Below are 288,358 nucleotides of genomic sequence, written 5' to 3' on the forward strand. Positions count from 1 at the left end.
TTCTCCTACCTGACTTTAAGTTAATACAGAGATAAGTCATGGTTTAACAAAAGAATGGAAGTCAAGAAAAAGGAGAGGACATGAAATGAGGACTGAATAGCATAGATTTTCAATGGTTCATTTAAAATGGTATGAAAAAGGAGGAAATTGCGGAGTGCCAACTAAAACCTCCCTGGTTTATAGGAAACCAGGGAAATGCAAACTTCCTGAGACATAAAAACATCAAAGCAGATATGTTTGACTTGTCTAAGATTAGAGGAATTTCAGACTGAGAAAGGTTTTTAGACTCCAGCATTGAATCCAAAATGCCTGCTTTCAATACTAAGGAAATATATTAGTCTTCTGCTGGTGTAGTCTTTCTTCTTCTGGAAATTTATTATTTCCCAGTTCTGTAGATTAGAAAACCCTTACACCAAGCTGGTTCCTCTGCTCTAGGTCCTGCAAAGCTGAAATCAAGGTGTAGGATGGCTCTGTTCCTTCCAAAGTCCCTTGAGAGCACCTGCTTCTAGGCTTACAGAGGTTCTAAAGGAATTCCCTCCCCTGGGGTTGCAGGACTGACCTGGCCACTGCCACCTCGCTGGCGCTTGGCTGGGAGCTGTTTCCAGCTTCTGGAGGCCCACACTCCTGACTCCTGGTCCAGCAGCAAAGCCAGCAACCCTGGAGCCAGTCCCCCTCCTGTGGCGACAGCTCACCTACTCTTCCTCCCCATCATGTTCCAAGGGATCCCGTGTTACCTTAGTCCACCTGAGTAGACTCCATGTTTATGATTTCAGTCAACCTAGGGTTCTCTGCGATGTTTATACTACACTTAAAATGCAAGATTTTATCTAAATAAATACCAGATTACATATTTCAGATTAGATTACAGGCTTTCATTATAAGAGTTCAAATTCTCTTACCCATTGTGTATCTAAAAATACAGAAATGTTATCACTCTACTTTCTTTCCCATAACTTTTATTATTTTTATTTACTTCAAATCTCCCTGGCATTCGAAGTGCCAACCTAATTATGGATGTCAGTTAACACCCAGTTAATTAGGCTATTACCACTAGAGAGTGAGCTCAGGGAACTCACTTCGATCCTTGTCCACGACCTAAAGAAACACTTGCAACATTATTTATAGTTATTGTGCCACATTTTTTATAGTTTCACCAAAGGAGTGACCCACTCATGTCATCCTCCTCTCACTGAGATCTGCAGGTCACCCAGGATGAGCAGTTACTAGAACATTCACTGGAATCATCTTTCCCTCTGATTTTAAGAACTTTTAAACATGCAATCTCTTATTGGTATTTTTTAAAGTTTTGAATCTCACTGATTTTAAAAACAATTGCAAATCAATTATGGATGTTGTATATATCTTCATCTAATTGGATGTTACATGATGGAGTCATTCCACTGAATCAAAAACTGTCAGAATTCTGAGTGATGGATTTAATACTGAACTGCATTCTGTATTCCCCATCTGAATAGCAAATGTATCAACAATACCAAAACAACTAAGTAATATGATCCATCCAGAGGATCTTCTGATCTCTTTATCTTCTTTGGTGATTTAAATCAACATTTATCCATTTGTATATCATATACTGAGAACTTTCACAAGTTTAATAACTTTAAATAAAAGTGATAGAATCATTTCATTTTTGATGTTGATATTGTCACCAAAAAACCCTATAATTTGGTTCTGGTGTTCTTTTGATCTGATTTCATTAACATCACTGATATGTTGACTTCTTGCATAAGAACTTCCATTTTCTCTTACACATTTTCTTCCCTGGATATGTTCTCAATTGTCCTTCCAGAAAACTCTAGCTTCTTTTTGTGGAATATTGATTTTATGAACTATAATATCAGCTCTATGTTGACAGATTAGGTTGGTCCACTGTGGTATGTCATTCATTCATTGGACAGAGTGAGAAAACTCTCTCTCTCTCTCTCTTTCTCTCTCTCTCTCTCTATGTATATATATAATTTAGTCTGTTACACAATTATGGTAATTCAGACATTATTCTGGAGATTTTGAAATCTCTGAAAACTGTGTCCACTTCAATAAAAGTATAGGAAATTATATATATTATTGCAAGCCAAATCTTTTGAAAGAAATTTTTTTAATTAAACTATGATTACATCTCAAAGAAAAGCAAATAATTTTCAGATTCAAGTTTCAGTATCTAGTAAATATTTCCTGATTTTTTTAAAAATAAAAATAACTTCTCTCTGGCTTTTGTAAGGTCACTTTTAGAAACTTTTTCCACTTCAACATTCTTTCGGTTACTCAAATGTTAAAATTCAGAAAGTGAAAGAATTTAAATACTTCAAGGACTGACTCTCAAATCTCTTTGCATGGGCCAAGTAGCATTGGCACGTTGCTGTTTTTTTTTTTTTTTTTTTTTTTTTTTTTTTTGTGTGTGTGTGTGTGTGTCTGTGTGAGTATCCTGTGTATTTTAAGGATTTCTAGTATTTCTGTGGTATGCCCACAAAGGGTTCTGAAAATGGTAATTATTTGTAAAAATTTTGTATTCTCAATGGCTATTCAGCATTTCTCCAAGGCTTTCTATAAGAATATATCCTAGTCATCTTTCATCTGTAACCCTCACTTGACCACAGATAATGTTGCATCATCTCTTCAATTTTCTATTTAATGTTTCAGGACATCATGATTTCCCAGAGGGACAAATGGAAGTTGTAATTTTGAATCATCTCAGCCACGCAATTACCAGTTTACAAGCCAGGGTCCATACTGATTCAACACTAGCCTGAAAGGAATGGAGTTCCCGTCCTGACTCTGATTGGAAACCTTGCATGCATAACTGATTTAAGCTGCTGACCAAAGGAAGACATCCAATGTCTAAGGATAACTGTATGGAAAAGACGCAAGAACTAGGGAAAAGTTACATAGAGCATAGAGAGAATCAGCGGCTAAACAGACCCAGTTTATGATCCTTACACGAACTTGCAGGTGTTCCTGAATTAAAACAACTCAGCAACGGAAGGAAAGTCAACGTCATGAGCCCCAGTGAGGGAAGGAGAGAAAGTGAGGTGGATGTGAAGGTGAGACACCAAAGATCCACACTTTTCACACAAAGTTTCTTTGTCCTAGAAAATAGGACCACGGTTTCAGAATTAAAAATAAGTGTTGTTTAGTAAGAACCCCTTTTAAAAAGAGGAAAAATAAAGGAGAGGGAAAGAACAGGAATTACATGGTGGTTGCTTAATATATCAAAATTACAAATCTCCCTGTTTAAACACCTTTGAGTATTTCCTTGTGGGTAACAGGGGAGCAGACAGAGAAGAGATGATATTATAACACTCAGCAAGGGTGAGGAAGGGCGACCTTAGAGTCAGACGTTATAAAACTTTAAAATTCCTTTCAGAAGCACTGACAGTATAGATTTCGTGGGGCCGTAGTGCTTCTCTAGCAAAATATTAAGGATTTATCATATGGTTGAGACTACCTTGTTCATAATATGTACTGCCTTAATACTCCAAGGCTGAGGTCTTCATAGTTGAAGTTTGCCAAATAAATTCTTATGCTTTTGAGGCAAAGCAGATCAGGTATGTTACAACTCAACCTCCTAACATCTCATTTGTTTTGAATTTGTTACCTTTCCTCATTGATAAGTAAATGAAGTTCAGCAAACGAATCACTGAAAATTTGCTGGCAAATGAAAATTCATCTAGAAGTCTTCCAAGCAGCCATAAAAGTTCAGCCATTCTTGAAAGGGGAATCGTGCACCTGATTGCCTGGGTTTGCTCCTTTCACTTTGCGGTGATTTCTGCCTCCTGAAATCTAAGGTTGATTTTATCAACTTGGAAAAACGTTTTAGGTTCCAATATTTGTTAGGGATTAGTGACAACTTCTGCTGAGATGGTGTGTCTCAGTATCGGACAACAAGGCTTGAACAACTACTTCACCCATATCATACCTGCATTTCCCAGGAAGGGTCACAGACACACATGAATGGAAAAAAAAAAAAAAAAAAAAAAATCCTCTGCTTGGTTCAGAATAACAATTGATGATGAAAAAAGCCAAGCTCCTCAAGACAAGATTTTGGGAACTGAAATCTTCTGGAATAATATTTTTGCCAAGAAACCCACACTACCAAGCTTAAAAAGTCAGAAAGCAAGCAGTGAGCAGTGGTTGCTATAGTATCCAACGTATACCTGTCCTCTGGGAAGAGCAGTGGAGAATAGTTTGCTGCCCCTAGGGAAGCTGGCTTTAGGGCTCATTAGAGACACAGGTGACGGGACATGCGCAGCTCTGAAAAGACAAACAGCTAGAGAAGTGCCCGTCTGTAAGTACTTTCATTACCATCAGGGCACAGAGGTTAGCCCCAACAGCAGGGTGCCAACACGTGTGTTATTTTAAAATCCAAACTGCATTTTACATTCAGCATGATGCAGTATGCTTTGAATGCCACGGTGTAGCAACAGTGAGGGACTGCTTCATCACCTTGCCTGGGGAGAAATTTTACGCATCACATATATTTAAACCACAAATAGAAATCCATAAATGCCAAGGGCTTTATGGGTAGTGATTCAAATGTCACAATTTTAAGTCTACTTCAGATTTAAAGCAACACCTCCTAATTTGGTATTCTGAAAATGAGTACCTTTCTTATTCCTTTCCTACTTTTAAAAATGTCAACCTTTTCAGAAGTTTTTTCAGGCTGAAGATCACAACCATTTAGGCACATGTCTTGAAAGAATCACTTGATGATTGTAGCTCCCCTTCTCTAGATATTTTCCATCTTTTTTTCAGTAACTTGGCAGGACAGAAAGTGTGTGAACAGTTGAATAGTTCCTTTGCCTTCTTCCTTCTCAACCTGCTGCTGATATTTTCTAAAAATTTTAAGACTAAGATTTTATAGATAGTCTTCTTTGATTGTTCTTTAATAATTGGTTGTTTGATCCCCAAATACTTTCTGGTAGCCCATCTCCCTCATGACCACCCGTTTTAGCATTCTCCTCACCAATGTCTATAGATGATTTTACATAGAAACATTTCTAAAACCTGGCATTGCCAAGATATATTTTAGGATATCAGCATTTGAAAAGGCCTTCTGCTTTTGTATACATTCAGAATTTTCTATCCAACACTTTACCCTTTAAATACATAAAAACATATTATTCCTTGTTTTCTTGCATTCATTTCCATTATTAGGTCTGATGTCTTTCTGATCCTGTTTCTCTGCGGGTGATCTGTAAAGAAACAAGACTATGAACTATGTTAAGCTCTATAAGTTTCCGCGTCTTGGATGTTCTTAAATTTCACTGTACCCTTTCCAGGATGGGATTTTTTCTCTGTGTATCCCAATGTGACAGGAAAGCAACCTGACAAGGAGACTCAAGTGTACACCCAGAGCCCCGGCTCACCTTCTTACCAAGTGACCTCACCTAGCTGCCCAGAACGTACTGGGGTTCCTTTTTTACATAAGGGATACACGCTCTCTGGTGTAAACTCTCCGAATAGAAACACCCTCTGTTGTAAGCTGTGTTGCTCCATTGCTCTAGCTGAGTATTTTTAGCTGCAGAGGTCTTCTGGCACTTGCTTCTGAAGGCCTCCTGCACCCTGGAGCCTTACGCTGGAGGGACGCCCTGTGGTAGCCTGAGGCTGTGCAGGCCTCTCAGCCTCAGTACTGCCGAACCGCTTTTCTCCTGAGAGACCAACTACTCTTCAGTCACGGGAGGCACTTCGTCCCATAGTTTTCTTACACCAAATACCACACATCTTTATACCCAAGCAATATTTTTCACCATATAATAGGTCCAATTGAAGCCAGAATTAAGAACAGGTAGTTAGTGTAGAAATAGGGGATCGGATCAATTCAAGGAAATGAAGCCATGAAGTCATCTACCTCTGGAAGTTGGAGACTGCCCCTGGAAGAATGGAATGTCAAGGATCTCCAGAGCCCATTGATTACCAAATTTACCTGCCTTTATCAAGGACTGCAGGCCAGGAGCTGCTAATTAATGCCCCCTGGGCCCTTACCTGCCTGAATCACCTTGGCACTCCCCCGTCCATGGCTTCTCACTTAATGCAAAACCAGGCCTAGTCACGTAGGCAGGAAGGAGAGATAAGGGGGAGAGAACTGGAGAACAAAAGAGACTTTAACCTATAAAAGATGGAGGGTGCGCTCACTTCTTGGGACTTTAGAACATCAGCCATGGCCCCCTTCTTCCTGCTGGGAGAAGTCTGTATTATTACCTTTAAATAAAACCTGCTTAATATGCTTGCCTTGACTGCTTCTCTAGTGTTCAATCTTCAACATGAGAAGGAGCAGAACTCGTCACCGGTAAACGGCGGTATCACAATTATTTAAATGAAAACAAAATGCAAATAAATACAGGGAACAACAATTCTAAATGCTGTCTTAGGACACACACTGATCAAAAGTACAAAAATTCTCTAGTGCATGTCATTTTTTAGAGTTCCTTAAAGTCATTCAACATTTGAATCTTAGTCACATATTTTGCTATGATACCTCACATCTCTAAAAAAAAAAAAAAGTGAGTTTTTATATGCTCTTCAAAACAGTGATGATAATCTTAAATATTGAATCCAAGAATAGCTCTTTGAAACACAAAAATGTGTCTCCAACTTCACAGTGAGTTGATGTTAACAGTATAAACTAACACAGCCTTGTGAGCTTCAAATTGTGTTTTTCTGGCATCTTGGTCAAACTGATGATGTGTCCCTACGCCATGCACATCCCTTTACCACTGTGTCCTAATACTATGAGTTAAGCATATGGTTTTTATAGAACTTTTCCTGAATGCAATAGTGCAAATCATTATACTTATCCTATGCTTTCTCATGTTTTTATTTCAATGATGTACATTCTATCTAGTTATAGGGCATTGAAGAGCAAACAAACATCAAGGGTTGGTTCCTAACAGAGTCTAGCTTTCTTTTTTTTTTTTTTTTTTTTTTTTTTGGGTGCTGGGGATCAAACCCAGGGCCTTGTGCTTGCAAGGCAAGCAATCTACCGACTGAGCTATCTCCCCAGCCCCCTAACAGAGTCTAGGTGGGATTCTTTTTCTTTTTCCTTTTTTTTTTTTTTTTTTTTTTTTTTAGTTGTAGATGGACACAATACTTTTGTTTTATTTATTTATCTTTATGTGGTGCTGAGGATTGAACCTAGTGCCTCACATGTGCTAGGCAAGTGCTGTACCGCTGAGCAACAGCCCCAGTCCTAGGTGGAATTCTTGTCAAGTGATTTGGTGAGGGAATATTCTCAGAAGAGCACCAGGGGAGCAGGGTGTGGGAAAGCAGCTCAGCAAGAATGTGTCAGAGCTGGTCCTGGGGGAGGCTCGAGAGCAGGGTCATCCAGGAGAAGCATATGGCATGCACGTTACACAGTGATGCCTTTCTTTGCAAGCTGGTTCACCTGTACAAGGAGCACAAGAGAAGCAACAAGCTTAAGTTGACTGGAGTCCACTCCAACAGCAGAGGAAATACCTGTGCATCTTCATCTACTTTCCCAGATATGCATTAGAAGGAAACAAGGAGGGGGAGGCTTAATACCTGCTAGTGGTCAAACCTGAAAAAATAGTTTCCTAAAGCTATTGCAACAAATTACCACAAACTAGCTGAGTCGAAATGACAGAAATGTATTGTCGCATGGTTCTGGAGGCTGGAATCTCATGCCAGATTGTCTGCAGGATTGCTTCCTTCTGGGGTCTGAGGGAGAATCTACTTCGTGCTTCCTTCCCAGCTTCTGGTGCTGGCTGGCTGTGTGCGCCAAGTCTTGGCTTTCAGCAGCTTTGCCAGTCTCTGTCTCCGTCTTTACACGGTGTTCATCCTATGCCAGTCCCTGTGATCTTGTCCTCTTCTTGTAAGAGCACCAGTCACCACGACCCCATTTTAACTTACTTCTTCACTGTTTCTCTGAAGACCTATTTCTAAATAAGGTCATCTTGACAGGTGCTAGGGGTTAGGACTTCAACATATCTTTTTGGGAGACACAGTTCAACCCATACAAGACTAATAAATTCCTAATGCCACTCTTTGACATATTAATGCTTGGATAAAAGATAAATTTAATGGCAGAAATAACTTATTAGTAGCTAATGTCTCTGTACTTTAACTTTGTCATGAACCATAGCACAGATTAGTAGCTGTGTGTTAGAGCTGAAAGAACTAATTTTCTCCATTCTCTGTCACCTTGATGCCATTGAGTTCCTGCTATGGTCTTTGCTGTCTCCTGGAACTCCATAATGAGAATGAAATTTCCCTCACTACCTGCTTTATAGAATGCAGACTGCTTTGTTTTCTACCTTTCCTGGACATAGGAACAGCGTAAACACTCTTCTCCTTAAGAGAGGGACTGTCATTAAATAATTGATAGTTGTTTATAACAGATCTAGCTTTATATCTGGGGATGCCTGGATATCTGGCATAGTAGTGTTTGTGATAATTGGAAATTCCACCAACAATGTATCAGTGTTCCCTTCCCCCCACATCCTTGCCAGCATGTATTATTTGTAATCTTGATGGTTGTCATTCTAACTGGAGTGAGATCAAGTCTCAGTATAATTTTGATTTGCATTTCCCTGATGGCTAAAAATGTAGGGCATTTTTTTTCTTACATTTGCTGGCAATATGTAATTTTTCTTTTCAGAAATGTTTATTTCATTTGCCCATTTGTTGATTTTTGTTGTTGTTAGTTTGAGTTCTTTATATATTCTGAACATTAATCCTCTGTTGGAAAAATTGCTGAGCAAGATTATCTCCCATTCTGTAAGATCTCTCTTCACGATCTTGCTTCCTTTACTGTAAAGAAGCTTTTAATTTTTATGTAACAGGTTTTTATTTGATTAATTGAGTTTTCATTTTCAAGACTTCTGTTTGGTTCTTTTTCAGAAAAACTCTCTCTTTACTGAAATGCTTTTTCATATCTGCACTTTCTTTCACTCATTTTAGTTTACTCTTTAGATCTATTTTCTAGTTCTTTGATCATTTTAACATTCAACTTCTTCGTTTCTTGACCTGGCATTTCCTTTACTCTATGCCTGTAGTATCAGTTATTGGAGTGTTATGAATTTGGGGAGGCATCTTATTACCCTGCTTTATCATATTTCCTGTATTTTTATGTTAATTTCTGCACATTGACAGGGGTGATTATCTTTTCTACTGTTACATAAGTGAATTTTTAGTGAGTTTATTTCTATTTATTGTGTGCCCCAGGCTGAGCATACATCTGTGTCAAAACTCGCACTCAACATGACCACATGCTATGTCAGTCCCTAGGACTGCTTTGAGAGTCACCAGTAACCGTGGCCCTTTCAGAAGAAAGTCACATAGTGATAAACCTTAAGAAAACTTAGTGTAAATATTCTCCACAACTCTGCTAATCCAAAAGCAGAAAAGTCAAATAATGCTCTAGAATAGGCTAAGAAATTAGTCAATAAAGTAAATTTACTATTGAAGAATACATGGCATGATAGGAAAAAGAAAAAAAGAAAGAAAACATGGGGGTATTAGAGACAGGGGCAGATAATGCAAGAAGAAAACCAATCAACACTTTAGAACATTAAAATAAATCCATAAAATTGGGTTAAGGAATGCAATATCAAATAATAGAGGGAAACCTATGAGATCAATACAGAAAATATCAATGTTCATAGCTGCTCAGTTCACAATAGCCAGATTGTGGAACCAACCTAGATGTCCTTCAATTGATGAATGGATAAAGAAACTGTGGTACATATATATATATATATATATATATATATATATATATATATATACAATGGAATATTACTCAGCCATAAAGAATGATAAAATTATGGCATTTGCAGGCAAATGGATGAAATTGGAGAATATCATGCTAAGTGAGATAAGCCAATCTCAAAAAAACCAAAGGACGAATGATATCGCTAATAAGTGGATGATGACACATAAAGGGGGGTGGGAGGGGTTAGTGTTAGGGTTAGAGTTAGGGTTAGGGAGGGGGGCAAGAATGGAGGAAGGAAGGACTGTATAGAGGGAAAAGAGGGGTGGGAGGGGAGAGGGGGAAGGGAAAAAATAACAGAATGAATCAAACAACATTACCCTATGTAAATTTATGATTACACAAATGATATGCCTTTACACCATGTACAGAGAAACAACATGTATCCCATTTGTTTACAATAAAAAAAAATACAGAAAATAACATCTGTGAAATCAATATCTGACACTAGAGAGGTTTAAGTTATTTTATGCTGAACTATCATGATGAAGAGATTTCTTATTGGGCCCTATAGGTTTTGGGAGGCTTAATAAATGCCCACAACCCCTGGCTCCACTTCTAAGTTTTTCTGTATACGGAGTGTCACCCTCAAAGCTCACGTCTAATGCAAATCTAAGAGGCTCCCTGTGTTCTTGGGTGTGTCCAGGCACCTAATAGGTTTGGAGAGGGTAACAGGAAACAAGCCCTAATTATCTGTCAGCTAGAGGCCAGGCTCTCCCAGTCGGGGATGTGGTCTTGTATGCCCACAGGCAGAAACGTTTCTTGTGCCCAGAGCTATCAAAACAGGTGTGAGCTCAACTGGGTAGATTTCTGGGTGTACTGGGTGGGCATGGAGGTCCATGCAGAGGTGCAGTGGCCCAGGGGCAGTGTTTCTGAGTGGCCTGTGGGAGAAGTGAGGCAGTGCCGCGGTCTGGGGCCAGGCGGTGTGTGCCTGTGTCTGGAAGGGCTCTCTTGTGTCCACGTCTGCGGGCACGTTCCCTGACCCACCTCTGTGGCTTGCATGGTGCTGCTTTGCCCACCCGCCAGTCACCAGGGTTTACTTCAGCAGGTCTGTGTCTGGCATGCTTGGCAGGGGTTGGCTTCTGTGGGCGCACACATCAGAGGCTGACTCGATGGCACTGCAGCAGCGCTGCAGGCAGCTGCGAATGTTGAGAGCAGGGTGATATCTGTGCTGCTAACTGTCTCAATCACCCAGATGCAGGCAATACAGGACAAACAGGACTGCTGGGCCCCTGTGCTTACCAAGGTTGTTAAGAGATATTTGTCCGAGGAATGTGCGGTTGCCTGGAGACCTTATCCGTCAAGGATGGGAGCGGGGCTTAGCCCCAACTCATCTCCTGCATAGTTCATCCCTTCCCTCCTCCCTTCTTCCACTAGGACCGTTCAGTTCTGCCAGGACCCAATGAGAATCAAATAGATTGGCAGGACCCAACCAGAGGAGGACTAATGTTTAGCTGTTCAAATGTTAACCAATTAAAAGAACACTGTAAAACTGCTTGCCTTTCATTATAAAAACCCTGCTAACGAGGGCTTGGGGCCTCTTAGCCTCACTGGTTGAGGACGCAGAGGACCAGGCTCGAGCTTGCTAATAAATGACTCTTTGTTGCTTGCATTGATCGTGGTCTCTGGTGGTCTTTGCGGGGTCTCGAGCCTTTGGGCACAACACTGCCATCTGCTGAGATTTCAGCAGCTGGGACCAGCAGCTGGGGCACTTGCTTCTCCGTAGAGGTTGAACTTCCTGAGAGTGACTTGGTCTCTGTTCCATTCTACCTCAATCCCCTCGACAGGGGTGAGGGTCAGCAACCTTCAGCTACCTGGGATCCCTCAACACAGATATGGAGCCAGCCAATTCAAAGGTGTTCCCTATAACAGTATGCTGCTATGTGTAGGTGGGCTGAGGTTGTATAGATTTAATTTCTTCCAGCAAAGTGGAATTAGGCATGGCCTCCACAAAATGGCAGCCCAGCACAGTTATCTGCCAGCAATTTGAGATAAGCTGTGCTGTGCTCACTCTCTAAGTGACTTTGCAGCTCCTGCCCTGGGTTTAACTTGTCTGGCTTCTATTATTATTTCTGAAGTAAGCCTTTCACCTTTGCCTCTCCCTTCTTCTCACTTTGTTATTCCTTCCCCTCAATTCACCTTCATCAGAGTTTGGGGTTAACCAACTCTCCTGTTTTCTATTTCAGCATCCAGAATTTCCAAGTCCCTCCAAGTCTCTGAATGTCAAATATCATGTCTTAGTGCTTTCCCTCTGTCACCCACATCTCTCATCTGCTGTTCTCTCAGTGCACTGATTCCAGACCAAGGATGAGTCCAGATTTGCTGTCTAGTTCCACTCTACCCTCTGGCCTCTCTTTTAAAATAATTCTTATTATGTTCAGAACTCAGGTGAGGATGAAAGTGCCATTTACTAGGCACTGTGGTTTAAATGTGTGCCTCAGAGTTCACACGTTGTAACTTACTCTTCAGTGACTTCACAAAATGATTAATGTCCCTATTGCAGGAGTGTTTTTAGCGACCACGAGAGAGGGTGTTGTTTTATAGTGAGTTCAGATCCCTCTTATTCTCTCACTCTTCTTCCTTCTTACCCTTCCGCCTCTACCATGGGAGGATGCAACGAGAAGGCCCTGACCTAATGCACACCCCTTGACCTTGTACTTTCCAGCCTTCGGATCTGTAAAAAAATGAATCTCTGTTCCTTATAAATTACCCAGTCTCAGATATTCCTGTTATAGCAGAACAAAATGGACCAAGAATTTGAGATTCCTTGCCAATACAAGAAAATTCCTCTGTATTTGTATCAGACACTCAATCATATTATTTACATTGTCATGTGAATTATCTAACCACAAAGCAGAGTAGATCTTTAATGCTATTACTAACTTATAGCATATTAAAAATTTATGCAGTGTATGACATGTTGTCCTAATCCTTAGAAATAGACTCCAGATGTATGCTTGGGAACCAGACTGTCAATATATCACTACCATATTAAGAGCTTATTACAAAAGAGCTGAACTTTGCATAATTTCTAGGCCCTTGAAGTTGCCCTTACTTCAGCTATTTCTGAATATAGTCTGTCACTTAAAGAGGTGAGAAAACATTTGCAGATTACTAAGAAAAACAGTTAAAGCATTTTCAGATGGGAATCCTTTTCTATCCAAAAGATATTTCAAAGGGCTATTGGAAGATGTATTAACTTTTTCTCAGAAAGGAATCTTAGGCAGTTTGTTACCTAATGTGATATGCTTCTTTAATAATCCAAACCATACGAGGATTGTACAAAGGAATGACAAAGTCCCTAGTCACAGAATTCCTAGTGAGCAGTAATATCATGGTTTTGGAACTAGTGATGAATATTGTTTGAACTAGCAATGACCCAGTGTCTTCTTTGATCATAAGAAAAATGCAATCTTATAACTTTACCTTCACAGACACAAATTTATTTCTGTCATTCTCCTTTTCAGTGCTTAGTTTTATACCCCAAAACTACAATATTTTTTCCTAAATCAGCTACATTTTTTTATCTTTAGTTACACAGATTCTATAAGGTTTATCATCTTATAAAAATTAACAGATTTATTGCCTTATAATTGATATATTAAAACTACACATATTTAATGTATACAATTTGATGAGTTTTGATGTATACAGATGTCTTTGAAACCATCATCATGATAAAGGTAAAGAACATAATTTTCACTTTACAATCTTCCCTTTTAAAGTAAGAACACTCTCTCAACAGATTTTAAGTGCGCAAGGTGGCATTATTAACTGTAGGTGCTGTACAGAGAATCTCTAGAACTTATTCATCTCACATGACTGACATTTATACTCACCCACCAACTTCCCACTTCCCCTCCCCCTCCAGTCATTGGTCACCCCTATTCTACTCTCCGCTTCTATGAGTTTGACTAGTTTAAATACTTCACATGTGTGGAATTCATTGACTATCAGTTTTTCGTTGACTGTCATATCAGCATGATGTTCTCCAGAGTCACCCAGGTTGTCACATGTGGAAGAATTTATCAAGAGCCAATAAAACTCCATTGTATGTTTATGTTAGTCCACCTATAATCCCTGTGGAAAAAATACCTGAGAGAATCAATTTCTAAGGAGGAAAGGATCATTTTGGCTCATAGGTGTAATATAAAGCCCATACCCCGCCTCCCAACCACCTGTCAATCTGCACTCTGCCCGCCTCTTACGTTACAGGAATATCCGGCTTACGCTGCCGCCATTTTCCTGCTTCCCACGTTACATCCTAACATGCTAGATAGCTATTGGTTCACCAGTCAGCTTGCAAGTATTCTCCTCTGCTATTAGTTCCTTCCAGCCCGCCAGATTCCAATATCTGGGAGAAGCTACACGCCATCTTTCTCTCTTTTTCCTTTCTTTTCACCGTGTTAGTCATCAGCATGATAAAGTCTCTTGCGTGAGACCTCGTGTCCGCGGTGCATTTTTCTGGGAGCTATTGGCGAGCCCCAACTGAGACGAGCGAGCGGGTGGCAGTTCAGCAGGAGCGCGCAGCAGCTGCTAGAATCGCCGCAGATCCCAAGCTGCCTTACAATAGGTTCAGAGGTTTCAGCCCATGGTTGGTTGGCCCTGTTGCTAGTGTGGCAGGTTGACATATTTGACTCCATGGGAAGGTTATAGGCCAGGCTATATGGGCAATGACTAAACAGACTCCATTTTACCCTGAGACTCCATGTTACGTAGGAAATGCTTCTCCTGTGGGAACGCCCCACCTCTGCACCCATCAACAGTTGCTCAGCATAGCACGTTTGGCAACACAAAATGGCAATTCTTATATAATGTAAAATTGTTCTCTTTTTGGTTCCTGTTTTTCTTGGACAATGCACCCTTTCAGAGAATGATTGTCTAGATGTTAGTAACCGTTCTTTAACTTGTACCTGACTAAAGTCGCTTTGACCCACTTCCCCTTCTGCTTATGATTTTAGATCTCATGATGTTAGTTTGTAGTTTTGAATCATAGCAACATCCACTTGTGATTAATGTACTGACAAGCTTTACTTATGGTACAAAAACCCCTGCAACCCTATGGTCGGGGCTGTTCGCCCAGTAGCCGTTTGGGACATTGTGTGAGACAGTCAGCTGGCCAGCTAATAAAGACTCTCAGATTTGGACTTCTCAGTGGTGATCCGTCTGTGCTTAAGTTGCACCCCACAGCAGCAGAGGAGGCTGCTCACCTCCTGACAGCCAAAAAGCAAAGAGGGAAGAAGGGGCCACGGTCCCAACATCTGCTTCACAGGCACTCTCCCACTGACTTAACTTCCTTCGACTAAGCCCTGTGTTTTACAGATCCCACCACCCTCGGACAGCAACAGGCTGGGGCGTAGCCTTTAACACCTGGACTTTGGGAGACATTCCAGAGCCAGACAAGAGCAATGTAAGCACCAGTTCTCTCCGTTACCAATGGGCACTGCTGTAGTGGACATGGGCTGTGGGTTTCTCTTCCTCACCCTGATCTCACTTCCACCGACTACATAGTGGTCGTAACACCTTACATTTCTACCAATGGTGTTCAGAGGCTCCAATTTCTCCACGTGATCACTGACCCTTATCTTTTTTGCTGTTGGTAATAATCAACTTAAAAGATGTGAGATGACATCTCATTGTGGTTTTGATTTGTGTTTTCCTATTGGTAAAGACTTTGTGCCCCTTTTCACATGACTAACCACTTTTTATTTTGGGGGAGTACTGTCTTCTTAAGTACTTTGCCCATTTTTAAATTGGGTTCCTTGTTTTTGTTTGTTGTTTATTTCTTGCTATTAAGTTGTAGAATTCCCTTACGTATTTTGGATCTTAACCCTTTATCTTACTTTTTGGACTAGAGTCCATATGAGACAGAGTTTCCTAGTTGTGTGCACCTCAAGGAGACTGTGCCTTAACATAGAAGCTTGAGTGGGAGCAGACAGGCTGAGGGCTGGGTCTCCATTTTTCTAACTGGCAGTTTTGTAATCTGCAATGGCAGCCAAATTTCCTAATGAGGCAGCTTCATGAAACTGTTTTTCCAAGTGAATAATTTCTAGTTCTCTACCTAACCATAGTGATAGCAGTTCCTGCATCAGCAATGTGCTGGCAGCACGGTAGCAGACAACCCAGAGGCTGCACAGGCAGAATGGAAGCTGGCCCAAGCCTGGTCCTTCTACTGTGAAAGCAGTTCAACGCATACTAATATATCCTCTTTTCAACCTGACAAGAACAGATTCTATGTTTCCTGTGATGAAATCCTACCTGATAAATTGCCTATGTGGTGAAAGTATAGCAACATCTATAGGAAAGACAAATTCCAACTCCAGGATAATGGTTGTCATTAGAATTCTGGTAGGGGAATAAGAATGGGGAACATAGATAATTTCACTGTATTGTACTTTATTTTTTGTTTCTTAAATGGTTTGTGAGTACCTGGGATTCATTATAGCAATATTTGTTATTTTTGCATGTAAGAAATTTTTTCTTTTAAATATTTGACTGGGCATTCTTCTGAACTCTGTGGTATGTTTGTCCAACCAAAGGAAAAGGTAAATCTTCATTTTCTTTGGATGAACCCTTCTAGAAACTTGGATATTAGCAATCAAGAGGATAAGAAGGTAAGACCTAAGAACAAGCTGATCATCTTATTGTAGACAATTTCAAGTACATACACACAGGTACAGGCACACACACAAAAATAAAGATCAGATATATAGCATTCTCTTTATATACAGTTAATATTAATATCTGCATTACATAGTTTTATAAAAATGAAGGTGCAGGGGCGTCCGGAATTCCATCCAGTGCTTGACAAAGATCCTATGGAGGATGATTGCAAAGGCTCATCCTAAAGGGAATTGCAGGATGTTTTGCTCTGGAGCATGGTGTTTTTTCTGCTGTGTTTTTCTGATAATATATTACTCATTTCAGTCTGAACAGATTGCTTATGGGGATGAGGGGAATACAACAAAAATTCCAGAAAATATTACCTACAATCTGACAAACAATGGGTCTTTACCACTAACAAAGTTAAAAATAATTTTGCAACCGTGTAATGAGTCCCTGAAAGCCTCTGGAGAAAATAGATATAGATCTGCCTATGTCTCCAACAGGCTGGTTAAATTCTAACGATGGTTTTGTTTATGTGTGGTGGTGGGGTAAAAGAATAAGGTTTCACAACATTCCTTCCTTCCTACAAAGAATAGGTCACCCCTATAATAAACGTTGGTGCACAATGCCCTGTTCTGGAAAAAAGAGCTACATAAGACAAGGTAATCTATTCAGTAAAAAACTTGGCCACGAGAACCCTGCGACCACTGCCCTCCTGTAGCCCTTAACTCAGCAATTTAGATATTAACCAGATGGACCTAGTAGAGATGGTCACATGAGATTACTTGTCTATCGCTTTAACCGCGAGAGTAATAAGAATAGTCTTAGGTCACATAGAGTTTAGATATTAAGGAAATAAACATTGTATTAGCTCATTGACGTAGTTAGATATTCTTAAAACAATTGTGATTAGGTGAGGATGATCTGTAAGGTTGTTGTTTTCTGCCTATGCTTTGGAAACTTCTTTAATATTAACTACAAGACTGCCATTATAGCCTGAAGAAAAATGTATATAAACCCAGCCTTCCCCAGAATAAAGTGGGAGTGATTGCACCAGAACTAGAGTCTGTGTCTTTCATTCTCCATCCATCGCCAACGCTGTCTCCCCGCGCCCCGTTTACCTGTGTGGAACCCATGGACTCCTGCTAGGGCTGGACCCCGGCATGAAGAAGTTCTTTGCTCTTTTTAACTTATAGAAATTGTTCCTGTAATGTATAAAGCTGCTCCCCCGCCCTTTCCGCTGCAGCCATTTTCCCCGCCTCCCAATCAATCTGTGAACATCCTGGCTAGCTATTATTCATCAGTCAGCTTGCAAGTGTCCTTCTCTGATATTGGTCCTGTTAGCCCGGCAGAATTCAACCACTGTCTTTCCTCTCTTGCTTCTCTCTCCTACACACTTGCTTTTCCTCCTCCTTGTTTTCTATTCTCTCTAGCACGCACCCTTTCTCTTTCTCTTTTCCTCTCATTTTCTCTCTTACCCTGCAGGAAGACACTCTGTTTGCTTAATAAATTCCCTTATGTGATTTCCCGTGTCCAGCGTGGTTTCCCGTGGGATTCCTTACAGTTCCAACATTGGGTTCCAAGTACAAGGCACGTGATTTGGGCAAGCCTTATTTAACACTCAATCCCTTCCCTGTTGCTCAAGTCAATAATGGGCAGACCTGCTAATATCACTCAGTAGCAAGTTCCTCCTTTGAAAAAAAAAATTTTAAATGTTCATCTTATTATAATTTTTGTGAGAGATGGTATTTAGTTGGGTCTGAATTATTTATTCCACAAAGGATCTGAAGAGGCTTACATCCAAAATGACCATGATAAAAACTGCAAAACTTATGGCCAAATGAAAGGGCCATAAATCACTCCCTTGCTCTGCCTTGTGAAGTCCTATTTAAATATTCAAAAGATTTTAAAAAAAGAAGTTCGCCATTGGAAGCCAGTAAAAGTTGCTATATACTGCATTTTAAGGAATCAAAAGAACTGCTGCTAAATTTAGTAAGAATGTGACAGAATTGAATTGAACAGGTTGTGTGAGATAGCTATGCAAACCCTTCTAAGCTAAGGATGTGTGGGCAGAACTGGTGGCTGGACATCGAGGGGATGGGATCAGAAGCAAAGGTGGGCTGGTGGACTGACTGTTTGTGTCTCCATAAATCCATATGTCGTAACTCTAACCCCTAACATGATGGTTTTAGGAGATGGGGTTTGGGTACAGCTTGGGTCATGAGGGAAGAGCCCTTAAGAATAGAGTGGATGCTGTCACACAAAAGCCCCCGAAGAGCTCTCCAGCTGCTTCCACCAGGTGAAGGTGCAGGGCGCAGTCGGAAGTATGTGACCTAGGAGGCAGGTTCTGCAGACACCGACTTCACTGGTATCTTAAACTTGAACCTCCAGTCACAAGGTGTGTGAGAAATAAATTTTTGTTGATTTTCAGTTTCCCAGTGCATAGCATTTTGTTATAGCATCCCCAAGAGACTAAGAGAGAACCTCAAGTAAACTACTTCAGATTGCTTCTCTATTCTTTGATTTCCATTCATTGAGAAGTGCCAAGTTAGCTGCATAATAATTCAGAAAATTATGCAGAGCCTAGATTTGAAGAAAGTCTCAAAATTGCTCTCATTCAAGAGCTACCACCAGTGGACAAACAGGTGTCTGAGGAGGGGTGCTGCCCAGGAAATCACTCCAACTCTTCATCGTAATAACTACGGCTTGGGTCCATTTCCAGGAAGATCTGGTTGCATGGGTACACCTCAGCCTCTTGGACCACTGGACTTGGAGACAGAGGAGGTCCCTGTGATACCACTCTTTATCGGTGATGAGTCCTGCTTCCTCAGGTGTTGAAGTATAACGCCGGATAAGCACGCCGAGGCAAATGTAGAGTGGAAATTAAGCTTCATTAAAGAAAAGTAAAAGCAGACTTCTCCCGGGTGGAAGAAGGGGACCCAAAGGCGAAATCCGTGGGATGAACAAATCTTGTCCTTTTTATGGGTTTTATTCTCCCATTCTCTCCCCCTTATCTCTTTCCTTCCTGCCTGTGGGATTAGGCCCAGTTTTGCAGGTGAGATGTAAGAAGTGAAAAGCGGATGGGGCAGGGGGAGGACCAAGGTGATTCAGCCAGGTAAGGGCCCAGGGGCATTAATCAGCATCCCCCTGTCTGTAGTCTCTGACAAGGGCAGGTAAATCTGGTCATCAATGGGCTCTGAAGGATCTTGACATTCCAGTCTCCCAGCGCAGACTCCAACTTCCAGAGGCAGATGCTTTCATGGCCTCCATTTCCTCCATCTGACCCGATCCCCTATTTCTACACTAACTGCCTATCCCCAATTCTGGGTTCACCTGCATGACCGATGAGACCAGGTCATGTCAGCCTGACAGAACCAGTTCAAGCCCTGAAAAGTAATGACTCAAGAGAGAGCAATCATGGACTCTATGAACAATACATCAAAAGAAAGGGATACTGATTTCTCTTAAGGTGAAAGAGTTTGTTTTTCTTTGCAGTACTATTACTGTAGGGGACAGAGATATTTTATATTTATAAAAACTGCCATGTAAAGCAAAAATGTGAAAATTATAAAGTTTTGAGTTTTGTTGAACATGATGTAAAATATGTAGATTGTCAGAAAAGTAATTGAAATGGATCATGTAATTGATCCATAATAGATTTAAGTAAAAAAATTGAAAACCATTGATAACAAAATTTTATTAAAGTATATAAGTTCAGTTAAACCCGATATTTGGCAATTGAATTTCCTTACAAACACAGAGGAAAGCAGCTCACATCATCGGGAAGCAGAGAGACTTAGTCGTGATGTTCAGCCTCACCTAGAGCCCTGAGGAATGGAGCCGGCCTTCTATGGAGTAGGACTTCTGAAACCATGAGCCCTCAAATAAACTTTTCCCCCTCTATAATTGTGCTGGTCAGATCATTTAGTTGCAACTGGGAAAAAGGTGACTAACAAAATTGTTTATTAACTAATAGTATCTTGTAGTTTGTAAAAGAAGTATAGCAAAGTCCCTAAAACAATAAAATAGATGACCCCCCTAAGATAACAAAAATAAAGAAAACACACACATACAAACAAAATCTGAAAGGCAATATACCAGATAAGGAAGGTATTAAGAAACTCTTTTAGGTGATGTTACTTTCTATTCATTCTAGTAAACTTGCAAATTTCAGTGTTTTAAAATGCAAATTGCATGCATTGATTAAAGGAAAACATTTTGATAGAGTGATGACCATTTCTGCCACATATGGTAGGTAGTTCTAATTATACTGAAGGCAAGACATGCCAGGCCATGTAGGCTGAATATTTACATGCTTCTGCCTGGAGGTTTGCAATAGGGCGCACATCTTGTGAGGCCATACCTGATATCCTTAACAAGAGTAGAGGAAAAGGAAGAGCAGTATCAAAATGTTACTTCTAAAGGACATTCAGAAGCCAGGTCAATACAACCATGGGGGTAGTGCAGAAGCCTCCAGTATTTCAGAGGCCAAGTTTTGTGCCGCTATGTGCATGTCCTATTTATGCAGTACTTTGCAGGCTGTGTATACAGTACGTCTACGCCTGTGAGCTTAACCCAATGATTAGAGGGTGCTGAGGGTCAATGAGAACTGTGTGGACATAGTCTGCTCTGAGCTCACCTCCTTGAAGTGAGCTCTTCATCACTTCTGTGTGTAAACTTGCATTGCTCCCATCCAAAAACCTTAATGGTTACCAAAAACCTTTTCTCCTTATCCCTGACTTTTTAAGGAACATAAAGGCCCAGAGCTATAGAGTCGGCCAACCATGGACTAAAGTTCTGAAACCATGAGCCAAAATAAACTTTTCCTCCTTCAAATTGTTCTTGTCAGGTCTTTTGGTCACAGCAATTAAAATGCTAACTCAAACAATTATTGTTTCACTGAGCCTTTGTTTAGATGTTATTATTTCAGTTCTACACATTTCCAAGGTTAGGGATAAATGTAACACTGCAGAATCCAATGCAATGAGGAGCAGAATCAAATTCTCGGGGGATTTCTGCCAAAGATCCAGGAGTTTCAACTCCAAGTTTGAACCCACTGGTTTGTTGATCAAAAACAGACACTTCCAGAGCCTCGTATGCAATCTAGTATCCTTTGATGGGATGAAGATTTGCTCACAAAAATGGTTTTATTTTATTGAAATCTTTTCTTGTTGCCAGCATGAGATAAAATGAAAAGTTGGAAATCATGCTGAAAAGCTGGTCAGCAAAGTCCGCTGAACCAGATAATGAAGACGAAGCACACTCAGCACTGTATTCTTAGAACTTGTAGAGCACAAATTATCTGCAGCTGTGAATAACTCCTAGTATTTAAGCAATGGGTGAAATTTTACTTTGTGACCCAAACTGTCTGTCTTGGCTCTCTCCACAACTTCTTTGGCCAACTTTCCATTTTGCTTTGTACTTGACAGGCTTTGGCAAAATCTGTACTGCTAAGAATCCAGAAGTTTTAGTTCTTAATTTTATACACTGGAGCCAAACTATTTAACAAGTATTTTATTATTTATTGACATATATGTCTCTCTTGATAAATATTTTGTTTATTTTGAAATTGAGATTTAGAGATTTTTTTTTCTAGTCCAAGGAGAGAAGATTTGTGAACAGTAGAGTATACCCTGATTTTTCTTGATCATTCTTAACAGACTGATTAAAAGACTAGCTTTAATATTTTCATAGGAAGAGCTAGCTGATACCCATCTCCAGAAATCTCTATCATTTAACAGAATATTAATATGAAAACATACAAAAACTGAATGGCAAACTGGTACAAGGCTGCAAAAGGGAGTTGGTGCAACATGGTTAGTGTAAAAGAGCAAAGGAAGGTTAAAACGTTTGGAACACAAAAGAAAAGTTACAAAATCAAGGACCAAGTCAACAGCAGCCTGCACTGAAAAATAATATCACGTGCAATGAGAACTTCTTGCAAAGTTATATAGGAAAATTTCACTCTTGGAAGAAACCTCTTAAAATTTAGTAAAAACAAATGCCAAGACAAAGGAGTTGGACTGAGTTTCTCCCCCAAATTTGATGCCTGGTCATTGTTGTCAGTGTTAGAGGATGTCTACAGCTGTAAATAATCTGAACTCCAGAAGTTATGGGAATGAGGCTGACAAAATTCTAGTGACACTGGACGGGATCCAGGGAAAGGAAGGTTAATTCGATTGGTCCTGCAGAATCCAAGAAGTTAGTGTACTTCATATGTTTTCAAGAGAAGATAAAATTTATCCGAAAGGAAGGTTTTAAAGTTAGTCTTCTATATTTGATCTTTTCCCATGACATTTTTATTTAAGGTAACTACTGGACTTTCTGAAAAATGGCTAAAATCCCTTTCTGTTTAGCATCCTAATATAAACATATCTTAATTTTAAATTGCTTCTTAAATGTGATTTTTTCAAGCTAGGCTTAAACTAATTTTATTTTTTCAAACTGAATATATTTTCTCTTTAATTAAAGCTCTTTTTCAAGTACAAAACGGAAAACTTATATTACTTATTGACTATCATTAAGGATGAAGATTTTAAAAGATGTAAACACATTCTTTAATTTTACAGGATAATTATTTGAAATATAAGCATATTTATTGTTGATTGCTATTAAAATGTTTGAGTAAAAAACACTCAGATATCCTACCTCATCCTCATAGTAGCACAACAGTTAGGGTATTTTCCCCCACATTTTATAATTCTTTATTCTAACACTTCTATTCCTTAGGTATTAAAATGTTTTATATCTCTTAATAAATTTACACATCTGCATAACATAAATTTCTAGTTGACATAGAAACACAAATTTACTATAAATTATTCAATAAAATGTTCTAACAAGTGTGAAATATATTGTTGATACTGTTGTCAAAACCATCCTGGAAAGTTACTTTGTAGTCACACATGCTGATTCCCAGCACAAAAATACTAAAGAAAATTAAATAACAAATGATGTACTGTTCTCATGGAAAAGTAGATAAGATACAAATGGGGAGTGAAACTGTAAGAAATATCTTGCCTTAAAGAAGTCTGGAGGTTTTCCAATTATATTGAAATGTGCAAAACACAAAAAGATTTAACTAAGATTAAAATCATCTGGAGAATTTTTTTGATAGGTGACAAAGATTGTTCAATGATGTTAACTTTTCCTCAATTTGTAACTTTACTGAGAGCTTAGAACTCTGTTATGCATGTAAAATGGATGAGATTAAGGTCTTCCCTTTGGGAATTCTTTGTTGTAAATTCCATTATGATAGTTTGTATTCACTCAATAAATTTTGCCTGTATTTCTACCAAAAGAGTTATTGTATTTTTATTCCATAAATTATCATGTTATGAAATATCATAGGTCTTCCAAATCATCTTTGAGCAGCTTTGTCAGTCTCTATTGGGACAAAAATCAGTTCACTATATTAACTCCATGAAAACCTAGAATTTTAAAAAATTGTTTTTTTTTTTAGTTATACATAACTTTAGGACTCATTTTGTCATAATTTTACAAAAGCATGGAATATAATTTGCTCAAATTTAGTCTCCAGTATTTTCCCTTTTCTTCTCTTCCCCTCCTTTCTCCCTGTTTCTTCCCCTCTGCTCTACTGATCTTTCTGCTATTTACATATACACACACACACACATATATAGATAAATTTTTGTTTGTTTGTTAGTGTCTGTGGTTACACATGGTAAAATTCACTGTGGTATATTCACACATGTACATAGGGAAGTTGAGCTAGATTCATTTAATGAATGTTTTAGGCACCTTTGTCTAGATCAGACAATTGTGCTTATTCGAGTTCATCTCTGCATCCTCTATTTTATTCCATTTGTTTTCATGTCTGTTTTGGTGCCAACACCACGCAGTGTTTGTTAGTATAACTCTGTAGTACATGCTAAGGTGTGGTATTGTGATTTCTCCAGTATCACTCTTTTTGCTTAGGGTTGCTTTGGCTATTCTTGGTCTCTTATTTTTCCGAGTGAATTTTATAATTGCTCTTTCTAGTTCTGGAAGAATGGCATTGGTATTTTTATGATAATTGCATTGAACCTATATAATATTTTTGGTAATGTAGTCATTTTAACAACATTAATTCTGCCTATCAAAGAACATGGGATTTCTTTCCCTCTCCTAAGGTATTCTTCAATTTCTTTCTATAGTTTTCATTGTAGAGTTTCTTGACATCTTTCCTTAGATTAATTCTTAAGTATTTTTGAGGTTATTGAGGTATTTATTAGTCTTGCTTACCCTTTCTAAAACCTAACTTTTTGTTTCATTGATCCTTTGTACTTTTTAATTCTTTAATTAATTTTAACTCTGATTTTAATATTTTCTGTTTCCTATCAAATTTCGCTTTTGTCTGTTAATTTTCTATGGCCTTGTGGTGTAATGTTAGATTGTTTATTTGGTTCATTTCTATTTTTTTTTAAATATATGAACTCAGTACTATGAATTTCCTTAGAGAACTGACTTCATATCACTATTCTCATTTGTTTAGAAGATTTTTTTTTATTTCTTCCTAATTTCTTCTACTATCCATTCATCATTCAGAAGTGCATTATTAGACTTCAGGTGTTAGAGTGGTTTCTGTTTTATCTCATCATTGATTTCTAATTTTACTCCAATGTGATCTGATAAGATGTAAGGAATTCTCTCTTTATCTCTCTCTCTCTCTCATATTTAACACAACACTTAATTTTGACTAAATATTCCCTTCTTCAAATATCTGTTTCTTTATTTGAAAAATACAAACAAGAATAATATCATAATTTTTCCTATATCATCACTTCAGTCACAAATTTTTCCACAAATTGTTTTTCTCTTGCTTGATTCTAAAATATGTTCACTTTTTCTTTAAAGATTACTTAGTATTTGTTAAAGTGTCAAATAAAAGTGACCATGATATCCTTAAATCTCATAGAGTAGACAACATTAAAACACAACAGAATTAGAAATTAAGTGGGTGACTCACTAGCATTTCTAATAGGCACCATTGAAATCATTATTTTTACTGATGATTAAATTGCTCTGTTCTATTAATTATAGTTATTTTGAGCGGGAAATAGTATTTAAAGATCATATTTTGGGAGTGAGGAGTGGTTTCTGTTACTGGGTTTATCATTATTTCCAGGCTTTTTCATTTAACAAAGCTAGGGTATATATGTGTATATAGGTGTAATATATTTATGTAGTTGTATGTAAAATTTTTGTGTGTCTATACAGAATAAAGGATGGGTTCTCACTGATACTCCCTTTAAAATCAGGACTAGGGTTTCTCCTCACCTCCTTAGTCTTTCTGGTACCTTTTTATCCATGTGGCAGACCCTTATGCTGGGTGATGGGTGACACCAGGAATCATAGTATTAGTTTATAGCATATCATGTAACTGTTCATTTGTTTTATACACTGTAATATGGACACAATAGTCTCAGAATAACAATATCGATGCTGCCATCAACAATATGATCCCTGAAAAGTTTAATTTTTTGCATTTATTTTTGTCAATCTACATGATGTACATAACTTAAATCATTGGTTGTCTTGTGGTCATGACAACTAAGTAGTTGAATGTACATGTGAGTTCATTTATTTCCCTTTGTCTAGAATTCTAGAGATTGATTCCTTTTTAATTTAATTTTACAAGGTCTCAAAGCTGATCCTACAAATGAGGTATATTTCACTTAACTTCTATCCTGTTCTTTCTAACCAATAACCCTGATAGCCCCCATTTAAAAATATTATAGTTTATTCTTTATGTTTCCATACATATTGATGATACAATCACTACTACTCCTAGTTGTTATTTGAAATATTATAGTTTAATTTAATGCATTATACATAAAACACATTAAGCACATGATACATGCATAGTTACATATGCATGCTTTGCCTTTCCTAAATACATTGTAAGATGATACACTTTTCATTGTTTTCCTTTGTTTGCTCACTATATTATAGATATCACTTTATAGTCATGTACAGAAATACCTCTTATTCCTTTTACAACTGGGGATTACTTTTTTGTGTTGATATTATCTATGCATTTCATCCATTTTAATATTGACAGATATTTGTGCTATTTCCAACACATTTTCTCAATTATATTTCTAATTAATGGTTTTGTTATGTGTCCTTTTATGCTTTCATTAGTTTATCCTTGATACTTTTTTTTAAAACTGGTATTGCAATTGTTTAAAATGGTGAAAGAGTAGATCTAATTTTGGTAGTGCTAAATTCTTTTTATTATATGAGATCATTTTAAGTTGTGTATTTACAATGAGATTTAGATAAGATCCATGCATTGCATTTGGCTGGTCTGCATTTAAGTATCTTTTAATCCACAGATTCCTCTTTTCCCTTAGAAATTAGCTATTAATGTAAACAAGTATGAATTTATTTTCTTCTCTTTCCTGTATTTCTTATTAACGGGATGTTAGACTGAGAAGTTTGTTCTGACTTTCATTCTTTTTCTTTGCAAGAGCACTAGGTAAGAATGTTGGGCACTTTGACTGGCAGGAGATGTGCCATTGACGTCTCTGCTGAAGTTACAGCGGTTTGGACTCAGGGCTTATGTGAAGGTGGGGTTTATGTGAAGAGCCACACCTGTCGGGATCTAGGCTTCTCCCTCCTGTGCCCTGAGCTATCCCCAGAGGATCAAAGTTACCAATGGTAGAGAAATTCCCTCACAGTGAGAGCTGGCTTCCCAACCGTGGTCCTCCTTGATTTCTAGTGTGACTTCCTACTAGGTCGAATAGTTCTCATTTTATTCCCACAGTTCTGAAAAATATTGTTTCCTTCTTATTCTACTAGTTAAAAGTTCTTCATTGGAAAGGCCTTAAGGAGGTCTTTAGATCATTATGCTGTTGGAAAAAAGGAAAGTTGTTCTATCGTAGAAAGAATTTTAAAGTTGAAATCAATAATAGAATATTCAAGTAAAGAATTCACAATGTTATATGCCTCAGATGTACAACATTAGAGTAACTCTAAGAGTTCTTTGCCTGGAAGCAAATGAATAAACAATAGAAAGACCCTAAGGACAGATTCCTAATATATCCAAAGTAGTTACTACAATTATTTGATTCTCAAGAGACAAAGAAAAATTCAAGTTTGACAAGCATATTGTAGTGAATTAAATGGAAACCTTCCTTTGATCTTTTAAAGGTAGATTCTGATTATCAAGGCTTGATGACAGGGTAGAGGCACTAGATTAGAAATTAGTTTAGAAATCTTGCTTGCACAAGGGTGTTAATTAAACCACTGATCCATACATTTGACAAGTGAGGTAGCACTTTCAGGCAAGAAATAGAAAACATAGGACTAGCCTTACTATCTAATACAGGAACACTTACCTTGACAGTTTGATGTACTTAGAAATCCTGAAGATAGTAGACCTTTTCCATCTTGGCATTCTAATTGTTCTAGCATATTTCTTTCAATTAATGGTGAAAGTTTCTGGTTACTAGGGCCAAAATTTCCACTTGCCAGTGAAGGAAGTTTCTTGATTAATTTTCCAAATATAACATCATCCAACTTTTGCTGATTTGTCATTTCCTCTTCATCAACCTATGTTTTCTTCATGAGTTCATATTGGATATCTAGCATTTTGGGTAGGAAATCTAATTGCCAGGAATGGTTTATTTTACCTCTAACGGTACTGCACTCTAATTGCATATCTGCCAAGAGTTGGTGTGGTAAGTGCGCAGCTGGAGTTTGCCATCCCATCACTGCTGATTCAGAGGTGAACAGAATATTGACTCTCAGGCCAAATCTTTTTTTTTTTTTTCAGTAAGTAACAAACAAGCAAACAAAGACCAAGACGCATTGATTTGAGAACGTTTTCCCCAAGTCACACAATTAATTGACATATGTTTATGTTTATGCTGAAAAATACCAAATCCCTGATGCATAACTGATTGAGTAAATTACACGCTTGTTCAAAGTATGCTCTTTGAAACCTAGCGCTCCTCACGCTAATGTGCCGGGAACAGGGGTAAGAAGGTGAACCAGCCTGGGAACTGCAGGGATTCACAGAGCGGGGGGAGCAGAACTAGGAAGAAACCATCCTGACTTTTGATCAAAATGATCTCCAGCTACAGTCTTCAACTCATCCTTTCCAAATTTCTCACTACGATGATGAAAAGGAGAAAACTTAGATACCAAGACAAAAACTGAGAAAACCCGGTGCCAGAACTTGAAGAACGGAAATCAATTTTAAGAAGGATGGTGTGTGTATGTGAAAAATGAACCCTCAGCACCTGGCTTGTCCTAAATTTGGGCAGAGGGTATTCTGAATGATAGCCAGGAGACAATGTGCTCCTATTTAATGGCACATGCCACCCAGAGAACTGGACAGCAAAACCCTCAGGCGTTTTGCTGTGAGGACAACAGAAGACTTACTCTGATGGCAATTCCGCACACATCTGTGTCTTCATGGGGTGTGTCAGCTGGCAGTGGAACTGGCGTCATGACACACGTAGATGGTCCTCATCACACGAGGTTAGGAGGGAGAGACAGTGGGGTGTCTAGCAACAGGACACGCTGGGAACGGCAGCGAAATCTTCCCCAGAGAGTGGGTCTGGGTTGCTGAAGTGGAAACTCTAAACTAAATGACACCTTTGCTCTTTCCTGGTTCAATCATGTATAGCACATATTGGCACAATAATGCATGAATTAGCACCCGCCTATCAGAGAAAACATTCGGCCTATGGTGTTTTGCCTTTGGCTTATTTCACTTAGCATGATATTTTCCAGTTTCATTCTTTTAAAGGCAAATGCCATAATTTCATTTTTCTGAGTAATATTCCATTGTGTATATATACCAACATTTCTTTATTCATTCATCAGATGAAGGGCACCTAGGTTGGTTCCATAGTTTAGCTATTTTTGAATTGACCTACTATAAACATTGATGTGACTGCTTCACTGTAGCATGCTGATTTTAAGTCCTTTGGGTATATGCCAAGGAATGGGATAACTGGGTCAAATGGTGGGTCCAAGTTTTCTGAGGACTCTCCACACTGCTTTCCAGAGTGGCTGTACCATTTTGCAGTGTGTGTGTGTACCTGTTTCCCCACATCCTGGCCAACATTTATTGTTGCTTGTATTCTTGATAATTGCCATTCTGATTGGAGTGAGATGAAATCTTAGAGTAGTTTTGATTTGCATTTCTGTAATTGCTAGAGATGTTGAACATTTTTTCATATATTTGTTGATTGATCATATTTCTTCTGTGAAGCATCTGTTCAATTCCTTAGCTCATTTATTGATTGTATTATTATTATTATTATTTGGTGTTAAGTTTAGTGAGTTCTTTATATATCCTAGAGATTAATGCTTTACCTGAGGTGCATGTGATAAATATTTTGCCCCAATCTCTAGGCTCTCTCTTCACATTATTGATGGTTTCTTTTGCCTAGAAAAAGCTTTTTAGTTTGAATTCATCCCATTTATTGATTCTTGATTTAACCTTTTGTACTTTAGGGGTCTTGTTAAGGAAATAAGATCCTAGGCCGACATGGTGAAGATTTGTGCCTACTTTTCCTTTTAGTAGGTGCATGGTCTCTGTTCTAGTGCCTAAGTCTTTGATCCACTTTGAGTTGAGTTTCATGATATCATAAAATGAGAAATTACACTTCATTTATGTATTATTTACCAAAATGTATAAATGCATTCTCCTGTCATGTACAACTAATTAGAACAAATAAAAAATTAACATAAAAATAAAAAATAAATAGTTCATGAATTTATTTTTATGAATGAATACATTTATTATGGACATATATATATATATATAAACATATATTATGGATTTATACTGCATGTAATTTGATGATGATTATGTAGTCAGAAATGTGTGGAGACCACTAAAGTAGTGAAATATCATGCAGTGAGGAAAGGAAAAGGCAGTAAAAGAACATGTTTTACAGATATAAGTCATATTAGTAATTTCCTGGGGATTTGCTCTTGATTTTAAGGAACTCTGATAAAGCTTAGGCACACTTACTGCCTCACATATGGACTGACTTTAAAAAATATAGATTAGTTCCATTGAGATATAACTCAAATGACATATAAGTATTTAAAATGTATGATTTAATCATTGGATTTACAGTTTTACAACAATGATCACCATCAGTTTTAGGCCATTTTTATTAATCAAGATAAAAGAAAACCCGTACCTGTTAGCAGTTCCTCTCCATTTCTCCCCAGTCTCAACAGAGCCACTCATCTCTCTGTGTCTCTAGACCTCTCCCACTTTGGACATTTCATATAAATTAACTTCCTATAAAAGGATCCATACACTCTGCTGTCTTTTTTGACTGATTCTTTTGCTTGTCACCATGTTTTCGAGTCTCTTCAATGTTGTAGCATATATCAGAACTCTATTCCCTTTTATTGTTGAATTTCATTCTGTCATGTGGATGTCCAAGTTGTTAATGGGAACATGGCTTGTATTTCAATTAAATTCCAAAGGTCTACATGTACTATTTTGAAGAACTTCCAGGTTATTTTCTAAAGGAGGTGTGCCATTTTGTATTGCTCTCAGCAACATATGAAATTTCCATCTCTCCTTCATCCTTATCAACACTTTTTAAAATTGTTTTATAGGATTTTATTGTCATTTAGAAACTGTACACCTGAAGCCCTGAATTTTTTTTTTTTTTTTTTTTTTTTTTAGTTTTAAACATTTTAAAATTTGTTCTAAATAATTATACTACAGTGACACAGCCACATCCATGTTTATAGCAGCTCAATTCACAACAGCTAAGCTATGGAACCAACCTAAATGCCCTTCAACAGATGAATGGATAAAGGAAATGTGGTACATATACATAATGGAATATTACTCAACTTTAAAAGAAGAATGAAATTATGGCATTTGCAGGTAAATGGATAAGTCATTTTTACTAAAACCATCCAATAGTCTAAAATCAGGTCTCTCATTTCAGTTTGCACTTCCTAATAACATGATATTATACATCTTTTTATGTCCATATTATCATTCATATAACTCTTTGTAGAGTTCCAACCAGGTGGATTCTGACAATTTTTATAAGTTTTTCCTTTTTTTTGGCCCCCGAGTTCCCTGCTGCACCACTTAGCTGACACTACTTGGATCAGAATCATTTTGCACTCACAGTGACTATTCTGTCCACAGTTTCTATGTCAACCTTTCTGTTCTTACGTTGTAACCCGATTTGAAAAGACCTGGATGGGTGTCAGACAATGACGTGATGGCAGTCACATTAGATGAAACGGCTGCTGGACACGTGCCTTACCAAGCATGAAGAAAAATGCCTAGGACATCAGTAAAGGCTTTAAGGAAGCAGAATAACACATCAGATTTGTGCGACTTGGAGCTGGTATGCACCGATAGGCATGATCTACCTATGTGTCATCTGCAGTGATTCACTAATGATGCCCTGAAAAGTACAAAGATGCCTTGCAGACCTCGCTGACCATAGAGGTAATGGGTGGCAAAGTCCGTTGTGCTTATTTGTTCTCTGTAAAATAAATATCTCTGACTTATGTAATAGATATTATCTGTAGACAAAAGCATATTTAAGTTCCCAGATAATCGACAAAGGGCGAATGAGTAGATGGACCAAAAGAAAGTTGGACATAATTTTTCCTTGCTGAAGTCAAGATTCTTTATCTGTAGAGTAATGCTTTTAGTGTGTTACTTGTTTTCCTAAGTGATCCCACGGAGTCTGGGGTTCTGTGAATGACCTCCAAGGACCATTGGTGGAGGAAATTAGATGTGGGAAGAGTTTCCAAGTAGGCAGGTGTCCAAGGTCTCCTCCACATTTTAGTGGGAGAAATTTCACGTTAGACATAAATGACTTCTGTGTAATACATGTTTTTTTTAATTAACTCTTAAACACTTCATTACTTGTACAAAAACATTTTGAAATATGTTTTTGTCTAACAAAAGGTTAGTTCTGACCTTATGCTGTCAAAATATTAACATATTTTTATTAATTATTAATAGTTACATTATTAATATGGTTATTTTTCAAATCACCTACAACTTATCTGAGTATTGCCCATGTAATAATTTGGAGATTAAATAGAAGAAAAAAGTATCAGGTTGCCCACTTGGACAGTTTAAATGTTTTTTTAATAAGATGTATCACTGAATCCTATTAATATCTTAATGTAAGTGATATTATACAATAACTTTAACTTTCAAGTTGTGAGAGATACTACAAATAGAGTTATAGTCATTGAGGTATTTTTGAGATCTCTGGGACATCAACAGAAGAGAACTTGTTAATACTAAAGCTGGCTTTATTGTAGTTGTGTTAACAATTTCTAGCATTTAAACAGCAAGTTAAATTTACTCCTGTTGCCAATAAAAACAAAAGATAATTTCTAATTGAAGAAATAAGCATAGTCCTGGTTAATACTATCATACCAAATACATTATCATTATTAAATTCCTTTGGAAAGATATGTAATCTTATCTGTAGGCCAAATTTTAACATATTAAATATTTGTCCTTCTAGGATTTGAATGAAAGTATACATTTTTATTCTGCTCAATAAGATATGTTTCCTAAATGAACAGCAAAATTATTTTTTCTTAACAGTGTATTCTACATTTTAAGTGTATGAACAGTCTTCTTAGTGAGGTCAGGTTAAATTGTAATTATATGTAGTTTTCTCATAGTAAAAGAGCAATTTTCATCAACGAAGGGGATGTTGAATTGTGCTCCTCTGAGAAAAAACAGTGCTAAACAATATTGATTTAGACTTATCCAAAACAAATCTTTTTTTGTTTGTTTGTTTCTGTGTACATGATAATCCTGCAGTTGAAGTTACTTAGAAAATAACCATAACACTCTGAATCCACTTAACAGTGAATTTCATAACATTTTAAATCTTTTATTACTTATTCATTTGGCACCTTAACGCATGTATACCCAGAGCAGCGTGACCAAACTTGGTTCCGACCAGGGGTGAAGGGGGATTGGAAAACAAAGATTCAACAGACACAGATTTTGATGACTGAGCTGGGATCAGGTGGAGCTTGCCCTGAGATGGAGATGCAGACTAAAGAGTTATGCCAGCAATCTTTATTTACATATGTCTCATTATCAGGTTAAAGACTATGAGCCATTATTCTTTGTATTCAGGAAAGTTACAGAACCAGGACATCTATGTAGCTTTTCCACAGTTATAATCCACAGTTGCAAAGTGCAGTGTTAGGAGATTTGTGTGGCTCTCAAGAAAGTCCATTGTTTAAAATTACTGTAAAGTTGTCAGGAACAAAAGAAGTGGAGCTGGTGAGATACTGTTGTTGTCTAGCATAAGAATTTCTCTCTTCCCAGGAGCTGTGTGCCTGAGATCAAGGTCAGAGCTGACAGGACTCTTGCACAGAGCCTCCTCATGCGGGCATTGCCACATCAGCTAAGCATCCTGTGCCCTTGCACAGGAACATTCCCAGGAACCGGGCATGCCACAGCCATGAGGGCATCAGAGATCCCCTGTTATGGGGCACAACTTAAGAACAGACCGACCACCACTGAGAAGTCCAAATTTGAGAGTCTTTATTAAGCCGGCGACTGACTGTCTTACACAATGCCCCAAAAAATGACTATTGGGAGAACAGCCCTGACCATAGGGTTGTAGAGGTTCTTATACCAAAAATCACATCAATCATAAGTGTCTTTTGTTATGATTCAAAATTACAAACTAACATCATGAGATCATCAACAGAGGGGGAAGTGGGTCAAAATGACCCTTACCTAGGTACAAACTAAAGAATGGTTACTAACATCCACACAATCACGTTCACATGGTACATTGTTTAGGAGCAATAGGAATCAAAAGAGAGCAATTTTTCATTACATAATGAATTGTCATTTTGTATTGCTAAACATGTCACGCTAAGTAACTGATGATGGGGGACCGAGGCGGGTGTCCCATGGGAGAAGTTCATTCCTACATAACATGGAGTCTCAGAGCAAAGGGAGTCTGTTTAGTCATTTCCCTTAGAGTCTGGCCTGTAACATTCTCATGGAGACAGAACCTGTCAGCCCATCACACACCCAGTCTCAGTCTGCTCTCCCATCCTCTGGCACTGCTCTCCATGCATGTAGTCTATGTGAATGACTGTTTGAAATATGCAAGGTGGGGGGTGAAAAGAGAGGAGAGAGAGAGAGGAGGGAGAGAGAGAGAGAGAGAGAGAGAGAGAGGGAGAGGCAGAGAAGGAAGGGATGGGGAGAGATACTGGGGTGCTTAAATTTTTAGTTAGATAAACTTTCAAGATTATCTAATTTCCTGACTCTAAATGTGGGAAAAACAAGATTTGGAGCATGGAGTCACTTTACCCAAGGCTACAGATGTGTCATCTGCTAGCAGTGGAGCGAAACCTGTCTCAGTCTCATCTTTCCATCACTAAACAGCGAATCTTGACGGATAGTGGTTTTGCTCCGTAGGGGATGCTTGGCAAGGTCTGGAAAGGTGTGGTTGTCACAGCTCGAGTACAACTGTCACAGTGGGCAGGGCAGGGAAGCTGCTAAGCACCTCACGGTGTTCAACACAGACTCCCCAACAATTGTCGACAGTGACACGTCTGAGAAATCCTCCAAAGAGTGGAGTATGTCCTACCATCATTAACCAAAGAAGGAACAGTTAACCACTTATTTCTGCTGAGTTCAGGCAAAATTCAATGACTAAAATTTTAATCTCTTTTTTGTTTTTGAGAAAAAGGAAAACATAATGCTTATTACTTTGTTAGTAAAGGAGAAACAGGGAACTCCTGTTTCATGGGTTGTGATTCTCTGCCCATCAGGAGGAACAAGGGATTATTATTATTTTTTTTTTCCCCAGTGCTGGGGATCAAACCCAGGGCCTTGTGCATACAAGGCAAGCACTCTACTGACTGAGCTACCTCCCCAGCCTGGGATGAGAGATTTTTAAAGAGGTGAGTCAAAGACTACATGTACCACATGTTCTCTGTCTGGAGTTGTAATTCACTTGTTAATTTGGGAGATAGTCGCATCTGAGATCTTCTGGTACCATCCCCAAAGTCTGGATTTCTTCTTTCCTGTGGTGGGCGTGTACTTAGGGACAGATCAACCTGGCTGGTATGGGGAAGAAAGGTAATCCTGTTTCCTCTGAGATTAGGGAGGGGGAGACATTAGGAGGAACAGGGAGAGAAAGAAGAGAAGAAACATGTCAATTTTAAAAATAAGTTGCAGTGGCAGGGCAGCTAGGATTATATTCAAAGCATAAAGTGAACCACTGTTACAGTTACCCACTGTCAATTTCTACATTTCAGTTCTATGGAAAAATGGGCAACTGTAGTTCGTCTATGGTGCCAGGCTAGCTCAGATGCTGGTAAGGATGGAGAGTCAAGACCCAGACTCCCAGAGTCGGGCGGAAGCAGGCTTGTGGCAAGCAGCCTGCAAACTTGTTTATTGCGGGAATAGCTATACATTTTATAGGTTTCTTGCCCACTCACAATGTGCCATGGGGGATCAGACCACCAGGCTCCTACACAGTTTCCCTTGGTAACACTGGGTCAATTTGAGGCAGTCATTTACTTTCCTAGGTGGCCAGAGCGGAATGTTCCTCTCTGCAGGTTCTCCTGTCGGGTGTGAACGTGCGAAGGTTTTCCTTACACACTTGAGACGTTCACTGCTGCCAGCCAAGAACTAGGATTTCTCCCAACAGGCAATGACATTTCCAAACTGCTTCCTCCAGAAAGCAGGGGAAGTGGGGTGACAGATCCTGTTCTCTTGCAGGCGGGGCGTGGACAGTTATCGGCATTCAGCATCAGAGCAGTCCAGAGGTCCAGAGTGGCAGCTGGCAGGTGACTGGACAAGGAATATGTAGGGCAGGGATCACCCAAATGGCCAAAGTTGTTGTGATTTTCCTGAGTTCAGTTTCCTTTTTCTCAAGGTGGACCATGATGGATCAGCCTGTACTGTTCAGGAAGAGAAGGCGGGCATTCCCCTAAGCAAAAGGAGCATCAGCAGCTGCTGGAATGGTCCCCAGAGTCCCTCCCCTGAACTCATAGCTCCTCTGGTTCAGTCCAAGATGAACTCGCCCATCTCCTAACTCTCTGCAGTTGGCACTCAACAAGTTCGCCAGCACCATGAATCCTCAGCATGTACGTGGGGCTCCGTGGAGGGCCAGGCCTGCCCAAGAAAGCTGGAGTGGGGACGGTTCTTGGGTCCTTGTCCCCAATGCCAATCCCAATAACAAGGGCACGGTTTTAAGAAGAAGAACAAAGAAGGTTTATTGCTTTGCTAGCAATGGAGAAATACAGGGAACTCTTGTCCCAAAGGCTGTGATTCTCTAAAATTTTAATCTTATTTATGTAAAATATATCTGATGATTTAAAAAGAAAATGTTTGTCTCTGGGATACTTTCTTGGAATTAGATTTTCCAAGGAACATTCCTGAAATGTTCAAAGTCTCACGAACACAAATGCATGGATTTTATTATAAGCATAAGAAATATGCCTAATTGTCTTGGTCAGATCCTAAGTGTTGGGTACCAGAATAAGACCACAGCCATGAAACTACCACTTAGAGGCAGCAACATCTTATGTCTCAAACTAAGCCATGCCTACATTTGTTTAACAGTCATATGTAGAGGGTAAAATTTTGCTTTAGAACTACTTTATACATAATGTAGTTGGGACGGCACAGTAGTAATTACTCCTGAAGGTAACTTTAATTCATTTATATGTTAGGTACCATTTGCAGCGCTTTACGTCTTTACACTCTTAACCTTTACACTCTCTCTAACATCCACCTCATAAATGAAGAACTGAGGCTCAGAGATGTTGCTCTCTGAGCATAATCAACTAGGCTCAATCTCTAGTCTGTCTGACATCATCTACTATTTTCAATATATTAGATGTTTTAAATCAGATATATTAATCTAAGTTCTTTTTCTTAATTTTCCTCTGACAAAATAGAACTATTTGACTTAGTACTATAACTTAACATTCTTAGAGAATATATATTGTGTGTAAAGCAATTGAGAAAACTGTTGCCACCCGTGGCAACAATTGCGCAGGTATTTATCGGAGGGGCCTGGAAATAAACTATTTTTCCTATATTCACTATTTTATAGAGGAAGAGAGACTTTGAGAGAAAGATAGGCTTTGCTTAGAGGAAGAGAAACTTTGCTTAGAGAGAAAGTTTTAGAGAAAGAGAGGCTTCTATGCTTATCAGAGATCTACTTCTTCTTAGTTCTGCTGCTTCTTCTTAAAGGTGCGTCCTGCATCCTGTGAACTAAGGGTGCGTCTATCTGAGGTGCTTCTTAGTGATGTGTCCCGCGTACTGCAATCTGCCTATCTGCGATCTAGAGCTGTGTTCTCAATTCTCCACTCTGCGATCTGCCTTCGCAGCTGCCCCTACTCGCTGCTTCTATCTGCTTGCTGCTTCTTCTTCTTCCTTTCTGCTAATGGCTTCTACTCCGCTTCTTTCTGATAGCTGTTGCTCTTACTGTCGCGCCCCCACCCAGTGCCCACTTATATTCCCTCCAGGAGGCGTAGGACGGGGCCACGCCAGTTGGGATCAGGCGAGGAGCCAGCTGCCCCATCACGGCAAGGGTCAAAACGAGCAGGCCCGAGCAGGCGCGCTCGGGAACACCTGTGCACGCGTTGTGCGCATGGACTTAACTGAATACGGCCAGTGATAAATCACCTGAGTGCGCTTATGTCAATTAACCTCCCCACCGCCGATGAGATCAGGTGCCGTTCTGGCTGGCACAGCCCCCAACAAGAAACAATAATCTCTTTTTTTTTTAAATAGTAAGAGAGTAGAAAATGTTATTTTCTATGTGCCACAATAGACTCAAATGCTGTCTTTTATTGTCTGTTGTAGGGGGTGGACATTGGTTAGCTTAAGAGAAGACAGTGACCTCCCAACTCACCCCTCTTGGTTAATGAAGGTGACTTTGTAACATCAGAGCTATACATAGGAAATTTGTGCATGCGTGTTTCTAAAGTAATCACCTAGTGATTCTCAGTTAAAATCAAAATTGACTTCCTTACAAGACATTTTCAATTACTGGCACTGTAACAAGCTGTTTTAGAATAATTCTATGAATATTTCTACAACCATTAAAATTATCACAGTCAAAATTTAAAAGTATGGCTTAGTTTGAATAGTTACTAAGGTCCACATAAAATTCTATTTGTCCTACTTTTTTAAAAAAATTTTTAGAAGTTGATAGATCTTTATTTTATTCACTTATTTATATGCAGTGCTTAGACTCAAACCCAGTGCTTCACACATGCTAGGCAGGTACTCTACCACTGAGCCACAACCCCAGTCCTGTCCTACTTTTTATTATTTCAATTTTTAAAAATTTGGGAGAGGTACATATGTATGATGTTGGCATTATTAATTCTTCTGATTTATAAAAGCAGGGGAAAATGGAGAAATGTAAACATCCCCACATAACTTTTCATTGTTTTAAGGGCATATCTTTCTAATTTATTTTCTCTACAACTTCTCCAAATCTGAGATATTCTCATTACTTTTATTTTCTTCAATGCATTCATAGAGTATTCATTTGTCTATTCACTTACCATTTATACTTTCAGCCATTTATCCATCGATTAACTTGTCTAATTGCAAAAGACCCAAATGAGAAATACAATATGACCTCCCTAGGAAATTGGTGGTCTCTGAGGCAAAGCATGTAACTAAGTACAGAGCTTTGGCATTAACCTGAGTGGTGGGAAGGAGGAAGTGCCTCACAGCAGGGTAAAAGATGGATGTACCTCTGGGTGGAGGTTGCTGTAGGAGTTCTCAATTTCATGCTTTCTTCTGGACCTCCCTGGTAGGGGATAAGGACCTGGAATCAAATCAGTTTTGATGAATAGTGATTTCCCATTGTTTCTCCAGTCAGACACCATGGCCACTTTCCCTCAGCCTGAAGCAGCTCCCGACCCAGTGAGAAGGTCACAGGGGAAACGTGACCTGGCTTAGCCAGACTGAGCACCTCTCCTCCAACACTGAGAGCCCGTGGGAAGCTGTAGTGTCCTGGGTCCTTCTGCTCTTCTCAATCTGTGCCTTCCAAGGAATCGTGGACCCATGACAGCACCATCATTCAGCAAAGACTTCTCCAGCTCCAGTCTGCTGTCCTCTCAAGAAGGGAAGAAGAAAGGAAAAGAGGGAAGTGAGATGGGTTGGCATCTCAACCAGGAAAAGGTATTTTTTTTTTTTTTTCTGAAAATGCTTATTAGATTTCCACTTATGTTTCACTGGCAAAACTTACCACCCAGACAAAGGCATTTATATGGAAGGCTGGATTGCAATTTTTTTAATTGACCACATTGTCGACTTAAACAAAAATAAAAATTCTTATTGTTGGAAAAGAAGGGGAGAAATGATACTGGATAGGCAAATAGCAGAATCCACAGGGAAGGCCTAGTATATGGAATAAAATTAGAATACACTCAAAAAGAATAAAAATCAATCCTTACTGATGCATGCTGAGTGCCTTAAGACACTGTAGATTTGAAAACAAATTATGGAAAGTCCAAAGCTTCATTTTCCCATGCTTTTTTTCTTGTATCCCTGGTGATTGTTATGTGAAGTGGAGTGTTCAGGTAATGAAACCGTGGGGGTGTGTGTGTGTCCATTTGTATTATGGACCATGGTTTTAATGTACCCCTTGAGCTAGGATGGAGACCCTGGATAACTGTCTCCTTGATTCTGTAGGTACCATGCTACCAGTGAACAAAGAGTCTGAGAGTCAGACTCAGCAGTAAGAGTGAGGTTAGACACCCTCTCCACTTTCTGGCCCCAAAGGAAGTGGGGCTAAGTGGGAAAAAATGATCCTTCACTTGAGAAAGCTGCAAGTGAAATAGTTCTCCCCATTCACAACCAGAGTTTACTGGAAGATAATTTAGAAACATCCTGTAAAAAATTATGGCAAGCCAAAATATTGACTGATGTGGGTTCCACAAAGATGGAAGGAGATGAAGCAGAGACAGAGACAGAGACTATTTGTTCAAGTTTTAATACAAAGGGGAGTTACTAAATTTGAGGGGCAAAGTAGAGTAAGGACTGAGGGGTAACAAAATGATTTCTATCTTGAGGGATTGGGGGGGTGGTAGTATCATTTCTTAAGATTTAAAATAAAAGTTTTGGGAGAAATATAAGATATTCGTTGTTATTGAGAGATTTAAATGGTTCCTAGTGAATACTTCATTTGACTGTTAGAAATTCAGATATGAAGCTTGATGAACTACTATGGGAATGTCTTATCTATTTGGGAATTGTATGTATATTAGTTCACTAGGGCTACTGTAACCAATTACACAAACTTGTGGCTTAAAATAACAGGTATTTCTTGTCTCACGGTTCTGGAGGCTAGGAGTCCAAAATAGAGGTGTGGGTAGATCCGTGCTCTCTCTGAGGGCCTGAGGGGAGAGCCTTCTTCCCTTTTCCTAGCTGCTGGTAGTTGTTGACCAACCTAAGCTTGTGGATGCATCTCCACAATCTCTGCTTTCTGTCTCACCGTAGCATCCCCTGTGTGTGTCTAAATGCCGTTTTACAAGGAACCACACATTGGATTAGCCCTGCCCTCATCCTGCATGGCTTAACTTGATTATATGTGTAAAGACGCTACTTCTAAATAGGTCCTATCCATAGGTATAAGGGGTAGGATTTCAGTGTATCTTCCTGGAGTACACAATGCAACCTACAATGACTGTATTATAGATGTGATCACCCTGACAAAATATGTGGAAGAAGAATAGGACACTGATGTTTCCTTGAAGGTATTCCAACACAGAGGACAGAAAAAAAGAAGGGTTCAGTGGATGGCATGAAAAAGAGATTTAAAAAAATAATACAGAAAAGCTTCATTCTGGAAACCAAGAGAGACTTTGGAAGGAGAGAGGTGACCAGAGGATTAGAAACCTTCAGAGTTTCAAGTAGCATGTGCATTGGACAGAGGCCACTGTAACTCTTGCTAAACAAGAAGAAGAGCAAGTTTGGGGACAGAAAAGTGATTTAAGAGGACACTGAAGTGTTTCTGGAAGATTATGTGACTGGTTGAACCAGGTTGGTGGCAGTGGGAAGAGCAAGAATGGAAAAGTTATGAGAACAACACAAGGAACAGGTGTAGGGTTGAGTGTAGAATAGAAGGAGTCAGGGTGACTTTCAGAGTTTTTGTTTAGTAACTGTAAGCCTATGGTGGTATTTATTGCTATAACATAGCAGGCCTGTGGCATGGTGATGACTCCAGTTTTAACATTTTGGTTCCGTATCTGTGATATTTTCTAGTGCAGGACACAATGTGCTACTGAATGAGTATTGGAAACTCAGAAGGTGATGTGGTCCAAAGTCAGATATTTAGGAGTTATCCGAAAAGAAAGATGGTAATTGAAACCATGAGTTTGTTTGACACTAACCAAAAGAGAATGCATAGGTTTATCCCACAACTTCCCCTATGTCTAACAAAGGGTAGAAGGAGATGGAGGTACCACAAAGAGGATGGGAAGAGGCAACTAGAGATGAAGATCAGAAGAGTGTTGTGCCAAGAGAAGCTTCACATGGCGAGTATTGTGCAGGGCATCAAAGGTTGCATAGGTGTCAGTTAAGGGAAGAATAGAGAAGAGTTTGTAAATGTTAATACTTTTTTTTTTTTCACATACAGAAGTTTGTGATTTTGTTTTGATGCATTGAAGGAGGTGAATCGAGATTAAATGGGGTTATTAGCTAGGGAGAGCTCTTCAAATCATTTGACCACGAAGGAGAGAAAAAAAGTACCTGCAAATGAAAATGACTGGATAGAAATTGAAATTATTGGCACAAGTGAATTGCCTGAGGAATTTATGGTGTTTAACATCCCACGGGAAAAGTCCAGGGAGAGGGAACGTTCAAAGACACAGGGAATTGTGATGGAGCAAGATAGCTAAAAAGGGTTAGTTGACTTTATAGGGAGAATGGTCACATTTCCACTGCATCAGGCAATGAGAAGGAAAGGATGCTGCTAAGTCGAAATAAATGATAAAACTGTTATTCAGCTAAGAATAATTCACTGAATTTAAAGGTGGAAGAATAAAATCATTTACTTGATATTTACTTCCTCATTTCTGAAGCTGTCCTGGTGTCACTGAGGAGGAGCATACTGATTGTGTCTCCTCTACTCCTCTTTCTCTTTTCTTTTGAGAATTGTGTGCTATGTCAGTCAGGAAGGCTCTTTTGCCAGCACCCTCATCAGAACACTTCCTGACAGCTGAGTCATGTCACTGGAAAGCCTCTCCTTCCCCGCCGGGAAGGGGCCAGAGAGCTCTCCTGGAGACTACAGGTCACATTCCCTGCCAATATGACTAAGATCAAAGGATTGACATATAGTTTTTGTATTATGAGTTGTATCCTCAAGTATTTTATTAAATATGATTTCTTTTTTTTTTGGCAACTTAATGCAAACCAAATTGAACAAATGATATTTTCCATTGTTCTATGATCTGCAGTAGAATTTTCCTTTAACTATTTTCCAGATAGGGGATTTGGATAGTTTTTATTTTGCCATTTTAGCTTTAGGTTTTTCCATTTTTAGAAGTTATTATTATTAAATACTAAATAAATGTGTAGAAGAGGGGGTGGGCATTTTCTTCCTTTTCTGCTCACAGAACATAATTTCAAATGGACTCTCTGGAAAGCTTGGGATAACAACACTTAATACTTTGAGAACATTAAAATTATTTTATTTTGGTTAGCTTACTTGTGATCCAAAGAGGGTGTTGTGGTATTGGTTTTGATAAAATTTCACAACCAATGGGAATCCTTTTGGAGTTAGCGTGGGGTGTCCTTAATACTGGAATAATCTTGTTGGCCAGGACCCCGGAGCTGCTCAGATGAGAAAAGGATGCAGGAAATTCTGTTGTTTACACATGTGTCTGCAACTGAGAGGCTAGCGCAGCCCTGCAAGCCCAGAGGGTAAGAGCATTTCATAACCTTGTGGTTTTCTATTTAATTTTCATACTTTCCTGCTAGGCAGAGCCTTCTCAGAGCAAAGGAAAAGACAGTTCTTACAAGATGTAGAGGAAAACTACTGTAGATCTGGAAGCAGAAATGGGGTGATCTTTTTAAAGTGCTGTTGATTTCTTCACTTCCCTCCTGTTTTTCCACTGTAGGTTTTATCTATCCTGACATCTTCATGCATTTTCTGTCTTTAAAAAAAAAAAAAACAAAAAACAACTGTATACTAAACAAACCTCAGGTAAGAATTTCGACTCCAATTTTAGACAGTCATAGAATAGGTTGATCTTGAATCCTTATTTTCTAGTTCCATGTGAATATAAATGAATGTGCTTGAAGTAATCTGTGTTCTTGTAGTAAAAACAGTGAAATTGTCATGCAAAGTCTATACTCTCTTCATTTTGTGAATCTTTATGCTAAATTCTTATCGTCCTTAACAGAAAAGTGTATTTTATGTTTAGCACTAATACTGACTTTTATATGTTACCCATATAGTGTGGAAGCGATAGGGACACAGAACAAAAATCATAAAACCTTGTACTTAAGGAAAAAAAAAAAGAAATTGATGTTCAATTATATAGGAATAAATTGCAGGGCTAAATAAAAAATCTCTATAATCAATTGGGAAGAATTTGCTTATGTTTTCTGCAGAGATAAATTATCAAATAAAATGTCCAGTGGGTAAATCAGTTGAACATAAATATGAGGAAGATATTCTTAAAATAAAAAATACAATTAGAAATAGTTAAATAATATACAGCATCAAACTATATAACGATATCTGTTTATAATCTTATTTACATCAGTACCAGTTTTTCTGTTTTTTTATAACCCTTTTGTTGTCCATAAATATCCTTATGTACACATTAAATATTCTTGAATTCTAATTTTTTTCCATATTTTTGTGAAATAGTAAATTGGAAAGGAATTTGACAAGTTGGTCAGACAATATTTGTAGGTTTTGTGTCATTTTGCAATATGGACTTAAAACATCTAGAGATGGTTTATGTGAATTGCTTTATTTTTCAAAAACTTTAAAAATAGTTTTCTTGTGAAATACTGTTATTTCCTTGTCTCTCTTTTGCATTCTGCATATTCATTGGGTTCAATAGTTGCCTCATTCCCCAGGGACAGAGCTTCTTGCCTCATGTAGTGGGTAATACCTCTAATTAATGTATATTAGCTAATTCTCAGAGACACAAAGATAGTGACTATGATTCTTAAATGTATGAAAAATAGTCTCAGGTCACATTTATTTGAAAAAGTATCATATTTTTGTGTTGATATTACAAAGTAAGCTGAGTTCTGTCAAAATCTTAAAAGTTTTCTTTTTAGCAGAGATGTTAGATTAGAGGAATTCATGAGACTTTGAAAGAGGTTCAACTTTCTGAGCTGAATATTGAAAAGTTAGTGAAACTTGGATAGTGGCTGAAAACAAGAGAAGTAGTCTTACTTTGTGGAAGCAGTCAGCTTAAAGGGCACGGATTAGCATGAAGCATGGAAGAATAGTGGGGAGGAATCTGAGTGATTTGAGCATGGAAGATGCTTTTTGTGAGGAGCAGACATTATGCTCCAGAGGTAGAGCAGGAAATGTTCATGGAAATCTTAAAATTCACCAAAATCTTTTCAAATTTTATGTATCATACAAAGAGGGTGATGGCAAGTTTCTGAGAAGAGACAGTGTATGTACCTCCTTACGTCATTGTCAGGCTGGCAACAGCATCCTGCCAACACAGATGGTGTTTCTTGTGTGCAGAGTGATTGACATACATGTCTCCAATTCTGATAGCTGTGCAATAAACTGACTTCATTTTACACATTATCTTCATTTACACATGAAGAAATATGGTGTTCAGAAATGTCAAATCATCATTTACTTGAAGCCACGGATATAGTGAGTGCTGGAGCCAGGATTCCAAGCAATGTCTTTCTGACTCCAGACCTATTTCCACAGTGCTGCGCTGGTATTTTAGGAATGTAAATCTGGTAGAAGTTAAGCAGAGTGCTTTGAAATGGGCATTGAAGTAATAAGGTGTAAAGAGGAGGAAGTGAGACAACAATCCAAAGATCAACTCCAATATTCCATATATTCCACCAATCACAATTCTATCAAGTGTTCTACTCTTTTCCTTGGCAGTAGAGAACAGAAATCAATAATGCATATAAGGAGCAGTAATTGTTAATGTGATGTTTCTGACAATGTGGATCTGTGTTCCTAGTGTTTTATGATATTTTTCTAAGTACAGAAATATGGATCACTTGAAGGAAAAGGCAATAGGTTTCAGTGTGTGCGTGTGAGTGAGTTCATATTTGTCATTTACCCAAGTGTAGTGCCTGGTTCATGGTAGATAACAAATGAAAGGCTAATAAATATTTGGGTCTGTGGAAGGATGTATTAAGACAAATACAAGTAAAGCTTGAAGAGAAAAAATAAGGAGCAACTTTTACATTTGAATTGGTTTGTCTCCTATTCAACACTTACACTTTTCTCTCTTATTTTTTGAATATATTAAAGAAAAGATATCTTTTGATTTTTCAGAGGAAATTTCATCCTGGTTTTCAGTGAATATTGTACACAATAGAAATACTTGAAGTGCTTGGGAATGTTATTGGGAGCAGGTTAGCTCTCCTTGATTTCTTTTCAATGTTTGATGTCATTGAACACTTAGTGACCACACCCTCTTAAAACTATGGAGAGACGTGATTTTTATCAAAGGAAATCACCCTATATATTTCAGTTTTATCTCAACAAGTGAAGAGTGTAAGTAAAATTTATGTTACAAATGGATAATATAGAATTCAGTGTGTCCACAGTAAAAACTCAATAGAACCTGTTTATCAGCAACTTTCCCCCATCTATACAAACTTTAAATATCTTTTATTTCCTCTTGAAGTAAAATAGGAATAGTATCTGAATTCACATTCATTTTCTTCCTTTGTGTTCTATGCTTTGAATGAAGTAGAAAAAAAAAAAAACCCTGCAGCTTATGCTTGATAATGAAGTTTATTTGAAGATTTATATACACATATACCAATATATGCACATATGATGGTTTCTATGCTATCAATTATAAACATAGTATCTCTTACTTTATAAGAATAGAATCATGTAATTAAGCTTCACAGTAGGAACATATTTTTCCATACACTGAAACAGAGGAGGATATTTGAAATGCAATGATCTGGTTTCTGACCTCATGACTTTCTATTTTAAATAAATAGATTTGGGTTGTGTTCCAAGATTATGTTCCACAGAATGATTTTCATTCCTGGTGTCAAGTTCTCAATGCCCTGACCATAGAAGCTCAACTGTGATCAAATATGAACTTGAGACCTTGGTTACAAAAAGGAAAACTGGGGCTGGGGAGATAGCTCAGCTGGTAGAGTGCTTGCCTCTCAAGCACAAGACCCTGAGTTCAATCCCCAGTACCGCAAAAAAAAAAAAAAAAAAAAGGAAAACTGGACATTGTATTGTAGGAAATAAACTAACCATTTAATTGAAATTCTAACTTCGAGGAAATTATTAATATTATTATGTACTTAAATATTATCTGGGTTGATTTAAGCCAAGCGAGTGAGGGATTCTCGAGAGATGGAAATAGCAATCACACAAATGCCTCTGATTGTTTAAATAAACAGGAATTCCAGTTCTGGAATTAACCATTAATCAGATTTAGTGATGTAATACATCCTCTTTTGTTTGAAGTTAGGGTTGAAACTGACAGAGTGACTTTAAGAGAATAGAGAGAGCAAAATATTTGTATTAAAGATTTTTATTATAAAATTACAGAGAAGTGGATGGCCCCTGAGTGCGGACCAAGATTTCTCCAATAGGAGCAGGGCTCAGGGCACAAGTGGAGCAGGGAGATAGACGGCTTGACCAGTTTAGGGTTTTCTAAGCCAGTTGTAGCGAAGAGAATGTCAGGATGAGGCTTGCCTGTCAGAATAGAGTGCAGAGTAGGGAGGGGAGGGGAGATGTGAAGTAAGTGAGAAACAGAGAAAAGGCAATAGAGTTGACTGACAGAGTCAAAACTGGGTCAAAAAGGACAGTTACAAGGATGAAGGGAGGAGGTAATAAGAGGCGTTTGGCATTGATTTGGGAAGAAATGCTAGCGCAGTAAGGCGTCTAGGGTTGTATAAGCAGCGGTGGGAGGTGAGGGAGGTTATGGGAATTATTAGGGATTTCGGGGTGAGAATATTAGTTATAAGGGTACTACATGTGGAAATGTTTTGGACATGAAGATTTTTGTCCTGGAAAATGCTTCAACTCCTCTGCTACTTAAGCAATTAAGTAACACAGTTGGTTTCCCTAGATAAATTTTAATACCTGTTCCCGGGCCAAGGTGCTGTTATCTTGCTTGATTTCTCCACTTGCCTCTTTACTGTTGGCCTCATGTCCTGATTGGTCATACAATCTGTATTAAAGAACAATCTTCAGGCAGGGATGAGATCGAGGCCGAATTTTTCACATCTAACAAATAGTCCACAATTTCTCTAGATGTTTATTTTTTGCCAAAGTTTTAGCTAAAAGTGAAATAACATTAGGTTTAAAAATGATGCTCTGCAGGGAGTATAAATTGGTAATATGATTCTTGACCTTCAATTTCCAATACAGCAGATATTTTAACAATTATACATGTTTTTAAATCAGTCATCATTTTTCACATACTGTCTAACTGGTGGTATTTCTCAAAGTTTAGATTGAACTGTTGAGCAGATGTGTTTAATTTTTTGAATGATGTCTGTTTAGTTGTGATGTGACAATTTCATTATGTAGCCATATGGCAGAGAATAAAGTGTCCTGTCCACTTGTATTTGAATGACAGTCATAGACACTTAGGTGTATAGTTTCATTATCAATAGAATGCATTTTTCAAGAATATAGTTGCCAATAATGTTATGAACAATCACCTTAATTTGAAATATATATAGGAAAATTCTACATGATTGGAACAGAAACATTGCCAAAACATACTGAACATGCTTTAAAAAAATCAAAACATAGTTTTCTATTTCTGTAAAATTCTCCTTGAAAAAGAAACATTTTGAAATTTTTTGGATGGTCTAGAACTGTGCTGTCCAATAGAAATATAATTCAAGCATGATTTCCAATTTAAAGTAGCTAAAAAGTTAAAAGACAAATAAATGAAATCGATCTAATGTATTTTAGTAAATTCAATTTATGAAATCATTATCATTTAAAATGTAAGCAATGTGTAATTAGTTATCAGTGAGATATTTTATATTTTCATTTTCCGTACCCTGTCTAATTCATACTTATAGATCATTTCCACTCAGACTGCCCTCATTTGCAGGGAGACTAACTAGGTGCTATGCTGGATGATCTGTGGCTCATACTCCATGCTATACCGTCACAAAACACTCTCAGGGCAACCACAGACCATATCTTACTCTCCTATTGTAAATGAGTACATAAAGTTTATGGCTTTATTAAGGATGAGACTTATCTGGGTTCCCCAAATCTAGCCCAGTGCCTCTGGCTTCTACTCTACCTTATGATGTTGTTGTGTTTGCATACTTACATCATCTTGACACTGAGAAGTATATAAATGATGGTGACCTACAGATATAACTAAGCCAATATGTTCTCTGCTTGTGTTTAAGAAATTTGAAAATTTAAGCAAGTCTAATGGGCGTGAAAGCAGGTAATGATGAAAATAATAAACCCAATTCTAAGAATCCACAAAATTCTTAGTGTTTATTCTTTTTTTTCTTGTATAAATTAAAATTAAATGAAATGTATAAATCTGAGGAGGCAGAGATCTTTAAGGAAAAAATAGTAAAAAAAGAGTTTTGGAGGAAGATTTTTAAATTGAGGTATTAGAGGTATTACTTGTGAAAGACTTGATGAGAAGAAAATATTCAGACTGGGCGATTAGGTGAAAACAGTTTCCAGCAACCTAGAAGTTTAATCTGGTCTCTGACTCTGCAACTTTCCTTACACATGGGTTTCATTTTCTATTTCAGGGACTGGAAAGTCTGATGATCTTTTGAGAAATATAAACACTGCTTATTCACTTCCTGTTATTTTGACATTTTAAATCCCATTCCTTTAGTTTTTATTACTAAGGAAATAAACAATTATGCCAAAATAAAAGCACACAAATGAAAACTGATTCCAGATCAATTAGCCATTGTGTTACGAATTTGCTTTATAGTTAAATTGGTTTTCTTTTTGAGTTCTGTCTTTTCCTATGCGAAAATTCACAAATCAAGAACCTCAACACTTACAGAGAGGATTGGAAACTCAGGATCCTGAGTCTAAATAAATAATTCACTTTGACTAAAATGGGGAACATATGGACAGGGACTAACACCAGGAAAAGTTCTAATCGTGTTTATAGCAAAATTGTTGAAAAGTTCTACTATTTATGTTTTTTTTAGATATCTTTCTTAAGATTTAAAATCTTATAAATGAAACACTTCCAGCAAGATCAACATTTGCATCTCATTGTTATAAGAAGTAGCTTATGCACTACACAAGCATCACATTTTTTCCAAAAGACATATCTGAAAACTGATTTCCTGTTTGTATAACACTAAAGTTGAGAAAATTAGGATAATAATATGTTTATATTATGCTATGTATACACTATTTCCCTTTTTGTTACATAATACAAGAATATTCAGTCTTAAATAATTCCATGTCTGGACTTTTTGATAACTTTTCTGGGTTTAAAAATGCTCCTTCACAGGAGAAAATACTTGGTTTTCACATCATTAGAGTACAGCATATAGATGAATATTGTTTTGTTTATGTGGAAAACACATTTTTCATCTTCCTTTTATCTTCTTCATTCATCTGACAAGACATACAATGATACACTTTCTGAAACTCATGCTATTAGTTTTCAGAGGTAGCTAGCCTTGTGGTTTCAAAATTAATTGTGTGCTTTAAGAAAAAACATAATTATGAAACAAGAAGTTCCACATTTACTATTAATTTTATTCCCTCAACCTCTTCTGCAGTGACATTAATAAAGGCATTTAATTCAAGGACTAAAGCCGACCTGTGTGTTTGGAGTTTGCAAGGACTTAAATTTTTGCAGAGCTGCACTTTGAACAGGCTGCCCTGGGTGGGTGGAGGCAGCCAGCCTTCCTGTCTCAATAACACACTTGGAGGACGTTTAGAAAGTTAGTTGACTTTCTGCCCCCAATCCCTTCATTTTCCATAAAGGAAGTAGAGTTGGCTGTGTAAATATTTATATGTGGTATGGTAACCAGGAGTATTAAACTCCAAAAATAGGGTTAGTTTGTGTTATAGTTTATGCAATTCTATTTTTCCAACATGTTCAAATAATTCATTTCATTCATAATATAAGTTTTGTTTCGTCTAAAAGTGTGAACTTCTAGCTAACTAGATAAAAGTGAGTCTTTGGAAAACTTTCTTCTCTAATACTTATTTGAATTTCTCAGTCAGATTTCACAGGCAATCACAGTGGAAGCTCCTTGAGGGCGGACATTCACATCTCTTTATTCTCTGGTGCATCTTCAACCCTTAGAATGATGTGCTCGGGACACAGTATACATTTAATAAGCGTTTGTTGACTGAATACATAAATGCAGGTTTTCAAAATAAAGAAGTATTATCTTTATTCTACTTTAATGTCATGGCAGAACCGAGAAGACATTATGTGTATATGTGTGTACGTTTTAATAAAGTAGTCATCAGAATATATCATTTCCCATGAATTTGCTAGTTTGTGTGTCTTTAATTTTGCTTTTATATCACATAAGCGTCTTAAGCATTAGACAAAGGAAAATAATTCTAGGCACTTTAAATCTAAAATTACTATAGTTTACTACTTATTGTTTTTTTTGATGTATAATTTAGCTTATTGATGATCTTTTTCATTGAAGATTGAAGTTTAGAACCACAGAAAGATTTACAAGAGAATGTTAATCACTTGGAATGGAATAGACTACATTATATTCAAGGGATGCTGGCTTAGGAAACCACACACACACCACACACACACACACACACACACCTAATATAACCCAAATTTTTAAAGGGCTAGTAAGCAGCTATGTATTTTTTCAGATGAATTTGATTCTATTTTTTATCTTTTTTTCAATAGGAAGTATTTATAAACCTCACTGAATTACTTTCACAAAAGGGAAAATCATTTGAGTTAACAATAGCTGACAAAGTCCTGCTTAGATCTACATCTATGCTTGAGACAGATGCCTTCTATCTGATTAAAATGAAAATACAACAGCAAAAGACACAGCATAATTTGTTTTGTAATTCTACAGCATCATTAAAACATTCAAGGAAATTTCCCCTTAATCTGCCTTAACAATCTAGAAACTAAAATCTCTATTGTTAGTGTGTCTCACTCTGCATTTCTCTGAATGCTTCCTGAGTGAAGGTTATGCTTAATTATTTGGAAGTTTAGGGATCTTTTAGTGCAACTCTGTTTTCAAAAAATTTTTTAATAAGAAGACGGAACATAAAATCATATAGAACCTCCATAGAAATGTTCAAAACACAGTTAACTTTCTATGTGAAAAATGCAAACTTAAGAAAGGGAGCAGTAGACACAGGCAGGGGAGGAGATTTGAGGACAGAGGAGTTTTGGAAGTGAGTGGGAGACTGGAGGGCGGCTGCTTTCTGGAAGGGGAGAGCAAGGGAGAGAGCCAGGATGAGGGTGCTGAATCCCGGATGCATGAAGCATGGACAGCCATGGGACTCAGAGGTGGGGAGGGGAAGTCTGGATCTGGAAGGAACAAACACTAGGCTGAGTTAGGATTTAAGGCACTGAGCCTGTGTACTGAAATGAGAAAGCCACTCAGTCACTGAACATGGGTGTCTTCCACATTGGAAGGAAACATAAAATTCTACCAAGACAGAATGAGACAAAACCCCAGAGCAATAAATATACTTGAAGTAGTGGATTTTTATCACTACAGACTAGTCCTTAATCTTTTGTGTTAAGCACTATTGTTGAAACACAGGGAGATTGCAAGAACTGCAAAGCATGGTTAGATTTACAGAAAGAAAAGCAAAGCTTTTCATATTTCTATTAGTTAGCATCTCTATTTTAAGGGGAAAATATATTTAATAACTTTACTAATAATTTACTTAAAATGGATTTCAAAATCCACTTATGTGAATGTATCAATAGTCTTATTCGACTTTATGAAAAGTGTCAAAGTTTTAAGTGTATTTTGTGACAAATTTAATTCTTAACCAAGATATTATTTCAGGAGAAATTTTCCTTTTATATCTCATAAACATAATAATCACATGCCTGTATGTGAATAGTGGATTATCTACTTAAAAAGCAGTAGAAAATAACTCTCATGTCTTAGTGCAGTTTAAATAATAGAAGTACTTAGAGGACATATTAGGGAATTCAAATGGCATCTCAACAGGTTGGCATGAAATACCTCTTATAGCAGAGGCTATGCTTTTCAGATCTGTATATTAACTGAGTAGGTCGATGTTTGTGTGTCAACCAAGAACAAGTGAAATACAATCATAAACAAATAAAATATATCAAGACCCTAATGAATATTGAAGCATTTCGCATGTTTGAAAGGTGAACATAAATATCTTAGTTCAAGCTGATGTTTGTATATGCTTCACCGAAGAAATGCTCTTTCTGAATAATTAACATATAAGAAGCAAATACTGACATTCTAAGGAAGTTGAGTTATATTGATAGCATAAGACTGAAAGCTTGGGTAGAAACAGAAGCAGAGGATCCAGGTGTCCAGGCAAAGGAGAGTTGGACAAAGGAAAGGGGAAAGGGATCAGGTAGCTGTGATAAGGACTTTGAATTTAATCCCAGAATAACATGAAAGAAAGTGAAGGGATTTCAGCAAAGGTGAAATACTTAAAAAACAAAAAACAAAACTCTCCGATTGTAGAGAACAATAAGTGGAGGGAGAACAGTTAGAGGTCTGTTTCAGTCATTCAGGATTGAGATGATGCTACTCGGACTACATAGGTGTGATGAGAAAAATGAATGGAAATGAAGACCTTTCAGAAGTTACAATGAGCCAGACTGACTGTTGCTGGTGTATGGGGGATGGAGAAGAACGTTTAGAAAGAAAAAGTTGCCAACCTTCTGGCTTCCACAAACTAAAGGAACTTTTTGATGAAAAAAAATGGAGGAAAACAGTTTTTTTTAATTGCAAATATTTTATGAATATTAATCATACCTATATGATACAAACATAGTTTTCTTCAATAAAATATTCATATCATGCATTTAATGGGAAACAGTTATGTCAACAGTTTAATAAGTAAAATATTATCTTTCAGGTCATATATTTTCTCTAAAATTTCTGTATATTCTTGTGCTTCTATAAGTAAATCTTGGCTTGACTTATTAGTAGATTTTAGTGTAGAGTTCTAGTGGCTCCAGGTTCGAATGCTGTAGTAACTTCTTCTGCTGCTCTAGTTAAGCTTTTGTCCACTGCCCTCCGTCTGGGCCAGGTAGTCCTTCAAGCTCTCCTTGCAGGCTGCAGGGATGAGGGAGGAAACACTAAATTTTCCCTCTGACTAAGACTTCCTTCGTGTCCCTGATTGCTATGGTGATTTTCTAGGCTACAGATTTTTAGTCTTAGAATGTTGTTGGGAAACAATGTCATTATTAACTTTGAGGTTACATATGGCAAAATTCATCTTGGCCTCTGAACTAAAGTACTCATCTCTTGTTCCCTGGAGAGTGAATTCCAGGTCTCTTCCTGGTGTCTGACTTTCATAATGATGGGATGGAGCAAGATCCACCCTGGCACAGAATGGTTGAGTTCTGTTTCCAGTCTTGCCTAAGTCCATTTTAGTTTCTCCAGTTCAAACATCAGCATTGTAATCTCAGCTTTCAGATCATTCAACTGTTCATCACCCTGGAATGTTGTTTCTCTGTGTGTTTCCTCATTCACTTGATTGTCCTTGGAAGGTCATCACTCTTTCCTTTTAGAATTTCAATATTCTCGAGATATTTCATTTCCATATTCTGGCTCTGACATCTTACCGTTCTATGTCCACTCTCAGCAGAGTGACTTCATCCTCCAACCTTGTTATATATTTATGCACTAGATCATTTTTTGCACAATCACTAGTAGGAACATGTTGGTTATTTTCAGTGTCATTAAGCCTCTTTTGCCCCATCCTCCTCCTCTGACACTTTTCTTCTAAACCTGATGCTATGTTGGATGCTTCTGTGCCTACATTGATCTATCTCGTGGTTCATCCATGTCTTGATCCTTCATGTGAGAAGATCTAGGAATTTCATCTCGGCAACCCCTTTACATCCAAATTGTCCAGATGCAGCAAAAGTTTTCATCTAAAAGGCTGAGGGTGAAGTTGAGACCAGGTCTTCCACAATGGGCACTTCTAGTTGACCAGCTGCGGTGGGCTCCTCGACTCTTTCTCTCCTGGGTAGAACCAAGACCAACCTCAGGCTGACAGCTTCCATTCCATCCTCATTGTCCAGGGCTTTGCTACCTTCCAGGACCATTATGACCTTGGTTTGTCCTTGTCAGACTAAATGAGTTCTCATCAAACCTTCACCATCAAGGAGCTGTCACCCAGGCCCCGGGTCTAACTGCAGGGGTCTAACTGTGGCCGAGCCTTCCGTTATCCATCGGCCTTCAGGGGCCCTGAAACCCCTAGGGCCACCGCAGCGTCTGGAGGTCACCCAAAGGCACCACATCCTTAGCAGTGGCTTCACCTGGTTCTGACAGGCTTCGGCAGGGAGACCCAGCAGCCCGCAGTGAACAGGCTGGGACAGGTCACCGCAGCTCTTAGGCATAGAGAGCATCAGACTGAATCTTTAAACAATGAGAAACGTAAAATCCATTCCCAAGCACTCAGGAACAGCAAATTCATTGATTCTTTCCAGGAAAAAAATTGAATATTTTCTATACTCCCTAGGGGGAAAAAAAAGGGAATATTTTCTATACTTGAGTTTCTAGGAAAGATATGAAAAATATTTCTTCAATACTTTTTTAAGAGGAAGAAAGTTTCTAGTGTGCAGATTATTGTTTGATAATGACTTTTCCCCTTAGCTTTTCTCTAAGTAACAGGTACTGGTCTCTGTTATGCAGAAATATTTATTCAATTGACATGATCTCTTTCAACAAATTACATACTTAAATTGAAATAAACCTGTTTAGTCAAGGAACAATATTGAGAAATTTGGGTAATTATCACTTTTTTCTTAGACTCATAGAACTCTGGACTCATAAAGTAAGCTAGCTCATCAATATTCAGTTACATTTAGACATTTCTTAAAGTCTATTCTGTATGATTATATTGTTTTCAAAGGAAAATGGAAGAAAGATATAATTATTTTCTGTCTTCAAATATTTATTTTGATTCTCTAAAATAAATCTAAAGGCAGCAATAGATGGTAGAATACCATTTCATTGAAACTATTTTCTGAAATGTTAGAAACTATCTAAGCCAGAGCCTGCATTTCAAAAAATGCAAATAATCTCAGAAGTATTTGAAGTAGAAATAAAAGCTATAAAGCATGCTTCTGAGAATATTTCATTTAAAATAGAAGGGAGGTGAAAGAAAAAACTCTACAATGTGTTTACAAGTTGAAAGGACAAAAACTAACTTTAATGAGGAAACTAATACACCAGAAACATTTAGGATAATTATATTTATTCTTCTGCTACACAACTCTATCACTGCTAACGTTTTTGGTTTGCTAGATTATTCTCCAGTAAAATTATTTCAACAGAATATTAATAGAAAATGCAGACTGTTGTGTATTGTAGCATATGTAGTTTTTTACCTCTTTGTATGAAGAAAGTTACTGCACATGGGTACATGAGTAAACTACCTTTCTCACACACTAGTTCAGAGGCTTTTAGTCATTGAAAGCTAAATGCTTTTGACCACCAGTTCCAAACTATCAGAATATTCATTTCCTAATTATTATTCTCTCATGCTTCTCCCTACATTTCTTTCATTTCCACACTCACATCTACATCAACCACATACACAAATACATACCAGAAAAGTTTTTGTCTCCAACAAGCCTGAGGATTCCCAATGGATGCTCACTCCCACATCAACCACAACACAAACACACACATACCAAAAATGTTTTGTCTCCAACAACATGGGGATGCCTAATGGATAGAATAGGACTCCCTTGTTAGGTCCAAGGACAAAAATACAACTTCATATAATTGAAAACCTTTATTCTGGTTACTGTGAGGATTCAGATAAACAAGATATAAGTATTGCCCCTATGAAGCTCAAAAACTGGTATTAAAACAGATATATCAAAATTATTATGCAGATTAGTGCTCTATCTGAAGTGTGTGTGGAAAAAGATTTTTCTCCCACATCAATGTTTATAGCAGCTCAACTCACAATAGCTTACTGTGGAAGCAACCCAGGTGCCCTTCAATAGATGAATGGATAAAGAAAATGTGAGATATATATATATATATATATATATATATATATATATACACATATACACACACACAATGGAATATTACTCAGCTTAAAGAAGAATGAATTTATGGTGTTTGATGGTAAATGGATGGGGTTGAAGAATATCATACTAAGTGAAATAAGACAAACCCAAAAAACCAAAGGCCAAATGTTTTCTCTGTTATGCAGATGCTAATCACAATGGTGGGGTGGGTAGTAGGGAAGAGTAGAGTTACTTTATATAGGTAGAGGGGAGTGAAGGGAGGAAAAGGAGGGTATGGGGGTGGGAAGGATAGTAGAGTGAAACAGTGATTACCTCATGTACACGTATGACTGCATGACCAATGTGATTCCTACAATATGTACAATGAGAAAAATGAGAAAGTACCCTTCATTTATGTATTATCTATCAAAATGTATAAATGTATTCTACTGTCAGTACAACTAATTAGAGCAAATTAAAAAATTTTTAATGAAAAAATTATTACGCAGTGTCATAAAGTCCAGAAAACAATTAACGAGGACCCAGGACCAGAGAAACAAACCACCAAGACACAGTGTTGATCTGTGATTTGTCCCATGACCAGCCAGCCTTTGCACACACAGGCACTCCCGCTCTCACACACGTGACACGTTTTGTTTTCAAGCTCATGCACTACCCTCCTTCCCGACTCTGCAGCACCAGGCCTCTTCCCTTCAGTCTGGACCGTGTACCTGATTACTCTAAGTGTGAGCTGAGGGCTGGCGACCCACAGGACAGCCTAAGGGAGTCGCTTGCCTCTCTGCACATGGGCTTTGCAAAGCACGCTTTCTGTCTGGCCAGGAACGAGGGTAAATCCGCTTTGGTTGTTTACTTCAGTTTATCATTTCACTGTCCCATAACTAGATAATCTGGAAGTGGAATTGTTTACATTCCTACATCCTGTTCATTGTTTTATCTTTAAACATTTTGTTTTCTAAATTCTCTTAATCTCATTTCCCCCGATTTCATTTTAGCAGATTTTTTTAACTGTCCAAAGAAAAAGCGGAAAATAAAACACATTGTTCTTTATTGAAGATGTGGTACTAGTAATCAGAAATGTCTGCCCATTGGCTTTATATTCTGAATTTTAATTTCAGCCACAAATTCTCATGTACAGAAAGGGAATACATGTGGTGAAAAGAGCCATAAAATAATGACAGCTACCATTCATCAATGTCCACGCTGTGCCTGGAGTATGTGAACTGTGTGTGTGTGTGTGTGTGTGTGTGTGTGTGTGTGAGACACAGCCATGATCCCTCCAGAACAGGGACAGGTTAACTTCTCCTGGGTCTCACACCTGCATAAAGGTGGTTCCTTTTCACTCTAGCTTTCTTCCCATTCCCTTTGATGATTTGGGGAAACAAAGGAGCTTGTAGAAAGTTTCTCTTGAAGATCAATCAACAACTGTCAAACAGGATAATGACTAAAAGCAGCGTTGTGTGGGGGAAGGATCAGCTCGGCTGACTTAATATCTAATAAATTAAGAGATTAAATGCTATGTTCAAACTAACTCTTGCTACGATGAGCACGATGCTCTGGACTGTGCTGATGTTTTACATTCTGGGAGAGAGAAGTAGTCAGTTGCATAGAGCCAGAAGAGTCCCAAGGATCCCACTACTTAACTCTGTGACTGTTTAGCCCCCCCCCCCCAAAAAGGAGAAATAACTGTATAAATGTTAAATGTGTTTTTAAATTTTAAAATTAAGTTTATTTATATCTTTATAAAATACTGATTCACATGATTAAATTGGTCTGAGAATTCTTTTGATCTGAAATAATACAGATTATTTTAAAGCATAAAGTTGAAATTTTTTCCCCCTAGATTTATGCATCAGAATTCCATGGGACACTTGGGACTCTGAAGATATTTTATGCTGCCAAGGATTATTAGAAATTTATAAATAGATTTGGCTTTCATAAGCATAATGAGCAAGAGGAACTCAAAATTGGAATTAAATTTTTTATAATATCAGTTACATTTTGCCTTTCCATTTTAATTTTAGCATTTGAATAGCAAAATAATGATCAGAATTCTGTTTTTGTGTGTCCTAACTTTTGAAATGGAAATAGTGTTTAAAGGTGGAGGAAGTGGATGTGTTTTCTTTATTTTTTCAGGTCGAATTATCTTTGTGTAGTTCTTGCTCAGTTCGTTGAAGCAGGCCCAGATAATCTTGCTGCTTACCTGTTTAAATTGAACATTTTTGTGAATGCAAGAATAATAGCTGTGAGTCTACATAAGGGTATTAAGAAATGACCTCTGTTGTGTAAGTGGAAAACCGCAGGACAGTTGATTGCTTTGTCCTGAAATTCACAAAGGTTGTACAAATCATCGGTTTGCTGATATTCATGCCTTGCTTCTAGTAAAGGATGTATATTTAAGAATGAAATTCTGATAATATGGACATAATTATTTTAATGAGTATTCATTTCACAAGACACGGACCTATCTGGAGAACTTAATTTGGGTGCTTGTATAATTAAACATGAATCGATTACTATATTATGACATGCTTCTTTGTATTAAAGAGACACAATTAGAAAAGAACTAAATTCTAATTTTTTGATATATATTCATTTAATTCCAATGAAGAGAACGATGAAATTTATACATACAATGTATATCATATTATTTGTAAATATATGTTATGTACTACTTGTACATATGTATTATACATACAAATCTCATCATCCTTTTACTGGAATTAAGTAAATTTATTGGAGAAATTTTGCATTTTATGACCATTCAGAACTTCCATAATGAACTCCACTCTTTTAGTAGACCTCATGAGATCCACAGAGTTTGCCCAGTACAGCTCTCTGAAGGAGCTTATCTCCTTTCAGGCAGAGCTGAAGTAGTTTGCTGAGGAGTGGGAGCTAAGTGGACCCAGTCCCTGTTGCCAGACTCTTCTTCCTGCCGGGTGTCTGAGAAGTCCTTACTCCTTAATCCTCTCCCCTCAGCAGAGGCTCGGTGGGTGCTGCTCTGTGGTCTGTCTGCACCTTCTCGGGAGCTCCTCTTACCATGCTGTGACGATGCTCTTTAGGACATCTCTCCGGCCTCACCTGGAGGCACCCTCACAGCTGGGGTCTGGACGGAGAGAGTAATTATAAAGATATTTTCTGGCACTTGTCTGCTTTCTGATGATCTCAATGTTGAGATTCAACGTTGGTGAATTCATTAAAGTTACTAAGTCAAAAGACAGAGTTCATGGATTTTTGAAAGACAGCAGTCATGAAACCACCACCATCTCAGGTAGCAGAGCCTGGTTAGAAGTCTCCTCCATGCCACCTCCTCATTGTTACCACCTTGCAGTGGGAAACTCTAACCTCCATCATGAGCACTGTGCCTCCTTTGGGGCTCACTATAAATGTAAATATGCAGGATGCATTATTTTGTGCCAGCTTTTTAAACTTGGCATTGTATTTGTGAAATTCATCCCTGTGACAACAGCGCATTGATTTGTGTTATGTAATAGTCACATGACTATGGTATCACATGACTATGGCAAAATTTATGTGATCATTTTTAGTTCACAGACAATGAATATATTCAATTTTGAGCTATTAGGAATAATGCTGCTAGGCTAGCTCTTGTGGCTGTGGTTTTTCCATTGTGGTTTTAATTTGCATTTCCTTAGTAACAGATGGCATAAGAATATTCTACATGCTCACTGACTACACGAATATTGTCTTTCACAAAATGTATTTTCAAGTCTGTAGCATGTTGTTGAGAAATCATGTCCTTAACTTTTTCTTGTCAATTCCTAACTTCATGAGTTCTAAGTAATTCCATGAATGGCTAATACCTTTTCCAGTGAGATTGTTTTGCATTTATATTCTGTTGATAATCTCTTTTCATAAACAGAAAATCTTAAGTTAAACACAGTTTAACAAATTTACAAATATTTTACTTTGTGGTTAACTTTCGTATCCTGTTTAGAAAATCTGCTTACTGTAATGTCATGAGTGGTTTTTCTCAGTTAACTTATAGAAGCTTTATTGTTTTGTCTTACGCATTTAAGTGAGCACTTTATTTTTGTTTTGTTTTGTGGTACTGGGGATTGAACCCTGGGAACTCTAATAGGGAATGATATTCCCTATGATAAAATTTTTTATTTCTTATTTTTTATTGTGAGACAGCAGCTTGCTAAGTTTCTGAGACTGGATTCAAACTTGAGATCCTCCTGCCTCAGCCTCCAGTTGTGGGAATACAGGAGTATCCACTGTTCCTGACTGGCACTTACTGAACTGATTATTTTTATATATTGTGATGCAATGGTTAGTTCTATATGAATGTATTGTTGAACTGGCACTTTTTTGTTAAAATGGGAAAAATTATTTTCATCTTTAATGGTCATAAATCAGACTCAAAAAGACGTGTGTAGATTTTGAATTCTCTTCTATTAGCGTGTTCATCTCTTTTTTGCCAGTATCATATTGTCTTAACTACTGTAGTGTTAACTTATTTCTTTCTAACTTTATCTTATTTCCTTCCAACTCTGCTGTTTTGTAAAGATTTTCTTGGCTTTCTTTGATTCTTGGCATTGCCAAGAGGAAGGTAGATTCGGGTAGTCAACAATGATCCTCACCTGGAGCCATGGACACTGCAGGAGGTGGAGCATCTTCAAGGTCTGAGTGAAAGGAACCATCCGGTGTGAATTTCAAGCCTGGTGAAACTGTGCTTCAGGAACAGAAGCAAAGACATCAGATGAAAGAAACTGAAAGAGGCTACCATTAGCAGACCTACCCCAAAGACTGGTCAGAGGAAATTCTTTGGATAGAAAGAAAAGGAGTGAAGATTTCTTGGAGCATCAGAAAACAGGGAAGAACAACTAAGTAGTGGAAATACGATGTATGAGAGAATCTCTTTCTCCTCATTGGTTTTACAAATCATATCTGATTATTTAAATAAGAATTAAGACCATCATATACCCAAGGAGGTATTTAAGGAGGTGAAAAGGCCTAAACAGAGTAGGTTTTCCACCCTGTGCTCTATGTCACATTTGCATATTTTAATTTCTAGACAAACATTTTGAAACCTGGACAAAGCAATATACTCAAAACATCAGGCAAGTGGATTTAAAAAAAATGTTCAAGTAACAAACAGGGTAGAAAAAAGAAGACAATCATGACAACAAAGAAGAAGAAGAGAAGGAGGAGGAGGAGGAAGAAATACAGGCATAAGAAACAGAAAACAAATAAACAATAAAAAGGAAGACTTGAGTTCCAAAGTATCAATTAATACCATAATATCCTTAACATACTCATTAAAAATCAGGTGTCAGCAAGTGAATAAAACAAAATAAATAAAAACACGAGCAAGCTATGTACTATTAATAAGTTCAACAAGTAACTAACTTCCTTCAACTATCTATTAGCATTGTCAACCACCACCCATAAAAGAAGGGAAAAAATATACTGGGCAAAAATTTGCTTATAAAACACACACAGAACAACACAGCTCCTAAATACATGGTGGTCGCTGGGAGTCCATACACCCTGAGCGCTTGTGGAACCTTCCCCTAGGTGTGGGACTGCACCAGGACACGGTGCCTCACACCCAGTGTCCGGGGCAGTGCCGACCCCAGAGCGGCCTTCCCGGGGAATGTTCCTATCTCTCAGGGGCTTCAGAATTGCAGTGGGTTCACATTGGGCCTAGGCTCTTTTATGGCCGGATTACTCATTCCAGTGCGCTGCCGCGCCTTACCATCATGCAGAACTCTCCGCACGCGGTTGCTTCCTAGTACCCAGAATCCAGTCTCACTGTCACCTACGATCCTTCAAATGATTCTCACAGCTCACCCAAACTCCATTTGTTCACTGTTTTGTTTGCAAATATATTTCAACCTTAAGTTCTATTAAAATCTGGATTGTCACTGGAGTGGTTATATGTACAAAGAATATATATTTATATTTTTATGTATTTAAAAATACGCTACACATGTTAAATATCAGTATGTAGAAGAAATTGCAGTCTCAAACTCCACAAAGGAGCGCTCTGAAACTTTCCATTTTTTAAAACTATAATCATAACTGCTTTAAAAATTAAATAGCTAAAATACTCTGATATTTCTTTCTGACCTTAACATCTTGTTTAGATTATTATTTAGTACAAATTCATAGACCAATTTTTAAAAATGTTGTCTTGAGGACAATATCAAAATAATATTATTGAGTGGGCAGTAAGCTCAAGCATTCAAATGCTCTCATTTGTCTCCTTCCAGTTACTCACATACTATGCAGTGCCTATCAGTCGAAACCATATTTACTTGGACAAGATCACTATGTTTAAGGGAGAAAGCACGGGTTAAATAATTAAAGAGCTGCATTTTTAAAAAAATACATATAACTCTCTTATTTGGGGTTTTCTGATTTCTGTTTTTCTTGCTCCGGAATAGAAAACAAACTGAAAGTATCTCAACTATCTAATATTTAGTTTCATGACTGTTTATGACAAAAGAACATAGTGAAGATGGCATTTAATTGCATGTACAAATGTTTCAATAATGGAAAGGAAGCTCAGTGTACTCAAGGTCAGAATGGATTCTCATCTGTCTTTGGGTGATCCATTCCCTAAGTAACTTTTCAGATGTATGGTGGTGTAGAAACCCTGAAGGTTTAGACTCACTAATAATTTAAAGGGAATTCCATCCATATGCCTATAATTTAAAAAGGGTTTTCACCCAGCCTTATATTTGATGTCTAAAACTCTGTTGAGCCTCTTCTTGCAGGGGTCTTTTGGAAAGATTATACTAAGTCACAAACCAAAAGTTTCCATTTGGAATTCAACATACACAGTATATAGATTCTAAACTGTACTGAGATGTCTTCTCATTCTGAATCTAAATGTCATAAATTAATCGTTATGTTGAATGTTATTCAATGGCATTAAAAGATAGCAATGATGATTCTGATTAATGTTAACCCAAAGTCAATATATTTTCCTATTAACTTGTATGAATATTTTATGGAAAAATGTTAGTATTATCAGTAGTCTATTAAATTTTTTGCCTACTATTTATTATTTAATGAGTAACTATTTAATGAATTACTTCAACAGCATATTTGCATCTACTTGACCAGATTTGTCAAGAAAGTTCTAGTTGTCTACTCCTTAAAAAATTGGTTCTAAAGTGGATGTGGTGACACATGCCTCAAATCCCAGTGGATAGGAGGCTGGGAAAGAAGATTGTAAAATTGAGGCCAGATTGGACACTTTAATGAGACCCTGTCTCAAAATAAAAAATAAAAATGGCTGGAGAGGTAGCTTTGCAGCAGAGTATCTTGGGTTCAATCCTCAGTGAGGCAAAAACCAAACAAAGACTTATTTGTGGTCCAGTTCTTGCCTCCTTTATGGGGGGCCTTGTGTTCACTCCCCAGTACTGCGTGGGAAAAATACACAGGATTTTTTTTCCTATCATAGCATAACCCATGCTTACTAAGCATGCATGATTTGGAGGTAAAAAATAATCTTGTTATCTTAATGATTATCATTTAGTTTATTCTCTGTAACGAAATATAAATTCATTGATAACTTAAGTATCTATACAGTCACTACAATTTTTTTAATAAAAGCTTTAATTAGCATGCTGAGCCTGGGAAATGATAAAATACAGGAATGTGTAACCAAAATATATTGGAAATAACTATGACTTTACAAGTCTTTGCTCCTATATAATTGTAGTTCATACAGACTAAACAGAAATGTAATTTGACATAGAAATATTATTTTCCCCAAGCACCGCAGACGTTCCTAAGTATGCACAAACATGTAGTTTAATCTACTTAAAATATTAAAATTATATACAATTCAGTTATACATATATATGTATATGTAGAGTGTTGTGTGTGTATACATAAATATACAAAGGTATTTAAACACATGGGTGCATATGGTATATATTGTTTGATGTGGTCTGGGAAAGCACTTTCATGGTGTGGTAACTTTAATTCCTCTGCTTTTCTGTTTTGAAAAGTGATTTAATGTTATGCTCATGAAGGAAATCTGAACTCCAAGAGTACCTTGTTCTGAAGCCAAGAATGTCAGACTAGTACATGGAGGGTGTGGGCCACTGCTTTCTTCTTTATCCAATCCATCTGGTCTTTACACAAGAAATATAAAAAAAGGTGGCCTTGGCTGCTAAACTCTGTAGCCTTACTGGATGAAACGATGGGTTGAAGTTAAACTCTGTCCCTTGGTCTTTGCTCCAAGTTAAGCGTTCGTGAGACCTCACGCTGTGTGTGGTATTTGTTCAGACTACTGATACTCAATTTGAATATTTACTGAAGAAACAACTTGATACAGTAGCAATAGCTCTGAACTTTTCAAAGATCTGAAGTCATCTGCATTGCTGCCAGTTATTATGTTTCTGATATTGTCCAGGAACCTATACTTGCCTAATATAAAATAATTTATTTTTCATCATGCAAAATAAACTTTTAAACTCATTAAAAATGTACAAAACAAATTTTAAGAGTTAATACATCTCTAGGTTGATGTTTGAAATTCTACTGTTCACATTTTAGCCTTTTATAAATTTTTTATTGGTGCATTTTAACTATACATAGTAGTGGGATTTACTGTGCCATATTTGTGGATGCACATGATATAATTTGATCAATCTCTGTGTGTTTATACATGGACACAGTGTGATTTTTTTCATACTATTCTCTTTACTGGTTCATTATAGTTATAAATAATAGTGGAGTTCATTTTGACATGGTCATGTGTTCATGGAATATCATTTTCTCCAATTCGGTCCTCAGTATTTCCCTTTCCCCCAGCTCCTCTTCCCTTTTCTCTACTTGTCTGGTCTCTCTTCTATTTATTTATAGTTTTTTTTAAAAATTAGTTTATTATGGATACACATAAAGGTGAAATTCACTGTGATATTTCATGTATGTACGTACATAGGAAACTTGGTCAGATTAATTCTACCATTCCTCCCTTTTCCTGTCCCTGCTCCCTTTCCCTCAATCCCCTTCTCCACTGAGCTCTCTTCTATTTTCATGAGATTTCCCTCCCTCAGGTCTTTTTCTTTTCTTTTCCTTATTTTGGTCCGGCTTCCACAAATGAGGGAAAAATTTGATTCTTGATTTTCTGAGTCTGGCTTATTTTACTTAGCACGAAATGCACTTACAAGCAAATGTCATAATTTCATTCTTCTATATGACTGAGTAAAACTCTGTTGTGTACATATATATACCACATTTTCTTTATCCATTTGTCTGTTGACAAGCACCTCGGTTAGTTTCGTAGCTTGGCTAATGTGAATTGCACTGCTATCAACAGTGGTGTGGCTGCATCCCTCTGGTATACTGATTTTAGATCTTTTGAATATATAAAGGAGAGGGATAGCTGGAGCATATGGTGGTTCCATTTCTAGTTTTTTGAGAAATCTCTATACTGCTTTCCGGAGTGGTTGTACTAAATACAGTACCACCAACAATTCAAGAGATCACCTTTTCTGCACATTGTCACCAATATTTATTATTATTTGTATTCTTGATAATTTCCATTCTGTTTGGAATGAGATAAAATCTCAATGGAGTTTTCATTTGCATTTTCCTGATTGCTAGAGAGGCAGAACATTTTTTTTCATATATTTATTGACAACTTTTATTTCTTTTGAGAAATGTTTCTTTAGTTCATTTGCCCATTTATTAATTGGGTTATTTGTTAAGTTGTTTGAGTTCTTTATGTGTTTTGGATATTAATCCACTGAGGGACAGGTGGAAAGACTTTCTCCAGTTCTGCAGGCTCTCTTCAAGCTCTAACTTGTTTCTTTGGCTATGAAGAAGGTTTTTTTTTTTGTTCAAGTCAGTCCAGTTACTGATTCTTGGTTTAATTTCTTGAGCTATAGAAATCTCGTTAAGGACATGGTTGCCTGTGCCACTCTATTGGCATGTTGACCCTATATTTTCTTTGAATATCTGCAGGGTTTCTGATCTGGTTCCTAGGTTTTTGATTCACTTTGAATTGACTTTTGTGCCAGGTGACAGAAAGGGATCTGGTTTCATTCTTCTACCTATGGATATCCAGTTTTCTTTTTAAGAAGGTTAGATTTTTTCCAACATATACTTTTGGCACCTTTGGCCATGTCAGATGACAGTATTGATGTGGGTCTGTCTGTGTCTTCTATTCTATTCCTTTGTCTTCATGTCTATTTTCATGCCAATGCCTCTGAACTTTCAAATATTCTGGGACTGCTGTTTTCCCTGTTCTGCAATTCTTTCCATTCTTCCTTTCCAACCTGGGCCTGGCAGCATGACTCCAGCAAAGCAGAGTAGCCAGAAGAGAGCTGTCCACCACGACCAAAGAAAACACCACCTCCATTCACAAAGATATCCATGCGGTGGACTTCAAGATGCGTGCTCCTCAAGCACTCCTAGAAATCCACCAAAAGCAAGGGGACCTCCATTGTGCACACCAATAACCAAGCTCAACTGAGTGTCCTGGGTCATGGAGTAGGACGTATTCTTCATATATCCACAGCAGTTGTCCAGATATGTACTGATGATATAGATTAACAACAATTTCTGGACTGTGGTAACCTATGTCCCTGTGACCATTTTTAAAACTACAGGCAGTGAATGTGAATGACAACTAACAACTGATTGTCAAAGTTATAAAACTGAAAAAAAAAATCATTTAACTACTCAGGACAGGGAAAGGGTAAATTCTTAGATTATCTTGGTGGTTCCGGTATAACCACAAAGGTTCTTACAAGGAACACCAGAGAGAGGACTGTACACCACAGATAAGGATAGAGGAAGAAGGGACCAGGCTCCGAGGGATGTGGGAAGCATCTAGAAGTGGGGAAAAGCAAGAAAACTAATTTTCCCCTGGAGACTCCAGACACAGCGCTGCCTTGTGACTCCACTGTAGATTTTGGATATCCCGATTTCTGAATAAATAATTTGTGCTATTTGAAAACACCAAGTTTGTGGGCTTTTATTAAAAAAAAAAAAAACAGCAGTAGTTATAAAAACTCATACAGAAGGGCAGGTTAGGTCACTTTCCTGCCCCAGCCAGGCTGCACCATGTCTGCCCTCAGAAGTGAAAGTTCACAGGAACATTACCATTATTACATTCTGAGCACTTCATATGATTTGATCCATTTGGGCCTTAGTTTACATGGCTACACGTTGATTACTGAAATCCATGAAGATGTTTTGACCACTATTCTTCCCCTAAGTGAATTGGAACAATCATCTCTTTCCTTTTGCTTCCACCCTAAGATAGCAGAACTCTTATTCCACACTTAATAAATGATGCTATTTCTCACATTCTAGATTTGGAAAAAACATAGCAATTACAATATTGTGGGTCAACAAGTTTGATTTCAATCTTTCTTCATCATTAATTAGTTGAGACTTGAATAAGATGTCAAATTTCCTGAGTGAATTTCTTCCTTGGTTCAACGTGATAAAAAAAAAAAAAAAAAAAAAAAAAAAAAACTCTCAAAATATTTTTTGTGAATGTTAACATGAATAATGATTTTAAGCAATCAATACTTATGAGTATTGACATAGGACTAATAAAGACTTAGTAAAAGACAGTTTATCAGCAGGCATTTACATCATTTGTTTTATCCTTAGGACTCCCTTAGTTGTTTCACTAACATTAATTTATAAATTTAACAAATATGTGCTGAGCTCCTAATATATTCCATGCAACTCTGGAGGCATGGAAATTGCAATGTTATAATATTTGACAAGTCCTGTGTTCTCACAACATAGGGGGACAAATAAAAAGTAAACCATTAACCATTAAACCATTACCAATTTTGTGATATGGTATGAGAGTAGTAGCAGCTAGTAAGAAAAGATGAGTAGCAGAATAGTTAGGCACATCTTCTGAGATAGACACGTGGACTGAGACCAGAGTGAGTAGAAAGAAACAAAGATCCAAGAATTCAAGGGAAGAGTATTCCAGCCACAGGTTTCTGAGGCAGGAATGGAGATTGTGGGTTTGAAGAACCAGAAGAAAGCAGCATACCTGCAGCCAGGTGAGGAAGGTATGGAGGGGTAGGAACTGAGGTCAGGAGGGGAGGCTGATGCCATTCACAGGAACTGAGGCTGTGGTTTAAAGTTTCCACTTTTCACTGTATACAACAGGGAGGCATTGAGGTTTTAAATAGGGAGTTAATTAATTCTTTTTACATGCTCACCTCTTAATGTATTTGCACTTTAAAAACAGGTTAACACACACATCATGGTGTAAGTTTACATACACATATATTTTTAAAGTATGCTACTTGATATTTTGATATATATAATACAATGTGTATGTTAATATATATATAGACGCACACAGAGACATATTGTGAAATGATCACCACATTTGCCATATTTATTACCTCTACATGATTACCACTGGCGTATAAGAAATCTTATTAAAATTTGAGAAAAGATTCTTTAGGTGCCATGAGAACTAGAGAGAGCAGTCAGTAGTCACTTCTATAGTTTCTGTTGGGAGAGGAGGTGGTTTTCTCCACTGGATAGAAGCAGTTATGCAAGAAGTAAACATGTGGACCTAGGAAGTAATTTGGAGGAATGAAATAACAAAGTGCAGACTGAATGTGGTGAGAGAGAAACTGGCTTTTGACCTGAGCTATTGAACGGTTAGGGGGTGCCATTTTTATGGGGTTTAAAAAGGAAAAATGAATTTGTAGAGGATTTGGAGCAAGAGTGTATTTGGGTCAATATTAAACTGGACATAGTGATACTTGACCTTATTTGGAGGAGATATCAAGAAAATACTACAATATGTGAATCGAAAGGGCTGAAGATATGAATTTAACAGTCAACTGAGGTATCAACTTTGAACTCTTCCACATCGAGGGATGAGCAGTAGAAGAAACAAATGAGGCCAAGAAGAGGGAGACAGGACCATCAGGGGACAGTGGTAAAAAGGAAAGCTAGAGATAAGAGCATTTGGAGACAGAAGGAATTTTCAACTGTTTTCAATAATAAATACTGAGGTCAAGTCAGGCAAGGATAAAAACGAGGTGAATATTTGATTTGGAAATATTGAGGTAATTCGTTTTCTTGACAAGTAGGATTTCCATGGAATAGAGTGTAGAGATTTTCAGCTGAAGTGTGTCAAGAGACTGGGTTGTGAGGAAGAACAGGGGAAATGAACAGCACATTGGATACCTTGGCTCTTTCATCATAGGAGCAGAGAAATGGGGCATTGTTTGGTGGGGAAGGTTTGCACTGATGCAACCACTTGGTATACTGAAGGAAGCCATCCTCAGATCCTTAGCTGCTGTGCAGCATTCACATGATACCCTTGAAACAACCACCTCACAGATCTACTAATATCATATCCTCATGATATTAGTATTTTATACACAGAAAAACATGAGGTAATGAATGAATGAAGTCACTGTGATGCTGAATGGCAAAGCAGGAATTTGAACCATATCTACGTGGTTTCATAGTTCAATGTCTTTCCTGTGTCACCCGTAGAAGGTTGCATAATAGCGCTCCCAAAATGTTCACATCCTCTCTCTCCAGAAGTTGGAATAAGTTACCTCGCAGGGTGAAAGAGATTTTGCAGAAGCGTTGGTTGAGCATTTGGGGCTGGATGATTATTCTGGGTTACCTGGGTGGGTGCTTATTCAGGGTCCTTAGAAGAGAGGAAGACCAGTGGCAGCACTGGGAGACAGGACAAGGTTGGAGTGACGTGAGGAGGGAGTCATGTGCCAAAGGATGCAGGTGACCTTGAGAAACTGAGAGAGGGATTGGCTCCTTAGGGCCTGAGGAATGCCAGCCCTGACCCTCTTCGCTTTAGCCCAGCAAGCTTCTGACCTTTAGAACTGTATGATGACAAATATCTACTGTTTTTTTTTTTGTTGTTGTTGTTGTTTTTGTATCATTTTGTTTTTGTTTTTGATACCGGGGATTGAACTCAGAGACACTCGACTACTGAGCCACATCCCCAACCTTATTTTCTATTTTATTTACAGACAGGGTCTCATTGAGTTGCTTAGCTCCTCGCTTTTACTGAAACTGGCTTTGAATTTGCCATGTCCTCCCTCAGCCTCCTGAACTGCTGGGATTACAGATTTGCGCCACCAAGCCAGGCAATATCTGCTGTTTTAAAATGCTAAGTTTATGGTAATTTGCTGCAACAGACACAGGAAACTAGTACCTCACTTTACAATATGAGCTAATTATTCGTAGGGCTGTCTTTTGCTTGTAACTAAACTTAAATATGGTCTATAATAGTACCGTTCAATGAATATACAGAATAAATAAGTTAAAAATTAACTTTTATAATTTTTAAAATGTTGCTTTACTCAACCATGCAGGCAGGAATGACAATCTTACATGACTTCTTGGTGGTATTTTGGAAATAATGCTTTTCTGGCTCCCCTATCCTTGAATCCTAGTGTTGGTTGCTTAAATCTGGTCTCTATCTTGTCTAAAAATAACTTACATCAACCCATCTTTCTTAGATGTTCCATATAGCATTTGAAGTGATTTTATGCAACTGGGCTTTTAAAAATGCTTTTAATTCCTATATGATTTCTATTTTAAACAGGTAAATTTTATTCTCTGGCATCAATATAGTCATTATTGTTTATGCTTAAAATTAAATTTCAGATTATATGTAAGAAATAAAAATTCGCCTACAAACACACACACATATTTGCTTTGGTAGAAAGTAGAGTGAGAAAAAAAAAAAACAAGTATTTGGAAATATGCATAGGTATAGTACATAAAAGTCTAAATATATTCTACAATTTCTGCTCTGAGTCCATGTTTTTCTTTTAGCTCTTTGATGTGGTATACATTTATCCAGTTTGGTTTATTAGTGCAAAGAATGTACTGTTGGGAAAATGAAACAGACGTTAAGAATAAATTTTACTTATTGAAAAATTTATAACTGCTTTCCAAAGATAAACATGACAGTCATTTGGACCACATTCACCAAAATTCATTATCAAGCCTGAGAACACTTTCTGGTCATCTAACAGAGTAGTTTGGAGGCTGTGCATGCTCCAGCAGATGGGTGTGAGAAAATGTTACTGAATCATACTGACACAGAGAGAAGCCTCCTGTTCACTACAAAGCGTGGCTAGATCCATGAAGAACTTCTGACTTAACCTCATACGTTCTTTAAGATAAAGTGTGAATGATATAAATGGCTTGGGAGTTTCACTTAAGAAATGCATAGGAAAGTCATGATTTTTTTCACTGTAATCTTGAGAAATACACACCAATACTGAAAATGTGATGAATTCAATATTTTAGAAATCTATAATTTTAACAAATAAGTAGTGTTTAAATTTCAAAAATTAAAAAAATAAATAAATAAAAGTCCTGTCTTGGAAAACATACATAGCATTTTACCATCACCTTGTTTGTAGTGGAACTATGCTAGGAATTATTTGATCCTGTAATCTATTCTCATGATACAAATTCATAATTATAATTTCAAGTTATCTGCTATGAGCTCTTAAGTACTTTTTTACTGAAATTCATGAAAGCGGTTATATAGTCATCTTTAATCTGTGGAGGTCATACAAGACAGGCTTTGTGGTGTGATGCAAATTCCAGAGACAGAGTCACCTGTCCAACTTTGAACAGCGGTAGAAGCTTTGACACTGCTAGAAGTGTGTAGCTTTATTTTCCATAAAATGTGCATGTGATCTTTTAGCCACCTGGAAATTATGCTAAAGGTATTCATATGTATTTAAAAAAGACTTGGTGGAGCTCTCTAGTTTTGGTACAGCTAATATTACCTTCATTTTTGGGCTTAAGATGTTAAAGAATATTTTGACTGGTTATTTGGCACTGTTAAGTTGGATTAGATTGTATATTAAAATTGCAATAGTTTGTGATTTTGTTCACCAAAACCTTAAGAAGAATATAAATCATAAATGTTAAAAAATACTGGAGAATTCAACCTGTGACAGGTTTCCATATAAATGGATAATAGGTAGTTTAGATGTCATGCAATATATACACACATGTGTATATATATATGTAGTTAAGCTGATAAACTCAAATATTTATGTCTCAAAATTTGTACATTGGTGAGAAATTTCATGAATACTTTAAGACAGATTTAAAAAAAACTCATTTGGCACACTCCGAGTGCTAAATAAGAGTAGTTAAATAATGTATCCACCAAGAAATTTTAAATTGAGCATAAATTTGTACTCCTCAGGAAAAGTACTATAAAGGGTTCAAGATGATCCACCTGCCAGGAAACAGAAATTGTATTTTCCTAAGATTCATTAGAAATGATACATCTACACCTTATCAAATGGCTTGTGGACTTTGGAATCTCTCTTTATTCCTTTATTTGTATTCCAGAGTGATTGGACTGGTCACTTTCTGTCTCTGACTTACAGGGTTATTATTTGTATGTAATTTGTCATTTCTTGAAGCATAGGAAAGAGGAATATCATCATAGGGAAAAATTATTCTGAAATAGCTTATTTTAAAAGAAATAGTTAATTTTTAATCAATGAATATTATAAAAAAATTCTTCTCACCGTTTTTTTTTTCTTAAGATAATTTTTATTGTAAACCTTGGCCAAAATAAAAGGTGAATGTGGATTTGAAGCAATGTTGCCACAATAGTGGGTAACTGTAAGAAAACAGGGATCGAGAAAGCAATGAATCAAAGTAATAAAAGGTGGGCTCATTGTGTGAGCCCCAGGTCAATTCTTCATGGTAAAGGTAAACTCTATGAACAGACCAGGCGATTTATAATTTGATTATGACTCTTGGAAACCATGAATATGCATGTTTTACTGTGTTTGTCTTTATTTTATAATACCATGCTTTTGGAAAGGAAAATATCTAAGCATTAAATAATTATCAAATTTATTTTACATTCTTTAGTTGCCTCTTTTGTGTAAGTTTTCCTGCCTCTATACAATCCCCAAATCTCTCATTTGCAACAATAAGCACAGACTCTAATTGTCCATGTAATTTGCCACGGTGTAAAGACTTTTTTAAGTATAACATTTAACCATGAGCAGAACCGGAGCTGCCTTGCAGCAGTGTCTGTGGCCGGTCACTCTAACAGTTCCTCTCAGTTGTCACAACTGCAACCTTCACATTTTGCTTTCAGTGTTCCCTTGCAAAGCATCCCCAGAATACATCACTTTGATGTTTTCAATCCATACAAAATGTATATGCTTTTATACAAGTCACAGGTGTGTGTTTGACAGGTCACACTTTACAATATAATACTATGTTTTCTCATAGATCAGAAACTGATTCTTCCTTTTCTCTGTTAGTCAGAGTATATGGCCTCATACCTACAATTGCAATCTTTCCTTTAGCCTTGTGTTTGAAATCTGCATTAATCTGTTCTCTCATTGCTATGGCTTTTGCTATTGTTGTGCATGCAGGAGAGGTCCCTTCTTTCTTAAGAAAAACAAATATGAGAAAAGTTTCATTAGAATGCATTTCCTGTAAGTTAAGGGAAAGCAATAACTGTAAATAATACAACAAAAATCCCTTTGGATACTATTTTGCTCTGCCATGGTAATGTAACTTCTGCCAAAATGGCTTTTCTTTCTGCTCCACTTCATTCTTCAGAAAATACATAAAATGTCACTTGGGAGAGACTTCATTAAGTAAATAGAGACATTTTGGATCAAAATACATTATTTGTTGTTTTCAAAGACTTAGCTAAAATTCGCGAGTGTTTTATTTCTTGTTTATGGTTATTAGCGGTGTCCCAGGATGGCGGAAGCCGCTGTCACAGAGGAGGCCCACTGTAGACTTTCCTGTGGGACTTGGGCCTCTGAGAGCTCTGGGCAGTGGGATTATGGTCCCATCAGCAATCAAGCAGAAGCTGCTACCTGGAGGGAGAGAGGCCGGGAAAGGGGTGCCATGGAGAGGCAGGTGTGCCCCTGCGTAGCAACCGGATGGCACACAGAAGAACCCAGGGGAGGCCTGCAAGGAAGGCAGGTCAGGTGGCCGCAACACGCACCTGAGGTTGGAATGACAAAGAGGGGGAACTGGTGGCATTTCCTTTTAGCTGTGATGAGGAAACTGAATGAACTCAAAGGACAATGTAAGCATTGGCAGACTAATGGTGGTGTGATTTGATAAGAGATACTTTAGCATAAAAATACCTAAAAGGGATATCATGGCACCACAGGGAAAATGGAGGATGCTTTGAAGCTGTAGATTTTGACAAGGGGAGGCAGGCGCTTTTGTTACATGAAATTCAGAGCCCTTTTTCGAGTCTCATTTTTTCCTTATGCTCTCCTGTTTTTAAAAGACCCTATTTCCTTTCAAAACAGATAAACTAAAAAAATCAAATGTTACAATAGTCCAGTAGCAGTACTAATAGTCCAGTACTAATGACTCCTACCTAAAGTACTGAGAGAAATTATTAGAGTTGGGGATGTAGCTCAGTTGGTAGAGTGCTTGCCTCACATGCACAAGGCCCTGGGTTCCATCCCCAGTAAATAAATAAACAAATAAATAAATGAATAAAGATAAATTATTACCTTTCCTTGGAGAGAGAATGGTGAGTGAGCCAATCTGTAGGTGAATTTCCAGTCAGCAGTCAAAAGAACACAGCCCTATTGAATACGTGCTGTCTCTGTCTCCTTTTACAAATAAGAATATTGAGTCAAAGATAGTTTATGCCATCTGTCCAAGATCTTCTCTTGAAAATGTGGGAGAGTCAGGATGAGAACCAAAATCCTCAGGATCCCACCGTCTTATACATTAAGCTCTTCTTTGGCCAGAAATATAATGTTTAGTAATACTGAATAAACTCTGCATTTAATATTCCTATCACATCTTATTTATTTGATTATGTACTATATGAAAATATTTGCAGTAATCATGGTAGCCTCATTGAGCATTTTTTTTAATGCAGAAATCAGTATAAGAAACCAAAGTCAATAACATTAAAATGTTTTCTCTTACATCAAAGACCTTGTGCTACAACCACTGGCAAATACTTTTGCAGCTATCTTGAATAAACCACAGAGGATGTATGCATATGTATAGGGAAAATGATTACTTAAATGAATCCACAGAGGTATTAAATATCTCCACCTCAAGCAAGTCATCTTTGCTTGAGAAATTCTTTAGAACAGGAAATACTATTTAAGTTCAAGGACTGAAAGATTAAACCAAACTCATTTTTATTTAGTCAGATGTGGACAAAATACAGAGTTAATTGGTAGGAAAGATCTGATTGTACCAGAATCCAATTATGGAGTCTTCAAAATACTAGTGAAATAAAAGTTAATGAGACATTTTAAGGACATTAGAATTTTATGATACTGATTTATTTTGAAAAATGGCAAGTATAAACTTGTTTAATATGCTGAATTAAATTCTCTGTGTTCAGTTTGGAATTTCAACCAAAAGAAAATGTAATTAAATATATGTGTGTGTGTGCGTGTGTGTGTCTCCAATCAAGAATTTCTTTTGTTTTTTTCTATTGCTCTTGATTTAATAATTATTGGAAAAGTTTGGCCAGTTGTATTATTGTTGCCTGCTGGATTATAGTAAATGTAAGGAAGAATTACTCCAATCAGCCCTAATTCAAACACGATGGACAGATGCCAATATTTACAGTAATTACAACCATGAATCGATATTATTATAATAAGTACTACAATAAGGAGTTGTTGGGGGCTGTGCCATGCTCACATCAGCAGTGAGGAGGTTAATTGATATAAGCACACTCAGGTGATTTATCACTGGCCGTATTCAGTTAAGTCCACGCGCACAACGTGTGTACAGGTGTTCCCCAGCGCCTGCTCGGGCCTGCTCCTTTTAGCCCTTGCCGTGATGGGGCAGCTGGCTCCTCACCTGATTGCAACTGGCGTGGCCCCGCCCTCTGCCTCCTGGAGGGAATATAAGCGGGCAGTGGGTGGGGGCGCGACAGTAAGAGCAGCAGCTAGCAGAAAGAAGCGGAGTAGAAGCCACTAGCAGAAAGGAAGAAGAAAAGGCAGCAAGCAGAGAGAAGCAGCTTGCAGAGAGAAGCAACAGGCAGCGGGGGAAGGCAGATCACAGAGTGGAGAATTGAGAACACATCTCTAGATCACAGATAGGTAGATCGCAGTACACGGGACACATCACTAAGAAGCACCTCAGATAGACGCACCCTTACTTCACAGGATGCAGGACGCACCTGTAAGAAGCAGCAGCAGAACTAAGAAGAAATAGATCTCTGATAAGCGTAGAAGCCTCTCTTTCTCTAAAACTTTCTCTCTAAGCAAAGTTTCTCTTCCTGATAAGCAAAGTTTCTCTTCCTCTAAGCAAAGTTTCTCTTCCTCTAAGCAAAGTCTCTCTTCCTGATAAGCAAAGTTTCTTCCTCTAAGCAAAGCCTATCTTTCTCTCAAAGTCTCTCTTCCTCTATAAATTAGTGAATATAGGAAAAATAGTTTATTTCCAGGCCCCTCCGATAAATACCTGTGCAATTGTTGCCGCGGGCGGCAACAAGGAGTGAATTGGTTTGGCATCACTATAGAACACTTGCTAAAATGTGCCTTTCTTCCCCAATAAATAAAAGTTAATACAAATTTATTTTAATATTATAGTAATTAACTTGAGTATTACAAAGCTATTTAATTATGGTCTTAATATTGTATAGTCTTTTAAATATATGTAATTTTTTTAATGAATAAAGGTTTATTTTATAAGTGAATTGGTATAATAAAGCTTATTAAATAGATGGGTCACAAGGAGGTGGTTTATGATTGTAACTATATAAAAGCAAATGAAAAAAAGAGTGAGAGGAATTAATATCATGCACATAAAAAGTCATTAAGATTATTTACACCAGAATATCATCTGAGAATAAAAATAACAAAAATTGGTAATCTTATACAACCATGAAACTTTATTAATTTGAAAATTCATGTATTAAGCAATTATTTTAAAGAAAAGATGTCATTTAACATATTTTCTTTCTTTTTAGCGGGAGGGGAGGTACCAGGGATTGAACTTAGGGGCATTCTACCATTGAGTCACATCCCCAGTCCTATTTTGTATTTTGTTTAGAGACAGGGTCTCACTGAGTAGCCTAGTGCCTGGTTTTTGCTGAGGTTCACTTTGAACTCACAATCCTGCTGCCTCACCCTCCCAGCTGCTGGGATTACAGGCATGCACCACTGTGCCTGTCTTATATTTTCAATGTAGCTCTATTAGATAAAGTAATAGGTATACATGTTGTTAAAATGATATACATTTACAAATTAATTTGTCATTTGGCATTTATATAGAAAATTTATTTTTATTCCTTTACAAAGCTTTGAAATGACTTTTTAGTGCTATCTATTTGGTGAAACATCTTCATTTGTAGGGGATCATCATGACTAGAATTACACCTTGAACATACCCCAAAAATCTAGCGCTGAATAGACAAATACATACCAAAAAGTAATTGAAAAATAAATATGTTTACAGTGCAAATTATATATTTTAAATTTGTATGTATTTATGTCAGTCACTAGACTGCAAAACTTTCAGGACAAGGGCCACATCTTACTCACAATATTTTTTTCTTAGAGCTTATCGCAATGTTTACCATAGGAGGAAATTAATTTTTATATCAGGTAGAGATGCTTCTGACTGTAAGGAACAGGACAGTCAACTGTCATGGCTTAAATCCATAGATAATCCTTCTCATCTGGCAAAGTAATTAGAGGTATCATCCTAGGCTTCAAGCAGCAGCTCAAACATTAAATGTCTCTCTTCATCCGTTTTTTTCCCCCAATGTTAATGTCACCCATGCTTTTCCAAGCTATGTCCTCGTTCAGGTAGGAAGAAAGAGCAGCGAGAGCTTCTCATATTAATGTGCTGGTCTCAGTAGATGTCACCTGCCTGTCAGTGAAGAGTCCCCAAGGTGGAGATCGTCAGAGAAGAAGGAGACTAACCATTATTTCTCCTCTGGGGTTGGGATAAGGACTTTTCCACACAGAGAGGAATTAAGTTTTTATTCAACTTCAACAAATTGGGGTTTAGTTAGCAGGGGCAAAGGGGCCTACTGTGTAGTTTAGTAGACAACAAATATTACAATTTTTTTTTTTTTTGATGGACAATGTTGCAACTACAAATGCATGAATTCTATGATTTTAGTTGTACTGGAAGAGAAAATATGCAATATTGAAAAGATGCTTTTTTTTTCTATTTGTTTTCTCAATATAGGGCTTGATCCAACAATAACAATGAAAATTCAAATGTGTAATTATGTCCTCTGTCTTTTCTTAGGTCTTGAAAAACAAATATGAACTTAGATTCCATTCATCGATTAATTGAGGAAACCCAAAACTTCCAGATGCAACAGTCGTCAGTCAAACCACGCTGGGACAGGGAAGCTCCTGCCCCCTGCCCTAGGGACACCTGCGGGTCCTGCTTGCCACCTTGTGGGCTACAGTCTCCTGCAGCCTATGAGTTTCGTGCTCCTCCGTTCAACACCAACAAATGGGATATTTGTGAAGAACTTCGCCGGCGGGAACTTGAGGAAGTCAAGGCCAGAGCCGCACAGATGGAAAAGACCATGCGCTGGTGGTCAGACTGCACAGCCAACTGGAGAGAAAAATGGAGTAAAGTTCGAGCGGAAAGGAACAGCGCTCGGGAGGAAGGAAGACAACTCAGAATAAAACTCGAGATGACCTTGAAGGAGCTGAGCGCCCTGAAAAAGAAGCAAAGTCTGTCACTTCAAAAGGAGGCGACAGAAGCCACAGTAACCCAGGACCTGGAGCTCCCTGCTCCTGAAGAGCTCTACCGCCGTGGAGACCAGTTCCAAACTAGTGCACCCACGTGCGGCTCCATCAGAGAGTGTGTGGTGAACAGACAGCTTGCCGAGGAGGACACTAATGGCGAGGTGAGGGAAGAGCTGCTCAGGAACCCAGACACCGCTGCACTTTGAATGTTCCAGCCCTGGGGCCAAGGGAAAGGAAGGAGCCCAGCAGTGCCTGTCTCCCTCCCCCAGATGGTGGCCCGCTCACACCAGTGCATTCTTCCATGTCCTGGAGGAGAGAAGTCTGGTATTCATGTTACCTTATGCATCATACATATATGCACAAAACGTATTTCTGGCTTCCTTGTAATGATCAATCCCCAGAGGAAGTAAACTCTCCTATTCTCAGTTCTCACTAAGGCTGGGCAGGATTCCTTTCTCTTGAGGCCTCTCTCCTTGTCTTGCAGAGTCTTCTTCCTGGGTCTTCACTGATCTTTTCTCGGCATTTGTCTGTGTCCAGATTTCCTCTTTCTACAGGGACAGCATCACTAATTCCTCTCTAACACTCCTTTTAACTTGATCACCTCTTGAAAGACCCGATCTCCAAATACAGTTCTGTTCTGAGCTACCAGGGATCCCTATGGATTTTTGAGGAACACGATTCGTCATATTGTGACTTTACTAACATTTATAGCAAAAAAATAGTGCAGCATTTAAAAAATGTGAACAGAAAATACTTGGAGAGATTTCTCTCCATTCACCCTAAGTGTGTCAATAATAATAAATTATTAGAGGAGTTTGTTGCCTAAGGCTTTAGACTGGCCTCATAATTAAATACTTGGAAAAAGATATATTGAGTAAATGTAGAAAGTGCATCCCAGGATTCATACTTGAAATTCTCGACATTGTCTGAATCTTGAGGTTTATGGAAATTCTGCATAAAATAAAGTTTGTAAAAACTTTTCTTGATCTAGTAGTTCATACATTTATTTATCAACAATTCCTTCCCCCTTTTTATACCTGGTAAATGCTCCTAATAACCTATAGAATATATTTAGGGAAATTTTAGGAACTCATAGAAGCTTTGTCTATAGTATTATATTGTTACCCCATCTATGAAATTCCATCTCTAAAAACCTATTGGTTAATGTCTTACATCTTTATAATTTATTAAAATCTTAAGTCTTTTATAATGTATACAATTTATGTTAGATATAGCCTAGATCCCATTGCAAATGAATAATTTTAACAGACTGCAGTAACATGATTACTTCTGCTGGTTTGGTCTTCTAATTGCTTTTACTTACCTTGACAATGCAGGCTGCTAGTGCCTTCATGTTTATCTTCATTGGAATGGTAAATGTTCTCCGAATTCAGTTGTGTTAGTATATAAATTTGGAAATAGAGATTGGCCACAGGAATATAGATGATATAATGTGCCATAAATCCATAAAATATTTCTTTATTATTACAAGTCACTAGGCTATATTTGAGAAAGGGAAGGATTTTCTGTACATGTATTATGCTGGGAAATTCTTAAATTCTTGCAATTTCATTTGGAATATCTTTGAATCATCAGTGTCAAGAACAAATTATACCTAGTAGGTATTTATTCAAAGTTTTATTTTGGAAAAAACACATAAAATCCCTTGTGATTGAAAGGAAATAAATATTGTCTATTGAAGAATTTTCAATTGGTTTCTTTACTTTGAACAGTTTCCCTGCCAGCTCTTGATGCAAGAGAAGGAAACCTGTGTGCTTAGAACTTATGTGAACACCATACTTTCCAATAGCCTTTTATTAGACCTTAAAAATAAAGTACTGACTATTTTATTGGTTTTTAAATATGATAGATAATTACAATATTAATTGTGAAAAGAATTAAGACATGAATAATACTAGGCAACTTGGTGTCCACATAGTATTTTAAAAAGAAAATACTAAAAATAAAATAATTTGAGATTTTACTTGCACTTGGCTTTCTCCTATTCAAATCTCATAAGTCAGGGTAAATTTAAATTATAAACAAATATTCACACCATGAATTCAATGGAGTTTTGGAATTATGACATAGGATTTTTCATTCAGGTTGCTGTCCTGGTAATTGATGCTGGTGTTTATAAAAATGTCTTAAATTCTATGTGAGATCTGCTAGTGAACTAAAAGTAAATAAACATGCCTATTAAATCATTCAGGACCTTCTTGAAAATTATTTCTATCCTGTGCTTCAAAAAATGTTTTTAAAAATCAGTTATTTTTGCTTTGAAACTCTCAAGGACCTTGTGACAAAACAAACTTTAAAAAAGAATTCATCAGTTTATTAAAAACTCTTTACATCTATTCAAATTTACCAGGGTTTATTTTTAGTTTTGATTAGGCAAAGAAGACCAGCAAGTTAAAGCAGACCTCTGGAGAAATTATTTAATAATAATGTTAGATTGCAAAAAGAAATAAATTTGAAGAAGAATGGGATTTAGTTGGGTCATATAATGTGACCCTTAGGGAATGATAATGAAGTGCAAATATGGATTTGATGTTTATCACAACATTTATTTCCCTTTGAAAATGTTTTGCTCTTGAGTTTTCTCCTGGGTCTTAAATATTCAACAATAATAATTGAATTATGTTTTCCGTTTCTCAGGAAGAAGGTGTGGTTCTTGATTCATTAAGATTAAATGAGGAGATGAAACCCAATTCAGACTGCACTGATTTGTTCAGGAATGGTGGTTTTGGAAGCTGTGCCGTGAAGCCTGGGCTTAGATTGCCAGCAGGGAACCCACCCCAGAAGAATGTGGTGACTCAAGTCTCTGCCTGGCAGCTGCCTTTGGGTGACTTCCAAGAAATCCTGTGGAAGGAGAGAGAGTAAGTGCTCATCATTGTCTCCCTGAGCAGAGCCTCTTAAGCCTGATAAGTTGGTCATTTGATGACGCATTTGACCCACATGTAGACACAAGCTGGAAGATCTATGCCTAGGATGTGTGAGTCCCTTGGTTCAATCCCCAGCAAAAAAAGTGTAAGATTTGAAAAGATGAGCTACACCCCCCCACACACAGTATGTATATATATACTTTGAATTTTGAAAGTAACTCATAACTTGTTAATCCTTACCATTCTTCTAAGTTAACTTTCACTGTTAACATGTTATCATCTCTGTTAGCCTCATGGTGATTGTATTTGGATTCTTAGTGTATACTTTTAAAATATCGTGTATTATCTAAATTTTATAGCTTTATTAGACTTTAGTGAGTCAGCAAAGACAAATAAGTGTTAATATTATGAATGGAGAAATCAGTTTTATGACACATTAATCACTGAAAGGGAACCTTACATGCTGTCCGTGGTGGAAGAGAGGAAGCACACTAGACTCATGGCAAGGTGACGTGGAACCCCATCTTGGTCCTGATGTTCTAGCTAGATATTGGGCTGCCGTTTCCCTCGAGGACACAAGGGTGCTGTTATGCTTCCGCTGTCTGTTGTTTGGTAGCTGACTTTCTTAAAGCCTGGTTCTTAAAGCAATGCCTCCACGTACTCTGCCTCATAAGCATGGCTGGGCCTGGATAGCCCCTCTCTCACACATGGCTTCTGCTGGGGTGGCTCAGATTTGCAAGGCAGGGAGCAGGATGTCTGAAGGCTTGGTCACTCACATTTCTGCAGGTTGCTCTTGGTTCTCATCAGGAGTCTGGGCTGGAACTCTCGCCATGTGACTGCTCCGTTTCCTCCCAGCCCAGTGATTAGAGCATCTCAAGATTACCCAGACAATATGAAGCATTTTAATGACCTAAAGTCACAGAGCGTCCCTTCTGACACTTTCTGGTAGAGGCAGTCTCACTGGCTCACTTGGGCTCCAGGGTGAGGGACACTGGAGGAATGTCAGATTGATTCATGGTCACAGCAGGTAGGCTGCAGTCATGTGGGAGACACCTTTGTCCCAGCTTCCTCACGGCACTGTTGTGAGAATTACACACAAATGATGTCTGGGAAAGAGGCCGGTAATGTGAATTACTTGATATGTTGTGTGTGTGTGTGGCTCCTTCATGATTAGCTTAAAAGTATTAGCATAGTGTGGATGGAATTTTTGATGCATTTTAAAATATGCCTCCCAACTCTGAAAGTAATTATTTCTCCATCTCCTTAGTTACAAGACTCTAAGTGGGTAGAACCAGAAAAAGAATAGGGTTGTACACACACCCAATTTGCAAGTATATACTATATAATACTATACATGTCACATATATTAATACTTATATAATATCAATTTTTATAGATAAGTATATAATATGATATATTTAATATCTGGTTTATATTGACTCAAATAGTGATAAGCATGTGCACAAGTCTTTCAAACATACTGCTTATCTGCCATTCCTTCTGTATCAGCCAGAAGTTTCTCAGGAGTCCCTCTGCAATTTTCTAGCAATACTAGTTTCTTTTTTCTCAGGTTTCTTTTCTATGCTTCACAACATTTATAGATTGTGATAAATGTGCATCTGTGTACTAATGTACAGATATTAGTCTACCATCAAGGATAAATTCCTAATAGACGAAATGAACATCAGTATAAAAGGAACACAAATGAGTGGAATTTATGCTTGAACACATGTCGAAAATCTCATCTGGGCCTTGAAGTCTCAGTGCATTCTTATTTCTTGAGGGATTTAGCGCCCGGTAGTTACATACTTCTCTCAAACCTGTCACAGTGTAATAGGAGCAGTGCACTGCATTTCTCCAGATAGAACCTTTTCTATTCTAGGAGGCTGGTTTAATGGTATCCATATGCTACCTTTATGCGTTCAGTCATACATACACGCACAAAACATATTTCTGACTTCCTCATAATGAATTATCAATCCCCAGAGGAAGTAAACTCTCCAGTTCTCAGCTACTTTAGCATGTAAAACATAGGCCAAAGAATAAGGCAGGATGGGAGTCTGACTCGACTCTGGCCCTGTGTTCCTACTGCCTGTTAGAAACAATCCCACGGGTGTCATGAGTCATGATGTGTGTGTTTGTCAATCAGCATTTGCATGGAACCCACAGGAGGCAAGTGCAATCTTTATATCACAAGAGAATGTTCTCAGGGATATAGTATTGCTATGATTCTGTCTAATCTTATAACCCTTTCCTCCTGGAATCTCAGTGAGTGGGTGGTTTCAGTAAAGAAGATATGAATGTAATTTTTTCTGTGTTCCCATCTAGTCTCTTGAGTAGAATAGGAGCCAGCTGCAGAAATGCAGGAATCATTTCCACCCACATCCCTCTCTAGAACCTCCTTATCAAGTCCACTAGAATTATTATGTCGTTCATACTTAGAATATTGTTTAGTTTTCTGCATAACTTCCCAATATACTCTGAAAATGTATGTATATATTTCTGATGACTTAAAGACATCACAGCATGACCAATGTTATTCTACAATATGTACAATCAGAAAAATGAGAAATTATATATTATTGTATATTATATATTATTATGTATTATATTATTTATGTATTGTTGGGGGCTGTGCCAGCCAGAACGGTGCCTGATCACATCGGCGGTGGGGAGGTTAATTGATATAAGCACACTCAGGTGATTTATCACTGGCCGTATTCAGTTAAATCCACGCGCACAATGCGTGCACAGGTGTTCCCGATTGCGCCTGCTCGGGCCTGCTCCTTTTAACCCTTGCTGTGATGGGGCAGCTGGCTCGTCGCCTGATCACAACTGGCGTGGCCCTGCCCTCAGCCTCCTGGAGGGAATATAAGCCGGCAGTGGGTGAGGGTGCGACAGTAAGAGCAGCAGCTAGCAGAAAGAAGCGGAGTAGAAGCCACTAGCAGAAAGGAAGAAGAAAAGGCAGCAAGCAGATAGAAGCAGCTTGCAGAGAGAAGCAACAGGCAGCGGGGGAAGGCAGATCACAGAGCAGAGAATTGAGAACACACCTCTAGATCACAGATAGGTAGATTGTAGTACGTGGACGCATCACTAAGAAGCACCTCAGATAGAAGCACCCTTAGTTCACAGGATGCAGGATGCACCTGTAAGAAGAAGCAGCAGAACTAAGAAGAAATAGATCTCTGATAATCGTAGAAGCCTCTCTTTCTCTAAAACTTTCTCTCTAAGCAAAGTTTCTCTTCCTGATAAGCAAAGTTTCTCTTCCTCTAAGCAAAGCCTATTTTTCTCTCAAAGACTCTCTTCCTCTATAAATTAGTGAATATAGGAAAAATAGTTTATTTCCAGGCCCCTCTGATAAATACCTGTGCAGTTGTTGCCACGGGCAGCGACAATGTATGATCTATCAAAATGTATAAATGCATTCTATTGTCATGTACAACTAATTAGAACAAGTAAAAGAATTTTTAAAAGATATCCCACAGCTACAAAATTTGAAGTGAGGGTAGGAAACCTGATGCTCTTACAGACCTAGGTGAACCTACACAGTAAGAGAGCAGAGTTTTGGCACTACCAAACCATCTGTGAAGAAGAGCATGAGGTAAACTACTTTGAGGAAATGTTTAAGCATACTGATCAGTCTTCTAATTCAACTATAGGAAGCACACTGTCCCTTATAAAATGCTTGCTTTGTGTCATTTAAGCTGAGCTTCAGTCCTTTCTATTTCCTTAATTCATTTTCTATATAAAAGTAGCATGTGTAAATTTTGCTTTGCTTCATTAAGTGTCAAAGTTTGGGTGTAATAAAATGAGATTTAAAATACCATTGAGATGGTATAGTAAGTTAAAAAAATTCAAAAGTTAATATATATTTTATAGATTTAGAAAGAAAATATAAGATAATTCTATTTCATGCATATATGTATATGTATAGCTCAACACAATGCAAAAAGTAATATGCAAATTTGCTTGATATTATTTAATGTTATAAAAGTTAGAAAGTCAGGCCTAGTTGGTTACTTTTTCACTGTTACTAGTGGGACATTAATAAATAAATCTTTGCAGTTTTGACTCTCTGGCACCCTTTGTGTTGGGGCCGTTCTCCAGTTAGTGTTTGAACCCTCCTTACCTCATCAGACTGATTCCACTTCTCTGCCTGGATTATGAAAATGCTAGTAAGTCTCCACCACAGCCTTGCTTGTGGGGAGACACAGGCATTTGACCAGGGCACCCTGTTCAGAAGCTGCCCACTCAGAGGAGCTAGCGCTACCCTGAAGAAGAGGACTTAACTTGTGAGGGGAGGTGGGCCGCAGCTCTGTCCAGGGGTGGCAGTGGCTTCTGGTTCTTCATGAATCACCTGGTGTCTGAAATGGTGGTATCGACACGCCTGATGTCTGTACCTTAGTGGTGGCCGCGGTCCTGCGCTTCTGGAAGATTTCCACGGCTTAATCATAGGCGCTTCTTGCTGCCTGGGTTCGGCATTTGTTCCTCCGGCTCCCCTGGAGGTTCTTTGAGCTATTCTTTTCCACTGAAATAGACTGATCCGAATATATTGGCTTGCTAGATACAAAACTGGTATCAGGAGAATGTTGAGGCAGCTGTCAGGAAAGGCTGCAGGCAGTGGGTGGGACTTCTTGGACCATTTCTGTGGCTTGTCCCTGGCTGCTTTACCTCCAAACCTTGTTCTCTGGCCTTTTTGGGTCTATTTAAAAGCAACTTTTCTCTAATTAAATTAATTACACATGGTTTTGACTGATAGCAACCTGAGAACATTTACTGATAAAAATGTAATTATAAGTAGCTGAGAATGCAAATACAAAATGACAGGAATGTTGCTTGTGAAAATATATGTGTACTAACTGTTATTGTTAGCAATTAAATACTAACTCTAAATTTTAGACTATCATAAAAATGGACACCTATATGCTTTTGTTACTCAATTATTTTGATTTCAAAAAAATTTTGATATTGATGATTTATTGGAAAGTACTGATTAGACATTTTTCAATGTAATTTTCCACAGGGCAAAATTATTAGTATTTATTCCTAGATATTAATGTTTTAAGACTGTTCACTTCCAAGAAATGTTTTGAATAGTCTTCCTGTATAAATTTCCATCTACTATGATATCATGATAGATAATAAAGTACCAAAAATTGGACAGAAATATAATCACACCTTTTCATAAAAGTAATTTTAGGTAACATTTTACCTTTTAGAGTCTATAAATTTCATATATATCAATCTGATTTCTAAAAGTTCATAACATCAAATAAAAGATAATCTATTCTTTTTGAGTCCTATGTTTTCAATTTTTTTCTTTTAAGGAATGTGTGCATGAAATATGTAATATTTTTTTAAAAATAAATGAGATTTTTTTCTTTGCCTTTTTAAAGTTCAAGCAGCATCACCCCCATATTCAATTGTACATTTAACTATAGAATTAATGATTTTGAAAATCCCTCTTGAATGGAATAAATTGATTTAGGATAGAAATTAAAGGCTTTTAGGGTGCCCTCTGCTGCATAAATTTGGATGTGCAATATCCTCAATGCTTGAACAAAGCACACATTTTTTTTTTTTTTTTTTTTAATGGGGCCATTCCAAAAATATTCAAGCACCACATTTTCATTTAACAGTATTTTGTGAATTACTTTTCTCCTCATGTTCAAGACCAAAACGTAACATTTTACTTAGTAAAACTACTTGACTTTTTAAGGAAAATAATATGTTAGATATTTATTTAAGACATATGCTTAAAGAGAAAAATTTGAAGTGTTACTAATTTGCCTTAAATAGAAAAACAAGTCATTATTAATTTTAATTTACTTTGGCCAGATTATATTCTATTTATTTCATGAATTCCCTTTGAATATTTAGTCTTGGTCTATATATAACCTAGATGTAGTTATATCTTTATATTTTAAGTGACTGAAATTATATGTGTTACATATGTGTATATATTGAGATGATATTCTTGAACTGGTGAAAAAGAATAACGGCTCCGATAATTTTGATAAAACATTAAGCAGCAGGGATCAGCATTCATTCTGCAGTGATCATATTATATTTTGCTAATTCAAATTATTTTGCCTGGAAATTTTGACTTAATTTGAATTATTAAATTGTCATTTGATTTCAGTGTAAAGTCAAAAGCTGACACTTGATTTCTGAATATTTAGAATTTTGCATTTGTGATTTAAATATCTAGAATTTATCAAATTTTCAAGTATAATTTTTATATCATTCTATTTTTAAATAAAATAGCAAAATTAATTTTAGGGAAAATATCAAAGCATATTCCATTACACAAATGTAGTTAACTAAAACTTTTGATTTTTTTTTAGTAATTTTACATTTTGTTTGCCTTTTAACTTTTTCAAATAGTGACAAAATACTCCAAGTTTCTATTTGTGTAAATCTAATAAATCAAAATTGTAATTATAATGATTATCTTGAATATTCCAACAAAGTTTCAAGCCTAGTACAATTTTTATACTATTCAACTTAAATTCACAAGTCCTGGTCAATACCCCATACCTTTTAAATATTCTAATATGCATTATCCTCCCAAACTTAAAAAATTTCCTTGTGCCAAATAGGTAATGTATTTCAATATGCAGTGATTTGTAGACTTATTTTCTAACTTGACACAAAATAATATATTTGGTGATCTGATTATTATTTCTGTACATATTTCTTTTCAACATCCCAAACACAATCACTAATTTGGACAGAAGTCAATTATGGTAAGAAGCTTGGGTATTGGCTGGCTGGGTTCCCTCATCAGAAATGGAAGCCAAGGCTTTTAAATGGACCCATAGCCATTCATAGGCACAGTTCTGAAACCTGGACTTCTACACTGAACCTTTTCATTTGGTAATTTTGTTTAATGTATTTATTGTTATAATAAGGGATTGCAAATCAAAGACCTTATAAAAGTTTTTCCAACCCGAGTCTTTTGTAGTTAGGCTAAACTATAAAAATGTCTTTTACATCCTTTTATGGTTTGAGTCATGCAAATGCAATTACATTACTCTTTAATAGGTTCCTTATCCATTTGATTGGATTAAGCTAATATGTTTATACCCTAACACTATTTTGAAATATTCTCATAGCATTGCTACCAGGAAGAGTCATTTTTCTTAGATAGGTAAATGATGCTCAGTTTTGATTCTGCATGCGTTTTCTAGCTTTGTAAATGCATTTCAAGATCTTCCTAATAGCACTTAAGATTACTAAATTTGTGTGTGCTTATTAATTATAATTACAATAAGGCTGTAACTGTCAAATACAAAAATCTCAGTGTTCTGTAACAATCAGAATTAATTTAGCTGAGCTAGCACATGACTTCTTCACTAGCTTCTGCAGCTTCACAACTAATATCCCTTGTCCAAGCTTGGAGATAAGGAATGAGAAAATCAGCTCCATCCATGAAAGTAGGAAAAAGAATGAGGCTGTTTGAACAGTAGTCTAATCTATCACACAGGTGAGGACAGACCAGTTGTAAAGGTTAACACATGCTAATGACAACCCCACATAAAGCAATTATTTTCAGTGACTTACTCTAATGGACATAGTGGGTAAGTTAAAAAAAAAAAAATCAAAGGTTTAGGTGTTAAAACACCAGATTTTATCCTAGTTCTGTTCCTTTATCTACAAGTAGAGAATTAATTTAAATTATTTCCAGGAGTTTAGATAGAAATCACAGTGAAATTGCTCTGTTGAAACTAAATTACAAATATTAAAAATATTTTCTATTCCCAAGAAATGACTGATTTTTAAACTTAGATGAGCTTCTTGGTGTTCTGTGCCATCACAGAAGATGCTTCATTCACAGACAGTTACACTATGAAGATGTGTAAAAACCAAGTTAAGATTAGAAGCATGTATGTCCTTCTGTGGGTGGAAGTAACACAAAGGTGAGGAACTCAGAGAAACTCATGGAAGCAAGCAGAAAAGCCGGGCAGGCAAAGCCAAATTTAATTTGTTTAATCTACTGTGAAGCTACTTGCCAGAAAAACAAATTCAACCAAGTTTTATTCAATATTTAAAATTTTTATAAATTGAAAGCACATTTTCTTCATAATGATCAAAAATAGGGCTGGGGATATAGCTCAGTTGGTTATGTGCTTACCTCACATGCACAAGGCCCTGGGTTCAATCCCCAGCACCACACACAAACACACACACAAAAATTAAAAATGATCAAAAACAAGTATCAAAGTTTAGGAAAAAAGAAAACACAAAATTGGATATACTGCTAAAATTATTTTCATATTATGCCTATTTTACTTTCTTTTAATTCTGAAATTTTTTAGGATGCGTGCTGCTTTGGAAAAGGAGATAGAACGACTGGAGTCAGCTCTGTCGCTGTGGAAATGGAAGTATGAAGAGCTGAGGAACTCGAAGGTAGCCAACGAAGAAGAGGTAGGTTAAGGAGGCCGAGGAGGAAGGGAAGCAGGTGGTCTCTCCTGAGTAGGTGACCCAGTGAACAAAAGGCAGAAGTCTAAAGAAAGCTATTTGAAACCATGTGTCAGTGGGAGGCTTAGTCAGACCCTGGCCCACAAGAGCCTTGTTCTGAATGGCACACTGTTCTGCAGTTTTATGTTAGTATTTTTTTCTGTTTTTAAAAATCTGGGCCGCATATATTTGAGGTGTACAACTTGATGTGTTGACATACCTACAGATAGCGAAGTGGTTCTTGATCAATGTGGCAGTTAGAACTCACTATAGACTCTGGGGAGGGACTGCTCAAGGGCTACCTCCTCACCACCACCATAAACAACTAACTGCTCATGCTCTTTGTTGAAGCAGGCTGAAGTATCAGTTTACCCAGGCGTGTTTAGGTTCTGTTCATGTCAGCATTGTAGTTATTCAGAATCAACCACTGGCCTTTTTACATTTCTTTTGAATTATGGCCTGTAAAATACTGTCATTCACCTTCTCATTTCAATGGTTTATTGATATTTACTATTCAAACAATACAAAAAGAATGAAATCCTGTCATTTGCAGCAATGTGGGTGGAACTAGAGATCATTATGTTAAGTGAAATAAGCCAGGCACAGAGAGACATGGTCTGCATGACCTCACTCAAAGCGAACATAAAAACACCAATGTCATAGAAGTTGGGAATAGAAAGGTAGTGACCAGAGGCTGGGGCCAGTAGGGAGAGAGGCCTGGGGGAGGTCAAGCAGTGCGGAGTAACTGAGATGGGACTGAGATTCGGGTTTGGTATTTCATAGTAGGGCAACTATAGCAATGGTAACACAGTTTCAAAAATCTGGAAGAAAATATCTTGAACATTTTGCCATAAAGAACTGATAAATATTTGGGGAGATAGATATGTTCAAAATGATACACACACTATACAATGTATTCATGTATTGAAACACCACATGGTGCCCCATAAGTATACACAATTTTTAAGTTTTATACATCAGTTAAAAATAAATATAAAAAAAACAAAAAGAAAGCTGGGCATAGTGGTACATGCCTGTAACCCCAGCAACCCAGGAGCCTAAGGCAGGAGGATTGAAAGTTCAAGGACAGCCTGAGAACTTAGGTCCTAAGGAACTTGGTGAGACCCTATCTCAAAATAAAAACAATAAAAGAGTTGGGACGTGACTCTGTGGTAAAGTGCCTCTGGGTTCAATCCTTGGTATCAAAAACAGAAAGAAAGTAATTGTACATATTCTGTGTCCATTGCATCAGGGTAGTGTTTGGGAAAGAAAAATGAGCAAATCGAAGGGAAGAAAATAATGAGCAAAAATACTGATAACTAAATCCTTTCAAATAGGTTAACATTCAGCAGGCGCATGTGAAATATGCAGATATTGTGTACATACACAGTTACTTACAAGAATATATGAACTGGTGATATTTATATATGCATAAGTACCTAACTGAACATGGAAACTCAGGGTACAAACATTTGCAGTTAGTTAACTTTTACTGGAAGAATGGTTCACAACATGAAAATCATGTTATGCTCAGAATATGTGTACATGCTATATATGCTAATGCATTCTAAATTTGACTAAGAAAACTAATATTTAAGATAGAATTGGTCTGAAATTCAGTTTTCAAAAAGGCCACATGCATATACTATCTCTTGCCACTAGTGTGCAGTGCAGACTTGATAATGTCACTCACTTTCATAAGCATTTTTATTCAAAACACTTATGTTGCAACTGCTTGCGGAAGAAGTCCTGGTTTTGATTTGGTTTATAAAGCAATAAGTATATTTTTAAATGTTTAATATTTTATATTCAAAGATGATGTTTGGTAGCAAATCTGAAAATGTTCACTCTAAACTGATCAACAAACATGTTTAGTGAAAGAAAAAATAAAACAAATATAAAATTATAAAATGAAAATTTCTCCTCTGATGTCCATACAGAATTACATATTTATATATGTGATGTTTTTACAATATATAATAGTGGTAGGGTTTTCGGAACAGTAGAAATCTCAACAAATGAACAAAGAATGTTTTTTATAGATGAAGAAGATTTATAAACATAAAGACAGTGGTTTGTACTATTTATATGGAATTTTAAAAAATCTCTTTTCACTTCCTAACAGGTAACATGTTATTCCTCAAATCGTTTGTATGAATGTTGTATACACATTTATTTTAATTTTTATAAAATATGATAAAATGTTTAAAAATATTCAAAATTAAACTAATAATACCTAGTCACATGTAATTATTTATGTCTTTTAATTCTTTAATAACGGATTATAACAGAACAAAGATTTTATAGTGTATTTTAAAATAGCATTGTCTGGTAAGTGTAAAGACAAAATATTCAAAGTCCAGATACAAGTTGATTGACATTCAGAAAAAATGTGGCATGATGCATGAGTTGAAACGTCATAGGAATTATTCTTTCTTACTCTCTGTCTCCTCAAAACTTTTGATAATTACTTCACTTTCACTGTATGGTTTTATACATAAAACTGTTCAAATACAAGAGTAGTTCTTTTGTGGATGCCAGAAACAGTTTAAAAGCAAATTCATGTCTGGTTAAGGACTGCTGATGGAAAGATTAGCAATTGTTAGAGCTAGAAACAGATGTGCTTGGACGAGTTAGATTTTTAAAATGTATTTAAAAATCTGGTGTGCTTTAGTGAGAAATCGTTCTTAAATCACTGACATTTAGAGAAGAGAAATGGTAAGAATTTAATTGTAAAATCTAAGTATTTAAAATGCAACCAAGACAATGAGCAATAGAGGTAATTATATCCAAACTGCTGTTCCTGTGTTGAATTTAATACTTATTCAGCTCTTCCCTTGCAAGTCTATACATATTGATTTGGAATTAGATTGCCAATTCTAAGTTTGCTGAAACGATCATTTCTATGAAATCTCATGGTCTAGAGGATCAAATATTCATGTAAGAAACATTGATTACAAATAACTGTGACAACTCATTTAAAAAATCAGCGATTCTGATTCTTTCCAAAATGGAAGAGATCCTTTGACATATGTGAGAATACTGCTAACATTTTAAATCAGTCTTAGTCTAAAAAAATGAAATTTTACATTTTTTCTTGAAAATTCTATGCTCCTACCTTGTATCCTTTTATGGATTTTATTAAATAAAATACACATATTCTATCATTCTGTGATCATAAAATTTGTCTAATAGTTTATAATTTGCAGGGCTCTTCATTAAATGTCTGTGAATGATTATGTTCAGAGGCACAGGCATCTCGTTACCCCTCAAGGTACTTACAGCTGGCCTCAAAGTCTTAGCTCAGAAATTTCAGTCACCTTTCTGATGTGAGGGAAATAGGTTAGAATTACTAACTGCACACAGGTAAAATTCTACACTTATATTTTTAAAAGATGTGTCATGGGAAACTGTTCTGCTACCATTATGAAAAGGTCCTTGAAGATTCTTATTAGAAATAGGTGTGTGGAAAACTATTAGCACATTTGTGAGAGCCAAGCTAATCTGGAAACACTATCTCATTGCTATTCTTGTGGCTTAAGAAATTATTCCCCAGAAGTGACTGAAAACATTAATGTGTCTCTTCATTTCTCCCTCCAAACTGCATCAGGTACTGCTCCTTTCCATTCCTGCTCTGTCCCCAGTAGAGCCAGCACCATCTCTTGCTTGGTATCTCCATCCAGGGCTCCTTGCCACCATCCTTGATCTACTTGACTCCTTTCTCATCCACCAACCAAGGTGACATTTCTAGAACTTTAAGTTTGCTTGAAACACTTCAATAACCTCCCTCTTACTTAGAGTAAGAGCTGTCTTCCAAGAACTTTGGGAGACCAGGAAAGTGCAAATCCACCTAGCTGAACCACCCTGCAGACCTTTGATGGATGCCCAGGGATGACAACACTCTTTCTACCTTACCTGCTCAGGTGAGCAATAACACAATTTCAGCTAATAGTGCCCAACAGACATTTTCTTAAAATCCCTTTGACTCCTGTGTCTGGAGGGCAGCCTTCTTCTAATCAGTCACTCTGTGCTCCTCTGGGTTCTCAGAGGTCACATTGCTGGATGAGAGGCACCAGAACAAAGATTAGAAAAAAGGAAGGAGGATCAGGTGGGAATGACTTAGATGGATCAGGCTCCGGAGTAGAGCCCATGATTTCCCTCTCATGACTCACAGGTGCATTCCTCAGTGGCCAAGCCAACCCGAATTCTATGCTGGGAAATACGTTCCAGTGTTTTACCCAAAAGGAGAAAAAAAAAAAAAAAAAAGATTAGATAATCATCTAACTAGTTTCCCGTTTTGGGTCAACATGTTATCTACTATAGTGATACTTATTAATATGATATCTTGTTACTAAACACATCTGCTGAAATATTGCTTTCATTGTAATTGATAAATGATGAAGAATTCAACTTAGATTTAAGAGAAAGTGGGCTTCCCAACTCTGAACCCTCCTATTAAGAGCTTGATCTACATTCACGCAGCTGGCAGGACTGGTGGAAGCTGTTTTGCCCCAGGGGACCCTGTCACTTGATGTTCTCTGTTGGGCAGAGTGTGCTCCCCACCGATACCTCCTACCCAGAGAAATGGGTCGCGGGCAGCACTTCTCCAGTTTTCCTGTAAACTCACCGCAGATAACCGCGAAAGGAGGAGGCATACAGAGACATGCGAGTCCGGGGAAGAGCTGGCATCCACGGGGACGGCTGGCCCGGTGGCTGCAGGTCATCTTCTGCCTGGCCGCGCGTAACCTCTGGCTGCGCTGGCGTCACACTTTGGAGCAGCCAAACAGAGGACTTGCTCGGTTCCTGGGCCCCCGCTGCTCAGTGGCTAGGTCCACCCCGTCCTCTGTCCAGAACACCACGGCAGTTTTCCTGCTTCTACCTGCCAGTCACGCCTTGCCATGCCCCTCAGCTTACACGTCATGCCATTAGAGTCATTTCTCCCCAATATCTGCTCCTGTTCCCATTCGCCCTCAACACGACGTGTGGAATTCTGAAAGCCCTCATCAAAATGAGTAGTTTCTTGTTTACTGCAGGCCTTTTCCACTCACCAGCTGCTCCACACAAGCACGGTGCCATCTGCTTTACTCACGGGCCTCAACCCAGAGCCCAGCAGAAGTGGTGGACCTGGAACGAGCCGGGCACTGTCCTGGTGTGTTCCCTGCTAGTTCTGGGCGCCTCAGTTCTGCGCAGCGGCTGTAGCTATGGTGGGAAGAAACTAGTTGAAATCCTAGATTCGTCTTTTACTAGCCGGATGATTCCACTGCTCGGCATCACTAAGGATTTTAGATTTTCCAGGACACTGGAATGAGTCTTTATCCCTGAAGTCCCATCCATCATGAAAATTTGTGCAGCTCATTCTTTGCATGACATAAATTAGCTTATCAGGAAAAGAGAAAGGCAGATAAAACACCAAATTAGAATTCCACAAATGCATAAGAAAAATGAAGCATATGGGACCCACTTTGCTGACATAAGTACCTTTAAGACCTTTTTAAACAAATGTAATTAAGAATGATACAAGCACTAAATTACGTAAGTCAGAATTAATTAAACTACCAGTGGATAATTTATAGGAATTGCCAAGGTAACCCTCAGAACACTGAGGTGTCTGACGATACTCTAAGATTATTATGAGAATCATCAAAGAAATTTAGGCTATTTCTAATCCACTTTACTTCTGGAAGTAAATTAGAAAGAAGATTGAAATCAACTATTTTAACATTTATTTAACTTAAGCAATACTATTTTAAAATTTATAACACAAACCGGGCATGATGGTGCACACCTCTAATCCCAGTGGTTCAGGAGGCTGAGGCAGGAGGATGGTGAGGTCGTAGCCAGCCTCAGCAAAAGTGAGGTGCTAAGCAACTCAGTAGTGAGACCCTGTCTCTAAATAAAATACAAAATAGGGCTGGGGATGTGGCTCAGTGGCCAAGTGTCCCTGAGTTCAATCCATGGTAAAAAAAAAAACAAAAAAAAACCAAAAAAAACCTCACCCACTCACCCAACAGAAAGAAAGAAATCTGCTAATATTGAATGAAGCTATAAAAATTAGTAGTAGTGGGAGAAAAATGGTAATATTAGGCTAAAAGAAATAAGGAGCAAGATCTCAAAGAAGAAAGTGAATTTACCCCATACATTGTTGATGTCTCACCCGGAGTGGAGCAGAGAATTCATGATATAGTTTTATCTATATCCACTGGGTGGGCTATTTTGCAGTGGTCCTTGCCTCATAAACGAAAAGTCTTTTTTTTTTCTATAAGAAATCCCTATACAGCGACATTCCATTTAGACCATTCCATAGATAAAGATCCACCTCAGTACATAGCATTAGTCTTTTTAACTGGAGGACCAGCTGTCATGTTGAGGAGATTGAACAAGTTCACCTGCCTTTGATACTGCCGTTTAATGGTGACGAGTTCTGCTCCCTCTAATGTTGAAGTTTGAACACTAGAGAAGCACGCCAAGGCAAGCATATTAAGCAGGTTTTATTTAAAGGTAATAATACAGACTTCTCCTGGCAGGAAGAAGGGGGCCATGGCTGATATTCTAAAGTCCCAAGAAGTGAGCGCAACCTACATCTTTTATAGGTTAAAGTCTCTTTTGTTCTCCAGTTCTCTACCCCCTTATCGCTCCTTCCTGCCTAGTGACTAGACCTGGTTTTGCATTAAGTCAGAAGCCATGGGCAGGAGGAGTGCCAAGGTGATTCAGGCAGGTAAGGGCCCAGGGGGCATTAATTAGCAGCTCCTTGTTTGCAGTCCTTGATAAAGGCAGGTAAATTTGGTAGTCAATGGGCTCCGGAGATCTTTGACATTCCATTCTCCCAGGGGCAGTCTCCAACTTCCAGAGGCAGATGTCTTTCATGGCCTTTGTTTCCTAGATTTGACTGGATCACCTATTTCTAAACTAACTGCCTGTCCTTAATTCTGGCTTCACCTTCTTCCCTTTTCCCTGAAGGTTTGTCCACCTCCCCACCTCTTCCCCCATGACCTGACATCAAAGGTTTTGATTGTGTATAGAGTTGGACGAAAAATCAGATTGAAGCAAAAACAAGTCATCTCACTTTAAAAATTCTCTGACATATAAACATCTGAAATGACAAATTGAAAATTCATGCTTTTCACATGTCTTGTATGACCTTTATTATTTTATAAGCATTCCCTTTTAGTTTTTTCAAATACATAATTTGAGACCAAGGAACCAAGGTGGGAGTTCAGGATTTGTTGGGGTTTTGAAGAGGTATCTTTGTACATAATGAGATCAAATTGCTTGCATGGGGAATATAATTGAAAAATGGGTAGTGCTCCTTCGTTTCAGAATTTTGGAACCAAACGCAACCTAAATTATAATGTTCTTCTGTTATTCTACCCAGCTTGTGCTGCCTTAATGTAGAGGTTAGATTTATTTATTTATTTATTTTGCTTAATCGAGGTTAACTTTATTATTTCCTAGCCATTCTTTGAAAAAATAATAATCATTTTCAAACGCTATCAGCTCATCCAAAATTAAAATGTTGCATAGGGCAGATGAAAACGAACATGTAAAATAAATTCTATGTGGATATTTCACTAGTGTATCCTGAAATAATGTGGTTTAGGCACTGAAGAGTATAAGAACAGCAAAGGAAATGAACCAAGCAGAAAGTGAGAGAGAAAGCTGGATTCCTTTGGGTGAGAAGAGAGAATAGTGAAAGCACTCAAGGAAGTGAAATAAAACCAACCACCAAAATGAAACCCAGAGAGGGAAGGAGAAGGTACAAAAAACCACTTTTGCAGAAGCCTGTGCCTTGGGCTGGGGGCATTAGGCAATCTCAAAACCCACCAGCAGACTGTCTTGAGACACAAACCCCATTTCTGGGTATTGATCATTTTTTAGTGACTCATTATCCCCTAGTGGATGAGTTCTTGATTTAGACTACTTCCTTTGTCACTGGTCACCCCTGGAGAGCACAATTTGATGTGGTGCCATCAGGATTGCTCTGGGGATAGCAGGACAAAATACGGCAAGTTACATGGAAGGACCACAGTGTAGTTGCCCCGAGAAGGGGCTGTGGAATCCTGGAGATCCACGGCATCCCCAGCACCTCTCCCGGCTGGGCTGCATCCCAGCTGGCCCTTGTAACTGATAAGAGTTAAGAAATCACAGGCAGAGGGCTAAAAGAACATTTGAGCCAGCATTTCCCCACAGATCACACAGAGGCTTGAAGATGCATAGCCCACATCCTGGAAGAGAGGGGACTCTTTGAAATACACTTTAGAATGTGTAACTGCCACTTGAGGTGATTTCCCTTTGCAATATAGTACTGAAGTTATGATCAAAGCCAATCGAGATATAATTTTACATTTATATTAAAAAGTTTAATGTACAAAATGAGGTGCTGGCAGAATCTCATATGGTAGTTCTCACATGTATAACCTGAGTATCATACAAATATTTTAAATATTTTAATGCAGTCATAGTGAGTTAGCAGCATTCATTAGATTCAGCTAGGAAGAATTTTAAAATTATAGATAGATTTATCTTTATCTCCAGGTCCCTCTTTTAGAGATTTTGATTTAACTGATTACAGGACTTCTCAGGTGTCTGTATTCTGAGACTCATTCTGCAGTGTATCCCCCATTGAGACCTGCTGCTTTAAATTACCAGATTCCATAACTGAAGAGAACATGGAGACCCCAAAGACCTACTGTGACATTTGATTTTATGTGACTGCTTGAGTGGGCCACAGGTTGCCCAGATACTTGGTCAATTATTTTCAGTGTGGTTGTGAATGTATTTTGGATAAGATTGACATTTGAATCCAGAGACCAGGTATAGCAAATCGCCTCCCTGGAGTAGGTATCTCCCATCTAATAGATTAAAGACCTAAAAACAGCAAAGTTCTGACCTTTCCAGTAATGACTGGGAATGCCTCCAGCCTGCCTTCCTTCTAGCTGAATGCTGGGTTTTTCCTGACTTCATGAATCTATAGCTGCTAACGGCAGATCTTGGGATTTAGTCTACATAATTATTTCTGTGCATGTGTATACTGAGATATAAACACATACACACCCTCACACTAAAAAGCAAAACACATACACAAACATCTAATTGGTTTCATTTCTCTGAAGAATCTGGCTCATCTATCAACCTTCTCAGGAGTCATAATTTTGATACCGCCGTTTACCGGTGACGAGTTCTGCTTCTTCTAATGTTGAAGATTAAGCACTAGAGAAGCACGCCAAGGCAAGCATATTAAGCAGGTTTATTTAAAGGGAATAATACAGACTTCTCCCGGCAGGGAGAAGGGGGCCATGGCTGATGTTCTAAAGTCCCAAGAAGTGAGCGCACCCTACATCTTTTATAGGTTAAAGTCCCTTTTGTTCTCCAGTTCTTTCCCCCCTTATCTCTCTCTCCTTCCTGCCTACGTGACTAGGCCCGGTTTTGCATAAGTGAGAAGCCATGGGCAGGGGGAGGGCCAAGGTGATTCAGGCGGGTAAGGGCCAGGGGGCATTAATTAGCATCTCCTTGCTTGCAGTCCTTGATAAAGGCAGGTAAATTTGGTAATCAATGGGCTCCGGAGATCTTTGATATTCCATTCTTCCAGGGGCAGTCTCCAACTTCCAAAGGCAGATGGCTTCATGGCTTCATTTCCTCGAATTGACCCGATTTTCTATTTCTACACTAACTACCTGTCCTTAATTCTGGCTTCATTCCCCCCTTTAGCTATAGGAACTCCTAACTGCTTTAAGGAAAAGGGGGCGTCGGTCGTTCTGGCTGCTTCGAAGCTGAAAGGGGGCAGCGAGGGGTAAAGCAGTTTGGAGTTCCTTTTTTAAAAATCGGGTCAATCGAGGGGTCCAAGGTAGAAGTCTGGTTGGGGAAGAGCAGGTTGTAAAGTCATCTGGGGGTGGGTGCTTCTATGATAGAAGAACAAAAAGACATGAGTACTGAAATGAGATTAGTACAAAGTAAATGTTGCAGCATCTGGAACATGCCACTGAGTATCATGAAAATGACAGAAGTCAATCTTTCACCAGGCGGGTGGAAGAATTGAGAAATTGTTCCCATAACTAGGCCTAGCAAAGGCTGGAAAGGACAAGGCCTTTATTTGGGAACTTTAACATTGTCCAGGTTATCAGGAATGTAAACACAACATTTAACTCTTAATGTCATAGATGTCCCAAAAAAAAACCATAGTTAAGCTATACTTAATGTCATCTGATTTTTGTAAAATATCCCTTTATTGGTATAACCTGTGTTTAGTAGAGAGCTCTATACTTCTGTTACTTAGGGATAGCTAATCATATGAGCAAACATAGGTTAAGTCTACCTGTGTAGCTTAGGAAGGTCTGCAGGCCTTAAACTGACTAAAAACTTCTGACTCTGGCAGTTTCTCTTGATAGTTATCAGGCACATTTGCTGAAGAATCTTTCTTTCATTTGTAGCTTCCAGTCTTTATTCTAGTGGGCTAATACAAGTGTACATCTTAAGTTACATTTAACTATTATTTCTTTTAAATGCCCAAGAATGATTATATTTTGGTTTTCACTGTTTTGCTGGGTGTCTAAGATCAAGCTGGTCAAATTGACCTGATTCCTGTCTTGTTAAAGAGTCAGCTGAGTTCCCACAGGGGCCACTTGTAGAGAACTTAAGAGCAGCTTCTTAGCTCCACCAGTGCCATTGGTTAGGTGGGGTCTCCTTGATGAGGTGACTTCCTTTGGAAGCATTAAGGGATGTCTCCCTTTTTCCATGACCCTCCTTTGCAGCAGATGCACTGAGTGATTTTTCAGCCTCTAGTCTCAACAATCTCCTTGATCAGGAGGTTGTGTGACCCAGAGTTGCAGCACTCCTTAGAAAAGTCCTCTTATTCCCTGGGTTCAGGCTGACTGAGAGCAAAAGATCCAAATACTGGTCTATCTTGCCTTCTGTATTTAATTCCAATTTCTAAGTTTGATCTTAATCATCCAGCAAGCCAGTCTCACCAGTCATAAAGTAAGAGTACTGGGCTTTAACTTTAATGTCCATAACTTTACAGTTATTTACCCTTTTATCTAACTGGAGTCTGCATTAGTTCTGGAAGTTACCACTATCTGTTAGGTGATGGCTTATTATCACAAGTTACCTAGGTTGCGTGTTCTTGAAGCAGCTACTTCTGCAAAACATTAACAGGTAACAGTTTTACAAAATGAAATTAGCAAGAGTAAAAATATATTCAGCTTGTATAATAGCTATGTTGAATTTTGACTGAGAACCACATTATATTCCCTATTTGAGATCATAGTAATTTTACAACAAAAAAATAATCTTTTGACTATAACTTTAAATAAGCTGAAGTCTGACTAACAAATAAATAAGCTGGAGTCACTCTAACATGCAGTAAGGTGGGAGGCAGAGCCTTATCTCAGGTAAGGCATGGCTCTTTACAGACCTTAAGTGTTCTTATTCTGATGTTGATTTTTGTTTCTTCCTTAAATATCATTAAGTAGTTCACATATACTGTTTCCTGAGTCTATATAAACTTTATAATTAACACAATTTAACATTGTATCTAAAACATGAATCAAAGAAAGGCTGAGAGAGCTTTTAACTTTCCTTTTGTGTGTCAAAGTGGCAAAATATTTTCATGTTTCACAAAATTAACCTTTAAACAAGTCAGGCTCTAATGTTTAGAAATACATTTACATTTGAAATTCTTTATCTCAGTGTAAAAAGTAACAAATTTTACATATACCCTATTGATAACAGGTCCTATAATAGAACATTAAATGATAGAAATAAATCCCCAATAAAATTTACTCTTTATAACTTTAAAATTACCATTACAGACAAGTTTAATCTGGAGAATAGCAGCTGGATAAATTCCCTGCTTTAAAACTTGTATACCTGAAAAATATGAACACATTTAATATACAACTAGTGACCACTTCACAATTACCTTGACACTTTTTTCTTATCAAATTTAGTTTTTAAAGAAAAATGTAGACTCTGTAACACAGTATAATACTCTAACAGTTGTTTAACCATAATTGTATAAACCCCAATTTTTAAGACTAATTGTTCTAAAGAAAAAAATTTAATAGACACAAAGTTAAGAGTAAATTAGTGTTTCTAAGAAATCCTTGCCATTTAACCATGTCATTTTACCATATAGATTAAACTTTGGTTTATATCAGAACATTATTATTTCACTTTAGGAAAAACCTTAAATAGCTTTAGCTGTTTCACATACATACAACCAACTTAGTTACACGCAAACTTGTTGAAACTTGCCCTTTACGTACACAGACTTTCTTAGCACTTACTTAGACCCTCATGTATTTCATCACACAATCACTTTCTTACACAGAAACATTTCCTTTTCCCTTTTACTAAATATATTTCCATACCCAGAACCTTATTTTCTCTTTCCTATCTGTTGACCCTTTTTTGTTCATATTCTGAAACAACTCTTATGAAATTTCTGAATTTAGATAAATTGCTCTATTTTAATAAGATTAAATATTTTGTTGTTTATAGTACTCTAATTGAAACACAGTTGAAACTTTTGGGACCCTTTGTACATAGAATTGCACTTGTTAGGACATAACTCTTAGTAACCTTGTTTTTAGTTCAGTGATGACACAAAGCAAGTTTAAACCCTTTTATTTACCAACCTATAAAAACACCAATAATGTTTAAGTATGATACCCCATGGAATTTAAAGAGTTAAGAGTACTTGATGTTATTTAACAATTAGCATTTTAACTTTGAAAATTAATCAGATGTCTCTACAAACACATTTGAGTAATCCCATACATGTTAACTCTAATTCACTTATTCTGTAAAAACCAAGAAAGCAGGCAAGTGTCCTGAACAGTATTTGCTATCTCTTTCCTGTTGAAGAAAAGTCCTAGAAACAATTGATATTAGACATTTTATTAACATCAATATTTTATTAGATTGACCACCTAGAGACTTGCGAGTTATTTTCAAAGACATTTTACTTTCATTAGTTTACCCAATTTGAATTGAACCTTTAAATCACGTGAATTAAAAGTATTTGGATCCATTTTTAAATTTTAATTTTAGGAGCGCTCAGTTTTGATACAGACAACACCAGACAGCACGACATACAAATAACACAAAATCAAAGGCCTTGTAACTTTATAGGTGAATCTCCATTGCAATGTAACAGATGTTCAAAAGCTGTAGTTGAATAAAAAAATAGAACTTATCAAAAAAATCATGAGCTCAAAAAATATATAGAATTAAAAAAAACAAGAGTCCTGGAAAAATGATACGGCCGTTAATTACTTTAGTAAGGCACCATAAAATTTGCTGGAGTTTAAGTAAGGCTCTTTTTACCTTTTTTTTTTCTTGGGTTTGAGACCGGTCTCCTACTGAGCCTTTGGGCTTCTTTTATTTACATTTCAATGTAAGCCTTGACTGAGATCTGGAAGGACCTAACAGATTTGAATAGAAACCTTGTGCCTAGGGTACTTTAGCCATCTCATCAGTACAGGTTGGATGTCAAAGAAAATTATGAGACCTTATTTTCCATTTCTTTTGAGAATGAAGCTACTTTGCTAAGTTCCTCACTGAGATATGCCATTGGTTATTGAGTTGCCTATGGCTGCCTATCCAGGATTTATTTTCCCCTTTTGTGACAAACAGGTTAAATCTTGCTTCATAGGTAAGCTGAGGACAGGAGCTTGAAGTAAGGCCCCTTCCTGGGGCAGAATATTGTCCTATAGTGGTTATTTCTGTAGTATTGAACCTGTTGATGACATAATTAAGCTTTATTTTTTTGAGATCTTATAATTCCTATTAGCTAAGAAGTTTAGGAGTTCTGCAATGGCCTTTTGATATTCCTCCTGGGTGGAGGCACATAAAGTATGTACTTTACTTACTGGAGAACAATCACAGAATGTTTTATCTCTGAATTTTGTTAAGTCCTTAGCTAAGGTTTGTCCGGAACAGGTGAGGGCCATCTAAATCCTGAGGCAATACTGTCTAGGTTAGTTGAGATACAGTATCTGGTTACTCAAAGGCAAACAAATTGCTATTCAGAGTCTAGCATAAACAGGAAAAACCATCTTTTAAATCTAACAGTAAACCAAGCAGCAGTTGGAATCCAAGATAAAAGTGTATGAATTAAGAAATACAGGGTGGGGGAAATTACTGCTTCATTATTCTAAGGTCTTGGACTAGGCAGTTTGCTTTTTAACTCCTAAATGGGCAAATTGCATGGGCTATTGCAAGGCATTAAAAGTTTCTATCAGTTTGAATGATCTTTAATAAGTCCTTTTTCTTGCCTATATGTTCCCTTTTTTCTTTTGATGTCTATTAAAAACAGAAGATGCAAGCTGGAGAAGATCATCTGAGGATTGATCAGGGCCACGTGCCAATTTTGAAATTTCCTCTAAATATTTGGGGCTGACTAAATGATAAATTTATACTTTAAAAGTAGGTGGCCCTTTATGGATTCAGGATTCAGAGTGGTGTGCTTTCTTATTGCTTTCCTAAGTCTCTCCATGAAAATAGCAGGATTTTCGTGAAGGCTGCATAATAGTTTTTTATGCATCCTACTCATTATTTGAATCCCAGTTAGGATGGTTTCTGGGAACTGCCTGTACTCTGGTTGGTTAATAGCATAATTTTCCAGGTGAAGTCAAATACCTGGCGTAAGTTTTGTAACATCTCAATATTTATTAGGATCCTCCAAAAGCCTCCTTAAATTTATTTTTGCCTATCTTAAGTTGGGAGGGTTCCCTCAATTTTCCTCCCTTAGTGGGCGATTCCTCAAGACTTTCTCCTCTCATGGTAGAGATTATTGCTGTCAAGCATGGTAACATATGAAAGGCACTTTTCATTTGCAATTTAGCAGTATGCAGGCTAGTGGTGAACCTGGCAATACTGTTGAGAGAGAAGCTCCCATCTAAGTGGAAGAAAAGAAAAATAGACCTCAGGCGCCCGTGCCGGAGACTATGTGCAGGGACGTCTCCCTAAGTTTGAGCTTCAATCCGGTCCAGAAAACCCGTCTCTCACTACCTGGCTTTGCCAAAGTATTTCTGGCCTCCTTCGGCAAAGTGCTAGGGTCCCTGTTTGCCCTGTGCTAGAGACCCTGGGAGGATTCAGACTTAAGGGCATTACTGCTTTCCTCCCTGCCACTATAAACTCCTAATTATGAAAAACGATGACAAAAGTAAAAAGTGTGCCTTTTGCCTATCTTCTTGCCCTGTAGACGAAAGGAATCTCCGGAGGGTGAGGGGACATCTATTGGTTGTTAGGCGTATAACGCCCTTTGCTTGGAGGGTCTCATGGGAGGGGTTTTTAAATGCCTCCCTCTTGCAGCTTAAAGAGAACACCATGAGTACATTTAAGCATGGGAACAGTAATGGGGAGACTCTAGATAGACTAGTGAAGGCTAACTATGTGAACAAAGGGAACCTGGGCATTTTCATACTAATCATCCCAGGCCTTAATTCTACAGTCTGAATTCCTAATGTCTGACCGGCAAGGGAAGGGGAGCATCCAGGAGGGAGTGGATGTGCGGGAGTGTTGTGCACTGTATGGCCCATACGGAGGCAAGGGTGATTGGCGCTTTCCCTCAGTGCCATTGTCTACCGATCAGCCTGGATACCCTTCAGGGCTGTCGGGAGGGGGAGTCTGGAGAAGGAACCTTTGGGGTCCACCCGAGAGTAGCCCGGGCCGAGAACCCCGCAGTTGCTCCAACCCTTCCTCCACCTCCACGCATCCTGGGCAGATCAGGACTAGGGACACTGTGTACTTGCGGCAATTGCGCTCCGGGCCTGGACAGAAAAGTAGGAAACGGCTTCAGCAGAGTCCCAACATGCCTGCAGAGCAGGGGATTGGAAACTTGCCTGAGCCGGGAAACCTCTCACCCGAGTCTTAAGGATGGCAGCTGCACTAACTGCATTTAAGTAGCCGACGGGTGCCCATTTTGCCCTCCAAAAATAAAGATACAGAAAGAAAGATGTACCTCAAACAGATGTGGGGTGCGTGGAGAGAGAAGCTTACTTACCTTGGCGTAAATCTCGGTGGGACCTCCAAATCTGATACCGCCGTTTACCGGTGACGAGTTCTGCTTCTTCTAATGTTGAAGATTAAGCACTAGAGAAGCACGCCAAGGCAAGCATATTAAGCAGGTTTATTTAAAGGGAATAATACAGACTTCTCCCGGCAGGGAGAAGGGGGCCATGGCTGATGTTCTAAAGTCCCAAGAAGTGAGCGCACCCTACATCTTTTATAGGTTAAAGTCCCTTTTGTTCTCCAGTTCTTTCCCCCCTTATCTCTCTCTCCTTCCTGCCTACGTGACTAGGCCCGGTTTTGCATAAGTGAGAAGCCATGGGCAGGGGGAGGGCCAAGGTGATTCAGGCGGGTAAGGGCCAGGGGGCATTAATTAGCATCTCCTTGCTTGCAGTCCTTGATAAAGGCAGGTAAATTTGGTAATCAATGGGCTCCGGAGATCTTTGATATTCCATTCTTCCAGGGGCAGTCTCCAACTTCCAAAGGCAGATGGCTTCATGGCTTCATTTCCTCGAATTGACCCGATTTTCTATTTCTACACTAACTACCTGTCCTTAATTCTGGCTTCAATTTGATCCAATCTATTCCCTGCAAGTTCCAGCTTCTTTCCATTCAACAATTTTCCTTCTTCTATCAATTGTGTTGTGGACCTCCAGAGAGGTCCATGTGTTTCTAGTTAGTAACTTCAACTCTGAAATGAAATATATATTTTATTTAACTTACCACTCAAATAAATTTGTAAGTTGACTTAAAATAATTTTATATGCAGTGTAAAGGATATGTTAATGTAAAGATACCTGATATTTTGTTTATTAGTTATTTAAATTAAACTACACACCATTCTACAAAGAAGGGACATGATTTCTCACTGCAAAGGAAGACTTAGGGACACTAACAAAGTTTAAGATCAGAGCCCCTCTCTTGCCTGGGCCTCTTCGAGGACCCTGACAGAGGTCCTAGAAGAATATAAATAAGGCCACAGATTTTCGTGAAGTTTTCAAACGTGGGACATTTGAGACATACTTATTTCAATTTCTTTCCCTTCCACCCTGACTTTTCCTCTGCAACTTTGCCTTCTCTGGTGGACCTGGAACAGCTGTGGAAACATTGGGCATCTTGCCAAGTCAGAGTTGAGCAGAAGCTACGTGCAGTTTGTAGGTACTGAAATATAATTCTGGAATTGTTTCTCCTGTGTGTGTAGTCAATATGGGAGTTGCCTTGATAGAGCAACATACTTTTAAATGAAAACTACCCAGAAAATATTTTCAAAGATATCTATGATGTTGGCAGACAAACTTCCAAAAGTGAATATTTCTAAATGGCAAATAGACCTACATGGGAACTGGGATCTTATTTATCCTGACTTAATTCACAAAAAAATGACCAAGTGAAGAAAGGCTAAGCTTTCTCTAAGAAAAAGTATACTAGAAAGTCAGTGCCAGACTAAAACTTTATCAAAGTATTTATTTATTTATTTATTTATTTGGTACAGGGGTTGAATCCAGAGATGCTTAACCACTGAGTCACATTTCCAGCCCTTTTTATATTTTATTTTGAGACAGGATCTCACTGAGTTATTTAGAGTCTTGCTGAGTTCCTGGGGCTGGCCTGGAACTTGCCATCCTCCTGCCTCATCCTCCCAAATCTCTGGGATTACAAGTGTGATCTACCAGGACCAGCTCATTAAAGTGTTTACAATTTAAAATCTAGGAAAAAAATTATCATGTTGTTCTTACTTTGTGTCTTTCATGGTATTTTTCAGATTTCCAATATTTGTGAATTGTGTTTATCATTATGAATATTTACTTTCATCCCTAGTTCTTCTTTGTCCCCAAATTTTGAAGAAATCAGGATTCATAAGACTTGAGTTTACCACGGTCCTATCTCCCTTTCTGCAAGTCCCGTACCTCCGCTAGGTGGCGCTCCTCCTCATGGCGCTGGTGCCCTGCGCGCACAGATTGATAGCACCTGCACAGGCAGGTCATCTCGCCTGTTTGTCCCCTCCGTTGTAATGACCTTGAGAGTAAAAACGCTCTTTCTTCCTTCCGGGCTCCTCTGCTACCTCAGTGTCCGACTCCCACTTACAAATGGACTTAATGGGGTAGATGAATGCTGTGGGACAAGGGCGGGACGTCACTGTGAATTAGGACTGCTTACTTTTGTCCTGTTTACCATTGTTCTTTTTTCTTTTTTTAACTTTCCACTACATAGGAGGTTTTTGCTGATTCTAGATATCTGCACTGTTTACACAAAAAGGCACAAGGCCCCAAAGAAGAAAAGTGGTTTTGTCAGCTATTTGGTTGGGAGAAATAAGCACACAGGTCGGACTCCTCTTGCAGCCAGAATTCCAAGAACGCCATATGTTGAGGGAGAGTTAGGGAATGCATTAACAGACTGAAAGTCACAGGATCAGTGAGAAACTATCCAAGATGGAGTGTTTCCTAGAGGAGCTTACTTACCTAAAAAGTAAGCGGCATCCTGTGTGCAACTTCACGAACCATTTCAGTGTTGAACTTGAGAAGCATGAATTCCCCTGCTGAGCCCCGTTCTCAGTGTTAAATTGTGGCACCAAACAGGTGAGTGAGTGGGATTTGGATTCTTTCTAAGATAGGGGCCCCAATCAGACAGAAGAAGCCTGAGCCCCTGTCAGCCCAGTCTGTTGGATTAAGAGAGCTTCAAACAGGCTCTCTGCAATTTCCAGTTAAATTGGAAGGCACAAGTGCCATAATCCTTTTGATTAAAGCAATCTCTGCTCTTTACAGCTTTTAGCAGATTTATTGGAATGCAATTCACATACCATATAATTCATACATCCAAAGTATACAATTCAGTAGTTTTAATATATTCACGAAATCATATACGCTTCTCCCTAATCAACTTCAGAGCATTTACATCAGCCTCAGAAGGACCTGGGGTCCACCTGCATTCAGAACGCATTTTTTTTTTTTAATCCCTGTGACCCCTGTGGCTTCTGTGGCCACCAATTCATTTCATGCTATAGATCTACCCATTCTAGGCATATCATAACATAAAATAAAATTATGGACTGGCTTCTTTCACTTTACATGAATTTCAAATAGTTTCAAATAATATATTCAAATAATATCCTACACTAGCACTTTTTTTTCTGTTATAACCCAATAAAGAACATAAACATGCTGATTTTAAAAATGAAAACCTGATTTAGAAAAAAATATACAAAGGTTTAATATTTTCTTTCCCCAAAGAAAAATACTAACATTTAGGTGTTTGAGGCATGTCTGGACCAAGAGGTAAATTTTTTAAATGTTATTTTTCTTAAATGAAAACTTCAATTTTGACAAATTCTAGTTCACTATTTCTTGTTTGATAGAGAAGTACTAAGTCAGATTTTAAAAAAAAGTCAATTTCCAAAGCCATACAAGAATTGTAAGATGTTCTCGAATTATGACCAAAATTAGCACTAATTTTTATTTCATGAAGTTAGAGTCTATGTTTTAGTGTCTGTAAATTATATTCAAACATGATTATTTCATTTGATTTAGTTTCACACTATAGTAATTAGGTACATCTCAGGCAATATTTAATTAAGATTGAAATAATGCTAATTCTTTTAAAAGTCTATTTATCTACAAGCAAAGATCTAAAATGTGTTTTTTCTACCAATAACTTTGATATGAATAATTTCAACTTCTTTGTGAACTGAAAGAATCAGGGCTGTGGAGGAAAAAGAAGGATATTAGATAATAATCTGTAAAGTTTTAAAAGTTTTAAGGCAGAACATTACAAGGGAATCACTTTCAATAATATTCTTGAAAATACTTCCACATAGTATGTCATATATATATGTATATACACACACACACACATATATATAAATATATCATATATATAAATATGTCATATATGTAAAAAATAAGTCACTTTTTATGTAGTATAGTTTTATGTAGTAATATGTTTTAAGTTACAACTTTGTGAACTATTTTTAATTAAAACATTTTTCTGAATTAAAGAACAAAGTGCATTATTGTCCTTTGTGTAAAACTTTGAATTTTACATGGTTTCAAGATTTAGTCATTCTTCCTTTTACTAATTTATTGATAGACATCATTTCAATTGCTTTTGTAAAACATTGGAAAGTTACTTAAACTGAAATCTAGTCTGTCTTTCTCCTCTGATGGAAAGTAAAGTAACTGAAGGTCTGACGTGCCTCAGTGTTTATGAGTGTCAAGACCACATCTAAAACACAAGATTCCTGATTCTTTAATAGTATCCTTTCAACTACTCTGCTGTTACTCTTGGATCAAAATGCTAGAAATTTTATTTGGAGCCTGTGACTAAGAAATTAAATATATTTGCTGTGATTTAGTGCCATGAAGTTTTTAGAAATGAGTAACTCAAAAATTAAGTAAAAAACAGTCATGTTTCCAGATTAAAAAATGGGATAAAGGATAGCGATTGACTTCTAAATAAAAATTCTATTTCTCAGATATTTCGCAAAGTTTTTTATACTGATCAGTTTTATAATCATTTCTCTCTGCACGTATATTATGTAGATTAGCATACAATTTCACAAAGAACTATAACATTTTATCTGAAATATATACTACATAACTTCTTGATAAGATGTAAATTAAACTTCTCAGATCTTTGTTCTCTGCAAGTCAAGATCAACCCTATGCTGACCATGTGATGTCCTCTTAACCTTGTGGAAAAATCTCTTAAGAATAATAAATAATTCTTTGGGACTCACATTGGCTTCTCCCTGGCCTTTGAGTAACTGTGAACAAAACTCAGCTCTCAGCTGAAATGCACAACCTTGGATTATTGAAGCAAGTCCTGAACCTTTACTTCATTGCAACTGAGAGTCAAGTAGCATACAAAATGGCAGTACTTATCCTAAATGACCGTTTGAATAATTCCCAATAGGCACAATGGATGTGTATTATTTTTCATACTATTGATTTATAATTTTATAACTTGGTAGTTCAGCTCTTGGATGCACACTCACACCAATATACAGAAGGAAAAAGCAAGCCTCTTATTACACATACAGTATATAGCCTATGTCAAAAACTAATAATGTCTTTAATAGTTGACTGGTTCTTTTAGTGAATTATAAACATGAAAAGAGTATATATTAATAGATTTTATCCTTTGAGATAAATAGAAACATTGACACTGGTTGTTCTTCAGGTATGCTCATTCACAGAGACAAGGTACAGAATTCATAAGCAGGGAAATTGCTATTTAAAAAAAAATTTTTTTTAACCATGGAAAATTTCAACCACATACAAAAATAAAAGTAATAACATAATGCACCACAATGTTTGTTAGTCATCAATAGTAATTATTTCATAGCCAATCTCTTTTATCTGTACCATCCCCATTCACATTCTTACATTGTGTTGTTCTGTCTGAATTTATGCATGTGTCTCAGAGCAGAAGGACTATTTTTTCATAAATGTTAATAATATCAGTTTAAAACTAATACTTAAAAACAATTTTCTAATATCAAATATTCAGTGTTCAAAATTTTATTTTTCTAGTATTATAATGTTTCTTTTCAAAGTTTACTTATTTCAATCAGAAATTTCAGACACTGATTGGATATGTTTTTAAAGGTGTATCATCAGTCTGTAGGGATTTCCCCCCACCCCACATGTCTTTCCCCTCTTTGTCTTTGAATTTATTTAAGATACCAGGTCATTTAGCCAGGAGAGGTGGAGCCTGGGCCACGCATGCTGCACCTGTAGTGTGGTTTGATATCTTACTGTGTCCTGTATTTGCTGTAAGTGGTAGCTGGACTGGACGGACTAGGTGGGACGGGTTTCAGGACTAAAAGTCAGTGTTTTCCCCTAGGAGGACCACATTGGTTGTCTCCAGGGTATCGTGGTATCAACACACTGATCCTCATTGACTAGAACCATAGATTTAGGAGTTGCAAAATTGTGACATTCAGCCAGTTTTTCCTGCTTAAGATCTTCGTTGTGGAGGGGAGAAGGTGGAGGGTCGGAGGAGGGGCACACTTCCCAGCAGCACCTCAGCCCAGGATTTAAACAGCAGGAAGATGCTCTTCAGCACGGTGCACGACTATGGGAACTTGCTGGATTCAGCATTGCACAGCAGAACAATATGAGACACGGGAAGGTGGGAACTGTGAGCATAATATAAAAATAAAATGTTAGAGACACCCCAGTCCTCTACGGAGGGGAGGAGGGCACAGGTGGGGGAGAGGCAAGCTGGAAAATTAAACTGTCCTGGGGACCCTGTACCCAGAGGAGACTGAGCTCAACCCACCCAGAAGCAGTGGGGGGTCCTGGAGTGAAGAGCCCTTAAGATCAGAATCTCAAACAGACGTTGACACACCACCTGCAGTTCTGGAAGGTCAGTGCATTGGTTAGCCAACTTGCAGTTAGGACTCAGGGAAAGCTTGACCCTGGTTTTTTTGCAGATATCTAGAGTTTTGACTTTGCTAACCCGGTTGCTTTGTCTGTTTGTTGTGACAGGGAAAAAAAAAATTTTTTTTCCCTTTTTGCAGTGTTGGGGATGGAGCCCATGGCTTCACGCATGCCTAGGCTACTGCTCTACCACTAAGCCACATGGACAGCCTGAAGACCTCTAAAATAGCTGTCAAGGCTGCACCCTTGCCACCGTCCCACGACTCACCACAGGGGTAGTGACGTGGTTTTCAATTCCAGATTTCCAAGAACGGTCTTTCCTAAACTAATCTGCCTAAGGACAGAATTTTGCCAGCAAGTTCTTCTTGCCCATATGACCTTCCAGCAACTTGCAGAGGGTTTATCTCCAATCTTCAGTGATAGTTGGAAGCATGTGGCCGGGGTGGGGATAAATGTCTAGAGTACCTAACAGGGAGATACTTTGAAACACTGGTGTTGAGAGATAGACTAATGGATGGGACACAGAATCTGCACGTTTCACACGGTTTCTAATTTTTCTTTTCATGAAAATATTTGAGTAGGAGCGACTGAATTGGTCAGCATATAGATAATAAAAATAAGATTTTAATATCAAGTCAAAATGTGGCTTTGCCACATAATTAGAAGGATATTTAAAACAACACAATGACTATTACAAAACATTTTCTATTTCTACCTAACATGTGAGATCAACTTTTTCAGTGCTCACATTGACAAAAGAATAAATAGAAACCGAAGGTAATTATTTTTTCACTTTATCAATAAATGATTTCACCTATGTATACGCAAATTAATTAAAAAAATCTATTCATTCATCTCATTAAGAGATGCATTTCTAGCTGTGCACAGTGGTGCATGCCTGTAATTCCAGCAACTCCGGAGGCTGAGGCAGGAGGATCACAAGTTCAAAGCCAGTCTGAGCAGATTGCTGCTCAGCCTCACTTAGTAACTCAGTGAGACCCAGTGGCTAAATAAAGTATTTTTTAAAAAGGGGCTGGGGATGTGACTTAGTGGTTAAGCACTCCTGGATTCAATTCCCAGTACCAAAAAAATAACAAAAGAGAGAGAGAGAGAAAGAGAGAGAGAGACAGAGATGCATTTCTAGTAAATTATTAGTTTATATTTATCTATTAAAATATATAACTTCTTGTCTTTTTTAAGGCAACTGTATACTTATGATAATTTTTTGTTTTTCTTAGATATACTTGACAATAGAGTGTATTTTGACATATGATACATACATCAAGTATAACTTATTTTAATTAGGATTCATTCTGAGCTTGTACACGATATGGAGTTACACATGTTGTGTATTCATATATGAACATAGGGAAGTTATGTCCAATTTATTCTACTGCCTTTCCTATTTCCATTCCCCCTCCCTTCCATTCATTACTCTTTGTCTTATTCAATGAAATTCTGGTCTTCCTTCATACACACTTATTTTGTGTTAGCATCTGCATATCAGAGAAAGTATTCGGCCTTTGGGTTTTTGGAATTGACTTATTTCACTTAGCATGAGAGTCTCCAGTTCCATTCATTTACCTGCAAATGTCATGATTTCATTCTTCTTTATGGCTGAGTAATGTTCCAATGTATGTATATACCACATTTTCCTATCCATGCATCTGTTGAAAGGCACCTAGGTTGGTTCCATGGCTTAGCTATTGTGAAATGAATTGCTATAAACACTGATGTGGCTGCATCACTGTAGGATGCTGATTTTAAGTCCTTTGGGTTGTATACCAAGGAGTGGGATAAATGGGTCAAATGGTGGTTCCATTTCAAGTTTTCTGGGGACTCTCCATTCTGCTTTCCAGAGTGGTTGCATCGATTTGCAGTCCCACCAACAATTTATGAGTTACCTTTTTCCTACATCCTTACCTACATTTATTATTGCTTGTATTCTTGATAATTGCCATTTTGATTGTAGCAAGATGAAATCTCAGTGTAGTTTTAATTTGCATTTCTCTAATTGCTAGAGATGTTGAACATTTTTTCATGTATTTGTTGACCAGTCATATTTCTTCTGTGAAGTGCCTGTTCAGTTCCTTTGCCCATTTATTTTGTTTATTTTATGCATTGCTAGGATCAAACCCAGTGTGTCACACATCCTAGGCAAGCACTCCATCACTGAGCTACAGTCCCAGCCCTCCATTTTCAATTTACTGAATGTTTTTATTTATTTATCTATTTATATTTTTGGTGTTGTTTTTTATTACATATCCTGGAGATTAATGCTCTATCTGAGGTGCAGATGGCAAAGATTTTCTCCCATTCTTCACATTCTTGATTGTTTTCTTTGCTCTGAAAAATCTTTTTAGTTTGATACCATCTATTTATTGATTCTTGATTTTACTTCTTGCACTATAGGAGTCTTGTTGAGGAATTTGTTTCCTGAGCCTACATGATGGAGAGTTGGGCCTACTTTTTCTTCCAGTAAGCACAGGGTCTTTGGTCTCATGCCCAGGTTGGTCCTTGATTGACTTTTGAACTGAGTTTTGTTCAGGGTGAGAGATAGGGGTTTAATTTCACTTTGCTGCATAAGGATTTCCAGTTTTCCTAGCACCATTTGTTGAAGAGGCTATCTTTTCTCTATTGTATGTTCTTGGCACCTTTGTCTAGCATGAGATAACTATATTCATGTGGGTTTATTGCTGTGTCTTCTACTTTGTTGTTCCATTGGTCTACCTGTCTGTTTTGGTGCCAATACCATGCTGTTTTTGTTACTGTAGCTCTGTAGTATAATTTAAGGTCTGGTATTGTGATACCTCCTGCTTCACTTTTCTTGCTAAGGATTGCTTTGGGTATTCTGTGTCTCTTATTTTTCCAAATGAATTTCATAATTACTTTTTCTATTTCTATAAAGAACATCATTGAATTTTTAATAAGAGTTGCATCAAATCTGTATAGCACTCTTGATAGCATGGCATTTTGATGATACGAATTCTGCCTCTCCAAGAATAAGGGAGATCTTTCCATCTTCTAAGGTCTTCTTCAATTTCTTTCTTTAGTGTTCCGTAGTTTTCATTGTTGAGGTCTTTCATCTCTTTTGTTAGACTGATTCCCAAATGTTCTTTTTTCTTTTTCTTTTGAGGCTGTTGTGAATGGCATCATTTTCCTGATTTGTCTTTCAGTTGATTCGTCTCAATTGATTCATGGGTATTAATTTTATATCCTGCTGCTTCATTGAATTCATTCACAAGTTGTAGAAGTTTTCGGTTGGAGTTTTTTGGGTCTTCTAAGTAAAAAAATTGTGTCTTCAGTAAACAGGGATAGTTTGAGTTCTTCTTTTCCTATTTGTATCACTTTAATTTCTTTCATCTGCCTAATTGCTCTGACTAGAGTTTCAAGGAATACATTAAACAGAAGTGGTAAAAGAGGGCATCCTTGTATTGTCCCAATTTTTAGAAGATTTAAAATGACGTTGGCCTTGGGAGAAACATATATCGCTTCAGAACGTTAAGGTACGTTCCTACTATTCCCAAATTTTCTAGTGTTTTAAACATGAATGGATGCTGCTTTTTGTCAAAACATTTTTTCTGCATCTATTGAGATAATCATGTGATTCTTGTCTTTAAGTCTGTAGATGTAATGAATTATGTTTATTGATTTGTGTATATTGAACCAAAGCTGTATCTTGGGAAGGAACCCCACTTTCATGGCAGGCTCTTTAATGATGTTTTTCTCTGTGATTTGCCAGTATTTTAAAAGAATTTCTGCATCTGTGTTTATCAGGGACATTGGTCTGAAGTTTTCTTTCCTTGGTGGGTGTGTCTTTGTCTGGTTTAATGAGTTTGGAAGGGTTCCCTCCTTTTCTATTTCATGGAATAGTGTGAAGAGGATTGGTGTTAGTTCTTCTTTGAAGGTCTGTAGAAGTCAGCTGAGACTCCATTTGGTCATGGGGTTTGCTTTGTTGGTTGCTTCCAATAGTATATTCAATTTCATTGCTTAAATTTTATCTGTTCAAAGTTTGTATGTCCTCCTGATTCAGTTTGGTCAGGGCATATGTCTCTAGAAATTTGTCAATGATTTCATGTTTTCCTATTTTATTGAAGTATAAATTTTCAAAATAGTTTATGATTATCTTCTGTATTTCAATAATGTCCATTGTGATATTTCCTTTTTCATCACACTTTTAATAATTTGAGTTTTCTCTCTCTTTCTCTTCATTAGCATGGCTAAGGGTAAAACAACATTTGTTTTGTTATTTTCTGTTTCAATTTCATTGATTTCAGCTGTGATTTTTAATTATTTCCTATCTTCTACTGCTTTTGGTGTTGATTTTTTCTAGGACTTTGAGATATAATGTTAGATTATTCATTTGGTGCTTTCTATACTTTGAATGAATGAGCTCAATGCAATGAACTTTCCTTTTAGAAATGCCTTCATAGTGTCCCAGAGATTTTGATATGTTGTGTTGCTGTTCTCATTTACCTTTAAGTATTTTTTAAAAATTTTATCCCTGATTTCTTCTGCTATCCATTGATCATTCAGTAGCATATTATTAGTCTCCAGGTGTTAGAGTATCTTTTATTTTTTATCTTATTGTTGATTTCTAATTTCATTCCATTACTATCTGATAAAATGCAAGGTATAATCTCTATTTTTTTATTTGCTAAATGATGCTTCATGGTCTAAGCTATGGTTTATTTTAGAGAAGGATCCATGTGCTACTAAGAGAAAGTCTATTCAGTCATTGATGGATGAAATATTCAATATATGTCTGTTAAGTCTAAATTAATTGTATTTTTAGTTTTATAGTTTTTTATTTAGTTTTTGTTTGGAGGATCTATCCAGTGTTGAGAGAGGTGTGTTAAAGTCAACCAGTATTATTGTGTTGTGGTTTATTTGCTTCTTGAAATTGTCTCTTGGTGACAGCACATTGTTGGTCTTGGTTTTTAATCTATTCTGCCATTCTATGTCTTTTGATGATGAATTTAGGCCATTCACATTCAGTGTTAATATTGAGAAATGATTTTTACTCCCTGTCATTTGATTTGTATCTACTTTTTAATTTGAATTAGTTTCTACTTTGATTTGCTATTCTAGTGTGGTTTCTCCCTTTGCTGTTTTCACTTCTTTTAGTTTTTATTTCTTCTTCATGAAATATTTTATTGCATATATCTTGTAGTACAGGTTTTCTAGGTGTGAATCCTTTTAACTTTTATTCATCATTATTTCTTTGTAAATTCTGAAGCTTAGTTTTCCTGGGTATTGATTTCTTGGTTGGCATCTATTTTCTTTCAGGGCTTGGTTTGGTATTTATTGTTCCAAGACCTCCTAGTTTTGAAGTTCTGAGTTGAAAAATCAGCTGAGATCTGGATTGGTTTATTTCTATATGTAACCTGTTGTTTTTCTCTGGCAGTCCTATTCTGTATGTTTGGTATTTTCATAATAATGTAACTTGGCGTGGATCTGTTGTAGTAATTTTGTGTACTTGGGGTCCTTTAAGCCTCCTGTATTTGATTTTGCATTTCGTTCTTTAGGTTTGGAAAAGTTTCCCATATTCTTTCATTAAAAATTTGTGAATTCCATCAATTTGTATTTCTGAGCCTTCATCTATCCCAATAAATCTTAAATTTGGCCTTTTCTTGTTATCTTATGTTTCTTGGAAGTTTCATTCATGATCTCTTGACATCTTTTATCCATGGTTGACTTTATTTTCAAAATTATACATTTTGTTCATTGTCTAAAACTCTGTCTTCCAAGTGGTCTAGTCTTTTGGTGATGTTTTCCACTGAATTTTTTTTTTTTTTTAAATAAATTTCCACTGAATTTTTAATTTGGTTTATTGATTCCTTCATTTTGAGGACTTCTACTTCATTTTTTCCTTCAGAATCTCTATCTCTTTATTGAAGTGGTCTTTCACTTCCTGCATTTTCTCTCTGATTTCATTCCTTACATTGTCCTTTACCTCACAGATTCATTTAATTATGTACATTCTAAACTCCTTCTCTGACATTTCATTCCACTGTGGTGTCAATGGATTCTCTTATTGGAGTATCTTGGTTTGTTTGGGGTGTATATTCCCTTGTTTTTTCATGTTGTCTGTGTTTACACATGTAACAGTATGAATTTGAAGCAGTAGAGTTTCTACCCTGTGGACTTATAATGTCCCTGAAGGTTTCCAGTATCTCACTTTTTAGTGGAAGACAAATAATATCAATAACTAATGAAAATCATATATAGCATGAAACCAAATATTTCCTGCTGTGACATCTACAATGTTAACTGTGGTAATAACCATAAATGATATGATCAGTTATCACATACAGTAAAATGTAAGTTTGCAAAAGGTTTATGATTTTGAATGGTGGAGAGAGAGAGAAATGATGTAGGATATAATGATTATGAGGGAGGAGGAGAGAAGATAGAAGTAAAAAATTAAAGAAGAGCAAAAGAGAGAACAATAGAGATAAGTTGTTAGCAGAAGAAAAGAGAGAAAAGGAATCAAATAAAACAGATAAGTGAGAGAAAAATATATAAAGTAACAATTTTAAAAATGAAAAATAAAAATAAAAGAATGCAAAACAAAACAAATATACTAGTGAAACATTTTAGTCCTCAAAATACTGATCCATGAAAAGTTATTGGCTTTGAAAATGCTAGAAGTGAGAAAAATATGTATATATATATAAATATACATTAACTATTAAGGTCACAGTTAAACAGAGAAAATAATTTTTAAAAATCTTCATGAAACATTGAAGAATTGTTTCTGTTGGAGTTCAAAATATTCTCAGCTTCCCTTCTCAGCATTGTTATATGGGATGGTCTAGAGTGTGATGCTTACTCCACTCTTAGGGTGGGGTTGCTGGAGTTGGAGAGGAAATCCTGTAGGTGGAACTCCCGGAGGTAGGATTTAGGCTTAGGTCAGCTCCAGGTTTTTCACCAAAAGGCAATTGGTCTAGAGATTTGAAATCAGCACACCTCCAGGGCCCAGCAAGTGCTGGTGCAGGCTGGAAGACTGCACCCAGGGATCTCCCCTGGGTTCTACTCCTTTGGTGGAAGAGTCGGTTCTTAGTCCACTACGTCACCTGCGGACTCACATCTCCTGCTCTTGGGTTCAGTCTCCAAACCTGATCTCTCCTACTCCTGCCCTTTTCATTCCCTGCCAGGCTTGTCTCTCCCAGCCAGTCTTGCAAGCACCTGGATCGGAGGGGGAGAGGGAGAGCTGGGGGTGGGGTTTCCATGATCAGTTGTCCCCTGTGTAAACCTCTGTCAAGATTTGATTTTCTCCTGGTCATTTAAGCCCACTCTATGTTGTGCAGTGTGTTTTTGCCAGGCCTGTACTTCAGGCCAGACTTGGGTTTGTCAGGAATCAGTTACCCCAGCTGATGGCCCTGGAATGTTGGCTGCAGAATGGTTCCTTCCTCTGTCCTCTGTACACAGCCCAGAGACAAGGGGCTTCTTTTCAGCACAAGGATGTGGTGCAGCACACCTTCCAGTTTAGTAGGGCAGTACCTTTGATTCCTGAACTCTGAGTACCCTCAGGCCTCCTAAAACGTGTACTCCTTCTCTCTTCAGCCATCTTGAAACCTGCCTCATAATAATTATTAAGATAATTCAACATTTGGAGCCTTAAAGTCACAATATATGTATACATATGCTAAATATGAACTTTTATTGCATATTATAGAGAAAAACAATTTTAAGTGTAAGTATACATTACAATGTGACAATCTGGAAGAAATAAAATATAAATAAGTTTTCAAGAACTAAAATTAACAGAAATTAACTTTGAATAGATGGCAACAAATACAAATTTCTATGGTTTGGGGTCTCACTGATTGCAGTAAAGCCTGATATAACCATTTCATTTAAAATGCCATTATTTCAGTAGAAATTTTGTTTTAAAAGCTGAAAATATGTGTTATTTTGAGACAAACTTTAAGGACCAGGCATGGTGAAGTGGGCCTCTAGTCCCAGCAGCTCAAGATGCTGAGGCAGAAGAATCACAAATTCAAAGCCAGCCTCAGCCACTTAGGGAGACACTGCCTCAAAATAAAAAGTTAAAGGACTGGGATGTGGCTCAGTGTTTAAGTTCTCTGTGTTCAATTCCCAGTACTAAAACAAGGGAAAAAAAAAAAAAAAAACAGACACAGTTTAAGAATGTAAATATTCTTAATATATTATTTCATTGAAATTCTTAGAAGATCTAGCAATTACTTTTCTATTTTAAATATAAGTGAAGTAAGGGAGATAGAAAGTGCAATTTAAGAAACTTGTCATAGCTGGTATGTAGAAAGTCCCCTTGATCCTTAAAAGTTTTGATTTCAAAACTCATGTGCTTCATCACTATAAAATTATTCCAAATTTTCCTCTTATAGAATCTCAACAGCACAAAATCTATAATAGATTATGAATATTATGTCCCTATTTAAAGGTTTTCTTCTTTATCTAAAAGTAATGAATATATGGATGTATGGTGGAAAACATTGTCCTATAGATTTGAGAAAAATCTTTCTTTCATATGGTGTTTATCAGACAATCATATCGTGTTTATGCTACATTGGTTTTTAATGAAAAGCTATCAAATATATGAAAGTAATCTAAAAAAAAAAAAAAAAAAAGAATGTAAATATTAGACCTGGCTCCTGACTCGGTGCTACACCCTATAATCCCAACTACTCAGGAGGCTGAGGCAGGAGGATGATGAGTTCAAGGTCAACCTTGGCAGTTTAGCAAGGTCCTGTCTAATAAAAAAATAAATAAAAAGGACTTCAGCAATGGAGCATCCCTGGGTTCAATATCCACTACTAAAAATAAATAAAAGAGAATTTTTTAAAGGATATATCTCCATGAGAGTAAAGGAACATACAGAACCCTGAGATAATTCACTTATTGCTCTTATTTTGACCTAAAGAATTTAACCAAGCTTGCATTTATTCATGCTGACTTTCCTGACATTCTTTAAGGTTACAGAAAGGAATTAGATAAAATTTACCTCAAAATTTTTCAGCTGAAATATTCTGAACCATAATCTAATGCATGAAGTGCTTCTTCGTGGTGTCTCTAGTTATGTGGAAACTTCTCTGTGGGTGCGTAGTTAACTGAGAACACATAGAACCCCAGCGTGGCTGCTGGATATCTTGGCGTTGGAGTGACATTCCTTCTCATGTCCCTCATCTTTTATAAGAAGAGGACAATGCTATCAGAACCAGGCAAACCAATAAAACTTGGTTACCCTGAATTAATTGATATTCAATATTTACCCCAAAGGTCAAATTAAAAATATGTGCATCAATACAAAGGCAATGAGAAGAGTCTTGGAAAAGACACTGGCCAGGGTCAATTTGATTATGATTTCAAAAACTGACTCACCTCCAACGTGAAAGGAGATTTGGGGGCAAGGGTGATAAAGACGCTGTCAAACCTACCTTTGGTCATCCAGAAAGAAGTAATGTGGTTGTTGGGGAGGAACACAGGGAGGTTGAGAAATCCGCAGGTGAAGAAATGGCAGAGCTTGGTGATTCATAAATGTTGTGAATGTGTTGGGATGCAGGGTCATGACAGAGGAGAAGTTATCAGATTCCTGACATTGTCCATGGTGGGGGTCATTCATCGAGACAAACCAGCAGGAAGAAAACCAGGAGGAAAGGCTATGAATCTATCAGGTTGAGATGGAAATGTTTGGTAGCATTTTTGATTTATGATAGTTAAAAAAAAAATCAACTTGAACAATGAACAGAGAGATGGTGGCTGAGGCCAAATGAGGAGAGAAGATGACGCTGGGTGGGTTGTTCATAAGGAACACAGGATACAGGACTTGGATTGGCACCAGGCAGGGCAGACGGGACCGCGGGCATTGCACAGAAATCTCAGAAGGCAGGAACAGGACAGGTTTTTTTCTTCTCTCTCTCTCTCTCTCTCTTCTCTCTCTCTCTCTCTCTCTCTCTCTCTTTCCTTTCTTTTTTTAACCTGAATGTTAGACAGGACACTGTCAAAACTGTGTCTAATTCTGTCAAGGGTTCAAGTAAGGGAGGGTGGGGAAGTGGGTGCGGGGCAGCCTGGGAGAGGCCCAAGCCAGCGAGAGAAGGGAGGTTGGGAGGCAGGCGACTGCGACGCGTCCCCGGCCGACGCAGGGGACCCAGCGCTGGGGCCAAAGTGCAGAGCCTGGAAACACCAGGATCTCCTCTTGACCTCCTCCCTCACTTGTCCCCAGCCTACGGGGAGGTACTGAGGACCTAAATACGTATGGGAAACCTTGAGGAAAGGCCAAATCCTGCGGGCAAGGGGAACAACTAGCCTTCCATTCTAGGAGTTGTCCAGATTCCTTAACAGGAGGAAAGAAGGGAAGGCTCGTGTGCAGTCGGCAGACCTGATCACAGGTGTTTGACAGTCCTGGCTCTGCGTGGTTCTTCTCCATGAAAGGATCACCTGTTGAGCGCAATGGGAGAAAAGTCGGCTTGGTGTTCAGGGGAATTTGAAAAATGCTGCATTGCTAATGATATTGACATAAATACTCCACACGTTATTTCACAAAGAACAGAATTTTGCAATCTGCGTTAATTGTGTAATCTTTTCAGACCATCCTGATAGATGAAATGAGAGGCAAAATGGAAATAAATGGATGGATTAGAATATATTTTCGTGCCCCTTTGAGGTGAATTTTTCTTTTCTTACCATATTTGGATAAGTAGAAAATATTTTTATTGATATGATAAATAATATTTTCATTTTTAGACATCACCTTGAGATTTTTTTTCAATCCATGCTTATCTCAATTTACATTTACAATACACATTTATATATATTGTTGATAATTTTCCAGAAGCAAATCGTGGCAGATATTTCTGAAGTCACAGACATGGCATATTGCCGGGTTTAACTTTCTGTAAACACTGCAGCTTGAAAAGTGGATTTTTAAAGAGCAAATTTGGAAATATATTTTGGTGCAATCTCGTGGGGGTGGGGGAAGGACTTACAACAGAATATACTAAATAAATATTAAATAAAAGGACATGAAAATGCTTGCCGATGCTGACTCACTTTGTCTGGTACCTCCTATTTCTGTCACTTGCAATTTAACTAATGTGACATGTCATTTGTGGATGACATTCATAATGTTGCTAAATTAATCATCTCTAGCAATGCACGAGCCCACTGCTTTCAAATTTCAGCTTCTAAATAGATGGTTACAACTCCATTAATCAAAGCCTAAAGTTGAAGAGGTGAGTGACAAAATTATGGTTAGAGTCCAAACTATAATTGCAAAATAACCCAACTTAACTCAGTTTTTAAAGGAGAAACTAGTTTTATCATTAATTTATCTATCAATTTTCTCTTCTATATTGCTTTAGTAGCTTCAGGTGCATGCTGTGTTTTTATTTTATTTAGTTATTTTGCTCTTCTGTGCTTGAAAGGAGTATTCAGAAGGACACAGTGTGGCTGGAGTGGAAGGAGATTCAGGAGTAAGAGATGAGAGTGGTGCGTCTTTTGCTGACTGGAAAGCTGCCAAAGGGATTTGAGCAGTGAGAACTTACAGGATCTGAGTCACTTTCAGTAGCTTTCTTTGGCTCCTGTTTTGAGAAAGGGAGCATGGGGCTGCCGGTAGAAACAAGGACGGAGGCTATGCCTACAGCTAAAGTGAGGATCCAGGTGGCTTTTAATCGGAATAGCAGTGATGGATTTGGAGAGAGGTAACTGGATTTATAATTGTTGTGAAGGCTCAGCTGATAAGCCAAATTGATTTTCTTTTAATTTGGATGGCACATGAGAGGACAGAGTTAACATATCCAATATCGTTGGCCTCGTCCACAGAGAAGATGGAATTGATATTTGCTAAGTTGGTGAAGACTGATGGATGAACAGGTTTGAGGGAGAAGTTCCAACGTTGGCTTTCCAGAGAGTGTTTGTGACATCTACAGAGGTGATGAAGTGGGACATGTATCCCAAGTTCAGTAGAAAACACAGGCTGGAAGTAGACATTTGGAGATGGTCAGCATTTTGATTAGTGCACAACGCTGCCACCAGTGCATGTGAACTGACCAACAGATCAAATGCCTGAAGCTCACAGGGGTAAGGGTGAACCTTGGGACACTCCAACATTCTATTCCGTATTCCAGACTCTCCGGTTAATTTTTGTAAAGATACATTGTGAATTTTTTAGAGGACTGTCCTATCTTTAACACTTGTATTTCCTCTGTCATAAACTTCTGAAATTTATGAATGCAGTATACTACTTGTGCACAGTGGCACATGCCTGTAATCCCAGCAACTCAGGAGGCTGAGGCAGGAGGATCACAAGTTCAAGGCCAGCTTCAGCAATTTAGCAAGGCCCTAAGAAGCTTGGTAAGACCTTGTCTCAAAATAAACAAATAATAATGCTATAAAAAAGCCTGGGGTTGTGGCTCAGTGGTTAAGCACTCCTGAGTTCAATTCCTAGTATCCCCCCAAAATTTAAACTTAAGAAATTAATGCAATATACTCTCACCTTTTCCTGAAGATATTTCTTATTTTTTTTAATTAGCATATTATTTTATTCCTTAGTCTGTGTCCTGCGGGGGCGTCTGGAATTCCATCCAGTGCTTGACAAAGATCCTCTGGAGGATGATTGCAAAGGCTCATCCTAAAAGGAATTGCCGGATGTTTTGCTCCGGAGCATGGTGTTTTCTCTGCTGTGTTTTTCTGATAATATATTACTCATTTCAGTCTGAACGGATTGCTTAAGGGGATGAAGGAAATACAACAAAAATTCCAGAAAATATTACCTACAATCTGAAAAACAATGGGTCTTTACCATTAACAAAATTAAAAATAATTTTGCAACCATACTATGAGTCCCTGAAAGCCTCTGGAGAAAATAGTTGTAGATCTGCTTTTGTCTCCAACAGGCTGGTTAAATTTTAACAGTGGTTTTGTTTATGTGTGGTGGTGAGGTAAGAGAATAAGGTTCCACAACATTCCTTCCTTCCTACAAAGAATATGTCACCCCTATAATAAATGTTGGCACACAATAACCATTGGGACCGCTGCCCTCCTGTAACCCTTAACTCAGCAATTTAGATATTAACCAGAGGGACCTAATAGAAATGGTCACATGAGATTACTTGTCTATCGCTTTAACTGCGAGAATAATAAAAATAGTCTTAGGTCACATAGAGTTTAGATATTAAGGAAGTAAACATTGTATTAGCTCATCAACGTAGTTAGATATTATTAAAACAATTGTGATTAGGTAAGGATGATCTGTAAGGTTGTTGTTTTCTGCCTATGCTTTGGAAACTTCTTTAATATTAACCACAAGACTGCCATTATAGCCTGAAGAAAAGTGTATATAAACCCAGCCTTCCCCAGAATAAAGTGGGATTGATTGCACCAGAACTAGAGTCTGTGTCTTTCATTCTCCATCCATCGCCGACGCTGTCTCCCCGCGCCCCGTTTACCAGTGTGGAACCCATGGACTCCTGCTAGGGCTGGACCCCAGCAGTGTCCTCTTTTTAGTGTTTCCCCCACCACCTGGCATTCTGTTTCTTAATTTTGGGATTAACCCTTATTTTTTCCTTTTTTTCTTGCTCCTGCGTTCCTTGAATTTTCAGAGATCTTTGATTTTGCCATTGACAATGATGAGTGAAAAGAGAATTTTTTTAAGTGTTTGGTGTGGATTTCCTTTGCTATTGTTTAGGAAAATTTGCTTTCTGACTCCTTTTGACAATGAGAGGACTTTTTGATTTGACAGTTTCCTGTAGATTAAAAGCTAAGATTTCAGAAAGTAAACCAGGACCATCAAATTTCCAGAATGAGCTGAATTTTCTTTTGGTGAACCCAACTCAAAACAGTTTTATGCTTGCAGCTCACTATTTCCTCTATCAAAGCGACTTTCCTTTTATTTTGCTTTGGATTAATGTCACACTACTTAATTTGCATGGTAGTGGGTTGAATATGCAGAGACAGATAGTCATGAATTCTGCAGGATCTCTTGCTCTGATGCTCAGCTCCCCTGAGCTCCTCCCTGAACCATCTCTGAACCATCTCTATAGTGTTTTGGAAAACATTTCCAATTATCCCTACTGTAGTCCATTGTTAGTATGTTGGGGCCCTAACCTCTTCTGCTCTGCTTCCTCTGCTATCTCATTCAGCTTATTGCTTTTCAGAAAATTATTTCAATGGATTTTATCTTATAACTACAGATGCAGTGTTGGTTAAGCACTCAGGTAATGAATTCAGTAAAAAAAAAAGGCTCTTAAAGTTTGCTCCCTCTAGTTAATAACTTTGCAGATTGGAAAGTTGCTTATGCTTCTTTAAAATATAGTTCACTTTTCTGTAGAATAGGGATAATAATAACAATAGTGTCTAATACACAGGATCACTACCATCATAAACTAAGGCAGTATATCAAGTCCAGTTCCTAGAGACTAGAACATACTGATAATAATATCAGCATTAACAATGTCATGAATAATCCTATATTTTAATTTTTGAATAGTGTGTAATATCTTCTATATTCTAGTTTATTATAAAAACATATACAAATTGTATATGATTAATGATGGAAACCAAGCACCATATAGGTATATATACATATATTTAACTTTCTGTTTGTTATAATGAATTTAATATTCATACTTTAATTTAAATAGATGTAAGTAGAATTATAAAAAACACTGAGATACTAATATTCAGGATTTAAAGATCAGAATTAATCCATTCATTTGGAAGTCTTTGTTTAGGAGTCTGTGGAGGTAACTGAGTTTTGTCCTATTTTCACTTGAAGAATGAGATTTATGGAGACTTGCTGAGTTTTTTCCTAACAAATTAATATTTTTCTACTACAAGCACTGTAATAAATAGTTCAACTATAATAGTTACAATTGCAACAACAAGGCCTGTCGGAATCCATATAGAAAATTAAAAATGATTTAAAGAAAAGTGAAAGATTAATGTGCATTATGCTGTAACTAGTTTTTGTAGCATATTGTGATTATAGTTCAAACTTTCCTTTTCAGTCTGACATTCTTCATGGTCAACATGAAAGTGAAATGGGAGGAAGATCAGGAGACATAAAGGAAGAATCTACATCTCAAAACAGCAAGGATAGAACCATCTGTGAGTTAAGAGCAGAGGTAAGCTATTGGGTAAAGGGTGCAATATTATTAAATCATACTTGAAAATTCCTAAATTATATACCATTTGAAATAGCATAATTGAGTTACTTGGTGAAGGTGACTTGATGAAGGTGAGTCCTGCTTGTATAGTAATCAGCTTGGTTACTTGATGAAGGTGAGTCCTGCTTGTATAGTAATCAGCTTATATACGACTTAAGATGTTTTGCAATGATACTTACTCCTAACTAGATGTGAGCTATCTGAATATTATGAAGGTAAAACATTTGAAAATAAAGCCATCCAATAGACAATGCAAGTCTTATTGTGAGTAAATACTAATTGAAAGTTCAATTTATTTTGAGAAGCAATGACATACAAGATATGTGATTTGCAGACTCTGGTGGAATTAACAATGCTATTAGCAGCTAACGTCACTGAGGCACAGGATTAATTTACATTGGTTATAGCTAATTGATTTGTTTTCCATTCCAACTAGCAACTGCAACAGATAAATTTTCATGGATTTGTAAACTCAGTGTCTTTCCTGTCTTAGATCCAAAGCAGGAATTATTGTTCTCAGAGATAGGAGTAGGGGTTGAATTATTTATACTTCACTGAAAATTGTGTTGCATTAAAAATAGAAAATAGCAAATTATTTATTTTTATACCAGGTGATTCTGGACAAAGGCCTTGGGTACAAATGTGTAGGAACTAGTTAGGAAATGGAATGAAGTTGGTGAAATTATAGGTGATTTGTATGAGGCATTTTGTTTACTATAACACTCTTCAAAGAGAGAGCTCATGCCAGAGTGTATTTCATCAAAGTGCATTGGGAAGTGCAGAGATTTTGGAGTCAGAAGCAGTGGTCTCATCTACTGATTACTTTATTTTGGTCAACTCCATAAATCTGAGTTCACCAACCGAGATGGTAGTGATAAAAGTGATAGTCATTACACAGGAATTTAAAAAAAAAAAATTCTCAGTGGAACACTTGGTGTAGATAGAGTTCTTGTACCTTGGGACTCGGCCCAGCTGTTCTGGAGAGTCCCATCTCCAGTCTTGCCTGCACTGCCTTTCCCTGCTGAGGTGCTGTCCTTGATCCCTCTCCACAAGTCACACGACAGGAGTTGGGTCCAGGAATGTGCCCCAAGAGATCCAGATGAGAAAGTGTTGAGAGCAACTGCTCCTCAGTCAAAAGGTTTCCTGAGAGACATCGCATCCTCAGGACAGCTGCTACCTTCCCTTCCTTGTCCCTGAGCTCCGAAGAGCACCTTTGATAAAGCACTGCAGGACATGCAGCTGACCCCAGAAACAGAGGAGAGAGACATGTCAGGCTGCTTACTGTAACTCTCCTCAAAACCAAGGTTGTGTGTGCATGTGTGTGTGCGTGCGCGTCATGTTTTTAAAGAACACTTTAAAGTTTACTGCAAAATTCGGCAGGAGATGGAGTTTACATATTCACCTCTCTCTCTCCAGACTTCTCTACAAATAACATCTCTCAGGGTTATGCTGCTTATTAAAATCGATGAACTGGTGTTGACACTTCATCAACCGAGTTCGGGGTTTCCATTAGGTTTCACTGTGTGATGTACGTTCTGTAGGTTTTGGCAAATGTCTAATCACCAGCATCTACCCTTTTAGTATGATGCAGCATCGTTTACTGCCCTAAAACTCCCCATGTGCCCCCTGCTGATCCCTCACTCCCCAAAACCCTGATAACCACTGATCTTGTCATTGTCTTCATAGTTTCCTTTTCCAGAATGTCATACGGTCACAATCGTACCGTACGCTGTATCTTCAGGTGGACTTCTTTAACTGAGCAGTATGCATTTAAGTTTCTTTCATGTCCTTTTTTGGTGGCTTGATAGCTCATTTCTTTTTAGTGGTAAATAATACCACATTACCTAGATATAGACATTTTATGCATCTAGTTGCCTTTTGGAAAAAATCTCTTATCACTTACCTATTTTTTCTATTATGCATAAAGCTCCTATAAACATTTAGGTTCAAGTTTTAAAGTGGAAATAAGTTTCAACTCAAGTTTTAAAGTGGAAATAAGTTTCAACTCCTTTGGGTTAATACCAGGGAGTTCTGTTGCTAATCACATGGTAATGGTACATTTATTTTGTAAGAAATAGACAGACTGTCTTCCGAAATGACTGAAGCACTTGCATTTGCTCCACATCATCACCAGCATCAGATGCTTAGATTTTGGCAATCCTCATGGTTCTGTGATGGTATGTCATTGTGGTTACAGTCTACAGTCTCCTTGTCACGTGTGATACTGATGTTTGTTCCTGTGCCTATTTGTCCTCTGTCATCTTTGGTGAATTTTTTGTTATATTTTTTGTCAACTCTTAAATCAGCTTATTTGTTTTATGATTGCCCTTTTAGTGTTCTTTGTATTTATTTAACAGTGATCTGCCAGAACTGTATTTTGCTAATATTTCCCCATGAACACATAAAATTTCAAGAGTATGCATTAAAGATGATAAAATTTAAGTAAAATTTGCAATTTTTAAAAAGTTAACAACTTTAACTCAAGGAAGTTAAATATAATAACTTTTTTGAAAGTGATGTCATTATTTTAGGATGATCATATTTAATTATTTTGATTTGAAACATTTCCATATTTAAGCAAGTTTATTACAGAAATAATTAGAAAGTACAGCAAAGTAAACAAGAATAAAAATACTTTTCAAATGTATTTGTTTACTTAAAATTATACTTTTTCATGTCCACATAAAATTATGTAATTATGTCAATTTTATTAAAATATAAGCCATTTTTTAAAAAATGGGTTTTTTTTTGGATATATAATCAACACTGTAATAAATAGCCTCATGCAAATACATACATTTAAAATTGGTTTAAATTCCTAGAAGTAGAATGGCTTGGTCAAAAGGATGTTTATTTTTGAAATCTTTTATATACACTGCCAAGTGCTCCATTAGAAACATTATATCAATTTACATTCTCACTAAGTATATCTAAAAACTCCATTATCCACAAAGCAAACATTAAAGGCTTCGTTACAGAGCAGAGGCATACCACCTAGGCAACTTGGGAAACAGCTAGTGCATTTCTGGGGTTTTCTTTTGGTATATACACCCCACAAATGGAGCTAAAGATGCCAACAGTCTGGGAGCATCAATAGTCAGAGATAGACAAACAAACAAAGGCCATAATAAAAATGTAATCTAAGTCTGCTTGCTCTTGTCAAAGGAAGATTTAAACAAAATCTTGAGGAGAATAATGCTTGAATCCAACCAAATTCACACACACACACACACACACACACACACACACACACAGACACACACACAGCCCTACTTCAACCCCTGCTAGCAGAAGCTGAGTAGGGAGGACCCTGGCCAGAGGTAAGGAAGTTCCCCGATCCTCCTTGGGAGGATGGCAGAGAAGACTGAGCTGGAACTAGGACTCTTTTATGGTTTAGATATGAGGTGTCCTGCAGAGAGCTCATGTGTGAGACGATGCAAGAATTTTTCAAAGGTGAAATGATTAGATATGAGAGCCTTAACCTAATCCATGGATGAATCCACTGAAATGGATTAAGTGGATGGTAACTATAGGCAGGAAGGGTGTGTTTGGAGGAAGTAGGTCATTGGGGGTGTACCTTTGTGGTTTACATTTTGTCCTTGGTAGGAGGAGCCCTCTTTCTGCTTCCTGGTTGTCACACGTAGGGTTGATTTTCTCTGCCACCCTCTGCCATGATGTTCTGCTCACCTCAGACCCAGAGCTTTGGAGTCAGCCCACCATGGATTGAACCCTTGAAACTGTGAGCCAAAATAAACCTTTCCTCCTGTATGTTGTTCTTGTCAGGTCATTTGGTCACAGCAACAAAAAAGCTGACTAAAATACATTCTCATCGTTGTTTGGCAGTAATGAGTCCCCCAAGCTCTGGTGGTGTCAGAGGACATCATCTGTGGAACGCTCTGGTAGTGAGGTTCCGAGGCAGCAGAAACTGCTGTCAGATATGATCAGTGAAAAGAGGCCCTCCATCTGGAGTCAGGGAGGCCGAGAGGGGAACCACCCCTTCTTGTTCCAGTGGTGTCATCAGGACCCAGCCGGAACAGTGTTACGTGGGGTCCAGTTTTGTGACATGATACCACACAACCCAGGACACAAGTGAATGTTACCCATCATATCTCAAAGCAATCGATCAACAGATGCCACCCTGGAAATGACAGTGATGTTCTAATTATTTTGCAAGAATTTTAAACAACCCTCAGTGAGCACTTGGGAGTGAAAAACATTTCTTAAAAAAAAAAATAAAACCTCAGCAAATACATGGAAGATGCAATCAAGGAACCAATGGAAAACTTAGGAGCACAGAGCACAGTGAAATTTTAAAGATCATGAAAGGAGGAGACAAAAAGAATCAACAAACTTGAAGACAGAGCAGTAGAAATGATCCTATCTGAACAAGAGAAGAAAATTGGCTACAAAAAAAAAAAATAGATTCTCAGGGACATGTGGAATATATAACAAGAAATCTGTGTATGGAAAGCCATTATCAGAGAGGTAGCATTAGACTGACTGAATAGTACTGAAAAGATGGGCAAAAGCGTACCAAATTTAGGAAGAAGAAAATTATACAGTCCAGAAGCTCAGCGAACTCCAAGGAGCATCATTCCAAAGACGTTCACATTGAGCCTCGTCGTAGTCAAACTCACGGGAAGCTAGGGGAAACATCTTGATGGCATCGACACAGAAGCCTCGTCACCTGCAGGGACAAGCATTCAGCAGAGAGCGCACATCTCATCAGAAACCCTGGAGGCCAAGAAGGAAGCGGCATGGAAGTGTTCAGGTGTAAAAGAATAGCCAACTTAACGTGCAGTACCTGATGAAAACACTCTTCAGGAAACCCCGAGATGAAGGAAAGCAAAGAGAATATGACTCTAGCAAATCAGCCCATAAAAATGTATCAGACACATTGGTCATCAAGGGAATTCAAACAGAGCTACGATGAGATGTAACTGCATGTGGTCAGAGTGGCTAAAAAGAAAATAGTCACAGCACTAAATGCTAGTGAAGATGCAAAGTCACAGGTCACCCATCTATTGCTAGAGGAATGTGAACTGATGTAAGCACAGTGGAGAAGAGTTTGACCATTTCTAACATAGCAACTATCCTATGATGAAGCAGATGAACTCCTGATCATTATTGTTCTTAAGAAAGAAACTTAACATTCACCTGAAACTGTAGGTGAATCTGTGTAGTAATTTTATTTGTGAATTCCAAAACCTGGAAACATTTAGGACCTTCAATGAGTGAAAAATTGAAGAAACCATTGCTGAATATTCTTCAGCAATAGAACGGAGTGAACTCTTGATACATGAACCATTTGGAGGGTCTCCAGAGAAGTATATTGAATGGAGATTATCAATCCCCAAAACTGCATAGTCTGTGATTCCATTTATAGGACACTTTTTGAAGTAACAAATTTGGAAATGAAGACAGATTTGTGGTTTCCAGGGAGGCAGGTGTGGAGGAGTGGCTGATGTGACACTTCTTTGTGGTGATGGAAAATTTCTTCCTTTTGACTAACTTGTCCATGTCAGGTTGAGGTCTGTGCTGGAGCACAGGCTGTCACCACTGGGGAAAACGGAAAAAGGCACATGGATCTAGCTGTCTATTTTGCAAATGCCTGTGAAACGGAAATTGTCTCAAAATGAAAATTCAGTTCAAACACCCTAATCCTCTTCCAAATGTATGCCAAGTTCCACCTTTTTCATGTACTTTTCCAAAAATATGCACCCCACAATTTCTTAACATTCTTAGATCCAAGAGAGCCAGGTCTAAGATTTTATCTTAATAGTATTTAGCACTTGCCTTCTTATAAATTACACAGGTTTTCTGAATTTGTTTGATTATTTGCAAAATGGTGTTAACAGCTTATCTAAAAGATTAATTGCTTCACATGTAATAAGTAAAAATTGAACACCACATGGAGTAGGTACTCAATAAATATGTCCTGCTTTCCATTTAAGTTTCATTCAGTGTATTCTACATTGACCAGACTATCCAAATTCTGAGATTGAGATGTTAGAAGCATTGTACATAATTTTGTCATAATTTTGTTTCCACCTCCAGGTGTTTACCCTCTGCTCAACTGCAAGCTATTCTGAGTGTAAGCAAGTGTGTAACCAGTGCACTACCTGCAACTTCTGGTGCCAAATACATTCCCCCAGTATTGTATTTTTTCCCAAGCCAGATTCATGTAGAGTCCTCCATGTAAAGGTCATAGGTTGATCCATAGGCAAGTCTTTGAGAATTCTTTGGACAAAGACTATGAATGTCTTAAACTGGAAAAAAACTCAAGATATATTCTAGTTCCTTGTTTCAGATGCCTGTTCTGATGTTAATGAATCACCTATAGTGGGCTCTTCTTGAGTCATCTCTCAATGATACACTTTGTCTGATACTTTATATGAAAATCTTTTCACATAGTATAATAAAATGTTCTCAAAATGATTTCTTCTCAATCCTAAATGAATGTAATATGATATAAATCGAAGATAACAAAGTACCTTCTATAATTTTCCACTTTAAAAATTAGGCTTCCAAATTGGAAAAAATAGACTCAAATAGGTAAGATGTTAAATTCAAGTCCTGATAACGTAAGTACTCCTCTTTACTTTGCTTATGCAAGAGAAAACATAAAGCTTTTGCTACACAATTTTTTTCACATCCCCAGGGTAGCAAGGGGGCCAGGGAGACTGGAGCATTAGCAGAAAATCAACATTACGAAGGGGGGTCATGTTGAGTATGGATGGTGAAACCAAAAGCCCTTCTCACACTCCTGTGGATGTCAGGAAATGCCCGCGTAGTGAATGTTTTGAAAATCAGAAGAACAACAAGATGTTTTTAGGTTAAGCTGAAGGAAAATGCAAAGGGCAGAAAAGTGTTTTTATTTTGTGTTAAAAATGAAAAAAGATATTTATTTTAAATATGATTTCTTAAATTACGAGCTCTTATCTTCAGTACTTCAAATATTGTGTAGTACCTGATGTGCTCGAACTTAGTAATTCAGGAATATGCAGTAGAAATGGACCTGCCCTCAGAGAACTGCCTTTAAGGCAGGACATGGTATTCACCCAAATCACAGAGTGGGTGCACCTTTCCCCCTCCAGTGAAGCTACATAGCAGTTGTGCACGGTAGTAGGAGGATGGACCTAATCAGAAACCTTAGGTGATACACTGGAGATTTTATTTGCTGACATGGTTAAATAATATCACCTTTGACTAAAAAGGCATTGTGTGATTAGAAATCAGGTATCATTATAATTTAATTTTTTGAGATAGTTGCAGTAGGTGTTGATCTAAATCAATTTACATCTCTCACACCTCAGTTCCTCTTACTGACATTACACATTTTAGCAAAGAGACGTAGATGGCTGAGAACACCACGAATGTATCAGAAATGATTATACAGTTTTGACACATTGTACTGTCATGTACAAGAAGGTTAATATAGAAGCCTGTTAGTGATATGGATTTAAACATTCTGAGTTCATATTGACAAAACTCGGAGAACAAAATCTACAAGAGGATATTAGATATGAGGAAACCTTTAGAGCAAAAAAAAAAAAAAACAAAACAGCCAGGGGAAACTGAAAGTCACACTATCATAGATGGAAATGCTTTCTGGGCACTAGATACACGTAGGCCTAAATACTGCGGTTATCCAAGACTGAGACTATCACTTAGCATTTACCAAAATCTGACAGATACAAATGTGAATAGTGGGTGAAAACCTGTGTGATAATTTATCCAAGAAATATCAGATGTCTTGAGTGACTTACTTCTTTGAAGAAAAGTTGTGACTATGTGCAGTGGATTAAAGTCCTTAAAACTCCTTTGTTCAGATATCCCATCAGAAGTAGTCATTCTCTGAGGAAACAATAAGCCAAATTAAAAACTCAATAGAAAGCATCACCAACAGACTAGATCATTTGGCAAACAGAACCTCTAATCTTGAAAATAAAGTTGACCACACAGAGAAGATGGTAGGAAATCATGAGCAGAACCTCCAAGAACTATGGGATAACATAAAAAGAACAAATTTAATAATTATTAGGATAGAGGAGAGCACGGAGATACAAACCAAAGGAATGAACAATCTATTTAATGAAATATCAGAAAATTTCCCAAACCTGAAGAATGAAATGGAAAATCAAATACAAGAGACTTACAGGACAACAATGTACAAAATTACAACAGATTCACACCAAGTTGCGTTATAATGAAATAGCCCAGTATGCAAAATAAAGGTAGAATTTTAGAGACCACAAGAGAAAAGAATCAGATTACATATAGGTTAAAGCCAATTCGGACATCAGCAGATTTCTCAACCCAGACCCTAAAAGCTAGGGGGTCCTGGAATAATATATCCCAAGCTCTGAAATAAAATGGATGCCAACTGAGAATTTTATGTCCAGCAAAATTAACTTCAGATTTGAAGATGAAATAAAAACCTCCAATGATAAACAAAAGCTAAAAGAATTCATACTAGAAAGCCTGCACTACAGATCATTCTCAGCAAAATATTTCATGAGGAGGAAAAGAAAAACAACAATGAAAGTCAGCCAAGGAACTAAACTAAAAGAGAAGTCAATCAAAAGAGAAACCAATTTAAAAACCAAAAATAGGCCAATATGTCCAGGGATACAAATCATATCTCAATAATAACCCTGAATGTTAATGGACTAAGCTCATCAATCAAAAGACATAGACTAGCAGATTGGATAAAAAGAAAAGATCCAACAATACGCTGCCTTCAAGAGACTCATCTCATACAAAAAGATATCCACGGACTGAAGGTAAAAGGATGGGAATAAATATATCATTACGCACACAGACTGTGTAAACAAGCAGGGGTTTCCATCCTCATATCAGATAAAGTGGATTTCAAGTCAAAGTTAGTCAAAAGGGATAAAGAAGGATATTTTATACTGCTTAAGTTAATCATACATCACAAAGTCATAACAATCATAAATACATATGTCCCAAACAATGGAACAACTATGTATGTCAAACCCTTCTCAATTTCAGGAATCAAATAGACCACAACACAATAATATGGGATGACTTTAAAACACCACTCTCATGACTGGATAGAGCTTCCAAATAAAACTGAACAAAGAAACCATAGAACTCAATATTACAATCAATAATTTAGACTTAACAGACTTATATGGAATATTTCATCCATTGACAAGGGAATATACTTTTTTCTCAGCAGCACATGGATCCTTCTCTAAAATAGACCATTTGTTATGGCACGAAACAACTCTTAGCAAATACAAAAAGGTAGAGATACTATCCTGCATTCTATCAGATCATAATGGAATGAAATTTGAAATCAATATAAAATAAAAAATAGAAATTACTCCAACACCTGGAGGCTAAATAATACACTATTGAATGATGCATTGATAGCAGAAGACATCAGGGAAGAGATAAAAAAATTCTTAGAGGTAAATAAGAACACTTATACAACATATAAAAAATCTCTGAGACACAATGAAGGTAGTGCTAAGAGGAAAGTTCATTACTTTAAGACCATTCATTAAAGGAACAAAATGTCAACAAATAAACAACCTAACAGTATGTTTCAAAGTCCTAGAAGAAGAACAGATCAACACCAAAACTAGTAGAAGACAGGAAACAATTAAAATCAGAGCTGAAATCAATGAAATTGAAACAAAAGAAACAATTCAAAAAATTGAAAAAACAAAAAGATAGTTCTTTGAAAAAATAAATAAAACTAATAAGCCCTTAGCCACTCTAATGAAAAGAAGGAGAGAGAATACTCAAATTAATAAAATTTGCGATGAAAAAGGAAATATCATGATGGACATTATTGAAATACAAAATATAATTAAAAGCTATTTTAAAAATCTATACTCCAACAAAACAGAAAATCTTGAAGACATCAACAAATATCTAGAGATATACAATCCACCCAAACTGAGTCACACACAATATAAACATATCAACTTCAAACAATGAAATAGAAGATGCCATCTAAGGCCTACCAACCAAGAAAAGCCTGGGACCAGACAGATTCTCAGTTGAATTCTACAAGCCTTTTGAAGAAGAACTAATTGCCAATACTCCTCAAAGAAATAGAAAAGAAGGAAACCGCTCCAGATTCATTTTATGAAGCTAGTATCACACTGATACCAAAACCAGACAAAGGCACATGAAGGAAAAAACAAAAACAAAAAAACTTAAGACCAACATTCCTGATGAACTTAGATGGAAATATTCTTAACAAAATCCTGGCAAATCACATACAAAAACATATTTAAAAGGTGGTGTACCATGATCAAGGTGAGTTTATCCTTGGAATGCAAGGTTGGTTCAACAACCAGAAATCAAAAAATGTATCTCATCACATCAATAGACTTAAAGTTAAGAATCATACGACCATTTCAGTAGATGCAGAAAAAGCATTTGATAAAATACAGCACCCCTTCATGGTCAAAACACTAGAAAAAAACAGGGATATTAGGAACATACCTCAACATTCTAAAGGTTAGCTATGCTAAGCCCAATGCCAACATCATTCTAAATGGGAAAAAAATTGAAAGCGTTCCCTCCAAAAACTGGAACAAGACAGGGATGCCCTCTTTCACCAATTGTATTCAACGTAGTCCTTGAAATTCTATCCAGAGCAATTAAACAAACAAAAGAAATTAAAGGGAGGGGATCCAAGATGGTGGACTAGAGGGTGACTGCATCTCCCATCACTCCAGAACTCAGGATTCAAGAAGGGGAGGTATTGAGAGACTCTGACCAACATAGAGCTGCTGGGTGAGTCTCTCCCACTGGGTGAAGCTCCACCTGGGCAGCAGGTTGGGAGAGTAGGCAGCTTCTTGGAGCAGGGCAGGGCAGCAAGTGACTTCCCCGAGCATCCCGGCTCCCTCTAGTGGCAGGCATGGTCCACAGCCAGCTTCTCGAAGCAGGCCCGCCTACTGAGAGGTTTTCTGCACAGAGCCAGCCCCCAGCCCTTGACACAGCAGTGGGCTAGGGGCAGCTTTCTTTGGAAGCACTGCATTATCAAGTTCCTCCAAGACTTAAGGCTACTGAAGGCTGGGAAGTGATATACTGGAAATCTACGGGGACACAATAAGCCAATAGAGGAAATCTGCAATATCTCAGAATCCCACTGATATCTGGCCAATATGAGAAAACAAGGGAAGAAAATGCCCCAAACAAACCTAGATACTATATCAATAAAACCCAAAGACAGCATGGCAGAAGAAATGTCAGAAAGGGAGTTCAGAATGTACATAATTAAAATGATCAGCAAAGCAAACGAGGAGATGAAAGAGCAAATGCAAGCATTGAATGAAGAGATGAAAGGGCAAATGCAGGCATTAAATGATCACACCAATCGACAGTTAAAAGAGCAACTACGGGAAGAAAAAGATCATTTCAATAAAGAGTTAGAGATACTGAAAAACAAACAAACAGAAATCCTTGAAATGAAGGAAACAAACCAAATTAAAAACTCCATAGAAAGCATAACCAATAGGATAGAACACCTGGAAGACAGAACTTCAGATATTGAAGACAAAATATTTAACCTCGAAAACAAAGTTGAACAAACAGAGAAGATGGTAAGAAATCATGAACAGAATCTACAAGAATTATGGGATATCATGAAAAGGCCAAATTTAAGACTTATTGGGATTGAGGAAGGCTTAGAGAAACAAGCCAAAGGAATGAATAATCTATTCAATGAAATAATATTAGAAAATTTCCCAAATCTGAAGAATGAAATGGAAAATCAAGTACAAGAGGCTTATAGGACTCGAAATACACAAAATTACAACAGACCCACACCAAGGCACATTATGATGAAAATACCTAACATACAAAATAAAGACAGAATTTTAAAGGTTGCGATAGAAAAGCATCAAATTACATTCAGGGGTAAGCCAATAAAAATATCAGCAGATTTTTCAATCCAGACCCTAAAAGCTAGAAGGGCCTGCAACAACATTTACCAAGCCCAGAAAGAAAATGGATGCCAACCAAGAATCTTATACCCAGCAAAACTTACCTTAAGATTTGTTGATGAAATAAAATCCTTCCATGATAAACAAAAGCTAAAAGAATTTACAAAAGAAAGCCATCATTACAGAACATTCTCAACAAAATATTCCATGAGGAAGAAATGAAAAACAATGATGCAAATCAGCAAAGGGAGGAATTAGCCTAAAGGAATAGCCAAATAAAGGAGAAACCAAGTCATGTCAAAAAAACAAAAATGAGTCAAATGACTGAGAATACAAATCATATCACAATAATAACCCACAATGTTAATGGCCTGAACTCATCAATCAAAAGACGTAGACTGGCAGATTGGATTAAAAAGAAAAATCCAACAATATGCTGCCTGCAAGAGATTCATCTCATCAAAACAGATACCCACAGACTAAAGGTGAAAGGATGGGAAAAAACATACCATGCACATGGACACAGCAAAAAAGCTGGAGTATCCATCCTCATTTCAGATAATGTGGACTTCAAGCCAAAGTTAGTCAGAAGGGATAAAGAAGGACATTTCATACTGTTTAAGGAAGCATAAATCAGCAAGACATAACAATCATAAATATCTATGCCCCAAACATTGGCTCATCCAAGTACGTCAAACAAATCCTTCTCAATTCCAGAAATCATATAGATCACAACACAATAATACTAGGTAATTTGAACACACCTCTCTCACCACTGGACAGATCTTCCAAACAAAAATTGAATAAAGAAACCATAGATCTCAATAACACAATCAACGATTTAGACTTAATGGACATATATAGAATATAGCATTCAACAAAGAGTGAATACACTTTCTTCTCAGCAGCACATGGATCCTTCTCTAAAATAGACCATATTTTATGCCACAAAGCTACTGTTAGTAAATACAAGAAGATAGAGATACTACCTTGTATTCTATCAGATCATAATGGATTGAAATTAGAAATAAATGACAGAATAAAAAACAGAAACTTCTCCAACACCTGGAGATTAAATAATACGCTATTATATGATGAGTGGACAACAGAAGACATCAGGAGAGAAATAAAATATTCTTAGAAGTAAACCAAAACAAAGACAAATCATATAAAAATCTCTGGGACACTATGAAAGCAGTACTTAGAGGAAGATTTATTTCATAGAGCGCATTCAACAAAAGAAGAAAAAAATCAACAAATAAACGACTTAACACTACAGCTCAAAGCCCTAGAAAAAGAAGAGCAGACCAACACCAAAACTAGTAGAAGACAGGAAATAGTTAAAATCAGAACTGAAATCAATGAAATTGAAACAAAAGAAACAATAGAAAAAAAATTAAAAAATAAATAGTTGGTTCTTTGAAAAAATAAACAAAATTGATAAACCCTTAGCCACACTAACAAAGAGAAAGAGAGAGAAAATCAAAGTACTAAAATTCAGAATGAACAAGGAACTATCACAACAGGAATGATTGAAATACAAAACAATTAGAAGCTATTATGGAAATCTATACTCCAACAAAACAGAAAATCTCAAAGACATCAATAGGTTTCTAGAGACATATGAATTACCTAAACTGAACCGGGAGGACATACACAACTTACATAGATCAGTTTCAAGTAATGAAATAGAACAAGTCATCAAAAGCCTACCAACAAAGAAAAGTCTGGGACCAGATGGGTTCTCAGCCGAGTTCTAGAAAAGCTTTAAAGAAGACCTCATTCCAATACTCCTCAAAGTATAAGAAGAGGAGGGAACTCTCCCAAACTCATTCTATGAAGCCAATATCACCCTGATACCTAAACCAGACAGAGAAACATCGAGGAAAGAAAATTTCAGACCAATATCCTTAATGAACATCGATGCAAAAATTCTCAACAAAATTTTAGCAAATCACATACAAAAATATATTAAAAAGATAGTGCACCACGATCAAGTGGGCTTTATCCCAGGGATGCAAGGTTGGTTCAACATCCGGAAATCAATAAATGTCATTCACCATATCACATGATTATTTCGATAGATGCAGAAAAAGCATTTGATAAAATACAGCATCCCTTCATGCTCAAAATACTAGAAAAAATAGGAATAGTGGGAACATTCCTTAACATTGTAAAGGCCATCTATGCTAAGCCCATGGCCAATATCATTCTAAATGTTGAAAAACTGAAATCATTCCCCCTAAAACTGGAGCAAGTCAGGGACGCCCTCTTTCACCACTTCTATTCAACATTGTCCTTGAAACTCTAGCCAGAGAAATTAGACAGAGAAAAGAAATTAAAGAGAGATGAATAGGAAAAGAAGAACTCAAACTATCCCTATTTGCTGATGGCATGATTATATATTTAGAGGAACCAGGAAATTCCACTAGAAAACTTTTAGAACTCATAAGTGAATTCAGTAAAGTAGCAGGTTACAAGATCAATGCTCATAAATCTAATGCATTTTTATACATAAGTGATGAATCTTCAGAAAGAGAAATTAGGAAAACTACCCCATTCACAATAGCCTCGAAAAAAAAAAAAATACTTGGGAATCAATCTAACAAAAGAGGTGAAAGACCTCTACAATGAGAACTACAGAACACTAAAGAAAGAAATTAAAGAAAACCTTAGAAGATGGAAAGATCTCCCATGTTCTTGAATAGGCAGAATTAGTATTGTCTAATTGGCCATACTATCAAAAGTGCTATACAGATTCAATGCAATTCCAATTAAAATCCTAATGATGAACCTTACAGAAATAGAGAAAGTAATCATGAAATTTATTTGGAAAAATAAGAGACCCAGAATAGCCAAAGCAATCCTAGGCAGGAAGAGTGATGCAGAAGTATCACAATACCTATACCTTAAACTATACAACAGAGCAATAGTAACAAAAATGGCATGGTATTGGCACCAAAATGGACAGGCAGACCAATGGTACAGAATAGAGGACACAGAGACCACATAAATATGGGAATCTCATGCTAGATAAAGGTGCCAAAAACATAGAATGGAGAAAAGAGAGTCTCTTCAACAAATGGTGCTGGGAAAACTGGAAATCCATATGCAGTAAATTAAACACCTATCTCTCACCCTACACAAAACTCAATTCAAAATGAATCAAAGACAAAGGAATTAGATCAGAGACCCTGCACCTAATAGAAGACAAATAGGCCCAAATCTTCATCATGTTGGCTTAGGATCAGACTTCCTCAATAAGACTCCCAAAGCACAAGAAATAAAATTGAGAATCAATAAATGGAATAGATTCAAACTAAATGTTTTTTCCTCAGCAAAGGAAGCAATCAATAACATGCAGATACAGCTCACAGTGTGGGAGAAAATGTTTACCATAGGCACATCAAATAGAGCACTAATCTCCAGAATTTATAAAGGACTCAAAAAACAACTTAGCCCAATCAATAAATGGGCTAAGGAACTGAGCAGACTCTTCACAGAAGAAGATATACAATTGATCAACAATTATATGAAAAAATATTCAACTTCTCTAGTAATTAGAGAAATACAAATCAAAACTACTCTAAGATTTTATCTCACTCCAATCAGAAAGGCAATTATCAAGAATACGAGCAACAATAAGTGTTGGCAAGGATATGGGGATTGATACACACTCATACATTGCTGGTGGGACTGAAAATTGGTGCAACTACTATGGAAAGCAGCATAGAGATTCCTTAGAGAATGGAACCACCAGTTGACCCAGCTATCCCACTCCTCAGTCTATACCCAAAGGACTTAAAATCAGCATTTTACAGTGATGCAGTCACATCAATGTTTATAGCAGTTCAATTCACAATAGTTAAACTGTGGAAACAACCTAGATGCCCTTCACCAGATGAATGGATAAAGAACCTGTGACATATATACACAGTGGAATATTACTCAGACTTAAAGAAGATTGAAATTATGGCATTTGCAGGTAAATGGTTGAAGTTGGAGAATATCTTGCTAAGTGAGATAAACCAATCCCAAGAACCCAAAGGGAGAATGTTTCCTCTGATAAATGGATGCTGATACATAATGGGGTGTGTGTGTGTAAGTGAAGAATGGAGGAACTTTGTATTGTTCAGAGAGAAATGAGGAAAGAGGAGGAGGTGGGGAGTGGGAGAGATGGTAGAATGAGACAGACATCATTACCCCATGTGCATGTATGATTACACAAATGGTGTGACTCTACATCATGTACAACCAGAGAAATGAAAAGTTGTACTCTATTTGTGCACAAGGGAAAAACAAGACAGTAGTCATTCTTTGCTAGCCAGGTCTGTGGGAAAGCTCTCTGGCTAAGTTGAATTATTTAATTATGATCTGAGGTTCATTTCTGTTAGCAGTTAAGTTTCTTACTGGCTTCTGCTGGATGGAGAACTGTCCAATGGAAATGGTGGTGATGGAAACAGAAGGGACTGCATTAGTTTAAACTGTTAAATGCTAGGTTTTCTTGGATTAGTCCACTTCTCTTCAATGACCCACGCATTGTATTGCTCACCCTAGGGCATCTAGTGTTTCTCTTGATGCATTCCAGCTACACAAGACCTTCCCCAAGATGCCCTCCAGGTATTGTCCTCTCTGAGTGTTTTTTGACCTTGGCAGCAGGCGCAGTACAATTCCTCAGTGCTGCTCTTACTGCCGGCTAGGGGAACACAATCACACAACACGTTAGCACCAAGGTGCCATTTACACTTCCCTGTCATCATTATCAATCATTCCTCCCAAGTCTTTGTGTTCAAAACCAATTTGCTAAAACTATTAGAGCATAGTTGTGTTTAACAAAGACACAATTTCCTAGTAAAAGAAATATTCTGTCCTATTTTAGAGGAAATTGATTTACAACTTTCCCATTATTATTTTCAGAAAAGTTTCCCTTAGAAGACATGTTTTCATACAAACAGATCTTCTGATAACGTATGCCTTAAACCAAATGGGCAATTGCATTTCTCTTTTTTTGCCAAAATCCCAGGTTAATAAAAACAGGACATCAAAAAGCCTGTCAGTTTAGATGGTAGAGTTTGAACCTTTATTCTGCCATAGTTCCTGGATTATACTGGCTGAGTCTTCTTTATTCAAAATACTTTGGACCAGAAATGCTTTTAATTCCAGATTTGTTTTCAAATTTTAGAGTATTTGCACATATATATTATATATGTTATATGTATACTATATATTATATAAAATATATACATACATAATATATTTGGGGATGGAATCTGAATCTAAGCATGGTCATGACTTATGTTTCATATGTACCTTATACCCATAGCCAGAAAGTAAGGTTATACAATTTTGAAAGTAATTTTATGCATTTAAACAAGTTTAATAGTTTTCCACTTGTGGAAAATTTCCACTTGTGGCCTCAAAAAATTTCTGATGATGGAGAATTTCAGACTTTGGATTTTCAAATTAGGGGTGTTTAAGCTGTAATAGGTGCTCAACAGTCACTGAATGAATGAGGAAAATATAGTTAAAGCAAATATTAAAGAAAGGGAAGTTTCTAACCCTTATGAGGTTAGTAAATACATCAAAGTGGAGGGAGGGTATTACTTTCTATATTCATTTGGACTTTAGAATGTGATTTGAAGTGTTCTGGACTTGACTACATTCCAGGTTTTCAAAACAAATTGGTCATCATTATTGTTTGAATTTTGCGCCTGCCCCCATTCATATACCGAATTCCTCATCCCCAAGGTCATGCAATTAGGTGGTAGGGCCCTTTGGAGGTGATCAGACCATCGGGGTGGGGTCCTCCTGAATGAGAATAATGCCCTTATAAAGAACACTCCGGAGAGTCAGCTCGTCCCATCTTCCATGTGAGTGTCCAGGGAGAAGCACCGTCAGTGAATCAGAAAAGAGGCCCTCACTAGACACCACACATACTGCATCTGGATCTTGTACCTCTCAGTGTTCAGTGCCGTGAGAAATAAACTTCTGTTGCTTATAAACCGCCTCCTTTATGATATTTTGTTACCACAGCCTAAACGATTGTGGTTGTTATTCATACAGATAGAAAAGTATAATGTTTCTAGGGATAAGAATATTTTAAAAATGAATAAATAGTCAACTAAGTAATAAATGTAAACTTCATTTTCATTGAATAACTCCACCCTCAGTGGTTAATTGAATGAATTCAGTGGCCTCTATATCTCCTGTTGAATTTGGTCCTTCTTTAATAGAGTAAGATTTTTCTCTCAAATACTACCAGGAATCCTTCTGTATTTTAAATATTTAAAGCAGGATGTTGTTATTTAGATAGTTTGTATACATTTATAAATCAGTAAAACTTTGCTTGATTTATTTTTCATCCTGATAGGCATGGAAAGCTTTTGGAACAATTATTTTTAACAGTGATACACTATATTGGTTTTCATTTTTAGTATTGATCTGTTCAAATCAAAACACCTGTTCTGGGATTGAGTATTATAGCCTGAGGGATTTTTTTTTCTGTGTGTTTAGCAATGATTCAAGTATCCTAGCAAAAAGAAAAAAAATTGAGTCTCTGATTTTAGTCTTTCTAGAAGTCTCCATAACAGAAATTGCTTAACAACAGAAATAAGTAAGAACAGTTATATATCAAGAGAATTATTCTTCCCAAAATTTTTATCAACCAATGAGTGGAGGGTACCATTTGGTCATGAACAGGGATAGAAGGGAAAATGCAACCAAAAGGGAAAGGAAGAAAAGCTAATCAATACATACACCTCTGTAGTAAATGCTGAATAGTAATGGGAAGTGCATAAATATCTATTAAACTGTTTTTCTTCAGACTGAATATCGGTACGTATTTATAATGAATTTTGTGAATGCTTTACAGGTTCTAGGTGTCTTCTAAGTACCTCACACACCAGATTTCATTTAACCAGCACATCAGTCTAATGAGGTAGGGTGATGGGAAACTTCATGAGCCAACTTGTTTGGGCCATAGGGTTCCCAGAATTTTGAGGGACCATTTATCTGGGTGCATGTCAGGGTGCTATGGATGAGATGAACATTTGCTTTGATGGACTGAGTAGAGCAGATGGCTCTCCCCAATGTGCGTGGGTCTTTTCCAATCCATTGGAGACCTGAAAAAAAAAAAAAAGGCTGAGAACATAGGAACTGCTGATGCCTAAGCTCTTGAGCTGGGGCACCAACCTTCTGGATCCTCAGATGTGGATTATTGTGGTTTGGATATGAGGCATTCCCCACAAAGCTTCTGTGTTCATTCAGGAATGTTCATAGGTGAATGATTATGTAATGGAGCTGTAACCTAGTCAGTGGATCAATCGATCAATCCATTTAATGGGCTAAACATTTAAATGGATTAACTGGGTGGTAACTGTAGGCAGGTGGGGCAGGGCTGGAGGAAGTAGGTACTGGGGGTGGACCTTTAAGGTTTATATTTTGTTCCTGAAGGTTTATATTTTTACCCTGCTACCTGACTGACAGGAGCTGAGCACACCCTTCTGCCCTGATGTTCTCCCTCCAATCAAGCTCAGAGCAATGGAGTAGGCTGGCCACAGACCGAAACTATGGAGCTGTAAGCCCCAAATAAACTTTTCCTCTCCTATGTTGTTCTTATTGGATATTTTGGACACAGCAATGAAAGCTGTTTAATCCAGTCAGAAACACCAAATATGAAATCTCCAATTCAATGGCTACAGAAATAACATCTTCATAGCCAATTCATTATTTCTTTTTCTCTCCTCTTTCTCTCTTCTCTTCTTTCCTCCCTCTTCCTCTGCCTGCCTCCCTCCAACTGTCATTTATATATAAATGTGTATATTTATTTATTTATTCTATTTCTTTAGAGAATTGTAATGTAGAATGTATCATATACATTTTTTATGATTTGGATGTGACAGCAGGAAACAGGATCATAAATTACCATGCCCAAAGCAAACAGCAGAGTTAGAGTTAAACATCACTACCTTGATCACCATGTGATGTTGATTTACACCATAAAAAATTAAATAAACATTTAAAATATTCACTTATCTTATGGCTTTGAAATTAATTTGTTTGCATATGCTTAGGAACATAATTTTCCTATCCTAGAATACTAAGAAAAATCATATAAATCAAAGAAAGGTGTTATAATGCCTTCTAATATGATCTGAACGAATAAAGACATAATGTGTGCTTATAGGACCACTTCATTTTTTTCAAAAAAATTTTAAAAATCTTTTAAGCACAATTATTATTTTGGTAATAAAAATCATCAAGCATCCTTAAAGAGTCAATCATAATTTGCACTGCAAGAGTAGACTTCCCATTCTTCACTTCAGAAAATTTGAATTTGAGGCACTTGAATCCAAATGCAAATAAACAAGAAATTTTTGTCACTCAAACACTGTAAATTCATGCCTTGTGTCACAAGGAAAGTAGACGACAGTTTCCAGAACATTCCAGCATTCCTTCTGGCAGTGACTTTACTCACATGTCCCTCTCCCAAGCAAGTCTGATATACTCATTCGCTTAATCTTCAAGCTCCAAATGCTGGTGGAGAAATGAGCCAAGTCAGTGGCAACTGGTGGTGAAATATCCTGTTGTTGTTCTCCTAACATCAAGCCCTGCATTTAAGCAGATTGATTCTTTGTTTTATTTGTTGATTTATTTCTACAATCGAAAGTGGTCTGGAGTAACATTTGATATAAATTGGGTTAATGAATGACACATTTAATCCATTTATTCAATTTATTTCCTTAGTAAACCCAGAAGATCACCATTATTTCAAGCATACATTTTATTTTGGGGTTTTCCTTTCTATCTAGTACAAAAAACTACTTGTTAATCTTACAAGACCAATAAAGGGATCATCTCATTTTCCAGAGAAATCCAAGAAGATTAATTCTTTACATCCAGCAAATTGAGCCTGGACATGTTCCTGTACTTTCTCTTCAGAACTGAAGTGTAACAAGAACAGGAATTAGCAGGACTCAGGGTAGGACTGAATAGCGTTGGTTGAAAATGTGAGCAAGAAGTTTTCAGCCACTGATCGCCTTCTTCCTCTCACATAGCCGGCCAGCGATTGTGCTTGACCCTCTGGAGGAAGGCTGGAGTTCATTCCCTGGGAATGGTGGAAGAAAAGCTGTCCAAACTGAAGAACAGCATGTGCAAATTGGAGAGCTCCTCTCAAAACAGGGAGAGTTAATAAAATCTTGCGTAATGAACAGGGAGACCATGGTGTGCTTCAATCTCCTAATGCCAAGAAAATTTATGTTGCACAAGAGCAGAGCATTCCTCTCTGAGGACAGGGTCCTTCTCAAAGGAACCTAAGTAGAGACATGGCAGCTCCGCTCCCCTCGCATGCTGTGCTTTCAGCCATACAGGGATGTGAATAAAGGGGAACTCACATGCACTGTGAAGAATGTAGATGGAGGCAGTCATTATATAAAGTAGTATGTAGAAAAAATTTTTCAACATCTCTAGCAGTTAGAGAAATGTAAATCCAAACTACTCTAAGATTTCATCTCATTCCAATCAGAATGATGATTATCAAGAATACAAGCAAGGATGTGGGGGAAAAGGCACACTCATACATTGCTGGTGGGAATGCAAAATGGTACAACCACTATGGAAAGCAGTATGGCAATTCCTCAGAAAACTTGTAATAGAACCACCATTTGACCCAGCTATCCCACTCCTCAGTTTATATCCAAAGGACTTAAAATCAGCATACTACAGTGATACAGTTACATCAATGTTTATAGCAGCTCAATTCAACATAATTAAACTATGGCACCAACCTTGATGCCCTTAAACAGATGAATGGATAAAGAAAATGTGATATACATACATACACACACACACACACACACACACACACATATATATATATATATATATATATAAATGGAATATAACTCAGCTTTAAAGAATGAAATTATGACATTTGCTGGTAAATGGATGGAGTTGGAGAATATCGTGCTAAGCAAAATAAGCCAAATCCAAAAAAACAAAGGTCAAATGTTTTCTCTGATATGAAGATGCTAATTCACCATAAGGGGAGAGAGATAGGGAAGAATAGAGTTACTTTATATTAGGTAGAGGGGAGTAAAGGGAGGGGAAGAGGTTTGGGGGTAGGAATGATAGTAGAGTGAAAGACATTATTACCTCATGTGAATATATGACTGCATGAATGATGTGCATAATCAGAAAAATGAGATATTACACTCCATTTATGTATAATCTATCAAAATTCATAAATGAATTCTACTGCCATGTACAATAAATTAGAACAAATAAAAAAATTTTTTAGAAAAGGTATGTAGGTTATTCTAAAAGGAAATTCAAAGTAAGACTACCATATGACTCAGAAATCCTTCCAGACACATACCCAAAGGGAATGAAATTAGTACTTCGTAAGGAAATCTGTACTCCTGTGTGTTCATTGTAGCATTATTCACAATAGTCAATTTATGGAAACAACAGAATATGTACCATGTTCTCTGTTAAGCTGTTACAGTTGGCATGTGTGGGGACATGGAAAGAGGAAAGTGGAAGGTATTCTTTTCATTGAAGAATTTTCAGACTATATCAACAATTAGAAGGTGCACACATTCATGTGACTATAAATACTAGAAAGAGGAACTATGAAAATTTAAAGTGGTTGATTCTCAGGAACAGAAACCAGCAATTTTTAAGGCTAAAGTCAAATTATGCTGGTATTTAAATAATAAATATTAGAACTGATTGAATTATAATTAATTTTTGATCTTTAGTATGCACATTGTAATTTATTACTTTACTTAAAAAATAAAAGCACATTGTAGGTAAATTTAATATAACAAGTTAAAGCTAGAAGGACCCTAAAACATCATCTAATCCAAGGTATCTAGCACTTGTTTTACAGATAAGAGGTTGGTATCCAGGGTGCTCAGAGACACACATCAAATTTTGTGCTTTAAGACTCCCTATTGTTTAGACTGATCACATGGGAAATCTCATCCAATGAATAGAAATAAACAAAAAATGCTTAAAATCGCTTGGTTCATTGAGCATAATTTGGAGCTCTGACTACCTAATTGGAAATAAATGTTTGGAAGACAAATCAGAGTAGAATTCTTCCTTCCCTTTCCTTTTCTTTCTTTGTATTGTCATTATTAACTTCTTTTCATTCCTTGGAGAGTAATTTTAATATGAACATTATCTCTATTGGTTGTGTGTGCACTAGGCAAATAATGCATGTCCTAAAGATGATGATCTTTTAGCCTTTTCTACTGCTATAGAATAGCAGCACAATAAACCATCAGTAATTCAGTCGTGAATCACAACCAAAATCTATTAGAGGAAACTGAAAATTGCACATACGTATTTTAACCAGGAAATGGGTACAAGAGATGCTTGCTAAGTTGCCAACACAACAGAGGGGGCATGTGGTGACCTGGGACATTGCTAAAAGCACTGATACAAGTGTAATGTTCCATATAAATGGAACATCAACTTTAATTTTTTTAAATGAAGCGTATCCCATCAAACCTGACTGTTGTCTGACAACCAGGCTATTTTCCTGTTATTAATTACTATAGTTGACCTTGTGAAAAACTGTTTTCTTTCTATGTAATTCTTTAAATCGGGTCTTCTGAATAAATTTCTGAATGAAGGAGGAAATGTACCTAAGACCATGGATATTTTTGTGACATTTGAAATATATCATTAAAATAACTTCAAAAAAGTTTATTCCCAGCCCACACAGCCAGCTTCTCCAGGTTCTCGGAACAGAACTGGCCCGCTAGTGAGAGCCTGTCTGAACAGAGCAGGATCCGAGTCCCGGAGCCGCTGCAGTGCAGTGTACTCCTGCAAAGAACCAGCGGAGAGGCTCGATCTGCAGTCAGCCTCAGGGATAAGGGCAGGGCAGCCGGAGACCTCTTCAGGCGGCTCTGCCCACTCCGGCTGCGGGCTCTCTTCACGGGGCGATCCAAGATGGCGGCCTAGAGGGAGACTGCACCCCCGGTCGCTCCACAACCCAGGAGTTAAGAAGGGGAGGCATTGAGAGACTCGGACTGAAGTGGAGCCACGGGTGAGTCTGCCCACTGGGTAAAGCTCAGCCCGGGTGGCAGGCCCAGATAGAGGTGGCTTAGCAGAGCCGGGCAGGGCAGCTTGAGTCTTCCCAAGGTAGTCTTCCACACTCCGGCAGTGGGCTCTTCCCACACGGCCAGCTGCACGGTGCAGGCCCACAGTGAGAGCATTTCCGCACAGAGCCAGTTCCAAATCGTGGAACCAGTAGGGGGCTAGGGGCAGTATTCTTCGAATGAGCTGCTTTATCAGATTCCTCCAAGACATCAGGCTACTGAAGGCTGGGAGGTGATACACTGGAAATCTACTGGGACACTATAAGCCAATAGTGGAAAACTGCAATATCTCAGGGTCCCACTGACAACTGACCATTATGAGAAAACAAGGGAAGAAAATGTCCCAAACAAACCTAGATACTACATCAATAAAACCCAATGACAGCACAGCAGAAGAAATGTCAGAAAGGGAGTTCAGAATGTACGTAATTAAAACGATCAGGGAAGCTAATGAGGAGATGAAAGAGCAAATGCAGGCATTGAAGGAGGAGATGAAAGAGCAAATGCAGGCATTAAATGATCGCACCAATCAACAGTTAAAAGACCAAATACGGGAAGCAAGAGATCATTTCAATAAAGAGTTAGAGATACTGAAAAAAAACCAAACTGAAATCCTTGAAATGAAGGAAACAATAAACCAAGTTAAAAACTCCATAGAAAGCATAACCAATAGGATAGAACACCTGGAAGACAGAACCTCAGACATTGAAGACAAAATATTTAACCTTGAAAACAAAGTTGAACAAACAGAGAAGATGGTAAGAAATCATGAACAGAATCTCCAAGAACTATGGGATATCATGAAAAGGCCAAATTTGAGAATTATTGGGATTGAGGAAGGCTTAGAGAAACAAACCAAAGGAATGAACAATCTATTCAATGAAATAATAACAGAAAATTTCCCAAATCTGAAGAACGAAATGGAAAACCAAGTACAAGAGGCTTATAGAACTCCAAACATACAAAATTACAACAGACCCACACCAAGGCACATTATTATGAAAATACCTAACATACAAAATAAAGACAGAATTTTAAAGGCCGCGAGAGAAAAGAATCAAATTACATTCAGAGGGAAACCAATAAGAATATCAGCAGATTTTTCAATCCAGACCCTAAAAGCCAGAAGGGCCTGGAACAACATTTACCAAGCCCTGAAAGAAAACGGATGCCAACCAAGAATCTTATACCCAGCAAAACTTACCTTCAAATTTGACGATGAAATAAGATCCTTCCATGATAAACAAAAGCTAAAGGAATTTACAAAAAGAAAGCCAGCATTACAGAACATTCTCAGCAAAATATTGCATGAGGAAGAGATGAAAAACAACGATGCAAATCAGCAACAGGAGGCGCTAGCCTAAAGGAATAGCCAAATAAAGGAGAAACCAAATCATGTCAAAAACAAATATGAGTCAATTGACTGGGAATACAAATCATATCACAATAATAACCCTGAATGTTAATGGCCTGAATTCATCAATCAAAAGACACCGACTGGCAGATTGGATTAAAAAGAAAAATCCAACAATATGCTGCCTGCAAGAGACTCATCTCATAGAAAGAGACACCCATAGACTAAAGGTGAAAGGATGGGGACAAACATACCATGCACACGGACACAGCAAAAAAGCTGGAGTATCCATCCTCATCTCAGATAATGTGGACTTCAAACCAAAACTAGTCAGAAGGGATAAAGAAGGACATTACATGCTGCTTAAGGGAAGCATAAATCAGCAAGACATAACAATCATAAATATCTATGCCCCGAACATAGGCTCATCCACGTACGTCAAACAAATCCTTCTCAATTCCAGAAATCAAATAGACCACAACACAATAATACTAGGCGATTTTAACACACCTCTCTCACCACTGGATAGATCGTCCAAACAAAAATTGAATAAAGAAACTATAGATCTCAACAACACAATCAGCAATTTAGACTTAACGGACATATATAGAATATACCATCCAACAAAGAATGAATACACTTTCTTCTCAGCAGCACATGGATCCTTCTCTAAAATAGACCATATTTTATGCCACAAAGCTACTGTTAGTAAATACAAGAAGATAGAGATACTACCTTGTACTCTATCAGATCATAATGGATTGAAATTAGAAATAAATGACAGAATAAAAAACAGAAACTTCTCCAACACCTGGAGACTAAATAATACACTATTATATGATGAATGGATAACAGAAGACATCAGGAGGGAAATAAAAAAATTCTTAGAAGTAAACGAGAACAAAGACACATCATATCAAAATCTCTGGGACACTATGAAAGCAGTACTTAGAGGAAGATTTATTTCATGGGGTGCATTCAAAAAAAGAAGTAGAAATCAACAAATAAACGACTTAACACTACAGCTCAAAGCACTAGAAAAAGAAGAGCAGACCAATACCAAAAGTAGTAGAAGACAGGAAATAGTTAAAATCAGAGCCGAAATCAACGAAATCGAAACAAAAGAAACAATCGGAAAAATTAAAAAAATAAATAGTTGGTTCTTTGAAAAAATAAATAAAATTGATAAACCCTTAGCCACACTAACAAAGAGAAAGAGGGAGAAAACTCAAATTACTAAAATTCGGAATGAACAAGGAAACATCACAACAGACACGAGTGAAATACAAAACATAATTAGAAGCTATTTCGAAAATCTATACTCCAACAAAACAGAAAACCTTGAAGATATCAACAAATTTCTAGAGACATATGAACTACCTAAACTGAACGAGGAGGACATACACAACTTAAATAAACCACTTTCAAGCAATGAAATAGAAGAGGTCATCAAAAGCCTACCGACAAAGAAAAGTCCAGGACCAGATGGGTTCTCAGCCGAGTTCTACAAAACCTTTAAAGAAGAGCTCATTCCAATACTCCTCAAACTATTCCATGAAATAGAAGAGGAGGGAATCCTCCCAAACTCGTTCTATGAAGCCAATATCACCCTGATACCTAAAACAGACAGAGACACATCAAGGAAAGAAAATTTCAGACCAATATCCTTAATGAACATCGACGCAAAAATTCTCAACAAAATTTTAGCAAATCGCATACAAATATATATTAAAAAGATAGTGCACCACGATCAAGTGGGTTTTATCCCAGGGATGCAAGGTTGGTTCAACATTCGGAAATCAATAAATGTCATTCACCCTATCAACAGACTTAAAGTTAAGAATCACATGATTATTTCAATAGATGCAGAAAAAGCATTTGATAAAATACAGCATCCCTTCATGCTCAAAACACTAGAAAAAATTGGGGTAGTGGGAACATTCCTAAACATTATAAAGGCCATCTACGCTAAGCCCATGGCTAATATCATTCTAAATGGTGAAAAACTGAAAGCGTTCCCCCTAAAAACTGGAACAAGGCAGGGATGCCCTCTTTCACCGCTTCTATTCAACATCGTCCTTGAGACTCTAGCCAGAGCAATCAGACAAACCAAAGAAATTAAAGGGATACGAATAGGAAAAGAAGAACTCAAACTATCCCTGTTCGCTGATGACATGATTATATATTTAGAGGAACCTGGAAATTCCACCAGAAAACTTTTAGAACTCATAAGTGAATTCAGTAAAGTAGCAGGTTACAAGATCAATGCTCATAAATCCAATGCATTTTTATACATAAGTGATGAATCTTCAGAAAGAGAAATTAGGAAAACTACCCCATTCACAATAGCATCGAAAAAAATAAAATACTTGGGAATCAATCTCACAAAAGAGGTGAAAGACCTCTACAATGAGAACTACAGAACACTAAAGAAAGAAATTAAAGAAAACCTTAGAAGATGGAAAGATCTCCCATGTTCCTGGATAGGCAGAATTAATATCGTCAAAATGGCTATACTACCTAAAGTTCTATACAGATTCAATGCAATTCCAATTAAAATCCCAATGATGTACCTCGCAGAAATAGAGCAAGCAATTATGAAATTCATCTGGAAGAATAAAAAACCTAGAATAGCTAAAGCAATCCTCAGTAGCAAGAGCGAAGCAGGGGGTATTGCAATACCAGATCTTCAACTCAACTACAAAGCAATAGTAACAAAAACGGCATGGTATTGGTACCAAAATAGACAGGTAGATCAATGGTACAGAATAGAGGACATGGACACAAACCCAAATAAATACAATTTTCTCATACTAGACAAAGGTTCCAACAATATGCAATGGAGAAAAGATAGCCTCTTCAACAAATGGTGCTGGGAAAACTGGAAAACTATATGCAATAGAATGAAACTAAACCCCTGTCTCTCACCCTACACAAAACTCAACTCAAAATGGATCAAGGACCTCGGAATCAGACCAGAGACCCTGCATCTTATAGAAGAAAAAGTAGGTCCAAATCTTCAACTTGTTGGCTCAGGATCAGATTTCCTTAACAGGACTCCCATAGCACAAGAAATAAAAGCAAGAATAAACAACTGGGATAGATTCAAACTAAAAAGCTTTCTCTCAGCAAAGGAAACTATCAGAAATGTGAAGAGAGAGCCTACAGAGTGGGAGAATATCTTTGCCAACCATACCTCAGATAGAGCGCTAATTTCCAGAATCTATAAAGAACTCAAAAAACTCTACACGAAGAATACAAATAATCCAATCAACAAATGGGCTAAGGAAATGAACAGACACTTCACAGAAGAAGATGTACAAGTAATCACCAGATATATGAAAAAATGTTCAACATCCCTAGTAATAAGGGAAATGCAAATCAAAACTACCCTAAGATTTCATCTCACCCCAATTAGAATGGCGATTATCAAGAATACAAGCAACAATAGGTGTTGGCGAGGATGTGGTGAAAAAGGAACACTCATACATTGCTGGTGGGGTTGCAAATTAGTGCAACCACTCTGGAAAGCAGTGTGGAGATTCCTCAGAAAGCTTGGAATGGAAACACCATTTGACCCAGCTATCCCACTCCTTGGCCTATACCCAAAGGACTTAAAATCAGCATACTACAGAGATACAGCCACATCAATGTTCATTGCTGCTCAATTCACCATAGCCAGATTGTGGAACCAACCTAGATGCCCTTCAGTTGATGAATGGATAAAGAAACTGTGGCATATTTATACAATGGAATATTACTCCGCAATGAAGAATGATAAAATTATGGCATTTGTAGGCAAATGGTCGAAATTGGACAATATCATGCTAAGTGAGATAAGCCAATCTCAAAAAACTAAAGGACGAATGATCTCGCTGATAAGCGGATGAGGACATATAATGGGGGGTGGGACGGGCTAGCATTAGGTTTAGGGTTAGGTTTAGAGTTAGGCTAAGGAGAGCAGTAAGAATGAAGGAAAGAAGGACTGTGTAGAGGGAAAAGAGGGGTGGGAGGGGTGGGAGGGGTGGGAGGGGTGGGGGGGAGGGGAAAAATATAATAAACATCATTACCCTATGTAAACGTAAAAAAATAAATAAATAAAAAATTAAAAAAAAAAAGTTTATTCCCATATACATATCATGGATTGGTATAATAGTTTCCATAGATGACATATCCCTGCCCAAATCATGGTGCCATATTGTGTGTTCAACCATTGTCAGGAGAAGATGGACCCTCACTTTAAGAGAAGTGTGATATTTTACAAATCACAAACACTTAAACATTCAGAAGCATCACCTTTTTATTTTGGAAACAAATTATACTCTTGTTATCTGTGATAAAGATAACATTAACTGATAATCAGGGATAGGGAATTGCTTTCTTCATTCATATCAGTTTTTGGAAAGAAGATACAACTAATTTGTAACAAATAGTAAACAAGTTAAGAATTAAATTCTGAAATCCTCAGGGGAGTATAAAAGATAGGAAGCAGAAAACCCATAATATGTGTACAAGCAGTTAGGAATATTTTTTCATATAAAATAGAATGTAAGTCTTATCATTAGCACATATTCCTGTGAAGTGGTTATAGAAAGCAGGAATCTAAAAAAAATGAAAACTCATCCAAACCTACTGTCAAAATTAATTTTAAAATAGAAGAAAGTATTGTGTTGAACTTCACTGGGTAAAAACCTAAATTCTTTTATGGGCTTAGAAATATCCCCAACATATTCTTTAAGATACTTGCATCATTTTATATTTTCAATGCTTGGTTTTTTTAAACAAAGTGAATGTATTTATTTTTTCCTGGGTTCCTAGAAAATTTTCTTCTGGAAAGAATTTCAGGTAGCTAATAACATATCTCAAATATATGATATTTAAATCCTGCCACTTCCAATACTGTAACCATATTAATTGATCAGAAGAAATCATGGCTATGTATTTTCTAATGTCCTGCTTATTGGTGGTGCAGGTGTTTATTCTTTTTATTTAGTCTGATACTCACTCATTTCACATGGACCTCAACAAACTGGTTCCATTCTCTAATAATTTGTGCATAGAAGTTCATTATTTTCCTGCTGTTCAGGGTCACGTCATGATGATGATGATGATGATGATGATGATGATGATACTGTGACTTATAAGGTTATCTGATAGTCCTGGCCAATTTTCTGTACTGGTCCTACACTTCCTCTTCTCAGAGTTAAGCATCCCAGTCTCATGTCACTATATATCATTCATTCTTCCCCTATATTTGACATGGTGGCAAGCACTGAAGGCGGGGAAGAAGGGCAGAGCAGAGGCCCTTCCTTCTCCCATCCGTTTTATTCTGGGAGGTGGTAGGGTGGGGAAGAAGCATGGAGGTGGAGAGCTGAAGTAAAGCAGGTGTTCTAGGCAACTCCAAGACACTCATCTGTTTCCAGATGAGAGCCACTTAAACTTTTCTTACAAATGATTTTGAATTCTGGTCATATGTAATCACCAGAAACAAAATTTCAAATAGCACTGAAGTTCATCCTTTGACCTTTATCAAATCTTCTGGGGAATTCTTTCCTCTCCCATAAATGTCTAGAACTTTTCTGTAAAAGGTCAGGTGAGTGGAAGATTCTTACATAATCGATCCATAGACATTGACATTTGTTTTTGAATTTGGACAAATGTTCGTGTTGGGCTCTGGCTCACTGACATATTTGAGTAATCGATCTTTTTAACTGACTCACACTTGAGAAATATTCTTCTTCTAGAAGAGAAAACTTCAACTACAGATATAAAATCACAGCTAAGTGCACCTTCAATGTTGTTATCAAAACTAAAATAATATTTTTGTAAAGCATCCTAAACTTTTAATCTTACCAAGTAAATAAGCACACATCCGTTATTATATATTTATACAGCACAGTGGGAAAGCATGTTTGTTCTAATTCTGCAAGAATATAGCTAAAATTCTGGAAGTAAGACACTGGCACCAATGGTGAGAAGGGTTGATCCTACTGGCCTTTGCTGGTTACTGGGTCATTCAGGGGCTGTCGAACTGATGCACATGGTACAATTTGGCACATGGTGCTGCCTGAAACGTTGAAAAACTTAGATGCTCTGTAACAAACTCTTCTCTTTCATCAGGCTAGCTGCTAACATGTGATGCGATATTTAGAGGATTGATACCCCTCTTGGTAATAGGCCCAGTGTTTTATCTCATTTGCTGTCACATGTGTTTTAGATTTTAGGTGATGGTGTAGGAATCTATGTTGGTAAAACATATACTCCATAACACTTTGATCATGATGATGAAAGAGACAAGAAAAGAGAAGGCAAATTTGCATTTGGAATACCTTTCAGTTCTAGTGACAACTAAATGAAGAAAGGGTTGATTATTCAACTTGTCACCAAGTGGCAACTGTTCTCTGGTAGTCACAGTTCCAGCATTCAGTAGAAGCGCTATATCCACTTTGCTATGAGGAAACCCACACCACTGGACCCATTCACAACCTTGAAGCACCATACTATAACACTGTGACCCACTGTTTAAGCTCTGGGCTGGTGAAGGGGCAAGAACAGCTGATGGGTACTGGATGCACTTTTCCTGTTCATCTGGTTCCTAAATGTTTCTTCTGTTGTGGAAACTCTCCAGAGAATGAGTCGTGTAAGTCAAAGATCCACACTCTTCAGTCATCAGTCATGTGTGCAGCCCTATGCCTATTGCCTGCATCTGTTTGCCTTAGTTTTTTTGATCCTGCTCTCTCAAGGTCCATGGAAGCAGCCAACAAATCCAAGGCACTACTGCTGTCCACAGCCCTACTGAGTAGGTGTGCAGTAGAGACACATCCATTTTCAGCTCATGCTAACCTCTCAAGATGACTCCTTCATGGTTCTTATCTGAGTTCTTGTCCTTTCATGTTAGCTCAATGAGAGTGGTTCATACTTGAGTTTTTTTCTTTTCATGTTAGCTCAATAAGAGACAATGACTTGTTTCATAGGTGTAGGCTGAGAGAGGTGTATCTATGTAGATATAGATGGGTAGCTTGGGGGTTTGGTCTATCTGTGCAGCTTACTGATGTCCTCTGGACCTGTTGGGCCTAATACCAAATATATCATCATTCCCCTTGTATGATAAATTGGTATTAAGTCTGCCTGCTTTTATAACCTGGTGGATATGACAATCTGACAATACTCAGATCATCATGGGCAGTTCTAGATATAGTCAACGAATGGACCATGGTCAGGAGCTTACTCTCTCCCGGAAGCTGATTTTAGCATATGAAGAGCTGCTCTGGAGGAAAAAGTAATTTACTTTTGCAGATGTTATAGCCCTGTTTAAAACTCTTAGGGATTTTTTCCAGTGAATCCTCTGTACCAAAGTCTCTACAATGGATTCTTTTCTACCAAGAGTCTAGTACTGTTGGATTTGCTTGGTAAAGTGGTCAGGGTGGCCTTTACTGCAGCATGAGACTGCTGCAAGAGACTTCTCTTGCTCTGGGGTCCAGTCAGGAAGAACAGGCTGTCATGTCACCTCATATGGGTCAGAACATTTAAGCGAAGTGGTACATCCAACTTCCAAAGAGATTCACCAAGTGCTCTTTAACATAGGACTGTATAGCTCATCTTTTACTACAGAGGAGATGATTGCATGCACCAAAACTTTAAGTCCCTACAAGTTTCCATGGAGTGGTAGTATCCTGAAACTCTGTAGGGATAATATCCTATCCTCGGACATGTCTGTGACTTTGGAGTGTCTGGATCACTGGTCACTTCTTGTTCATCAGGTCTAATTAACTTGATCTCTCCGGTATATCATGGTGTTCTGAGGAACACCAAATGATTTCAGGCCCTATGAAGATACTGCATTCAGAAAGAGAGCCTGAGATTGGGCTACCACTTGGATATATTTATGTGTCATTCACCTTTCATCTGGTTTTTAAGGTACCCTACAGATTGTGCTGATGAAATCTTTGAGAATGACCTCCCTTCTGCATGATCATGCCTTTCTGGGATGGGCTATGGCTTCAAAGTTTTCAGGAGCATCGACTCCAGTATCTTCTTCCCAGGGCTGAGGGTCCCACTGCCCCTCCTCTGGGTTTTAACTTGGCATAGGAGATCTGAGACTGGGAGTTGACTCTGTTGTAGCTCTTTCACATGGATCAATTCCTGACCTTGGCACATTTCGGCTGGCCTCTAGATTGAGGAAATAAAAGCTTCTTTAGCTCTATCTGACACCACTTCTGGTTCATAACATTCTTTGATTTGGAAGTTGGCTGTCCAGAGCCTGCAGTTATTATTATTATTATTTTTTATGGCTTCTAAGTTACTTGGTAAAATTTGGTCATCTCCAAAATCCATATGCCTGCCACTGCCTCTTGTTGACTTTGGTGCTGGAGCTACTGCACACAGTGGGTCCCCTTCAGCTCCAGGCTTCCCCTTCAACCTCATCCTAATCTGCCACAGTGAGATTTGCAGCTTCTACCCTCTTACCTCAGTAAGGGGACCCTTGTTGCCATCCTGTCAGTGAGTATTTAAGTGTCAGAATCACATCCAGATCTGGTTTTAGGACCCTTATTATAACAAGATTCCTAGTTTGATTCTTTCAGAAAGTCAATTTCTTTAATCTTCTTTCCCCTTACAGAGAAACTGATGAATCATCATTTTCTCTTTTGCAGTAGAATCATATATTTAAATTGTATCTTGACACCCAGTGTAGACTAGTCTATATTTTGGCGTGTGGGCATACTTTTTATTTATTTAGTAAGGAGGGGCAGAGAATTTAGCTACACAGTATGCCTTAGTTCCTGGCACACTGCACCTCTGTTCTCTGAAAAGTCCCTTTCTTCTATGCACACATTCATTTTCCCGGTTCCTCTAATCATTTGCTTTCTATTACCTGTAAATCTTCCCTCTATCATTCCCTCCAAGACAACTATTGCAATGTTTCTATTCTTTGCATGTGTTCTTAAAAATGTATCTTTTTAACTTTGTAAGCATTAAACTCAGGATCCTGTGGTATGCAGAGTATCTCAGCAATCAGACGACACCATCATCATCACCAACATCTAGGTCATGTTCAAACTCTTCTCATTGGTTCAACAACAGTTTAATGAGACTTTACACGAATGGCGTGACTCTACATTGTGCACAACCATAGAAACAAAAATTTGTACCCCATTTCTGTACAATGAATCAAAATGCAGTCTGTAGGGCTGGGGAGATAGCTCAGCTGGTAGAGTGCTCGCCTCCCAAGCACAAGGCCCTGCGTTTGATCCCCAGTACCGAAAAAAAAAAAAATGCAGTCTGTAAAAATAAAAAAAAAATAATTAACCCCCCCCCAAAAAAAAAAAACACACACAACAGTTTAATAGCTATTGTTTTACAGCATCATCCAGTTCAATTTTACTAACACATCAGGGGTCATATCTTCTTAGTAACCTTCTATTCTAGAATAGCTTCCTCCATTATTTCACCATAAATTAATGTATTAAATTAATACATCAGTTTGCTTGGGTTGTCATTACAAAATGCCACAGATGAGATAGCTTAGAAGACAGACATCTACTTTATTGCAGCTCTGCAGACTGGAGGCCCAAGATCAAGAAGCCTGCAGATGAGCTTCATGCACTTGCTGAGCTCCTTCACTGCGCTCTTGCAGCAGCTACCATCTCATTCCCCATTCCCTGGGACTCAGGCCTGATTCCTGTCTCTCTTTCTTTCTTTCTTTCTTTTTTTTTTTTTTTTTTACTTTCGCCATGTTCATCTCATGCCTTTATTATTGTATTATTTTTTTTTAACTTAACTTTAAATTTTTTAAGGCTGCATTTTGATTCATTGTACACAAATGGGGGACATCATTTCATTTCTATGGTTGTACACAATCTAGATTCATACCATTCGTGTACATAGGGTAATGAGGTCTGTCTCATTCCACCATCTTTCATACCCCCCTCCCTCTCATTTCCTTCTACATATTCTAAAGTTCCCCCATTATTCTCTCATTCCCCACCCCCACCCCATTACATATCATTCTCCACTTATCAGGGAAAACATTTGACCTTTGGTTTTTTGGACTTGGCTTATTTCACTTAGCATGATATTCTCCAATTCCATTCATTTATTTGCAAATGCCATAATATTATTATTCTTTTTTTTTAATATTATTATTCTTTATGGCTGAATAGTATTACATCGTGTATATATACCACAGTTTCTTTATCCATTCATCTGTTGAAGGGCATCTAGGTTGGTTCCACAATCTAGCTATTGTGAATTGAGCTGCTATAAATATTGATGTGGCTATGTTACTGTAGTTTGCTGACTTTAGGTCCTTTGAGTATAAACCAAGGAGTGGGACAACTGGGTCAAAAGGTGGGTCAATTCCAAGTTTTCTTAGGATTCTCCATACTGCTTTCCAGAGTGGCTGCACCATTTTGCAACACCATCAGCAACGTAAAAGTGTGCCTTTTTCCCCACATCCACGCCAACATCTATTATTGTTTGTATTCTTGATAGTAGTCATTCTCATTGGAGTAAGATGAAATCTTAGAGTTGTTTTAATTTGCATTTCTCTAATTACTAGAGATGTTGAACACTTTTTCATATAGTTATTAATTGCCTGCATGTCTTCTTCTGTAAAGTGTCTGTCCAGTTCCTTCACCCATTTATTGATTGGGTTCTTTGTACTTTTGGTGTAAAGTTTTGTTAAGTTCTTTATAAATTTTGGAGATAAGTGCTTTATTTGAAGTGCATGTAGAAAAGATTTTCTCCCACTTTAGGCTCTCTCTTCACACTCTTGATTATATCCTTTGCTGAGAAAAAGCTTTTTAGTTTGAGTCCAAACCATTTATTGATTCTTGCTTTGATTTCTTGTGCTTTGGGAGTCTTGTTGAGGAAGTCTGATCCTAAGCCAGCATGATGAAGATTCGGGCCTACTTTGTCTTCTATTAGGTGCAGCGTCTCTGGTCTAATCCTATGTCTTTGATCCATTTTGAGTTGAGTTTTGTGCAGGGTGAGAGATAGAGACTTAATTTGATTTTACTGGATATAGATTTCCAGTTTTGCCAGCACCATTTGTTGAACAGGCTATCTTTTCTCCATTGTATGCTTTTGGCTCCTTTATCTAGTATGAGGTGACTATATTTATGTGGTTTTTGTCTCTGTGTCTTCTATTCTGTATCATTGGTCTGCCTGTCTATTTTGGTGCCAATACCATGCTGTTTTTGTTACTTTTGCTCTGTAGTATAGTTTAATGTCTGGTATTGTGATACCTCCTGTTTCACTTTTTCTATTCAGGATTGTTTTTGGCTATTTGATGTCTCTTATTATTCCAGATGAATTTCATGATTGCTTTCTCTATTTCTGTGAGGAATGTCATTGGGATTTTAATTGGAATTCCATTGAATCTGTATAGCGCCTTGGTAGAATGGCCATTTTGACAATGTTAATTCTGCCTATCCAAGAACATGGGAGATTTTTCCATCTTCAAAGGTTTTCTTTAAATTTCTTTCTTTAATGTTCTGTAGTTTTCATTGTAGAGGTCTTTCACCACTTTTGTTAGATTAATTCCCAATTAATTTATTTTTTTTTTTTTGAGGCTACTGTGAATGGAGTGGTTTTCTAATTTCTCTTCCAGAGGATTCATCACTTATGAATAGAAATGCATTAGATTTATGCACATTGATTTTATATCCTGCTACTTTGCTGAATTCATTTATTAGTTTTAGAAGTTTTCTAGTGGAGTTTTTTGGATCTTCTAAATATAGGATGTCATCAGCAAATAGTGACAGCTTTAGTTATTTTCCTATTTGTATCCCTTTAATTTCTTTGGTCTGTCTAATTGCTCTGGCAAGTGTTTCAAGGATGATGTTGAATAGATGGTGAAAGAGGGCATCCCTGTCTTGTTCCAGTTTTTAGAGGGAATGCTTTCAGTTTTTTTCCATTAAGAACAATGTTGGCTGTGGGCTTAGCATAGATAGTTTTTACAATGTTGAGGTATGTTCCTACTATTCCTATTTTTTCTAGTGTTTTATGCATGAAGAGGTGCTGTATTTTATCAAATGTGTTCTGAGCATCTATTGAAATAATCATGTGATTCTTAACTTTAAGTCTATTGATGTGGTGAATTACATTTATTGATTTCTGAATGTTGAACCAACCTTGCATTCCTGGGATAAACCCCACTTGATCATGGTGCACTATCTTTTAATTATATTTTTGTATGCAATTTGCCAGTATTTTGTTAAGGATTTCTGCATCTATGTTCATCAGGGATATTGGTCTAAAGTTTTCTTTCCTTGATGTGTCTTTGGTTTTGGTATCAGAGTGATACCAGCCTCATAGAATGAATTTGGAGGGGTTCCCTCCTTTTCTATTTCCTGAAATACTTTGAGATATAATGTTAGGTTATTTAGTTGTTGACTTTTTATTTTTTTAATGTATGAGCTCAATGCAATGAACTTTCCTCTTAGTACTGCTGTCATAGTGTCCCGAGATTTTGATATATTGTGTCATTGCTCTCATTTACCTCTAAGAATTTTTTTTTTAAATTTCTTCCCTGATGTCTTCTGTTATCATTGCATCATTCAATAGCATATTATTTAGTCTCCAGGTGTATGAGTAGTTTTGTTGGTTATTTTATTGTTCATTTCTGATTGTGTTCCATTATGGTCTGATAGGATACAGGGTAGGATCTCTATTTATTTGTATTTACTAATGGATTTTTTTGTGGTATAGCATATCATTTATTTTGGAGAAGGATCCATGAGCTACTGAGAAGAAAGCATATTTGCTCGATGATGGATGAAATACTCTGTAAATGGATGAAATACTCTGTAAATATCCATTAAGTCTATATCATTGATTGTATTATTTAGTTCTATAGTTTCTTTTTTCAGTTTTTGTTTGGAGGATCTATCCAGTGGTGAGAGTGGTGTGTTAAAGTTCTCCTACTATTAATGTGTTTTGGTCTCTTTGATTCTTAAAATTGAGAAGGGTTTGTTTGATATAGATAGATGCTCCATTGTTCAGGGCATAAATATTTGAAATTGTTATATCTTGCTGTTTTATGCTTCCCTTAAGCAGTATGAAAAGTCCTTCTTTATCCCTCTGACAAACTTAGGTTTGAAGTTCACTTTATCTGATATGAGGACGGAGACCCCTGCTTTTTTACTGGTTCCATGTGCATGGTATGCTTTTCCCATCCTTTCACCTTTAGTCTGTGGATATCTTTTTCTATGAGATGAGTCTCTTGCAGGCAACATATTGTTGAGTCTTTCTTTTTAATCCAATCTGCTAGTCTATGTCTTTTGATTACTGAATTTAGGACATTGATATCCAGGGTTATTATTGAGATATGATTTGTATTCCTGGTCATTTTGGCTTATTTTTGGTTTTTTACTTGTCCTTTGATTGGCTTTTCCTTTAGGGTAGTTCCTCCCTTTGCTGTCTTGTATTGTTGCTTTTCACTTCCTCTTTACAAAATATTTTGCTGAGAATGTTCTGTAGGGCAGGTTTTCTATTTGTAAATTCCTTTAACTTTTGTTTATCATGGAAAGGTTTTATTTCATTGTCAAATCTGAAGGTTAGTTTTGCTGGGTGTAGGATTCTTGATTGGCATCCATGTTCTTTCAGAGCTTAAAATATATTGTTCCAGGCACTTCTTGCTTTAGAATCTGGGCTGAGAAATCTGCTGATATCCATATTGGTTTCCCCTTATATGTAATCTGATGTTTTTCTCTCACAGCCTTTAAAATCCTATCTTTATTTTGTATGGGGGGTATTTTCATTATAATGTGTCTACGTGTGGATCTGTTGTAGTTTTGTGCACCTGGTGTTCTGTAAGCCTCTGGTATTTTATTTTCCATTTCATTTCTCAGGTTTGGGAAGTTTTCTGACATTATTTTGTTGAACAGCTTGTTTATGCATTTGGTTTGTATCTCTGTGCCTTCCTCAATCCCAATAATTCTTAAATTTGGTCTCTTCATGATATCCCATAATTCTTGGAGGTTCTATTCATGACTCTTTAACATTCTCAGTTTGTTCAACTTTATTTTCAAGATTGAATATTTTGTCTTCATTGTCTGAGATTCTGTCTTCCACAAGGTCTATTCTGTTTGTGATGCTTTCTATTAAGTTTTTAATTTGGTTTATTGTTTCTTTCATTTCAAATGTTTCTGTTTTTTTTTTTTTCTTCAAAATCTCTATCTCTTTATTGAAGTGTTCTTTTGCCTCTTTCATTTGCTCTTCTAACTGTTTACTGGAATGATCATGCATTGCCTGCATTTGCTCTCTTATCTTGTCTTTTGCTTCATGAATCATTTTAAGTATGCAGGGTCTAAACACTTTTCTGTCATTTTTACTGCCATGCTGTCATTGGATACTATCACAATAGCATCTTGGGTGGTTAGGGACACTTTCTTCCCCTGTTTTTTCATATTGTTTCTATAGATTTCCCTTTAGCAGTGAAGATCAGTGATACTGAAGTTCCCCTCCTGAAGGCTTATTATGAGCCTGCAGTTTTCCACTACCTTTCCTTTGAAGGGGAGATCAATACAAATAGCACCCAAAACAAAGAAAATGTAGCCCTGAACCAGATAGCCCCTATAAAGGCTTTAACATTTTTAAAATAAACAGGATCAGTTCAATTACTGTTTACAGTATTTCTAGTTATGAACAAGAGGATGGGGAAGGGTGTAGGATGTAAGTGAGTAAATAGAGGTACCTGTCAAATGGCCTCCAGTCTCCTGTGGGTGTCGCAGGAAGGGAGCTGCCCTTCCAGTGATGATGGCCACACCCTCAGGAATAATTAAAAATGCCCACACCAGCCTCCAAAGAAGCTGGGGAGCCCCAGTGAGGGTGTGCTGAGTCAGCACAGAGGCAGGTGCAGTGTCCCTAAGCAGTAGAGGGGCAGGTGGGCGGGCTCAGCTACCAACCTCTGACTTTCGTTGGGGGGGGGGGGGGCAGGTGGGCTCAGTGCTGGGTCCAACCTCGGTGTGTGGGGGGATCAAGCTGGCTCAACCTCCTGTCTTTCTTGATGCATGGTGATGTCACTCCTCTTGTAGGGAGCCCTTCCTTGGGGTTCCATCCTCTGTCCAGTTCCCACTCACTGGTGAAGAGCCTGAGATCTGTGCTATGGTCAGGTTGAAACTGTGCAGTTCCTGAAGGATACTATTTTTTTAGCCACAGATAGTCATCTGTTATTACATTGATTACTAGATATAATTTAAGACATGATTTATTTGGCTATTAGAAAAAAGGTGTCTAAGTAACCCATAGATCAAATAAAGAAATTTAATGGAATTTATAACTGAAAGGAAAAACATTGAAAGTGTTCAGGGATGCTACGGAGTTCAGAGACATTTATTTATACCATCAATGTGTATATTAGTAAGCAGCATGAGAAAGTGCCTCTCATCTCTCAATTACAGGGAGTATAATTCACCCAGAACCCAGGTTGCTGGGTTCTGAAACCCAGTCCGTGAGACTCTGCTTTCCACAGGTTACTTCCAGTTCAAGGAAGGCTTCTCTTTTCCTGAAAGTTGCCAAGTGTCTGTGACTGTGAACTCCCGAGTTTGATGGCCTCACCTCGCTTTGCCAGGACTGCACCAAGTCTCAGAAGCTTCTACCCTTCCTTTGTCTCCTTCCTCCCTTCCTTCCCTTTCTTCCTCTCTCAGTGGCAGTCCTGAATCAGTCTGACTGCTCCGCATGCCTCCTGCATCTCCACATCTCTAGTCAGAGGCACCACCCCTAACAGATGCAGTGCCTTTCAAATCTCACTGTAGTGTTGCCGCTTGGAATGCTCAGAACAGCCAAATAACAAAGACAGAAATGTTAATGAGCTAATAATCTACTTAAGAAGTCAGTAAAAGAGTGTCTGAAAAATATCTGGAGGATGCTGAAGGAAGAAAATAAAGACAATGTTAGGAATGAATTAAAAAAAAAAAAAAAGTTTCACCAAAATACCACAGCCAGAAATTGGTTCTTCGGAAAAAGTCTTAAATAAAATTTATGCAATTTAATTAAGAAGCTATAATTAGAAAATGATAGTATCAAATAAGAGATATCCTTTAATATAAAGCAGAGATTTAAGATAAGGAAACACTAGGAAGAGATAATGCCAATGAAACTAAATCTATGTGAAATGAATTATTGACCAGAAAAACATAACTTATCCAATATAAATTACCTTTGCAAAAAAACAGCCTGAATATATTTATAAAGGTAAGTTAATTAAATTAAAAAATGGTAAAATAAAACTTTTTTTCCCAATGAAACTCCAAGATCCAAAATGCTTTATGGTTATGCTAAACAATTTATTGTAGGTAATTACAATTGTATTTATATAGAACATAGAACATCTTCTAAAGTAGGAAAAGGAAGAAAAACATTTTCCAACCTTTTTCATTGTGTTAGTTCACCTGTAATACTGCATCCATAAAAGGATGATGTAAGAAATGAAAGTTGCAGTTAATCTTACATAAAACACAGTGCAAAATATCAATCAAATACAAGTAATATTAATATATATCTAATAAATTTTATAAAAAAATTTCTTCTTCACAAGAATGGAGGCTATAGTACAATATTCTATCATCTATTATGTGTATCACCACACTCAACAGAGTAAAAGCAAAATCAATTGTGTACTTAAAAGCACTTGCTGAGACAATTCATGAATATAGAGGAAAAATACTGCAGCACATTTGGAATCAAAGTGAACTTTTAAAACCTGATGTAGAGTAGCAAATTTTAGAACAATAATTTTATTTAATGTTGAAGTATTGGAAGCATGCTACCACTTTAATTTAAGCTTGTACTTCTGGTCCTAGCTGTTTCAATAAAGGAAGGCATATAAATCACAAGAAATGGAAAGATACAACATTACAATTATCAAAGATGGTATAATTATATATTCAGAAAGCACAAAGTCAACCCCAAAATAAAATTTATAGTTTAGAGATGTTGCTTGGTATAAGATCAATTACATGTGTGCATACAAACAAAAATGTGTGCATATATATGTGTTTGTGTTCATGTGCATGTGTGTATGTATGTATGTATATATAAAATGCAATAGTATTTGTGCACTGACAGTTAAATCAAACAATAACAGCCCCAGAATCAGAGTGCACACACAGAAAATTAGCAACAGAGTTATCATTTTTAACTCAGTGCTACATAGAGAAACCAGTAAAAAGGATTTACTTTAAACATCAATGAAGTGAATTAACTTGTCCAATTTTTAATCTTTTATGAATGACCAAATTCTGACATAAAATGCTGTGTATTTCTGATTTAATTAACAAGAATATTTTTAATTTTTTACTTTTTTTTCCTGAAAGAATGGCTTAATGTATGTCTTTAAGGAAATTTCCCTCCAAACTCAGATCTTAGATAAACAACATGCTTAAAATGCAAAATTGGTATGCTGAGTCATTTTTGGCAAAGCCGTAAGATACAAGGTGATGAATTAGAGAATACTCAGAATCTTGCCATTATTTCATTCTGTCTTATATCATCCTAAAGCTTTATTTCTCTTTACTATCTTTTTTACTTTCCCCCTTGTAAATTAGTAGAAATATTTTTCTTGTTCACATATCAGTGTTAATAATCAGAGTTAACTTTGTATTTTATGTGAACCATGAGAGTAAATGCAATGAGACAATAGCAGTCCCATCTGAAACGGGTGCCCATCCTTTAGGATAAAGCAGGCATATGGGGAAGCATAGGCGTCTCAGCGGGCAGGAAGCCGGGCTTCAGTCACTATCACGAGGTTCACGTGCTTTGGTTACTGGGTGTGCTCAAACCTCTGAGAAGCCCTTTTTGACAACATAGGTGGCGAGATAGTTTGTCAATTTTTTTTTTTTTCTTTCTTTTTGGTATCAGGATTGAACTTAAGGGTACTCAACCCCTAAGCCATATCCCCAGCCCTATTTTGTGTTTTATTTAGAGACAGGGTCTCATTGAGTTGCTTAGCGCCTGGCCTTTGCTGACTGAGGCTTCTGTCTCAGCCTCCCCAACAGCTGGGATTTACAGGTGTGCGCCACTGTGCCGGGCTACTTTGTCTAGTTTTCAAAAATAAGTGTTTAGGAGAGAATTTAGAAATAATGTCTACCACTCAAGCTTAATTGCAACGTTCTTGTAATATATTCATTTCCCAGTGCAGCTCTGCCAAGCATTGAGAGTTGGCGGCTCCTAGGGGCCCAACGCTGGGAGTGGAGGGCTGGGTAAAAGGAGGTCCATTTAGAGAGGCTCCTATGACCATGGGAACAGAATTCACATTTTTTCAAGCTCCTTTGTGTTCCACTTGCCCAGTTCTCTCTGTGCTGATTGTGTGGAACGTCACACTTGTCGGATGGATTCATCAGAATCCTGCTGCAGCACATCACTGTTCTGCAGAAAGCCCTCTTCTCCTGTTGGTCTAGGTTGAGCCTTTCCTCTGGTTGTCCTCTGATTCTCTTCTTTAGGAGTCATAGCGTCCTCTTCATTTACACCTTTCATCTTCGTTCCAGTGCTATGTATAGATAGCTATTAACTTCTGCATGGAAATGGAGAAGTTATTTGAGTCTTAAATTTCACAACACCATTTAGATTTTGGAGATAGAGGACTGGTTGTTGCAAAATCAATGATATAAAACACAAGTTAATATTTTCTTTCTTTTTTTTTTTTTGGCTTCATTAAATTTATTTGGTTGCTAGGAAATAAATGATGATTCTAGTTCCATTGAATTTAATGGCTTTAAAAAATATTCTTAAAATTTGTTCTAATTGGTTATACATAACAGTAGGATGCATTTTGACACATTTTACCCAAGTGGAGCATAACTTCTCCTTCCTCTGACTGTACACTGTGCTGAGTCACAGCAGTAGTGTAACCATGCATGGATGTAGGGTAATGATGTCTGTCTCATTCTACCGTCCTTCTCATCCCCAGCGCCCCACCACTACACTACTCCCCTCTGATAATCCAAAGTTCCTTCATTCTTCCCTACTCATCCCCCGCTACAGACCAGCATCCATTCATCAGAGAAAACATTCTCCCTTTGGTTTTGGGTGATTGACTTATTTCACTTAGCATGATATTCTTCAACTCCAACCATTTCCCTGCACATGCCACAATTTCATTCTTCTTTAAGACTGAGTAATATTCCATTGTGTATATCTACCACATTTTCTTTCTCCATTCATCTGTTGAAGGACACCTAGGTTGATTCCATGGTTTAGCTATTGTGAATTGAGCTGCTATGATCATTGATGTGGCTGCATCACTGTAGTATGCTGATTTTAAGTCTTTGGGTATAGGCCAGGGAGAGGAATAGCTGGGTCAAATGGTTGTTCCATTCCAAGTTTTCCGAGGAATTTCCATACTGCCTTCCAAAGTGCTTGCACCAATTTGCAGTCCCACCAGCAATGTATGAATGTACCTTTTCCCCCACATCCTTGCTAACACTTATTATTACTTGTTTTCTTGATAATTGCCATTCTGTCAGGAGTGAGATGAAATCTTAGAGTAGTTTAGATTTCCTTTTCTCTAACTGCAAGAGATGATGAACATTTTTTCATATATGTTTTGATTGATTGTGTTTCTTCTTCTGTGAAATGTCTGTTCATTTCCTTAGCCCATTTATTGATGGGTTATTTGGGTTTTTGGTGTTAAGTTTTTGAGTTCCTTATATATCTTGGAGAAGAGTGCTCTCTCAGAAGTGTGTGTGGTAAAGATGTTCTCCCATTCTGTAGGGTTTCTCTTCATGTTATTGATTGTTTCCTTTGCTGAGAAGAAGCTTTTTAGTTTGTATCCATCCCAATTACTGATTTTATTTCTTGTACTCTGGGAGTGTTGTTAAGGAAGTCTGGTCTTAAGTTGACATGATGAGGATTTGGGCCTTCTTTTTCTTCTATTTGGTACAGGGTCTCTGGTCTAATTCCTGGGTCCTTGATCTATTTTGAGTCAAGTTTTGTACAGAGTGAGAGAGATTTAATTTCATTTTGCTGCATATGGATTTCCAGTTTTCCCAGCACCATTTGTTCAACAGGCTATCTTTTCTCCATTGTATGTTTTTGGCACCTTTGTCTAACACAAGATAACTGTATTCATGTGGGTTTGTCTCTGTGTCTTCTATTCTGCACCATTGGTCTGCATGTCTATTTTGGTGCCAATACCATGGCATTTTTGTTACTATTGCTCTATAATATAGTTTAAGGTCTGGTATTGTGAAGCCTCCTACTTCACTCTTCCTGGTAAGGATTGCTTTGACTATTCTGGGTCTCTTATTTTTCCAAATGAATTTCATTATTGCTTTCTCTATTTCTATGAGGAACATCATTGGGATTTTAATTGGGCCTACATTGAATCTCTATAACACTTTTGGTAGTATGGCCATTTTGACAATATTAATTTGGCCTATCCAAGAACATGGGAGATCTTTCCATCTACTAAGGTCTTCTTCAATTTCTTTCTTTAGTTTTCTGTAGTTTTCATTGTCTTTCACCTCTTTTGTTAGATTGATTCCCAAGTTTTTTTTTTTGTTTTTTTTTTTTTTTTTTGAGGCTATTGTGAGTGGGGTACTTATCCTAATTTCTCTTGTAGTGGATTCATCACTTTGGTATAGAAAAGCATTTGATTTATGGTTATTGATTTTATATCCTGCTACTTTGCTGAATTCATTTATGAGTTCTACATGTTTTCTGATAGAGTTTTTTGGAACCTCTAAATACAGAATCATGTCATCACAAATAGTGATAGTTTGAGTTCTTCTTTTCCTATTAGTATACCTTTGATTTCTTTCATCTGTCTGATTGCTCTGTCTACAGTTTAAAGGACTATGTTGAATAGAAGTGGTGAAAGAGTGCATCCCTGTCTCATTCCACTTTTTGGAGGGAATGCTTTCAATTTTTCTCCATTTAGAATGATGTTGGCTGTGAGCTTAGCATGGATAGCCTTTACAATGTTGAGGTACATTCCTACTATCCCTAGTTTTACTAGAGTTTTTGAACATGAACAGGTGCTGAATTTTGTCAAATGCTTTTTCTGCATCTATTGAGATAATCATATGATTCTTGTCTTTAAGTCTATTGATGTGATGTATTAGGTTCCTCGATATTCGTATTTTGAACCAACCTTGCATCCCTGGGATGAATCCCACTTGATTGTGGAGCACTATCTTTTTAATATATGTTTTTGTATGTTATTTTCCAGAATTTTATTGAGAATTTTTGCATCTTTATTCATCAGGGATATTGGTCTGAAGTTTTCTTTCCTTGATGTATCTTTGTCTGGTGTTGGTCTCAGGGTGATTTTAGTTTCATAAAATGAGTTTGGAAGGGTTCCCTCCTTTTTAATTTCATGGAATAATTTGAGGAGTATTGGTATTAATTCTTCTTTGAAGTTCTTATATACTGCTGAGAACTCATCTGGTCCTGGGTTTTTCTTGGATGGTAGAACTTAGATGGCATCTTCTATTTCATTGCTTGAAATTGATCTGTTTAAATTGTGTATGTCCTCCTGCTTCAGTTGGGATAGATCGTATGTCTCTAGAAATTCATTGATGTCTTTGAGATTTTCTATTTTATTTGAGTGTAAATTTTCAAAATTGTTTCTAATTTTCTTCTGTATTTCAGTAGTGTCCATTGTGATATTTTCTTTTTCATCACAAATTTTAGTACTTCGACTTTTCTCTCTCTTTGCCTTTGATAGTGTGTCTGAGGGTCATCAGTTTTATTTATGTTTTCAAAGAACCAACTTTTTTCTTGTCAATTTTTGAATTGTTTCTTTTGTTTCAGTTTCATTGCTTTCAGCTCTGATTTTAACTATTTCCTGCCTTCTGCTTTTGTGTTGATTTTTTTCTTCTTTTTCTATGTCTTTGAGTTGAAATGTTAGGTCATTTATTTGTTGGCTTTTTATTCTTTTAATGTATGAACTCAATGCAATGAACTTTCCTCTTAGCACTGCCTTCATGTGTCCCAGAGCTTTTGATACATTGTATCAGTTTTCTCATTTATGTCTAAGAATTTTTTTTAAATTTTCTACCTTATTTCTTCCTTTTTCCATTCATCATTCAATAGCATGATATTTATTCTTCAGTCTTTGGAGTAGCTTCATTCATTCCATTATGATCTGATAGAATGCAGGGTACTATTTCTATTTTTTTGTATTTGCTGAGAGTTGCTTTGTGGCATAACATATGACCTATTTTAGAGAAGGATCCATGTGCCACTGAGCAGAATTTGTATTCACTCAATGATGGATGGATGAAATACTCTATATATGTCTATTAAGTCTAAATCATTTATTGTATTATTTAATTCTATTGTTTCTTTGTTTAGTTTTTGTTTGGAAGATCTATCCAGTGGTGAGAGAGGCATGTTAAAGTCACATAGTAGTGTTGTGTTGTGGTCTGTTTGGTTTTTGAAATTGAGAAGGGTTAGTTTGATGTATGTAGATGTTCCTTTGGGGCAAACATATTTATGATCATTTTGTCTTTTTGGTGTATGATTCCCTTAAGCAGTATGAAATGTCTTTCTTTATCCCTTCTGACTTTGGTTTGAAGTCCACTTTACCTGATATGAGAATGGAAACCCCTGCATTTTTACTGAGTCCATGTGCATGGTATGTTTTTCCCCATCCTTTCACCTTTAGTCTGTGGATGTCTTTTCCTAGGAGGTGTGTCTCTTGACACCATATTTTTGGGTTTTTTTCTTTCAATCCATTCTGACAATCTATGTGTTTTGATTTATGAGTTTTGGTCATTAATATTCAGAGTTATTATTATTGAGATATGATTTGTATTCACAATCATTTTGGTTTATTTTTGGTTTTTAACTTGACTTAGTTTCTCCTTTGATTGACCTTCCTTTGGTGTAGTTCCACCCTTTACTGCCTTTTCATTTTTTTTTTTTCATTGTCTCTTCATGGAATATTTTGCTGAGAATGATCAGTTGTGCAGGTTTTCTAGCTCTAAATTCTTTTAACTTTTTTTTAATCACAGAGGTTTTTATTTCATATTCAAATCTGAAGCTTAATTTTGCTGGACATAAAATTCTCAGTTGGCATCCATTTTATTTCAGAGCTTGAAATACGTTGTTTCATGACCTCCTAGCTTTGAAGGTTTGGGTTGAGAAATCAGTTGACATTTGAATTGGTTTTCCCCTACTTGTAATTTGATTTTTTTCTCTTACAATTTTTAAAATTCTATCCTTATTCTGTATATTAGTCTTTCTCATTAAAATATGCCTTGCTATGAATCTGCTGCAATTTTGAACATTTGGGGTCCTATAAATGTAAATGTTGTAGTTAATTTTCAATTTCATTCTTTAGATTTGGGAAGTTTTCTGATTTTAATATTTTATTCCTTTGGTTTGTATCTCCACTCCTTCGTCTATTCCAATAAATCTTAAATTCGGTCTTTTCATGTTATCCCATATTTCTTGGAGTTTCTGTTCATTGTTTCTTACCATCTTCTCTGTGCAATAGACTTTATCTTCAAGAGTATATATTTTGTCTTCATTGTCTGAGGTTCTGTCTTCCACGTGGTCTAGTCCGTTGGTGATACTTGCCATGGAATTTTTAATTTGGTTTATTGTTTCCTTCATTTTGAGAATTTCTACTTGATTCTCCTTTATAATCTCTGCATCTTTGTTGAAGTGATCTTTTACTCCTGTATTTTCTCTCTGATACCATCCTTTATTTTAAGATCAGTCTGATTATATATTTTCTAAACTCCTTCTCTGATGTTTCTTCTACTGTGTTGTCTATGGATTCTGTTGTTGGGACATCATCTTGGTTTGTTTGAGGTACTTTGTTCCCTTGCTTTTTTATGTTGTTTGTGTGTCTTCTCGTCTAGCAGTATGGAGCTGAGGCAGTACAGATTCTACTCTGTAGTCTTATAGTGTCCCCAAAGGCTCCAAGTTCCTCACCTTTAAGGGGGAGACCAATGTTAACACCCAGTGCAAACAATATAACACCTTAAGTCAAATGGTTGCTATTAAGGCATTTGCAGTTTTGTCACAATAAACAGAAATGGAGTATTCAATTATTGTCAACAATATAAACAGTAAGTTTGCTAAAGGGTTTACCATTTCAAATGATGAACCATGAAGGAACAGAAATAGTGTAAGATGTGATGTTTATGAGGGAGAAGGAGAGAAGATAGAAGTAAAAAATTATAGTAAGAATGAAGGAGGAATTAATAGAGGTTGGCTGTTAGTATGAGAGAAGTAAGAAAGAATCCAGGGTCACAGATAGGTAAGAGAAAAAATAGAGATTTAAAAAAAAAAGTAAAAATATAAGACTGCACAACACTATTCAGAATATACTATTCTGAATAGTATACTAATATACTATTCAGAAATTCCATTCCTCAATAAATTGATGCATGAAAAATATTTGAATTCAAAGATGGTAGAGATGTGAGAGAGAGGGGAAAAAAAGCAAAGTCTCAATAGAAAATTAGATGATTACTTCCGTTGGCTTTCAAAATTTTTCCCAGCTTCTCTTCTCTGCTGATAGGTGGATTGTTTGAAGTTTGATGTTGAATACTCCAGTTCAGTGGGTGCTGCACTGGTTGGGTGGGTAAGCTGATAGCAAGATGCCCCCACATCCTCTTCTAGTCTTCCCACCCATTGTAGCTGGCCCCTTCCATCCCTGCACACTTCAGGTCTCACTGAGCTGGAGAGAGCCCAGTGTTCTCCAGTTTCTTCATCTTGTACTGCCTCCACCCCCGCCTGAGGAAATGCCCCTTGTTTCTGGCTTTTCACAGACTTGCCAGACCCAGACTGTTCCATGCAAACCCAGCTGCAATCTGAGGGACCTGGGCTTCAGATTCCCCATCCTCTGCCTTGCTGTAGTCCCAAGATCTCAGTGTCCTTTCAACTTGCAGCTAGATCACCAGGGATGCGCTTACAGAAAGGAGTGACCCTGCAAAGAGGCAGCCAGATGGCAGCCATTTCTACACCAGACAGAAAGACATCAGGTGCAACCAGACCTGAAGCTACCCTACTATATCTCCAGGCCCTGCCTGTGTCCCTAGATCAAGGTGGTCACACCCCAAGATGGGTGGTAGTAAACCTGCAGGTCCTGGCTGGTGTCCCAAGATGGCAGGGGCTGCATGTTACCAAACCTGCAGGTACCGTGACAATGGACTTCCACCCAATAGTGGGCAGCAGACAACCTGCTGGCAGTCTGCGGAAGGTCTGCAGGCTAATGGCAGATGATCAGTTGGTTGGACTTCAGGTGGTGGGTAAGGGATAGATGAATGGCAGGTAATGGGCAGGCAAGAGGCAGGCAAATGGCGGATGATAGGTGGTGGTCAATGAGTGATTTGCACTCAAATGGCAGGTGATATGCAGGCAGATGGCAGGCGATCGAGCAGATGAATGGGGGGGCGGGTATTTCAAAATGGTTTATATTGCTTTTGATTCACATTCAATATCAAAAACATTTTGGCTTCCTTCTTATCTTTAACATTGGCACACATGTGCTTCAAACTAGTAAAGTAGTTTTTACTTTTAGAAATTCTCCAAAGATTTAAAATGAAATTAAAGTAAAATATATGAGATGCCACATATCACTAAAATAATTTGTTGTGCTGTTGACTTTTGGTCAAAGAGGGAGAGAGGTGCCACTGGGCTATATTTAACTACAGAAGGCTTAGAAGTAGACCTTTCATTTTGAAGGGAGTTTTCTGCAATTCTTATTTGTGATTCTAAAATGCTTAGAGAAAGAGAGTTAAAAGATATAGGGGATGACTTCAATAATATGAATTAAATTAAATTTGATTTGCCAGACTTTTGAATTGACAGAAACTTTCTCTCTGCTAAATTGTTTGCAGTCAGAGAATAAAGAGGAAAAGCCCTTAAACATGTCAAAACAAAGCAAAACACAAAGAAAACCTTTCTTGTAGAGCAACCCAGTGAATTCAGAATATGGTTGGTACTTTAATAAAAGGATCCATATATCTATCTGGTAGCATGGGTTAGGTAGAACAAAACCAGGAATGGAATTAAAGAACTTTAGAGGAACTGTGCCTGGACTTCATGCCCGCCTTGGGACTGCCTGCTGATTCTTGGAACCCCAATCTCCTAATGTGTAGCATGTCCAAACTTTCAGGATTATTGTTAGAATAAGGAATACCTACACAGCCCTTCATCAGGAGTCCAGTAAGGGTGACAACCTCCTAACGCTAGGACTTAGCAAAGCTTCCTTCCTTTGGCCTCTTCCCTGCAAAATCACAGAATGTGCATTGAAGCCTTTCTTCTGACTTGTCAAAAATGAAAATTTTGAGTATTTGCACATGCACTATTGGACATTCACGTTGGTCCTAGCTAACTTTCTCTGGCCTATAGAATGGTATATAGTGCATTTTCCTAGGAGTTTTCTCTGTTGGTCAGGACCATTTACAAAATTATTATCATTTGGGTAAAACTTGATTAAAAAAATTAATACTACGCTATTTTGATCTGCCAGCATTTGAAGTGACAATTGAGTTTTTTTTTTTTTTTCTTTTTTTTTTTTAAGAAAGCAATGGTATCAAGCAAGAACCACTGCTGGAAATCAAGGAGACAGAAGAATTTTGTTTAGAAAATGTCTCAATAGTTTAAGCTTAGGAATGATCAAAACAACTCATTTGCACAACTCAAGTGATTCTCAGATTTTACACTTACTTTTAGTGAACTGGGGACTCTTGTTCAATATGCTCACCTGCCATGTTGACTGCAAATCCTGATGTTCTGTGATTAGACAAGTCATTAGCTCTTAAAACCTTCAGACCTCTTTCTTAGCTGCTTTGCTTTGCTTGTGAAGCTTTACCCTTGATTTTGCTTTTCTGCTGTTTTGAACTTTGAGTTCTAACTTCGACATTCTTTTTCATAGAATGTAGATTTTTCCTTTTGAAAAATGATTCAAGTTCTATTTATGCATTTGCTTTTATTTTGAAAATGATATATTCATCATTTCCTTGGTTTCAGATCCATAAAAGAGACAATAAATATTTGTTAAAGAAATAGAAAGGTTGGATATTTATGTATTTTTCATTGCATTGTTTAATATGTATAAAATCAAAGATCACTAAATCAAGAATTATTTCAGTGCTTACTCTGATAAGAATATACATTTCCATTAAAATTTTCAGAAAAGATTTTTCAATAATTTCTACGTCATTCAAAATTTATATAACAGTGGAAACCATTATTGATTAAAAGTGTAGAGTTAGATTCAAAATATTTTAGGATTTTCTCTTAGTCATTAGAAGACAGTTACTGGGATTCTATTTCAATTTCATAAAATTGTTAGAATTTTTTACAGTAATCTCTGAAAACATAAAATAGTATCTGATTTTTCTTTCATTATTTTAACTTGCATTTAGATGAATGCCTTTTAAGGTGGTGGGTTTTCATGTGATTCTTGGAAAAGAATATGACAGATAATTTTACAAAATGAAAATTAAATAAAACACCTTATGCTTTCAATGATGTCCTTATTTTCACAGGACCTTTAAGTTTTTATATGTATCATGAACAGATATTAAACCATTGGTACATCTTAAACTAGTAAAATAGAAGTCATTGCTTAAACTCTCTTTTTACTTCTGTCAAAATCATCCCTTTCTAAATTCTTATTTTAAGATTTAGACTTCATTCATTCACTACTTAATTAATAAACTTTGTTATATCTGTATCTTTATTAGGTGTTGAATCAGTTTCTTTGAAAAGTGTATAATTTCACAAGTTTTGACATCATATTTTTCCTTGTCTAGCAATATATGTACTTTCATAAAATCAATTTTCATCACTAAGTTGCTGATTTTTGTTGCATCTTTATTATTTCCATTCTAGGAGATGTAGTGATTGTTTGAAAGTTTAAGAATTATCTTAATAATTAAAGGAATGTCATGTTCTAAATTGAATTCTGAAATACTATATTCACCTCATATCCCCAAAGAGGCACTTGGAATGTCAAACCACATCATCTAAAATGTAGTTCCTTAGTTTATTATATTTAATTGGCAAAAGAGATCTAGTGCCAAAAATGTAATTTGTGTTTCCTGTTTTTAAGAAGTCAGAGCATCTCTTGAGAACAGAACATTTTCTACGATAATGGTACAATTATTTGTACATGAAAAAGCGATTTTTAGATTTTTGTATCAAAATTCATCTCAAAAGACATTATTGAAGTCTAACATATTGCTTAATGATCACTTAGGCTAATTTTTCTTTTAGAATTTAAAATGCATAGAAACATACTTTATAATGTTATATAAACTGTACAATAATACTTTAAATCAAGCCATTTAAAATTAATAAGTTAAAAACAAGTAATTTACAATTTTTATCCTAAGAAATTGTTTCAAAATGGCTTATATTTTAAAAATGTTAAGTGCTTTACGAAGCATTTTGAATATTTGATCTTATTCAGTTCTTTCAATGCCACACATTTGATGGTGCTAGTATTCTCTTACTAGTTTTACTATTAAGAAAACTTAGTAATAGAAAATTAAGTGTCTTGTCCCAAATTAGCCAATGACTAAGTGAAGGAACCAAGACTAGGTGCTAGCAATTTTTCTCTTATAAAGTGTTTGTTCACTATGCAGATTTATGACTTGAATTACTTTGACATTTGAGTATATACTCAGATATAGAAGAGAAATATATGTAATTTTTTTATATTATGTCACATTTCTCCTCTACATCATATATTGATATGTAAAGAAATTCCAATAAATATGATTAATTCCACTTCTCACAATCTCTGTCAGATTAGAGAACAAATTGTCCACATAGGTAGATGAAAATTTCTTAAGTCATCCAGAGAATAAATGAAGTCAGAACTAGAATACAAAGCTCAGAATTAGAATTTGGAGCTAAAAAGCTACTAATAATTTCTTTTTAAAAATTTTAACTTTTGGGCTGGGATTGTGGGTCAAGTGGTAGAGGATTTGCCTAGCATATGTGAGGCACTGGGTTTGATCCACAGTACCACATAAAAGTAAATAAATAAAATAAGGGTACTGTGTCCACCTACAACTATTTTTTTTTTAAATTTTAACTTTTTATTCAAATAAAGCACTTGTACTTATTTATGGTGAAAAGTATCGTAATTCTGTACATATATATGAAGTGCAATGATCAAGTCAGGGTAATCACTATATGCATGTTATCAAACATCGTCATATCTATATGTCAAGAAATTTCAAACTCTTTCCCTCTAGCTGTTCCAAAATGTGAAATCAGATGTTGTAGAATGTATTATCTAATGTGCTACAGAGCATTTTAATTACCTCCTCAAATAACCACCCACCTTCTCTCTAGCCTCCTTCCTGCCCCTCCCTTGTAACTTAATGACTTCTGCTCTTCCTCCTGTGTGGTCTAATATTTAGCTTCCAGAAATGACTGAGAAGGTGCAGTGTTTATCTTTACAGTTCTATTCACATTGCCACAAATGACAGGATTTTAGAGCTGAATAATATAATAGTGTGTATATACACACCATATTTTCATGCATTCATCTATCAGTGGACAGCTGTGTGAAAATCTCGGGCAATTCTGTGTTTTTGCCACTGGGAAACATGTTGAAATAAGCATGGGATTGCAGGTCATCATCCAGCATACTGATTTCATTCCCTTTGTTATCTTTGGTCTTTTCAGTACAAATTATTCTAACTGGGGTGACAAGACTCATAACTCATTGTGCTTTTGACTTGCATTTCCCTGATGATTGGTGGTTGAGCATTTTTTCATATATGTTTTGACCAATTTTTAACCCTTTGGGAAAGTGTCTATTCAAATTATTTTTCCCTTTCAAAATTAGGTATTATTATTTTGCTTGAAAGTTCCTTTTACATTCTGGATATGTTACTAACCCCTTTTCAGATGACTAGTTTGCAAGTATCTTCTGCTATATTATAGGTTGTCTTTTAATTTTGTTGATTGTTTCCTTTGCTATACAGAAGTATTTAAGTTTAATAAAATTCCATTCATCTACTTTTGCTTTTGTTGCTTGTGAATTTGGGATCTTATCCAAAAAAAAAAAAAAAAAATCCTTGCATATACCAATGTCTTGAAGTAGTTTCCCTAATTTTCACCTAGTAGTTTCATAGTTCTGTATCTTATGGGAGCTTCATCAATTTTGCATGAATTTTTGTATGAAGTGAAAGGTGGGGGGTCCATATTCATTCTTCTGTATATTTATATTACAATTTCCCAATACCATTTACTGAAAAGATTGTTCTTTCTCCAATAAGAAAAGTATATTCTTGGTATCTTTGTCAAAAATTGTAGGGCATCAACATGTGGATTAATTTATAGATTTTCTCTTGTGTTTCTTGTAGCTATGTGTCTTGTTTTTTATTTTTGTTTTGCTGGTATCATGCTGTTTTGATGGCTATAAATTTGTAAAACATTTTCAAGGCAAGTATTATGCTATTTCCTTCTTTGCTCTCTATACTTAGTGTTGTTTTGGTTATTATGGGTCTTAAGTGGTTCCATATGAACTTGATGACAGTTTTTTGGTAGTTTTGTTAAGAATAGCACAGGTATTTTGATGAGGATTGCTTTGGATATGTAGATCACTTTGGATAATATGGACATTTTAACAATGCTGATTCTTCCAATTCTTGATGATGAAATATCTTTCCAATTTTATGTGTCCTTTATAATTTCTTTGATGAGATTTAATCATTTGCATTGTAAATTTTTTTTTCTTGGTTGAATTTAGGTATTTTATATTATTTTGTAGCTATTATAACAAAATTGCTTCTTTGATTCTTTTTTAGCTTATTATTTGAATACAAGAAAGCTACTTTTTGTCTGTTAAGTCTATATCACAACTTTAGTGAATTTACTTATCACTTTATATAGTTGATTTGGGGGAGTCATGAGTATTTTCTACATAAGAATTATACTATTTGCAAACAGGGAAATTTGGTTTCCTCCTTTCTAATTTGGCTTTCCTTTATTTCTTTCTTTGGCCCAAGTACTCTAAGACTTCCAGTACTGCTTCGAATATAGTGAACATGAACATTCATGTTTTGTTCTATGTCTTAGAGGAAATGTTTTCAGTTTTTCCTCCATCAGTACAATATTGACTATGGGTTTATCATGTAGAATCTTTGCTGTGTTGAAATATATTTCCTTTATACCTAATTAATTGAGGGTTTTATTATGCAGGGATATTTAGTATTATTCAATGTTTCTTCTATGTCCATTCAGGATTTTGCTCTTTAATCTGTTATCATGCTGTATAACCTTACTGAGTATGTTGAACCACCCTTGCATTCCTAAGATAGATCCCATTTGACCTTGACATATAATATTTTTAATGTGGTGTTGGATTCAGTTTGCTAGTATTTTTGCACCTATGTTCATCAGGGATGTTTGTTTGCAGATTCCTTTGTTGTTGTGTATGTCTCTGGTATCATAGTAATTTTAGAATTGTAGAGTGAATTTGGTAGAGCTTCCTCTTCATTTTATTAGGATAGTATGAGAAAAATTTGTGTTAACTTCCCTTTAAGTGTTTTATGCATTTCAGCAGTGAAACCATCAAATCCTAGACTTTTCATTGTTGGGAGACTTCATTCCTTTGATTGGTACATCATAATTATTCACAATGGTAAGACTTATTATGCCATATTCATACATGCTCATGACATCATTTGATTAATATCATTCTCCAGTACCTGGAAGACTCTCTTTTTTACTCTTTCTTTTTTAAATTAGCACTTTATAGTAGGCATAATAGTTGGGCTCATCCCAACAAACTCATACATTCAAGGAATTTGATTTTAGATTGTGATGTCTCCCTTTTCCCTTCTCCTGACTTCTCTCCCTCTACTCTGTTAGACTTCCTTTTGCTTTTCTACTTATTTGTATCTGGTTGGTTCTTTTTACTTATGCATAAAGATGAAATTCCCTGTGGTATATTTATATATGCACAGAACATGATTTTTTAAGAATTCATGCCACATTACTTCCCTTCCCTCCATTTGGCCTCTTGATCTCCTTCTACAGTACTGATATCTTTATTTTTATTATATTCTATCCTTCCCTCCTCAGTTCCTTTTTTTTATTCTAGTATGTACACATATAGAGAACCATGGAGGTTCTGAGTTTGACTTGTTTCACTTCACATGATATTCTCCATTTCCATTCATTTATCAGCAAATGCCATAATTTAATTCTTCTTTATGGCTGGGTAGAACTCTACTGTGTACATATATCACAATTTCTCAATCCAGTGATCTTTTGACTCGCACCTGGGTTGATTTCATAATTTAGCCATTGTGAATTATGCTGCTATAAACATTGAGGTTGTTGTATCTCTATAGTATGCCAATTTTAGATCTTTTTGGGAAAAAATAAAGACACAAACAATGAGTGGGATAGTTGGGTCATAGGGTGGTTACATCTCTAGTTTTCTGAGGATTCTCCATACTGCTTTCCAGAGTGGATATACCAGTCTCAGTCCAACCAACAATGTAAAATTGTACCTTTTCCCAACAGAATTTATTATGGTTTGTGTTCTTGCTCATTGCTATTCTGACTGGAATAAGATGGCATCTTAGTGTAGTTTTGATTTGCATTTTCTTGATTGCTAGAGATGTTAATCATGTTTTCATATAATTGCTGGCCGTTTATATTCCTTCTTTTGAAAAGTTTGTTTAGTTTTTGTCCACTTATTGATTTTATATTTGTGTGTGTGTGTTTTTAGTGTTAACTTTTGTGAGTTTTTTTTATATATTCTGGATAATAGACTCTGGATATACACTATCAGAGGAGTAGCTGGCAAACATCTTTTGTTCTGCAGGCTCACTCTTCATGCTCTTAATTGCTTCCTTTGTTGTACAGAAAAAAAAATTTGTTTGTTTGATTACATCCTCTTATTGATTCTTCATTTTATTTTTATGCTTTGGGGGCTTGTTAAGGAAGTCAGTGCCAGGAACAATATGATGGAATGTTGACCCTATGTTTTCTTCTAGCAGTTGTAAGGTTTCTGGTCTACTTTCTAAGTCTTTTATCCATTTCCATTTGATAGTCATGCAGGGTGAAAGATAGGGATCTAGTGTCATTCTTCTGCATACAGATATGCAGTTTTCCAAGCACCGTTGTGTGAAGGATTTTCTTTTTTCCAGAATATATTTTTGGCACCTTTTTCAAGTATCAAATGACTAAGTATGTGAGTTTGTATCTTTTTCTTCTATTCTATTCCTTTCATCTTAATATCTATTTTGATTCTAACCATACTGTAGCTCTGTAGTATAATTTCAGATCAGATATTGTGATGTCTCTTGCTTTGCTCTTCTTCCTCAGTGTTGTTTCTGAAATTTCTTGTCCCTTATTCTTCCAAATAAGTGTAAGCATTTTTTTTTCTAATTCTATTAAGAATGCCATTGGTATTCTGATGGGGATTGCAGCAAGTCTGTATATTGCTTTTGGTAGTATGGCCATATTAACAATACTAATTCTGACTATCCATGAACATGGGATGTCTTTCCATCTATAAGGTCTTCCATTTCTTTCTTCAGTGTTCTATAATTTTCATTGCAGCAGTCTTTCATCTCCTTGGTTTCATATATATATATATATATATATATATATAGTTGTTGTTTAGGTTGTTATGAATGATACAGTTTTTCCTGATTTCTTCCTTGGTTAAATCACTGTTGGAGTATGAGAAACTTATTGATTTATGAGTATTGATCTTTTATCCTGCTAATTTCCTGAACTCATTTATAAGCTACAGAAGTCTTCTGGTGGCATTTTTTGGAGTGCTCCAGGTTAGGATCATGACACCAGCAAATAAATATAGTTTGATTATTTCTTTTCCTATGTGTATCTCTTTCATTTCCTTTTCTTGCCTGATCACTCTGGATAATGTTTCAAGGATTATTGAATGAAAATGGTGAGAGCAGATTGCTTTGTCTTGTTCCTGATTTCAGAGGGAAAACATAGTTTTTCTCCATTTAATATGATGTTGGCTTTGGGTTTTTCCAAAATGGTCTTTATGATGTTGATACATTCCTTCTATCTCTAACTTCTCCAGCATTTATACATGAATGGGAGATAGATTTTATCAAAGGTCTTTTCTGCATCTATTGAAATGATGATGTGATACTTGTTTTTAATTGTATTTAAGGGGTGAATTACATTTATTGATGTGCATATGTTGAACCAACCTTGCATCCCTAAAATGAAATACATTTGATTACGGTGCATTATCTTTTTGAAGTATTTTTAAATGTGTTTTGTTAATATTTTATTAAGGATTTTTGCATTTATGTTCATCAGGGATATTGGTCTGTACTTTTCTTTTCTTGATGAATCTTTGTCTGGTTTTGGTATCAGGGCTATACTGGCTTCATAGAATGTATTTGCAAGTGTTCCCTCCCTATTAATTTCGTGGAATACTTTGAGAAGGATAGGTGTTAGTTGTTCTTTGGCAGTCTGGCAGAATTCAGTTGAGAATCTATTTGGTTCTGTCCTTTTCTATTTTGAAGTCTTTTAATTGTTTCAATTTCATTACATGATATCAATCTGTTTAGGTTTTCTATATCTTCGTGGTTGAATTTGGGCAGTTCATGTATGTCTAGAAATTTCTCAGTGTCTTCTAGATTTTCCAGTTTATAGGAGTACAAATGTTCAAAATGGACTCATAATCCTCTGAATTTTAGAGGGGTCTGTGGTGAAATCTCCTTTTTCATCTCTAATTTTATTGATTTCAGTCTTCACTGTCTAATAGTTTCAAAAAGGGTATATCAATCTTATTTTGTTATGGGGCGCAACTTAAGAACAGACCAATCACCACTGAGAAGTCCAAATTTTACAGTCTTTATTAAGCTGGCTAGCTGACTCTCTCACACAATGCCTCCTCAGAAAAGGGCTACTGGGAAAACAGTCCCGACCACAGGGTTGTAGGGGTTCTTATACCAAAAATCATATCAATTGTAAATGTCTGTTGCTATGATTTGAAATTACAAACTAACATCATGAGATCATCGACAGAAGGGGAAATGGGTCACCTAGGTACAAACTAAAGAATGGTTGCTAGCAATCACACAATTACTGTTTACATGGTACATTGGTTAGGAGCAATAGGGATCAAAAGAGAGCAATTTTTATTACATAAGAACTGTCATTTTGTGTTGTTAAACATGTCACACTAAGTAACTGATGATGGGTACAGAGGTGGGGTGCTCCCAAGGGAGAAACTTATTTCGCTACATAACATGGAGTCTCAGAGCAAAATGGCATCTGTTTAGTCATTTCCCTTATAGTCTGGCCTATAACGTTCTCATGGAGGCAGATCTGTCAGCCCATCACAATTTATCTTTTCAAATAATCAACTCTTTCTTGAATTGATCCTGTGCATTTTTTTAAATTCTCAAGTTCATTGATTTTGACTCTGATCTTAATTGTTTCCTGTCTTCTACTGATTTTGGAATTAGTTTTTTCTTTTTCTAAGACCTTAAGGTAGAACATAAGTTTATTTATTTGGGATCTCTCTATTTTTAAAGTGTAGGCACTCAATGATATAAGTTTTCCTCTTGGAAATGTTCCATACTTTCCTGGAGATTTTTATATTTTGTATCTCTCTTCTGTTAATTTTTAAGAATTTCCTCAGATCTAGTCTCATTTGTTCTATGATTCATTCTTCATTTAAGAGAGTATTGTTCAGTCCCTATGTGTTTATGTGGTTTATGTTATTTTTATTGCCATTGCTTTCCAGTTTCAGTTCATTATGATCTGATAGGATGCATGGGATTATATTGATATTTTGTATATGATAAGATTTGCTTTGTGACCTAGAATATGGTCTATTTTCGATAAAGTTTCAGGAGCTGCAGAGAAGAAAGTGAATAAGCTGTTTTGGGGTGAAATATTCTGTAGATGTCTGTTAGGTCCATTTGAGTTATAGTATTAATTAGGTTGGAGATATCTATTGATTTTATGTTATGATGATCTGTCTATTGGTTATAATGGAGTGCTGAAATCATCTAGTATTATTTTGTTTGGGTCAATCTGAAATTTAGTGTCATGGAGTTTTTAAAAATGTGATTGGTTGGGTACAATGACATTTGGAGAATATTCACTATTGTTTTATCTTCTTGTTGAATTTCGCCCTTTACCAGGATGCAGTGACCTTCTTGAACTCTTTTAGTTAATTTTTTCTTGAAAATTACTGAAGTATTAAATATAAGTATTACTGGAGATTACTGGAGTTTAAATTTTCAAAATAGTTTTTGGTAACCCCTGGATTTCTGAGGGGTTTGTGGTGATATCTCCTTTTTTGTCACTAATTTTATTGATCTGGGTCTTCTCTCTTTGTTGCTGTGTTTGGCTATGGACTTATCAAACTTGCTTATCTTTTCAAAGAACCAGAAGTAAGAATAGCTACTCCTGCTAATTTTGTCAGATATAAAAATAGCTACTCCTGCTTGTTTTCAGGGTCTGTATGCATGAACCATTTTTTTTTCTGTCCTTTTAACTTTAGATTCTCTGTGTGTCTTTGCTTATGAGTCATTTGTAAATAGCATATCATTGGCTCTTTTTTGAAAATCCATTCTGCTAACCTGTGTCTTTTAATTTGGGAGTTGAGATCATTATCATTCAGTGTTAGTATTGATATGTGTTTGTGATTTCCTGCCATTTTGATTTTTTGTTATATTTAATACTATCATGGTTCTCATTTAGTGGATTACTCTTCCAATGATTTTCTTCTATTTGGGAGTTTTGCAGTTTGCTTTTTAGTTTCTCTGTGTGTAGTTTATCTTTGAATATTCTTTGTAGTGCTGGTTTCTTGGTCATGAATTCTTTTAGTTTCTTTTTGTTGTGGACAGTTTGTTTCCCTCTCAAATTTGAAACTGAGTTTTGTTTGTATAGTAACCTTGGCTGGCACTTGATTACTTTTAGAACTTAAAATTTTTCATTCCAAGTCTTCCTTGATTTTAGGGTCTGAATTGAGAAATCAGAAATGAGCCTTATTGGTTTGCCTCTAAATGTGACTTGATGTTTCTCTCCTGCAGTTTTTAATATTTTTCCTTATTTTCTGTTAGGCATTTTGATTATGGTATGTCTTAGAGAGCTTCTCTTTTGAATCAGTCTATTTGGGGTCCTATAAGCCTCCTGTATATTAGATGTCTAGCTTATTTCTGATATGGGAAAAGTTTTCTGTAACTATTTCATTGAAATGTTAATTTTGCCTTTAGCTTATATCTCCAGGTTCTTGTCTATCTCAATATATTTCAAGTTTGGTCTTTTGAAGTTGTCCCAGCATTTTTGTATATTCTGATCATGTTCTATTGTTTTTTCCCTTTATCACATTCTATGTGCTAAAGATCATATACTCTATCTTCAAGGTCTGAAGTTCTGTCTTCAAGGGCTGATGCTCTATTCTCTATGCAATCTAATCTGTAGGTGATGGTTTCAAGTGGATTTTTAATTTTACTGATTGTCTTTCACTTCTAGGAGCTTTGGTTTTGTTTTCACTGTTTCTATTTCTTTATTGAAGTAGTCTTTTGTCTCACGTATTTGTTCTCTTAACTCATTTGTAGGTCTTCTTTTATTTCATTGAACATTTAATAATCAGTTTTTTTGTAATCTTTCTCTGGAATTTCATCCACATTAGTATCAGTGGGATCCTTTGTTGGGGGATTGTGGATTTGGGGGAAGATTTGTTTGTTTCCTCATGTTTTCAGAGGTTAGGGATTTGCACATCAATTGAAATGGGTTCCCCTTTTTCTTCTTCACATGTCCTCTTATATGTAATTATCTTATTTGTTCTGGGATTTCTCTCTGTATTTGATATATAAGTAAATGTCAAGAGGTAGGACCTGAGGTCCTTCTCTGACTGTTCCTCCTTGCATCCTTGTTATTGGTTTAGGTTTTCTGTCTCTTCAGTTCTTTGAGTTGGAGTAATGTTAGAGAGTTCAGATGGGAGTAGATTGTGTGAGTGTTGTGGAGTGAGGGTCACTGTTGCTTGGTTGAGATGTATTTTTCAGCTGCATGACCTCAATTCTGTGATCTTAAAGTATCCCAATGTCTTTCCACCCCTTCTAGGGGGAGGGGGAAACAGAATGGCACTAATGTCAGCAACAAATGCACAGCCTTAAGATAAATGTCTGCTGTCTACTTTGACACGTATAGCACTAATTGCTGCCTATATAGGAATGGTGAGGTCAGCTTTTCACAACAGTGCCAAAAAAAAAAAAAAAAAAAAAAAAAAAAAAAACCAAACCATGAACTAGATCAGGAATTTGACAACAGGTGTTATTATCTTGTCCCCTATTAATAATCACAACTCCACTGGTTTAGCAATTATATAGTCTGTATAATTTCTATTATTTAATAGGATTACTGTTTCTTAAGTAAGAGAAATAGTAAGATGGCAAGAGAAAGCTTGAAGTGTTGATCAGAGGAGAGGGAGTAAGTGTCAGTTGTAAAGATGAAAAAAGAGAGGAGGAGGGAATAAGATTTAGACTGTTAATGGGAAAGGAGGATGAAGAAGGGGAGATAGGAGGACCCAGAACATACCTATGAAAGAACAAGTAAATGCAAGACGGAAACAACTTTAACTTTCATATTATTGTACACCACCTAAGTCTAATGTAGGCTAAATAATGAGCACGTGTAGGAGAGCGCTGTTAATGTGTAAAGTCATATGAATATCTATCTACAGAAGGACACATTCAAACGATGACAGTGAGACCACACACACACACACACACACACAATGAAAAACGTAAATACTACAATACAATAAAATGTTGTTTGATAAGAATGAAAGAAATGTTAAAAATTAAAAACTGTACTAAATGGGAATATGGAGAAAAAAGAAGTAGGAAAAAGAAAAATGAAAAAAAGAAACAAAAAAGAAAAATTCCTAACGAGAGATACAGGTCTCCACGGTGGTCCATCTACTGGCGGGGGGTGGACTTTCAGTCTCTGTTTTTATTTTTTGTCTTGTGTTTGTGGCCACTGTTCCTGTGCTCCTCGCCTGGCCGCCAGCATGTGCAGCAGCGCTCAGCTACCATCTCCTAGAACTGGGTGGGAACTGGGCAGGATAGGCCCGGGTTGCTTAGGAGCTTCATGATCTAGGTATCCGCCCTGAGGTGCGGTCGCGCCATCCGGGTATCCGCCCTGGGGTGCGGTCGCGCCATCCGGGTATCCGCCCTCGGGTGCTGCCGTGCGATCCGGGTATCCGCCCTGGGGTGTGGTCGCGCCATCCGGGTATCCGCCCTCGGGTGCTGCCGTGCGATCCGGGTATCCGCCCTGGGGTGTGGTCGCGCCATCCGGGTATCCGCCCTCGGGTGCTGCCGTGCAATCCGGGTATCCGCCCTGGGGTGTGGTCGCGCCATCCGGGTATCCGCCCTGGGGTGCTGCCGTGTGATCCGGGTATCCGCCCTCGGGTGCTGCAGTGCGATCCGGGTGTCCGCCCTGGGGTGCCGCCGCATGATCAGGGAATCCGCCCTGGGCTGCAGCTGCACAGCGGCCCCTACAGGGTGTCCGCCATGGTGGGCCTGTCCCCCGGGTTCCAGAGGCCCAGCGGATCAGGAAGTGTTTTGTGCCCGCCTCGGTCTCCGGTACAGGCACCCCAGGGCGTTTCCGCTTTGTTTCTGGTCACTTCCTCCTCGGGCCCCAGTCCCCCTTCCACTGCCCCGCCATCTGCGTGGGGACGCGCTGAGCTCCTAGGAGCCGCTGCAGACGGGCGGTGGCCGCCCGCGTGGCGCCTTCGCCTTGGCGGCCGCCTTCGCCTTGGCGGCCGCGGCCCATGCGCGGTGTGGCCGCCACACTCGGGCTTCCTGTCTACACCGCAGGTCTCCTTAGGCTGGCTGTGCTTCCTTTTGTGCCCGCAGGCGTGCCTCGGGTCCGCGCTCCGGCCCACTCAGGACTTGTGCAGCCCCTGGTTTCTTTGTCCAGTTACAGTCGGGTGCTGAGCCCAGGGAGGTGCGCGGCCGCCCGCCCCAGGAGGAGCCCTCGGCTGTGCAGGTCGCTGCTGCGGGCCATCCTCCCTCTCCAGTCGAGCCCTAGCAGCCCTGGAAGAATACACGGATCCATTCCGACTTCTCCTCAGCCGTCTCTTTGGTTTCCTTGTCTTCGTGGTTTAGTTTTTGCAGGTTGTATGTGTCCAGAAGCTTGCCCCTTTCTGCCCGGCTTCCTGATGTGTCGACGCCTAGCTGTTCATAACAGGCCCCAGTGATCCTTCATCTGTGGCATCAGTTGAAATCTCTTTTTATGATTTTATCTGTTCAGGCCTATTTTCTTCCAGTTTCTCCTCAAGTTTCATCAACCTTGTTTATCTTTATAAAACCAACTCTTTGTTTCATTTGTGCTTTGTGCTTCCTTTCCTTTTTTCTTTTTCTGTCTCATTTGTATATTTGTGTTCTGATCTTTATTGTTTCTTTCCTTTGATTCATTTTGAGTTTGGTTTATTACTGGTTTTGTAGTTCCTTAAGTTACATTGTTGTTAATTTGTAATCTTTTTCTTGGCTGTCGTTGCTAATCGCTATAAGTGTTCATCTTAATATGGCTTTTGGTGTATCTGATTGGTTTGGGTATTGAATTTTTCTATTTTCATTTGTTTCAAGAAAATTTTGGATTTCTATTTTGATTTCTTTATTGACTCATTGGCAAGTCAGGAGCTTGTTTATTTCCCACATATTTGTACGATATTTAAAGTTCATCCTATTGATTTCTAGTTTTATTCCATTGTGGTCACAGAACACATGCAATGTTTCGATTTGTTGTGAATTTGTTGAGTCCTTTTTTGTGGTCTACCTGGAGCATGTTCCTTGTGCTGATTAGAATATGAATTCTGGAGCTGCTGGATGCAGTGTTCTGTAAATATGTTAGGTTCATTTGGTGAATAGTGTTACTTAACTCTGATATTTGTTTTTTTTTTTTTTTTTTTTTTTTTTTTTTGTGGTGTAGTAGATGTGTCTGTTGAAGTGGGTGAGGTATTGAAATCCCCGAATATTATTATATTTGAGTCTGCCTTTCTCTTTATGTATAATTCCTTTAGCTTTATTTGAGTGCTCTGGTATTGGGTACATACATGTGTCTGTTATTTCCTCTTATTGAATTGATCCCTTTGTCATTATATAGTGGTCATGTTTTCTTTTAGTTTTTTTACCTTAAGTATATAGCTACTCTTCCTTGCTTGTGATTTGCCTTTGTATGGAGTATCTTTTTCCAACCTTTTACTTTTAGCCTATAAGTGTCTCTTCTGGTAGAGTTTCTTATAGGACTATGTAGTTGATACTTCTTAAAATCCATTTGCCTGATCTATATCTTTTGACTTAAGAATTTTATTCCATTTACATTTGAGGTAACTAAGCAAATGGTTACCATTTTCTAGCCATTTTAGTAGTTTTTGAATGTTTGGTATTTTATCTTTTCATTTCTCTTATTTCTTATATTTGCAGCTTCCTAATTTTCTGTAGTGAAAATTTGTATCAACTTTGCCAATGAGATTTTTTTTTCTTTCCATGTGATTTTATGGTGGTAGTTATCATTCTTTGATTTCCAGATGTTGAATTTTAAGCGTTTCTTTTAGGGCCTGCCTAGTAGTGATGAATTTCATCATTGGGAATGGAAATTTTTGGCAAAAAGTCAACATTGTTTTTTTCATTGTCATGTTTATTTGACAAATAGGGTCCAAAGGATTTAGTAACATGAGATGAGATGATAGGAATATTTACATAGGGCCTAAACTTGGTCTTAGGGCTTTTGTATTTTTCTCAAGTTTTCAAACAAGTAGAATTTTCTTTTTAAAGTTCCATAAGTGGACACATCATGAACATTTCTTGGGATGGACATTGCTGTGTGCTTTGCTTTTTGACAATTACAAATGCTTCTTTGTGTTTTCTTTGTTTAGCTAGAAAGATTACAGGGTGAAAATGCCTTGGAATGGGACAAGAGAGAGTTACTTGAAACTGAAGAACAAGGACTGGAGAGAGAAAATACAAGGCTAAAGGTCCAGGTGAAAGAAATGGAAGCGCTTCTGGACAGGAGGAAGAGATTAAGTGAAAGCTTTCCAGGTCCTGCTTTCAAGACATCGTACAATGAACCACAGGAAAAGAACAAGTAGGGAGCTCCTGGAAGCACGTGTTCCCTCAGTCGCCTGGGCACCCGCTGCTTCACCAGTCCACTCCAAGTCGTAGCTTTCCATTCCTACCCTCCAATAAATGATGGCTTGTACTTTTTCTCATTTTGATAGAAAATAATAATGTTCAAATGAAACAATGTGACAAATTATGGATGAAAATGTTAATATGCAACAAATCTCTGAATGGTTCCAAGCCTCCAAATACAAGAAAAAATTAAAGGAATAGAATGTGTTTTATTTTTTCTAGTTACAGCTATATAATTGAATTTTATAAGCTATTAATCTTATCAAAAATATGCTTCTCCAATAATTTGGAGCAACTATATAATCATTTGTTCGTAGTTATGGTAAGTACATAAATTTTTAAATGTATCTAGGGCTTACTGTTCTCTTTTTTAAAATAATACTCAGAACAATTATTTTTCAATCAAATGCATCATTTTGCCAATTGTTTATACAGGCAGTAACATAAATATGAAAAACAAGATTAAAATCAAAATTTGACTTAAGAAAATTTGGAAGATTTTGAATATGTTTTTATCTTCTATTTGGTTGACATATTTAGTACTGCAGAGGACAGTTTTCTTTTTGATAAATAATTTACAGATGTTTAAATGTACTTTCAATGACAGAATTATAGTTAAAATCTGTGTGGTTTACTATCATTTTGCTACTGAACACATACTACTTGCTTCTGTTTTCTGCCATTAAGACATCTGTAGAATTTTAATGCATAAGTCTATTTTTTCACTCAAATTCTTTAACAGTTTGAAAAGTGAATGTGATTAAGTTCATGTTTTTGAGTTATATAACTAATTCATACTCATACAAACTCTGAGAGCTAAGTGGCCAGAAAAATTTAATTCGATATAACTGTTCCTAGTTCTTTTATGATTTTAGGGATGTATTGCAAATGTAGTATTAAATTGCATTCATGCTTCATGACTGGACAATACAAATTTTTAAAACCAAATGTCATAGTCAGTGATTGTTAGTTTGTATTGTACAGACTCATGAACCATCTTAATGGTGTGTATGATTCTGAAATATATACAATTAATAAATCTGTACAGAATAATTTTGCATATTTTTACTTGTAAAATCACAGCATTTTATCAATTATAGAATGTGGTTTGGTGTAGGGAACGTTCCTCAAGCTCATCTGACAGCAGTCGCTGACACCATGGTCTAAGTAAGCCAAACAGTCTGGACAGAGAAACTGAGGTAATGGGAAAGACTCGCCATGTAATGAAGGTCTTTGCAGCTGTTGAGGCTGAATTTGAGCTGAGGGGAGGCCTCATTCTGCCGTGTATCCCAGAAAGCTGTGATGTGAGCTTGCCCACACTGCTTTGCCCCATGCGTGTGCAGGAGCTTGCCATTCCCCAGTCCTTTGTTTCAGACCTGTTGCTGGACAGAATTGCTTAGGCATGCTTGGTTTGTTTACACTACCTGGACCCTCAAAGTATAGTTCTTCTATAGGCTGACTCTGTTATACTTGAACGAACGTGTTAGCCTGATTGGATAATGTGCCTATATATGTCTTATGCAACCCTAAATAAAATTAGATCCGTGCCTTCAGAGCTCGATCTCCGATGCCTGAGTAAGCGTGCTGGGTAAGGCTAGGTAGGGTAGGCATAGTTCGTCCTCACCCTCAGCAAACCTGTCTCTGAACATCTACAGTTTGGTTATCAAAATGTGTATTCCTATGTGATGCATTAGAAAAGACAGCATTTGTTCATGTTATTTTCTGTGTCAACCATTGCTCTAGCGTGCTAATGGGAAGATGAATGAGCTTGGAGTTTACATATGGACACACATACATAAATGATAATAAATGGCACATTGTGCTGATTGCTAAGAATAAAGTATAATTGAAACACAGATGAAGAAATTCATTGTATTTAATTGTGACATCTTTCTAGTTATGCAAAAATGTTACACATGAAATGTTTCAAGTAGGAAATATAAGGGCTAACTAGCAACATTTTGGGGCTGGTGTAGGTGACATGTTCTTTCATAAAGGCCCACTATGGCCAGACCTGCGCTTTTTGGAATCAATGTAGTTCTTTTAAACCAGGCAGAAGTTGGTAACTGTGAGTATTCTAGAATATTTAGACCTTCTAAATCAGTGGGTGTGGTCATCATTTAGAAGACTGTAAGATTAAGTTTATATTATATTGATGGTAACAGAGTGTTTTGGTGATTTTTATCCTTTTCATTAAGAATTCAGACTTGCTCCAAAAGAACCAAAAGAGGAACCCAAAGGATTATGTATCATGTAGCATTTTCTGGTCAGAAGCCTTGATGCCTCACAGAAGTCTAAAATACCAATATTTATGTGTCCTGAAATGCTAAATAAATCAGTATCCAAAAACATGTCAAAGTCTAGGGAATAACAGATTGTAACACAAAGCCAGACTGTAGTTTTAACACCATTGCAATAGGTGTCTCTTATCTATCAGTCATGACTAGGAGGATCATATCTGTCTCTTCTCTGTACATCCCTGTATGTGGGTGAGGACCACGTGAGTGCTGTGTGTCAACACGTGTACACGGGTACATTCTGTTTGTGTACAAGACTGCTCTACTGGAGAGTGCTGTCACTGGAGGAACACTACAGTGAACACCATACAACTACTGCTCACTCAAAAGATACAAAGTCGCTTACCACATGACATTTATAGCTAATCACACTTGCCAAATGTCTGTGACTGACTGAAACTAAAACTACTTGCCTTTTATAGAAATCTCCATATGAATGAATTTAAAAAATTTTTGAGTTTTAATAATCTTATTTAATGTTTTTTCATAAATCCCTGGTAATACAAAAAGAGCATATTTCACCTGGTATTGTACTTTGTTTTATAAGATCTAAGTGACTAAAAAGTTTAAGTATATCAAAAATTATAGTGATATAGAAAGTGGTGTGTACATGTCACATTGTGGTGTGAAAGGAAACTACTAATGCTTTTTCTTAGCTCTTGTGTTTTAAATTTCCATGCTATGATTATAATATTTATTATATCAGTATAATAGCATGTTTGTGTAATATAATTAGCATATTTTAAAGAGTACTTTAAGAAGTGGTAAACTCATTACCTTATACAGACATAAAATGAACATGTCAGTTATTTTATTTAACATATTAACAAAGGAATCACTAAGTTATTATATCTGGTTCAAAGGAAAATGTAAATATCAGAAATTGAGGCATAAAAGAATGCTGAAAGAAAAAGTGCTTAACAGATGAAAAATTGACTCTTTGGTAGTGGGTAGCAACGGAAGACATCAGACAAAATTCCCCTGCAGGTGAATGGATGAGATTCATTTGCATTACTGTGGATTATCTACATATTATATGCAATATAGCATAAAGATATTGGAAGTTGTTGGACTGTGTAAAATGAGAAAATGCTACCTGGAGGAATATGTTAGACACAATTACAAGGAATCTACGTTGACCATCTTAAAGTCTCTCATAATTTTTCTTGATAAGTTAGTATATAGATGTTTAATAACCCTTTATATATTAGCACATTAACAAACCCTTGGGGAGTGTTACTTTAGGGATGTGCAAACATTTTTTTGTAAATGTCAAGATTGTGACTATATAAAGATATTTAGGTCATGTAATTCCTTGTTGCATTTTTTAAAAATCATAAGCCTTTAAATATGTGGAAAGTATTCTTCATTCATGAGAGGTATGCAGACAGGTCTGGAGCTGGAAATGCATATGATGTGTAACTTTGCAACCCCTGTTCAAGACCAGCAGTCCATAGCTTCAGTGTCTGGAAAGGGCCAAGAGGGACCATGGGTGACAGAGCCAGGTGCACCACCGCGGGGTCAGCAGCACTTCCACCTTGCACACTTTCACACAGACTTTAAAAACAGTCAAATGAATGAATCTTAGTGAAGAAAGAAGAAATTTGTAGTAGAAGGTCAGCCATAAATTGGCATATGGATCACAATACTGGGAGAAGAAGGTGAATGGCTTTTCATAGATTTGCTTTGAGAGGGAAAATGGGCACTAGAAGTCAGTATGAACAGATACCTAAACCTAACAAAGTAAACAGGCACAGACAAGAAATGGTAATTAATCCTGGAGTTAAAACAAACCATCTCTCTCAGGGTGTGGGGCAAGGAAAAAAGAACCTTGGGTCTTTTGCTGCTCAGATCCTGGGCTCTTTTATCCTCTTACCCTCATTTTCCTCTGGTTGTTCACTTCCAGCTTCCAGAACAGAGAATAACTATTAGAAGACAAATCGGAGGAAAGAAAATAAAAAGTGGGGTTTGTGACTGCTAGAGAGGATAGCATAACCAAAGAGGGAACCAAAGCGCATGACTATTTGTCAAGATGAATCCCAACTTTCAGTGATGGGGATCAGTACAATTGCGATTCTCAGCCATTATTTTTGATATGATAGCTATGATATAAATGCTGATTTGCTTTGTTCAATGTAGAACTCAGACTCCTGCATTTATAATACCGTAATTCTTCTGTTGATGTATATAGTCTTTGTTCCCTCCATTGCAAATAATAGTATTTTCAAATAAGAAGTTATTGGGAAAAGTGATCAGTGGTCTTGTAGGTAAAACTGTGAACTAGGTCAATGTGCGTCTCATGAAATGGTTTGGAAACTTGTTTTCATAAATGAATTCGGCCACTGAATCCCTTCATTTAGGTCACATAATGGGTCACTTTCAGAAAGCTAATGTGGCAGGGCAGTAATTGATGTGTCTAAGGAAAGTGACAAATTAATCTAAAAATGGAAAGGCTGTCAAAGTCAGTTCCTAATTTGTGCACTTCTGAGGGTTCCAGATTCAAGGAATGACATTATATTTTCTTTGTTCAGTAACTTTGACTTCAAATACATTTATTTTGTTTGTAAAATGTTTAATATTAAAACAGTGCCTACTGCAGTGTTTGACATATATGCATAAGTTTGTCAAGTGGATAAATCCATTCATGCATTTGTACTTCCATTTTCTTTATTTAAATTTGAATGTATATCTTGATTTGTCCTTAATTCCCATAAGTTCCATTTTTTTTCTCTTAACAAGGCAAATGCTATAAATCTTTAAGATTATTGGAGGCTCATATTATCCTTTAAAATTTTTGTGTGTATCAGACAAATGATGTGGTATTCCATATTCAATTAAAAATGCAATATTTGACATTTTAATCATTCATATTTTGTAGTATTACAATTTCATGAAATTTCATAATATAAATTATGAAGTCGTTATGAAATGATGTCTTTCTGGTTTTGATATGACTAGCATACTAGTAATAACCCACTGGTTATTAAAGCATGATTAGCAATTTACATAGAAGTTATAGTTTGATTTAAAGCAATGATAAGAAAAATATTTGCATTCTAAGTTTAAACTGTAGTGTCTTTCAGTGCATGATGTTTTGCATTTAAACTGTAATCACAAAAGTTCTTTAAAATTTAAAAATTAAAACTAGATTGGGGGGTATGAAAAATGGTGGAATAAGACAGACATCATTACCTTATGTACATGTATGGTTACATGAATGGTATGAATTTATATCATGTACAACTACAGAAATGAAATGATGTACCCCATTTGTGTACAATGAACAAAATGCTGTCTGTAAAAAACTTTTTAAAAATGAATAATTAAAAAAAAGCAAAAAAAAAAAAAAAACTAGTAAAAACCCAAGCAACTTGAAGACATCTGAGCCATTCATTATTTTTGTCTTTTTATTTAAATGAAATCACAGAACATAAAATTAATAATTTTAAAGTGAAAAATTAGTGGCATTGAGTACATTCACATTGTGTAACCACTACCTCTACCTAATTCCAAAGTTTGTTTATTGCTCTAAAAGGAACCCCCTGGGAGCTGAATGTGGTAAGGACCTGCTCCTCCCTCCCAGCCCCGGCAGTCACCACTGATGGCACTGAGCCCACTTTTGCTTGTACATGGGCATTTGTACATCTTCTTTGCAGAAATTACATTTATATACTTTGTTCATATTGGGTTATTTAGAGTTGTACTGTTGAATTATAAGAATTCTTCTTATATTATGAACACTTAGCCATGGTAAGATATACGACTGTGAACACTTCCTCCCAGTTTTATGCTTTTTCTTTCAGAATAGTGTCTTTCAGTGCATGATGTTTTGCATTTTGATGAATTTCAATTTATTTTTTTCCCTTCATTATTTGTACTTTCTATATCTTATCTAAGAATCCATTGCTAAATCCAAGATTTTTCCCTATGTTCTCTTCCAAGACCTTTGCAGTTTTCACTGCTATATATAGATCATTGATCCACTCTAGTTAATTTTTGCATATGGTGTGAGATTGCACTGTAAGTATTATTTTGCATGTGGATATTCTGTTGCCTCAGCACCAGTTTTTGTAGAGGCTATTTTTTTTGCCTTCAAACGATCTTAGAACCTTTTAAAAAAATAATATGCCCATAGATGGGTAGGTTTATTTCCAGACTCAATTCCATTATGTTGGCCTCTATATTTTTCTGTATGGGAGTACTGTGCTTTTCAGATTGTTATTCATTTGTTAAAAGTTTTGAAATCAGAAAGTATTAAGTTTTCTAGCTTTCGATCTTCTGTTTTCAATATCATTTTGGAAATCCAGGCCTGTTGAAAATTAATGTGAATCTGAGGATCAGCATTGTCACCTCTGCAAAACAAAGACTGGTGGTATTTTTATAGGGACTGCACTGAAGCTGCAGAGTTCTTAGGGGAGTACTGACCTTTTAACAATATAAAGTGTTCCTACCTGTGAATATGGGATGTCACTTCCACTTACTTTAGCGATGGATTATCGTTTTCAGTGTAAGAATCTTCACTGCCTTGGTTAAATTCATTTCCATGTAATTTATTCTTTAGTATGGTTCTGGAAATAGGATTTATTTTTTAATTCATTTTTTAGATTGTTCTTTGCTCAAGTACAGGACAGCTGATTTACGTGTGTTAACTTTGTTCCCTACAATTTTGCTGGATTTGTTTATTAACAAGATTTTTAAAACTGGTCTTCTGTTATTGTTTTTCAAAGTTCTTGGTGTTTTCCATATATAAGATCATATCATCAGTGAGTAGGGATAGTTTTACTTCACCCTTTGCAGATTGGATGTTTTCTTGCCTGGCAGCTCTGACTAAAACCTGCCATCCCAGTTGGACAGCAGAGGTGGAAGCCAGCTGGTCTTAGGGAGACAACTCTAAGACTGGATTATGTTGGTTTTCATGTTGCTCACTATGTTGAAAAAAATTCCTCCCAAACATTTTTTCTAGTTTATTGAGGATTTTCTTTTTTCTCCATAAAGGGTGTTGGATTTTGTCAAATGCTTTTCTGCATCTGTATGTTTTTTCACCTTCATTCCAGTAATGTGGCATTCTTTGGTAGGTGTTTTTCTGTTTTGTTTTGCAGTGCCGTGAGTGAACCCAGGACCCTGTGCGTGCTAGGCAAGCTACATCCCCAGCCCTGATGTATTTTATGTGATTGATTTTCTTACATTATACTACCCTGGCATTCTTGGATGCATCCCATTCACTCACAATGTAAAATTCTTTCAGTATATTGCTGAATTCCTTTTGCAACTATTGTGTTTAGAAACTTTACATCATTCATGAGGTATGTTTGCCATCTTTCCTTGTGTTGTCTGACTTTGGATCAGGGTAATGCTGGGCATTAAAGGATAAGAGAAGATGCTATAGAAATTTCTTACCACCTTCAAGTTGTTTTTCCTTGGTTCTGGAAACCTGTGACTGTGTTCCAGTATTCCAACAAAATTGATTGCAATGTCTTCCCTTAATTTTTTATACACTTGAAGCTACCTACTTTGCCATATTTTGCTGGCATCCTGTGGCACACATTGTTGATTTTAGGAAAAATTGGCTGAATATCTCCAAAGTCTCTGTGCATTGTTTACTTTTGCCATCTCATGATTTAGCTGAAATTTTGGATAAATGACATTGCCTTTTTAAAAAATATTTTCCTGTGACTTTTTGAAGATACAGTATCTGGTATTATGATAATCACAACTTACTAAGATAGAAATCATGTGACTGATTTTGCTCCTCATTAATGTAAAATAATATTAATGATATTTATTAAGATTGCTATAGCATGCAATGAGATTTAGCATGGAGTGATATATATATTTATGCATATAAATTTTTATCATTGAGTTCCACAAATTTGCTGATTCATGTGTTTGTATACTACTCTTCAATGTGTTAATTATGTTTAAATGAATCTACATGAGTTTATCTAGATCAGATTTTTAATATGGCTGCTCTAGTTGACAGTCACTACACATTAGGTAATGATTGATGATTCTTGCTTGCAAAAACTGGAATAGAATTTGGCAAGGTGGTGTATACCTGTAATCCTAGTGACTTGAGAAACTCAGGCAGGAGGATTTAAGTTCAAGGCCATCCTCTGCAACTAATGAGGGCCTTAGTAACTTAGTGAGACCCTGTTTTAACATAAAAAATAAAGAGAGCTAGGGATGTGACTCAGTGGTAAATTGCCCCCTGATTGAATCCTCAGTACCAAAAAAATATAAATAAGTTACTAGTATTCATCGGAATATTCGCAGTGACTAATTTGAACAGATTGCTTTAATCCCATGTATGTGACACCAAAGATAAATTTTCACATGGCAGAAAACAAAAAAGAATGACATATAGAAGAAAAAGAGGAAAGGGGAAAGAAAGAAAAATAAGTGAAGGAAGGAGAGAAGAAAGGAGAAATAATAAAACAAAAAGATTAGGAAAGAGCAAAAGAAAATTAAAGCAATTAAGCAATTAATACATTGTGGGATCTGTTTTTATAATCTTTTAAATAAAAACTTAAACTATTTCCTTCTCAGAATAGTTATTTCTATCAATATGTGTTAGGTCCAAATGTTAAAGAAATATCTAAATTAAATGTGAATTTGTCCTTGCTAGACGTGGTTGCCCAATGTTGTAAAGTCAGTTCCTCCAAGTCACATTTTAACACATTTTGGTTCAAAGGGTAAAAAAATGTACTTTGGTAGGATGTGTTACATGTGAAGGAAACTCACATTATTTTGTCAATAAAGTGATGCCATCAATTCTTCTCAATAGAAATAGAATGTGACTGAAAAAACTCTGATTCTGAGTTTGTAGAATACAATATATTTAAAACATGGTTGTTAGTTCAGAGGTTGTTAAGTCAGTTCAGAAATCAACCAACGGAAGTCAAAGGCTGTCTAGCTATGTGCATGTGATTTGACTTAATTTTTGACGGGTTAAGCACCAAGACAACCTGAAAATAAGATAGGGCTAGATGAACACAGGGGTAGTAACTATAGATTTTTTTCAAGTAACTTTTGAACTTAACAGCTTCTTCAGCTACTTTTTGATACATTCATTTTGTCTGTATTTCATTTTTTTAAAAATAAGACTTATTGGGAAAAACCCAGATAAAAATTATTTTGGGGGGATGCTGGTAAGTAGATTACTTTGTATGAATTTTTTTTATATAAAAAGAGATAGGAAAATGATTAGTGCAATGAAAACCAGTTAGTGTGCAAAGTGTACAGTAAAACTTAGAATTTTTAGATAGTATGGTAGAATGGTGTGAGCATGGATTAGTTTTAAATGAATTTGACTGATGTTGAGTTCCTCATGGTAATCAGGCCCATGAAAATATGAGAGGATACAATTTTATTTGTCATCATCATCATCATCACATCATCATCTTCAAGCCTTCTGGATTGAATCCAGTGGTGCTTTACCACTGAGCTACAACCCCAGACCTTTTTATTTTTTATTTTTAGACAGGGTCTTTCTTATTGCTTTGATCTCTCCAAATTGCTGAGGCTGACCTTGAACTTGTGGTCCTCCTGTGTCATCCTCCTGAACCTGAGAGTACAGGTGTGGGCCACTATGCCCAGCTAGAATGATTTAATTTTATATTACTCGCTGAAGTTACAAAGCTTTAGGAATGGCCACAGGAATGAGAAGACTAGTGGTCATGAGAGAGTTTCTAGTGCAACAGACAGAGGTGTGTACGCTGAAGGCACATAAGATGTATAGCTCCTTAAGAAGCATGTGGCCCTGAGAAGTATTTATAGGAAGTCTACTTCTTCTCCCTGGAAATGAAACAGGAATGCAAGGCTGGTTCCACTGTAGAAGACTCTAAATGTCTTAGAAGCAATTCAGAAGGCAGTACTGGGGCTATTTCCCCATTACATTGTTTGGAGCTTCCATGGCTTCCTTAGAACCCCTTGAGTTTATTGTGAACCAGGGTTGAGAACTGTAGCATTAGAACCAATGGAGAAAGAACTTGAGAGATTGGAATAGAGAAATGAAAATCAGCTCTGGGAGCTAAATGTCACTGTAGTCTGTCTAATATCAATCCAGCCTATCCCATTTGGTTTTGTCAGAACTATTACTGAACCCCCAAAAATATTTTGAAAACCTTTATAAGAACAACAGTATGATACATATCAGAATCACTACATTTTTCTTTGCATGCTCAAGGCATTTGTCTTATTTATTCATATCATTCAGCTACTTGATTAATTTTACAATTTGGATCTGGAAGGGACTTCTGCAAGTTAAATTAGTTGAACATGGTGTGGGTCCTAGATTACAAAAAGGCTTCTGATAAACAAGTCTATTAAAAATAAAATTGTATTAAGGTTTTTCGTTAATCAATAAAAACACTATTCATAAGTACTATTTTAGACAGTATTTTAGATATAAAAGATATAATTAGGTATAAAAGAAAAGGTACATGAAAACATTTACATTGTGTCCAATGCTTTTGACTTACTATCTAGCCCAGATGTTCTCAAAATGTGGAGCTTACGTTAGCAGTAGCAGCAAATGCCCTGTCTCAGAACTCCTCTATCAGAAGCTCCAAGTATAGGGGTAGACTGTGTTTCAACAAGCCCTCCAGGTGGAACCTGGTGCCATTGAACATTGAGAGCCCCTGATCTAACCTATGTGTCTGCATGTGCTGTCCGTGTCTTCAATGTGTTGTTAGTGTAGCTTCTTTTCTACCATTGTTTTGGTTGGTATTTTATCATACAATGAAAGAGCTCCTGGTTAATTTATGGTTCAACTCATATATCACAGCAAAATTGAACTTAATGGAAAATGAAAGAAAGATGCTCTTATTCTGGGTTTGGGCTGAATATTTGAGTGATTTTGGCCAAGTGATATGCTATGTTCATATTTTTTAAAAGACTATCTTACATTAGATAACTGAGATACCTACTACCACCAAATCCCATTAATTCCATTGTTCTCTCCAAAATTTAGCTACTGAGTCTAAATAAATAGTACTAATTTGGATTCATGAAGTCAGAGTAATATTTCCTTGAATTTCAGTTTATTTTCAATAAAATGGCTGTTTGCTTCTGCTACAGCTGAGAATACTTTTTCCACTTGTTGAATTTATTTCTTTTTAATTCACACAGTTAAACTTAATATGGTTGTTGACATAATTGAGAGATTTTTCATTTCATATTTCTGTGCTACTGGCCATCACTTTCTGTTTCCCTATCATTTTATTATGCTTAATTTAATGGTACTTAAATCCCTGTAGCATTTGGCAACCTCTCGATTTCTCTCTAAATTGTAGGAAGTCTGAGACAAGAAAGCATCAATATCTCAGTAACAAGCAAAAATCATCTCTTTGCATTTTAACCAACTTTGATTTAAATTTCTGTTACATAGTTTTTAAGATTTTGTGATGATGGTTCTACTTATATGCAAAGTGAATAGGAATTCAGTAAAGTTAAAGAGTGATGATAGATCACATTCCTATTTCACATTCACTTCTTATTCCTTTATGCTAAAATCAGATTTCCACATGTATGTCCAGTAAAACTTACAGGGTGAAGAAAACAAAATGGAATTTAGTGACAAGTGCTTTTTTGAGATGTTCTTATCTCCCATAGTGGCATTTCTTAAATTTGGAGTTTGTTTCTCTCTCTACCAGATAGGGTGCTTTCTATAACAAAAATTTGGAATTAGTAGGCATATAACTTGGGACCCAGAATATGCATATTTAAAAACAAACATGTAGGTGGTTTTCTGTGGAGTAAAATTTGAAAAAAAAAAAACAAAAACAAAATTAATGTCAGTATTTTCAAAATACATTGGAATGTCTTTGTTGAAAAATGTAAATAACTTTAGGTTATTTCTTTTCTTTCTTTTCTTTTTTTTTTTTTTTTTTGGTACCAGGGATTGAACTCAGTGTACTTAACTACTGAGACACATCCCCAGCCCTGTCTTATATTTTAATTTGATACAGGGTCTTGCTGATTTACTTAGGGCCCTGCTAAGTTGCTGAGACTGGCTTTGAACTCAAGATCTTCCTGTCTCAGCCTCCTGAGCCACTGGGATTACAGGGGTGTGCCACCAGACCTGGCACTTCTTTAGGTTATTTCTAACTTGGGATTAAGTGTGTGTGTGTGTGTGTGTGTGTGTAAGTTCAGTGAGGGCAGTGATTGAGACATGTATCTTTTGTGACTGGTAATTTCAAATAATATGCTTTCAAGAATGTTTAATATACCTTAAAGTTATATTTAAATAGATGTCACTAGTAAAATGTAGTTTCCAATCTGCTGCACCCACGTTTGAAAATCTGGTTCTCTGTGCTGAAAGCAAGTTAGTGGCTGCTGGTGGCCTTGTCCTTGGCAGAGTCTGGAAGGAGCAGGGAAATTTGAGAAGCCTGCCAGGCCAAGGTGAGGCAGGTGCAAGGATTGGAAGCATATGGGCAAATAATTAACTGACTGAGTCTGTATTACAAAAATAATTTTACCTTAAGCCAGTTAAAATTAATTATCCTACCTTATGCCAGATAGAATTAATTTAATTTCTCCCAAAGAAACTATTTGGCACAATTGGGATGGATATAACTGAAGTGTTTTTGATCCATATGAGCGTATCATAATTAGTATGTTGTGCTCCTGATATATATACTATGTAAGAAAAAAATAAAGAATTTCTGGATTAAAATTTTGTGAAAAACCTTGATGGATCCTTTTCTCCAGGGAATTGTTTTGAGTTTTAATGTTTTGTGTCTGTCTTTATATCTCAGTGAGTCACTAATTATTAGCCTGGATTGTACATATGAGAAATGCTGCTTTTATTTTCATTATTAGATTTGTCTTATCTATTTTTTCACTCAACAACATGGAATCCATTTTAAGGAAAAGTCATTTTCAGTCAGTTTTTAGTTTTAATAGTTGTAAAGGAAATATGTATAAAGATGTTTTCAAACGTAAAAAGGTTCCAGTTTTTTCCTGTGATGTAGGGGCAGTATGAGTTTTCAACTGTTGCATTCTCTCTCATTACTTATATCACATGTTTTAGTAAGATATAACTCACAATGAACACAAGAAAAATATTATGGCATAATTTTATAAAGGGCGCACAATATGTTCATAGATATAAGAAATTTCATGTAAATTCAAATAAAATCTACTCTCATTTGTTTATCTATTTATCTAACAAATAACTGGCAGGAAGGGAGAGATGGGAAAAGCTGATCAGTGGGTATAAAATTGCATTAGGAGTAAAGATATTCTAGTATGCTTTTGCACAGTAGAATGACTGTGATGGTTAATCTGAATTGTCAATTTGATTGTGTTATGAGTTGCCTAAGATCAGGATGTTTCTAGGAATGATTGGTATGTGGGGCAGCAAACTGAGGTGGAGACTCATCCTGAATGTTACCAGCATCGTCCAATAGGTCGGGAGCCTGTGTGGAAGAAAAAGAGGAAGAAGAAGGAAGCAGCAGCAGATACAAACTTGGTTCTTGAGGGAGTTCTTATTGCTGCCGTCCTGAGGACTCCAGACTCTGGCTATTCACTCTTCCAAGCAGACTCTGATCAGTGACGTCAGGGAGTTTCTAGGCCTTTGGTCCTAGATCAATGGCATCATTGATCTTTTTGTTCTGAGTCTTCAGATTCTTGTATTGAACAGGTACGGTCCCTCCAGCCCTCTAGCCTGCAGAAGACCATTATGGGACTGTCCACCTTCTGGTTGTCCAATAATTCCCTTTTCATAATCATGTGTGTGATGTATACATCATAAATATGTGTACACACCACACATGCACACCCTGTTGGTTTTGCTCCTTGTTCCTCTAAAGAACCCTAATACTGTGATAAGGATAATGTACTGGAAACTTCGAAAATTGAGAAGAAAGAATTTTGAATGTTTTTACCAAAAAAAAAAAAAAAAAATGATAAATGTTTGAAGCGAGATGTTTAACGTGGTTTAAATATTATACAACATGTACTTGTATCAAAACATCACATGGTAACTGTTTTAGTCAGCTTTTTTGCTGCTATGATCAAAAAACCTGAAAAGAAAAAATTTTAGAGGAGGGAAAATTTATTTGGGGTTCACCATTTCAGAGACCTCAGTTGGTAGATGGCAAACTTCATTGATCTGTGCTCAAGATGAAACAGAACATCATGACAGAAGGGTGTGGATGAGCAAAGCAGCTCAAAACATGACCACCAGGAAACGGAGAGATTGCTCCACTCATCAAGGACAAAATAAAAACATGTCCCGCCAGCCTACCTCCTCCCACTGCACCCCACGTGCCTATAGTTAACACTCAGTTGATCCATTTCAGTGGTTTCATCAAATGATTAAGTCACACTCATACTCTTAATCAGTTCACCTCTGAAGGTTGTTGCGTTGTCCAGTACATGACAATGGGTGGTACCTTATTTAAACCTTAACGGTTTAAGTTTTTAACACAATAAATAAAGTACAACAAAGATAAGTATTGTATACTGGATTGCTAAGAGTTTGGTTGTCAATAACAGAACATAGGCATATGATGGAAAGGAATGTAATATGAGAGAATGCATGATTTGGAGGAATGGGGAATACTAGCCTGACGTTAGGACAGTAGCACAGAACAGGCCCAACTGAAGGATGGGTTCTCCCTGGGGAGCATCAGGAAGACGGGGCCAGGATGTCCTTGTATCTGCTTCCTTGATCACTACACCTCAGCTGCAGCCTGTTAGTGGAGAGGTCCCCACAGAACTGGGCCTGCCAGCTCTGTTACTCCTCATTGCCTCTCTTCCCACCAAAATCAGTTCCAAATCAGTTTGCATGCATCATTTTCCCAGCATCCGAATTATTTCTGGAGCTTGACCTATAAGAGATTCAGGGAGATGTAAATGTGCAGCACCACGGGAGGGAAAATTAGAGGAGGCTGGATGGATGCAGAGATGGCCATTCATGGTGTGTTCAGGCCTGTAGTGTAGACGGGATATCACATTGTGGTAGCTGTCTTTATGAAACTTACTGTCATGTGAAGGAGATGAAAACAAATTGGATATTATTAAGTTATAATATCACTTCCTGAAATTAGCAATTCAAATTGAGGTCTAGATGACAAAAGGAAATAGGTACCTAGAGAAGAGTGATCCAGGAAGTAGAACTGTGTTTCTACTTCCCACTGTTGCTTAATTTTGTGCCTCTTGTGAGGTGGGTACCCTTTTGGAAAGCCATTTTTTTTTTTTAAACCAGCCATTTTCTTTTCTGAGATCATTTTAAGTGTCTCAGGATCAGGACAAGAGCAGTGGCTTTTAGGAAGAGATACATGGAGGAAAACTGGGATTCCAGAGCCCTGAGTTCTGTGACTACTGCAGACACCTGGCTGGTGGTATTGATCCCAGAGAGATTTGGTGGTTACAGGTGAGGGGAGGGGAGTAGCTGTGTTCAGCTAAAGTTCACCTGCTGTGGCAATGGAGGGAAGGTACAGAAAGGGGTCAGAGGATTCCTAAATTAACCTCTACCTGCTTTTGGAATGGATCCTGTGGTTTTACTTAGTTACTGTAGCTAAGGAAATTGTCATGCCATGACCTTTTCTAGTAGGTGTATCTTTAGATCCCATTGTTCATCTCTGTCCAAATTTATTTGCCCTAGGACTAAAGTTCTTTCCATCTTGTATTAAGAACTTTATCCATCAATTGAGCTTATTCTTGGTATATGCTAATGAAAGAGTTAAGTTTCTTTAATTATCAAACTTGTGAAAACTAGTTATTTTTAATGTTTTAGCATTCTCTGTAAAATACTGTTGACTCTTAAGAATGGCTACATTTTGCTTTGTGTCTTTATCTCTTTTTATTCTGTTAGTCAGCTTTTTATTACTGGAACCAAAATACCTGACAAAAACAACTTAGAAGAGAAGTTTATTTCAGGACTTAAAGTTTGAGAAATTCAGTTCATAGTTGGTTGACTGAAATTGCTTTGGACCCAAGATGGGGCAGAATATTGTGGAAAAAGGGTGTGTGGAGGAGTAAGGCTCAGTTCATGGCAGCCAGGAAGCAGGGAGCAGGAGAGAGGAAGGGGTCATGGACAAAATATAAAACCCAAAAGTACACCCTCAGTGACCTACTAGAAGTTACCACCTTGTAATCCTTTCAGTTATTAATCCAGCATATGAATTATCCCACTGATTAGGCTACTATTCTTATAATTCTTAATTTCACCTCTGAAAGTCTGTCACACAAGCTTCTCCAGCAATAGTTCAGTTTTAAACCATAATAGATTCCAACTGTTTTTTTACTCCAATCAGTGTTCTTTGCATCACAGCAGCAATACAAACTGAAAATAAACTGCCTTTAAGTAGAAAAATGGACAAGGTGACATTTACTATCTATGAATATACTCAACCATTTTCTTTGCCATATGCACCCTGTGGTAATGTCTATATGTGTGTGTGTGCCTAGTATATTTCCTTGTACCCAGTGCAAATGTGCCACTGTGGGAACAGATACTGGTCCATCGAACATGATAAAAGCAATTAGAAAATTCCCAGTTTCTGTATTAGAATAACAATCTTGTCACCTGAGACCAGAAGATTTTAAACTTATACAGAAATATCTACTTTATGAAGGCAAAAGTTGTAAAATTAATGGTTTTTTTGAGTACCAGCACCATATTATAAAAATAACAGAACAATCCTAGGTGTGGGTGCTGTTTGGGATCCCTAACACCCATTTGCCTGGTTTTTTACTTTAACATGTATTCATTTTTCTGCATAATGATTTGGAGTCCATCCCAAATCAAATCAAGGAACCTGACCTGATCACACATTGTCTAGATTAAGTACCCCTGTGATTTTCAACTATCTGAGTCAACAAATTTTCTTCTTCATTTAAGAAAATTTGAATTTGTAATACATTGCTATCAAAATGGTTCCAGAATTAATGACAAGTCTATTTTTTGAAATAGATTTTAAAGCAATTATGGCCTGGTAACTAAAAAATAAACTCATTCTATTTTTCAAAAGAAAACAGGAACTTGAACACGAATTTTGCTAATAATTGAGTAGGACAAGGAAGAGGTATTTAACTTTTTAAAAATACTATCTCCTGTTTATTTTGAGATCACAGTAATCTTTACAACAAAATTCGATCTTTTGAACACAACTCTAAATGAGCTAATGTGTAGCCTATTTTGAAGCCATTCTAACATGGAGTCAGGTGGGAGGCAGAGTCTTATCTCAGGTGAGGCAGGGCTCTTGACAAATAACACAATACAACATTACATCTAAAACATGAAACAAAGGCTAAGAAATTTTAACTTTCTTTTTGTAGAAAAAGTGGGAAAATGCTTCCATGCTTTACAATGACCCTTTAAACAGATGAGGCTGTCCTTATTGTCTTCCAAAAATGAGTTTAAATTTCGATTCCAGTGTGAAGAGTAACACAAAATTGTATATGTAACTTATTGACAAAAGGTTACTTTATTCAGCTATAAAGCATCAAATCACATGAATAAATACCAATCCAATTTGTTATTTCTGTACAAATCCGAGACTATTGCTACAGATAATTTTAGTTTGGAGAACACCAACTTGGAAAAGTGCTCTCAAGCTTTACATTGAATTAAGATTAACTTTTAAAGTAAAATTTAGAATCCATAGTATACAGTATCAATAATCACAGGTCTGCATGGATTAGCAAAAATCAAAGGATAACCTTAAAACTCTTATACATTTAGGAAACAGTGTTAATGACCAGCAAACAGATATAAGACAGGTCTTCAAATGAGAGTGTGGCCTTTTAATATCAGATATGATGTATAAAGGAGAGCACTTATTGGTTATCTTGCCAGTAAACTTACATATAAACTTTTACATAACACTTAGACAAGGCTTAGACAGTTATAGTTCTTAGGAGCATATATATACCTACTCACATATATATAGGGTGTCAACTATATTGTTACAACCTAATAGTTGTTTGTTTAACCACTTACACAGTAATCATTTAAGACTTTAAAACAGGTCCAAACCCTAATTCCTTTAAGACTTAGTTTCCCCAAGTAATAAAACCTAACAAATACAAGAAAATCATCTTGATAGATAAAATCAGATCAGTGTTTCAGACTTTGCTTCATATCAGTTCTTTGAATTTGAAATAACTTTGTTCTAATTATAGCCAATTTAATCACAAACACAAACTTTTTGAGATTTACCTTCTGCAGACTTTCTGCCACTTAAACAGTCACAACTTCTTTATATCCTTAGTTTGGTCATCGTTTATCTTGGACTTTAGCACAAGAACATTACTTTACCAGACAAAATACTTTCTTATCCAGAGACATTTCTTTTATCTTCTAATTTTCCATACTAAAATATTTCCATACTTATGATTTTCTTTTATCTTTTTTAGTTTTAGACCCTTTCTTAAATTAACATTCTGAAATAATCCTTATGAATGTTATCTGTATATGTAATTTACACAACAAATTTTATCCCAGGAGAAGGTTAGAAAATCTGCCATGTACAAAAACTGTCTTTACCTTTTTTCTCTCAGGTGGCGTTCAAGGGGTTGGAGCACAGGATATTTTTGAGCCTGTTCTACCTTATCATTATCACAATGCCATCAACTTTATGTGAGTTCCCTACTGCCAGTTGTACCCCGAGGGTCTTTTGATGCCTGTTTCTTATATCAGGCATATTGATATGCAGTGGAGGAGGCCGTTCCCATTCTTTTCTTTAGGCTTCCTTAAAGATCCCTTTGCAGAGGCTGCCTAAAACACAGATTGGCCTCACTTTGTCTTTTTCTTTCTGGGTGTCGTTGTTTATTCCGCCAGTCTCCCCATGCACTTAGTTTGATGGGATACCGTTATAGCAAGAACTGCTTTGCCTCAGTGATGGATAGCAAGAACTGATTTGCCCCTGGCCAAATGGGGTGTCCTGTCAGATCTTCAAAGGGGACACTATTCCTGTTTCCATTTCATGAACAGTGCTAAAAACTACTGCCACATCCTTTGTGACCAGCAGCCTCCACCCCCTCAACAGGCAAAAGGGACTGGAAGGCAGGGCAGAGGCCAGGTTCTCTTTGGCCATTTTTCCACAACCCAGGCAGCTTTTCTGGGATTTTTTTTGTTTTTTTCCCAGTTTAGGGCTAGTGTCCTTGACCACAGTGAGATTGATCTGTGGCTACCTGGGGTCAGACTGAGAAACAGTGCTGGGAGTGCCAGCACTGGGTTTAAAAGATACAAATCATTTTAGCCCTTTATTCTGGCATCCTGCTATCCTTGCACACCAGAGGCGGAGCCTTTTGATGCCTTGACTTAGTTCCTGAGGTTTCAGATCCCTTATCCTGCAATTGCATGTACATGTGCTGCATGTACATGCAAAATCTCTTTCATACCCTTTACCCCTGACAGGCCAACTTCAACATCAAGATCGTATAATAATCCAGAAAAAAACATTCTAAGACCAAATTGTGTACAGTAAACCATCTTTCTCTTAGACATATTTATACCGATAGGTGGCACATTAAGCCAAAAATCTCTCTGCTCAAGAGACTACAGGTAAGATAAACACAGAATGACCCATGTCTTAAAGGACCAGTAAAAAAAAAAAAAAAAAAAAGAAAAAGAAAAAGAAAAAAGAAAAAAAAAAAAGCAAACCACAGATGAGGATCACCAAAACCAGGGTTGATAAATAGGAACCTTTAAAGCAGACTTGCATGTACAAATTTCTTTCATTTACCTCACCTTTGACAGACCAACTTCAACTGCAAGATTGTATAATAATCCAGAAGACTATTCAACAGCCAGATCATTACCGTAAAACATTGTCTTAGGCTTATACCTTTAGGGGACCTTCAACTTACTTTACCTCTGACAGATCAACTCCAATTGCAAGATTGTATAAAAAAGAAACACAAAGACAACCAGAGAGAAGCCCCCAAAACCATGGCCATTAACCAGGAACTTTTACATTGACCAGCCAAGATCTTTCCCAGGAGACTAAATGTAGGGTCAAAGCAGTACTGGCATGTCTTAAAAGGTGCAATAACAGAAACAAAACAAAAACGCAGACAATCAGAGGGAATTCCCAAACCCAAAGTGAACAGATGAAAACCTAGAACAGATCAGAAGGGAGTAAATATCCCTAGGTTCTTGAGTGTCACTTAACGATTACTCCTACACCAGTGACTCCAGAGATGTCCCCACAAAGAGTATTCCCATGAAGAGGAACCAGATGTGTGAAATCAAGGGACTCTGCATACTCACTGGGGACTTACCAGATGACCAAGGGTATTGTGACTTTGAGTTCAGTTTCCTTTTTTCTCAAAGTGGACCATGATGGAGCTACCTATACCATTCAGGGAGAGAAGGTGGGAGTTCCCAGAAGCAAAAAGAACTTGAGAAACTGCTGAGATAATATTGTCCCTCAGTCTCTTTACTCACAGGAACCACTTCTCTTGTTCAAACTGAGGCAGACTCACCCATCTCCTAACCCCCCAGCAGTTGTATCTCAACAAGTTCACCAGCCACCTTGCATCTTCACCATGGAAGTGGGGTTCCTTGGAAAGCCAGGCCTGCCCAAGAAAGCCGAAGCGGGGGCTAGTCTCAGGTCCCACCCAGGGTGCCAAATTTGTTGCCAAAAGCTTGGTCCTGGTCCCCAATGCCAATCCAATTAATGACACAGTTTTGAGAAAAAGGAAAAAGAAGGTATAATACTTTGCTAGCAAAGGAGAAACAGGGGACTCCCATCCCAGAAGCTGTGTTTCTCGGTATTTAGCTCTTAACCACCAGGTATGAATTGTTGTAAAGGAAAGTGAAGAGGTGTTATCATGACTCCATGCACAGTGTGGTTACAGCACATGTGAATTATGGGGAACTTCTTGCATGTCTTTGCTCCAGAAAATTAGTCCTTAAAATACTTTATAGTTTTATCCCTATGTCTATTTTATATTTTATGGTATGTACTATTCATAAATGTTTTATTTATTTTTATAAATGGTATATTAATTTCCCCAACCCAGTACTTAACTATATTTAATGAGATAGTGAAGCCATGTTATTCAGCATGTAAGTAAATATTTAGAAGGAATACATGTAATCAGACAGTGAATGCAATTTTATTATATTGACCACAATTCTAATTATTATCTCTTTTGTGGCAATGCCTAGGAGAGAGAGATACAACTTTCTTATTCTTACGTACTTTCATTTATGCTGAGCAGAAAAGCACTAGTTTCCTCATAAATTCCACTAGCCAAGCTTCAGAGATTAATTAGTTAAAAAAAAAAACATGAAAACTCAGAAGTATCATTTCAGTGTCCAGAAAAAATGTTCAGCTTGCTACTATCATGATTACACTGGAAATGAAGAGATGGAGCATACAGACCCATGTCCCCTGAGACTCCTGCTGTTCTTCTGGCTATGACAGTGTGGAGTTGAACTCTGCTTAATTTGGTTCTAAAGGGAATTTACCTTGTTTGAGTCCTGTGTTCATCATGTCAATTCTTTTATTGTTTATGGATATGGAGGATAAGTATTTACAGACTTTGTACAATGGTGATAATGTTGAACTATTGTAGTTTATTTATATCTGGGGTTTGCATATTTGTTGTGGTGAATTTTGTGTGTGTCATTGCATTCTCGTCATATAACCAGTTCATAAATATCAAGATATATGGATATTTGAAATGTTTAGTTGAAATTTAAGGCTCTGAATAATGCTATACCCTGAGGAACCATATTATTAAAGAAAAAAAGAGCCACCAGTTCCTCTTATAAGGCATTGTGGAAGAAAAGCCACAAAATAATTTCTAAAAATATATGATTTGCATTCTAATGATGTTACAAATATGACATCTCATACATAGGAAGTGTGTATTTTTTTTTTTTTTTTTTGGTACTGGGGATTGAACTCAGGGGCACTTTACCACTGACCCACATCCCCAGCCCTATTTTGTATTTTATTTAGAGATAGGGTCTCACTGAGTTGCTTAGCACCTCAACATTGCTGAGGCTGGCTTTGAACTCCCAGTCCTCCTGTCTTAGACTCCTGAGCTGCTAGGATTACAGATCGGGCTAAGTGTGTATTCTCATGAGGAAGAATCCCAACTTCATAATAGGTAACAAGCAATAAAAGAATTCCAAAGGAGGTGGCTATACTAGTTTCCTAAGCCTGTCATAACAAATCACCACTAACTTAGTTGATTAAATAAAATAAATATATTCTGGAAGCCTGAAATTCAAAACCGAAGTACCAGCAGGCCCATACTTCCTCCAAAGCACTTGGTGACAATCCTTCCTTGTCTCCTGCAGCTTCTGGAAGCTCCTGTTATTCCTGGATTTATGGCAACAGCACTCCAGTCTTTACCACCATCTCCATATGTCACCTCTGTTTTCCTGCCTATCAAATTCCCCTTTCTTTACTCATAAAAGGGTATCCAATCATTGAATCTAGTCCCATCCCAAATCCAAGATGATGTCACCACAAGACCCTTAATTATGTCTGTTAAGACTTTGCTTCCAAATAAGATCATATTCATAGTTACTGGGATTAGGACTTGGATAAATCTTCACAGGCAAACAAGTCAACCAATTCAGTGATTAAGCAAGTATGAGGCTAGTTTGCCTCTACTACTAAAATGCCAAAGGTAAACAATAAAAGTCAATGAACCAGGACAGGAATATTGTAGGATAGCAAACAAAAAAAAAAAAAAGATTCAATAGCATGGTAGGCCTATTTGCTTGTCTTCAAGTCCCAAGAAGTGGTCTGTAGACCAAATGTAGAGTCACCTGCAAAAGTAGAGCATTATTCATGGCCTTAAATTTCAACTAAACATTTAAAATATCCATACAACTGAAGAAGTTGCCCTTATCCAGAGATCAAGAGTTTCTAAAGGAATCATTATATGGTTACCTTGATCTCCCTGACTACCTATATGACTGACTACTTCAGAGGCACGGTCAAAAATAGTAAGTAGAGATGTCAAGGGCTGTGGTGAACTTCCTCTTCCAACAATTCACCTGTTTGTTCTACATATTCGTGTTTGACTTAAAGTTTTTATATGTGTGCATCTATGCTAGTTAGAATAATGGCTCTTAAAGACATTTATACCTTAATCCCAAGAAATTATGAATGTGTTACTTTTTGTAACAGGTATTTTGCAGGTGGACCAGAAGTTACTAATCAGCTGATATTGAATAGGGAAATTGGGCTGGGAGGGCAGCTTACTGGTAGAATGCTTGCCTAGCATTTGTACAATTCTATCTCCAGAATCTCAAAGTTAATAAATAACTAAACATGAAGATTTTCCTGGTTTATCTCCCTGAGACCAATGTAATCACATGGTCCTGAAAAGTGAAAAGTCCAGGCAGAAAAGTGGGTCAGAGCTTTCAGCATAAGAAGGACTTTATCTACTATTACTGATTCTAAAGATGGAGGAAGTAGGCATGAGCCAAGGAGTTTAGGCAGCTTCTGTAAACTGAGAAGGACTTGAGTAGCTGACAGCCAGCCCAAAATAAAAATGCAGATATTTGCCCTTTGAACACAAGGCACTAATTTCTGCCAACAATCTGAATGAATGATGAAGAAACTGAATATCCCTTAGAGCGTATGGAGAAACAAATTGGAGTTCTAGCAAAGAAGAGCCATGGCAGACTTCTGACCTTCAGATCCCCAAAGAATAAGTTTATTTTGTTTAAACCAATGTTTGTCATACATTTGTGACTAGAGCAACAACTAACATGATGTCATTACTCTGCAACTTAGATTTGATATTCTAATAGAGACTGTGATCAATTCTAGTGCATTTGTCTAAATCATATTTCATTAATGATTTTACCAACAGAATTCCAATCAGAAGACTGAGTCCAACTGGCAATGTTGATCTCAGCTATACAGTCCAGGATGCCATGCTTGGCTTACTAGATAAGTCCCGAACAAACTGATAGGTATTATTTCAGAGAGCAGGTGCAGTTGCACTTTTCACCTGGCCTGCATTAAGCCAGTTGCAATAGGAAGTGTGGATGACTATACATCCTCTTTCCTGCTCATTGAGAATGTTGTTCTATGGAACATTCACTAAAACCCATACAAGGGCTGCTTACCTCTTAGGACTTGTGGTATCTCACTAGGGACACAGTGTCATACTGTAGTTTGGGACTTACTGGTTTATATCAGTATTATGTCGGTTTGGTAAGCCACATAACAATATCAACAAATATTTTTGTCTTCAATAACCATGTTGCATAAACTAAAGGCAATGGTACCAGATGAAGCATTTGAATTTTTATCAGACTGAATGAAGTAAGTTTGCTCTACTGGGTGTTTGAGCATGCACAGAGTTACTTTGCATTCATGAACTTGTGGTTGATGGCCTCAGGCTCTGGGGACTCAGCCTAGAGGACCAAGATGGGAAGACAAACTGTGTTGTTTCTGGACTCAGGTAAACAGGTGATTGTTTCTCCAGGGACCAGTAGTGAATATTTATCATCCCTCCCTCCTTACACCTTCTCAGGTGCTCCCTAACAGATGTCAGTGATGCTGCTCTCACAAACTACTCCTTCGTGGACACATTGTCCACGTGTCCAAACCCATACCTCTCCTGCACCCGGGTGACAGGTTCATGAAGCTGGGACATTAAAAGATTCCCAAGGAGAAAAGTTGTTTGCTAAGCACCTACTATGTGTCAGTAGCTTGGTTTATTTGTATTTGTGTTAGCAAAAACCTTGAGATAGAGATTTATTATTGACATTTTACAAATAGAGGCCTAAGCTTTCTGACTCTAAAGTCAGAGAAGTTTAGTAACTTTTTCAACCCTGACTCTGCTAAGCCTTCCATCTCTTGCCTTTGCATATGGCTTGAAACCAAGAAATAGCCTTTGTGTTCAATTGGATGAATTAATGTGATTCAAAAACCTCATGTTCCATTCTTTTGCCATATTACCTTCTACTGCAAAGAAAGAAAAATGGAGTGTCTCTGTTAAATTAAAATATATGCATAAAGACACATACTATTTTGATTTTCTTTTTTCCAGTCTGTCCTGTTTTAATAAACATTTAGCAGAATTATTATTTAATAATTTATTGGATTTCCAAGATAAGTTTTATAGGCATAAAAATGTATATTTTATATGTATACAAAAATCTATATAAAATGTATTTTTATTGGGCAATACAGAAACCAAGGTATATAAAAATTTATGTATATTTAACTAATACAACATGCAAATTATAAAAATATATATGCTAAAATAATGATTTCATTGTTTTATTTAGCAATTAATTGCATAATATTAAATAACATTATTTAATAGGAAAATAGTTCCAATGAAACTATTTTAGGTATGGCATAGACATAGATCATATAAAAGTATGCTAAGATAGGTATATCCATCATCCCCATCCCCAGATGAGAAACCTGAGGTCCTACAAGACTATGTAACAGCAATAAGCAAATCATTCTATATTCAAACACAGGTTTGCACTGCACAGTGAAGAAAGCATTATTTGAATCATATTGCCATCCTGTGAACTAAAAATTAAAGTGTTAGGGGTGACCTTGGTAACAGAATTGCATTAAGCTTGTCATTCTCATATTACCTAAAAACAATATCACACATGAGTAGCCACCAACATAGACTGACTGCATTTCACTCTGGCCACAGCAAACCTGCCTTTGTGGTGGATAGATTTATGATAATGGATATATAGATCCTTGGGGATTGTTTTTAATGTACTAACTATGAAAGGAATCTGTTACCATCATCAACATAATTTACTGTTTGTCCCAGAAGTACCTCATGAAATGCTCATTGTGTTGTGTGCTTATTGCTGTAGGTAACATCATTGCCAAGCAAGGAACTCTCTTAATAGTGAAGTATCTGAAATACCTATTTTATTAAAATTGATATAAAAATTTCTCATTCTGTGAGGTCATCTCTGCCTCTCCTTACATATCACATACCCTGATTTTGTTGGCGATACCAACAGCAGTGCAGCATCAAAGCACTCTGGAGACACAGCTTTTCAAATTGGCAAGAAATTCTTCATGGGAAGTCATGGGGAGGTCCAGCAATTCTTATGCACAGGTCCCAGCATGCCTTTCTTTCTTTGACTCCATTCCCTCACATGCAGGCTCATGCCAGCCCTCACTAAAGGCTGTGGTGCAGTACTGACGAAGTTCATTGAGTGGTATGAGCACCTTTACTTATGCCAGTGATTCTCAAGTATTAGTGAGTTGCCACAATCATTCAGAGGGCTTGTTAAACACAGATCATTAGTCCTCACCCAAGACCTGTTGAATGGGCAGGGCTCTGGCCTAGGAACACATTCACAGTATCTGTGAGAAAATTATATTTAATCCCACTAATTCTTGACCCTAGCTTCGAGTTAAAATCACGTGGAGAGATTATTAATAAATAGTTAGATACCACTCCCTAGATAGTCTGATTAAATCAGTCTGGCCTGCCAGGGTCATGTGAGGCAGAACTGAGGACCACAGCAGCTTGGTTACTTGTCAAGTCATTCACTGGAATGGAGATGTCATTGAATGAAAACATGTGGTACTAGGTAAGCAGTTTGATTCAATGTTTTTCATCTCAGTTTTTGATTGTGATGCTCTTGACCACAGAGTTGGCACTCTCTGACAAGGTTAACAGCTTTTTCCTCTTATTTCTTGAATACCTACTATGTGACAATGCTTTCCCAAGTTATAACATAAATGAAAATCTTTTTTTTTTTTTTTTAATGAAAACATATGTTCATTTCAAATAAGAAAAAAAGCAAATAGTCATGTAAATACTTCTTAGGTTGTAAAACTGTCACCAGCACCTCAGAAAAGTTCCTGGGTGCCTCTCTGTCTCCCATCTTCTCCTAGGGGAGGTTCTCATGTTTGTGAGAATCACCCTTTATTTCCCTTTTTTTTTTTTTTTTAATGATGTTTATTTTATTTCTCCCCTCCCCCCCACCCCTCCCACTCTTTTCCCTCTACACAGTCCTTCTTTCCTTCATTCTTACCGCTCTCCTTAGCCTAACTCTAAACCTACCCCTAAACCTAATGCTAGCCCCTCCCACCCCCCATTATATGTCCTCATCCGCTTATCAGCGAGATCATTCGTCCTTTAGTTTTTTGAGATTGGCTTATCTCACTTAGCATGATATTCTCCAATTTCGACCATTTGCCTACAAATGCCATAATTTTATCATTCTTCATTGCGGAGTAATATTCCATTGTATAAATATGCCACAGTTTCTTTATCCATTCATCAACTGAAGGGCATCTAGGTTGGTTCCACAATCTGGCTATGGTGAATTGAGCAGCAATGAACATTGATGTGGCTGTGTCTCTGTAGTATGCTGATTTTAAGTCCTTTGGGTATAGGCCAAGGAGTGGGATAGCTGGGTCAAATGGTGGTTCCATTCAAAGCTTTCTGAGGAATCTCCACACTGCTTTCCAGAGTGGCTGCACTAATTTGCAACCCCACCAGCAATGTATGAGTGTTCCTTTTTCACCACATCCTCGCCAAAACCTATTGTTGCTTGTATTCTTGATAATCGCCATTCTAATTGGGGTGAGATGAAATCTTAGGGTAGTTTTGATTTGCATTTCCCTTATTACTAGGGATGTTGAACATTTTTTCATATATCTGTTGATTACTTGTACATCTTCTGTGAAGTGTCTGTTCATTTCCTTAGCCCATTTGTTGATTGGATTATTTGTATTCTTCGTGTAGAGTTTTTTGAGTTCTTTATAGATTCTGGAAATTAGCGCTCTATCTGAGGTATGGTTGGCAAAGATATTCTCCCAATCTGTAGGCTCTCTCTTCACATTTCTGATAGTTTCCTTTGCTGAGAGAAAGCTTTTAAGTTTGAATCTATCCCAGTTGTTGATTCTTGCTTTTATTTCTTGTGCTATGGGAGTCCTGTTAAGGAAGTCTGATCCTAAGCCAACAAGTTGAAGGTTTGGACCTACTTTTTCTTCTATAAGATGCAGGGTCTATGGTCTGATTCCGAGGTCCTTGATCCATTTTGAGTTGAGTTTTGTGTAGGGTGAGAGATAGGGGTTTAATTGCATTCTATTGCATATGGTTTTCCAGTTTTCCCAGCACCATTTGTTGAAGAGGCTATCTTTTCTCCATTGCATATTTTTGGAACCTTTGTCTAGTATGAGAAAATTGTATTTATTTGGGTTTGTGTCCATGTCCTCTATTCTGTACCATTGATCTACCTGTCTATTTTGGTACCAATACCATGCCGTTTTTGTTACTATTGCTTTGTAGTAGAGTTGAAGATCTGGTATTGCAATACCCCCTGCTTCACTCTTGCTACTGAGGATTGCTTTAGCTATTCTAGGTTTTTTATTCTTCCAGATGAATTTCATAATTGCTTGCTCTATTTCTGCAAGGTACATCATTGGGATTTTAATTGGAATTGCATTGAATCTGTATAGCACTTTAGGTAGTATAGCCATTTTGACGATATTAATTCTGCCTATCCAGGAACATGGGAGATCTTTCCATCTTCTAAGGTTTTCTTGAATTTCTTTCTTTAGTGTTCTGTAGTTCTCATTGTAGAGGTCTTTCACCTCTTTTGTGAGATTGATTCCCAAGTATTTTATTTTTTTCGATGCTATTGTGAATGGGGTAGTTTTCCTCATTTCTCTTTCTGAAGATTCATCATTTATGTATAAAAATGCATTGGATTTATGAGCATTGATCTTGTAACCTGCTACTTTACTGAATTCACTTATGAGTTCTAAAAGTTTTCTGGTGGAATTTCCAGGTTCCTCTAAATATATAATCATGTCATCAGCGAACAAGGATAGTTTGAGTTCTTCTTTTCCTATTTGTATCCCTTTAATTTCTTTGGTTTGTCTGATTGCTCTGGCTAGAGTCTCAAGGACGATGTTGAATAGAAGTGGTGAAAGAGGGCATCCCTGCCTTGTTCCAGTTTTTAGGGGGAACGCTTTCAGTTTTTCACCATTTAGAATGATATTAGCCATGGGTTTAGCGTAGATTGCCTTTATAATGTAAAGGAATGTTCCCACTACCCCAATTTTTTCTAGTGTTTTGAGCATGAAGGGATGCTGTATTTTATCAAATGCTTTTTCTGCATCTATTGAAATAATCATGTGATTCTTAACTTTAAGTCTGTTGATATGGTGAATGACATTTATTGATTTCCGAATGTTGAACCAACCTTGCATCCCTGGGATAAAACCCACTTGATCATGGTGCACTATCTTTTTAATATATATTTGTATGTGATTTGCTAAAATTTTGTTGAGAATTTTTGCATCGATGTTCATTAAGGATATTGGTCTGAAATTTTCTTTCCTCGATGTGTCTCTGTCTGGTTTAGGTATCAGGGTGATATTGGCTTCATAGAACGAGTTTGGGAGGGTTCCCTCCTCTTCTATTTCATGGAATAGTTTGAGGAGTATTGGAATGAGCTCTTCTTTAAAGGTTTTGTAGAACTCGGCTGAGAACCCATCTGGTTCTGGACTTTTCTTTGTTGGTAGGCTTTTGATGACCTCTTCTATTTCATTGCTTGAAATTGGTTTATTTAAGTTGTGTATGTCCTCCTCGTTCAGTTTAGGTAGTTCATATGTCTCTAGAAATTTGTTGATGTCTTCGAGGTTTTCTGTTTTGTTGGAGTATAGATTTTCGAAATAGCTTCTAATTATGTTTTGTATTTCACTCGTGTCTGTTGTGATGTTTCCTTGTTCATTCCGAATTTTAGTAATTTGAGTTTTCTCCCTCTTTCTCTTTGTTAGTGTGACTAAGGGTTTATCAATTTTATTTATTTTTTCAAAGAACCAACTATTTATTTTGTTAATTTTTCCAATTGTTTCTTTTGTTTCGATTTCGTTGATTTCGGCTCTGATTTTAACTATTTCCTGTCTTCTACTACTTTTGGTATTGGTCTGCTCTTCTTTTTCTAGTGCTTTGAGCTGTAGTGTTAAGTCATTTATTTGTTGATTTCTACTTCTTTTTTTGAATGCACCCCATGAAATAAATCTTCCTCTAAGTACTGCTTTCATACTGTCCCAGAGATTTCGATATGATGTGTCTTTGTTCTCGTTTACTTCTAAGAATTTTTTTATTTCCCTCCTGATGTCTTCTGTTATCCATTCATCATATAATAGTGTATTATTTAGTCTCCAGGTATTGGAGAAGTTTCTGTTTTTATTCTGTCATTTATTTCTAATTTCAATCCATTATGATCTGATAGAGTACAAGGTAGTATCTCTATCTTCTTGTATTTGCTAACAGCAGCTTTGTGGCATAAAATATGGTCTATTTTAGAGAAGGATCCATGTGCTGCTGAGAAGAAAGTGTATTCGTTCTTTGTTGGATGGTATATTCTATATATGTCCGTTAAGTCTAAATTGCTGATTGTGTTGTTGAGATCTATAGTTTCTTTATTCAATTTTTGTTTGGACGATCTATCCAGTGGTGAGAGAGGTGTGTTAAAATCGCCTAGTATTATTGTGTTGTGGTCTATTTGATTTCTGTAATTGAGAAGGATTTGTTTGACGTACGTGGATGAGCCAATGTTCGGGGCATAGATATTTATGATTGTTATGTCTTGCTGATTTATGCTTCCCTTAAGCAGCATGTAATGTCCTTCTTTATCCCTTCTGACTAGTTTTGGTTTGAAGTCCACATTATCTGAAATGAGGATGGATACTCCAGCTTTTTTGCTGTATCCGTGTGCATAGTATGTTTTTCCCCATCCTTTCACCTTTAGTCTATGGGTGTCTCTTTCTATGAGATGGGTCTCTTGCAGGCAGCATATTGTTGGATTTTTCTTTTTAATCCAATCTGCCAGTCTGTGTCTTTTGATTGATGAATTCAGGCCATTAACATTCAGGGTTATTATTGTGATATGATTTGTATTCCCAGTCAATTGACTCATATTTGTTTTTGACATGATTTGGTTTCTCCTTTATTTGGCTATTCCTTTAGGCTAGCGCCTCCTGTTGCTGATTTGCATCGTTGTTTTTCATCTCTTCCTCATGGAATATTTTGCTGAGAATGTTCTGTAATGCTGGCTTTCTTTTTGTAAATTCCTTTAGCTTTTGTTTATCATGGAAGGATCTTATTTCATCGTCAAATTTGAAGGTAAGTTTTGCTGGGTATAAGATTCTTGGTTGGCATCCGTTTTCTTTCAGGGCTTGGTATATGTTGTTCCAGGCCCTTCTAGCTTTTAGGGTCTGGATTGAAAAATCTGCTGATATTCTTATTGGTTTCCCTCTGAATGTAATTTGATTCTTTTCTCTCGCGGTCTTTAGAATTCTGTCTTTATTTTGTATGTTAGGTATTTTCATAATAATGTGCCTTGGTATGGGTCTGTTGTAATTTTATATGTTTGGAGTTCTATAAGCCTCTTGTACTTGGTTTTCCATTTCATTCTTCAGATTTGGGAAATTTTCTGTTATTATTTCATTGAATAGATTGTTCATTCCTTTGGTTTGTTTCTCTAAGCCTTCCTCAATCCCAATAATTCTTAAATTTGGCCTTTTCATGATATCCCATAATTCTTGTAGATTCTGTTCATGATTTCTTACCATCTTTTCTGTTTGGCCAACTTTGCTTTCAAGATTAAATAATTTGTCTTCAATGTCTGAGGTTCTGTCTTCCAGGTGTTCTATCCTATTGGTTATGCTTTCTATGGAGTTTTTAACTTGGTTTATTGTTTCCTTCATTTCAAGGATTTCAGTTTGGTTTTTTTTCAGTATCTCTAACTCTTTATTGAAATGATCTCTTGCTTCCCGTATTTGGTCTTTTACCTGTTGATTGGTGCTATCATTTAATGCCTGCATTTGCTCTTTCATCTCCTCCTTCAATGCCTGCATTTGCTCTTTCATCTCCTCATTAGCTTCCCTGATCGTTTTAATTACGTACATTCTAAACTCCCTTTCTGACATTTCTTCTGCTGTGCTGTCATTGGGTTTTATTGATGTAGTATCTAGGTTTGTTTGGGACATTTTCTTCCCTTGTTTTCTCATATTGATCAGTTGTCAGTGGGACCCTGAGATATTGCAGTTTTCCGCTATTGGCTTATAGTGTCCCAGTAGATTTCCAGTGTACCACCTCCCAGCCTTCAGTAGCCTGATGTCTTGGAGGAATCTGATAAAGCAGCTCATCCGAAGAAAACTTCCCCTAGCCCCCTACTGGTTCCACGGTTTGGAACTGGCTCTGTGCGGAAATGTTCTCACTGTGGGCCTGCACCGTGCAGCTGGCCGTGTGGGAGGAGCCCACTGCCGGAGTGTGGAAGGCTACCTTGGGAAGACTCTAGCTGCCCTGCCCGGCTCCGATAAGCCACCTCTATCTGGGCCTGCCACCCGGGCTGAGTTTTACCCAGTGGGCAGACTCACCCGTGGCTCTATTTCAGTCCGAGTCTCTCAATGCCTCCCCCTTTTAACTCCTGGGTTCTGGAGTGACCGGGGGTGCAGTCTCCCTCTAGGCCGCCATCTTGGATCGCCCCGTGAAGAGAGCCCGCAGCCGGAGTGGGCAGAGCCACCTGAAGAGGTCTCTGGCTGCCCTGCCCTGATCCCAGAGGCTGCCTGCAGATCGAGGCTCTCTGCTGGTTCATTGCCGGAGTACACTGCTTTGCAGTGGCTCCGGGACTCGGAGCCTGCTCTGGTCAGAAAGGCTCTCACTAGCGGGCCAGTTCCGTTCCGAGAACCTGGAGAAGCTGGCTGTGTGGGCGGGGCCCACCGTGGAGTGCGCAGGGCTGCCTGTGGATGACTCTAGCTGCCTTGCCCGGCTCCGATAAGCCACCTCTATCTGGGCCTGCCACCCGGGCCGAGCTTTACCCAGTGGGCAGACTCACCCGTGGCTCCACTTCAGTCCGAGTCTCTCAATGCCTCCCCTTCTTAACTCCTGGGTTCTGGAGTGACTGGGGGTGCAGTCTCCCTCTAGGCCGCCATCTTGGATCGCCTGAAAATCTTATATTTATGTTTATGTGTGGATACTAATTCAGATGAGCAGTACTGAGATTTAGGAAGTAGAAGGACAATGTTACTCTGGGACAATGTCACTTTGGTTCATAAATGAGGACACCTTCCAGTTATCTCTTAATCATATACACCGGTGGTCCTTCTTCCCACTGGAAAGCTCACTGATGAATGTTACGTAGCATACACCATTGCATTTAATGTGTGTGAGTTCTAATAATTTGGCGATTTTTGGTAGCATGTTATCTGTGCACAAACCATAAGACTTTTAAAAAGAATTTGAAAAACACCAGACTCTTGACATGTCTTTGCTTTTGTTAAGCATTTTGTTCAAGACCAAAATATGCTGATTGATATTACATTCATAAATTTATTTTATAGTTTCCTGTGATAGGTATAATAAATTATCAAAATATTGTGAAAATTGGAATGAGGATGAAAAGTACTCCAGGATGGAGAGTTGATGGCATTTGTGCCATTTAGTGAGGAAGGTGGTGGAAGAATGGTTCATGGCTCTTCCTGACGTATTGGGTCTTATGATACTATGGGCTGTTTGATAAAAATGTGGATTATTTTTATATATGCTGGGGCTGGGAAGTTTCAACGTTTTAAACTGGTAAGATAATCAGAAGAAAATATAAATATATTTGAAAAAATTTTAAACTGTTTAACCAAACATTGTCTCAATATTTATAATTTTATGTTAATCACTGTTTCTGCCTTTAAAACTATCTAATATCTTTGCAGCAGCAATGATGAATGATATTACAAGGTAAGGTACCTGTAATAATTTATAAAACATCCATTAGGGAAAGATAGAATTAAAAATTTCTATTAGCTTTTTTACTTTGACTTTTTTCTGGTATCTACTCTTAAAATAGTGCTCTCATTTAAAAGAGGTAAGAGCTAACTAGAACATAATTCTCTTTTAGAAACTACTATAATAGATGTAATTGTTCATTTGATTTGAAGTTAGAGATGATTGAGTATTATTTCACATATATTAAAAGTCATGAGTACCAATGGAATTATTAAAATATTTCCAAAGTGAATATTATTGTCATTATTACCCATAAGTGGCTTTTATTATGAATATATTTCATAATGAATATCTGTGGCGTTGCTTTTTATTCTATTTTTTTAAAGACGAATTTCACTTTTGAGATGGTTTTTCACTCCAAGGATTTTCACAATTAATTTGAGTTTAACATTCTTTTTTACAAAATATTTATTTAGTAAAATACAATTACAGATCTTGATTCTAAGTAAAAAGAGAAATTGATAAATAATTACCTTCAGCAAACACTGGAAAATCAGATGAATCAGGAAAACAATTAGATGAATCAGAAAAATACTTAACTTTAGTTTATTCTTAGCAATTTTTAGAAGTCAGACGATATAACCGATGATTTACAAAAAGTCCATATAAAAATGAGCCAAAGGTTAGATTTTGTTTGAAACGTCAACTGATCATACCACCAGGAAATATTAGTGTCTATGGTAAATGGTGTCAGTGAGTGAAATGGAAAGAAAAATGGTGCACAAGAGTGGATTTCATAGGTCCCATGATCTAGATAGGGTTTTAAAATAACATTAAGTCCTAGATTTCTGATTAAGAGTCCTCAAAAATATTATGAAAATAAAATAAGATCATGTCTATAATACATTTGACAGTTACTGGCACATTATTATCTCTTTAAATTACTTAAGCATTTATTCATTAAAAATCTTGTAACCAGTTATGATAGGAGCAACCTCTGGCAGGTACAGAGGATAGTTTGTTAGTGTGTAAAACTTTGTTGCTTTCCAGTGGAGTTTGGATTGAATGCTCAACAGTTTCTATATCCCCTATTTCCCGTATTATTTTATTCCACATATAGTACCCTATTGTGTAGAAATTTCCCTACCTAAGAAGTAGCCAAATAATCCTCAAAAAAATGTTGACACTTGGTATATAGTTTTAAATATCAACAATCACACAAATTATGATGCTCACAGTTAATGCATTTAATCTGTAAGTTAACTAGACTTTTTTGAAAGTCACATCGAACATACCACTTTCCCTGCTTCTGGGGATATAATAGTAACCAGAATGCATAGTCAAAGCTCTGAAAAAGAGGAGCCTCACATAATTGCAGGTACCTGAGAGATTGAAAGTATTTGGAGAGAGAAAGGAGGGAGGGCTGCTTGTGTGAGTGACTGGAAGTGTGCAGAGATAAATCACATCAGATACACTGGAAGTGCTTTGAATCTTTTCATAGGGAGTGCATGTATACTGGCGGAGAATAGAGGACTTCATAAGTGTCTTTCATGTGGATTTGATTTGAAGTACACAAAACATCTAATTTTCAGAAAACATAACAGTTAAGAACCCAAACTTGGGATTTAGTATAAATTCTGATTCTTCCACCTGCTGACCATGTTCAAGTATTGGTTTCCATATTTGTACAGTGGTGGTGATACAGCACCTACTTTGCAGGATCTACAAGAGGACTGACAAATAATGAAGTGAGAGTGCTTACTCTCAAGACTGGCATGCAGTAAAGGCTCCAAACACTGTAATTATGAAACTTAGCTTTTACTATTATATGGATCTGGACATCAGAAGCATTGGAAGTGTGGACTTCCGTATCTTCAACACACAGGTGGTATTAATCCTGTAAGAAAGTGAAAGGCTATTACTGAGAATGGAGGGAGGACAGATAAGAAACTGTGACTGTCCCCACAGAAGTAATAGTTGAGGATTAGTGAGGGAAGGTAGAACTGGCAAAGCTGAAGAGGAGCATCAAAAAGAACAGGGCACAAACACGACTGTGATGTTGCTTGAAATCCAGAACTCCAGAAAGGCAGAGTGACCGTCTCCATCAAGTGCTTCCTAGAGATTAAATGAATGATAAAAAATGTCCTTTGGATTTACAACATGGGAGTTGATGGTGGTCTTGGTGAGAGCTTTTCAGATGGGCACCAGGGGAAGAACCTGATTGGAATGGAATACGACAGATGGCCACAGAAGGTCAAGAAATGGGAGAATCTAGTACAGACTGTCCTTTAAAGATATTTGTGAGAATTTTAAAAATGAGAAATACCAAAATAGATATATTAGGCAGTATTTTTTTTTATTGGATAGACTTAAGACTTTTTAATGCTGGAAAATAGAGTAATACTAATGATTTTCTGAGCAGGTGGACTTTGAATAGAGGGGAAGACAAGTTATTGTAGACCAAGAAATTAATTGAATGGATGAATATTGGTATCTAAGCTCAATGGTAAGGGAAGTGGCACAGAAATTCATGAGGTTGAAGGGACAAAGGTCATGATGACTTGGCAGAACTGGAAAGCATTTATTCCGAGAGTAGGGATGGGAGATAATAAAATAGATCAGTTGGAAGATTCGGAGTGTATGCTCAGTGATGTGTGCAGGTCTTAATGAAATATATTTTTAAAGATCCCAACTGAAGTTAGTTGTAATTATATATTTTTCACATCCATGGAGAACATTGATCAGATGTTGAAAACTCAGTATTCATTTTATTAGATCAGAGCGGAAATCTTAATAATTTGAGCAGAAAATGTGGCTCAACAGAGGCCTCCTGGAATTTGCACACAGCAAGGGTGTCACAGTGAGTAAATCCTTAATTTCACCCTTCAGTGTCTTATAAGATAACAACTTTGGTTTCTACTACATGGATGGAAAGGTTGTCTAAGAGATTTCAACCTGAAGTGGAGTAATTTTATCCTTCTGCTGAGTTTTCTATTTTACAAAAGTGTTGGTTTTTCCAACAGACTGCCTCTGTGTTGGTTTTACTGAGGAAAGAAGACCACTTTCATGACAGCCCCTGCTGCTGGCCTCTAAGGCTTGTTTCTCCTTAGCAAGCAGGAACAACAGGGGCCAGAGCCTGGAGAGCATTAAGAAAGTTCAGAATCTTAAGTTGGGATTTGGTCTCCTCATTTCCATCATGCTTAAATATTCCTAGCAAATAGTTTGTCCAGTCATTTCATTTAAAATTTTCAAGCAAACATCAACCATCTCAATGACTTCTGTTTCTTGAAGAATGAGATTTTGGACATCTGGTGATGTTTACTTGAATTCTGTGAAGTAGAGGAAGTCTTTATACAGTGACTCTGATTTCTGCTCTGTCTCTGCTAGGAGATTACCCATTTTAATATACACAAAGGCAGCATATAAGTTATCTGCCATAACTGACGGATTGTTTAAACATGAGGATCTAAAATATTGGTACCAACTGAAAGGTTTCTTCTGACAGTCACCAGGGATTTTAGGTGGTTGCTTTAACTTTCCATATCCCACAAACGACCCTCTGGTTATTGAAAGCTATTGTAACAGAAAAGACTGGTTAAAATGTAAAGAGGAATAAGATGCAAGGTTGAGAAACCTATAGCAAATGCAAGATCACAATGGCAATTGCAAACCCATGCACACGTTTTTAAAGTAAAGTAAATGAGGTAATGTTTATTTAAAGTCTACCTTATTTCAAAGGCTAAAAATCAGTGCTATTATTATGATAGGAGCACTTGAAATTCATTTGTTATTCTTTACTCTGAATGAGGTATGATTAATAAATTTAGATATTCATAGCTCAATGATGCAGACACCCTAAAATTTAAGGTATTTTTTTAGAGTATCCCAATTTTCCTTGTAATAACACAAATTCTTTACAGGTATTTTTATTGCTTAGTTTGACTTTTCTTACATGGTGCATGTGATTAGACTGAAAGTGTTTTGTACACCCAACAAGACAGACTGGAATTGGGAAATAAGCCACTCCTCCCCTTCAGTTAAAAATGACATAAGTTATCATTAGTTGACAAAATTCCATATGCAGCTTAAGTTGTATACATACTTGAAAAATTAAAATAACTGGAGAAAAAGTTTAATGTCAGACTTTAAGTTGTTAAAGTAATAAGAATTAATATGTAACATTTTATTACCTATTTAAATGTAACAATGAACAATTTGTATCCAGATATTATTTATTATGTTGACATCATATGATTTAACTTTAAATTAAAAGTGATAATAATTATTACAAGTTATTTTGTATTTGTTTGACCTAAATAGAATGCAGCATTTATCCTACATTCCAAAGTTAATTAATAGTGGATGTGAACCTGAAGGATTCTAACTTGATTCCATTTTGTATAGCTTCTGTATATTTGTGAGAATGCAAAGTGGATTAATTGATTCAGAATATATTTACTACTATGTTTAAAGTATTTAAAATAAAAGGTAGCTGGTCTATAAGTATTCTATGAGATACTGCAGGGTTTATCATAGAGATAGCTCTGAGAAAGGTGAGAGAATGAGGATATGGGAAGTAGGACAGTAATTAAGCACTGAATTATAGTGGCACCCCCTCCCCGCCTAGCCCTTGTGTTTGTCTGGGAGAAAATTCTATGATTGAGTGAATAAACTTTCAATATAATGACATTGTGGCCTGACATTATTTCTTTTCAAGGCAAATATGATCTATGAACCATTATTGTATTATCTAGAGAAATTGCTTATCTTGTTTTATATAATAGACTTTACAGTTTGTGATTGACTTTGGCTGACTGTTGAATTCTCCAGGTAGAGAGCATACAGGCAAAGCATTTGTTGATCTTTACATTAGTACATTTTAAGTCATTTTTGTTAAGTATGTATTGCTTAGGTTAGGTTAAACGTGTAGAGACTCAGATTGTTTTATTTATACTGTATTCACATAATACTCTGTGACCCTGAAGCCTTATAGTTTGTCCTTTGATCACTTCCTAGGGTGCATGTTCTCTTCATGGGCCATATCATGCTGCGGAGTTAAAACTGTTCCTTTAGGGAGGGCAAAAACAATTTTAGATATTACTGTAGTTCATGGTGCTCTGAATGACCACATAATATAGATAACTATATACAATAACTACATAACATATCCACAATATTAAAACTTCATGGGGAGGGAGAATTAGGAAAAAAGATATCCAGAAAGCCTCCTTGGGGAAGGTATTAATGGTGGCACAAAGGCTCTGAGAAATGTTACCCAAGGTATTATTCCCTTTTCCTTCCTTCTGGCAGAAGGTAATAGGGAGCTCAGATTAATCCATAGCAGGGTTTTGGAAGTAGCAGGAAACACTCCCACTCATATCGACTGACCAAACTCAGCTGCAGGACCATAGATAACTGCAAGGGAGGCTGAGAAATGTAGTCAGCTGCATGTCCAGGAACAAGAGAAAGACAGGTTCTGGTGACTGTCAAGTTTGATTTTTGAATTTATTTTGACACAGAATTGTACATATTTATGGGGAACAGTATTCTTCAGTATGTGTCCACAATATATAATAAGCATATTAGGGTGAGCAGCATTTCCATTTCCTTAAACATCTTTTATTGTGTTGGAAACTTGCAAACATTACAAGTTCTTGATAAAATATATTGTAAGGTGTTGTAAGCTATAGTCATCCTCCTGAGCTACAGAACACTAAAACCTATTCCTTCTATCTGCCTGCCTTTTGATACCCCTTACCTACCCTCTCTTCATCCCTCCCTTTATCTGTTGATTGATTGTTTTCTGAACTGTCCTGGGAAGTGGTGTGTGGATCTTTGTGTAACCTTCTAACATAGCTTATATCTCAGTTCTATAGCTCATCAGTGAATTTTTGACCCATTTTGTAGAACTGTGAGTCCATTTTGCTTTTATGATATTCTTCCTTATTAAGCCCTGGCACGAGGCGACCTGGCTGTATTTCTGGGAGTTTAGTCTATGCCTCTGCTGTGAATCTTGTTTTTGTAGCATATTATTTTGACATTTAAATATAACTTATTTTCTGATTCTATGTGTTGCTTTTAATGACTTATTATTAATCTCTAATCATTTTGAATTTTTGAAATTGATCTTTAAACTATTACTTGTATAATCATATGCTAAGTAATTTTGCATGAAGTTGCAGTATTTTTCTTTATAATAACAAAATAGGAAATGACAAAATATTTTAGACCACATTATACATTTGGATTACTTATGATGGAGAATATTATAGATAAAGACCTTCAGACTACATTAAAATGCAAACATGGTGCATATAATTACTCCCAGTATGTTCCTTTATTTAGCGTTTATTTTTCCTTTATTCTATTTTACACAACACGATCTTCTGAAGAAGTTCTTGGACACTGCTATCCACTTCAAAATACACATGGTTTAAGATTAGATTTGAACTACTAGGCTGGGGAAGAAAACAACACAATAGACACTGTTTATAAGGTAGATTAAGAAACTGTGGTTCTAGACCCATCTCACTGTGAATCATTCAGACCATTAAAGAACTCAAAACTTTGATTTCCTCAGAAGTAAACAAAGTGTCTTCCTTGGTGAACTTTATAATTCCTTCCATTTTATTGACCACTGATATAGAAAGGCTCCTGTCTTCCTAAATCCCCTTTCTGATATTGAACAAAAATCCTAGCAGATTTCAGTGTCCAGTAGACAGTTGGAGGACAGACTGTCTTGTTGCCCTGAAGACTCCACTTCTGTATATTCACTTACAAATATGTGCAAATTTACCTTCACATTTGTATTTCTACCCATATAATTTGATGACAGCTTCCAACTGTATATTACATACTTTAATGGCAGTATTTTACTTATTCCTCATGAGATGCCTTATGGAGAAATTCTTTACATCACTTTACAAAGGAGAAACTGAGGCAGGGGAAAAAACAGACATTGCCAAAGGGCACCTGGGGCTGGAACCAGGGTCCATGCACCCCATCCTGCCCACAGATCTCAGGCATTTCCCTGTCATCTTGCATCACACATTCCTTCTTGCTAATTTGTTCAAACTTCGAATTTTAAGGAGATAAATTTACATTTACTTGCTACTTATAATTTTTACCCCAATTATTAGAGGTCAAATATTCTTAAGCTAAAACATCATACTGGATAATTTAGTTTTTTCCCTATCAAACGTTTCAACTTATCTTCACATCATTTTAACTAGTAGCATCTAACTAATGGGTCAAGAGAGAGAGGCTGTCTTTCATGAATTTGAAAATGACTGGGCAAAATATTTAATAAGTATATATACTATTGTTATTTTTTAAGATTTAGTTTCCTTAGGTTGTTCAAATATATTCTGTGATGAAATAGTGGAAGTAAATATCAGTTTAAAATTTATTGTTGTATTTTACAAGGTTGGGTTTACTCTATCAGTTCCCAACTGCAGCAGAAGTTCAAGTTCTATCATTCTAAAAAAAAAATGACAATATAAATGCAATCAGAATGACTGGCATTCACTGAAGCTTCTAAAAACTCTTTAATTTTGAATCAGAAAAATTAACTAAAGAATAAAAGAAGTAAAAATAAATAAGCCAAACAAAAATTTCTAAATACGTGATTTCTAATTGCTGTCTATATAATCTTAAGATATATTTGACAGCCAGAGAGATATTTATCATAACTAAAATTATACTTCATTTTAATAAGGCAATGAATACTTTTATATGCCAATAAATAAGTACTCTTATTCCTATGATGTGTTAGTACTTATAAAATTATGTCATTGAGGCAGTTGATCTCCATTGTGCCCACATTTGTGGTTAGTGGGTTACCATGTAAGTCTTTGGCTCTAACCATAGAGTCATAGAGTAATTTAACTAAATATTTTAGTGTAGTAGGGAGTAATTAAGAGACTTTTTGAAGTTGTAGATTTTAAATGATGATGACTTCTATCTAGGATTGTTGTTGGCAAATTGCTTAAAAGATTGAGGAAACTTTGTGGACCATCAGAAAATTGTATAAATGTTCAGATTTCTTGATATCTTTGATAAGCTAAGTGAATATCTCTATTTCGTAAGGAATACAAATCTTCATTAATTCTTTTTGCACTTTTTTTCAAAAGTAATTGTCTTAGTTCATTTTGTATTGTTATAAAAAATATTCAAGGCTAAGTACTTTATAAAGAAAACATGTTCATCTGCTCCTGGTTCTGGTGTTTGGCGGGTCTGGACACCAGGGCCCAGCATCTGGGGAGGTACCTGACTGTATCACCACATAGCAGAAAGGCAGAGGAAAATGGCGGCATACATACAGAAAGAACCAGGCTTACAGGCTGCCCTTACTTTATACAACTTTATGCTGTTTATGGTAGTGCTTTGTGACAACCTGCTCTCATGAGAACCAACACAGTCCTGGGAGAACTATGCTAATTTTCTCCAAGGGTGGTCTCCCATGACCTAACTGCCTTCCACAAGGCCCACTCCTGCAGATCCACCACTCCTCAATACTATTACACCTGGGACTAAGTGTCTAACACGCGAAACCTGGAAACACACTTGAACCAGAGCAGTGACCTTCTAAACCTTTAAGGTGGAAGTTATATTAAAATTGAAGTAAAACAAACTAATGAATCCTACCCATGCTGTTTTCCAAGGGCATTCAGTGTTTTCAGCTTCTATGAAAAGAGATTTAAGTTTGAATTAACCTTCACTGTGGTGCAAGCCTGTAATCCCAGTGGTTAGGGACCCTGTGGCAGGAGAATTACAAGTTCAAAGCCAGTCCCAGCAACTTAGTGAGACCCTGTCCAAAAATAAAAAGTAAAAAGGACTGGGGATGTGGCTCAGTGTTTCAATCCCTGGGACCAAAAAGAGAGATTTAATTTTGAACCAGGTATCTAATTGGTGGCAAGCCTTATCCTGGGTCTGTCGTAGGATGAAATTATTTTTATACATGCATGACAAATAATAAAATAAATTAATAGGAAATAACTATAATAGTTAATAGGAAAGTGTTTCTTTGATATATTCAGCAAATAGTCTATCTAAACAAATTCTATGAAAATATTGTGATCTTTGTATAAAGATTTAAATATCTCTCAGATTTTTGTTCATCCATTCAACAAATATTTATTAAACAATTATTATCAGAAGTATCTTTCACTTGGAAATGTTTATTGTGAAAGCTTTAAATTTTCAAACTTATTGCAAGTACAGCAGAAAACATACTTGTTGCTTTTTTTTCTTTCAAAAGTATTCCCCAGATAGCTACATTTTTATGCACAGCTTGTTTCTATACACTAATGAATCACATTGCATGTGGGGAAAATCATGTTATAAAAGCAAAAATTTTTTGTGGTTTGTTAGATAAATGCTTACTAACTATTTGATTATAAATAAATTTTCTCTGGAAAATCTTAAAAAAGAAACGTGGTATACAAGTCAGTTTATTTTCATTAAGGTAATAGCATTAAGGTAATTACATAAAAGTTACATTACATAAAAGTTTTCTTTCTTTTTAAAATCTGGGCACAATCTTAACAGTTACTTAATTTAGGCATCTGAAAAAGAGCTTTAAAGCAGGGCATACACTGATCTTCATAATAATAATAATAATTACTATTATATATAGTCACTTAAATATATATAGTGACACATATATATGTATAGTCACTTATTTTAAAAATGGGCTAGAATTAATACACAAGATGTAGTTTTATTACATTTATTACAACTCAGATAGTTCCTTTTTCATATAGTATTCAATAAAGTATCTTTTTCAGAAAATAGAAAGCTTGAGTTCCTGAACTAAACAGTGTAATTCTCCAGCATGAACCTTATTTTAAAGGTATAAATGATTGACTCAGGTTAAATTGCTTATTAAGAAAGTCAACTGTCTTCACCAGAGCACATCGTAATCACACTATAATCCTACTATATTTAACCCAAGAGGATCTGAAACCTAGGTAGTAGACTTGGGCTGTTTTTTTGCATCAAAGTTCAACACTTAATCCTTAGCATCTCTCTCTCTCTCTCTCTCTCTCTCCCCCCACACTTCTCTCTCTCCATGAGCATGCATGTGCACACACACTCACATAAGTATGTACTCACCTAGCCTCCATTAGGAGGCATATGACTTTAAAACAGGTGTTAGAGAAGAGAGGAGAGGAAAATAAAGAAATAAAAACTATCACGTTGAGCAGAAAAGTCAAAGAATTCAGAAATTTAAAGCATTGTTTTTATGTTTAGGCAGGTAAATAAATTCATTTGACCAGTAAATCACAATACCACATTTAGTGTATTTATTGGAGTCTATCTTATTTATTGAAGATCTGGCCTAGATGTTTAATTGGCTACAGGGTGAAAGATAAGTCTAAATTCATTGTTTTCAAGCATATATTTGCACAATAATCAAGGTATAAGAAATATACCTCTAAAATATATTAAATATAATGCGGTTCCCCATTGTGCTGTTTATTTCTTACATTGATTCACAACCCCTTGTAAGCAATAGGACTTGAGGGTGTGTGGAGACCAATTTGATAGTAAGAAGTTACTGTATTGTGAGTTTTAATTTAGGTTAGATGTTCATCTTTGTCATACTTTTTCGTTAACTATTAAGTATAAATGCAAATATTACTGAGAAACATGGCTTAGATGCAAAACAAAATATTATCAAAATGCAGTGTAATGCTGTCAGAAGGTGTGTTGGAAATGTGGAGAAGCTCTTTCATTTTCTGAGTTCCAGAATACCAAACTTAATAGTATTTTTATACTCAATGAGGTTATTCTTCAAAGGAAAAATTTCACATTTCCTTTATGTGTTGTGTCTATTTTAATCATATAGGACATCAAGTCATTTACAAAGTTGTATGCCCCCTGGTTTGTGAGCTACTTAAGGCAGGGATAATGTTGCTAATTGTTCTAGCTCTTGGCAAAGAGGACTACTACACATGGCAGCTCACACTGAAAAAGTTCCTGTGCCATTTGGAAAAATAGTAAATATACAGTCTCAGTGGAGTTGTTTATGTAGGTACAAAATGATTTTGGAGGCATACAATTTAAAAGCCAGAAGGTAATTTTGACTTCTGTTGGAGATATCTTGATTTTGTATGGATGGATTTTTCGTACCAAATATATTAAAGATCATCATACATTAACATTTTAAGTCTATGTAATTCTTAGTTATGAGTTTGATAGTATTAAAATATTACTAAGTTGGTTTGCAATTCAAGGTCCTCACTGTGGCATTTCTGTACACATATTATCCATATCTTGATGAAATAAATGATTTCATTGTAATGTATTGATCTTTTATTGAGAGCTTATGAGGTCACTTTTCTAGGCTCCAGATTATGTCTACATGCTCAGAGCACATTTTCATGTTTACTTTATAGTTATTATCACTAAATAATTAAATATTTTTTAGTTATGTTCATTAAAAATTTTCACCAAACATAAAGACATTTTTGAGTTATGCACCATAACGAAAGCTGTCTTTAGCCAACAGCTCTGAGTACCAGCCTCAGAATTAGTATTTTATAGATTCAGTTATCTCCCGTTATCAATGTCTTAGCATGTTTGGGTTCCATTACAAAAAGCCTTAGACTGAGTGGATGTAAACAACAGACATTTGCTTCTCATGGTTCTAGAATCAGGAAGTCCATGACAAAGAAGTAGTAGATTCAACATCGGTTGCAGACTTGCTTCCTGATTTGCTGATGGCATCTTTGGAACCTCACCTGGTAGAAAGGGCAAAGTTGCTCTCTGGGGCCACGAGCATAAAAGCATGAATCTCATTCACTTCATGAGGCCTCACCTCCTAATACCATCACACCGGGGATTAGGTTTGAATATACGAATTTGGAGGAGATACAAACATTCAGATATGAGTAGGAAAGCAATGTTAAAAAAGTTGCATGTACTCAGAGCTGGCAAGTTCCAGACTCAGGTTAATGTCTGCATCTGACTCCAAAGTCCATAGTATATAGTATTAACCTCGATTTTCCTAGTGTGGATGCCCTTGAGTAGAACCGAGTTCCTCCCCTTCCTCCCTCCTTCTCCCTTATAGGTATCATCTCTCATGGCTTTTGGATATTCCAGTTCTACCAGTGGTCTCTAAAACTACAAAGATGATTGCTTGACTGCAGAAATTCCTGGTTTTGCAATCAGGGAGACACAACTACAGGCACTGGTTCTCTCACATCCAGAATTGGCACACACACTCACCCAGCATACAGCCCCATGAGTGCATTCACATGTTTGTTTGATTATATGATTTGGACAAATAGATGATAAATTAAAGTCACCACCACTTTCTTTTGCATCCTACAAAAAAATGTGATGAAATTATTTTTTATTTTAAAAAGTAACATATTAAATACTGACCTTTATACCAGCACTGAACAGTCTATTTTATAAACTCTCATTTAATTTAAAATGTGTGAACTTAATCCAATGAAAATCGAAGATGCAATTTGCTTACCATGAGTAAATAAAAACTTCTGCCTTTCTCTACCCCTAACTTCAATATACAAAAATAATTTATTACTCATCATTTTAATTTCAAAGTCAACGAGTACCTATGCCAAAGTAATATCTAGTTTATTTGACATGACTATGTTTTGCTGTTTGGCAGAATGTTTTATAGTTTGTTGATTTCCAGGAGATAATAGATAGAACCTATTTTTAAAAGTGTTAGTTACTGAAACATGCTGTTCCACTGTAATCTCAAGGAATTCATTGTAAATGCTGTGGGAGATCTCTTGTAGAACAGAATTACAGCATTTCAACCTTCTTTATTCCCAAGAGAGCACATCTCTACCCTGTGTTCCTATGTTGAGGCACTCTAAGAATGGTCTTTCTTAATTTTAATATTGCAATTGTGACCAGTTATTGCTGATTCTACTAGATTTTCTAATCTAATTTGTAGGCATTAAAACAATTGGTCTTGCACACTGTGAGCTTGGGGAAAAGAATTTTTAAGTACAGACCTCTCTAAATAAATGGCCACTTTATTTTCTGCTTCATAATGTACTTGTAGATATTCACTTTTCTATTTTGTCTTTTTTCGATACATTTCATTTCATTCGTGGTTTGGTGGCTTAGTTGTTAAGTTTCTTTTCTTCTAAGTGCTTTGTAGTCTTTATGGAGACTTATTTTTTGTATCTTAAAATTATGATGTAAGAAAAATCAGAATATATTTAAGTGAAAATGAAGCTCATTCATGTGGACAGAACTACATGTAATCTTTTTATAAATGCTTTTAGATCTTTTTTGGTGCTCATGCATACAGATTCTCTCATACATGTATGCACTTACTGAAAAAGACCTGTGGAGGTTAGCTTCTGATTTCACTAAGCAGCACATATGCATCTGAACTTCTTTGCTTCTGCTTTATTGCACTGACTTTCCATGCAGATATTATTCATACTTGGTATATAGAAACACACATATGTACATATGCTGTGTGTAAATAAAACACAACATATACTTCTGGCTAAATATTGTGAATCATGACTTGCCAAATATTTTTGTCATTTTTCAAGTACTTTGCAAAATAAGTTGTTTCTACATATTTATTTAAAATTGTCATTTAAAAATAATTTCTTATCATCTCAATCCATAGGTTAGAGACAAACATTGCATAGATATTTTAAATTAATTTCTCAATTTTTTCATAATAAATCAAAACCAGATATTTCTGGTTGTTTGAAGCATAGCAAAATTACATTTTGATTACCCTGGTTGTGAGATAGTCCTGTCTGATGAGGTGTTATTTAGCAACCTAATGGCTCTGAAGGTAAAAATTGTTAAATTGCAGTTTAATATGTTTACTTAAAATAATCTAATCATTAGGATGAAGATTTATTCCAGATTGAACCACCTACTTATGCAACATTTCCAAGGAAATATTATTTTGTGACTATAATTGCTTTCATAATTTTGTTTCTGCACATTTAATTGTTACAATAGTATTCCAGGATAGACATGTCCTGGACCAGCAAAGATCTTACAAGATACAAGATGCAATATGTTAACGGGAAGTGGAGACTTTAATGTATAATATGTGTTCCAAGAGAAAAATTACATTATTATATAACCATATGAACAAGACACTCATATTGATTTTCAAAACAATTTGAGATAAAGAGTGCATTTGAATGTGACATCTTTGTGTGGAGTAAAGCATTTACTTCTCCATGACCTTGGGAAAATCTGATTTTGCAACCCCTTAGAGAAAGGGACTGGAGCTTAGAAGCTTACATTTCTGGAACCACTGTCTCCTTCAATCAGTTTCCTATCATTTAGATAAATTTCTGGATATAGGTGATCAAGTATTGCAATGACTGAAAAAAGTAAAGACCTTTAAAATTATGGATTACTGATTGGAGTTTGGAGTTCATACTTGCAATATTCCTATACTTACATGCCAGGTTCAAAATACAATGGCTGCATGTGCATATCTAGTCCCTTAGCAAGTTCACTTCAGCCTTCTGAGAAATGAAGAAATGGAGCAAGTGATAGCTGCATCTCTTCAGCTTGTACTGGGTCCAGCGTTAGAAACTCTATTTCATTTCCTCATTCTATGTTCATTCTGCCCTTACCCCATTGTTCAAGACACTGACTGATAGAGTTGCTAAAGTGTTTTCCTTTTGAGTGGTAGATAAATTCCAATATTCAGTCTTTCCACTCTGAGTTCCACTCCCCAATTCTGAGCATATTGTATTTATTCTTTATTCTGCAAGAATGGAAGCTTGATATACTCTAGAGTAACCTTATTTTGCTAGCTATTTTATTTTTATTTAAATAATACTAAAATATATTGGAGTGTGGTAAATTTGTGATTATTATAAAAATAAAATTTCATATATGAGTATTCTTCCTATTCTGGTAAAATATCTCATGTTGGAGTTATTTATATCTATTGTGAGATGGCTAATATTCCTATTTGATCTATAATTCACTGGAATAAAAGTAAGAAGTGGAAATAGAACTTTATTTTTTTTCTTATGTAAAAGAGATGATAACAAGAATGGGAACCGCCCTACCTATATCAAGTTTTACAGTCTAAATATAGTTATATTTTTCACTATAGTTACCACTAGTTGGAAATGCCTTTGCAGTTTGTATATTCCATTTACTAAAATGTTTTAATTTTGATTGATTAGCACCTGCATATTTGTTTGTCTGTGTTTGTGTGCTTAAGGTAATTGGAGATTTATAGCTTCTGAAATGTCACATAGTATGAAAGAAATTAACACCTTTGTTTTCCTGGTAACAATAATGAAAATAAATTAGAATTACAATTTAGGCACATTGTTAATATATACAACTGTTTTCTTAAATCTAGAATATCATCTTCCTGTGTTTTAACTGAAACTCATGATTTCCTTTAGGACTGTGCCTAATTTGTACTCCCTTCAGAAACCATATTACTCAATGGTATCACCTTTTTTTCTTTTACTTGATATCTAACATATGTTACTTTTATTATTATTTCATATTATTTTCCTTAACTTCTGACCTATCATCACTAGGCAAATAACTAAAGTGTATCTAGAGAAATTAATGAAACATGGAAGAGGACACTACAACAGATACAAAATCACAAAACCATCAGGGTCCTCTGATGGGTTCATAATTGCTTGGAGGGCTGATAATGGCTCCCTGGTGACACTGATTTGCATTCTCTGCAGATGTTTCCATTTCAAACTGTTTCAGGGTTAGGAAGACTGTGATTTGCCAGCTCTCCCCTCACCCACTGCTTATCCCCACTGAATCAAGAGAGTCCTTTCTTTAAGTCTTTACTGAGCACCTACTGGCTGCATGCCTGTGGTGCTCAGTACTGGGCCATTTTCTCATACAGATAGTTGTGCTGAATAAATAAATAGCATGCTACATGATGATAAATTAGCAAAAGTTAAAACAAGCGATAGGGGATAGAACTGACTGCTATGTCTTTGGATGGGATGGGTAAGGAAAGTATCTGGCATGTATATAGACAGAAAGGAAATGAGGGAGCAATCTATGCAGATACCCAGAAAGGGGAGGCTTCATGTTGAACAAGCATCAGGGACCATTGTGAGGGAAGATCTTGCTTGGTTTATCCATGGAACAAGCACATGGTATTATTTAGTGCATCATACAGTCAGTAGAACTCCTTGAGTGAGTTTTTAATCATACTTGATGCTCCTGTGATGTGACTACTTTATTGCATCTTGCTCTTTGCCTCCTGCCTCAGTATCAGAAGACTTCCCCCATCAGAATTTAGTATCTCCTTCAGGAATATCATCTTCTGGTCAGAAACTCTGTCCTAGTGTTCCTTTTTTTCTACACTTTGTAATCTAGCCTATTCCTATATTCTGTATTTCCTATTAAAATACTCTGGTCCTAAAATATTAAATAAAACATTCAGAAAACTGCCCTTAATATTATAGTCCCTTTTAACTACCGCACATCCTGGACAGCATCCATCATGAAATATTGTTTAATTGTGTTATCAGCTTTTTGTTATTGTGACCAAAACACCCAACAAGAACACCTTATAGAAAGAAAGTTAATTTGCTCACATTTCAGAGGTTCAATCCATGGTGGCCCACTCCATTGCTCCACTGCCTCATGGGCACAAGGCAGAACGTCATGATGAAAGGTCTTGTCAGAGGAGCACTGCTCCACTGATAGTGGGCAGGATGCACAGAGAGAGAGAGAGAGCAAGGGGAAGGGTGCAGGGAAGCGAACCCTCTCAGTGGTCCAGTGTGACCCACTTTTCCAGCCATGCCTACCTGCCTAAAGTTACCAGGTAGTCCACTCAAACTAAGATGGATGATTAATTCACAACTCTGATATTGTAATCAGTCCACCTCTAAATCATCCTGCTTTTAAGAAGCTTTTGGAGGATACCTCATATCCGAACAACAGCACTCATAAATAATTCAAATAATCATATATGCTTTGTATTAAGTCCTGGTTTAAGTTGAGGGATCATTTCAATTATTGTGTCTAAGAGAAACACCATCAGTCAGGATCCTAGTTCTATCATTGATAAAGTGCTTGGATTCTTCTATCAATGACAACTACCTGAATCTAAGAAGCCCACAATCTCCATCCTGTTAAGTTAAATATCTGTTTTTCATTCAAGAGATATGAAAAAAAATTCTTACTATCTTTAATTGCAGAATTGAATATGCCTGGAACTTGCTTAGGAATTTTGAAGACTTTTGGAAGAGGTTTTGTTCTAAAATATTTTATCTGATGTCATCTTGAAGATTCCTCAGAAAACCTGGAATGGATCCACCTTTTGACCCAGTTATCCCACTCCTTGGTTTGTACCCAAAGGACTTAAAATCAGTATACTACAGTAACACAGTCACATGAATGTTTATAGCAGCTCAATTCACAATAGCTAGATTGTGTAACCAACTGTAACCAACCTCGATGCCCTTCAACAGATGAATGGATAAAGAAATATGGTATATATTGACAATGGAATATTATTCAGCCATAAAGAAGAATAAAATTATGGCATTTGCAGGGAAATGGATGGAATTGGAGGATATCACACTAAGTGAAGTAAGCCAATCCCAAAAAACCAAAGGCCAGAAGTTTTCCCTGATAAGTGGATGATGATACAAAATGGGGGTGGGGGAGGTGTCAGGTGAGAGAAGAATGGAGGAACTTTGGATTAGGTAGAGGGAAATGAGAGGGGAGTCGGGGGGCGGGGGTATGAAAGATGGTGGAATGAGACAGATATCATTACCCTATGTACATGTATGATTACACGAATGGTGTGAATCTACATCATGTACAACCATAGAAATGAAAAGTTGTACCCCATTTGTGTACAATGAATCAAAATGCAGTCTGTAAAAATAAAAAAAAAAGTTACAAACTCTAAAAGTAGAGTAAATGCTGAAATATTACTATGTGGCCCATAGTAATATAGTGTATATAGAGCTAAAGTCTATAACTCTTTTTTATATTTTAAAACTGTATACTTGGATGGAATTTCAAAATTGTAAAACTTCTACCCTATATCTGGGAGATGTATAAATACTAAAAAATTAAAACTTGCTAAACAAAAATATAATAGCATATTGACACAATGACATAAATTCCACATTAAAAACATTGAGATAAACATTTAGAAATATGTTTTTCATTTTGTCTTTTCTGGAATTTCCATTGCATTTCTGTGTAATGGAAATCCTGCCTATTCCAAGTCTGTTTTCTGCTTGGTTCATTAGATTCAAGTGGCATTCAAAATTATTTCAGTATATACACAGCACTTTAAAAAATGTGGAGAAAGTAAAAGAAGAAATATTGTCTAACTTTCACCTTCTTTGTCTTTTGGAAAAGCATATGCATACACCTATTTTTTATGAATGTAATGAATAATTATGGGTTGGTTGATTTATTTTAGAAGTGACGTGTTTTCACCTAAAGAACAAACTTGTTTCAATGCTAGTGATAATGACAAAATTATGATATTAGATATGAACTTTCCTATAATAGAATGTATTATAAAAAATAAACCTCAACTGTGTGCAGGGATTCTCTTAATACTTGGAATGTAAACATATGTGGGACAGATAATTCTCAAGGAATTATTAGTGATATGGGAAGAGATTGATGGTGTAAGGTTTGAAAATGGCGGGATAGGAATGGGCATGCAGAAAGTTAGCTGCAAGATTTTTGAGGAGGAGGCAACTTTAACTGAGACTGGAACCAGGAAAGAAGGTGGATAGAATTTAAACAAACACAGTTGATGGCCAGGAGTCCAGATGAGAAAAAACAACATTTGAAGAGAAGCAACACTGAGAATTCAGAGAAGGGTTTTGGGAAGCAGTTGGCTGACAGTTTGGCCCTGTCTCAGAGTGCAGAGTCTGCTTGGGAAATGAAATGGGAATAGTAACAAAACCTTGCATATTCATTCAGCCACTCAATGAATACATCACTGAGGATGCCGGTTTTATTTTGTTTTAAAGCAAAATGATTTCAAGTCTATTCACCAATTTTGAAAAGTTTAAATACTTAAAATTAATATATTTAATGTTTTCTCTTTCCCCCCAATAAAATTGTCTCATATTTTTCTATTCTTACAGCACAATATTAGATGCATGCACATAAAATTCTCTGTTAAAACAAACTTACTGGAATTGTTTTCTGGTTAGAGGAGGATACTGATTCCCATTATTTGATTTTATTTCCATTACTATCCATAGAGTATACAAACTTTAAAAATAAATTTTAAGAACCAGTAATGAAGTGAAATTTTACTGATGAGTGCATTCCAAAGTGTGGAATAAGATTTATATTGTTTCCCCTCCATCTAAAACAAATTTTAAATAAATAAATGTACCAATGACCTAAAAAAAGTAAATCCTTCTATGTCATACTACTGTACAATAGATCAATTGGATTAGGAGTCAGGCAACTGGATGTTTAGTTCTGTTTCTACACTGATTACTGAAGTGAATTTTTTTGGCCAATTTTCCAACTTCAAGCATGATAAAATAATGCTCCTTTTTTAAAAATAGGGCTACTCACAGCTGGCCTATACTCCTCAAAATTGTAATGATTAAATAAGTAAAAACATATTGGGAATTGCAAATGTTTTGCAAACATAAAGTATCTTATCCTTTAATTTTGGTTTTAGAGCAATGTTGGAAACATTGTACCCCATAATTTTGAACAAATCATTAGTAGCAATGTGCAGAAATGGGTGATAGGGTAGAGGCCTGTGTAGGGTAGAGGACCCAGGATGCTCTGCCTTCTCACCCTGTGCTTTAGTGTTTGCTCTAACTTGAGGAGATGCCAACATGTAGGGGTCTGTGGTGAAGAGTGAAGTCAAGGTAAGGTTTGGTCAAGTCGCAGTTCACTGTGTAAGAAAAGAGCCCTTGGTCAATTCCAGTGCAGTATGGTATGGTTATCAATGCTTGGCCAAATTCATAAAACTTGGTAATGCTAAACTCTGTCAAGGATATGTATCAACACAAACTGTTTTACATTATCATTGGGAAGCTAACCCATTGGGACCACTTTGGAAAAGTTTTGCATTATCTTTTTTGAATTTGCAATGCTCATGGGTAAACAATTCCAGTTAGACCTTGAACTGTTTTGATACTGTTATACATGTAAAAGAAACATTAAGTACTATGCTATACAATGTATTTGAAATTGAAAAACATAGAAACAAATATCTGCCAAAACATTGAGGAAACAAATTGTGACATAGATAAATAACAAAATGTTTTAGAGGGATAAAATGAATAAACTATGGTTTCATACAGTACAGATGAATCTTAGAAACATTTTATTATCAGATTCAGAATACTAAATCTGGTAAACACTAAATAGGATAATTATACTTTTAGAAATATCAAAGACAAATTAAAAAATAAAACATTATTAATAATGTGTAAAATACATATGGGATAAGTTGATGTTTAAAAAATCTTAAGGATGTTCTATTTTTAATTTTTTGAGAAACTTCCATCCTATTTTTTATAGTTGCTGTACTATTTTGCCTTTCCATCAAAAAATATATACATGCATCAAATTTGCTCTACCCTTACCCACAGTTATTACTTTCTGTTTGTTGTTTTATTCTTTTGACAACAATGATCCTAACAGGAGTGAGGTGATATCTCATTATAGTTTTGAATTTGCACTTCCATGATGATTACAGATGTTGACTCTCTTTTTATTTATTTTTTGGCCATTTTTATGTGTGCTTTGAAGAAATGTTTATCCAACTTTCTTACCCTTTTTGAATAGGCTTATAAGTTTATTTTCTATTGAGTTGAAGGTATTTCTTTTACGTTTTGGCAATCAACTCTGATCAGAGACATGGTTTCCAAGTGTTTTCTCCAAACCCGTAGGTCCTCCCTTCACCCTGTTGATGGTCTCCTTTGCTGCAGACACTTTGCAGTTTGTTGAAGCCCCACTGGTTTATTTTTGCTTTTGTTGTTTTGGCTATTGGTATTGTATCTACAAAATCATGACCAAGACAAATATTATAAAGTATTTTACTTATGTTTTCTTTTAGGAGTTTTTATAGTTTTAGTCCTTAAATTTAAATCTTCAGCCTCTTTTGAGTTGATCCCTGTACCACACAAGAAGAGATGTCTCAGGAGGAGGGTCAAAGGAGTTCCCAGAGGGGAGAGGAACTCAACTCAGGACCAGCAGGGTTCTTGGCATAGGCGACTGAAAACAATTCCAGCAGGAGCCAAAGGCACAGACAGAGATGCATTTAGGCAAATAGATACACATTCCCCAGAGAACACAGGCTATCTCCAGAGTGAGAAGCTCACCTTGGGCTCGGAGTCAGTCCAATATTTATGGATGATCTGTATCAGGAGCTGCCCCGGAGGTGGGTTCATGGTGGAACTGCACGATTTCCTGCCAGTTTTCACTGTGCTTGCATATTGCCCTCATTTTACAATGGAGTGGGCCAAGAGCCCCTTGCTCAAGATTTACAACTGTGCTGTCTCTATCTCAGCGATTCATTTTCCTTGAGATGCTATCCCAAATCCCTATGTCTCTTGTGTATGATGTATGACAAGGTTCAATTTCATTTTTCTGTGTATACCCAGGTTTTTCAGCAACAGTTTCTGAGGAGACTGTCCCTACCCCATTGTGTATTCTTTGGTGTCCTTGTCAAGATGAGTTGACTGAACATGCATGGGCTTATTTACCGTCTCTCTCTTCAGTTTCCTTGGTCTCTATCTCTGTTTTCACACACGTGTCATACTTTTTTGATTACTTTTGCAATATTACTTTTTTGCAATATATTTTGAAATCAGGATGCCTCCAGTCTTGATCCAAAAATCCCATTTCTTGGCATTCCTCCTAAAAAAGTATAATCTGGATCTCAATGAGATGGCAGCACTCCCTTGCTTATTGCCGCACTGTTCACCATGGCTGAGATACGGAAACAACCTAAATGTCCAGGATGAATGAACAGGTAATGAAACTAAGGCACATGTGAACGACGGAGTACTCCAAGTGCTTAAAGAAGAAGGAAACCCTGCCACATGCCCTATCTTAGATGAAGTTTGAGGACATGATGCTAAATGAAGGGAGCCAGTCAGTTGTAGAAGGAAAACACTGCATGACTAAATTTACATGAGGTCCAACTCATAAAAGTAGAGAGTAGAATTGTGGTTGCCAAGGGCAAGGGGGAGACAGAAAGGGAGTTGCTGCTTAATGGGTGTAAAATTTCTGTTATGCAAATTTTAGAGTATGCTGTACAACCTCATGCCTATTGTTAACAATATTTTATTGCACATTTCAACGTGTTCTTCCCTCAATAAAGGAGAGTAAAATTAAAAATTCTTAAGGCTGATGAGCAGAAGATTCAAGACTGGTTACTCTGAGGAGGGGCAGATGAGGTATGGAACAAACACACAAGAAGATTTAATAATGTTGGCAACATTTGTGTTTGTTTATTGTTGGGTAAAAATGATACTTATTTCATTATGTTTTTCACATTGTCCATATATTTTTAAAATTAATCTAACATCAAATTAAAATTTAGAAGAAAAATTACATAAACTCATAGTGACTATATAGTGACCAAAACAAATGTCACAGGAGAGACATGTTTATCTGCCATTTTATATGGGGAAGGAAAACGTCACTTACCGGATAAGCATTTTACTAAAAAGTACTCAAACTTAAATTTAGGAATTGACTCTTGTTTAAATAAACAACTATTCAATTCTAAGAAAGAATTAACATGAAATAAATGTTGGGGGCTGTGCCATGTGGGTTGCGCTGCGATGGCTCCTGGCGGCCAGGCAGAGGTTGTTTTGATCATATCGGCAGTGAGGAGGTTGATTGACATAAGCACACCCAGGTGGTTTGTCATTGGCCATATTCAGTTAAGTCCATACACACAGTGTGAGCACAGGTGTTCCTGAGTGCTCTTGCTGGGGCCTGCTCATCTTAACCTTTGCCGTGATAGGGCAGCTGGCTCCTAGCCTGATCTCAACTGACGTGGCCCCACCCTCTGCCTCCTGGAGAGAATATAAGCGGGCAGCAGGCGGAAGGCAAAAAAAGCAGCTAGCAGTAAGAAGAAGCAGCTAGAAGAAGCAGCTAGCAGAGAAGCAGAAGCAGCTAGCAGAGAGAAGCAGCAGCTAGCAGTAAGAAGCAGTAGGCAGTGGCAGATCGTAGAGTGGAGAACTAAGAACACACCTCTAGGTCGTAGATCACAGATAGATAGCACCTAGTTCACAGGATGTGGGACCTACCTCTAAGAGGAAGCAGCAGAACTCTAAGAAGAAATCGATCTCTGATAAGCATAGAAGCCTTTCTCTAAAACTTCCTCTATAAGCAAGGCCTATCTTCCTCTCAAAGCCTCTCTTTCTCTAAAGTCAAGCAAGCCTCTTTTTTCCTCTATAAGCTAGAGAATAAGCAAACAAGCAAGGAAGTAGCACAGGAATAGAAGTAGTTTATTTTCAGTCCACCTCCGATTAATACCCGTGCAATTGTTGCCGCGGGCGGCGACAAATAAACAACTAGAAATCATATTCGAGGACCATTACGTACCTTACTTGGACCAATTAAATTCAGTATTTTGTTAAAAAATTTATGGTCATCTTAAGCTGTTATAAAGATAGTTAAATGAACATAAAATTTCTTCCTCAGGAAACCCAATGAAGACACAAATAAGGTAAGGGTAACAGGTGACAGTTGAAGAATCTTATTTCCTGTGAATATTTCCCATCATTACCACTGGGATTTTATGAAGCTTTAAACGTACAACTGACTTTTAGAATTATTTCATAACTTTTGGATCATTATTTGAATCTATTTACATGGCATTAAAATGCTCAAGCGATTTTCATTGAATTGCTTCTCCCTTTGATGTCTGACTTTTAATTGCATTCCCTCATGATTGTGGTTCCTGACTGGAATATTTGCAGCTCCTCATGTACTTTTCAGTATGAAAACATTCTAACCCTGGAGTACAATAACATAGTGACATAGAGTCTACGTGGATATGCTGACTTGTAACAATGATACAACTTCCACAGGAAATGCTAATCTGTGGATATATCTTGCCAGCTGTTAAAACAAAGAATAGAACAACTATTGTAGTTCCATTTCACTCTTTTTCACTTGCCTGAAAACTTTCAAATGATAATGATGGGTAATCAAATCTGATTGCATTGAAGTAGGATTTGCATTTGTATTTACACTTAGCTTAAAACTAGGTGAAATACAAATGTTTATCCCTATCACAGGCATGAATGCTATAACCTAGGTATAATTTACCTTCTGATAATGTAGAAATAACATTGAAGTGGAATAAGGAAGAAAGAATAGGAAAAATCCATTTTATACTCCATTATATTCTATATTCCATGTGAGACACTGCATAAGCTACATAATTTAATTTTTATGAATCTATGATAACCCTGTAGAGCTATTACAAATAATATGATTTATCAAGAAAAAAGCCTGAGATTTAGAGACATTAAACATCCTGTGCCAACAATATTAATGTAGTGGAAAAATAATTTGAATTAAAAAATTTCAACTAAAATCAGTCATAAATCTGCATAGTGGGAAAAGAGAAGGTATAGATAACAGATATAGATAACAATATGAGCTATTTCCCTAGCATGATATGTAAGTTATAGGAATTCACTCATGATGAAGGAAAACAGAAATTTAAATTTCTTCAGCATTTTTTATGATTCTGTTACCATCTGGCTTACTGTGGCAACCATTTGCTAAAGCTCAGCTGATGAGAAAAAGGCTTTGTAATTTATATGTACTTTAATATTAAGTCCAAAATTTCTATATCTTCTTTTTGAACATTGTGAAGTCACCCTTGTTGTGTCAAAGACTACTTCCCAGAATCTTCTTGAGATCTGCTTAGGCTAACATTCCTCTAGACAGGTCCTGCAAAGACAAACCAAAATGTAATGTGCCCCTCTCCTTCCCCCTAAGAAAGGCCCAGCCTTAGCACAAGCCTTTGCTCTTGGAGTCAGAAACACCACCTGTGTTTTATGCAAAGGTTGACTTGGAAACTCATTTTTAACCCATTAATTCCTGAGTTTTCAGTTCTACAAGCATAATAAATATTCCAATATTTTTATAATATCTGTGGATATACCTTGTGGTTCTTTACTGGAATATTATTACAATTATATTCCTGATTGGAATATTCTTACAATATTCCAGTATTATATTCCATTTTTATCATCATAATTGCTATATTTGTTGCTCAGTTTAAATTTTGGTAGGTGTTTGGTAGGGGTAGGGCACTTATTGCTACTTTACTACTTCCTTAAAATCAGCATTATTTTAAAATGTGTTTACCACACAGGAGCACTATGGATAGGCAACCATAGGTAGAGGTATTCCCCAAGGCGGGAAGACAAGAAAACTGTGTATACGGAGAAGGATGCTTCTGATGGCCTGCTTCCATTGTGAAGCTGCTAGGGAAGGTCAGTGGAGGGATTTCAGTTCATTGGAGTGTTGTTAAATGCGCTCATTATTTTTCTAATTCTGAAGAATATCTTTTCTGTTTTTTCCTCTCTGTTTCTACAAGTTTTCCTTTCCTTCTCTGACTGGGTTCCACTGCACCCTCTCCATGCTGTGCACAGTATCATTCAAGCATTATTTATTAGTTTAATTTCTTTCTTTTGTATTTATTGTAACTTGGAAGAATCGGTCTGTGGACCCTCAGTGCTGCTGTGCATACTGAAGGTAAACACTAACTGCCATTCAGAGCAGTCTGAACTTCCTGTTGTTTAGACTATTACTGTATTTGTAATTCTTCACCTCTGAGAACTCCTCTGTCCTCTCATCATGTTACATTTTATCACCTTGCTCTGTTCTTCCATTGGCAGATTAGAATTATTGTCTCCCACTTGAAAACAGAAATTTATTTCTCTGGAAATGTTTTTCAGTAAATTAGAGATATCATATAACGAAGTAGATACAGTTAACACTTCCCAGTATTTTTTTTTTCTTTTTTTCTTTTTTTTTTTATTGTAAACAAATGGGATACATGTTGTTTCTCTGTCTGTACATGGCGTAAAGGCATACCATTTGTGTAATCATAAAATTACATAGGGTAATGTTGTTTGATTCATTCTGCCATTTTTCCCTTCCCCCCTCCCCTCCCACCACTCCCCTCCATCTATACAGTCCTTCCTTCCTCCATTCCTGCCCCCCTCCCTAAACCCAACTCCAACCCCAACACTAACCCTTCCCACCCCCCATTATGTGTCATCATCCACTTATTAGCGATATCATTCTTCCTTTGGTTTTTTGAGATTGGCTTATCTCACGTAGCATGATATTCTCCAGTTTCATCCATTTGCCTGCAAATGCCATAATTTTATCATTCTTTATGGCTGAGTAATATTCCATTGCATATATATACCACATTTTCTTTATCCATTCATCAATTGAAGGACATCTAGGTTGGTTCCACAATCTGGCTATTGTGAACTGAGCAGCTATGAACATTGATGTGGCTGTATCTCTGTAATATGCTGATTTTAAGTTCTTTGGGTATAGGCCAAGGAGTGGGATAGCTGGGTCAAATGGTGGTTCCATTCCAAGTTTTCTAAGGAATCTCCACACTGCTTTCCAGAGTGGCTGCACTAATTTGCAGCCCCACCAGCAATGTAAGAGTGTACCTTTCTCCCCACATCCTCGCCAACACCTGTTGTTGCTTGTATTCTTGATAATCGCCATTCTAATTGGGGTGAGATGGAATCTTAGGGTGGTTTTGATTTGCATTTCTCTTATTACTAGAGATGTTGAACATTTTTCCATATGTTTGTTGATTGCCTGTAGATCTTCTTCTGTGAAGTGTCTATTCATTTCTTTAGCCTATTTGTCAATTGGATTATTTACATTCTTGGTGTAGAGTTTTTTGAGTTCTTTATAGATTCTGGAGATTAGCGCTCTATCTGAAGTATGATTGGCAAAGATTTTCTCCCACTCTGTAGGCTCTTTCTTCGCATTGCTGATAGTTTCCTTTGCTGAGAGAAAGCTTTTTAGTTTGAATCTATCCCAGTTATTAATTCTTGGTTTTATTTCTTGTGCTATGGGAGTCCTGTTGAGGAAGTCTGGTCCTAAGCCGACATGTTGAAGCTCTGGACCTACTTTTTCTTCTATAAGATGCAAGGTCTCTGGTCTGATTCCGAGATCCTTAATCCATTTTGAGTTTAGTTTCATGCATGGTGAGAGATATGGGTTTAGTTTCATTCTGTTGCATATGGATTTCCAATTCTCCCAGCACCATTTGTTGAAGAGGCTATCTTTTCTCCATTGCATATTTTTGGCCCCTTTGTCTAGTATGAGAAAATTGTATTTATTTGGGTTTGTGTCCGTGTCCTCTATTCTGTACCATTGATCCACCTTTCTATTTTGGTACCAATACCATGCCGTTTTTGTTACTATTGCTTTGTAGTAGAGTTGAAGATCTGGTATTGCGATACCCCCTGCTTCACTCTTTCTGCCAAGGATTGCTTTAGCTATTCTGGGTTTTTTATTCTTCCAGATGAATTTCATAATTGCTTGCTCTATTTCTGTAAGGTACATCATTGGGATTTTAATTGGAATTGCATTGAATCTGTATAGAACTTTTGGTAGTATGGCCATTTTGACAATATTAATTCTTCCTATCCAAGAACATGGGAGATCTTTCCATCTTCTAAGGTTTTCTTGAATTTCTTTCTTTAGTGTTCCGTAGTTCTCATTGTAGAGGTCTTTCACCTCTTTTGTGAGATTGATTCCCAAATACTTTATTTTTTTCGAAGCTATTGTGAATGGGGTAGTTTTCCTAATTTCTCTTTCTGAAGATTCATCGCTTATGTATAAAAATGCCTTAGATTTATGGGCATTGATCTTATATCCCGCTACTTTACTGAATTCACTTATGAGATCTAAAAGTTTTCTGGTGAAATTTCCTGGTTCCTCTAAGTATACCATCATATCATCAGCAAATAGGGATAGTTTGAGTTCTTCTTTTCCTATTCGTATCCCTTTAATTTCTTTGGTCTGTCTAATTGCTCTGGCTAGAGTTTCAAGGACGATATTGAATAGAAGTGGTGAAAGAGGGCATCCCTGCCTTGTTCCAGTTTTTAGAGGGAATGCTTTCAGTTTTTCACCATTTAGAATGATATTAGCCATGGGTTTAGCGTAGATGGCCTTTACAATGTTAAGGAATGTTCCCACTATCCCTATTTTTTCTAGTGTTTTGAGCATGAAGGGATGCTGTATTTTATCAAATGCTTTTTCTGCATCTATCGAAATAATCATGTGATTCTTGACTTTAAGTCTATTGATATGGTGAATGACATTTATTGATTTCCTGATGTTGAACCAACTTTGCATCCCTGGGATGAAACCCACTTGATCATGGTGCACTATCTTTTTAATATGTTTTTGTATGCGATTTGCTAAAATTTTGTTGAGAATTTTTGCGTCGATGTTCATTAAGGATATTGGTCTGAAATTTTCTTTCCTTGATGTGTCTCTGTCTGGTTTAGGAATCAGGGTAATATTGGCTTCATAGAATGAGTTTGGGAGGGTTCCCTCCTCTTCTATTTTCTGGAATACTTTGAGAAGTATTGGAATGAGCTCTTCTTTAAAAGTTTTGTAGAACTCGGCTGAGAACCCATCTGGTCCTGGACTTTTCTTTGTTGGTAGGCTTTTGATGACTTCTTCTATTTCATTACTTGAAATTGGTCTATTTAAATTAGTATTTTTTTTTTTAATTTCAGAAGTGTAGTTCTGCATCTAGAAAGGTTTCCTACATGTAGCAATTTGAGAAATCTGGAGCAAGTCAAGAATAAAGGAGGAATTGTGTCTAACTCAATGTGAATATTCCTAGACTCTACACTCAGTGTTGTCTGCTTTTTATATTACTAGAATAAAAACATCTAGTTCTATGCTTTTATTTATTTTATTAGTTCCAATCCATTTTATGCAGTGGGCTGTAAGGCATAAGTGACCCATATTGGATGTATGAATTCCAGTTGTCTAGTTATGTAGGCAACTATTAGCTTCTACTCTACCCTTGCCCCAGCAGTCTATAATCGAATATGTTAAATAAAAGACCTTTCTTTTAATTATTTAATAATAATAATCATTTTTTTAATTATTTAAATTTTTAAAAAAAATTTTATTTAAATGAGAAATGTTTGCATACATCTCATTAAATTCTTGAAACATTTCTGGATTGAAATCAGGATTGTTGTAGTACTGAGAATTGTTGCTTGCCAGGATCTTGGCAGAATCATCTCACTTTGGCTCACCTAAGCTTTGGCCCTTGTTACCTGGGATTATAGGAGCACAGAACTGTGTTGTCTAACAGTAGAAGAAAGCTTCATGACTTGTAAACTTAACCTCACTGAAATGAGTCATATTAGTACAAACATTGCATTGTATTTTAAGACACAAAATCTTAATTTGGGCTTCAAATATTGGAAAACAAACATTATTACATTCCAGATGTTACAAAAACAAAACTATTCTAATATGTTAACCTAAAAGGATTGATTAAAAAAATCGGCACACCAGTTTCCTTACTAAAACTCCTAAGTCTCAAGAGGAAAAATCGAGAATCATTAAGTGGAATGGCTTCAAATTCCACTTAGCAAAGGAAATAATTACAAGCATGAAGAGAGAACACATAGAGAAAATCTTTTCCAGCTATTCTTCCGATAGAGGAGTAATATCCAGAATATATAAAAAATTTAACACCAAATATATATAATATATATGATATATATATAATACCAAATATATATATATGTATATAACCCAATCAATAAATGGAAATATGAACTAAACAAACATTTCTCAAAAGAAGAAGTACGAATGGCCAACAAATTATATGAAAAGATGCTCAATATCCTTAGCAATCAGGGAAATGCAAATCAAAACCACACTCAGCTCGCTGTGCTGGCCACTCCCAATCTACCAATGGCAGCTGCCACCATAGCCCCCTTGAAATGGTAACCTCCACCTCAGGGCATCAGACAGGGCCAGGAGGCAGCTGCCTGCTGCAGCACTGCCCACCAGAGCACTGCATCTCCGAACACCCAACCCTACACCACCACACAGCCTGCCCTCAATGTTCCATCTCTGAAAATTGTCACCTCCATCTTGGGACACCTCTGCCACCATCTTGGATTATCTCTGCTGCTACCATCACCATCTTTAGATGGGGCAGCTTAGATGGTGTCTTGGGACACCGACCAGCCTAGAAGCCCAAAATCAAGGTACCTACAGGTTTATCACCCTGCCACCACCAAGTTGGGACACTTCTGCTTCCCTCTAGGGACAAGAGTCGGATCCCGGAAGATCATCACCAAGGTCCCTGCAGGCTTGGTTACACCTGAGATCACCCTGCTAATGTGCTAATAACCACCATCTTGCTGCAGAGGTAGGAGAGAACCTTGCAGAGGACTGATAGGTTGGAAAAGGGTGTGAGGGCATCTTGATCCTGGTTAGCTCAGCCAACTAGCCCTGCACCCACTGGGTGGTTCCCAGGGCCAAATCAGGTGGCATGTGCTGGGACCTGACACCAGCCCAGTTTCCAACTCCCTCCCCAATCTGGCATCCACCGATAACCTAGTCCTGATGGTTTGGCAATCAACAAGACTCTCTGACTCCCAAATACCCAGTCTCCCCACCACCACTTAACCACCAACCTGGTCCAGTTCTTGTAGCGACATGACTGGCCAGAAAGCTCTGAATGCCAGGTCCTGATCTGCCTGATACAGAACAGTTCTCCATGACAGACCCACAGGTCCCAGTGCTCAGCCCTCAGGACTAAACAATTCAACAAAAGAGGTAAAAAACCTCTGCAATGAAAATAACAGAACACTAAAGAAATTGAAGACCTTAGAAGATGGAAAGTTCTCCATGTTCTTAGGTGGGCAGAATTTATATTGTCAAAATGTCCATACTATCAAAACCATTATACAGATTTTATGCAATTCCAATTAAAATCCCAACAACTTTCCTTGTAGAAATAGAAAAAGCAATCGTAAAATTCATTTGGAAGCCTAAGAGACAGAATACCCAAAGCAATCCTTAGCAAGAAGAGTGAAGCAGGAGGTATCACAATACCAGACCTTAAACCATACTACAGAGCTATAGTAACAAAAACAGCATGGTATTGGCACCAAAATAGACATGTAGACCAATGGTACAGAATAGAAGACACAGAGACAAACCCACATAAATACAGTTATCACATACTAGACAAAATTTCCAGAAACATACGGCACTGGGAAAATTGGAAATTCATATGCAGCAAAATGAAATTCAAACCCTATCTCTCACTCTGCACAAAAATCAACTCAAAATGAATCAAGAACCTAGGAATTAGACCAGAGACCTTGCACCTAATAGAAGAAAAAGGAGGCCCAAATCTTCATCATGTCAGCTTAGGACCTGAATTCTTCAACAAGACTCCTGAAGCACAAGAAATCAAAGCAAGAATGAATAAATAGGATGGATTCAAACTAAAAAGCTTCTTCTCAGCAAAGGAAACTATCAGTAATGTGATGAGAGAGCCTACAGAGTGGGAGAAAATCTTTATCACACACACCTCAGATGGGGCACTAATCTCCAGGATATATGAAGAACTCAAAAAACTAAACACCAAAAAAGGAAGTAACTCCATCAATAAATGAGCTAAGGAACTGAACAGGCACTTCACAGATGAAGAAGTATGATTGGTCAACAAATATATGAAAAAATGTTCAACATCTTTAGTAATTAGAGAAATTCAAATCAAAAGTACACTGAGATTCCACCTCACTCCAGTCAGAAGAATACAAGCAACAATAATTGTTGGTGAGGCTGCATGGAAAAGGTACGCTCATATATTGCTGGTGGGACTGCAAATTGGTGCAAGCACTCTGGAAGGCAGTATGGAGATCCCTTAGAAAACTTGGAATGGAACCACCAGTTGACCCAGCTATCCCACTTCTTGGTCTATACCCAAAGGACTTAAAATCAGCATATTACAGTGATGCAGCCAGATCAGTGTTTATAGTAGCTTAATTTATAATGGCTAAACTGTGGAACCAACCTAGATGCCCTTCAATAGATGAATGGATAATGAAACTGTGGTATACATACACAATGAAATAAGAATGAAATTATGGCATTTGCAGGTAAATGGATGGAGTTGGAGACTATCATGTTAATAGAAATAAGCCAATCCCCAAAAAACAAAAGACAAATGTTTTCTCTGATATACGGATGCTGATCCATAATGAACGTGAGTGAGTAAGGGAAGAATGGAGAAACTTTAGATTGGACAGAGGGGAATGAGGAGTGGGGTTTTGGGGATTTGAAAGATGGTGGAATGAGATGGATGTTATTACCCAATGTACATGTAAGATTACATGAATGGTATGATGCTGCATCATGTATAACCAGAGAAGTGAAAAGTTGTGCTCCATTTGTGTACAATAAGTCAAAATGCTGTCGTGAATAACTAATCGAAACAGCAACAAAAAAATAAACTACGCTGAGATTTCATGTCACTCCAGTTAGAATGCCAATTAGCAAGAATCAAATAACAATAATTGCTGGTGAGGAGGTAGTGCAAAAGATCTACTCATGCATTGTCAGTGGGACTGCAAACACTTTGGAAACCAGTATGGAGATTCTTCAAAAGACTTGGAGTGAATCCACCATACCACCTGACCCAGCTTTCCCACTTCTTGGTATTGGCCCCAAAGAATAAAAAATCAGCATGGTACAGTGCTACATGCATACTGTTTGTAGTAGTACCATTCACAATAGCCAAGTAATGGAACCAGTCTAGGGGACCCTCAGTTGATGAATGGATAAAGAAAATAAAATGTGGTGTTTACACACAGTGGAGTTTTACTCAACCCAAAAAGAAGAAGGAAATTATATCATCTGATGGATGAAATTGGGAGAATGTCATGCTAGGTGAAATAAACCAGACTGAAAATCACGAGTCAGTTTTTTCCTTTCATATGCAGAAGCTTGAGAAAAATAAGGAATTTAATTAAAAGGGAATATCATGAAAAGAGAAGTGAGATGGTAGAGCAGAGGAAGAGGACTGAGGGGGAAAAGGAGGGAAGGGAAAGGGGAGGAAGCACGGAATGCAATTGACTAAATATGCAATATACTTGTATGAATATAACATAGTGAATTCCACTTTTACAAAGAACTATAATGCAACAATTTACAAAAACATTACTAGACGAAAGACCAATACAGTAGAATAAGGGAAACAAGGGGAGGGAAGAAGATAGTCCTGAAGATTGAAATCGAGCAAATTATGTTACATGCATTTATGAATAATTCAAAATAAACTCCATGATTATGTAAAACTGTAATGCACTAATAAGAAGGAAAAATCAATCAAGTCAATAAATTGGTACAAGAAGGTAAGCATGATGAATGCTTTGTTTTCTCAACAGAATTCTTAAAGTTTGTATACAGTGATTTTCTTCATTCAAAATTGTTTTATTTGTATACAAAACCATTCACGTTTATATGTGAACAAATGGTTACATATAGTATCATTTGATCTTATACTTTCAATCAAAAGTAGATATGGATCAAATGAAAATATTCCAACTCTAATTATACAAAGTTCACATCATCCTTTGTTAACAAGACACTAAATTTATTTGAAATGGTTTTAGAATAAATTATTTTATGAATATTCATCTACAAATTACTTTCCTAGTATGTATTAAATTCATGGAAAATTTTCAGAATATCATTTATTGTAAAATGTTAACATGCAAGTATAAAATAGTCATGCTATTCTGCCAACAAAATTGTTATTTGAAATGAATAAAAAGACTTTGAAATTCATCTTATATTTTCTCATTCCACAAATTGCATTGTAGCATTTTCATATGAATATTCTGTGCCTGTGGTGTTATGCTCTTATAAAATAACACTTTTGTAGAAATGTTATGGTGCTATAAGTTTTCCAGAAGGTACAATTGGATGCCAACTCACATACTACTTTATGGATTTTAATAGAATTTTACTTGCTTTTGCACATTCATCCTCTGTGGGACTCTATAAATTTATTGTACTTTTAAATTTCATAAGATATAAGATGTCTAAAAATTTTACTGCTAATATTATTTTTATATATGGTGTATATGTCTTAAATAATAAACATTTCCTTCTCTAGATGTTTGCTGTTAATGTATCCTAGAGAATTAGTTCTTACTTTTCCAAAAAGCAGTCAAATTGGTATTTAGAAATGTCATTCTAAGAGTTGTGATCTTTTCTAATATGTTCTAGCATAGATTCCATTCTTTATTTGCTTTGCTTTCTTTTCCTATAATTAGGTTGCAGCAATGTTTTCTTAGTTTTGTGATTCAGTTTTGCAAAGCAAATAAAGACTTGCTTCATTTGTTTTCTAGAGCCCTCTTTCAATTTAGTTCTTTACTCTACATGGCTAACTTATAAATCTACATATTTGGTTATGTTCTCTTATATTTAACTGCATCCTCTGACCTTCAACTAGCCGAGAAGTAACTGATTGACCCACTAGCATGTCAATTCAACATATTTCTATATCCAGAAAATTCATGCTTTTCAGTGTGGTAATGTTCTCCTTCATTCCAGACCCAGAACTGTTACTCATTATTAAACTATCATTTTATAACATGGCTTATATTCAGAAATTGATGCACTGATAGTTATCATTTCATAATTCTATTTTCTCATTCATTGTTTGATATTGAGCATTTCTCTTTATGTCCTGGGTTAGGCACTGTATGTACAGTAGGAAATCAAACACCATTGCCTTCCTAGAGCTTAGAGTCAAGTAAAGAAGGAAGGAAAATTCAGGTCATGTTGGTTTTTCCCCCTCAGGAACATGTATGGTATCCATCACTTACATGGCTATTGTGTTCTCATCAGGTCTGTATCCTGTGGCTTGCTTCCCTTGATTTCTGCACACTGGCCTCAGCAGATTTTTCAAATTATTTTTCCCTGAACCAAAGACACTTTATTATTCCTATTTCCCTTTACACCAAAGAATCAAATAGTTCTTCCTCATTTTTAAGGCCCTATGTCCTTGATGCTCCCCTCCATTCATCTGTCCCTACAGTCAACGGTTACACTGAATTCCATTCCACTGCAATTCCACTCACTCTGGACAGGAAAATATTCTTCAGTGGATGGCTAGAAATAAATTTGTCATGCTACATATAAAGATAAAATACAGATTTGTTGTGGGCCTGCAAATGAATCGCAAAGCTATAATGCAATGAAAATCTAGAACATCTTCAAGAATTTGTAATGAGGAAGAACTTCTTAAAACCCATAAAAGCAGAAATCAAATGAAAAAAAAGGGTCAATTTGAATAAACAGTAACAATTCAGGTTGGGTCAAAGATATTTTAGTAAAAGTTATAAGGCAATTTATGGATTTGGAGAAGGTATTTACAAATCTAAAGTCAGTAGGAAAAAATTCTTACAGGAAATTCTTACAAATTAGCCAGATAAAATTATAGGAAAATAGAAGCAAAATGTGCAAAACATGCTGCATCTATTCCATCTGTGATTACCTTTAAACTTAGTGTGTGTTTAAAGGTGGACTTTCATTGCCCCAGGTATCAGCATATGTGTTCCCTATTCATCAAAACGACAGCTTTCACACGGCCTCTCCCCTCCCCGTCTCCATCTGTTCTAGCTCGCTTGTCATATTGGGTATCATCTGGACTCCTACCTAAAGAATATTATTATTGTTTTTGTGATCAACAACTAGCAGATGTGCAGTAATATCTGACAACTTTAGGTTTAACTGCAGGTTCTATCATGGTGTTTTGTCTAATGACTACAACTTTGTAGCCAGTGATTAACTTTTGAATATGTATGGGTATGTGTGCATTCATATGCTTACTCTAGTAAAACTATCAATTCTCCCAGATAGCGTGTGCATGGTCGTAGGTGGCTCAATGGATGTGTCTGATTTTCTTCCTTTTTATCCCTTAAACCAGCACGTGTGAGTGTTCTTGAGTGACAACTTTTTTCAAATGTACTGTGGCAGAGATGTCACGTTTGGTACTTGCAGGGCTCTTTCAGAACAAGAAGGAATACCTATCCTCAGTTCTGGAAATTTCCTCCCTATTGCTTTGTCTATTATGTAACCACAAAAGTATCTTCTGCCAGAAACCTAGTAAGTCAGATAAAGTTCTTGATATGCCCTCCGTTACTTTTAAATATAATTTTATTTTATTCTTTCTATTACGTTATCATTTGCAGTACATTCTGGGATAGTACCTTGGCTTGACATTTGATCAAACAAATTCACTCTTCCCCTGTGAAAAATTTGTTATTCAGCTCACCTCTCTCATCATTTTCATGACCAAATTCTAATTTCCAAAATACCAGTTTAATATTTTATGGATGTGATTTCTCTTTATTGAGATCTCTCAGGTTACTAGGAATATCTAAAGTTTTATTCTGTCTCTTATTTTAACTCCAATTCTTTGGATAGGAAGTTAATTGTTGACTTTGGTGCTTATTTTATATGCTTGATTTTTCTCAATTTTTTTGTTGAATATTGGCTGTGAATTTAGTTCCATTTTTGTTTAATATTGCCAGTTATATCATCTATGGATGGAATTAGTGTAGATAAACCCAGTTATCTCTTGCTTAGTGTTTGCTTGACATTCTTTCCCTATCCTTTCTTTTCTAATCTGTGCTTTTAGGACAAATCTCTGGTAAAAAGCATGTATTTGGAACATGATTTTACAACCAACCTAACCACGTCTTTCCATGGTCATGCTCAGACGATTTTTCATGCCTCTCTCTTCCCGGCGGTAGCACCGTCCCAAGACTCAAGCTCTTTATTTTCTTCAGGATTACTAATCACACACGTTAGTATAAATAGGAGATTTAGAAATCAATTAGCAAGCAGGAAATATATCCTGAAATAACTATTATTTTTATCAGGAAAATTTTGATGTCTCTATGAACTTAGGTTTGAGGTCCAGTGATCTGGTGTCGAGGAATACATGGACTTCATATCAATTCTTAACTCCAAACTTATTTCTCAGATCCTAGAACTAACAGCATGTTCCTCTTATTCATGTTATAAAGAAATACCCTTTTATCATGTTTTATATGGAATGATCAACAGCCATCTGCCTCAGAGGAAATTAACATAGCTCATCAACACACGAAAAGATGCACGACTTCATTGGTCATCTGGGTTGTTCATATTAAAATGATTATGCAACTCCTTCTGACTTACTGGGTTGTGAAAATTAAAAAGTAAAATAGTATAGGTGTGATAAGAATGTGGAGAAATGGAAACTTTCCTCATTTGGAGAACAAACCTTTCCTCATTTGAAAAACAATGTGATACAATCTAGTAAAATCACTCTGTAGACAAAATATAGTTTACGGGTGTTTCCTTTTGACCAGGGCAAGTGGTACAAAAAGCCTCTCATTATTCTTCCCCTATATAATACAACTGTTTTAGGTATTTTCTCTGTACATGGAGAACCATATCAGAAGTACCATGGTATCTGCTTACTCATGAGACATAATATGGAAAAACTCCAAAAAGAGAAGGGGTCTGTGGTATTTACCCCCCTCTTTACTTCTCTTTACTTTCTTGATGTTACAGGATTCATTATTCTGTCTGTTAGAGAACTTCCTTTAGTCATTCTTTTGACACGGATCTGGTCACAAATTTTCTCAGTTCTTCATCTAAGCATGTCATTTTCTTTTCATTCTAAAAGAAAATTCTGCTTGCTATGGAATTCTTTTTTTTCCCCCTCCCTCTTCCCAGCACTTGAGAAGCATTGAGAAAACCCCCTTAACTCTCATGGCTTTTTATGAGGAATTTAAGATTCATCCCCTTGTAGAGAAGAGGTGACCTTCTCTAGTTACTTTTGAGATTCTTCTGTTTTTATTTTTCATGAGTTTTACTATGATGTGTCTTAAATTGCTTTGAGTTTGTCTTGTTGCTGTTGGCTTACCTTCTTGAATCTGTAAATTGATTGCTGTTAATTTCTTCTACTACTTTTCCAACTGTAGCTTTTTTCTTCTTCCATTCTAGGAATTGAATGACATGAATATTAGACTTTTGTACTAATCCTACAAATTGCAAAGGCTGTGTTCATCCCTTTTCTCTTTTCTCTTAGTTGTGTTTTGGGTGATTTCTTTGATTCTGTCTTGAAGTAACCATATTTTCTGTTTGTCTACTCAGTTTTACTATTGAGCCCATACATTATGTTTTTGTTTAGTTAGACTTTTCACTTTTAAAATTTGTTTGATTCTTCATTATATCTTTTATTTTCTTTTGAGAATTTTTACTTCTCGTTAGGAGTTTTCTTATTTGCTTAGGTGTGTTTTTAATTGCTTGTTAGACTATTTTTTAAAATGATGACTTTTTTGAAACCTATGTCAGATCTTTCCAAAATCTATGACATTCCTGTATAAGTGTCTGTGAGTTATCTTCTCATTTAAGTTGAAATTTTTGAGTTCTTCGATGATGGGCAATGTTTATTGATAGATTTTTAAACCTGTGCACTAATATTTAGTAAGGCTATGGAATAATGTCAGGAAGTACATAATTTCTTGAAAAAGATATATAATTTCTGACTGTGAAAGATTTATGTATAAATATTGTGAGCAACTTCTATATTTTACATATTCCTGTGTGAATTAACATAGAAGTATTTAAAAAAATATAATCTATTAATGTTCTTTCAACTCATAACTTTTGATTCACATTAGTGCAGAAAAATTTCTTATATTTTCACAGTTAAATATAATGGGAAATAACTTGCTTCTTTTTATCTGAATTCTGATTTTCAGTCACAATTTTCCAACTTGCATTAACCTAATCTCACACATTTTTTGTATTCTATTTCTATAAAACTTTAATCTCTAAATCACCAATTGGCCATTAAAATCATGTTATATTTCTAAGTAAAAATTCAATGGTTGGCCTGAAAGTAGTGGCTTTCTAACTGTTGTGGGAAATTCTGAGCTTCTCTGGTGCACCATTGGAATACCTTCACAATTCAACACATATATTATTTTAATTTTTATTTTGAGATAATTGTAGATTCACATGCAAGCGTAAGAACACTATAGAGAAATGCCAGATATCCTTCACTTTATTTGGTAGCTCAAGAATTAATATTTTTGTTTCTCTATAATTCAGGTAATAAACACATTTATCATATTCAAAAGTGTTTTTGTGTGCGTGTGTGTGTGTGTGTGTGTGCGCGCATATGCCCCCACCCTTTTTTGATGTAAGATTACTTACCAGGTGACCCTTCATTTTAATGAATTTTACATATATTAATTACTCATTAGCTGTAGGCACTGTTTACAGCAGATCTCTGGAACTCGCCCCCTTTTTATAACTGTAACTTTATACCCATTGAACAATGGCTCTCCATACTTCCTCACCTATCCCTTGGGACCACCTTGCTGTGGCTTACTTCTATACTTCATACTCTTTTGATGTCTCATAAAGGAGGAATCATACAGCATTACTCCTTCTATGATTGACTAATTTTACATAGCATATTATTTTCAGTTCCACCAATGTTGTCCCTAATGATAGACTTTGTTTTTACAGACTGAATAATGTTGTATACATCAGGATAAATAGGTCCCAAATCACCACATTGTACACATTAATTATGGGCCACTGGTTATACTTAATAAGGCTGGGAAAAAACAGCAAATCTGTTTGTTTGTTTATTTTTACATATTTGAAGACTGCAGATTGTGTCTTATTGTATTTTATCATAATCAGTAGAAAACCCATTGGCCTGAGCTTTGGATTTCTACCTCCAGAGAGCATGCTTATTTGCTTGTAATAAAAAATAAATTAAAATCCATCCCAGTGTAACAAACTAGGACAAACTCATCTTTCAACTGGATCCCAGACCTAATCCAAAAACCAGATCTTCACTCCATTCCTTGGATCAGACCCAGTACCAGGACCCTGAAGAAGACCACATAGTTCTGTGGTTGGCATGGCTCCATTCAACTTGGACCTCACACCTGCCTTGCTTATCTCCACCTGCCCATGTCTGGAGTTTCTTCTTAATTCCTATGAGGTTACTAATGGAAGCTGTATTGATCCAGTGTTCTGGAGGTTTCATGGAAGGAAATGCACCTGGACCACCTGGTTTAACATGTTACTGTCTCTCCACTTTTGCTTTTTTTTATTTTTCTGATCCCCTATAATCAACCATTTGCTCTATGGTCTCAATTACTGTATTTTTCTCATAACTACCACAAACCTGGTACACAGCAGTTGCACAAATACTCATTAAATAATACATCATAACTAACATAACACACAGTGATGAAACATTGTCACAAATTCATTTCAGTCATTGTTATTCTCAGGGTCTTATTTCTTCCTCTGACTTCACAGGTTGAAAAAAACTGTTCTTGGTATTTTAAGATATCATTCATACTTCATTATCAATTTGTATTACAAAACATTTTTGATAACTGACCTTGTTTTTAATCAATAATTTCAGAAGTACATAATTATTGATAATACTAAAGAACAAATTATAAGCAGTTTTAAAATTATTAACTTGCCTAAGAATAAAAATATTTTGTGATTACATATGTGCATTTCCTTCTAGTAAGAGAAAATTAAACCACCATGATGTATAATTTCATTACTTTTTAGCAAATCTTACATCATGTAAATCCATCAACCATGGCTGTTTTCCTTATTAAATTTGAAAATGAGAAATTTAGGTTACTTTTAAGCTGTCAGAATGAGAGTTTTTCATAAAATATATTAGGAAATAAGAAATATTTAGCATATTTATTGCTATGAAAGTCATAGACTGCCTGTGTTTCAATTGTAAACAAAGATACAATATCAGTAATAAATCTTTAAAGGACACTTATTTCTCTATCTTTCAAGTTCTTTGGATATTACTTATTGCTAGTGGGAAGAATATAGCCAAGAGGGTTTTTGAGACAAAATAAATCAAATGTAAAGAAGAATTTCTATACATTTGGAGTCATAAATATTTCTGTGTTTATATTACATAATTCTTCATTTAAAAATATTTGCTCATACCATATTAGAAAAACATTAATTCATGTTTTTTGAGTCAAAGTTGGAAATGTGATTTGGGTGGAGAATTACCTGTTCTTATGCCATTCTTAAACTTACCTGGGTAAAATCTACTCCATCCAATTGTGTTAATTACCTTTGTTGTTTTTCTGCCTGGTTTCTAATCCCATCTTTCCCACATACTTGCAGCATATCCTTGAGAACATCTAATTTATTTTTAGCTAAAGTTCTTCATTTGTAAAATGGTTATATAATAGTACCAGGGTGGTTTGAAGGATTAGATGTTTTCATATTTGTTAATAACAGAACATCCTCTAGCATATAATAATTCATAAATGAATTGAAATTATTTTCTAAATGCATTATGCCTTATAAATTCTTTTTGAATAACACTGTTATTTAAGCTGAAATTGTCCAATAAATTAAATATGATACATGTTCAGATATATAATTATATGATAATTTTAGTAGTAAGTATATATAGTAATGCTTGCATCCCAGATTTTATGTGCTATATTGAATAACACTTTGCTTTGGACATGAGTTTTGTAATTTGACCCAAGGCATAAGAGATTAACTATGATTTCACTATGCAGCAAATGCACATATATATGAAAACAAATATTTTGTTATAGTCAAGATAGAAACATTTAAGGCAAAAAAATGTGAAGTAACTATTTGGAATACTGAAACATTACATTTAGGTATAGCACACTGTCCTTAGAAATAGTAATGAATCCTATTTAAATACCTTTATCAACATTTATTCTTTGAAAGCTTTTAATCAAATTCATTTTGATTAACTCCAATTTTTCATATTCCCTTTTATTTCTGGTATGTACACCTACATGTGCTTGCAAAAATATTTTCAAATTATGTATAATTAGTACCATTTACCCATCTTATTCTTGCCTTATGCAACTGATTATCATTCACTGTTCCTTTGCAGATTTATGTTCAGTTCTACCTCCTTTTAATTTCCCTCTTGCACAAATTCACTTACCCTATTTTCCCCGTGATCCTAGAAATTATCGAGTATAAGTTGCATACATGTATGGATACTACTTTAGGACAAAAAAAAGTTAGTTATTTGATATTTGACTCATTTCAATTACAGTTTATGGTTACCTGCAGTATTCGCTTATCTGTTTTCTCTGAAAATTGTTACATTTTGTACAAAATGCAGTGAGGAACTGGTAACTTATTTGTACAAATAAAGTAAGGGGAAAGAAAACTTAAAAATGAACATTAAGTTCTTGGTTTTACAAACCACTGAACATTTTGCATCAGAATAGAGGAAACTGTCTAGGTCACTAAAAGAACAAACAATGTACTTTAACATTTTCAGATCTTTTCCCATTTGCATTGCACCCATATTTTGTCCACCTTTAAAACACTCAGTTATTATTAATAACCTGGAATACATCATATTGTGCCATCATTATTAATTTATGTATACAACTTCTGTACTGAAGTGTATACTTATTTCTCAAAAAAAAAAAATTACATCTAACTAGATCTGCCAGTAAGACAAGGATAAATATAGATCTTCACCCACCTTTACTTCATCTCTCCCTAGCTTTTGTCACGCCTCCTGGCTGTCCCCTTCATTTTCTATATGTTGTCTCCTGCAAATATATCCAGTGTATCTAATGCAAGGACAATATAAAAGGCATTTAAAGGTTATCTTATATCACAAGATGGAAGTTCCTAGAAATAATAGAACAGTAATTTGGAAAGTATACACTTCAATAAAACAAAGCAAAATGTAGGTTTTTTGAATTGTATCCTGAATTCTTCCTTCAAAGAAAGAATTAGAATTTAGACTACCCTTATCCTTGCTTCATATTTCCATGTGAATTCTCCCAACATGAAAGAAGGAGAGAAAGTTATCTGGTGGGTATTTCAGGCAGCAGGAATCAGCACAGTTTGCCCTGCCATTCCCTTTTGGTCTGCCTGCAGGACTCTGCTCTCAGGTTCACTAAAAATGTTCTCTGTAACATTTTTATTTCTATCTGTCCATTGCAGCTGGTTCCAAACTACTGGTAAAAGTTTTTTTTTTTGTGTGTGTGTGTGTGTTGTTTTGTTTTTATCTGTGAACCCCTTTAAAATTTTAATAGAGAGTTGACATATAATAGTTGGTCAGTAAATATTTTCAAAAATTTGATCAATAGATTTTAGTAAATTGATGTTTGGCTTCAGAAATGGGAATAGAAAGATAATACATATGAATAACATAATATGTATTACTATAAATTTAACTGAACTTTAATAACAAATGGATTCTTATTTAATGATTTTGTTCAAATTTAATTACAATTACTACCATGCCCAATTATGCTCCTATTTCTTAAAATGCTATCTTCATATTTGTTGTGACTTTGTTAGCTCCTTAACAAAAATGCAGGTGTTACAGTTAACTTCTGAATATCAGCAATAGCGAAGGAAAAAGAATACTTTCCATTTCATGTAGAACATTCATGAATTCCTTAATCAAGGAATGTCTTCATTTAGGAAAGATGACATGTAGAGGCTATAGATTTCTTATGTTCTTTTCGTGAGATTTAAATTGCGGGTACTGGTGATACACTCAAACCATTGAGTGATTTTATTGATTTGCATATTGCTGTACCTGCCTGGGAACCCTTAATCCTTAAACATCCTGAGCAGTTACATAATGGAAAGCCTTGAAAATTTAAGTATTGCATTTTTGTCTAGTTTCTTGTTAGATGGGAAGAACTCCTTCAGTATTATTCTCATAAAGTCAATGTAATTAATAGCAAACAAGCCTACCATTTTTAAGTGCAAGTCTAATTCTGGACATAAAGTAAACTAGAAGGTAAAAATCAAATAAAATTAAGGGAAATGTATATATAAATGACCATCTAGCCACAAAATAGTAAATCAATTTTACTTTAATTTTTTCAGTAGTCATTGCATTGTATGATATGGTTGACCAGAGTTAACCCACATCACTCCCAAAGCTGTCATGCTTGTTTATTCTTTAATGTCTCTGATTTAGGGACACTAAGAAGTGAATAATAAATATAGAGATTAGCAACCCGAAATATGATATGTTGGTATCAGTCTGTGATGCTTAAAACACAATTGTGAGTATACCATGTCATTCACAAATTCATTAAAAAGTCATTATTATTATTTAATAAGACATTAATTTGCTCATTATCACAAATATACAATATTTGTGATTATTTCAATGCTTTTATTTCTGCACAAACAGCATAATTTTTGACAATGAACAATTTTAAGGAAAGAGTCTTCAAAATTATGGCAAATATGCTGATTGTTTTGGAACAAAAATTTAAAATGCTATTTCTAACTTAAAATAGTCACAGATTTGCTTTTGCTGTACTACAATCACAAATATTGAATCCACTGCATTTTAACTGCTGCAACATTGTCTTTGCCAAAGCTGAGTCACCTTCTATATGAATGATGTAAAAAGAATACTCACCCCAATATGAGAAAGTAAATTGGAATCCTTGGTGATTTTTACTAATTTTTATCAGGAATTTTGGCGATTTAAGTATCTATTATGGTTAGAGGACTTTTCCCACTCCAGATTTCATTTTGATTTTTTTGTTGTGAATAGGTATTTATTTGCCACACCTCTGTTAACCGTATGACAGCTGATTTTCTTGGATGATTTTAAATCTTCATACAACATAATTTTCCACTAATGGCCATGAGATTATGTTATAAATACTAAAAATGACATTGAAATTGAAATTCTAAAGTGAAAACGAGTAGAATTAGGATGCAAGAATGTAGAAAACCAAGGTTCTATTATCTCTGTTTTCTTTCTATGTGTGGCACTTTTCCTCAGTCATTAACAACAAAATGTATAAATGACTGTTTAAGGCATTAAGATAGGCTGTCTTTTTAAGGACAGATAAGATATATCAGTCTGTCAAAATTATCTCTTTCAACCCTACACTATGTTGAAGACTCCTTTAATCTATTTATTTATTTATTTATTTGCAGTGCCAGGGTTGGAACCCGGGGTCTTGCATGTGTTCAGCAAGCCCTCCACCACTGAGCTTCAACCCCAGCACTGAAAGACGCCCGACGCTATAGGAAATTAAGAGTCATAAGACATCACATCCCTCAAAGAGCACACACATTCAATGAGAATGCAAAAGCACATCCACATGGAAAAATTACAGGAGATACCATCCATTATCAAGTGAAGAGCACAGGCATCTGTCTTAGGCTCCAGTGCCAGCTCCATCTCTGCCTCTACATTCTTACACCGAGGTTTCCGTCTACGTGTGCTTTACATATCACTTTTTACTCTTTATGGCTTGATTTTCGAGTAATTATCATTTTACAAGTATTTCACAGGTCAAGGGAAAGCAGAAATTCAATTATTAAATATTTAGTTAAATATTTTTTGTCTTGAGAAAACAGTGAGATTATAGAGCAATTTGTTACATATAAACTCTTACCAAATATTTCAGGACAGAGGCTGGTATCTGTTGTACAGTCTGTAATAATGTTTGAGAATTATCTGTGGATTAATTTTTCTAATTTTACCTTTGAAAGTTGTTACCATAGATGCAAACTGTTTCTGAGTCATTTGAGGAGCATCATTTTGCATGTCTGTCGTGTTGAAGGAACACTAATGAGGGATAAGTTAAGGCAAAGAACCCTTGTCTATTTCCAGGTTGAAGTGTATGGTTGGGGATTATTTTGTGAGGTTGGCCTGCTTTTCTGTGGGATGTTCTTTCATTAAAATCATTGTTATCTAATAAAATGATTTTGAAAAGCAATGCAGTGTTCTGCTATGAGTCATTCTCAGGGCAAACAGTGTATCTTCTATGCACAGCTGAAACCCTGCACTCTCGAGGAGATCTTTCATTTAAAATAAATTCTCTACCTAAAATCCCAGCCCCATAATGACCTCCAGCTTTTCAAAATTCTTCATCATCAATACTTTTTCCTCAGTCTCTGAGATATTATGGGTATTTGTAAATACAGCAATAATTCAGGTTTTTATCTTCAATTTATTCAATAGAAATACAGATGCCATTCAGAGAAGTTTTTTTAGGTTTTAACTAAGTGGTATTTAGATTCCATTTTATGCATACAGCAAACTCTTTGATGAATATAGCTTAAAATTCCACTAAAATGTCTAGTGGACTTTCACAAATCTTAAAAATATCAATATTAGAAAATTGATTAAGTATACTCAAAATGAAAATTGGCTGTTGGAAAAATTCTTATATTTTAAATGACAAAAATTTTGATTATTTTAATAAAAATGATGTAAATAAATGTAAAAATCCTGGGAAATACAGAAACTATCACAAATATAAAAGGAAATATTTTATAAAATCATCATAACTTTGTAGCAGCATTTTTTGTTGTTTGTTCTTATTAGTTATATATGACAGTAGAATTTATTTGACATATTATATATATATAATGAGTATAACTTCCCATTCTTCTGGTTGTACATGATGTGAGATTACATTGGTCATATACTCATTTATCCACGTAAGAAGTTAATGTCTGATTCGTTTTACTATCTTTCCTATTCCCATTCCTCCTCCCTTCTCTTTATTCCACTTTGTCAAATCCAAAGTACTTCTTTCTTTCCTACCTCTCCCACTGTGATTTAGCATCTGCATATCAGAGAAAACATTTGGCTTCTGGCCCTTTGGGATTGGCTTATTTCACTTAGCATGAGAGTCTCCAGTGCCATAATTTAATTTCTCTTTATGTCTGAGTAATATTCCATTGTTTAAATATATCATATTTTCTTTTTCTACTTACTTGTTGAAGGGCACCTAGGCTGATTTCATAGTTTAGCTGTCGTGAATTGAGCTGCTATAAAAATTGATGTGGCAGTGTCACTGTAATATGCTGATTGTAATTCCTTTGGGTATAAACTGAGGAGTGGGATAGCTGGGTCAAATGGTGGTTCCATTCCAATGGTTTTCTGAGGAATCTCACTGCTTTCCAGAGTGGTTGCACCAATTTGCAGTCCCACCAGCAATGTATGAGTGTACCTTTTTCCTTGCATCCTTGCTAACATTTATTGTTGCTTGTATTCTTCATAATTGCCATTCTGACTGGAGTGAGATGGAATCTCAGTGTAGTTTTGATTTGAATTTCTCTAATTGCTAGAGATGTTGAATTTTTTTCATGTATTTATTGACAGATTGTTATTTTTCATCTGTGAAGTGTCTGTTCAGTTCCTTAGTCCATTTATTGATGGGGTTATTTGTTTTTATGGTGTTAAGTTTTCTGAGTTCTTTATATATCCTGGAGATTAGTACTCTATCTGGTAGGCTACAAAGACTCTCTCCCATTCGGTAGCTTCTCTCTTTACATTCTCGATTGTTTCCTTTGCTATGAAGAAGCTTTTTATTTTGATTCCACCGTGCTTGATAATTCTTGATTTTAGTTCTGGTGCTTTAGGAGTCTTGTTAAGGAATTTGGTTCCTAAGCTGACATGATGAAGATTTGGGGCTACTTTTCTTCTATTAGGCGAAAGGACTCTAATCTGATGCCTGAGTCCTTGATACATTTTGAGTTGATTTTTGTGCAGGGTAAGAGATAGGGATTTAATTTCATTTTGCTGCACATGGATTTCCAGTTTTTCCAGCACCATTTTTTTGAAGAGGCTATTTTTTTTCTCCAATGTATATTTCTGGAACCTTTGTCTAATATGAGATAACTATATTTATGTGGGCTTGTCTCTGTGTCTTCTATTCTGTACCATTGGTCTACATGTCTATTTTGGTGCCAATACCATGACATTTTTGTTACTATTGTTCTGTAATATAGTTTAAGGTCTGGTATTGTGAAGCTTCCTGCTTCACTCTTCCTGCTAAGGATTGCTTTGGCTATTCTCAGTCTTTTATTTTTCCAAATCAATTTCATGACTGCTTTTTCTATTTCTATGAAGAATGTCATTTGGATTTTAATAGGAATTGCATTAAATCTGTATATCAATTTTGGAAGTATGGCCATTTTGACAACATTATTTCTGCCTACTAATAGGCAAACCAATGGAATGCACAATTGTTTCAGTGAAATAATATCAGAAAATTTCCCAGACCTAAAGAATGAAATGAAAAATCAATTACAGAAGGCTTATAGGACCCCAAATATACAAAATTATTAGAACCACACTAAGGCACATTATTATGAAAATACCAAGCATAGAGAATAAGGATAGAATTATAACAACTACCAGAGATAAACATAAGATTAAATTTAGACAGAAACAAATACAGATCTCAGCTGACTTCTCAACCCAGCTGCTCAAAGCTAGGAGGTCTTGGAATAATATATACCAATCTCTGAAGGAAAACGGATGCCAACCAAGAATGTGTTCCCAGCAAATTTAAGCTTCAGATTTGACAATGAAATAAAAAACTTCCATGATAAACAAAAGTTAAAAGTATTCACAATCAGAAAGCCTGCACTACAGTACATTCTCTGCAACATATTTCATGAAGAAGAAATGAAAAATGAAAATTAAAACCAGCAAAGGGAAAAACTACAATAAAGGACGAGTCAATCAATAGAGAAATGAATTCAAATGGAAAACCAGAAATAAACCAAGACGACTGGGAATACAAATATCTCAATAATTTCTTTGAATTTTAATAACCTGTACTCATCAATCAAAAAACAGACTGGCAGGGGGGTTTCAAGGAGGCGGCCTAGAGGGCGGCTGCATTTCACGTTGCTCCAGGACGCAAGATTCAAAAGAGGAGGTAGTGAGAGACTTGGGACCAACTCAAAGCCGCCGGGTGAGTCTCTCCCGTTGGGGAGGCGTCCTGGAAGGGGCGGTAGCCCCGGAACGCAGGGAATTTGTGAAGTGGAGTTGCTCGGCGAGATGCCCCTCCCCCCGCTGGAGCGGTAAACACGGACAACTGGGATCATCGTAGAGGAGGCGGCTCAGCACAGCGCTTGGACTCGGAGCAACCACCGGGGCTCCTCCACTGCCTAAGGAGGAGCTGCGTGGCGAGCTGTTTAGACCCAGAACAACCGCTTCTGAACACCGGGGGGCTGCCCGGAGGAAGAGGAGAAGCGCGGCGGGTCGCTTGGTCTAGGAGTGACTGCATCAGAGCCACAGGCAGTTGCCAGAGGAGGAGCTGCGTGGCGAGCTGTTTGAACTCAGAACCACCGCTCCTGAACACCGGTGGCCTGCCTGGAGGAGGAGCGCGGCGGGTCGCTTGGTCTAGGAGTGACTGCATCAGAGCCACGGGCAGTTGCCAGAGGAGGAGGTGAGTGGTGAGTTGATTGGACTAAAAGCGACCGCTCCTGAACACCGGTGGCCTGCCTGGAGGAGGAGCATGGTGGGTCACTTGGTCTTGGAGCCACCGCTCCTGAACCCCCCGGGGGGCTACCTCGAGGAGGAGGAGGAGGAACAGGGCGGGTCACTTGGACTTGGAGTGACTGCCTAGGGCTACAGGCGGTTGGTGGGAGGAGGAGATGCGAAGTGAGTTGCTTGGGCTCCTAGTGACTGCGTCGGAAACCGGGCCGCTGTCCGGAGGAGGAGGTGTGTGGCGGGTCTCTGGGTCTCGGAGCTATTGTACGGGGCTCCAGGTGGCGGCTCAGAGGAGGGGCCGCATAGCCAGGCGATTAGGTGCAGAGCAGGGTCCCAGGAGCTAGGTGGCTTCTTGCTGGAAGAGCCACACAGAGACACCCCTAGGGGCGGAGCAAAGTTTTCAGGACTGCGGGCAGAGTGTCTGGGAGAGGCAGCCTAAGGAGACTTGCCTGCGAAGGGTGAGGCTCCCAGGCCCACGAGGTAGGTCCAGCCCCTGGGAAAGTTGCAGAGGAAGACAGCCCAGCCCAGGTGGTAGTTGTAGATTGAGGGGAACCTCTAGGAGGGGAACTGATCAGCAAGACGTCCCCACTGAGTGAGTCTTCCCTGCCGGGTGAGGTTTTCCCACAGGGACAGTAAAACCAGAGACACAGGCACAAACAGGACTTACCTCAGACCGCAGCCTAGTTCCCTGTTGGATGACCATTGGTCAACAAGTCGAGGCACCTCTGCCCACTAGCAGGGAATATACGCCACCTGAGGGTCACCACCCCTAGAGAGGCAACTTCTTTGTGGAGCACCGCATTACCAACTTCCTCCAAGACTGCAGGCTACTGAAGGATAAGAGGGGATATACTAGCAATCTTCAAGGACATTATAAGTCGATAGAGGAAATCTGCAATATCTTAATGACCCACTGATTCCTGAACAATATGACAAAACAAGGGAAGAAAATGCCCCAAACAAATCTAGAGGTTACATCAATAAAATCCAACGACAGCATGGCAGAAGAAATGACAGAAAGGGAGTTCAGAATGTACATAATTAAAATGATTAGGGAAGCAAACGATGAGATGAAAGAGCAAATGCAGGCATTGAACGATTGCACCAATCGACAGTTAAAAGAGCAAATACAGGAAGCAAAAGATCATTTCAATAAAGAGTTAGAGATATTGAAAAAAAAAACAGAAATCCTTGAAATGAAGGAAACAATAAACCAAATTAAGAACTCCATAGAAAGCATAACCAATAGGATAGAACACCTGGAAGACAGAACTTCAGATATTGAAGACAAAATATTTAACCTCGAAAACAAAGTTGAACAAACAGAGAAGATGGTAAGAAATCATGAACAAAATCTGCAAGAACTATGGGATATCATGAAAAGGCCAAATTTGAGAATTATTGGGATTGAGGAAGGCTTAGAGAAACAAACCAAAGGAATGAATAATCTATTCAATGAAATAATATCAGAAAATTTCCCAAATCTGAAGAATGAAATGGAAAATCAAGTCCAAGAGGCTTATAGGACTCCAAATACACAAAATTACAACAGACCCACACCAAGGCACATTATAATGAAAATACCTAACATACAAAATAAAGACAAAATTTTAAAGGCTGTGAGAGAAAAGAACCAAATTACTTTCAGGGGGAAACCAATACGGATATCAGCAGATTTTTCAATCCAGACCCTAAAAGCTAGAAGGGCCTGGAACAACATTTTTCAAGCTCTGAAAGAAAATGGATGCCAACCAAGAATCTTATACCCAGCAAAACTTACCTTCAAATTTGACGATGAAATAAAATCATTCCATGATAAACAAAAGCTAAAAGAATTTACAAAAAGAAAGCCAGCATTACAGAACATTCTCAGCAACATATTTCATGAGGAAGAGAGAGAGAAAAAAAAGAAGCATATCAGCAAAGGGAGGAATTACCCTAAAGGAACTGTCAAATAAAGGAGGAACCAAGATGTGTCAAAAAATAAATAAATAAATAAATAAATAAAATTTTAAAGATGAACCAAATGACCGGGAATACAAATCATATCTCAATAATAACCCTGAATGTTAATGGCCTGAATTCATCAATCAAAAGACATAGACTGGCGGATTGGATTAAAAAGAAAGATCCAACAATATGTTGCCTGCAAGAGACTCACCTCATAGAAAGAGATACCCATAAACTAAAGGTGAAAGGATGGGGAAAAACATACCATGCACATGGACTCAGCAAAAAAGCCGGAGTATCCATCCTCATTTCAGATAATGTGGACTTTAAGCCAATGTTAGTCAGAAGGGATAAAGAAGGACATTTCATACTGCTTCAGGGAACCATAAATCAGCAAGATATAACAATCATAAACATCTATGCCCCAAACAGTGGCTCATCCATGTATGTTAAACAAATCCTTCTCAAATTTAGAAACCAAATAGACCATAACACAATAATACTAGGTGATTTTAACACACCTCTCTCACCACTGGACAGATCTTCCAAACAAAAATTGAACAAAGAAACCATAGATCTCAATAGCACAATCAATAATTTAGAATTAACAGACATTTATAGAATATACCATCCAACCAAGAGGGAATACACTTTCTTCTCAGCAGCACATGGATCCTTCTCTAAAATAGACCATATATTATGCCACAAAGCTAATGTCAGCAAATACAAGAAGATAGAGACACTACCTTGTATTCTATCAGATCATAATTGATTGAAGTTAGAAATAAATGAAAGAGAAAAAAACAGAAACTACTCCAACACCTGGAGATTAAACAATATGCTATTATATGATGAATGGATAACAGAAGATATTAGGAAGGAAATTAAAAAATTCTTAGAGGTAAACGAGAACAAAGAAACATCATATCAAAATCTCTGGGACACTATGAAAGCAGTACTTAGAGGTAAATTTATTTCATGGAGCGCATTTAATAAAAGAAGTAAAACTCAAAAAATAAACGACCTAACACTACAGCTCAAAGTCCTAGAAAAAGAAGAAAAGACCAACACCAAAAGTAGTAGAAGACAGGAAATAGTCAAACTCAGAGCTGAAATCAACAAAATTGAAACAAAAGAAACAATACAAAAAATTGACAAAATAAATAGTTGGTTCTTCGAAAAAATAAACAAAATTGATAAACCTTTAGCCACACTAACAAAGAGAAGATGAGAGAAAACCCAAATCACTAAAATTCGGAATGAACAAGGAAATATTACAACAGACACGACTGAAATACAAAACATAATTAGAAGCTATTTTGAAAATCTATACTCCAACAAAATAGAAAATTTTGAAGACATCAACAGGTTTCTAGAGACATATGAATTACCTAAACTGAACGAGGAGGACATACACAATTTAAATAGACCAATTTCAAGCAATGAAATAGAAGAAGTCATCAATAGCCTACCAACAAAGAAAAGTCCAGGACCAGATGGGTTCTCAGCCGAGTTCTACAAAACCTTTAAAGAAGAGCTCATTCCAATACTTCTCAAAGTATTCCATAAAATAGAAGAGGAGGGAACCCTCCCAAACTCATTCTATGAAGCCAATATTACCCTGATACCTAAACCAGACAGAGACACATCGAGGAAAGAAAATTTCAGACCAATATCCTTAATGAACATCGACGCAAAAATTCTCAACAAAATTTTAGCAAATCGCATACAAAAACATATTAAAAAGATAGTGCACCATGATCAAGTGGGTTTCATCCCAGGGATGCAAGGTTGGTTCAACATCAGGAAATCAATAAATGTAATTCACCATATCAATAGACTTAAAGTCAAGAATCACATGATTATTTCAATAGATGCAGAAAAAGCATTTGATAAAATACAGCACCCCTTCATGCTCAAAACACTAGAAAAAAATAGGGATAGTGGGAACATTCCTTAACATTGTAAAGGCCATCTACGCTAAGCCCATGGCTAATATCATTCTAAATGGTGAAAAACTGAAAGCATTCCCTCTAAAAACTGGAACAAGGCAGGGATGCCCTCTTTCACCACTTCTATTCAATATCGTCCTTGAAACTCTAGCCAGAGCAATTAGACAGACCAAAGAAATTAAAGGGATACGAATAGGAAAAGAAGAACTCAAACTATCCCTATTTGCTGATGATATGATTGTATACTTAGAGGAACCAGGAAATTCCACCAGAAAACTTTTAGATCTCATAAGTGAATTCAGTAAAGTAGCGGGATATAAGATCAATGCACATAAATCTAAGGCATTCTTATACATAAGCGATGAATCTTCAGAAAGAGAAATCAGGAAAACTACCCCATTCACAATAGCTTCGAAAAAAATAAAATACTTGGGAATCAATCTCACAAAAGAGGTGAAAGACCTCTACAATGAGAACTACAGAACACTAAAGAAAAAAATTAAAGAAAACCTTAGAAGATGGAAAGATCTCCCATGTTCTTGGACAGACAGAATTAATATTGTCAAAATGGCCATACTACCAAAAGTGCTATACAGATTCAATGCAATTCCAATTAAAATCCCAATGATGTACCTTACAGAAATAGAGCAAGCAATTATGAAATTCATCTGGAAGAATAAAATACCCAGAATAGCTAAAGCAATCCTTGGCAGAAAGAATGAAGCAGGGGATATCGCAATAGCAGATCTTCAACTCTACTACAAAGCAATAGTAACAAAAACGGCATGGTATTGGTACCAAAATAGAAAGGTGGATCAATGGTACAGAATAGAGGACATGGACACAAACCCAAATAAATACAGTTTTCTCATACTAGACAAAGGGGCCAAAAATATGCAATGGAGAAAAGATAGCCTCTTCAACAAATGGTGCTGGGAGAATTGGAAATTCATATGCAACAGAATGAAACTAAACCCATATCTCTCACCATGCATGAAACTAAACTCAAAATGGATTAAGGATCTCGGAATCAGACCAGAGACCTTGCATCTTACAGAAGAAAAAGTAGGTCCAGAACTTCAACATGTCGGCTTAGGACCAGACTTCCTCAACAGGGCTCCCATAGCACAAGAAATAAAACCAAGAATTAATAACTGGGATAGATTCAAACTAAAAAGCTTTCTCTCAGCAAAGGAAACTATCAGCAATGCGAAGAAAGAGCCTACAGAGTGGGAGAAAATCTTTGCCAATCATACTTCAGATAGAGCGCTAATCTCCAGAATCTATAAAGAACTCAAAAAACTCTACACCAAGAATGCAAATAATCCAATCGACAAATGGGCTAAGGAAATGAATAGACACTTCACAGAAGAAGATATACAAGCAATCAACAAACATATGGAAAAATATTCAACATCTCTAGTAATAAGAGAAATGCAAATCAAAACCACCCTAAGATTCCATCTCACCCCAATTAGAATGGCGATTATCAAGAATACAAGCAGCAACAGGTGTTGGCGAGGATGTGGGGAGAAAGGTACACTCTTACATTGCTGGTGGGGCTGCAAATTAGTGCAGTCACTCTGGAAAGCAGTGTGGAGACTCCTTAGAAAACTTGGAATGGAACCACCATTTGACCCAGCTATCCCACTCCTTGGCCTATACCCAAAGGACTTAAAATCAGCATATTATAGAGATACAGCCACGTCAATGTTCATAGCTGCTCAGTTCACAATAGCCAGATTGTGGAACCAACCTAGATGTCCTTCAATTGATGAATGGATAAAGAAACTGTGGTATATATATATACAATGGACTATTACTCAGCCATAAAGAATGATAAAATTATGGCATTTGCAGGCAAATGGATGAAACTGGAGAATATCATGCTAAGTGAGATAAGCCAATCTCAAAAAACCAATGGACGAATGATATCGCTAATAAGTGGATGATGACACATAATGGGGGGAGTGAGGGGTTAGTGTTAGGGTTAGAGTTAGGGTTAGGGAGGGGGGCATGAATGGAGGAAGGAAGAACTGTATAGAGGGAAAAGAGGGGTGGGAGGGGTGGGGGGAAGGGGAAAAATAACAGAATGAACCAAACAACATTACCCTATGTAAATTTATGATTACACAAATGGTATGCCTTTACGCCATTTACAAACAGAGAAACAACATGTATCCCATTTGTTTACAATAATAAAAAAAATAAAATAAAATAAATTAAAAAAATAGGTAAATGAAGTGATGGATATGTTACTTAATTAGATTTAATCATTCCCTATTATATGCATACATCAAAACATCAGTTTGTACCCTATAAATATAATTATTATCTATCAATTAAACTTAATAATGAAACTTAAGTGATAAAAGTGAATGTAAAGCAATGCCTTACTTCTTGTTAAAGAATTATGTTCACTACTGTCTTGATATTAGGTCTTGATTGACTTTATGAATACATTGCTCTCCATGGTTGTGATATCTCTCAGTTAAAAAAAACAAAAACAAAAAAAACAAAAAAAAAAAACAGACTGGCAGATTGTATGAAGTATTCTTAATGAATACATTATAAACTTAGAAATAATGTTTTTAAAGAAATCCTAGTAAGTAAATGATATTTTTGTTATCATTACATTACATTTTTCTGATTTTTACTTTGTTTCAATCACTAAAATATTGGTCACATTTTAATTTTTTTATTGTGTTGTCAACTTTGTCTCAAAAATGATATCAATTTTTTTCATTAGAAATGAACAATTTATTTACAAATCCTAATTCTTTAGATTTTTGGGATTTCTGTATTTTAAAAATCGTCTGTTTTTGATATGATGTCCCTGGTTTTAAATATTTTTGTGTTAAAATATTTTAGTTCATAGAATGAGGAAAGCAGTATGTTTCTTTTTCAAAACATTACTGGCTCCTTTCTTACATCCTTATTTGCAGAAGGCTTTCCATATTATCATTCCTCGTTCTTAAAGAAAATCCCATTTTGAGCCCTTCGATTTGTCTGATATTTAATTATTGAATGAATTTAGAAATCAGTTTTATACATCATGAATCACTGTGTATATCAAAATGTTTCTTCATTTTCCTGATCTTTGCATTCTGTTAGAAAACTTTCCTTTGTATACATCATATGAATTTTCTGTTCAGTTTATTCTTAAATATTTTACAGTGTTTTTGCTACTATTGATTGGATCTTTCAATTACAGTTCCTCTAGGTCAATTTTGGTCTATAGGAAATGCTGTTGGTTTATATGTCTTTATTTATAATATATGACCAGATTAACTCTGGGATTCCTCATACATTTTCCAGTTGTAATTTTGGGAGTAACCTGTTTATTCTTGTATATAAAAAATGATGATTCTGTACCTACAGTTTTAGTATTTGTAATTTTTCAATATTTTAAATTGTTGCTTTGGTCAACATTTAAATAGCTACCCTAAAACAAAATAAAAGGCATCCCTGTTTTTTTCCTGGCTTTATATGTGCCCCAGGGAAGGTGGCGGTGATGAGAGTGACGATGATGTCCCAGACTCCATGCCTGTGTGAAATTCCTCCTCATGGGGATTCACTCAGCTTTTATTTTTTGGAATGTATTTTACAATTTTTTTCAAATGTTCTTAGGTTTATAATGAAATGATTTAGGGGCATTTTTCCTTCCATTTAGCAATTTATTGGTTGAATCATATGAATAACTTTCTAACAGCAAAACATTTCTGCCATCCCCCAAAAAGTGCTTGTCTGTCATTTTCTATTATTCATTTAGTCTACTGCCAAGTTCAGTTTCTACTGCTCTATTTAGGGTTTATCAATTCACTCTTAATTTGCTTTCATATTCAGTTGAACATTCTTTTCATTTTAAGTAATATTTATTAATTCTGATAGGTTTAAAATATATTTTATCATCGCATTAAGGGCCAAATGTATGTGGGGTGGGAATATTTAAGACACTCTTTATGATATTAACTACTTAATGTACTTAGTAGCTTTTTGAAAAGAAGAATTATGATTTGATTTTGTTTAAACCAGTAAATTAAGGTAATACGGCTATCTTTTGACCCTGATATAATTAGTTATGGGTCTTGGAAATTACAATTATTTTGGGTTAAGACATTGGAAATACAATTAATCTAGGTTAGAATACTCTTTGAAAGTATGTAAAACTAAACACGGGCACTGAAAGGCTTCTTGGCCTTTGTATACTAGTGCAAGCCATTGTCTTGGTCTGCTGATCTTTGTTTAGTCAGAACCACCCCATGTACAGATCCTGAATACTGTGAACCTGCAGGCAAGGCATAAAGGGATCAGAGCTGCAGAGCCAAGCCTGCTGACCTGCTGGTTTATACCTGCCCCTGGAAACCACTGAGCTAGTCCACCCCAAAAGCGTAGCATGCTCTGGAGTCAAACTGTAAAGCACATAATACAATACCACTACATGATTAAATGTTTGATAAATGTTTTCTTGTATTAATACTTTTGCTATTATCGAATTGTTCTTCAGTGAACCCTGGGCACCAGATCACCTATTGCACAATCAGGGAAATGGTAATCTTTTTCTAGTGATTAATAAATTCTTTAAGAATCTTCTTTTAATATGACATTAGCCTGATGATTACTCATATCCTTTCTGAATATTGTCTAGAGAAATAATTATGCTGTTTCTAACAAAAGATTAAATATGCCAAACATTAAAAAATGTAAGGGCTACATGTTAAATTGTTCTAAAAATAACTAATATTATTTCTTATCTAAGATTAAATTAATGAACATCAGAAACATGGAAATTAAAGAAAGGGGAATAAAAGCAGGACTTTTGGTGTTAAAAGTATATTGGTATATATTGTCTAAAATATTTATACTAAGAATTAAACATTTGGGTAAAAAAGAGAACAATCACAAGCACACAATCCTAAATACTTTACAAAATAAAATTTCAATAATTTTTCCAATTAGAAATGATATGGGCCATAATACAGTAAAATATAACCACAAATATTTATACAATAACACCTTTAAAATAGACATTAAAATACATTAAAATCATTATTTTAATTATCTGTCTCAGAATAATACTCATCAAGTGATTATTTCAAAAGGTGTGGAAGTCAGCAGCATTTTTCATAATAGTCAAAATCAAGAAGTAGTACACAATTCATAAACAATAATGTGGTTAAATCAGCTGTGATATATTTCTATGACAGAAAACTACATAGGAATGACAAACAAACAAAAACTA

At 36.6% G+C, this 288,358-nt stretch overlaps 1 protein-coding gene across 3 annotated transcripts; it reads left to right on the forward strand.

The window, feature by feature from the left end:
• The first annotated feature begins 43,170 nt into the window (after positions 1 to 43,170).
• Ccdc102b (coiled-coil domain containing 102B) lies at positions 43,171 to 197,269 on the forward strand. Of its 3 annotated transcripts, XM_047526626.1 has the most exons (7): positions 43,171 to 43,274; positions 78,995 to 79,610; positions 82,108 to 82,328; positions 90,656 to 90,764; positions 128,176 to 128,292; positions 147,142 to 147,207; positions 147,723 to 147,757. In XM_047526626.1, exons 2-6 carry the CDS (start codon positions 79,011 to 79,013, stop codon positions 147,157 to 147,159), a joined length of 1,065 nt encoding a protein of 354 aa, XP_047382582.1. In that variant the 5' UTR covers positions 43,171 to 43,274; positions 78,995 to 79,010; the 3' UTR covers positions 147,160 to 147,207; positions 147,723 to 147,757. The 3 variants fall into 3 exon arrangements, with proteins under 3 accessions (XP_047382582.1, XP_047382580.1, XP_047382581.1); XM_047526624.1 differs by lacking the exons at positions 147,142 to 147,207; positions 147,723 to 147,757 and adding an exon at positions 195,571 to 197,269; XM_047526625.1 differs by lacking the exon at positions 147,142 to 147,207 and having other exon boundaries at positions 147,756 to 147,838.
• Positions 197,270 to 288,358: the final 91,089 nt, after the last annotated feature.

Source organism: Sciurus carolinensis, chromosome 15 (genome assembly GCF_902686445.1).
Source record: "Sciurus carolinensis chromosome 15, mSciCar1.2, whole genome shotgun sequence".
In the NCBI taxonomy this organism is placed as follows: domain Eukaryota; kingdom Metazoa; phylum Chordata; class Mammalia; order Rodentia; family Sciuridae; genus Sciurus; species Sciurus carolinensis.

Excerpts from the sequence above, each read along its gene's own strand:
- Ccdc102b (XM_047526624.1), top strand. The coding sequence starts at position 79,011 with ATGAACTTAGATTCCATTCATCGATTAATTGAGGAAACCCAAAACTTC. Across the intron at positions 79,611-82,107 it reads AGGAGGACACTAATGGCGAG|GAAGAAGGTGTGGTTCTTGA; the intron begins GTGAGGGAAGAG and ends TCCGTTTCTCAG. Across the intron at positions 82,329-90,655 it reads ATCCTGTGGAAGGAGAGAGA|GATGCGTGCTGCTTTGGAAA; the intron begins GTAAGTGCTCAT and ends GAAATTTTTTAG.